The 250,329-nt window shown below is 38.9% G+C and overlaps 1 protein-coding gene across 1 annotated transcript; it reads right to left on the bottom strand.

Moving 5' to 3' along the window:
- Positions 1 to 18,416: 18,416 nt before the first annotated feature.
- Positions 18,417 to 242,019, bottom strand: LOC136867287 (43 kDa receptor-associated protein of the synapse). The gene is made up of 9 exons (XM_068226744.1): positions 241,850 to 242,019; positions 224,436 to 224,637; positions 167,319 to 167,470; positions 108,866 to 109,172; positions 105,081 to 105,281; positions 66,438 to 66,536; positions 46,909 to 47,100; positions 31,844 to 32,043; positions 18,417 to 18,624 (listed from the first exon to the last, which is right to left on the bottom strand). Exons 1-9 carry the CDS (start codon positions 242,017 to 242,019, stop codon positions 18,417 to 18,419), a joined length of 1,731 nt encoding a protein of 576 aa, XP_068082845.1.
- Between the last annotated feature and the right edge of the window lie 8,310 nt (positions 242,020 to 250,329).

The raw sequence follows: 250,329 nt of genomic DNA, 5'->3' as shown, positions 1-250,329 counted from the left end.
GTGTTATCTAATCAAGCAATGCTATATGCTCCATTCCTGAGGATTTCGATGGGATTAAAACGATAGTTCTGGTGCGACTCCTGCTGAGAGCATCTGCTAGTAAGTTCTTGCGTCCTGGTCTATGGATGACAGTCAAGTCAAATTGCTGGATAAATAAGGCCCACTGGGTTATCATCAGATGAAAAGAAATGCAAATCCACAGCCTGTTTCCAGTCATTTGACTGGGTCAGGAATAGAATGAATGAAGCCACCATCTAGTGACGAGGATAGGAGTTGTGCCGGTTGCCGAAGCCTGTCACACTCCTCTGGGGCAATGATTAATGAATGGCAGATGAAGTGAAATGATATTGGAGAGTGTTGCAGGAATGAAACATAATAGGGAAAACCAGAGTACCCGGAAAACCAATCTGTCCCAAGTCCGCTTCGTCCAGCACAAATTTCATGTGGAGTAACCAGGATTTAAACCATGGAACTCAGCAGCAAGAGGCCGGTGCACTGCTGCCTGAGCCACGGAGGTGTGGTCATTATCAGTGCTGGAGAGAAATCATATTAAACAACAATCTGCCATCTGAAGGCAGCAACATTGCAGGCTTCATTCACCATAACTGCGCAAGCGATTTCCATGTAAAAATACAATCCGAACACAGGGTGACCTGAAGTGATATGAATGGAAGATGCAAAGAATTTCCTTCGGGTCACCGGTGGGCCGATAGAAACTAGCAGTATGCCTCGATCCTTTACTTCAATAGGAGCACTATGTTGCCATTAGCTATTGGAAATTTGTAACTAGGACGTAGTTACTTACTCCCCAATTTTGGGAAGTTCGCACCGACAGATAAGAGTAACATGCTTTGGGACATATGGTGACCCAAAACGCAAGGAACGTGTTAAGACTTCAAGACTTCGCTACCTAATCAATTATTTCCGGCATCACCTGACTTCATTCTACTGAACTCCATTATTTTTGTTTTGATGTGCTTATTTGTATCTTGTACTAGTTTTCCAAGACTGTGTCCATGCCATTCAGCAATTTCTCCAGATCCTCTGCAGATTCAGATAAAATAACAATATCATCAGCAAATCTCAGAGCTTTTATTTCCTCTCCTTGGATTGTGATTCCCTTTCCAAATTCCTCTTTGATTTCCTTTACCACCTGTTCTATATAAACATTGAAAAGGGGAGGTGCAAACTGCAGCCTTGCCTCACTCTTTTCGGGATTGTTGTTTCATTTTTCATAGCCTTCAATTCTTATCTCTGCAGACTGATTTTTGTACAGATTGTAGATAATTCTTCTTTCTCAGTATCTGATCCTGATCACTTTCAGAATCTCAAATCCTTGTCCAATCAATATTATCAAATGCCTTTTCTAGATCTACGAATGCCGTGTTCATGGGCATGTTTGTCTTAATTTGATCCTCCAAGATCTGACGTAAAGTCAGGATTGCTTGATGTGTTCCTACATTTCTTCTCCCTGATCTTCTCCCTACTCAGATTCAACTTGTCCTTCCACACTTCTGTAAATAATATAAGTTAAAATCTGCAAGCATGAGATCCTAAACTAATGTTCAAACTTGTCAGCACCTGCTTTCTTGGTAACAGACATAACAACAATCTGTGTAAAATTGGATGACACTTCTCCTGAGTCATACATCTTACAGATTAAATGGAATAACCTCACCATGCTGGTTTCTTCTAAGACAGTCAGTAATTCATAGGGTACGTCACCAATTCCAGATGCCTTGTTCCTGAGTAGCTCTCTCAATGCTCTGTTGAATTCTGACCTTAAAATTGGGTCTCCCATTTTATCAGCATCAACAGCCTCTGTTTGTTCTAGAACCATATTGTCTACTTCTTTCCCTTGATACAATATTGTATAATATGTTCCTGCCATATTTTTGCCTTATCTTCCTTCCCTAGAAGTAGTCTTCCATCTGACATCTTAATATCATACACCTAGTTTTTCTTTCTCCAAAAGTTTCTTTGATTTTTCTGTATGCAGCATCTAACTTTCCTACAACCATACAGTCTTCAACATCCTTGTACTTCTCTTAAATCCATTCTTCTTTAGCTGTCCTGAACTTGCTATCTACTTTATTCTTTGATTGCCCTCCTCAATTTTTGTATTCTTGTATTTTCACCATTCATCAATCAGGTCTAATATCTCCCGAGTTATCCACTGATTCTTACTTGGTCTTACCTTTCTTCCTAACTTGTCTCCAGCAGCCATACTGATCTCATTCTTCACGACTCTTCATCTATTGTGTTTTATTCAGCCTTTTCATTCTGTCCTTTGTAATGGACTCGTCACATCACCGGCATCTACTTCAACAAAATTCGCCATGCACATAACCCTTATCTTTCTATTACTGATATGGACTCACCTTCATTACTATACCACGTTGTATTTCTATCTGTAACTGGGACTGAATACCTCATCGCAAATACTTGTTGAAAATTACATACTTTCTACGGACTTCAGCTCTATTCATCTTCACCATTTGCTGTCAACTGACCACCTCCTTGCTGGCTTGCACTTATGATGACGTCACATGATACTGTTTCGTTTGCTGCGCACGCTCCCATAACATCTGGAATATTTCCGATGTATTTCTCCTCAATTGTTTCCTCTCTACTCAATCATATATAAAGCAGACTTTTCTCCATGTTAACTGAGATGGAGCTTAGCCTGTGTGGAGGGTGGAACGCCAAACATCGTCTCCGTCATAATGGAGCTGTACACATAAGTGCCTTTCCTGCTAGTACTACCAATGTCGAGATGAGATATGATAAACATTTCAATTCTTTCCTTTAAATTTGGAGCTTCAGAAGGAACAACTTTCCTTTGGAAATTTAATTTGGGAGCATGGCATTTCCTAACCAAGTCTTTACCTTCTTTTTATCTACCAATTATACCAAGTTATGAACTCAGGTGCAACTCTCTCTTGAGCTGTGTGTGTTCTATATCGAGTGCTTTGCGAGTCCTATGCATGCCTAAGCGTGAACTGTGCTTCAGATTCATGTTTATAATTGTGTAAGTTTGAATGAGACTGTCATGGAACAGCTTGCTTGCATAACTGTGATTTTGCCCTGGTCGATGTGGTGATTGACTGATAACTGATGCAATTCCTATCTATGTATGGACTTCACTTCGGAGGACATTTGTATTGTATCCTGTGCTTGTAATTATGATTTTTTTTTTTGTATTTCTTGCTACTCTTATTAACTTCTCGTTAGGTAGGGATATTATCCTTTTTCCTGCTTCCTCCTTTCCTTTCCTTCTTCTTTCTCTCTTACTTTCTCTCTTGTAGGATTTATCTTGAAAAATGTTGCAAATTTTAAGGTTAATGGTTGGGAAAGTACCATATTTATATAGTTTCCTGTTCCTTTCAGAAAATTTGTAAAGAGTTTGATTTCTTTCAATACATTTGTCTTCAAAATTTATTATGCTTTTCTCTTGTTTTCTAATCTTGACCTACCATGTTCCTAACTTGACTTGACACACTCAGCTAGTCAATGCTCATATGCATGGTTTCCACTGCGCTATCTTTTTACTAGGGCGAGAGTGCAATCTGTCTTGCTATCTCGAAACTACCATTATTACCACGGCCTCTATTTACCCATCTGATGTGACTGGATGGTGCGAACGGTATGAATATACTCATCTTGCTATGAATTATAGGGGACCTTGCCCTATTAATATCATTATTATTATTATCAATATAGATTTATTTTGTATCACCCGTTACACCTTGTTCAATATGTTCCTTGAAACAATCCAACACACTCTTTCCTTTCAACTTACTAGATCCCATCTTCTTGGATTCCCTTCTTTTTTTCAATTTCTTCAACTTCAGATGGCATTTCATGACCACCAAGATGTGGCCAGAGTCCATGTCTGCTCCTGGGAAGGTCTTGCAATCCAACACCTGGTTTTTGAATCTCTGCCTTATCATAATGGAGCTTATTTGATACCTTCTAGTGTCTCCAGGTCTTATCCATGTATACAGCCATCATTTTGTGATGTTTGAACCAAGTATTAGCAAGGACTAAATTACAATTAATTCAACCAGCTGATTTCCTCTTTCATTCCTTTGTCTCAGTCCAAATTCTCCTACAGCAGTACCTTCTCTTCCTTGGCCTACCACTGCATTCCAGTCTCCCATCACAATTAGATTCTTGTCTCCTTTCACATCTATAAATATAAATTAACTTGTCCTGACTGACTGAGGGATTCATCATCGCCAAGCCAAAACTACTGGACACAAAGAAATGAAATTTTGGCGATACATTCATATTAAGATGTAGGTGCTTGCTAAGAGAGGATTTTTGGATATTCCGTCGCTATTGGATATTGGTACTTTTGATCTCTTTTAAAAATAAAGAAACACTTTTTTGTTTTTGGAAAATCCAGTTAATGGAGGGTGCAAAGGGGGGTGAATTTTCAAAACGAGTGTATCTATATCACAAAACTTTGCAAGTTTACAGATGTAAAAATTGGTATTTAGAATCTTCATTAAAAATAAAGAAACACTTTAATGAGGATACTTATATCTCAGAAACTGAAGATATTACAGACCTGAAAACTAGTGTTTGGGATCTCCTTTGAAAATAAAGAAACACGTACTTTTTTGTTTTTGGAAAATCTAATTAATGGGGGCTAAACAGGAGTGACAAATTGGGGTGAATTTTTAGAAAGACTATATCTACAGTATATCTCAGAAACGTAAAATGTTACAGATGTAAAAATTGGTATTTGGAATCTCCTGTAAAAGTAAAGAAACATAGGTGATTTGTTTTTGGAAACTCCACTTAAGGGGAACTAAAAAGGGGGTGAAATTTTAAAATGAGCATTTCTACAGTATATCTCAAAAACTTAACATGTTACCGAAGTGAAAAACAGTATTTTTTATCTCTATTGAAAATAAAGAAACATGTATTTTTTGTTTTCTGAAAAACCACTTGGGTGGAGGGGTAAAAGTGACTGAAAATGGGGTTGAATTCTTTTAATTAGGATACTGATATCTCAAAAGCTGAAGATGTTACAGATGTGAAATTTGCTATTTGGAATTTCCTTTAAAAATAAAGGAATATGTAATTTTTGTTTTTGGAAATCCACTTAAAGGGAGGAGAGAAATTGAAAAATTAGTTGAATTATTTGTATGAGGATACTATTATCTCAAAAACAAAAGATTTTGTAGACGTGAAAATTGGTATTTGGAATCTGTTTTAAAATTAAACAAACATGTATTCTCGGAAAATCCAGTGAATGGAGAGGGGAGGGGAGGTGAAAAATTAATTGAATTAATTGTGTGAGGATACTTACATCTAATAAAAGCTAAATGAGATACAGACGTAAAAATTGATATTTGGATCTCCTTTAAAAACAAAGATAAAAGCCTTTTCGGATGAAATCATTTTGGGGGGCAGGGGTGAAAAGGAGTTGATATCCTTTTATGTGGACACATCTCAAAAACTGAAGATGTTAGAGTCATGATAATTGGTATTTAGAAGATCCTTTACTATTAAAGAGACAAGTATTTTAACGGGAAATTCACTGAAGGGGAGGGGGGTTAAAGGAAGTGGAAAAAGTGAATTCTTTTTATGGGGATACTTATATCTCAGAACTGAAGGTAAGATACATGAACATTGGTATTTGGAATCTCCTTTAAACATAAGGAAACACGCCTTCTTTATTTTTTTTTGGGGGGGGGGGAGAATCAACTTAACAGCAGTGGGGTGAAAAAGGAGTTGAGACCAATTGATTTTATTGTTGATAATGTACTTATTCTGATCATAAACTGATCATTTTTAATCCTTCCTGGGTTCGTTTTCAGGAACCATCTTTTCCTGTGGAGAACATAAAGTTAGATTACAGTAGATTCTCCTGGCATATAAATAAAAATTTAAACACATTTGAAATAAATTATATGAATGATATTGACCGTGCAATTGTTCACCTCTATAATAAGGTCAAAAATTCACGGAAGTATATCATTTGTGTTGCCAGAAATCTCGCACACTTGCCTAGGCGCGACGATGGTGCTGGTCACATTGTCAGCAATGACAATGGCAGAGTATGTAACTTACCGCCAAGTAGCGGTCTTGCATCTTGCTGGGGGTTCCAGACCATCAATAATAATAATAATAATAATAATAATAATAATAATAATAATAATAATAATAATAATAATAATGATGTTCTGGATTGTTGTCAAAATGTGCGGACCACACTGGAAACGGGTCCTGGCTGGGTAATGACTACGATTGCAGTCCAGCTGCAGATTCAGTACCGCCAAGGCACCCAAGATGACACCACGCCATACCTCTTCAAGGATTTGATCCATATTAAAATGCTTATAGGAAAAGATGGCAAAAATTTAGGGACCCAAATGGCCGGGTGGAATACCTGGACCTAGCCCGGGAAGTACAAAATCGATTGCTGGAATGAAAGATTGAAAAATGGGAGGAACGTTGCTGTAATCTCCCAGAAAATGACTCAGATCACGAATTTTGGTGAATTCTCTCAGAAAACGAGTTAGATCATGAATTTTGGCAGATTATATATAAAACGATAAGCATTCAATTATAAATTTCATTATAATACCGTAGCGAAGCACGGGTATCTTGCTAGTATTGTATTAAATGTTCTATTTCATATATTCTTTTGATTTCTTCCTCATCTGTTCAACTAGTAGGCATAGAGTCCTTATACAAACTACATCTGACTTTAGGCTATCCATTTCCCTTTTCGGATTCTGTACCCTACCACAATGATTCAAATTTCTAACATTCCACACTCTGACTTGCAGAATGTCAGTGTTCATCTTCTCAATGATTGCTCCTTCCTATGTAGTCCCCACCTGGAGATCTGAATGGGAGACTATCTTACCTCCAGAATATTTTAAATGGAAGGAAGACATCATCAGTACATCTTTCATTCGTACAGAGAGAGCTGCATGTCCTCAGGAGTGAGTTACGGCTATAGTTTCCCGTTGCTTTCAGCTGTATAGCAGTCAACACAGCTAAGCCATGTTCAATATTATTAGAAGGCTATATCAGTCAATCCTCCAGACTGCTGCCCTTGCATCTTCCAAAAGGTTGCTATCCCCCTTTCGATGAACCATTCGTTAGTCTGGTCTCTTGACAGATATCCATCTGATATGGTTTCACATACGGAAGATCTATCTGCTTCATTGGGCTGCACAAGCCTCCTCACCATGGCAAGGTCACACGGTTCACAGGGGAGGAAATAATATATTAGAATGTAATAAAATTGAATAAGGCATTGTTTTAGAAGTGAAATAATTTTATTCAGCTTAAAATATCAAACTGTTCACTTTTTGCAGATGATTTGAAACTTTACAAATACATTAGCGACCACCACAACCAAGACGAGTTGCAAATGGACATTAATAATGTCATTTCTTGGTGTGAAATTAATAATTTGTCTTTGAATGTTAGTAAATGTAAATACATGACGTTTACCGGGAGGAAGGAATTTGAAGTCTCAGCCTATCATATACGGGGGGAAAAATTGGATAGGGTTTTAACGTTTAAGGATCTTGGTATAATTTTTGACGGTAAGCTAACGTTCAACAATCATATCAATACAATAACAAAGAATGCTAACCCAATGCTAAGATTTTTGATAAGAACATCGAGACCATTTACTCAGCCCTCTGTACTGAATAAATTATATATTACCTTGGTACGGAGCATACTGGAATATTCTATAATAATCTGGAGCCCGTATACAAAGCAACAAGTGAATGCTATAGAAATTGTACAAAACAAATTCCTACGTTACCTTTATTTCAAAACTTTTAATATTTTTGCCCTTTCGACACATCAACCCAGTTATTAAGGAATATATTTCAATTTACTTCATTGAAAACCAGACGGTTCCTAATTTCTATACAAATACTAAGAAAAATTGTAATGGGACGATTTGATTCCTTGGACCTGTTAAGATGCATTTCATTCCATGTTCCGCAGACAAGATCACGTCAGAACCAATTATTTCATGTTCAAACATCAAGAACATTGCATCAGTCAAATTCACCTTTCATAAAAATGACAACGCTTTATAACACTGTAACAAAAGAAGTCGATATATTCACCAAAACCGGACAAAGAATTCAGTAAGAAACTAGAAGCCTGCCTTTACAATTTGTAAATTTTTGATAATTCCTTCTTTCTGGTATTCTTCATATTTCCCAGTGTACTCATTCATGTTTTAAGTTTCTTTGTTTTTGCGTTGTCTTTTGCTTTGTATTACCATGTGATTTCTTAGTGAATTTTTCATTTATTATCAACTGTAAATGGTATCATATATAATGTAAATTTTGTTCTATTTTGTTTTTGTTCACTTTTAACTTTGTTTTTGTTGAACTTTAACTTCATAGATATAGATTGTTACTGAATGTCAAGAAGGTATTTAATTGGGTGTAAAACCTGTGTACTTTCAGATAAATAAATAAATAAAATATACAAAAAGATAGCTAAAAACATAGTCTAAGGAATAAAAGCATAGTTAACAAAAAAGAAAGACTTCAAAACAAATAAAGATAAGAACTTCACTTTTAAACACAGTAAAACAGGCCAGTATCCCTCATTAATGCCTTTACTGGCAAGACCTAGTGTTTACAGTGCACTAAGTCTTCTGATGTGGACTAGAAAAAATTTGTTACCTTCAATGTCCTGTCTCAGTCTGATCCTTGGCTTTGCCAACATGAAAGTGACTGAGGTATGAATGATGCTAGTAATGCCATTCCGTATGCAGTCAGTCCCTGCTATGAATGGTGTGAAAATATCACTCATAGGGTTGGTTGGTGCAGGCATTTTAGTGAGCATGGCAGACTGAGATGTAATAGCAACTTCTGGTTCAGTGAGGAAAGCAACGAGAAACTACATCACTCCTCATTTCTTTAGTACGCCTCTTCAGTGATGCCTGGGCCACTTATGATGGCTGATGGCAGAGCTGTTAAGGTCCAAACCAGCCTCCAGGCTGAGCACTCAACATACACACATACATCCCTCATTACAAGACAGTGTGTATACTATGTGGGGCAGTGAATGACGATTTTCACTTATTAGGTGACTGTGAAGGAACAAGTAAGATAAGAAATAGATTACTGAGTGCCGAACATCGGAAACTATTGGGAAGAGGGGATGAGCAGGCTATTTTAAGATGGATTATCAAGCAGTGGGAAAACGGGGGCGAGTTGAACAGGTATCTGTGCGGTAAAAAAGTCCTGTGAAAACAAAATGAAAGAGGCAGAGTAAGAGGGTGAACACGGGGGTATGTGGTTGGAATAGTGATGTACGTCTATGGTAAGCATGTTTAATAATTTGATGATATGCACTGGATGGAGATAGTATGATAAAATTAATGGTGAGGGGAGTACTGGTATTGGGTACATAGTGGAGTGGGTGGAGTTGGGTAAATGATGTGTGATTTTGTAAAGGTAGGGACTGTTTGTTTGTGATATGGCAGGATGGAATGTAATTGCTGACTAACATTGTTATGGTATTTATTGGGAGTAGGTCAGGGAACAATGAATGTGATGCAAGTTGATGAGTGCATAAGGACACGTGATGAGTGTGCTGGAACGAGGAGTCGGTGACTTTTACAGATAAAATGATCTTGTATAGGATATATTTAGTATGTTAGGGTAGTTAAGGAGTATTTCGTTCAGGTAGCTAGTTAGTATATAGAGCTTCAGTTTGGTATTATTTGTAGATTATTATTATTATTATTATTATTATTATTATTATTATTATTATTATTATTATTATTATTATTATTATTATTATTACAGATAAAATGATCTTGTATAGGATATATTTAGTATGTTAGGGTAGTTAAGGAGTATTTCGTTCAGGTAGCTAGTTAGTATATAGAGCTTCAGTTTGGTATTATTTGTAGATTATTATTATTATTATTATTATTATTATTATTATTATTATTATTATTATTATTATTATTATTATTATTAACTTTTTATTGTGAACATGAATTTGGGCGCTGAATGCCTGTTATGTTCAAGAATAAATACTATTTAATACTATTTAATACATCCCTCATTAAACAGATGATGAGGTCTACTGACTGCTTGTCATCTCATAGAATGAGGGAGATGATATTTATTTTATTATTTATTTATTTATTTATTTATTCAGGATCAACAACAGCATAACGCCGAATTACAACGATCTGAGCTATGTTCAATAGATATGAATCTAAAATTAAAGATATATAAATATTTAAAAAGGACACAAATATACACAATGAAAACTGTACAATTCTATATAATACATATTTACATAAACAACGTTATTAACAAAGAAAAATACATTTGCAGTAAATACAGGAGCAGAACGGGAAAGAACAAGAAGGAAAATTAAGTTATATGATAAATATCATGACAGAAGGAAGGAAACGTTATGAAGAGATCTAGGTTGTTGATGATAGATAATGTATTAAACATTGCTGGAATACGTACCGAAAGGGACCTTTGGGTGAGAGAAAGCCGGGAGTAAGGAGTATGGAATAGGGTCTTCATTCTGGTATTACGGGATGGGACGTGGAGGGGGAATAAGGAAGCTAAATCTGGAGACCTAAACAGACCATTAACTGCTTTGTATAGCAGCTTTAGGTCGGCTACTTTCCTCCGAGCAGAAAGAGTCTTGAGGTTCAGTTTCCCAAGCACTTGAGGTAGTTTTAAACTATGGTGCAGATTGCTAGGCCCACACACTCCGTAAGGATTTGTACTATAGTCAGATGACCACCACAAGTACACAATGGGGGTCTTTTCCCTTCAGTAAGTAGGAGTGCGTTGCTACCTCTGAAAAGAAATATTGATACTATATCATTTCGTATGCAACATATTTTTCAACAGAAAGTTTTTTTTATTAATCTGCTGTGGGACTACAATCTTGAAGTTTACAGCTTTAAAAAATTAAGAACTGACCCATTAACTGGTTCCCTCTGCACTCACTGTAATGTATAGGTAGTATCTTAACTTGTAGATGGCTGTCATTGGCAAATAGGGCTAATGCAATAGGGTAGAAGAGGTAAGAAATAAAAAATACAGGAGAAGGTTTCATTACTTCATCCTTTTTGTTTAAAACTATGTGTGTTATAACATCAAGCATATAATTTTCTTCAATAAAACAGATTAAATTTACATTTGTGACTGCCGTAGAAGGTTAAATCATTGCAAGTATTACATTTTGTTTCAATAACATTCTCTTATTAAACAAAGTTGAAATGTTACAAATTAAAATATTAGGTCACAAGCAACAGTATTACTGACTAGCTTTTTTAGAATTGATCACAATTTATAAGAAAAAAATTGCTATTACTTTCACCAGCAAACTTGGTGTCCATGTGTGCAAGTGGGTGATTGGTTACGTCACTGGACGTTAGTTTGAGCAAAGACTCAAGGTGCACCATTTTCATACAGACAATAACTGTTTAACAGTGTCCAATATCCTTATAAGACATTGTTCATAAATTGTATAACACAGCACTATATCTTTAAAACGTTCAACAATATTTAGGTCCATGTTATTTATGCTGCTGATTGCATAAATTTTCACCAAACTCCTTACAGGCTATCCAGACTACATGTATTCAAGAATTCAGAATGATTGTACAATGATGAAATGATTCAGAGCTTCTCACATTAATCACAGTACGGTGTTTACAGTCTTAAGTGTGCTTGTACGCTACTTGCCACACTAAACATAAAAATGTGAGCAACAAAATTTGTAAATAAAAATCTATAAAAGAAGTAAAACATTTCTTTTCATTTCAAATTTTATCCATTCATTGACATAAAGTTAAAACTACAGTAAAATTATGAATGCTACCAGTAAGAGAAATAATTTTTCCACATATGTATGCAGACATAAATTATAAGAATAACTGGAAGAAATTAGTGATTGAGTAGGAAACTATTCTTAAGAACAAATTTGTTGTTCTTGAAGAATAGACAATATTGGCAGACAATAATGCATGACTTTGCTGCAGTAATAACATTTAAAAGAATAAATAATCTAATTTTAATTTCATGTGGCTATTTCTAGCCAAATGCAGTCCTTGTAAGCCAGACCCTCCGATGAGGGTGGGTTGCATCTGCCATGTGTAGGTAACTGCGTGTTATTGTTGTGGAGGATAGTGTTATGTGTGGTGTGTGAGTTGCAGGGATGTTGGGGACAGCACAAACACCCAGCCCCCGGGCCATTGGAATTAACGAATGAAGATTAAAATCCCCGACCCAGCCGGGAATCGAACCCAGGACCCTCTGATCTGAAGGCCAGGATGCTGACCATTCAGCCAGCGAGTTGGACATAATCTAATGAAGTGGAATGTTTAAATGAAGCAATTGGATTTAAGTATACTATATTGTGATGCACATATTGTAGCAACATAAATGGTACAATTTTAAGCATAAGGTAAAGAACACCTGTAGGCCTAATCAGTATAAAAATCTGAGAAGCTATGTGCAACATATCAGATTACGGTACTTAAACATGAAACAAGCTTATGAAGACAATGATGCTGTGGGAATATAAGATAGTTTCATGTCAGAATGTCAATAGCAATCTTAAAAGACATATGTAGCAGCATGAGGAAAATAATTTAAACCATTCTCTAATTGATTTTTTATTTCAAAGAATAATATTACTATCATATTGAATATTTAGCTTTTGTGACTGCAAAGTACTAGGAACAGACTTTCAGCTTATTAAATCATGTTGAGTACATATGGTACATGCAAAGAGTTCTTAAGTACAGTACAAAAATGGCCAACTGATGGGAACCAAACCCACAACATTCAGATTTCACATCACGTTTGATTCCCACCAGTATTCAGTTGGCTATATCTGTACTCAAATACAAAGTATGTTACAAGTGTTTATTTATATATCCACCTATTCAATACAAAGAGATCTTTTTAGAAATTAAATATTATTATAAAATGTTAAGGGACATGTTTCGCCCATATTAAGAGCATCATCAGCCTCAAATTCAAACCTGTATGGTGAAAAATCAGGATCCTGATTGCTCTTACAAGCCATAAAAAGAGGATATCATTATAGGTGTCAGTCTAAACATACAAAATATTAGAATGTCCTTGGCTAAAATTGCAGTATCAAGCTGCATGTCATAAGTTCACATGAATATACTTTCCGGAGCATTGAAAAACTTGTTGGGGTAGGGCAGTGAACAGCTCAGTCTTTATAATGAAACAGAAATGTGCCTCCTTGAAGATGATAAGAAAAAGCAAAGCTGATACACTGTTACAGATGTCAATATCGTATGTTGTGATAAGACAACAGATTTCTTAAATGGCTGTTCAGCTGCCTATAGTCTATTTAACTGGCTGAAGGAGTGAAAGTCAAATGTGTTATGATAAGATAACAGTCTTCCTTACGTAATTGTGGGAGCAAGGAAAAAGCATTCGGTTGTCTATAGATGTATTTATCTTATTTGAAGGACGAAAGTCGAAGGTTTATCGACGTTGATAGGATCCTGATTTTTCACCATACAGGTTTGAATTTGAGGCTGATGATGCTCTTAATATGGGCGAAACATGTCCCTTAACATTTTATAATAATATTTAATTTCTAAAAAGATCTCTTTGTATTGAATAGGTGGATATATAAATAAACACTTGTAACATACTTTGTATTTACGTACATTTCAGTACGGACCTAACATGAGAATTATAACATGTAATATATCTGTACTCTACTTAACAGATCCCTGCCAACAGAATAAGAATTTCTGGAAAAGCATCAGATGCAAAATTCAAAGGTGTGTTCAGTTCTCACTAGTGTCCAGTTGCCACTTTTGTTCAGTACTTAAGATCTCTTTGTCATGAACTATACATATGGATTCAACGTGATCTAATAAACTGAAAGTCTATTTCTATTTGTCATATTGGTAAATGGCAGAATAACTTGAAATTTAGCAGCATAGGGTCTTAGTAATTGAAGACCAATAAACGATTTCCAAGGATTAGCTTTGCAGTCTCTTGATAGTCTCATTTAATGAAGTTAATGCTGCTGATCATTCTCATAGACGTTCCTTAAAACTTTGAATACAAAAGAATTCCGATTTCACTCGAACTTAGCAATTATGAAGCACACTGTAGTTGTAGACACACCGAAGTGTGTGAAAGTGCAGAAAGCTACCCGTGCACATTCCGGAAGATGCATTCTATCATGACGCAGATAAATTTTGAATTTAAATTACTCTGTAACTTACTATTGTTTTAGAATGTAAAGGCAGTTTCGAATTAAAAGTCTGAATTTCGGTAATGGGGCCGACATTTTACTTCGAATGACGAATTATCAGTATTTTGAATTAAACAATTTAAATGACATACAAAACCATATCTTGTGTTTCCAGGAATGAGAGCTTCTTCAAATTAGGCGGCATTTTGAATTAACCAATTTTGAATTATCGAGGTTCTACTGTATGCAAAGAATGTAAATAAAATGTGAATATTGGTTTTCTAAATTGTTTAAAGCCTGTCAAACTACAATTATATTGGTGAGGTAGGCTATGTTATTAACCCTGGTCGATATATCATTTTAAATGGGTGGGGATGGGGGCGGTGTTCAGCCCATGAGTGAAAATTACTTAAAGTGCTCCCTCAACTGGAGTTGTTATTTTTAAAGAGTGCATCATGTGTGAATAACTGATTCTTGATTTTATTATTATCTAAACCTGACATAAGGAGTGTCCATGAGTTAAACACTAAACATTCTGCTAGCATTGAATCAATGGTTTTTATTTTTGAACTTCGTTCCCTCCAAAAATGGGAGTAATGAAAAGTTTACTCTAACTTACCATATTTCAAGTATGCGTACCCAGCTGACATTATCACCAACTGCCACTGGTTCAGAATATCCATGCAATAAATTTTTATGTAGTGTGAGTGTTATTACACTCAAAATGAATTTGGAGGAACGTTATATTGAGGGACAAAGTAGAATTATGGTGTGGTATTGTACAACTTCTAAAACTAGTTACAGTAAGTGAGAACTACAACATACTATTACAGTGTGAGATTGTTTTTTGAATAGCGTGAATTACTTCTCGTTTCTGTGGTCAATGTACTGTAAAATAATAAAAGCTGTTAACTTGATTTTATATAGTTGTTGTTGTTTCTGTTCTTCTAAAGGGCATAATGTTATTTATTATTTCAATGAAATGAGAAATTTGTCAGTTCCTCTTTTATCATCCTAAAAATATGAAAAATATTGTTTTTAATTTAGCTGACCAACCATTAATAAAAAATAATAATGAAGTGATGAACGAGAACAGTGTGTCTTGCTGATGTTGCCCCCCATAATGATTGGAGACACCTTTTCCCTTGAACACATACTTAGTACCTTTTCCATTTACCCATGTTACTACAGATAAGTTCTGCTGCTGTACTTGAATGTTACCTGAAACTACATTCTAAGTGAGGTGCATGCCTTCATTATTTAGAGTAATAAAAATAGCAAAATTTATGACTTGCCAGCCTACTTTCTGCACAACTTTCTAGTTCATTTGTCACCTGTTTATTATCAGCTATGTTGTTTGTAGTGAAGACAATGAATTTCTGAACATTAAAACATATACTACAAGATCTACTGTGATGAAATTTTGTAGTATACAAGAATCATATCCAAGGCTTATTTCTGTTCAGTCAATGGCTCCAATTTGATTTTCAAAGATAGCTGATGTTCATAAAGGTCAGTACATTTGGAGAAGCAGACAAAAACTGGTCCGACTACTCTGGGTCATCGTACTCGCTCAGTGATTTCGTTTTAATTGGAGGACACATATGAGGCTACCAATATCTAATTGATATGACTCACTAGGCCAGGGATGGCAAACCTATGACACACAAACATGATTTCAGTGGCATGCAACATGAACATATTAATGTTTTTATATACGTTTTGTACTATAGACTATACATATCTCGTGCAACATATAACCATATAGTTTTACGTGTAAGAAATTAATATAAAAAATGTAAATTCTAGTTCCAATCAGATGTTCAATATGGCAACACCGCAATACTGATAGGTCTGCAAGTCAAGTGCAGTAAGAGTATCAGATATGGCCAGCGAGCCCTTTGATCCCCTACGTCAGTCACTTGTGCGTAGTAACTAGTAGCGTGTAATTATTCTCAGTGTGTAACTGTTTATTGAATATCGTTTTCTGGTGGTTTTGTATACAGACCTTGCAAACATGCTTTTGGTGCTGCCAAGAAAAACAAAGGACAAAAAAAACTGAACAGAAACTTAACAAAGGTAGTGGCCAGATTTTTCAAGAACAGTGGACAAGGGAATTCAGAATGATAGAAAGAAACAATAAAGCTTTGTGTTGCCTGTGTTCAGAATGTGTTGTATCCCACACATTTAATGTAAAGCACCATTTTGAAATGAATCATTCAAGTGTTTGTTCCATCCCAAATGAAGAAAGAAGAGAGTTTGTTTCACAAATTGAACAATACACAAAACAAATGAGTTCTTTTGTATCATCTTTCAGGCCAAGCAATAATATCAGTGCACCTAGTTTCCATGTCTCACTGCATAGTATAGCACTGGAAATTGCTTTCTGATGGTGAATTCTTTTCATACTGATGTCTGACACATTATTTGAGAACTTTTGTAACAAATAACAAATGATTAACGGAATTAAAGAAATGCCAGCTAGCAGAAATACTGTCCAGGATATATATAAGAATGAATGGAGATGTTTTGGAGCAATTGTAAACTGATTCAGATAAATCCCAGATGTATTCAATATGTCTTGATGACAGGGTGGATGCGATCTTGCAAGCAAAGTTAGCTATTTTTGTCCAGTTTCCTTGTGGAAATGTGATGAGGGAGAAATTAGTTAAATTGCTGAGCTTATGAACTACAACAACAGGGAAAGATGTAATGAATGAAGCGAAGCAAGAACTTTTATCAAAATGGGGTTTGACTTATAGGAAATTGTGTCTGTGACAAGTGATGCTGCCCTAAGTATGGCAAGTATTCATAATGACTTTTTGAAATTTCCTAAAGAAGAAGTTAAACACCCTATTTTATGGTTCCATTGTATATTACACCAGGAACCCCTATGTGCAAAAGAAGGTATGAAGTCATTTGAAAGTGTACTCTCGGTGGTAACCAAAATTGTGAACTTTATATCTGCACATGCTCTAAATAACTGCCAATTCACAAAGATGTTACATGAAGTGGAAACTCAACATGGCAGACTTGTAATGTACAATTTTGTTTGCTAGCTGAGTCGTGGGCAAATACTCCAGAGATTTGTCAAACTCTAGATGGAATTTGCTTCTTCATGACAGAAAAGCAGGAAGAATTCCCAAAATTCATAGACCCTATTTGGCTGTGCAATTTAATGGAAAGGGACACACTGGAGATAGATGTTTGAGATCATAAAATCATTTCAGAGAAAACTTGAACTATTTGTCAGGAATGTTGAAGCAAATACTTCCCTTCACTTAAAGTCATTGGTGAAAATCAAGTGTGTTGTTTATGGTGAACACTTAAAACTTGAATAGTGGAACAGCCTCCCACAGAAGTTTTGGCCATGAAGAAATTTGTTTTGTTTGGGTCATCATACACCTGTGCGCAGCTATTTTCTACAATAAACATTGTGAAGTCAATATCTTGTGTGTTATTGAAGACAGCAAGTTATGAACCTAATATAAATGACATGGCTGCTAAGATTCAGCAACAAGTTTCACACTAAATGTGAGAACGATATTTCACTAAAAGTCCATTGGCAATATTAGTATTTTTTATTTTTATATTTAATAATATTTAATGACTAAGTGTGTTATAATGGGCACTTATTTTTTTTTTTTTACAAATAATGTTAGGTATTCTTAAAATATATTTTAAAATATATTTTTTACAGTATATGCAAAATATGACCAGGGACATGCAATCAAATGTATTGAAAAAATAAATAACATATCTTGAAACGTAACTGGGAATTAAGAAAGAAAGTCAGGGGTGGGGGTTGTTGTTGTATCCTTCCCTTAAAGAAAAATAACATGTGGCACAATAGACAGTAGTGAATAATAAACCAAACTTAAAATGGCACACTAGTTGGAAAAAGTTTGCCATCCCTGCACTAGGCTATGCAAGAGTATCTGAATGGTAGGATTTTTCTGTTTTTTATATCACTGCTCTCTTCTGCCTTTCAATAATGGAAAATGAAATGGAATGTCATGTATTTATATCATTTAGTGATGTGACTCTTATGATTTTATATGAGCATAAAATGGTCCATATGGCTGGAGGGACCTTGTTTACAATGATGAGCTGCTGGAGGAAGTAGTCTGGGTAGCTGTAGATAGTTTCTTGGTGGAGTCGTTATTTCAGACGGACGATGTAGCCTGGTGACTGTTGAGAGTGAGGCTGCTGGCACGCAGACTGAGACTAGCAAGGCTGAAAGTGGAGTGATGCTGATTCAGACTGTGTGGGTCCTCACAGTACAGGTAGAGACGTGAACTGACTGATCGGTGACAGTCGGGGCAAAGGCGCTTCTTCTTCTTGTCTCGTCGCTTGAGCAGCTCATGAGCACACCTGTGAATATTAATAATTTCTCTTAATCTCATGAGAAATGCATGTTAGGTAATCTTAAAGTATATTTTAAAATATATTTTTTGCAGTATATGCAAAATATGACCAGGGACATGCAATCAAATGTATTGAAAAAATAAATAACATATCTTGAAACGTAACTTAGAACTAACTGAAAAGTGAAAATCTACAGCCTGTTTCCAGTCATTCGACCGGGTCAGGAATGGAACGAATGAAGACCCATCTAGCAGCGAGGATAGGAATTGTGCCGGCTGCCGAAGCCTGTCGCACTCCTCTGGGGCAATGATTAATGACTGACAGATGAAATGAAATGATATTGGAGAGTGTTGCTGGAATGAAATATGACAGGGAAAACCGGAGTACCCGGAGAAAACCTGTCTCGCCGGGTGCCACAGAACCCAGGGTTGAGAGGCCGGCGCTCTGCCACCTGAGCCACTGGAAAATGTTAAAATATGGCCGTAACATACTCTATCAATTTATAACTGCTAGCTTCTTCAGGCAGCCAAAATTAATTTTGAGTAATAAATTTATAAACTACCTGAAAAAGAAAATACATGGCAACAGTCTTTTTTTTCCTTCCACTTTTCCCACACCTTTGGGGTTGTGGGTGCAAACTGTGTTGCACATGTGGATTTGGCTCTGTTTTACGGCCGGATGCCCTTCCTGACACCAACCCTAAAATATATGACAACAGTTTTATACTTGAATTAGTTTCAGCGGACTGAAGAACCTAATATTTATAAGTTAAGTGACAAGGGAAGTAAAAAGTAAGACAGGTTGAAACCTCTCCTGAATTTTTTTTGACACATCCATTGTACTGTAAGAGATTTAACTGCAAGGCTCTGAAATCATACCTCAAATCCTGGTATGCAAGCATGATAGGTGGGACAGCTGGACATTCCTGAGCCAGTTTGGAGTTGTGCTTTTGTGGGCCGTATATGCATGCAGTCTCTCAACCTGCTCTGAAACTATATTGTTTCACTCACTTGTCAGTCACTCACAAAATGATATCAGAAATGACTGGTATAAATTGTACGGTGATAACACAAGAGTTTTTGTATACCAAGCACAACAGATTAGAACTTCATTGCCACACTGTTCTTCACACATTTCTTTCTTTTTCTCCAAACAATATTTAGCGGGCACTATGAACTCAGGAGATCGCTTTCTGGTGTAATTCATTGCAAACCATGAATATCTTACCATATCCCAAAATTGTGGAGATGATAACTGAAAATATATGAAAGACTGCAGTTTAAGGATTGTGTCTCTGTGGTGAACCTCAACTTTAACATCATTACGAGAAGTTGGAGTTTCTATTAACTGGTGGTAAAAAGCTTTCCACAGCCAGAAGAAGAATTTGTCTAACGGTTGAATTATACCTGTGGTACCTGGAGGGATCTGAAGCAGTTCAATTTTGTGCGTGGAGAAATGTCTTCAAGACATGTTGTATCACATGAAATAAATTTCATTTTGGATCCATATTGACAATCTATATATATAAAATAACTTGTCCTGACTGACTGACTGACTGACTGACTGACTGACTGACTGACTGACTGACTGATTCATCATTGCCGAGCCAAAAATACTGGACATAGAGAAATGAAATTTTGGGGATACATTCATATTAACACATAGGTGCTTGCTAAGGGAGGATTTTCAGATATTCCATCTCTAAGGGGGTGAAAAGGGGGGTTAATTTTTAAAATGAGAATATCTATATCTCAAAAACTTAAAGGTTTAGAGTAATAAAAGTTGGTATTTGGTATCTCCTTTAAAAATAAAGAAACACATATTTTTTTGTTTTTGGAAAATCCCATGAAGGGGGAGTGAAAAGGTGGGAAAAGGGGTTGAACACCTTTTATGAGGAGACTTATATCTCAAAAAGTGAAGATGTTATAGTCATAAAAATTTAAATTTGGAACCTCCTTTAAAAATAAAGAAACATGAATTTTTTGTTTTTGGAAAATCCAAATAATGGGAGTCAAAAGGGGGGGTGAATTTTTAAAATGAGTGTATCTATAAATCAAAACTGTAAAAGTTTTCAGATATAGAAATTGGTATTTAGAATCTCCTTTCAAGATAAAGAAACACGTATTTTTTTGTTTTTGGAAAATCCCAATAGGAGGGGTGAAAAGGAGTGAAAAATGGGTTGAATGCCTTTAATGAGGATACTTATATCTCAGAAACTGAAGATATTACAGACCTGAAAAAAGGTATTTGGGATCTCCTTTAAAAATAAAGAAACATGTACTTTTTGTTTTTAGAAAATCCAAATAGTGGGGGGTTGAAAGGGGGAGGGGGTGAAGTTTTAAAATGAGTGTATCTATATCTCAAAACTTCAAAAGTCTGCAGATGTAAACATTGATATTTAGAATTTCCTTTAAAAATAAAAGAACACGTATTTTTTTGTTTTCTGTAAATCCCAATAGGAGGGGTGAAAAGTGTGAATAAGGGGTTGAATGTCTTTAATGAGGATACTTATATCTCAGAAACTGAAGATAATACAGACCAGACGGTTAATATATGGAATCTCCTTAAAAAATACAGAAACATTAATTTTTATGTTTTTGGAAAATCTAATTAATGGGGGTTAAACAGGAGTGACAAATTGGAATGAATTTTTAGAAAGACTATATCTACAGTATTTCTCAGAATCGTAAAATGTTCCAGACGTAAAAACTGGTATTTGGAATCTCCTGTTAAAGTAAAGAAACAGATATTCTCGGAAAATCCAATGAGGGGGGGGGGGGGGGAGGGGTGGGGGTGAAAAATTGAAAAATTAATTGAATTAATTTTATGAGGATACTTACATCTAATCAAAACTAAAGTTGCTACAGACGTGAAAATTGGTATTTAGATCTTTAAAAATAAAACGACGCGTTTTTTTGGGGGGGGGGGGGGGCGGGGAATCATCTTTGGGGGCGGGTGTGAAAAGGAGTTGAATTCGTTTCATGAGGACACATATCTCAAAAACTAAAGATAATCGGTTTTTAGAATATCCTTTACTATTAAAGAAACAAATACTTTTTGCCGGAAAATTCACTTAAGGGGGGGGGGGAGGAGTGTGAAAATAAGTGAAAAAAAGTGAATTATTTTTATGGGAATACTTAAATCTCAAAACTGAAGGTAACACACGTGAACATTCGTATTTGAAATCTCCTTTAAACATAAAGAAACAGGCCTTCTTTTTTTGGGGGGGGGGGGGGGAGGTGAAAACGGAGGTGAGACCAATTGATTTTACTGCTCCTAATGTACTTATAAGGAGCCTCCATGGCTCAGGCGGCGGCGCGCTGGTTTCTCACCACTGGGTTTCATGGTTCAAATCCTGGTCACTCCATGTGAGATTTGTGCTGGACAAAGTGGAGGCAGGACAGGTTTTTCTCCGGGTACTCGGTTTTCCCCGTCATCATTAATTCCAGCAACACTCTCCAATATCATTTTATTTCATTTGTCATTCATTAATCATTGCCCCAGAGGAGTGCGACAGGCTTTGGCAGCCGGCACAATTCCTATCCTCACCGCTAGCTGGGGGCTTATTCATTCCATTCCTGACCCGGCTGAATGACTGGAAACAGGTTGTGGATTTTCAATGTACTTATTCTGATCATAAACCGATCATTTTTAATCTTTCCTGGGTTTGTTTTCAAGAGCCATCTTTTCCTTTGGAGAACCTTCTTAGATTACAGTAGATTCTTCTGGCATATAAATAAAAATTTAAACACATTTGAAATAAACGATAGGTATAAGATTGACCGTGCAATTGTTCACCTCTATAATAAGGTCAATAATGCTCGGAAGTATGTCATTCGTATCTCCAGAAGTCCTGCGCACTTGCCTACGGGCGACAATGGTGCTGGTCATACTGTCATCAATGACAATGGCAGCAGCAGCAGATGTAACTTACCGCCAAGCAAGTAGAGGTCTTACATCTTGCTGTGGGGTCCAGAACATCTAATAATAATAATAATAATAATAATAATAATAATAATAATAATAATAATAATAATAATAATAATAATAATGTTCTGGACCTTTGTCAAAATGTGCGGACCGTGCTGGAAACGGGTCCTGGATGGGTAATGACTATGATTGCAGTCCAGTCGCCGGTTTAGTACCGCCAAGGCACCCAAGACGACACCACGCCGGATCTCCTCAAGGATTTGATCCACATTAAAAATGCTTATAGGAAAATATGGCAAGGATTTAGGGACCCAACTGACTGGGTGGAATACCTGGACCTAGCCCGGGAAGTTTGAAATCGATTTCTGGAAAAAAGATTGAAAATTGGGAGGAATGTTACCGTAATCTCTCAGAAAACGAGTCAGATTGCCAAATTTAGCAGCATCTCTCAGAAAAAGAGTCAGATCGCGAATATCAGCTGGTTATATATAAAACAATAAGCATTCAATTATAAATTTCAGTATAATACCGTAGCGAAGCACGGGTATCTTGCTAGTTATGTTATATAAGTCGAAAAACTAGTATACTGGTTCCACCTAGTCAATACCTATAAGTTTATTTACAACTCACAGTTGTAAAAGTATCTTATTAAAATAACAGGACATGTTTTGGCTGCATTAGGCCATCTTCAGCTATCTAGAATTAAATTAAAATTAACGTACTAAAAGTTACAAAACATGAATAAAATTCACACTCATATGATATACGGTATTTATAAATTAAAATAAGTGCATGTTGAATCATCACCAGATGAAGAAGTTACTAGATGTAATGTGATGAAGTCAAAACAGTTCTATGTAAAACAATGATGATGTACTTAAAAGTTTATTCTGTCTTTAAAATTCATTTCATGCAAAAAATAATGTCAGTTGATTCATTAAAATTGTTGTTCCACTTAATATAAAACTTCTAATATGTTACAAATTCAGAAATGTAGATCAGATTGATTTAATGCCAGCCAGACCATTGAGTGGAAATCAACTGCCGTCCAGTCATAATGTGCGATATGAAATAAGAGTTCTGTGTTTACATCATATCATGTCTGTATGTCAGCTGATTTCCACTCAGTGGTCTGGCTGGCATTAAATCAATTTGATCTACATTTGTGAATTTGTAACATTTTAGAAACATGTCCTGTTATTTTATAAAATGCTTTTACAACTTTGAATTGTAAATAAACTTATAGGTATTGGACTAAGTGGAACCAACGTACTAGTATTTCATCTTATATTTTGTATCACTGTATGTGGTCCACGAATCCAAAAGCAGGGCACATTTGTCTTCAGAGAGTGGAAAGAGGCTTCTCTGAATCATACTTTCAGTTCTGTTTTTTCCATTTTACCTGATTTTGTGGCATTGATAGTGATGTTATCTGCTTTAAACCAGAGGACTGAAGGTTCCGGTTGACTCCTGCGGTACGATAATTTAGGGAACAAATAACCATCCATACTGATTGTTAGCATTATGGTGGATGAATCTGTGAATGAACTAAACGATTGGGCTATGGTGTATATGTTTCTCACCTATAAAAGGTAGAGTACTTTTCAATCGCATTTCACGCTCAAACCAGCTTTATTCATTGTTGTAAATAGAGGATGGGGGTGTAATGGGAAAATTGCTCTAGAGCCCTCTCCAAAAATTCTTCTGCAGCTTTATTTGTTTGTTTTTTGTCCTGAATATGTGAACGGAATACAAATTTCATAATTTTCCTACTCCCAGTTCTATGTTGTTTCTTGAAATGGGAGGTGGAGAAATTACTTTTTTTTCAATAGATAATTTACACTGTTGATAAACTTAACCATACCATAACAAATATTTTATTTGAACCTGTATTGACTAAAGAAACTATTTGAAATAGTTTATGTTGGGTCCACCTTGACAAAACATTTTTAATGATTGAAAATTATTTATTTTATCATACATGTTTCAGGATCAATATCCATTCCTTTCATCCCTTGATTTGACTTCACTGAAAGGTACATGGATTGCATTGTCATAATTGTAATTGGAGCAGTAATATTAATGGTAATAACCCTAAAAGTACAGTTCACCGTGCGGGTAGGGGCGCACAGCTGTGAACTTGCATCCGGGAGATAGTGGGTTCGAACCCCACTGTCGGCAGCACTGAAGATGGTTTTCTGTATGTAGTTTCCCATTTTCACACCAGGAAAATGCTGAGGCTGTCCCCTAATTAATGCCATGGCTGCTCCCTTCCCACTCCTAACCCTTTTCTATCCCACTGTCGCCATAAGACCTAATTATGTCGGTGCAACGTAAAGCAAGTTCAAAGAAAAGAGTACAGTTCAGCATGTTGTTGACTTCCCCAGAACACGAGGTAATGGAAAGTTAACCGACAAACTAGCCAAGTGAAATCCCACAACAACAGAGTATTATACCCCCTTGAATTCTATGCTAGACTCGTAAGGAGTGACGAAACACTGTTGGAGTACTTCTAAGTTCAAAATTTTGAGTATGTATTTAGACAGAAATTAAACATTTAAACGTTTAAACATTTCAAAATATTTGAGTCAAATCAAATCAGTCACCACTGATCTGCAATTATGGCAGATGCCCAAGTGGCTGATTTCCTATCTGTTGTTTACCTAGTCTTTTCTTAAATAATTGCAAAGGATTTGAAAATTTATTTGAACATCTCCCTAAGTAAATTATTCCAATCCCTAACTCCTCTTCCTATAAATCAATATTTTCCCCAATTTGTCCTCTTGAATTCCAACATTATCTTCATACTGTGATCTTTTCTACTTTTAAAAACACCACTCAAACTTATTCATCTACTAATGTCATTCTACGTCATCTCTCTACTGACAGCTTGGGACATACCACTTAGTTGAGCAGCTCATCTCCTTTCTCCCAAGTCTTCCCAGCCCAAATTTTGCAACATATTTGTAACACTACTCTTTCGTCGGAAATCACCCAGAACAAACTGAGCTGCTTTTCTTTGGATTATTTGATTTATTTAATTGATACAATCTGATGATCTGATGGTTGATTTGATACAATATGATGATGTTCTTTCTATTTTTAATTTTTCTTTTTCAGGTATAATTCTGTTATCATGTTTTCTTTTTCAGGTAGATTCTACATTTTGTTTATTCATAAATTAGTTTTGATGGACTGAAGAATCTAACAGTTGTAAATTCCCAAACTTTCAGCTATTTGACCAGCGAGAAGTTGTAGAGTGAAGATACGGTGTTAAAAAGAAATTAAAAAATATGTGAATCATGTTACCAAAACCAAAAATCTTGAAAGAAAGAAGATTATGTGAATCATGTATCCGTAAGATTAGGAACAAGTTTGTGATATTCGGTATACAATATTTTAAAATTTTAACTTTAAACACCATTAAAGTCATTGACTTGGATTGTGTATCCCCTACAGAAATGACCAACTTGACATGTACAAAGATGTGATGACACCCTTCAATGTTTTTCAGCTGGCAAAATTAATACAAGTGAACTCTATGCTGCTTAAATGTTGATCCTGGAAGTCTTTCCAAGTTTTAGTTAGTTCATTAAATATTCAAGTCATAATTAATGGTTTTATACAGACTAAAATGATTATAGCAAATCTTAAAAACATGTTTTTAACTATTCACTTCACAATAAAACCTTTCAACAGCTGATTTTGTAAAGCAATAATTAACTATCATTTATCCTTAACCCTTAATTATTGGTTATCCTCTAGGCTTCACTTATAATCATCTCAGTGCAGAGATGGTGTGGAATGACATCAGTAGATGAATAAGTTCGAGTGGTGCCTTTAAAAGTAGGAAAGATCACAATATGAAGATAAAGTTGGAATTCAAGAGGACAAATTGGGGCAAATATTCATTTATAGGAAAGGGAGTTAGGGATTGGAATAACTTACCAAGGGAGATGTTCAATAAATTTCCAATTTCTTTGAAAAGGCTAGGAAAACAACAGATAGGGAATCTGCCACCTGGGCGACTGCCCTAAATGTAGATCAGTATTGACTGACTGATTGATCAGGCGCAGCATGTCTATGTTTGCCATGTTAGCCGGGCTAACACCATCTAAAACGAAAGATCAATGAATATGACTACATAATATTATGACATATAATTTGTTTATTTAATACCGTATATGGTATATTATAACAACCATAAAACCTAATTCTCTTCCGCATAAATACCACTTTAAGTGATGAATGCTTCGCATCTGTCTCTTGATAAAGATATGTGGACTTTGCACTCTGTTTGCTATTTTGCCAAGGCAAACATGATGAGCTTCAATTCAGTTGGGGTGCGCTTGCACATTCGATGCACTCAGAAACACTGCACAGGGCTGATCATGCTAGCATCTAGGCTCGCATGTTTACCTCAGTTGAGAGGCTAACTTAACAGTAATCATATGCAGTCTTTGGTGGTGATCGTTAGGAGCGTGTCTTGTGCTTGCTGTGGCTTTCTTGTTGTTAAAGAGAGATTCAGTTATGATGGAGGGTGAATGCGGCTGGATTATTGAGGACTTATTAACAGTAATCCTATCATTTATCCTTAACCCTTAATTATTGGTTATCTTGCTGCTTGGATACAAATCATAGATAATGGGAGACCCACTCCTAGTATATCAGCTATGGTAACAGAATGAAGAGGCAAAATGTATCATTTTAATGTTTCCTGGTACACAAATGATTCATGGCTGCATGGTTGTAAGAAGTCATGTTTCTTGTATTGCTGGCCTTGCCTTTTATTTTCAACAGGCACGAATGTTTGGACAACAAAGGGAGTTTGTGATGTTAACAGTTATTATGTACTAAAGAAATTAAATGAACAGTCTGTACTCTATGTTATTTCTAAACTAGCTTTATTGAAGTTTGCTAGCACTAGAATAGGGGAATCCCTAAGTCTTGCCTTCAAAATTATTTGGGACAAACCTAAAGAAAAAATTAAAGTGAATGGGTATGTAGTTAGTTGTCTAATAGATGCTGTTTGTTTTCTGGTGGAGCAGGAGCTGCCTTTTAGGAACCATACTGAAAACCATGACTCAATAGAGGAAATTTTATTGAATTGTTCCATTATTGAGCCACTTACGATGAAAAATTTTGGAACCCCTTGGAAACCTTTCCTGCTTTTCTTGGTACTTCCCATGATATCCAGAATGAGTTAATCAATTCAGTCTCAGCTGTTTTGATAAAGAAAATAAAAGAAGAGATCAAAGAACCACCATCTGAAACTGTGGTAAAAGATAAGGCCATGGACCTAACACAAACATCTCAGCTTTCTTCTGTGCTTCATTATGTTACAAATGATGATATTTAGGAGAGATTTATTAGGTTCATTGATGTAAGTACTGATCACTCTGCTGTTTCTCTGACTGGGCATGATTACAGTTTAATGAACGAATTCCAATTTAGTGACAAATTAGTTGCTCAAAAGTACGATGGGTGTTCTGTTGTGGCTGGAACACATAATGGTCTAAAACAGATTATTCTTGCCAAATATCAGTCAGCCTTATTTGTGCACTGCTATGCACACAACCTAAACCTAGTAATAAAACAATCTGTTAAAGCCATTAAGGAATGCAAAGTATTCTTTGAAGCTATATCTGGGTTTGCAACTTTTTCTCCAGATCTTCAAGAAGTAACAGTTAATTGTGTCCAGGTTCCACCTTGTCAATACAATTCAGAATGTATTATTATTTAAACTATCATTTACTTATATACACACACAGGTACATGTTTTGAGAAAACCAAATTCTCTTCTTCAGCTTGTTAGTAAAATCACATGTACCAAAGACCTTATTTAAAATGAACTATGTGGCACCAGATTGCAGCCAAGATGACAATACAACAATATTAAAAATTCAAACAAAAAAAAAATTTCATGTTATATGCCGAATCTACTAAATGTCTGTACCGTACGTGATGCATTAAAATACAGCTGGATGAGTGTTGATCCTGTATTTAAATGTGGCATTATTAATAGTCTTTTGCAGTCCCACCATTTGGTGTTGAGACCGTCCACTTATCATTGCAATATCTTAACAGAAAGTAATCTGTTATTTGTAGATCAAGCCTGCCAGGTTAAAATGGACTTTTCATTTGTCTGTAAGAAAAAAGAAAAGAACTAAAATGTAATGGTTCTAAAAGCAACATGTCAAGCTGAGAATCCAACTTTGAAATAGAAAGTAACTTACATTAGATGCAGAGGTCTAGCGGGTGTGTGGGTACTATGAGCTCAATCGGCAGACTGACTTAGCTGGTGAGTTGAACAACTGGAGGGGTGGAGGGGTGGAGTGGGAGGTGTCTGCAGCATAGGGGGGAGTTGTTGTTGCCCTTTGCCTTTCTTTCTCTTTCTAGAATATTGGATTGCAAGTTTAAATAACTGATTGTCATCTGCCATGTGTTCGTTTAAACTATTTTTGTTGTCAATTTTCTGTAATTTATAAATTTCTAATTTCTTGAGAATGTTCATCTGTTTACCCTTATTTAATGGGTGTAGCAAAACAATGTTGCTTCCTATGTTTGTGAATAGAAAAGAGAAAAGCTGCATTTCAGGCTTTTATTACTACGCATTTGCCATCAGTCGCCCTGACCCACTAGATACATACAGATCGTTTGGTTGAAGTAATATGAAAAGTAAAAACAAAAAAAGGATATGAAGACATTCTTCAAGTCAGTCATAAGCAACACCAAATAATGGGATGGTGAAACAAAAACTTGTTCGAGGGGTTTCTTTGCCACTCTACAAGATTTTGAATATACTTTCCTCTTAAATTTATTCTCATCTGTTCTGCCTCAAGCAAAAATCTTGTTCAACATTTTGCAAACCAAACTTAATGACATAAGATATTGTGATGCCAAAGTCAATGAATTCAAGAGATTTCTGAATGAAAAACATGATAAATTTTATTTATTTCAGAAGCAGTGCACAGACGAACATTCATTAGTTCTGTCAAATATGTTAGAGTTAAAAGGCAGTGAATTGGTGATATGGAAATTGACAAAGTAAAGACTGCATTGTGAAGTACCGGTACTTGATACAATGGTTCGACATATTATGTACCTTTTTTCCCCGAACTGAATAAGCTGGAATTTCTTTCTCTTTTGGATTTTAACTTGTTTGAAACATACATAGACTCTTTTTCTGTTCAGCTATTCAAATCCTTTGTTAAATCATGTGGTAGCTACTTCAACATCCTGGTACTCAAAACTGAGTTGTCGGCCATCCACCCATCAACAGAATTTAAGAAGTCCTGCATATTAAAAATTTATAAATATTTAACATGTTCAGGATTAAATGTGGTATTACCTGAAGTAACCAAACTCTGTTCTTTAATTTTGATTATTCCTGCAACTAGCACCTCATCAAACGATCTTCCTCGGCAATGAAGCACATAAAATCTTATTCAAGATGTATGCAAAAACAAGAAAGATAATTAAAATTGTCATTAATTTCAATTCAGAAGAACCTCCTGAAAAGCTGTAGGAATAATCCGGGGTTCCATGATTCTGTTATAGATGTTTTTGCTGCCAAAAATCGCCGGATAGAACTGTGTTACGAGATGTAATATATATAGGTGTATGGAGAGGACTGATTTGTATAAATTTATTAAAAATGCATGATTCTATTTGAGCTTTAATACCCATACATTGTTTTTATCCATGTTTCTACAAACTAGTGCGCTAACACTTTGATAAGGGTCACGTGCCACCACTGCTAATAATACAATAGGAGAGGACACCGAAATGGGCTGTGCCGAGGGTGCCAAACACAATAAATCTTGGTCTGCAACATTCCAGATTATGACTCAGTGAATATAAGTTTTAATGTGATCTCCAACTATTTATTTAAGGAGAAGTTTATTAAACAGACTGAAATTTTATAGGAAACAGGGTTATCATTAACCCTAGACCAGCATGCTATTTTACAACATAATTCCTAGAACTGTCAGTCTTTCCCCACCTTGCAACTAATACCTTTGTTCTCACTCTTGACCTTCAGTTCAGTCGAGTTTCGACAACAGTGGAAGAGATACGTGTGTAATTATTTCGAGAGAACTCTTGGAGCCTGAAGCTGGTTGAGAAAGTCAACTGCGCACCCGTTCATTTAATAAAATTTATTTATTTAAAATTTCCTCTCCTCTGTACTTTTTGGGGAATTAGGCAAAGTCAGATGTAATTACATGTACTATATTTCTATTTAAGCTGTCGTTTTGTCAATGATGAAGACATACCTGACATTTAGAGCCAGTTGTTCGATGAAATAGAAGACTCTGCCTCGGATTTTTTGGATGGGGAGGAGGAAATTATAAACGTATCGGATTAGGATCATAACAGTGATACATAGCAGAAGGCTGATTCAGACAGTGAGATCTATGAAGACGATAACGAAAGGGAATTTATCTTCAGGAGAGATGGAGGAACAATGTGGTCCATGACAGACTTTTCAAAACTTACTTCGAGGGTAAAAGCAAGGAATATTGTAAAAATTCTGCCAGGACCAGAAGGGGAGGGGAGGAAGGTATCAACAGAAATTGACTGTTTCATGCAGTTGATAAACGCTGAGGTGGGAGGAAGTGAATTACAGCTATGAGCGCAATGCTAAATTTGCGAACCACAGTGAAATGATGGCATTGCTCGGGGGATAAGGCGTGAAAGTTTTCTTGGACATGGCAACAAAGTTTATTTCCCATCCGGTCATTTTTTGCTATTATATCTGATCATTTCATTGTATAATTGTGCAAATACTAAAATTTGACCTTTATTTTAATTATGTATCTACTGCTTAACTCATTTTAAATAAGCATAATATTCATGTCCCTATCAGAATTAGTTCACGTGTTCATGATTATCCATTTTAAGTACATTCATATTAATCACTAATACAAGTTTTTAATTTTATTTGGAGAATAACATTGAAACAGAAGATAAAACGCCATTAAATGAAATGTTTATGTGATTGGAAGCCTGTAAATGACTGAAAACGTAACTGGTTGACGAAGTCAACTGCTTGCCTGGTAGTGTGACAGAAATTGGCGTGCCCGGTCTACGGTTAACATCATAACTTTCTGCACAGATATCCCACCTTTATTGTAGAATTTATGACCAACCTACTGGTATGATTAAAATTTTAGTTATAAATATTACATTCTTTAATTTTTGAAGATTATGCTTATATCTTGTAAACATCTGAATCATTGTTTTGGGGTTTCAAAACAAGGAAGATGACACATTATTTAGTATACTACTCTACCTGGCATGAAGAATATGTGAACAAGGCAAGGCTTCCAGACTGTCAGATTCAATACCGAATGGTAAGTTACAAGCCCCACATTGAAGTTCTAGTTCATCCTGGATACACTGCGCTAGTCTCTCATGTACTGCCTGCTGCTCAGTATCTCCTAGACTCTCATAGATCTTGCTCAGTCGTACACGTATCGTCCGCACAAGTAACTGCAACAATACATAACACATCTATATATATAAAATAGGAGTTTTGTCTGTACATTGCTCAGAATTTAAAAAAGAATGATATTTCTGTACCAGTTGTGACCACAATAACAAGTAAATGCACTTTTTAAGTTTTCGTAATTTCTGTCTGTCTGTCTGTCTGTCTGTCTGTCTGTATGTATGTATGTATGTATGTATGTATGTATGTATGTATGTATGTATGTATGTATGTATGTATTGAAACCGTACAGTGTCTTGTACAGCTTATTGACAGCACCTGTGTGTTTCCATCCTATTAACATCACTTCAGAAATTGCATTATTTGTAGCATGATGGGCAAAAGGAACATCCCCGGGACTCAAGCGGCATGTGATCAGAACCAGACCCATGAAAGATAGGCCGGCAGACAATGGAAAGGTGTGGCTGAAGCTAAGCCCACAAGAAAAAGCTCTCTCAAGTGTCAGACAGAGTTGGAGATAAGAAGCGTCGCAACGATAGTCTAATACACCCAGAGGAGTGGCCTATTCTACAGGGTTCCACACTAACAGAAGAAACTTCCTGTTTTTCTGCATGTTTCACGGGTGCCAAAGTTGAATTTTGGCCCTAAAATTATGTGATATTTTGATCCAGACATAGGAAAAATATATGAGGCACACCAATGAATAGAGCTGAATTTTCTGTGTATCCCAGACTGAAAATACGGAATACTTTATTCACGGGGCGAACTCAGATCACCAGATGTCCAGCTGTAATACAGTATATTGCTAACACGTGTGAATGTAGAGCATCTCCCAGGCTTAGAATTGCGTTCAAAGTTAGCCCCTCCCTCAAAAGGACATGAGTGAGCTAATTAATGGCGGGAGCTTGATTGCTTAAGAACTGCCAATTGCAATATGATCACACTTGGCTTGAGTAAAAGAGGGAATCATGGTCTACAATACACATCCTTTAAATGTCTTGAACTCCAGTGATTAATGGAGCCGATTTCCTTAATGAAGTGTGAAGATGTCTCCAACCCCAACAACCGGTGAGTTGATAATATAAGGCCAACCTTGGCTGCACTAGAAACAGTCTATTGACTACTTACAAAGACGAAGTTAATGTGCCCGTCGCGACTGTAAATTTTATAATCTTGTGAAGTGTGTGTTAGGAATTTGTACAATAGCCAGTCAAGCCTAAGCAAGTGTCTCAATGCTGTGCATAAAATAAATAGGCCGCTAGAAACATTTGTATAAATGAATAGCGAGAATCAGCTATGAGCAATGCTGGCAAAAATGAGTATGCACTATCAGTAAATTAGTGGTATCTTATTTGGAGCAGGCGGTAGAATAAAGTCGACAGGGACAATCCGCTATTCAGAGTCCACGTTCCTCAAACCTTATGAGTTACCTGACTCACTGTATCAATGCGTAGAGTGACCCGCCTACATAAGGGAGAATCTTGTGTAAATTCTGTGTATATGTCATTGTAGACAAAGGGAACGTGTGACGAGTTCTGGAGCTGATACCCATTTGGATTACTTCAAGATTTGTAGCAGTTGAACAAGCCAACCAGGATGATGGACTGTTGCAGACCAGGTTCGAAGGCTGATACTCTTGTCTACAGTGCTGAGAAGATGGATGAGTAGAACCCTACCATGGGTTTCCCGTGTAAGGAAAAACAACCACCATACAATGACTTGATGTCATTTAATTTCTTAGCACGTATAACCGGAGCAATAGAATGTAGGATTTTCTTTTGTTAATACATAAATGTTGTAAATAATGCATGTCCTAATATGGAATTTGATTTTTCTTTTGTCATGTTAACTTAAATTTAAGGGAACTAACTCTCTGGACAAACCAATTCTTTCTTTTTGATCAGTCTTTCGTGAAGAGTATTTATTGTCAATAATGAATAATATCCTAGCGAGTATGAGAAACAAGGATAGAAGAGTATTATGAGTTCACCTAAGGTGGGTTGGAATCAACAGTGAGTGATGAACAAGGGATACCGTGTCCAAAAAGGTTGCCATTAATGTCCAATACGGTTGTCATAAGAGCCAAGGAGCTCACAGGTCATGTAGATAATGCATGCTTAGCTGATACATACTATTAAGGCATGAACATCAAGAGAGAAGAGTCCTGACCGAGAGAGATACAAACTGTGTTGTATAGGTAAACTATGTTAGGGACAATATGCAAATTTCCCTTGATTATTGATTATTTTACCAGAATCTGTCTGGAGTGTTATTTTCCCATAACTAGTGTGAAGTGCGATGGTCCTGGATGCTGGAAGGAGTGGTCAGAAATTTTACGATGAATGAAGAGAAATATGAAGGGTTGAGAAAGGAATAATGATAGCCCTATGCTCGAGGAATTAGGATACGCAGTATGAAAAGTGATGAAAGGGCCAAACGCCTAAGATAGCCTATAATGAAATGTAAAATGAGGAATTAAAATGTTGTATTGCCTCAAGATAATTGACGTGAAGGATGAGAGAATAGGGAATAAATGAATAACATTTCTTGGGAAGTTTGCAGTAATATGAAATAAAGGGAATAAACAAATTAATTGGGCGATAATAAGTGTATCCTAGGAAGTGAAATAAATTAGAAGGTTATGGTCCATCTTGGCTCATGAATGGACAGCAACCGGTGACCATTCTCCTGGCGTGACAAAGGAGTATGTTCTTTTTGTTCCGGTCCCCCCCTTCACGGAGACTGCTTGTATTGAAGTTAAAGGTTATAGACCCTTGGATTTCACACTGTTCTTTTTCTTACAATGGTTTGGTTTAAGAACACTTGTATTAAATGATAATCTCATGATAAGTTAGATGGTTGTTAAATAATAATTATATATCCCCCTATATCTCATAGTATGAGGCCACGGATATCTAGGGATTTTCAGATATGTATCTCTCAGTCACAAGGAGTCCAGTTCGAAACCATGTCAGAATGAGCCAGCCTGCGCAAGCTTGCCTTAAGCTTTTTCCGGGGACAGAATAAGGTGATATTCATGTTTTTCTTACAAGAATGGCCCCATTTGTACATAAAGTGTACATATGATTGTATTCAGTGTATGGTGTATTTCTTTGAGTTCAAACAGAACCAATGTTCATTGTCGTCTCTTTTGTGTCAGGCCACGGGTAATCCGGAGAGTTTTATACAGTGTTGTGTGTTTCTTTTTTTTTATGTAAATATTTTTCTCATGTATGAAATATGTAGTGTAGGGACTGGTTAATTATGTGTTAAGAATAGAATGTATTGTGCAGGGGACATCTTCTCAAATTGCACAGTGTGATCGACTGAAGCAGTAAATTAATGCTGGAAAGATAGATGATGCTAATCGTCAGATTTTGATTATACCTCATTGCTAATTGAAGCTTGTGCTGAGTGAGGTCAATGAACGCCCTTCAGGTGAGTCAGTTTAATTTGCTTATTTCTTTTCCTTTTTCCTCTGCATGCAGAGAGTTTATTGTAATGGTGTTCTTTTTATTCTTATGACACAATTCAGAATAAATTGATATTTGTGACCCCATTACATGATTCTTGTCATTTCTAGCAGTGCTAAGCAGTATCCAGTAGATAGTTGAACCCAGAAATCCTAATTTCACACTAGATAAGACTCCGCCTTAAGTATTTTTTCTTATTTTTTTCTTTCGAACGTATCCCACCCAGTGCTCGAGTTGCCGAGGCTAGCACAGAAAGTAGGAGGAGGGCGGTTCGAAGCCTGTGTTAGCAGTTCGGGCTACTCTTCTATTTAACCTCATCCGTAGTTGTTTATCAGGTTACGCTGATGCATTATTATGTTTGGGTCTCCCACCTATAGCCCGGTAGGGTACAGTATGTATAAATGTGTATCACAAGGAAATGGCTAAAGAGAATTGAATGAAAATTAGTGTATAAAGTCGAAGAATGAGTTGCCATAATGTAGGCTGAGTGAAATGGTAGTTTAGCCCTTTCAGAGCGTGTACGCACAATTGTATGGGTTCGTATTTTATTCATGCCTGAGCTTATTTGACAGTTTCTTGGTGTGAGACTGAACTACAGTGCTTGTGCAGGACTCATAGCACGTACTTCAGTTGTTTTTATTTAGCACTTGACCACCAGGGGTCAGGAAGAAGAGTTTAAAAGTATAGTTCATCGGCAAGATGGCGGAAAGCAGTAATGCCTAAAGTAAGTATTTATTTATTGCATTCATGTTATTCTAGAAGCTTTACTGAATATCAGAATGTAATCAATGAAGTGTGTAAACTATTTAGCGAACATAAATTGTGAACTTACATCATCGTACGTAATACCATAAGGTTTTGAATGTTGATATGCACAATTGTGTGGGCTAGGTTTCCCTGCAGGCAATGCATATGGGAGTGCTGGGTGCTGCCACGAAAAGGACTATGAAAGCAGAACTCTTACTCGACGTGAGAAATATAATGTATAAGATTTTAATTGTTTAAAATCATTCCACACTGTAAAATAGAACATTTGATTATGTACTTGTGTATATTCACATGTACTGAACTTAATTTTTATTTTTAAAATTTTTTTGTACATAGTGAATTAAGTCCTAACACGCACAATTATGTGGGTGCTGTTTTTCAGACAATAGTTCTTGTTTTGTAAAATAAACTGTAAACACATGTATTTAAGAGCATTTTAGTAAGTTCTTGACATACAAACTAAAATTTACACCTCCAGTTTTCTTTCAGGTCTGACGACAAGGTGCTGCTGCCAAAAGGACTGTAAAAACAAAACTTGTCCTCAGTGTAGAAAATGTAATGTACACTTGGGTTTGAACAATGATTTTAATTGTTTTAAATTATTCCACACTGTAAAATAGAACATTTGATCATGTACATATGCATATTCACATGCACTGAGGTAATTTTTCGTTTTTTGTAAGTAGTGAATTAAGTCCTGACACGCACAATTGTGTGGGTGCTATTTTCGTGATGTTATTTTTTATTTTGTAGAACAAACTAAAAATATATGTATTTAAGAGCATTTTAGTCAGCTTTTGATGTACAAACAAAAATTCACACCACCAGTTTTCTTTCAGGTCTGAAAGGGTTAGGGGAAGGCCTAAAATGTATTTCTCAAATATTTATGTTATTATTGGTCCTATCAATAAATACTACGTAACCAAAGTTATATAGTATTAAATTTCCAATCATTTATATCTTATACATTTTTACTGTTCCGGCTGTGATAACAGAGATAATCATGAATTTGAATTTTTGTTGCTAAGTTCATATCAGCACCGAGACATGAAAAATTAGGTAAAGAGAATTTAATGAAAATTGGTATATAAATTTGGGGAATAAGAAATTACAGTCTATGTTATAAATAATTTCATTCACCCTGGTTGAAATGGTAGTTTAGGGGTAGGTACCTAAAATTTAATTTTGAATTACTGTTGTTATTGGTCATATCGAAAAGTACTACATAAAAGTTATAGAGAATAAAATTTCCAATCATTTATGTGTTATTCAGTTTTACCGTACTGACCATAGTAAGATTGGCAGTGATGGTGATTAAATTGTGAAGATGATTATAAGAATGAGAAAAAAATCATGAAGGAACGATCGCTTGAATAATAACACAAGAGGGAGTCATGAAATAAAGGAGGACTCACTTTACATTAGATGCTCTAATATCACAGAGTCATAAGAAAACTAAATGTGAAGAACTGCAATATAGAAATTTCATAAAATTGATCAACAATAACATTACATTGATCATTGTTTGTTGTGTTGTGCCTTGTGTCTTCTGCTGCCACTCATCTCCGATAGATGGGATTACTGCTGTGTACCGAGTATAACAGCCTGCCTAAATATTGGCAGGAAGTAGTTGAGGAGGTAGATAACCTTCTTCTTTAGCATACCATTCCTCTGGTTTATAAATTTTACACACTGGTTCATTATAGTATTCCAGCTATTTGATCCCTCCTCTGAGGCACTGATTGGAATGAGCAATGTACACACTTAAACGGAATAACGACAAAGGAGTGTTTGCAGCCATCTCTGACCTGGTCATTCTAGCTCTGAAAATTTGAACTGTTGGATCGGCAGCGTAGTACTTTTCGTTAAAAGTGAGAAAATGTGTGGTTTTTCATTTGATTATTTCATACGACAGTATTGCTTTTAATCGTGACATTCATACTGACGTCATTGTAATGACCTATGTTAACTTCAGCTGGGAAAACCATAAAGACTGTCTTTCTGAGAATTCCATAGTGAAGCACGGGTACATCAGCTAGTTCACAATAAACTTAGTAGTTAACATTGTAAAAGAGATGATATTCAAATTATACAGGGGTACAAATAGAATACCAAGAGCAGTTGCAATCATTCAGCAAATACTGGATGACAAACTAAGAAGAACAGAAAAAAAAGTTAATGAATAAGAAGAGGAAGAAGAAGCATCATTATTATTATTATTATTATTATTATTATTATTATTATTATTATTATTATTATTATTATTATTATTATTTACCAGGTGGTACACTCACTGCTTGAAATCTAGTTTTATGCAACCCAACGCATTTACTACAATTCTGAAATACATCGGTCCCCCACCCTAATTGCAAGAGACAATTCTCATGATTGATCTGTATTGAAACTGACTATAAACAAAATTATCACAAAAATAATTTATTCTATTATCACCACCTATTCAATACAAGCCACGTGCTATGTGGATGAAGTCTGCCTAATACTATATACACTTCATTTCATACATGGTTTACAATGAAAATTATGTTACACATTAAAAGCATCTTAAAATTACCATGCTACAATTTTAGCATCACTATCAAAAGAAATTTCTTTAAAACATTTTCATGAGTATAGGCTACGTGTGCTGAAGGGAAAAATGTACCGCTGCACTGCGAGTGGCAAACATTGTAAGTTAATGCATTTCACCGCGCACATAACTGCTGTTGCCTCACCGCGTGCTGCCATGGCCGACTAAATAATAACAGTGGGATTTCAGAGTGTTTTATGCAAGAATGATTGGCCACATTATTCCAAACTTGCAGAAAGTGGTCATGTAATAGATTTACAAGAAAAAATGTTTGCAGGAAATAGCAACAGTGCGATAACTGCAAATTTTATCAGAAAGAAACATTGGTTCCCTAGATATCCTACTATTTCACGACAGAGGCAACATAGTAATTTATGCATTAGTAGTGGTGAAAACGAGATTAGTGTTCGTATACACATTCAACAATGCTGTCTTCAGAAAAATATCCATGGTCTATTTCTAATACAATATCATGTTAGCATGGGTTAATGCTGCTAGGGAGGTGATTAATTTTAAATTCTAATTTAATTAATTGTAAACATAACCATGTTTTCTAAGGAAGGCCTTGGTAACCATCATTATTTCATGAAGGTGAATAATTGTTTTCACGAAATATAATCATATTTCAGCTGTTGCTTATGCATTTTGCATCTGAATATGTAACCTCGCGTAGTGATGGACTGTGTGAATGGTCTTGACCTCGCATCTCAAACGTAGGGAAAGAGAACTACAATGGGGGAAGAGAGTAGAGGAACATTTTCTGCTAAACAGGCTCAGGCTTGATGTTGGACCTATTGAAATTCCTGATATTGAAACCGCACTTACACTATCAAAAAATATGCATGAGAAGAAAAGTTCAGAATCACTTAAAAGCGATTATTTATATTGTTTGTCTGTATTTATAATATGATCAAGTCCACCTCTGTAATATAATGGTTGGCGCTACTAGTTGCCTTCCTCGGGGGCTGAGGCTTGAATCCTGACACTGCCAGGAACTGGAATGTGGTTAAAATGGTGCATGCAGCTCATATTCCTTAGGGGTGTGCTTGAAAAGAAATGCACTACCTCGGGAGGAGGACATGAATTTACGGATGTAAAATACAGTATTTATGTGATCTATTGATACTGCCTTATGGGGGCCTAATTGTGTAATTATATTTGTCTACTGCCTTTCCAAATCCATTTCGTTAGATTGTGATGGAATACTATACAATTTCCCATTTTGGTCTGTAGTACAGTACAGTATTATATTATTATTATTATTATTCTTCTTATTATTATTCTTCTTTTCGTTTCAGCCATCTATGGGCTACGATTACGCAACTTCCTTGCTTTCTCAAGTTCTTTCTCCTTCCTTTTCGCCAGTATTCCTTCATCCGATTATTATTATTATTATTATTATTATTATTATTATTATTATTATTATTATTATTATTATTATTATTATTATTATTATTATTATTCTTCTTCTTCTTCTTCTTCTTCTTCTTCTTCTTCTTCTTCTTATTATTATTATTATTATTATTATTATTATTATTATTATACTTGCTATAATTAAGACTATTGCAATACAGTACAATGTGTATCTATGGTATTATTATGGTGTCCTCTAAAAAAGGTGGCCTACTGGAGCTTGCTTTGCAAATACGTATAACATAGCTATAATAATTTGTTTCTAATTGTTAATCTATTTGTAAAAGTTAAAAAGCATGTTGCAAAGAGTTATTTTGTATCAGTTAAAATGTATAAATCCTGGATTACTTATTGCGATTTACTACTATGATCCACCGTATTTTCAAATACATTTCATGAGGTCGTGAAGAAAACCTTTGCATTAAAGTATCTATTAATGCAGCCAACAACAAGCACATAATTCTGCCTGAATGTTATGAAATTAAAAAAATAATCATCTGAAGACAGCATCATAAAATTCATCTTCTACTTAGCACTGTAAAAATTATTGTTCTTCTACTTATTCTCCTCCTTAATTTATTTATTGGATTCCACTTTCGCGTTATACCCAGCCGCTAGTCATTTTGTCGAGTAAACCAAGACTATGAGGGATGATATTATATTAATTGTAAAGTGGTGGTGGTGGGGGGGGAGATAAGAAATTAGCTGAAAAAACATACATAGGTATCATATACTGTGTCGTAAACAAAACAAAACAAAACATGGGATAGAGAATGTACAGGGGCACAAGGTTCTACACTTCACACCAGTGTGATCCATCACGGCGGCTATCCACATCACAAACATGAGTGGATCAACACTTAGGGAATGTGATCTGAGATTCTAATAAGGGCTTTAGACAAAAACGTAGAAAGGGATTCAGCGATATAGGGCTACTGTAAAATGGTTGAATATATAAATGTAAACATCCTTCATATTCCAGCTTCTTATGGTCAGCTGTTGATGAAGGTGCCCCTAAGTAGTTCTCATAATTTCCACCCACAGCAGTACATTGCTGTACGCACAGAGTCTATAGACACTATCAGATATCGATACGCAAAGTGTGTAATGTGGCATCTTTTTATATTATAATTGTAGCATGTTAATTTTAAGATGTTTTTAATGTATAACATAATTTTCATTGTAAACCATGTATGAAATGATAATGTTTCAGACATTTAACCGTAAGGTTACCTACAGCCTGATGATGCCCTTGACAAGGGGTGAAACATGTCCCTGAGAAGTGTATATACAGTAGTATTATGTAGACTTCATCCACGTAGCACGTGGCTTGTATTGAATAGGTGGTGATAATAAAATAAATTATTTTTGTGATAATCTTGCTTACCCTCATCCTAAACTGGGGTAATATAGCGAAATATGCGGTTATGGGCTAGAAAACAGCAAGAATTGTGAGCGCCTTTATTAATTCACTAGCAGGAGTACCCGTTCTTCGTGCGGGTTATCAGAAACTGGCTTTAGTTACTCATACTATTGGTGTGACTGACTTCATTAGATATTTATATCACTGGTGTATTTACTTAAGTACATAGAAATTATTTGTCATGTTTGGAATTATATTGTATCTTCTTCTTTTCTTCATGGGGGTCTCTAAATATTAGTTCCTTATTAGAGTCAACCTCTAAGATCTTTTGCTACCATGTTTTTCTTTCATTCCCACCTAAATATATATGCTCTCTTCACAAAGCTGCAGGTTTAGTGTAAGTATACTTCCGATAGATAATACCACAAATATAAATATAATTGAATGTATTTGCTTGATCCAACATTTCATAACTATTACAAATGATCAAGAAAATACGTGATGCATAAAAGAAACTATGATAATTATCGAGAATTATACTTCTCAGGGCTGTCACTCATGTCGCACATCATATAATTAATCTGAGTATAAATGCTGAGAATTTTTTTCAAGTCATAGGTGCACCATCTTGACAATTGTGTACAGTATATAGGTTGTTTTATTGTTACAATGATTGTAAAAGTGGACCAAAATATCGGCACTAATAACATCAGTGATCTTGCTACTCCATGATTTGATAGAAAATACTTTAAACTATAGATAACAGACTCCGCAAAATGCTGAAACCTAAGCCAGTACGTAAAAACGGAGGTCAGTCGGCAACCGCTCGTTGCTGTACTACGGAGATCTCTGGGGCTATTATTTTTATATTTCACTCCCTTTCCATCCCCACCCAAAGGAGTGCTATGAGCGTCTTACACAACAGTTTTTTTTTTTCCAGATAGTAAGTCATATGTGTATAGATTTTGGTTAGCAGCTATGCCCAAACGTACATGCATAATCTAACTGCTGTAGAATCCCGGAGCTGACGTTGCCATGGTTACGGCCGTTCGTTTCTTTATCCGATTCCTAGAGCAGGGGTAGTGTGGTTCCAATATCTCCATAACGGTTGGTTTTAGGGCCTTAAAACATGGTTTTAGGGCCCAAAGGGTTTACCGAGTTTTGTTCTTTGCATCAAGGGGCTTAAAATGAGCTTTGTCTCGTCCTTGTACGACAAATTCAATTTTGCCTATATTAGCCTATTATTTTAATATTTTTATATCTCCCCCCGTCGCCCCCCCCCTTCGAATTGTTTTGAAAATAAAGTACAGCCCATGTTACTTACTGGCAATGTAGCTTTCTATAGGTGAAGTAATTTTTAAAATCGGGTCAGTAGTTTTGGAGTCTATCTGTTACAAACATATATACAAAATTTTCCTCTTTATAAGATTAGTATAAAAGTATAGATTGCACCCCTACACATAGGGTTGCTGTCAGGAAGGACATCCAGCCGTAAAACATGGTCAAATCCACATGTGCGACACAGTTCGCACCCGCAAGCCCACAGGTGTGGCTAAAGCGATAGAAGAAGAAGATACTCATTTTAAAAATTCACCCGCTTTTTTATTCTTTTCATCGCCTTAAGTGGATTTTCCAAAAAGAGTGTGCTCATTTTTAAAGGAGATTCCAGGTACCAATTTTAAAGTCTGTAACATCATTTTTTGAGACATACATATCCTCTTATTAATAATTCAACTCCTTCCTCACTTCTTCCTGCCGCCCCCTCCCCTCCCCCCCCAAATAGATTTTCTTAAAATGAATATTTGTGTTCTTTTATTTTTAAAGGGGTTTCCAAATATCAGTTTTCATGTGTGTAACATGTTGGGTTTTTGTGATATATTGCAGATAATTTCGCTGCTGTAGAATCCTGGAGCTGACGTAGAGCGGGGGTAGTGTGGTGCCAATATCTCCGTAACAGTTGGTTTTAGGGCCTTAAAACATGGTTTTCGGGCCCATAGGGCTTACCGAGTTTTGTTCTTTGCGTCAAGAGGATTAAATTGAGCTTTGTCTTGTCCTTATACGACAAATTCGATATTTTGCCTATATTAGCCTATTATTTTTATATCTCCCCCCCCGTGCCCCTCACCTCGAATTGTTTTGAAAATAAAATATAGCCCATGTTACTCACTGGCAATATAGCTTTCTATAGGTGAAGTAATTTTTAAAATTGGTTTAGTAGTTTTTGAGTCTATTCGTTACAAACAAACAAATTTTTCCTCTTTATAATATTAGTATAGATTAAGAGTACCCTGAATGAACCTGTAAAACTAGCACATGTACAAACAACATGTACCTTACCACAGACCAGGAACAGGTATTGTACAGGCTGGGAATTGCCTGCTGCAGGTCAAGCTTTGCAATTGCTCGCTTGGCAGGGATGCAGTTGGTCATTACATCCCTTCACATAGGCTTGGTGTAGGTAAGGGCTGTAAAACTGGGCCAAAAGAAAATTTGGAAAGAGACCAGAAAGAAAAAGACTGGTTAATTCCTTTCGCTCAGGCACTGGGTGTAGGTGTCATCTTTACTACCGGTATTAGATTTCATCCTAGGTGGGACTCCCCCCTCTTAGATTTGTAGGTCACCCATGTGTGTCAACTCGAAAGACCCACACCAGGCCTCTCTGGGGGCCTTGTATAATAATAATAATAATAATAATAATAATAATAATAATAATAATAATAATAATAATAATAATAATAATAATCAGTGGATGCTTTTTTTCTAATAGAAAAAGGTGTCAGTACTCACTATCCTTATGGTCTTTTTCCTGAAAGATATTAAATTGCATTTTATAAACTTCTCTAAAGGAACTGATTTTACCACTGACCACTCTGAAGATTTTTTTTTTAGCTGTTTGCTTTTCATCGTACTGACACAGATAGGTCTTGTGTCGAAGATGGGATAGGCAAGGCCTAGGAGTGGGAAGAAAGCGGCCGTGGCCTTAATTAAGGTACAGCCTCAACATTTGCCTGGTGTGAAAATTGGAAGCCACGGAAAACCACTCTGAAGAAATGTTCACTCCCATCTCTTATTGTGGTCCTAAATTTGTAATGTCTTTGAACACATTACAACTTACCATTTTATTTTTCACAAAAAGTCACTTGTTTCTCTGAAAGAAATAATTTTATGAGGTAATGTCCAACAATCGGGCCTACCATGTTCAGAATGATTCCTTTTTGAATTGCAGTAATACTATTGATGCTTGTGATGTGTTCGTCACATTCACTTGAGTCACTATTTGCAGTTTCAGGAGATACTTCAAAAGCATCACCGTGCTCTCTTTTATCATGCACTGGTATAAAATAATTATTTCATTCATTTCATTTCTCTAATTTGTGAACCATGTGAACAACTATGAACCTGCTTGTCTCGGCAGCAGAAACCAAATATTTTGGGCTTTACAGGTTACAGAATTTAAAGACAATGATTGCAGTTAATTTTAAACATGCATTAACCCCAGATTAATCATGAAAGAAAGTACCTCATCCAGAAACCAAGCCCCTACTCTATTGTATCCCAGTAGCCAAAATAAGTGGAAGGACAAGGGAGAGCAAGATGAAGACTCTTTCTTTTAACTCCAAACTGATGACACAAAATGGTTAATAGGACAAAAATAATAATTTTAGACTGGCAGTTTATAGAAACTTCAATCATGTGCTCGTATGCATTATAGGTATAGAGATATAACAAAAGCAAACAAACAAGCTTGATTTTAAGCCATAAGCCATCACTTTATAGGAATTGTGATAGGAATATTCTGAATAATATCCAATTCATAAATTTGCTTTTAAAAAAAAAGGATGCCAGTGCATCATACTATTGTGTACTACCAAAACAAAAAGACACTGCTAATACTAATAATAATATAATAATCTTTATAAATATTTGAGGATGGCTTGGCATGGGAAAAATTAATATCTTCATCTTTAGTCTACAAGGAAATAACATTATGTCATTACTAATGTTACTAAAGATAATTTTACTCATGTTATTGAAGAACCTCTACTGATTGACCATAGCGGCTTAAGTTAAATTTTCTATTTAAGAAACTGTACCATTGATGAATATGTATATGGATATTCATGCACTGAATAATTCTTCAATTATATATAGTTTAGATTATACAGTAGTATATTCACACATTGAATAATTCTTCAACTATACATAATTTAGATTTTACAGTAGTTTAAAGAATGGTCTCTTTAGTGAGATATTTATTGTATGACCGAGCAAGTTGGCTGCATGGTAAGTGAGCTTCCTTTCAGGAGATGATGGGTTTGAACCCCACTGTCAGCGGTCTTGATGCATGAGTAAAATGTCAGGGTGTATCCTTACTAAGGCCATGGTAATCCATTCCTATACTATTGTTGCCAAAATCCTATATACGGTATGCTTGTGCAACATGAAAAAGAAAGAATATACTAGGCAGATGATTTTATGTACTGTAAATGCTTGTTATTTAATGACAATAACTTATTCTAATTTTACACACTATAGTTATTATCTCATGTCTCAGTTGTAATGACTGACCGACAGACCGACCGATCCACCCACCCATGTAGCAGATTCTGTAGGCGTACCAGTTGTTAACCTAGTTCTTCCTTAAATAATTTCAAAGGATTTGGAAATCTATTGAACATCTCCCTTGGTAAATTATTCCAATCCCTAACTCATCTTCCTGTAAATGAAGGCATGATGAATGAGAAAATCAGAGGAACATTAGGGGAGGAATTAAGCACAAAAGTGAGGGATGAAAGACTGTGGTGGTTTGGCAATGTTAAGAGAAAAGCAGAAGATTTTGTAGGGAAGAGGGTGGTGGAGTTCACCACTGATCTGCATTTAGAGCAGTTGCCCAGGGTGTGGATTCGCTATCAGTTGTTTATCTAGTCCTTTCTTAAATAATTTCAAAAAAGTTAGGAATTTATCAAACATTTCCCATGGTAAATTATTCCAATCCTAACTCCTCTCCCTCTAAATGAGTACTTGTCCCAATTTGTCCTCTTGAATTCAGACCTTATCTTCTTATTGTGATCTTCCCTACTTTAAAAACACCACTCAACCTTATTTGTCTGTTAATGTAATTGCACGCCATCTCTCCATGGACAGCTTGCCGATGACCTAGATATTAAACCCCTTGAAACAGCAATAATCATCATGATCTTACTTTTTATCTTTTATTATAATCAACAGAGGATGTAATGGAAGTTTCTGTGAGGTATAGTGTTCTGTAGGTATATAAACAGGAAAAATGTTATTAGTAGCATACCTTAGCTCCTACTGAACTTGCAACCTCTAGGAGTCGAGTGTTGAACTCCAATGGTCGACAATTACAGATCTTCTGTTGCAGTCGTAGAGCTTCGAGGCAACGAGCTGCTCCATCCATTGCTTCCATTTGACAAAGTCTATCACCCATACCAGCTGCAGATCCCATTGCATTCTCATACTGTCGATAAGCCTTCTGAATCATTGCCATCTGAAAATATATTGATTATATAAATTACTAGAACAAGTGTAAGGAAAAAGAGTACACTGACAGTCTCTGGGGGGAACTCATTTTTATGATAGGAATATGCATGATGGTATATTATTATCCTTCAAATTATTTGCAAAGAGTGGTTTCATTTAAGTTCAGAAAATTTTATGTCCAACAAAACATTTTCAACCATACAACAAAACCATCATTTAGTTAATGAAGATAATATTCCGGTCTTGTCAATTCTGTTTTTGATTTATATGTAGGCTGATCAAACATCCTCCTTTTGGAAGGACAATCCTCCTTTCATGATGTCTGTCATCCCAAAATTTGTGAGTAGAGCAGGATGCCCAAATGTCTGCCTTTGCAGATGGTAAACTTCAAATGTTCTGCTTTTTCATAACATGGCAAAAAAAAAAAAAGTGAGATCTGTTTTGTACATTCACCTCTAGTCTATACAAATGCTGCAAATTAATCATGTTATGCATGTGGCCTATGGTCATTGAGACTAAGAATTTACTCAAACTCCACTGAACAGACCTATCACTCAAACCGAGTTTCAGCAATGTTCGTCGTGGACTACGCTTTGGGAACTGTAACACCTGTTGGAGAAGTCGTCCATGATTCTTGTTTATGGTGACGGTCCTTGGGAGTCCGCTATTATTGACATAAGACTGATCCCGTATGATGGACCTTGTCAACAACAGTTAACATTGCTCTGTTATTTGGTGCCTCCTTATTGAGTTGCTTCTTGTATTGTAGTTTAACATAAACTCAGCCTATTCTGATGTCCCACTCGACTGGAAATTATCTTCCCCAATAAACGCCTCCTCCTCCTCCTCCTCCTCCTCTGTTGTGATAATCATAATTGCACAAATCAACACAACACTGAATTCACAATATGTCAAACTACTATACGGTATACAATAAATATATACTTCATAGCTAGGGAGATGTGGACAGCAGATGAGCAATAATTTTGGTGCCTATTTTTTTTTTGTGGCATACCATATATTAGCATAATTACACGTAAGAGCATATATATCAAGTTTAATACAACTATAATTTAACCCAAATATTTATATTTTTTAAAACCAACTAGCCATAATTTATTATCACCTAAGTAATTTCTCATTTCTTGTTTTCTAGTCAGATATTGCCAAACTTTGAAGCAAAGATCACCCACACCTCAGTTGGATCTCATGCATCAGAGCCTATCCCTCCTGTATATCCTCATGCTTATGTCATTCATTCATATCCTTTGCACATCTGAATTTATATGGTCTCTCAAGAAATTGTAAATCTTCCAATATTCATTACTCTAGCCCTACTCATATTTAATTATACAATCCAAATATTTTAGTCTTTCACCTTGAACTGTTCCAAAGTTGGATATTAGTATTCTTTATCATACAGTATATGTTTTAGGTCTCCTTTACTATACTGAGTAGGAATTAAAAGGGGTATAAGTAATGTACAGGGTGAGTCCTGTAAAGGTTGCTGTCCTTTCTGCATGCTGAATGGTGCTAAATGAGAGTGCCATTGTAGTCACACCATTCCAGTCTGTCCATAGAAAACCCATCAACTTTGATGAGTGGATAATCAGATTGAAAAATAATAAAACTTATCCCATTACAGTAAGTGTTGAAAATGCTCTCCCTCAGCTTGTAGACAAGTGTTCTGGCATGTGATGGTATTCCAGTTCACTTCAATTCAGTCTCATTAATTTTCAAAATTTTGGTGCAAATTGCATTTTTCAATTCTTGTATGGTATGGGGATTACTTCTATACATTCTATCTTACAACCAAACCCATAAATATAAGTCAAATGGCAAGTGAGCTGGCCATAAACCTGTGCTAATTATTCTGTCCCAAAAAACATCATTCACTGCATCCATTGAATTATGATGTTTTGTTGCCTCATCTTGATGAAAATATCTGAGCTACTTTTCCTGTCCAATCAGTTGAGGAAAAGCCACATTCAGTATTAATTGTATGTCTTGGTCAGAATGAATGGCGTTGTCCAAAGAATTGGCCCTATTTCTGTTAGCACTAATAGTGCACCAAACTCCTATTTAAAGGTCGTGAAGTGGAGTTACATGAATGATTCTTGGATTCTCACATGATCAATACTGGTTATTTTTAAATTTACACATTCTTGCAAATAAAACCATGCCTCACCAGAAAACAGCACTAATTCAAGATTTAATTCACCACTGTTGATAGACTGTAGAAACCAAATGCAATACTATTTTCCTGCAGCTCTCGGACTTAAACTTTCCACTACTGTGACTTTGTAAGGCTTAGATTTCAGTTTTCTTGCTGCCTGTCATGCAGAACAATATGAAAGCTCACTATGCTGAGCCAGTTCCCTTAATGATTTTTGGGTGGGTATTGCTAAAGTCTTTCATAACTATCTTGAATTTTTTTATCAGTTAAGTCAGCCAGTTGTTTCACTATTTTTTTCTTTCTTGTTTAACGCTGAGTTCATAGTTTTGAATTTATTCACAATTCTTAATTCTCTAATGCATTAGCACTCATGCTCCTGGAAATTGCTCATGGAATTCTCTTATCACTCTCCCAGTGTTGTACATTAAGATTTCACAGACACAAAAGAAAATTTTATTAAAGGATAACTGCATTGATACAGTATTGTAAAATCTGTGCCACTTGCACATTAAACTCCAAGTCCAGCTTCTGCTTTTCATAGAATGGACGGTTTTGTCATATGAACAGATTACTACAATACTTGAGATATATACAATATTTACACGTTGCCAGTACACAAAATAAATGAAGACTCGCTGAGGGAGAAATGTTGCATAGCAACTGACTTGCAAAGTTGAAGAGCTGAAGATATGAGAATTTAAAGTTTGGAGAGATGTCAGCGAGTCTAAAGGTAGAAACCTCATGAGCTAGCTTCAGTCCACCTGTTTAGTAAGCTGCTTATACAGAGCATCTTCTGCATTTCTGAAGTAAGGTGTAGCTAGCCGTTGGACGACTGACTACTTTCTCTCTCGGCCCACTCGCTTATATAGGGTCTCGAGCAGTGATGTGAAGTGTCAGCTGGTCGCCTGGCCAGCTCTGCCGATGAGAATTGGATACAATTGCGCGCAGGATTCAAATACCGGCACCACAACACCCAGCAGATTTGTACTTTAAATATCTTCAGTACACAAAAATACGCTGTTCAGTACTTTATTCAGAAGCCATGCAATACACTAAACTGATTAGTTACTGCTGTAAAAGTAACATTCAAGCTGAACACTGTACGGAAGCTTATCACAGACTAGTTGAGACCATGACATCCCTGGGTGAGCTATGTGGGTCAGGCGGCTATTGTATCATCTGCTCCCAGACACAGCACGAGGAATAACCGGCAAATTGACTGAGGCTCATATTATAGTAAAACGAGGCTTACTCACAGAAAGCTCATGGATTACTGACTCCAAGATTGATTCCATTTTGGGCTGATATTTATGAGGTCCGATGACTTTAGATGTTAGGCTCCTTCAAAAACCAAGCAAGCAAGATATTTGTGAGTTCTTAACCCCCATGCTACCATGTTTGACACCGGGTGAGTTGGCCATGCGGTCATGGGCATGTGGCTGTGAGCTTGCATCTGGGAGATAGTGGGTTCGAATCCTACTGTCAGCAGTCCTGAAAATGGTTTTCCATGGTTTCCCATTTTCACACCAGGCAAATGCTGGGGCTGTACCTTAATTAAGACCATGGTCGCTTCCTTCCAACTCCTAGGCCTTTCCTATCCCATCATTGCCATAAGACCTATCTGTGTCGGTGTGACGTAAAGCAATTAGCAAAAAAAATAAAAAAATAAAGTCATATTTGACTTCACTCAAATGGCAGTCACACTCTGTCTGCTGCCATATTTGACTTTAGTCCACGGCTTCAGAATGTTATTATCAAGTGACTAATTCAGGGGATGGAAGAGAGTAGAACTCAAAAGGTTTCAACAGTTTCTAAGTTGATTATTTTTTGTATAATTTGTATTGCTTTCTTTGCTGTGTATATACAGTGTGTCTTTATAGCTCATATCTTCCAATATTAATTCTTAGTTTTGATTTCTGTGAACAGGAACATCAGTTACCATAAATTTGCCACAAAATATTTTTTTTCCTTAGTTTGTTGTTTTTTAGAGTATAAACCTGCAATGTTAATATGATTTTCAAAATATTACTTCTCAATGAGAATTGTATAATTTTTGTATAATTGGTATTGCATTTTTTTTGCAATGTATCTACAGCATACTTCCCACAGTGTCACATATGTATATTGCATTATTACTTTTAAGTATTGTAGAATATTTCTGTGAACAAAACAGTCAGTTATCATTATTTTCCACAAAAAAATATTTTTGTAATTTTTCCACATTTTGTTTATTTTTACAGTGTATTACCTCATAGTATCAATATTGTAAAAAAAAAAAAAAAAAAAAAAAAAAAAAACACTTTTCTGTAGTTTTTGATCCTTATCTAAGAATATAATGATGTTAATAGAGGCAAGAATAAAAATTCAGTTTTTACTGCTTAATTAAACATTTTCACAGTAAGGCACCAAATTTCATTCGGCAGCATAGAGTTAAAGAAAAAATTCATAGGTCATATAGAAATAGATTCAAATCATACAAACACAAGTTATTTTAGGCATTTTGCATCTTCTGTTAACAGATTTACTACCAGTATATACACTTATGTAAACTGATGACAGCAACATGATATAGCAGTAAAACTGTATTCAGTAATCACATGACATTAAATCCAGAATTTCTCAAGACATACAATCCTCACCAATACTCATCAATACTCACATTGTATTCTGTCCTGCTATTTTGTGTGTGTGTGTGTGTGTGTGTGTGTGTGTGTGTGTGTGTGGTTCGACTTGTTGTCAATAGTGTGTGATGTCTGAGTGGGCTTTCTGTATACTTTGTAAGATAGGTTGTCATTATTCCTGTTGATTGTGATGTCTAAATAGTTTATTTTCTTGTTAGTTTCTGGCTCCATTGTGAACCTGATGGACTTGTGTAAAGAATTTAGTATGTTTAATAACTGGTGTGCATTAGTGATGCCATTATCATATATCCATCTCTCCATATGTACAATTTGTAACATCATCCTTTCCTCTTGTGGTCGAAAACCATTGAGAAAGAGGTAAATAATCATTACTAATATTTAATTCCTCATTAGCTCTGTGTTGCGTATCAGTGTTAGAGTCTACTACTTCTAATAAATTTATCCTCACTCTCACTAAAACTTCTTCATCCTCCACAGACTGTAAAAGACATAACACACTTGCTTCATACCCTTGATAAATCATTTCAGCGATAAGGGATTGACTGAATGAATTCCTTATATTGTTAAAAAATAAGTCATTGGGTACACTCAACTCTGCTGCTGGTGTACTTCCGATGAACGGGACTGGTGGCGCGGGGTCTAATGAGACACTTTATTGCACCTCTAGACAATAATCCCTCTTTCTCAGAATGGACACCCTTCACGACAATACCACTGACCTCAGACAAAAGGCAAGAAGTGTGGGGAGAGGTGTGGCAGCCAAGGTCTCTAAGTTTAAAAATAAGCACAATCTAACAAAATAAGTTTGCGCCAGGTCACAAAATACCCCGCACCACCACTCCTGGGTTAAAGAAAACACTTCTCTACAAGAAACCAGAGAAATTATTAGCCTTCTTAGAACAATACTACACAAAATTTCTTTGCATTCAACGACAAAATCTATTCCGAACAGAAAATTCTGAATTCCCGTGGAGGGAATTAGATATTTTTCACCAATAGAGCATGTCAAAAATGTCAAAAACATATGAGATGTAAGGCTTTTCAGGCGTTTGCTCTATTAACCAGCATTTTGTCTTAGGTCTGACACTAGACTCATCAGAGTGGGATGTGTCAGACCCTACCAACTGACGCTGGGGTGTATGCAGGTGGACTTATCAGAAGCCCTTATAAGAGGCACAGTCTGATAACTGCATACGGGAGCTAAATCTCGACAATGGAATTATTGCCCGCCTAGCAATTCCGAACAGAAAATTCTAAATTCCCATGGAGGGAATAAGATATTTTTCACCAATAGAGGTCACCTGCATACACCCCAGCGTCAGTGGGTAGGGTCTGACACATCCTACTCTGATGAGTCTAGTGTCAGACCTAAGAAGAAACGCTGGTTAATAGAGCAAACGCCTGAAAAGCCTTACATCTGATATGTTTTTGACACAAAATCTATTGCTAAAGAAGGGTTAGCCATGGGCTCACCATTATCAGGTATAATAGCAAACATTTTTCTGAATATCTTCAAAAACTTCTTAATGGGCCAGCATTCAAAGGAATCTTACACTGGAGCAGATATATAGGTGATGTTATATGCATATATTATAATGACATCACTAATACACACCAGTTATTCAACACACTAAATTCTTTACACAAGTCCATGAGGTTCACAATGGAGCCAGAAACTAACAAAATAAACTATTTAGACATCACAATCTACAGGAATAATGACAACCTATCTTACAAAGTATACAGAAAGCCCATTCAGATGTTGCACACTACTGACAAGTCGAACCACCCATACACACACAGAATAATAATAATAATAATAATAATAATAATAATAATAATAATAATAATAATAATAATAATAATAATAATAATAATAATAATAATAATGTTATTTGCTTTACGTCCCACTAACTACTTTCACGGTTTTCGGAGATGCCGAGGTGCCGGAATTTTGTCCTGCAGGAGTTCTTGTACGTGCCAGTAAATCTACTGACACGAGGCTGACGTATTTGAGCACCTTCAAATACCACCGGACTGAGCCAGGATCGAACCAGCCAAGTTGGGGTCAGAAGGCAAGCGCCTCAACTGTCTGAGTCACTCAGCCCGGCACACACAAAATAGCAGGACTGAATACAATGATACACAGAGCTATTTCCATACCAATGAGCATAATGGACTTCGATGAAGAGATACAAATCATTAAACAAATCACGAAAGATAACAACCACCCTCCAGACACAGTAGATAAACTATTAAATAAACATAAGAAAATATTGCTGGGAAACCACCACACATGACAAAGAAAAATGTGTGGTTCTCAACTACGTTAACAAGAACACATACAAAGTAGCTAATATTAAAAAAAAAAAAAAAACAAGGTTTAAAAGTAGCCTTTAGAATGAACAACACACTACAGAGACACATCAGCAAGTGCAACCCGAACAAAAAAGACCCTTTCTCAAAGTCAGATGTATATGAACTCAAGTGTCAAGAACCTAACTGCAATGCCACATTTATAGGTCAAATGAAACGTAGTTTCCACACAAGATACAAAGAACACAAAAACATGATCAGATTAATCAGCATTCAGCCTTCAGGGAGCACATGTACAACTGTTCACACCATTTCACAGACATCAACACAGATCTAAAAATTTTACACATCAAAATTAAAAGTAAATCTTTGAATATAAAGGAAGCAATTGAAATTTACATTGCAAAAAATGCTGATGTAACCACCCTAAATGACCATACACACTTAAAAAATTCTCCCCTCTTCTCTCTACTTAACATCTGGACAACACTTACTCATTAAATTAGCTTTTATCATAATGATAACATATAACAGTTAGTCTTTATTTCAATTCCTTACTTTATTCACCTAAAATCATTATCTTACATTCATCCATATTAGATAAAAGTACATTATAACATGAAATAGGTTCATAACCTTCTCTCCCCTCCCCAGTGTTGATAGAAGGTTCCACAGCGCTCCACTTGCTCCACCCGACTTCCCCCTCTCCTCTCCATGGTACAGCATACAAGATTTTAACATCCAATAGGAGGGATTCACAATGCTCCTCATGGCCCCTCCCATGCTTCCCTTCCCCTCTCCACGGTCAGTGTGGCATACCCAAAACTTTCCATTTGCCTCTCTGTGACCACAGTCCTGAAATAGTGTTTGGTGACGACGGACTTAGCATCGGCAGTCTAGATATACAGAAATTTTTTATTATATTAATAATTGTAAATTTATTTTTGTCATAACTGGTTTATATTATCACTAAACTCTCTATCATAAACAATACTGTACATGTATAAGCATGTTTTAAGGAACACTGGGACTGAGTTTTAGGTCTATTTTGACAAATATATTGATTTTTACATATTACTCTACCCCTAATAATAATGGCATATGGCTTCCGGAGAGGACTGGTGCAGGTCTTTTTCTAGCAGATGGCCTATTAGGCGACCTGCATGTCTTTGAAGATGAGGGCCCTACCTAGGATGATTTCTAATGTTGAATACGCCACACACACCCAGCCCCAGAGCCATTGGAATTAACCAATTAAGGTTAAAATACCCGACCCAGCCAGGAATCGAACCCAAGACCCTCTGAACCGAAGGCCAGTACGCTGACCATTCAGCCAACAAGTCGGACACTCTACCTCCGACCATTGCAGATAAATTAGTGGTATAATTTTCCACGTTCTTCCATTTTAAAAGGCACAGCGAGACATTTAAATGCCTGCTGCACAGGCATTTAAACACCTCTTTCTCTTCGCTCCTTGCAGAATATTATCTTGCACATGCATTTATGCATTTTTCATCGCATAATTTTGAAACATGGTGTATGGCACCAACACAATACTGAAGAATGAGGAGTGTGTAAACCACATTGCTAAGAGAATGGGAACATGTTTGAGACAGATGGTACAGAGTTGGAAAGTGAAGGGTGTTCAGTTAGGTGGCCGTTCAGGTGGTCTTACTAATGCTACAATTACCAAGCTTACCAGCCATTATAGGAATGCTATTGTACAAAACACACCTAATGTTGCAAACATGGAAAATGCTATCTATGCCACACACTGCCATTACATGTCCACTGACAGTAAGCCCTAACATAAGAAATGCCCCCGAGGCTTAGATTCTTGGTGCTTCTGTAACAAAAGCATAGCAAAATATAAGTTACCTCAGAGTCATCATAAAATGTCAGTCAAGCTTTCTGAGCCATTACTGTGTAAGATTATGCCTGCCTATCAGAAGCTGGCCTCTGATGAAGTACTATCCCGCTGTGTCTGTGGTGCCACGTAGAATCAGAACTAAAGTCTACATTCTAGCATCTGGAGAAAGTGGCCAAAAGAAACTTTTGTATCAAGAAAGAGACTTGAAATTGCTGTATGCAGTGCTGTGGAAGAGTTGAATATGGGGTGCAGTGCAACAATAGACTTGAAATTGGATATCAAAAGAACTTCAGTTCCTCATGTGACAGAACAATCAGTCCTTAGGCTTGATGCTCGCAGGAAGTATGAAAGTATGAAAGTCAGTGATCTTCCTCTGAGAAGAAAAAAGCAACTCGACAGAAGGGGAAGGTCACAAACATGAAGAAAAAGACTGCAAAACAGAAGACAGAGGGTGTGACTTATGCTGGAGGACAGTTCTAATGAGTAAGTCAAGTGACAATTTTAAAAAATATGCACGTTCTTAGAAAAATGCTATTTTCTCAGTTTCACATTTTTGGATGTATAAAATGTACTACGTATTACAGACGCGATGCTATTATCTTGAAAATTCACATGAATGTTCCTTAGTACATCCATAAACGTGTCCATTACTCTTATGATTGCAGTTCTGGTTTACCTGTAAAAAAATTTCAAACCTTAAAATTTCAATAATTTTACAAAAAATAAACTTCGACAGGGGAAAAAATCCTATCTCCGTAGTAAATAATACAATCTCAAAAATGATGCACAGTTTAATTTATATGTAGGTTGGGTCATAAGTCATGGCAACTATTTTTTTTCTCGTGAACAGGAGACAACACGGAAAATCTAAGATATGCATTTGGAAATGTACGTTACGTACTTGCGTATGATGCCACTAGATGGTGTATGTAAACAACAGTGTGGGTCTAAGCATGCACCCAAGTTCAGTGTGTGAGCGAGAGCATCACAAAATGGAAGTCAACAAGCAGGAGCAATGATCATATATTAAAATAACAGTTCTCCGCAGCAGAAATGCATGCCAATGCCATGCAGAGCTGCGGGGAGCATTAGGTGGATAACGGTTTGCTAACAAAGAGGACATCATAACAGCATTTCGGAGAGAGGTGTCACACGTTAGTGATACGCATGCAGCGAATGGTATTCAGCGCCTGCACCACCGCTGGCAACGTACAGTGGAAACCTTGGGTAATTATTTTGAAGGTCTGTAACCAGTGGAAACCTGTCCTTTGTATGTAGTCTTGTGTATTTGCTGTCTATACCATATTAACAATGTTTACCAATGGCTTGTGTTCTGTCACTTTCCTACGAGAATCTCCTGAAGTCAGAATTTCTCTTCAGGCAGTATGCATAAAAGTACATGCCCTATACAAAGTTCTGCAATACGCAAAAACAGTTGGCTGGACACCCCTGTTGTGGTGAGGGATGAAAACAGGGGTGAAAACCGGTCTAGATGACAGCAAGGCGTGACCTTGACACCAGTTGTTACCAAGCAGTGGGAATGAAAACAAGTTAAGATGTCAGTATGGTCTAAAGGTGAATATCGCTCAATTATCCACTACAATTTTGCTTGTGGATTAACTGTTGACCAGTGCCTGGAGGAAATGACTCCTGTGCTGGGGAAAGACTGTCCACATCGGACAACAATTTTCCGTTGGTACAAAGCGTTCCAGAGGGGAAATTTTGGGGTTGAAGACGATCCTCGTTCTGGGCAACGGTCTGAATCAGTGACTGTGGAAAACATTAAAGCTGTGAGGAAGATGTTGCAGCAAGAGAGGCGGTTGACATATCAGCAGGTAGAAGAGACCTCCACATCCCTGCACCAGCTATTCATTCAATTCTACATGACCATCTTCATGTTAGAAAGGTTTGTTCCCTTTGGGTGCCCCATTCACTTTCAGAGGAACAAAGGGCAAATCGAGTGAAATGGTGCCTAGAAATGCTAAAATAGTTTGAAAATGGGACTTCGCGTAGGCCTAATGTCAATAGCATCATTACAGGTAACAAAACTTGGCTTTATTATTATGATGTCCTGACAAAATCCCAGAACAAAGTGTGGCTGTTTGAAGATGAGGGTACTCCTGTGACTGTGCGAAAGTCAAGGTCAGTGAAGAAAAGGATGATTGCAGTGTTCTTCACTAAACAGGGTATCCTGACTCGGGTTGTGCTAGAAACACAAAGGACAGTTACTGCGAAGTGGTACAGTGAGACTTGTCTCCCTCAGGTCATCCAGGCTCTCAAGCAGCTCTGTCCAAGGTCACGGCTCAATACTTGGCTCTTGCATCCTGACAATGCTCCAGCACATTGTGCTAATGTAACAATGGATTTTCTTGCCAGATCAGGGTTGACTGTGCTTGATCACCCTCCATACAGTCCTGATCTTGCTCCATATGACTTCGCACTCTTCCCAGAAGTGAAGATGAAGCTAAAAGGGCAGCATTTCACATCTGACGAGGAGCTTCTGGCAGCATGGGATCAAGAGTGTAAAAATGTAACCGAAGAAAAGTGGCAGAGTTGGTTCAGTGACTGGTTTTGACGTATGGAGAAGTGTATTGAGTGTGGTGGAAATTATTTTGAAAAAGTCTAAAGTGTTCACTCACATTGCAAAACTTTCCTACTGCCCTTTGTATTTCCAAATGCATATCATAGATTTGCTGTATTGTCTCCTGTTAGGGAGAAAAAAATACTTGCCATGACATATGACTTGACCCTTGTATAAGAATAAGGTACTAGATCATTATTTAATAAATGTGCTCTCTGGATCAGTTTGTTGCGCTTGACATTTAGAATATTTGAATAATTTGCATATAAATATTGGAAAATAATTAATATCTATGGAACTAATAAAGCTACATTTATTAAATTTGGTACAGATATTCATATTACCACATACTTTGAGTCCACCAAATATTAAGGTGATATCTTAATTTTTACAGGAATTAGAAATTTCAGTCCCAGTGTCCCTTTAAGTGATTTGATAGAATCGAGGATCACAGAGATGAGGTATCTATTAGGTTCCACCTATTCAATACTAATTACATGTTGATGTTACTAATAACTTTTATTCAACTTGGGACTGGTTTCGAAACATATAATATCATCATCAGTCATAAAATGAATCACAGATATATAAGCAAAGATATAATAATCAAAACTATTGTGGATACATATTGAAATATGATCATTAAAAATCTTTAACCGTTCATTCACACCATATGTTAAGATAAATCGCCATAACAGAAGAGCAACGGCATAATAATTAAATCTGGTGCAGTGACACATTGAAGTATGCATAAAGTCTCTCACTAAACAAAGAATGAAAGAAGGTTCTTCAATATGTAGTCTTTGTGCATCCATTTAATAGAAGGCTCCGACAGGCTTCCAAAGTAAAGAGTCATTGAAAACATTCAAACATGCTATGCGTCAACCAGAGCGTCGAGAACTTATTTGAATCACTCGGTATGTAATTTATACCTGATAAATTTTTTTTAACACTGATGAATATGAATCAGTCAGAGGTAAAAGACATTAGTCTTGTGAGAAGGAGATACAAAATGTTATATGTGGTAGGTCTGGAGGGGAGAAAACAGGTGGGTGGGGGGTTAAGGAAAAGATCTTGTTAGGGGAGTAGTAGGTTTAAGGTGGGTCATGTGAACAGTGTGGTGGGGGTTTGTAACGTGATAGGGTACTGTGTATCACGCTAAATATTGACCTCCTATTTGAAAGATTAAAATACTTAAATACTTTAATGAAAAAATCAAACAGAATGTCAGTTTTTTCTGAGATTTTTTCAGATTCAAATTGGAGCTGAAGAATTGGTCTAAGTGAATGAAGCAATTTCCTGCAATGTCAAGAATAGGGCCTTTGTCCATATTTGACCAATATACGAGGATTTACAGTTTTGACATTGGAATCTGTAGACTCCTGATTTTTGGTAAATGTTAGTCTTGTTAATTGAGCTCCATCCATATTTCTATTGTTAGTTCAATATGTGATTTTGGTGTTGTGTTTCTTCAGAATATTTGTAACAATGTAAATATCTTTGTTGAATGTGAAGATTGAATAATAATCAGGTTTAGTTTTCTCTCTAGTTAGAGTTGAATTTAGGTGATATTTTCGTTTGTTGATAATGCGCTCTATAAATGTATTGTCATAACCGTTATATTTGGCTAAGAAGCGGATAGTATAAAAAAAAGATCCAACCAAAAAATTACAACATCTCCTGCAAGCAACCCTAAAAAATACGTCATTTTTATTCACAGAACAAGAGAAGACAAAACTAATAACCATGAACTCAGGACTTCCAATAACGAAAGCTTTGCCCAAGATTCATAAAACAGGCGTCCCCATATGCCCCATCATAAATTATAGGCCAAGTTCATTTTATAAGCTAACAAAATTCATCCAGGAATTTCTAAAAAAAGAACTATTATTTTCTATCAAATAAGTCAGTGAAAAATACCATTTAGTTAAAAATACTAAATGGCTTTGAAATGCAACCTTTCTACTCAATGCATTCTTTCGACATAACAAATATGTATCCAAGCATCAATACTAAGAAACGCGTTCCTATAATCCAAAACAATCTAAATAAGTATAGCAACTTCAGTAAACTTGAGATCCAGGATTTCATGGAAATCTTGAAACTAGTGGTTAAGGTTTGTACCTTTATAGGTGGTAAGGAATGGTAAAGATCCACTATATTATAACAGGGAAGTAAAGGGATTAAGAAGGAGGTGCAGGTTGGAAAGAAATAGAGTTAGAAATGGCTGTGGAAGGAAGGGGAAATTGAAGGAACTTACTATGAAATTGAATCTAGCAAAGAAGTCAGCTTAGGATAACATGATGGCAAGCATAATAGGTGGCCACACTAATTTTAGTGATAAATGGAAGAGGATGTATAGGTACTTTAAGGCAGAAACAGATTCCAAGAAGGACATTCCAGGAATAATTAATGAACAAGGGGAGTGTGTATGCGAGGATCTTCAAAAGGCAGAAGAATTCAGTCAGCAGTATGTAAAGATTGTTGGTTACAAGGATAATGTCTAGATAGAGGAGGTGACTAATACTAAAGAAGTATTAAAATTTACCTATGACAACAATGACATTTACAGTAAGATACAAAAGTTGAAAACTAGTAAAGAAGCTGGAATTGATCAGATTTCGGGACTACTAGCAAAAATGAGTGCAATTGGACTTGACAAAATAGAACTCAGAGAATTAGAGTCCCTGTAAAAATTAAGAGGGAAATTCCTCAAGGCAGTATTATTGGACCTTTATGTTTTCTTATATATATATCAATGATATGTGTAGAGAAGTGGAATCAGAGATGAGGCTTTTCGCAGATGATGTTATTCTCTACAAAGTAATAAATAAGTTAAAAGATTGTGAGCAACTGCAAAATGACCTCGATAATGTTGTGAGATGGACAGTAGGCAATGGTATGATGATAAATAGGTTTAAAAGTCAGGTTGTGAGTTTCACAAATAGGAAAAGTCCTCTCAGTTTTAATTACTGCATTGATGGGGTGAAAGTTCCCTTTGGGGATCATTGTAAATACCTAGGTATAAATATAAGGAAAGATCTTCATTGGGGTAATCACATAAATATGATTGTAAATAAAGGGTACAGATCTCTGCACATGGTTATGTGAGTATTTAGGGATTGTAGTAAGGATGTAAAGGAGAGAGCATATTTGTCTCTGGTGAGACCTCAACTTGAGTATGGTTCCAGTGTATGGGACCCTTACCAGGATTACTTGATTCAGGAACTGGAAAAAATCCAAAGAAAAGCAGCACGATTTGTTCTGGGCTATTTCCGACAAAAGAGTAGTGTTACAAAAATGTTGCAAAGTTTGGGCTGGGAAGACTTGGGAGAAAGGAGACGAGCTGCTCGACTAAGTGGTATGTGAACATTAAAAGAATAATAGTTAACACCACCTTTCCAATACTTATCTTTCCTTATATTTAGGAAATAAACATTACAACAGGCGTTGTAAGATGGGACATGTTTCGCTTAACAGTCATAAGCATCATCAGCCGAAAATAAATCTTAGCCTAAAGTTAGGTCAGGGCCCTGAACCTAGTGTCCTTAACAAATATGGCACTCTAAGAATCTCTCGCCCGTTCTCGCGTATCTATACAAGAGTGAGATTTAATTATTTCTTCACTTAAAAGAATATAACCATCATGTTTTGTTATATACGGTATGAACATTCTTATTAACTGACTGGCAGCCATGAGTTTGATTATTACACTGCCAACTCTGTGTTGTACCTTATGTTTTTAACCTCTGGCAACACGATTACATGTTTTTTTCTAACTCAGCCATGATGAACACTCTTATATATTTTCACTCTTGTTTTTATGTTTGAACATTCCGATTGACTGACTGGTAACAATGATATCCTAATGATTTTAATTATTTCACTACCACCTCTGTATTGTACTTTCTGTTCTTATCCTCTGTCTCAACTTGATTGTGTTTTTTTCTCTTAGCCATGTTGTAACATTCTATGTTTTTTCACACTAGTTTTAAGCCTATTTTCATTTTCTAAATATAAATGTTGATTCTTAGGATGCCATGTATGTTAAGGACACTAGGTTCAGGGCCCTGACCTAACTTTAGGCTAAGATTTATTTTCGGCTGATGATGCTTACGACTGTTAAGCGAAACATGTCCCATCTTACAATGCCTGTTGTAATGTTTATTTCCTAAATATAAGGAAAGATAAGTATTGGAAAGGTGGTGTTAACTATTATTCTTGTTTTAATGTTCATATCTGATGTCCAATATGGTCTACAATGAGATTTGTAAGTGGTATGTTCCGAGCTGTCAGTGGAGAGATGGCGTGGGAGGACACCAGTAGACGAATAAGTTTGGATGGTGTCTTTAAAAGTAGGAAAGATTACAATATGAAGATAAAGTTGGAATTCAAGAGCACAAATTGGGGCAAATATTCGTTTATAGGAAGGGGAGTTAGGGATTGGAATAACTTACCAAGGGAGATGTTCAATAAATTTCCAATTTCTTTGCAATCTTTTAAGAAAAGGCTAGGAAAACAACAGATAGGTTATCTGCCACCTGGGCAACTGCCCTAAATGCAGATCAGTAGTGACTGAAATTTGATTCATTCGTAAGAATAATTTCTTCAGTTTCAATAATTGCATATACCAACAGGATGGCTTAGCTATGGGATCACCGGCTTCAGGAATTTTAGCTGAGATATATATTGACCATTTGGAGCATACAGCAATTAACAACAGCAGTGACTTTGCGAACATAAAATTTTGGGCCAGATTTGTGGATGACACACTCGTTATCCTTGACAAAGGAATTACTGAGGCAACCACCACTGTTAGCAATCTAAATAATGTTGATCCACAGATAAAGTTCACTCTGGAATCTGAGACAAACAGAAGCATAAATTTTCTGGATCTCACGTTAACCAGACTTCGTTCATCAATAGAATATAGAATTTACAGGAAACCAACACAGACAGCCACTACGGTACTATCAAGAAAAATTATTTTCATCCCAAAGGACACAAGTATGCTACCTACAGCAGTATGGTAAACAGGGCATTCTGTATACCACTTAATACAGTAAATCTAAATAAAGAATTGGATACAATCCACTTTATAGCCAAATATAACGGTTATGACAATACGTTTATAGAGCGCATTATCAACAAATGAAAATATCACCTAAATTCAACTCTAACTAGAGAGAAGACTAAACCTGATTATTATTCAACCTTCACATTCAACAAAGATATTTACGTTGTTACAAATATTCTGAAGAAACACAACACCAAAATCACATATTGAACTAACAATAAAAATATGGATGGAGCTCAATTAACAAGACTAACATTTACCAAAAATCAGGAGTCTACAGATTCCAATGTCAAAACTGTAAATCCTCATATATTGGTCAAACAGGGAGGAACTTCAAAATCAGATACATGGAACATGTTAATGCTGCAAAATATAATAGATACTCAGCAGTTGCCCAGCACATTCAAGATTCAAAGCATAGCTTCAGTAACATACAACAAGATATAGAGGTGCTCATGAATATGGACAAAGGCCCTATTCCTGATGTTGCAGAAAATTGTTTCATTTACTTAGACCAATTCTTCAAATCCAATTTGAATCTGAACAAAATCTCAGAGAAAACTAATATTCTGTTTGATTTTTTCATTAAAGTATTTAAGTATTTTAATCTTCCAAATAGGAGGTCAATATTTAGCGTGATACACAGTACCCTATCACGTTACAAACCCCCACCACACTGTTCACAAGACCCACCTTAAACCTACTACTCCCCTAATAAGATCTTATTCTTCCCCTCCCCCCCATCCATTTTCTCCCCTCCAGACCTACCACATATAACAGTTTATATCTCCTTCACACATGACTAACATCTTTTACCTCTGACTGATTTCATATTCATCAGTGTTAAAATTTTTTTATCAGGTATAAATTACATACCAAGTGATTCAAATACGTTCTCAACACTCTGGTTGACGCATAGCATGTGTGAATGTTTTAGATGACTCTTTACTTTGGAAGCCTGTCAGAGCCTTCTATTAAACGGATGTACAAAGACTACATATTGAAGAACCTTCTTTTATTCTTTGATTAGTGGGAGACTTTATGCATACTTCAATGTGTCACTGCACCAGATTTAATTATTATGCTGTTGCTCTTCTGTTATGGCGATTTATCTTAACATATGGTGTAAATGGACGGTTAAAGATTTTTAATGATCATATTTCAATATGTATCCACAATAGTTTTGATTATTATATCTTTGCTTATATATCTGTGATTTAATACAGTAAATCTAAATAAAGAATTGGATACAATCCACTTTATAGCCAAATATAATGGTTATGACAATACATTTATAGAACGCATAATCAACAAATGAAAATATCGCCTAAATTCAACTCTAACTAGAGTGTCGAAACCGGTCCCAAGTTGAATAAAAGTTATTAGAAACATCAACAGGTAATTAGTATTGAATAAGTAGAACCTAATAGATATCTTATCTCTGTGATCCCAGTTCAATATGGAAACTTCAATGAAGCTCATTTCTTTGAAGAATCTGAGGATGTTCTTGTAGAATGAAACATGTCATTCTTTGTATAATAGTGTCTATTTTTACAGTGTGAATTTTTACAGATATGTTTATAGTGTTATAACTGCATTGCATTGTGTTTGAAAGACTGGAAAGTTTTTGTTACATTTAACTAAGTCGACACTGAAAGGAAGTCTTCAGTCTTAACAAAATATTTGCTTTACGTCGCACTGACACAGAGAGGTCTAATGACGACGATGGAATAGGAAAGGCCTAGGAGTGGGAAAGAAGCAGCCGTGGCCTTAATTAAGGTATGGCCCCAGCATTTGTCTGGTGTGAAAATGGGAGACCACAGAAAACCATCTTCAGGGCTGCCAACAGACGGGTTCGAACCCACTCTCTCCCAGATGCAAGCTCACAGCTGCGTGCCCCTAATCGCATGGCCAAGTCGCTCAGTTTTCCTTGACTTAATCAAACTTTCTAACCTAACCAACAGCTTTGAAATGCGGACATTAAAATTTTCTGGTACCAGAAACCTTTCAAAATTGATTATTACATTTTACTGATGTTTAGAACAATCTGAACTAATGGAGTCTCATTGTTTTTCCCCTGAAAATCTGGGCAACACACAATATTTTGTTGAAGCTTGCTGAGGATAAATGTTACGTTCTATATTTTTTAAAATCACAAATGCTTTAAGTAGGTTCCATACATACTTTATTATGCTAAAAACCTGTATTGAAGTACATACTTATGTATCTAGGAGACATGAAACTTCAATTTCATTTTCTGAAAAACTACAATTGGTGCACCCTTCGCATGTGATATATTTTTTTACAATTGCATTGACCATACTATCACAAAGAAATTGCATGGTGAATCCAGTGTATGATATTGATATTTTATGATGTATAGATTAGGATTTTTTGGCAGTTTAAACAAATCGGATCAAGTGCATATGCTAAGAAAGAATTGGACTGTTACAAATATCTATGTGGCAATAGGTACGATTTAATTCTCATCTTTTCCAACAGTCCTAATTTGTCTCATGAAGTACCAAGTTTTAGAAGAACATGTTTATGTGAAACTACATGTTCTTCAACACTGACCATTTCTGCAGCAATGATGTTCTAATTTAAAGAATAGTTTGCATTTCTTATTCATTATAAAACTGAAGATGAAAGCACACTTACACTTACATTAATTTCAGCCTTTTTACGGTAGATATCTCCCATGATGCGAATACTACGGGCATATGTGGCTTGGTCCCCAGACACCAGGGCCAGCCTGGTAGCTTCCTGAAACACATATCATAAATTGTAGTGATGATAATTCTGTAGTGCTTTCAGTATTATAATCCTGACTAAACCAACTTAAGTTGAACAAAGGAAAGGTATGATTTCTTTTCATATTTTGCTTATAAAAATGACATAAAAATGCCAGAAAACATGGAATTAAGTAGCCCTGGAAAATGTTCTCCGATGCTTCCCTTCATGCTCAGTATATACGGAATATGCTGAGCGATCCAGATTTAAACTTTGATATCAATCAATCAATCAATCAATCAATCAATCAATCAATCAATCAATCAATCAATCAATCAATCAATCAATCAATCAATCAATCAATCAATCAATCAATCAATCAATCAATCAATCAATCAATCAATCAATCAATCAATCAATCAATCAATCAATCAATCAATCAATCAATCAATCAATCAATCAATCAATCAATCAATCAATCAATCAATCAATCAATCAATCAATCAATCAATCAATCAATCAATCAATCAATCAATCAATCAATCAATCAATCAATCAATCAATCAATCAGCTACAGGTGGCAGATTCTCTATCAGGTATTTATCAAGTATTTTCTTAAATGATGTTAAAGAACTTGGAAATTGATAAATTATTCCAATCCCTAATTCTTCTTCCTATAAAAGTCCTCCTGAATTCCAGTTTTATCTTTCTCTGAAAGCTCCACTCAAGCTTATTCGTCTACTAATATCATTTACCCAAAAATATATTTCTGAGTGCCATATGTTTCACCTCTCTTAGAGTTACTAATTATAAGTCACAGAGAGTTAGTCATCATCATCATCCTTATAATCATCAATTTTCTAATTCAGGTTTAGCTAGGTTGGGGAATACACTGTTCCTCTCTATTTTACTCTTATCACCTCTCACCCATCACTAGGAGTGGTATTTTTTTGCAATAGAAATATTATGCAAAATGTTTATATTTTTTTACAATTGGCTTTATGTTGCACCGACATAGGTAGGTCGTATGGCGACGATGGGATAGGAAAGGGCTAGGAGTAGGAAGAAAGTGGCTGTGACCTTAATTGAGGTACAGTCCCAGCATTTACCTGGTGTGAAAATGGGAAACCACAGAAAACCATCTTCAGGACTGCCGACAGTGGGGTTGTAACCCACTATCTCCCGAATACTGGATACTGGCAGTACTTAAGCGACTGCAGCTATCGAGAAACAGATCAGATGTAAGGCTTTACAGGCGTTTGCTCTATTAACCAGCATTTCGTCTTAGGTCTGACACTAGACTCATCAGAGTGGGATGTGTCAGACCCTGCCCACTGACGCTGGGGTGTATGCAGGTGAACTTATCAGAAGCCCATTATAAGAGCCACAGTCTGATAACTGCATACAGACCGAGCTCGATAGCTGCAGTCGGTATGACGTAAAGCAACTAGCAAAAAAATAATTTAAAAAACTGCATACGGGAGATAAATCTCCACAATGGAATTATTGCCCGCCTAGCAATTCCGAATGGAGCTCGGTAAAATGCTTATAAAGAGTTTATATATTCATTTTCCCAACCTGTAAACGACTTTGCCCTGCATGTATGGGCAGTGTGCCTGTCTCTTACCCGGAGGCTCAAGGTACAGTTCCCAGCCAGCCTGGAGCCACATAAATGGATGTTGCAGTAGAACACGTATGGCGGCAAATTGGCCGCATGAAAAACAATATTTTTCTTTCTGCTCATAATGCAGTATTTTGTAACTATGTGGTTCTATGAAGCTACTGTATAACAACATATGAAAAAACATGCTCATGTAGAATAAACATTATATATTTAACACAAGAAATAATACATTGCATTGCTATCTGAACTAAGAAAAAAAAATACATATTGCCTTGGGAATGTTTAGCATACACATACAAAAAAAACCTTTGTATATAAGAATTGTATTATAGTGTATTATAAGAAAATGAAAAGAAGGCATAACTTGTATCCCATAAAATCTAAATAAAAATGAAAAATCACAAAATCCCCATGAAATCTAAATAAAAATTAAAAAGTCACAAAATTATAAATTACAAAAAAAAAAAAAAAAAAAAAATCTAGGGACTTGAAAATAATACTGGGCTAACCTGAGAAAAGTTTCTCATTGAGTTCAAAGTTTTTTTTTTAAATCACAAAAATTAAACACATCATTTATGTTTTTCCAAATCACAAAACTCGGACACATCATCGCGTATAATTTATTTCAGTCTGCAATCTCTCGTCAGTCTTCAGTTTCATCATCTCCTTGGTATCTTTCGCAAACCGCTGTTAGTTTGTTGTGTTTTTTGCAAACTTTGTATGAGTATTTCTCACAGACAAGACTTGTTCTGTTATTTTTATGTGACAAAAGTAACAAATTCCTCTTTGAATGAACAGGTGAGGTGGTAATAGGGCCAGCGGAGGGTTCCTTGTATTTGGAAAGGAAAAGTTGGATATCCTTCAGAAGCCTCCAGTTTGTAGCTCGGTTTCTGAGATTCTGTTCCATCAACAGCTAGGCAAGTTCATCTAGATAATGCCTTCTTCTGAAGTTTTCTTCTCTGCAGACATTGGTTCTGTAAATTTTGTACGAGTTAATTCCCGCAATATCCAGTTGCCTGAAGAATACTGCCATAGGCCATCTTCTTGTTTTCCTAGCTGTGGTCAATATAGAACACAGCTGGTCCACTGAATCCACACCCCCTTTTGTCGTATTATAAAAGAAAGTGTAACCACTATTATTAGAGCAAAGACTGTGAATGTGAACTCCAAGCAGTACAATATTTCAAACATGAAACTACTACTTTAATTTATTGTGTCATTTATTACTATTGAATGAATGAAAATCCACAGCCTGTTTCCAGTCACTTGACCAGGTCAGAAATGGAATGAAAGAAGCCCCTATCTAGCGGTGAGGATAGGAAATGTGCCAGCTGCTGAAGCCTGTCGCACTCCTATGGGGCAGTGATAAATGACTGACAAATGAAATAAAATGTTAATGGAGAGTGTTGCTGGAATGAAAGATGACAGGGAAACCTGGAGTACCCAGAGAAAAACCTGTCCTGCATCCACTTTGTCCAGCACAAATCTCACATGGAGTGACCGGGATTTGAACCACGGTATCCAGCGGTGAGAGGCCGGTGTGCTGCTGCCTGAGCCACGGAGGCTATTATGATTATTATTATTGTTATTATTATTATTATTATTATTATTAGCGTATTCTCCCAATAATGGAAGACGTTAAGCAAACAACTCAATCAAGCTTTATTTGGGTTCTTCTTGTTCTTCCAATAGGCTTTCATTCTCTCTGAGAAGGCTTGTTTACGTTCTTCCGACCATTTCGGTCTGCACTGTTTTTGCTTTGGTTGCTCTGATGTAACTTCCCACTTGTTGACTTTGTGTCTGAAGGTGTCTCTTTCTAAAATGTCTGTTGCACATATGTTTGCGTTTTTGAGGTCCTTTCGAAGTTCATCCAGCCAAGGTGTTGAATTCTTAAGTGAGCTAACATAATTTAATATTCTTTTTGACAGTCGATTTTCTGGTAATCTTGTGAGGTGTCCAAAGAATTTCATTCGTCTTTTCTTAATGTCAATTTCAATGTTTGAAACTTTTTCTGTTGTTTTGATTGATTGTAGCCTGTAACCATCTTGGGTATATCTTGCTCCTAGGATTTTCCTGATGATCTTCCTCTCTTGCTTTTTTATTTCTTCTAATTCTTGTTTACTGTTAAGTGACAATGTTTCACTTGCGTAAAGGACTGTTGGTTTTATGACTGTGTTGTAATGCCGAATTTTTGTCTGTCTTGACATGCATTTTTTGTTGTAGATGTCTTGAACTAACCCTAATGCCTTCTTGACTTTTTGGAGACGGTTTTGCTGTGAGATCTTCTCAAGGCCTGTCGGTTCGATGAATTCTCCGAGGTATTTAAAGTACGAGACCCGGTCGATTTTACCGTATTTAGTTCTCAGGCTCGTGATATCTGTCTTTGAACAGAAGAATTTAGTTTTCTCAAATGAAATCTGTAGTCCCACTTTTTCTGCAGATTCCTTAAGTATCTCAAGCTGCTTGATGGCAGTCTCCTCATCCTCTGTTAAAATCGCCAGATCATCCGCAAATGCAAGGTATGGTACGTAGAGGTTGTTTTTGGGAAAGCCCAATCGGATCGGTTTCCAAGATTCATGTTTCTTGAGTTCCTTCTCCCATTCTTCCATAACCTTGTCTAGGACGACGTTGAACAGAATTGGAGAGAGTCCATCACCTTGTCTCACACCTGTCTGAATGTCGAAGGGTTCTGAAATTTCTCCCATAAATTTCACTTTAGATTTTGTGCCCGTTAGTGTTTGTCTTATGAGTTCTAGGGTTTTGGGATCTAGTCCTCTCTCTTCTAGAATTTGGAATAGGGAGGGTCTGTCTATCGAATCATATGCCTTTTTGAAATCTACAAATGTGCATACTGTCGGCTTTTGTCTGAGGGCTCGTAGTTTAAGTATGGTTTTGAGGTTGAAAATTTGTTCTGGGCATGACCTGTTTGGTCTGAATCCTGCTTGAAATTCTGATAATTTGGGTTCTAATTGTTGTTGTGTTCTATGCAAGAGACAGGCTGATAGTATTTTGTATGTGACTGATACAAGTGAGATTCCTCTGTAATTGTTTACGTCTAACTTGCTGCCTTTTTTATGTAGTGGATGGATTAGAGCAATCTTCCAGTCATCCGGGAGCTTTTCGGTTTGCCAAATGTTTTGGATTATTTGTGTAATTTCTCTGAGTGAATTTGGGCCTAAATTTTTCAGAAGTTCAGCTACAATTCCGTCTTCCCCTGATGCTTTGTTGTCTTTAAGTTTCTTGATATGTGAATAAATTTCTTCTTGAGTTGGTGGTGACGAATTTTAGAACCTTGGACTGTATACATAAATCTTAGGTAGAGTAATGTTTTAATTGATGTTCTTGCTATTTTGACTATTAGTGTTATTGATATCCTAACAGCTAAATATGATCCATAACAGGATCGAAACTGGTACTGTGATTGTAATGTATTTTTAAATGATAAATGTAAGTACATATACTTGATATTGTAATAGTATAGATTAGGTGGAGACTTCAAACCTATAGTCATGTACTATAGCTAAATCGTCGTTCCTCTAACGCCTGCTGTTATTCCTCGGTGGTTGGGTTCTCTCATCCAAATGAAAAGACCATTCTACCAGTTTTATTGGGTCCATCCAGCATTGTTTCACTTAAACGGTGCTGTCTAATCTTCTGAGAGCAGAACTTTGGCTCATATCAGTGTCGCACTCTGTATATCAAACAGTGCTTTTCTTAAGTCTGTCGGCACAAATCTTGTCCTCGTGCTCCGAAGCAGTCTTGCTGTGATAAATGGGTTAGATAGTAGAGCATTGGCTAGCCGTCCCCAAGGTAGTGGTTTTGATCCTGCCTCAGTTCGATGGTATGTGAAGAGGTGTCACTCGTGGAAAGCTAACAGTTCCCGTCCAGATCGGGGATGTTAATAGCGTGAAAATCTGCAAAGCTCATGTCGGTATGTCTATCTGCACATAAATGAACTCTGGTGGTACAAAATATTTGGCATCCGGGAGATAGTAGGTTCAAATCCCACTATCGGCAGCCCTGAAAATGGTTTTCCGTGGTTTCCCATTTTCACACCAGGCAAATGCTGGGGCTGTACCTTAATTAAGGCCACGGCCGCTTCCTTCCAACTCCTAGGCCTTTCCTATCCCATCGTCGCCATAAGACCTATCTGTGTCGGCGCGACGTAAAGCCCCTAGCAAAAAAAAAAAAATAAAAAAAAATATTTGGCTGCTTGGCGTCATCAGAAACTATGGGACATAAAACAACATTACTAAAAGTAGCCTCAGACAGCTAGATTTTCAATGACCTTCTCTCTGCGGGCTGAACCTGGCCTGCTATCAGCATCGTTCTCCAAAATGTCTCCCTACACCTGTCCGCTTCAAACCGGCCTCACCTTCAGAAGCATTCTCAGACGCCCTAGACATCTGGTGTTTTTAGGCTTTGAACGAAGATTTTCCAAGGGTAGGTCATTTTTTAGTTACCTTAGTAAGAGGCACCAACTCTCAAAATGTCACAACTTACCTACTGACTCTAAATAAGTTGCAGTTAATGGTACGTTATGAAATTTATCAGCAAATTCATAGAATGCAAAGAAAAACATGCATGAAGGAAATAGTACATAGCACCACTTAAAGGAAGGAGAGTCCTGGTTTCAGGATTAGCACTCTCATACATATGGAGAAATTAAGGAAGGAAGTAAGATAGTTAAGAAAGTTGACATTAATTGAAAATATGATAATAACTGAGAATGCCCAGATAGGACAAATATGTAAATACCATGTGGATGCATTAGAAAAATGAAATGTCCCTCACTAAATTCTGATGATATGATTTATGACAGCAGTAACAAAGGAGAAATTTAGGTGCAGGGATTATTAGATATTCAGATAAGAAGATGAAAAAATGAAATGGCGTATGGCTTTTAGTGCCAGGAGTGTCCGAGGACAAGTTCGGCTCACCAGGTGCAGGTCTTTTGATTTAACTCCCGTAGGCGACTTGTGCATCGGGATGAGGATGAAATGATGATGAAGACAACACATACACCCAGCCCCCGTGTCAGCGAAATAACCAATGATGGTTAAAATTCCCCACCCTGTCGGGAATCGAACCCGGGACTCCTGTGACCAAAGGTCAGCATGCTAACCATTTAGCCATAGAGCCGGACAGATAAGAAGATGATGTATGGTGTTATTACTTAAGCCGAAAGAGGCAAGACAGAGGCAAGAAATTAAAGCAGAATACGGAAGTAGAAGAGAAATACATAAAAAATTATACCAAATGCCAGAAAACACCTTATAGTGTGAAATAATTGGCAACATTCCATGGTACTGTTTAAATATTAACAGCCATGCATAGTACTATTTGAAGACGATTGCAACCTCCAATGGTATTCCGCAAATATCCCACAGAATGGCAGCTTGATGTCTCTCTCACTTTTTACCCAGCAAACAACCATGAGTTTACAGGAATGATGATGAAAATGGCACTACATTACTTCCCTGCTGGCAAGCAGCCAGAGACATTGCCATGGTAACCGGTAGATTCGTCGTCGGTCTGCAAGGGTGTCCGTCACTCGATGCACAGCATGAAACCTAGAGAAAATAGTAATTTTCTCTGTCATTTGAAGAGTAAAAGAAATTATATACATAACAAAAATTATTTAAAATTAAAGGACATTTCACATATTCAGCAAGTCATCTCCATACAGGCCATGAAGGCCCTTGGAGAGGTAGAAGGTATAGAGGCTTCCACTATCCGTAACCTCGACACTTGGTAGGGTAGATTGGTTAGCTCTATGCCTAGCCGCAGTTGCCTCAAGGAATTAATTTGGTACTCATTTTTGGTGTAGGTTGAGTGAACCTCAGGGCCATGTGCACCTTCAGAAGTGGAAATCCTGTTTCTTAAAGTTTTTCGACTTCCTGACAACACAACTTTACCACCTCTGTTAGGCAGCCCCTATGTTTCACATATAGATTTTACAGAAAATCAGTAGTGTGGGAGAAAATATCAAATAACTCACTTGATCTCCCCATAAACCTCCAGTCTATTCACTGATCATATGAATATCAAAACCTCCTCCTGAATGAGTAGATTCTAAATATGAAGTTTGATCGGGATCTGTCCTGCTGTTTCTCTGTGATGGTGTGACAGATACTGTAGATAGACAAACACGTGAAAGCTAAAAATGGTCTTGAGTTGACCTAAACAGATAAATATCTGAAGAACACAGTAAAATAAACAAAATTATAGTTAGCGGACCTCTTACAACTTTATTTACACAGATCAGCTCTATGCAAATTAAATTTTATTTTTACATTAATTTTATAAAATGATATTACCTGTTGTCATGATAATACATCCATGTCGTAGTTAAAAATAAATGTGACAGAAAGGAAGGTTGTAAAAGTAGGACTATTAAGAAGTACCATGAGAGATGCACGAGGGAGTTGAAAAAAGTGATTATGGGTGGTAGAAAATAGGAAATAAATCTATATAAATAAAATTGTTTCTGTTTGTCTGTTTGTCTGTCTGTTTGTCTGTTCCACCATCACGTCGAAACGGCTGGATAGATCTCAACCAAACTTCATATTTAGAGTATACTGACCCCGGGGAAGGTTTCGATATGCATATCATTTTAAAATCTTTTAAAAGACGGGGGTTTTATAGGAAAAACGGTTTTCCTCCATTTTCTCTTATACTATTATAGGCAAAATATCGAATTTGTCGTATAAGGACGAGACAAAGCTCAATTTAATCCTCTTGACGCAAAGAACAAAACTCGGTAAGCCCTACGGGCCCGAAAACCATGTTTTAAGGCCCTAAAACCAACCGTTACGGAGATATTGGCACCACACTACCCCTGCTCTAGGAATCGGATAAAGAAATGAACTGCCGTAACCATGGCAACGTCAGCTCCAGGATTCTAGAGCAGTGAGATTATGCATGTACGTTTGGGCATAGCTGTCAACCAAAATAGGTACAAATAAGACTTAATATCTGGGAAAAAAATATACTGTTGTGCAAGGCACTCATAGGACTCCTTTGGGCGGGGATGGAAAGGGGGTGAAGAACGAGTGTAAAAATCTATATAAATAAAATTGTTTCTGTTTGTCTGTCTGTTTGTCTGTTCCACCATCACGTCGAAACGGCTGGATAGATCTCAACCAAACTTCATATTTAGGGTATACTCATCCCGGAGAAGGTTTTGATATGCATATCATTTTAAAATCCTTGAATAGACAGGGGGTTTATAGGAAAACCAGAATGGTTTTTCCACCATCACGTCGAAACGGCTGGATAGATCTCAACCAAACTTCATATTTAGAGGATACTCATCGCGGGGAAGTTTTCCATATGCATATCATTTTAAAATATTTGAATATATGGGGGGTTTATAGGAAAATCAGAATGGTTTTTCCACCATCACGTCGAAACGGCTGGATGGATCTCAACCAAACATTGTATTTAGAGTATACTAATCCCGGGGAAGGTTTAGATATGCATATCATTTTAAAATCCTTGAATAGACGGGGGGTTTATAGGAAAACCAGAGTGGTTTTCCCACCATCACGTCGAAACGGCTGGATAGATCTCAGCCAAACTTCATATTTAGAGTATACTCATCCCAGGAAAGGTTCCGATATGCATATAATTTTAAAATCTTTGAATAGACGGGGTGTTTATAGGAAAACCACAGTGGTTTTCCTCTATTTTCTCTTATACTATTGATTTTCTGTAAACTTCGTTTACCGTACGTGAAACGTCTCTTCATTATAAACAACTTTCGTTATGTTCATAATTTACCTTACTCTTCACATGACGGAGAAATTTACAATTTTCTGCTGGTATCATGCTCTGCATTTAGTGACCGACAGACCGACAACGAACCTACAGGTTACCATGGCAACGTCTCTGACTGCATGCCAGTAGGGAAGTAACGTATTGCCATTTTCCTCATCATGCTTTTAAATTCGTGGTTGTTCCTTGGGTAGATGGCAAGAGAGGCATCAATCGGCTCATCTGCGGGATATTGGCGGAATATCGTTGGAGGTTATAACCGCCCTCGAATAGATTAAGTAATAACACCATTAGTCATCTTCATATTTGTTTACCTAAGAATCACTGAACCTAAATTTCTCCTCTGTTAGCGCTTTATTATATCCATAACTCACGGCATTTATTTATTTGTCGTTATCCGGCTGTCCTCAGTTATAATCCATTTTCTATTAGTTTCAACATTCTTAACTGTATTATTTTCTTCCTTAATTACGCCGTATGTACGTGAATGCTAGAAACTACTGGATGCATTTCCACCAAGATTCGTATTTAGAAAACACCTGTCCTTGATAGGTTTCAGGGCAAATATTGTTTCTAAATCCCTGAACTAACTGGGGGTTTATACGAAACCGAAACAGTGATTTTGCACTTCCAAAAAATATACACAACAAAAGTTTATGGAAGTCTACCTACCTTGGTAGAAATTAATGTCTAAACCTTTTTTTTCTCATGTGCATCATTTCGATACGAGGATCAATAAGGGAGATATCATTAAAGGACCGTTTTTCTGTACAAGTCCCATCGGACTTAACTCACGAGCGGGTGCGTGTAAAGCGTATTCCTTACAACTTGAAAACTACTGAAGACATTCGAAACAAAATTTATATTTAGCATCCACCTGTCCAAAGGTAGGTTTTAAACGTAAATAACATTTCATGTTCCGGAATGGACTGGCGGTTTATAAGGAACCGAAATGGTGATTTTACTCTTCCACAATATATACAGAACAAGACCAACCTGACTGGAAATCGACCAAACCTGATGGAATTCCACCTCTAAACCTTTTTTTTCATGTGCATTTTTTCGTCAGGAGGATTAATAAGGGAGATATCATGAATGGTCACTTTTGCAGGTTAAGTCCAGCGGACATAGCCCAAAAGGTGTTTTACATGGAGCAGATTCCTTATCTATATAAATCAAATCGTAACGACTGTGTACCTCTACACTGACTATTTTGGCGAAATTTTCGTACAGCTTTCCGTTTAAGGGGTAATAATAACAATCTCCATAATTTTTGATTTCCTGAAAGTCCTAATTTTTACCCGCCTCGCCCAAAATCCACATTGTGGCATAATCTGCCAGAAGAATAAGAAGATAATTGAAATTTGACAAAATTATACGTTTTAGCCTGTAACGAATGAAAAATCCTATATCATTAAATTTTTCATTTTTTATCCCCGAAGAATATCGAAATATGCAGGCAATTTTAATGATGGTGCAGACCTTCGGAAATTCCTATCACGTAACGGATTGCACAATCTCCGTTCAATTTGGAATGATCTACAACCTTGGTCTTATGACTTTATGCCGTATCTGTATCCCTTTTACGTTTGATTTTTCTCTATTAATCGATGTTAAGTCAATTTGGAATTTTCACATGCATTATTCATACTTTCAATTACTTATATGAAATACAGAATCATCAAACTCTTCACGAAAATTGGCCCACTCAGTAGCCATATGTGAGCCAAATGCTACGTATGTAGCTGTCACATTATTATCCGAAAAGTAATGTAATGTGAGATGATCTTACAAAACCTTTACCCTGTTCCACGTTTCTAAATCTGACCCAAGAATAGATGACATATCATTGGACCAGCCATTTAGGCCACTAAATCCGGCGTGTCTTATGGTATAATCCTTTGTCGATATGACGTACGTTTAGTAGCAGTTAATCTGTAAATAAAGGTCTTCAATATTGTAAACACGCATATACTTTCGTATGTCGATCTATATATATTCACTGATGTCGATTTAGCGATCGAGAAAGGGTCGGTCTGCTATTGTAATCAGTACTCCCCACACCGACTTTGACTGGCAGTAGGAAAGGGTTCCTTCTCCAACTCCTGTGTAACTGTCATTAGTAAGGAAGGCCTACAATTGTAATGAATAGTTCCCTTCTCGATTTGACTTGCAGAAGGTAAGTGAGCATGCAGTTTTGTTTAAAACTCCCCTACCCGATTGTGTTTGGCAGTAGGCAAGGGTGCCCGCCATTATAAAGAAATGTACTCATCTAAAATGTGACTGGCATTAGGCATAGTGGCCTGCTATTTTGATGGAAACTCACCAACTTGGTGTGACTGGCAGTACGCTGGCTGGCAGTAGGAAAAGGGGCCTGTCATTATAATGATAACTGCACAACTCAATTTCGAGTGATAGTAGGGTAATTGCCTGCCATTATAATAAAAACTGTAATCTGTCTGGAGGTAGGAAAGGGGGGCTGCCATTTTAACGAAAACCCCCCAAATCGATTCTGTCCGCATAGTAGGCAATGGGGCCTGCAATTATAATGTAAACTTCCCAACCTGATTGTGAATGCCAGTAGGCAAGTGAGCCTGCCGTTATATCACAAATCCGTAACAAACACTTTACATTGGAAACGTACGGGGACCTCCCCATGCTCTTTCTCGGATAACGCTAAGAGACATGCAATTTTAAAACTATCTTATTTACTGCATGTACACTATTTACTTCGATATTCGAATACAATGTAGAATACCGTAGCGAAGCACGGGTACATTCGCTAGTGCTAAATAAACATAATATACAGCTTATGGGATGGGCTCAAATCAATTGTTGAGGAGTGTCAGAACAGGTACGTGCCTACATTACATTTAAAGGTGGTAGAAATGATAAAGACCCACTACTGTATCCTATAAGAAAGAAATAAAGAGTAAGAAGAAGGTGTAGCCTAAAGAGAATTGGAGTTAGGAATGGTTGTGGAAGTAAGCAAAGATAGAAGCAGGGGTGAATTTAGCTACTTGTCGCCCCAAGGCAGAGAAATGTTTTCCACCCCTTATTTCAACATAAAGCACCGGCTTATGGCATGCTTTCGTTGTTGTAAATTGGTCAATCTCATCTTCATAGTCTAGTTGCTGTCAGAATTCACGGAGAGGAGGCAAGATTTTGACTGATATTGCGACGTGGGTGATCGTGAATAATTCTCGAGTCTTTTGAGGAGTGAGAAAGAGCGCTCGGCTGAACAGTTGGTTGCAGTGGTTGACAAAAATAATAAATTAGGAAACAGTATTTGAATGTGGTTTTTGAGCAACACTCTATACAATGTACTTAAGATAGATGTTTTTATTTCGTTGCTCTTAATATATGCTTTAAAGTGAATACCTCATTACTAAAAAATTCTTCCAAGTGTTCTTTGTAATGCTCTTGCAGTTTTCTAGCACATTTTAATCCTTGCATCTAAATTTCTCCTTTTTTACTGCTTTCTTAAATCCGTAACTCATATCCTCACAATTTAGTGAGGGACATTTAATTTTTAGTAATGTTACTTGCTTTACGTCATACTAACTACTTTTATGGTTTCTGGAGATGCTAAGGTGCCAGAATTCAGTTCCGCAGGAGTTCTTTCACATGCCAGTAAATGTACCGACATGGGGCTAACGTACTTGAGCACCTACAAATACCACCGGACTGAGCCAGATCGGACCTATTTCATTTTTCCAATACATCCACTTGTTATTTACATATTTGTCCTATATGGCTGTCCTTATTATCATATACTATACTAGCAAGATACCCGTGCTTCGCTACGGTATTATACTGAAATATGTAATTGAATGCTTAACGTTTTATATATAATACTCCGAAATTCGCGATCTGACTCGTTTTCTGAGAGAATCCGCCAAAATTCGCGATCTGACTCGTTTTCTGAGAGATTACGGCAAAGTTCCTCAAATGTTTCAATCTTTCTTTCCAGCAATCGATTTCTTACTTCCCGGGCTATGTCCAGGTATTCCACGCGGTCAGTTGGGTCCCTAAATCTTTGCCATCCTTTCCTATAAGCATTTTTTTTTTTTTTGCTAGTTGCTTTACGTCGCAGCGACACAAATAGGTCTTATGGCGACGATGGGACATGAAAGGCCAGGAGTGGGAAGGAAGCGGCCGTGGCCTTAAGAGTACAGCCCCAGCATTTTTAATTAAGGCCACGGCCGCTTCCTTCCCTATAAGCATTTTTAGTGTGGATCAAATCCTGAAGGAGATACGGCCTGGTGTCTTCTTGGGTGCCTTGGCGGTACTGAACCCGCGGCCGGACTGTATTCGTAGTCATTACCAGGGAAGGACCTGTTTCCAGCGCGGTCCGCACAATTTGACGACGGTCCAGAACATTATTATTATTATTATTATTATTATTATTATTATTATTATTATTATTATATGTTCTGGACCCCACAGCAAGATGCAAGAATGACATACTTCCGTGCATTATTGACCTTATTATAGAGGTGAACAATTTGACGGTCAATCTCATTCCTATAGTTTATTTCAAATGTGTTTAAATTTTTATTTATATGCCAGGAGAGTCTACTGTAATCTAAGAACGTTCTCCGAAGGAAAAATGGCTGTTGAAATCGAACCCAGGAAAGATTAAAAATGATCGGTTTATGATCAGAATAAGTACATCGAAAATCTACAGCCTGTTTCCAGTCATTCGATAGGGTCAGGAATGGAATGAATAAAGCCCCATCTAGCAGCGACAATAGGAATTGTGCCGGCTGCCGAAGCACTCCTCTGGGGGCAATGATCGATGAATGACAAATGAAATAAAATATTGGACAGTATTGCTGGAATGAATGATGACAGGGAAAACCGGAGTATCCGGAGAGAAACCTGTCCCGCCTCCGTTTTGTCCAGCACGAATGTCACATGGAGTAAAAGGGATTTGAACCACGGAACCCAGCTGTGAGAGGCCGGCGCCCTGCCGCCTGAGCAACGGAGGCTCCTGATAAGTACATTATGAACAGTAAAATCAATTGGTCTCACCTCCTTTTACACCCAACCGCCGTTAAGTTTATTTACCCCCCCACCAAAAAAAAATTAAAAGAAGGCGTGTTTCTTTATGTTTAAAGGAGATTCCAAACACCAATGCTCACGTCTATTACCTTCAGTTTTGAGATATAAGAATCCGCATAAAAATAATTCACTTTTTTTCACTTCCTTTCACACTTCCCCCCCCCCCACCAAGTGAATTATCCGGCAAAAAATACTTGTTTCTTTAATAGTAAAGGATCTTCTAAATACCAATTATCACGACTCTAACTTCTTCAGTTTTTGATTTATATGTCCTCGTGAAAGGAATTCAACTCCTTTTCACTCCCGCCTCGCAATTTGGTTCCCCCCCCCAAAAAAAACCGTTTTTCTTTGTTTTTAAAGGAAATCTAAATACCAATTTTCACGTCTGTAACAACTTTATTTTTATTAGATGTATGTATTCTTATACAATTAAGTCAATTAATTTATCAATTCTTTCAGCCCACCCCCCTTCATTGGATTTTCCGAAAATACGTGTTTCCTTACTTTTAAAGCAGATTCCAAATATCGAATTTCACGTCTGTAGCATCTTCAATTTTGAGATATCAGTAGCCTAATTAAAAGAAATCAACACCATTTTCAGTCACTTTTACCCCCCCCCCTCCACCCAAGTATTATTTCCGTAAACTAAAAATACACGTTTCTTTATTTTTAATAGAGATAAAAAATACAATTTTTCACTTCTGTAACATGTTAAGTTTTTGATATATACTGTAGAAATTCTCATTTTAAAATTGCACCCGTTTTTATTTCCCTTTAAGGGGAGTGTCCAAAAACAAATCACCTATGTTTCTTTACATTTAGAGGAAATTCCAAATACCCACTTTTTACGTCTGTAACATTTTACGTTTCTCACATATTCTGTAGATATAGTCTTTCGAAAAATTCACCCCATGTCACTCCTGCTTAACCGCCATTAATTGGATTTTCCAAAAACAAAAAATACGTGTTTCTTTATTTTTAAAGGAAATCCCATACACAAATTTTCAGTTCTGTAATCTTTTCACTTTCTGAGATATGTGTGTCCTCATTAAAGGCATTCAACCCATTTTCACCCCTTTTCACCCCTCCAATTGGGATTTTCCGAAAACAAAAAATACATGTTTCTTTATTTTTAATGAAGATTTTAAGTACCAATTTTTACATCTGTAAACTTTAAAAGTTTTGAGAAATAGATGCACTCCTTTTAAAAATTCAACCCCCCCCTTTTCACCCTCCCATTATTTGGATTTTCCAAAAACAAAAAAAATACCTGCTTCTTTATCTTAAAAGTAGATCCAAAATACCAATTTTCAGGCCTGTAATATCTTCAGGTTCAGAAATATAAGTAGCCTCATTAAAGGCATTCAAACCATTTTTCACCCTTTTCCACCCTTCCCACTGGGATTTTCCGAAAACAAAAAATACGTGTTTCTTTATATTTAAAGGAGATTCTAAATACCAATTTTTACATCTATAAACTTTAAAAGTTTTCGAGATATAGATGCACTCATTTTAGAAATTCATCCCCCTTTTCACCCTCCCATTAATTGGATTTTCCAAAAACAAAAAGATACGTGTGTCTTTATTTTTAAAAGAGATCAAATGTACCAAGTTTCAGGTCTGTAATATCTTCAGTTTCTGAGATATAAGTACTGGTATCCTGATTAAAGGCATTCAACCTCTTTTTCACCGTTTTTCAACCCTACTATTGGGATTTTCTGAAAACAAAAAAATACGTGTTTCCTTATTTTTAAAGAAGATTCTAAATACCAATTTTTATATCTGTAAACTTTTAAAGTTTTGAGATATAGATACACACATTTTAAAATTTCACCCCCCCCATTTTTACCCCCTTAGCGAAGGAATATAGAAAAATCCTCTCTTAGCAAGCACCTACATTTTAATATGAATCTATGCCCAAAATTTCATTTCTTTATGTCCAGTAGTTTTGGCTCGGCGATGATGAATCAGTCAGTCAGTCAGTCAGTCAGTCAGGACAAGTTACTTTATATATATAGACTAGCAAGATACCCGTGCTTCGCTACGGTATTATACTGAAATTTATAATTGAATGTTTATTGTTTTAGATATATAATCCGCCGAAATTCGCGATCTGACTCGTTTTCTGCGAGAATCCTCCAAAATTCCCGATCTGACTCGTTTTCTATTATTTTACAGCACGCTTCCTCCCATTTTTCAATATTCCTTTCCAACAATCGATTTCGTACTTCCCGGGCTAGGCTCAGGTATTCCTCCTGGTCAGTTGGGTCCGTAAATCTTTGCCATTTTTTCCGTTAATCATTTTTAATATGGATAAAATCCTTCAGGAGATCCGGCGTGGTGTCATATTGGGTGATTTGGCGGCACTGAACCCGCGGCCGGACTGCATTCTTAGTCATTACCCGTCCAGGAGCCGTTGCCAGCGCGGTCCGCACATTTGACGACGGTCCGGAACATTATTATTATTATTATTATTATTACTATTATGTGTTGCTGGAATGGCTGATGACAGGGAAAACCGGAGTATCCGGAGAAAAACCTATCCCGCCTCCGTTTTGTCCAGCACGAATGTCACATGGAGTGACCGGGATTTGAACCACGGAACCCAGCTTTGAGAGGCCGGAGCGGTGCCGCCTGAGCAACGGAGGATCCTTATAAGTACATTAATAACAGTAAAATCAATTGGTCTCACCTCCTTCTACACCCCACCGCCGTTAAGTTTATTTACCGCCCCCCCCCCAAAATAAAAGAAGGCTTGTTTCTTTATGTTTAAGGGAGATTCCAAACACCAATGTTCACGTCTATTACCTTCAGTTTTGAGATATAAGTATCCCCATAAAAGTAATTTACTTTTTTCACTTCATTTCACACTACTCCCCCCCCCTAAGTGAACTTTCCCGAAAAAAATACTTGTTTCTTTAATAGTAAGGGATCTTCTAAATACCAATTATCATGACTCTAACTTCTTCAGTTTTTGATTTATGTGTCCTCATGAAAGGAATTCAACTCCTTTACACTCCCGCCCTCCAAGATAGTTTCCCGCCCAAAACGCGTTTTTCTTTGTTTTTAAAGGAGATCCAAATACGAATTTTCACATCTGTAATAACTTTAGTTTTTATTAGATGTATGTATTCTCATACAATTAAGCCAATTAATTTTTCAATTCTTTCACCCTCCCCCCCCGCTTCATTGGATTTTTAGAGAATACGTGTATTTTTACTTTTAAAGCAGATTGAGAATATCAAATTTCACGTCTGTAAAATCTGCATTTTTGATATATCAGTAGCCTAATTAAAAGAATTCAACACCAGTTTCAGTCACTTTTACCCCCCCCCTCCACCCAGGTGATATTTCCGAAAACAAAAAATACACGTTTCTTTATGTTTAATAGAGATAAAAAATACCATTTTTCACTTCTGTAACATGTTAAGTTTTTTAGATATACTGTAAAAATTCTCATTTCAAAATTTCACCCCTTTTGAGTTCCCCTTAAGTGGAGTTTCCAAAAACAAATCACCTATGTTTCTTTACATTTACAGGAGATTCCAAACACCCACTTTTTACGTCTGTAACATTTTACGATTCCAAGATATTCTGTAGATATAGTCTTTCATAAAATTCACCCCAATTTGTCACTCCTGTTTAACCGCCATTAATTGGATTTTCCAAAAACTAAAAGATACGTGTTTCTTTATTTTTAAAGGAGATCCCATATACAAATTTTCAGTTCTGTAATATCTTTCGTTTCTGAGATATATGTATTCTCATTAAAGGCATTCAACCCATTTTTCCCCCTTTTACACCCCTCCTATTGCGATTCACAGGAAACAAAAAAAAAATGTGTTCCTTTACTTTTAGAGGAGATTCTAACTACCAAATTTTACATCTGTAAATTTTAAAGTTTTAAGATGTAGACACACTCATTTTAAAAAATTCACCCCCCCCTTTTCACCCCCAATATTTGGATTTTCCAAAAACGAAAAAATACCTGTTTCCTTACTTTTAAAGTAGATCCCAAATACCAATTTAAAAGTCTGTAATATCTTCAGGTTCTGAAATATAAGTAGACTCATGAAAAGCATTCGACCCCTTCTTCAACCTTTTCTTCCCTTCTTATTAGGATTTTCCGAAAACAAAATATAACTGTTTCTTTATTTTTAAAAGAGATTCTAAATACCAATTTTCACATCTATAACCTTTAAAAGTTTTGAGATATAGATACACTCATTTTAAAATATTACCCCCTTTTCACCCCCTCCCTTAATTGGATTTTCCAGAAACAAAAATACGTGTTTCTTTATTTTTAAAGGAGATCCCAAACACCGATTTTCAGGTCTGTAATATCTTCAGTTTCTGACATATAAGTAGCCTCATTAAAGGCATTCAACCCTTTTTCCACCCCTTTTCACTCCTCCTATTGCGATTTTCCGAAAACAAAAAAATACGTGTTTCTTTATTTTTAATGAAGATTCTAAATACCAATTTTTACATCTGCAAACTTTAAAAGTTTGGAGATATAGATTCACTCATTTTAAAAATTCACCCCCTTTTCACCCTCCCATTAATTGGATTTTCCAAAAACAAAAAAATACGTGTTTCTTTATTTTTAAAAGAGATCAAAAGTACCAATTTTCAGGTCTGTAATATGTTCAGTTTCTGAGATATAAGTACCGGTATCCTCATTAAAGGCATTCAACCACTATTTCACCCTTTTTCACCCCTCCCATTGGAATTTTCCGAAAACAAAAAAATACGTGTTTCCTTATTTTTAAAGGAGATTCTAAATACCAATTTTTACATCTGTAAACCTTTAAAGTGTTGAGATATAGATACACTCATTTTAAAATTTCACCCCCTTTTTCACCCCCTTAGAGACGGAATATCCAAAAATCCTCTCTTAGCGAGCACCTACATCGTATTATGAATGTATCCTCAAAATTTCATTTCTTTATGTCAAGTAGTTTTGGCTCGGCGATGATGAATCAGTCAGTCAGTCAGGACAAGTTACTTTATATATATACTAGCAAGATACGCGTGCTTCGCTACGGTATTATACTGAAATTTATAATTGAATGCTTAACGTTTTACATATAACCCGCCGATATTCGCGATCTGACACGTTTACTGAGAGATTACGTCAAAGTTCCTCCCATTTTTCAATCGTATTTCCAGCAATCGATTTCGTATTTCCCGGGCTGGGTCCAGGTATTCCACCCGGTCAGTTGGGTCCCTAAATCTTAAGCATGCTTTCCTATAAGCATTTTTAATGTGGATCAAATTCTTGAGGAGATCCGGCGTGGTGTCCTCTTAGGTGCCTTGGCGGTACTGAACCGGCGGCCGGACTGCAATCGTAGTCATTACCCGTCCAGGACCCGTTTCCAGCACGGTCCGCACATTTTAACGACGGTCCAGAACATTATTATTATTATTATTATTATTATTATTATTATTATTATTATTATTATTATTATTATTGATGTTCTGGACCCCACCGCAAGATGCAAGACTTCTACTTGGCGGTAAATTACATCTGCTGCCATTGTCATTGTTGACAGTATGACCAGCACCATTGTCGCCCGTAGGCAAGATACGAATGACATACTTCCGTGTATTATTGACCTTATTAGAGAAGTGAACAATTGCACGGTCAATCTTATACCTGTCGTTTATTTCAAATGTGTTTAAATTTCTATTTATATCCCAGAAGAATCTACTGTAATCTAAGAAGTTTCTCCGAAGGAAAGGATGGCTCTTGAAAACGAACCCAGAAAGATTAAGAATGATCGGTTCATGATCAGAATAAGTCCATTGAAAATCAACAGTCTTTCAACCGGGTCAGGAATGGAATTAATAAAGCCCCCAGCTAGCGGTGAGGGTAGGTTTTGTGCCGGCTGCCGAAGCCAGTCGCACTCCTCTGGAGCAATGATTAGTGAATGACAAATGAAATGAAATCATATTGGAGAGTGTTGCTGGAATGAATGATGACGGGGAAAACCGGAGTACCCGGAGAAAAACATGTCCCGCCTCCGCTTTGTCCAGCACATATCTCACATGGAGTGACCTGGATTTGAACCACGAAACCCAGCGGTGAGAGGCCTGCGCGCTGCCGCCTGAGCCACGGAGGCTCATTATAAGTACATTAGGAACAGTAAAATCAATTGGTCTCACCGCCTCCTTCACCGTACCGCGGTTAAGTTGATTTACCCCCCCCCCAAAAAAAAGAAGGCGTGTTTCTTTATGATTAAAGCAGATTCCAAATACCAATGTTTAGGTGTGTTACCTTCAGTTTTGAGATATAAGTATTCCCATAAAAATAATTAACTTTTTTCACTTACTTTCACACTCCCCCCAACCCCTTAAGTGAATTATCCGGCAAAGAATATTTGTTTCTTTAATAGTAAAGGATCTTCAAAATACCGATTATCTTCAGATTTTGAGATATGTGTCCTCATGAAACGAATTCAACTCCTTTTCACATCCGCCCCCAAAGATGATTCCCCGATCCCCCCTCCCCCAAAACGCGTCGTTTTATTTTTAAAGGAGATCTAAATACCACTTTTTACGTCTGTAACAACTTTAGATTTTATTAGAAGTAAGTATCCTCTTACAATTAATTCAATTAATTTTTCAATTCTTCCCCCCCCCACCGAACACCCTCCCTTCATTGGATTTTCCGAGAATACCTGTTTGTTTACTTTAACAGGAGATTCCAAATACCAGTTTTTACATGTGTAATATTTTACGTTTCTGAGATATACTGTAGATATAGTGTTTCTAAAAATTCACCCCAATTTGTCACTCCTGTTTAACCCCCATTAATCAGATTTTCCAAAAAATAAAATATTACATGTTTCTGTGTTTTGAAAGACGATTCCTTATACTAACTGTCTGGTCTGTAATGTCTTCAGTTTCTGAGATATAAATATCCTCATTAAAGACATTCAACAACTTGTTCACACTTTTCACTCCTCCTGTTGGGATTTTCCGAAAACAAAAAAAATACGTGTTTCTTTATTTTGAAAGGACATTCTAAGTACCAATTTTTACATCTGTAAACTTTTAAAATTTTTGAGATATAGATACACTCATTTTAAAAATTCACCCCCCTTTCAACCCTCCACTATTTGGATTTTCCAAAAACGAAAAGTACATGTTACTTTATTTATAAAGGAGATCCCAAATACCGATTTTCAGGTCTGTGACATCTTCAGTTTCTGAAATATAAGGATCCATATTAAAGGAATTCAACCATTTTTCACCCCTTTTCACCCCTCCTATTGGGATATTCCGAAAACAAAAAAATGCGCGTTTCTTTATTTTGGAAGTAGATTCTATGTACCAATTTTTACATCTGTAAAGTTTGAAAGTTTTTAAATATAGATATATTCATTTTAAAAATTCACCCCCTTTTCACACCCCCATTAATTCGATTCTCCAAAAACAAAAAAATACGTGCTTCTTAATTTTTAAAGGAGATCCCAAACACGAATTTTCAAGTCAGTAATATCTTCAGTTTCTGAGATATAAGTATCCTCATTAAAGGCATCCACCACTTTATCACCCCTTTTCACCCCTCCTATTGGGATTTTCCGAAAACAAAGAAATACGTGTTTCTTCATTTTGAAATTAGATTCTATGCACCAATTTGTAGATCTGTAAGCTTTCAAAGTTTTGAGATATAGATACAGTCACTTTAAAAATTCACCCCCTTCCCACCCTCCCAGTAATTGGATTTTCCAAAAACAAAAAAACACGTGTTTCTTTATTTTTAAAAGAGATCAAAAGTACCAATTTTCAGGTCTGTAATGTCTTCAGGTTCTGAGATATAAGTACCGGTATCCTGATTAAAGGCATTCAACCCCCCTTTTCACCCTTTTCCCCCCTCCTATTGGGATTTTCTGAAAACAAAAAAATACGTATTTCCTCATTTTTAGAGAAGACTTTAAATACCAATTTTTACGTCTGTAAACTTTGCAAGTTTGGAGATATGGATACACTCATTTTAGAATTTCACCCCCCTTTTCACCCCCTTAGCGACGGAATTTCCAAAAATCCTCTCTTAGCGAGCACCTACATCTTAATATGAATGTATCCTCAAAATTTCATTTCTTTATGTCCAGTAGTTTTGGCTCGGCGATGATGAATCAGTCAGTCAGTCAGTCAGTCAGGACAAGTTATTTTATATATATAGACTAGCAAGATACCCGTGCTTCGCTACGGTATTATACTGAAATTTATAATTGAATGCTAATTGTTTTAGATATATAATCCGCCGAAATTCGCGATCTGACTCGTTTTCTGCGAGAATCCGCCAAAATTCGCGATCTGACTCGTTTTCTAATAGATTACGGTATGTTTCCTCACATTTTTCAATCCTTCTTTCCAGCAATCGATTTCGTACTTCCCGGGCTAGGTCCAGATATTCCACCCCGTCAGTTGGGTCCCTAAATCTTTGCCATCTTTTCCTATAAGCGTTTTTAATATGGATCAAATCCTTCAGGAGATCCGGCGTGGTGTCGTCTTAGGTGCCTTGGCGGTACTGAACCCGCGGCCGGACTGCATTCTTAGTCATTACCCGTCCAGGACCATTTTCCAGGGGGGTCCGCACATTTGACAACGGTCCAGAACATTATTATTATTATTATTATTATTATTATTATTATTATTATTATTATTATTATTATTATTATTAAAAGATGTTCTGAACCCCACAGCAAGCTGCAAGATCGCTACTTGGCGGTAAATTACATCTGCTGCCAGTGTCATTGTTACAATGTGACCAGCACCATCATCGCGCGTAGGCAAGTGTGCGGGATTTCTGGCGATACCAATGCCATACTTCCGTGCATTGTTGACCTTATTATAGAGGTGAACAATTTGACGGTCCATCTCATTCCTATCGTTTATTTCAAATGTGTTTAAATTTTTATTTACATGCCAGGAGGATCTACTGTAATCTAAGAACGTTCTCCGAAGGAAAAGATGGCTGTTGAAAACCAGCCCAGGAAAGATTAAAAATGATCGGTTTATGATCAGAATAAGTACATCGAAACTATATAGCCTGTTTCCAGTCATTCGACAGGGTCAGGAATGGAATGAATAAAGCCCCATCTAGCAGCGACAATAGGAATTGTGCCGGCTGCCGAAGCACACCTCTGGGGCAATGATCGTTGAATGACAAATGAAATGAAATATTGGACAGTGTTGCTGGAATGAATGATGAGAGAGAAAATCGAAGTATCCGGAGAAAAACCTGTCCCGCCTCCGTTTTGTCCAGCACGAATGTCACATGGAGTGACCGGGATTTGAACCACGGAACCCAGCTGTGAGAGGCCGGCGCGCTGCCGCCTGAGCAACGGAGGCTCCTTAAGTACATTATGAACAGTAAAATCAATTGATCTCACCTCCTTTTACACCCCACCGCCGTTAAGTTTATTTACACCCCCCCCCAAAAAAAATAGAAGACGTGTTTCTTTATGTTTAAAAGATATTCCAAACACCAATGTTTACATCTGTTACATTCAGTTTTGAGATATAAGTATCCCCATAAAAATAATTCACTTTATTTTCACTTCCTTTCACACTCCCCTCCCCCCACCCCGTAAGTGAATTTTCCGGCAAAATATACTTGTTTCCTTAATAGCAAAGGATCTTCTAAATAGTAATTATCACGACTCTAACTTCTTTAGTTTTTGATTTATGTGTCTTCATGAAAGGAATTCAACTCCTTTTCACTCCCGCCCCCCAAACGCGTTTTTCTTTGTTTAAGGAGATTCAAATACCAATTTTCACGTCCGTAACAACTTTAGTTTCTATTAGATGTATGTATTCTCATACAATTAATTCAATTAATTTTTCAATACTTTCACCCCCCACCCCCACTTCATTGGATTTTCCGAGAATACGTGTTTCTTTACTTTTAAAGCAGATTCCAAAGCAGATTTCACGTCTGTAATATCTTCATTTTTGAGATGTCAATAGCCTAATTAAAAGAATTCAACACCATTTTCAGTCACTTTTACCCCCCCCCCTTCCACCCAAGTGGTATTTCCGAAAGCTGAAAATACACGTTTCTTTATTTTTAATAGAGATAAAAATACCATTTTTCACTTCTGTAACATGTTATGTTTTTGAGATATACTGTAGAAATTCGCTTTTTAAAATTTCACCCCTTTTTATTTCCCCTTACGTGGAGTTTCCGAAAACAAATCACCTATCTTTCTTTACATTTACAGGAGATTCCAAATACCCACTTTTTACGTCTATAACATTTTACGTTTCTCAGATATTCTGTAGATATAGTCTTTCAAAAAATTCACCCCAGTTTGTCACTCCTGTTTAACCCCCATTAATTGGATTTTCCAAAAACAAAAAAATACGTGTTTCCTTATTTTTAAAGGAGCTCCCATATACAAATTTTCAGTTCCGTAATATTTTCAGTTTCTGAGATATATGTATCCTCATTAAAGGCATTCATCCCATTATTCACCCATCTACACCCCTCCTATTGGGATTTAAAGAAAGCAAAAAATACGTGTTCTTGTATTTTTAAAGTTCTAAATACCATTTTTTTACATCTGTAAACTTTTAAAGTTTTAAGATGTAGACACACTCATTTTAAAAATTCACCCCCCTTTTCACCCTCCATTATTTGGATTTTCCAAAATCAAAAAAATTCCTGTTTATTTATTTTTAAAGTAAATCCCAAATACCAATTTTCAGGTCTGTAATATCTTCAGGTTCTGAAATATAAGTAGCCTCATTAAAGGCATTCAACCGCTTTTTCACCCTTTTCCACCCTTTGAATTGGGATTTTCCGAAAACAAAAAAATACGTGTTTCTTTATTTTTAAAGGAGATTCTAAATGCCAATTTTTACATCTTTAAACTTTAAAAGTTTTGAGATATAGATAGACTCATTTTAAAAATTCACCCCCTTTTCACACCCCCCATTAATTGGATTTTCCAAAAACAAAAAATATGTATTTCTTTATTTTTAAAGGAGATCCTAAACACCAATTTTCAGGTCTGTAATATCTTCAGTTTCTGAGATATAAGTATCCTCATGAAAGTCATTCAACCACGTTTTCACCCCTTTTCACCCCTCCTATTGGGATTTTCCGAAAACAAAAAAATACGTGTTTCTTTGTTTTTAATGAAGATTCTAAGTACCAATTTTTACATCTGTAAACTTTAAGAGTTTTGAGATATAGATGCACCCATTTTAAAAATTCACCCCCTTTTCACCCTCCCATTAATTGGATTTCCCCCAAACAAAAAAATACGTGTTTCTTTATTTTTAAAGGAGATCAAAAGTACCAATTTTCATGTCTGTAATATCTTCAGTTTCTGAGATATAAGTACCGGTATCCCGATTAAAGGCATTCAACCCCTTTTTCACCCTTTTGTGCCCCTCCTATTGGGATTGTCTCAAAACAAAAAAATACGTGTTTCCTTATTTTTAAAGAAGATTCTAAATACCAATTTTCACATCTGTAAACTTTTAAAGTTTTGAGATATAGACACACTCATTTTAAAATTTCACCCCCCTTTTCACCCCCTTAGCGACGGAATATCCAAAAATCCTCTCTTAGCGAGCACCTACATCTTAATATGAATAAATCTCCAAAATTTCATTTCTTTATGTCCAGTAGTTTTGGCTCGGCGATGATGAATCAGTCAGTCAGTCAGTCAGTCAGTCAGTCAGTCAGGACAAGCTACTTTATATATATAGATAGATAGACTAGCAAGATACCCGTGCTTCGCTACGGTATTATACTGAAATTTATAATTGAATGCTTATTGTTTTAGATATATAATCCGCCGAAATTCGCGATCTGACTCGTTTTCGGCGAGAATCCACCAAAATTCCCGATCTGACTCGTTTTCTATTAGATTTCGGCATGTTTCCTCCCATTTTTCAATCTTCCTTTCCAGCAATCGATTTCGTACTTCCCGGGCTAGGCTCAGGTATTCCTCCCGGTCAGTTGGGTCCCTAAATCTTTGCCATATTTTCCTATAATCATTTTTAATAAGGATAAAATCCTTCAGGAGAACCGGCGTGGTGTCATATTGGGTGCCTTGGCGGCACTAAACCCGCGGCCGGACTGCATTCTTAGTCATTACCAGTCCAGGAGCCGTTTCCAGCGCAGTCCGCACAACTGACGACGGTCCGGAACATTATTATTATTATTATTATTATTATTATGTGTTGCTGTAATGGCTGATAACAGGGAAAACCGGAGTATCCGGAGAAAAACCTGTCCCGCCTCCGTTTTGTCCAGCACGAATGACACATGTAGTGACCGGGATTTGAACCACGGAACCCAGCTGTGAGAGGCCGTCGCGCTGCCGCCTGAGCAACGGAGGATCCTTATAAGTACATTAAGAACAGTAAAATCAATAGGTTTCACCTCCTTCTACACCCCACCACCGTTAAGTTTATTTACCGCCACCTAATCCCCTCCCCAAAAAAATAAAATAAAAGAAGGCTTGTTTCTTTATGTTTAAAGGAGATTCCAAACACCAATGTTCACGTCTATTACCTTCAGTTTTGAGATATAAGTATCCCCATAAAAATAATTTATTTTTTCACTTCATTTCACACTACTCCCCCCACCCCCACTAAGTGAATATTCCCGCCAAAAATAAGTGTTTCTTTAATAGTAAAAGATCTTCTAAATACCAATTATCACGACTCTAACTTCTTCAGTTTTTGATTTATGTGTCCTCATGAAAGGAATTCAACTCCTTTACACTCCCGCCCTCCAAGATGTTTTCCTCCCAAAAACGCGTATTTCTTTGTTTTTAAAGGAGATCCAAATACGAATTTTCACGTCTGTAACAGCTTTTGTTTGTATTAGATGTATGTATTCTCATACAATTAAGTCAATTAAATTTTCAATTATTTCACACACACACACACACACACACACACACACACACACACACACACACACACACACACACACACACACACACACACACACACACACACACCCCCTCATTGGATTTTCCGAGAATAAGTGTTTCTTTACTTTTAAAGCAGATTGCAAATATCAAATTTCACGTCTGTAATTCCTTCATTTCTGAGATATCAGTAGCGTAATTAAAAGAATTCAACATCATTTTCAGTCACATTTACCCCCCCCGCCACCCAAGTGGCATTTCCGAAAACTAAAAATACACGTTTCTTTATGTTTAATAGAGATAAAAATACCATTTTTCTCTTCTGTAACATGCTAAGTTTTTTTAGATATACTGTAAAAATTCTCATTTTAAAATTTCTCCCCTTTTGAGTTCCCCTTAAGTGGAGTTTCCAAAAACAAATCACCTATGTTTCTTTACATTTACAGGAGATTCCAAACACCCACTTTTTACGTCTGTAACATTTTATGTTTCCAAGATATTCTGTAGATATAGTCTTTCAAAAAATTCACCCCAATTTGTCACTCCTGTTTAACCGCCATTAATTGGATTTTCCAAAAACTAAAAAAATACGTGTTTCTTTATTTATAAAGGAGATCCCATATACAAATTTTCAGTTCTGTAATATCTTTCGTTTCTGAGATATATGTATCCTCATTAAAGTCATTAAACCCATTTTTCACCTTTTTACACCCCACCTATTGCGATTTACAGCAAACAAAAAAATACGTGTTCCTTTATTTTTAGAGGAGATTCTAACTACCAATTTTTACATCGGTAAATTTTAAAGTTCTAAGATGTAGACACACTCATTTTAAAAATTCACCCCCCCATTTTCATCCACCAATATTTGGAATTTTCAAAAACGAAAAAATACGTGTTTCTTTACTTTTAAAGTAGATCCCAAATACCAATTTTCAGGTCTGTAATATCTTCAGGTTCTGAAATATAAGTAGCCTCATTTAAGACATTCAACCCATTATTCACCCTTTTGCACCCTTCCTATTGGGATTTTCCGAAAACAAAAGAATACGTGTTTCTTTATTTTTGAAAGAGATTCTAAATACCAATTTTTACATCTATAAACTTTAAAAGTTTTGAAATATAGATACACTCATTTTAAAAAATCACCCCCCTTTTCACCCCCCATTAATTGGATTTTCCAAAAACAAAAATACGTGTTTCTTTATTTTAAAGGAGATCCCAAACACCAATTTTCAGATCTGTAATATATTCAGGTTCTGAAATATAAGTAGACTCATGAAAGGCGTTGGACAACTTTTTCAGACTTTTCCACCCTTCCTATTAGGATTTTCCGAAAACAAAATATACATGTTTCTTTATTTTTAAAGGAGATTCTAAATACTAATTTTCACATCTATAAACTTTAAAAGTTTTGAGATATAGATACACTCATTTTAAAATATTACCCCCTTTTCACCCTCTCTTAATTGGATTTTCCAGAAACAAATAATACGTGTTTCTCTATTTTTAAAGGAGATCCCAAACACCAATTTTCAGGTCTGTAATATCTTCAGTTTCTGAGATATAAGTAGCCTCATTAAAGGCATTTAACCCTTTTTCACCCCTTTTCACTCCTCCTATTGCGATTTTCCGAAAACGAAAAAATACGTGTTTCCTTATTTTTAATGAAGATTCTAAATGCCAATTTTTACATCTGAAAACTTTAAAAGTTTGGAGATATAGATTCACTCATTTTAAAAATTCACCCTCTTTTCACCCTCCCATTAATTGGATTTTCCAAAAACAAAAAAATACGTGTTTCTTTATTTTTAAAAGAGATCAAAAGTACCAATTTTCAGGTCTGTAATATCTTCAGTTTCTGAGATATAAGTACCGGTATCCTGATTAAATGCATTCAACCCATTTTTCCCCATTTTCACCCTTTTCACCCCTCCTATTGGAATTTTCTGAAAACAAAAAAATACGTGTTTCCTTATTTTTAAAGAAGATTCTAAATACCAATTTTTACATCTGTAAACCTTTAAAGTTTTGAGATATAGATACACTCATTTTAAAATTTCACCCCCCTTTTCACCCTCTTAGAGAAGGAATATCCAAAAATCCTCTCTTAGCGGGCACCTACATCTTAATATGAATATATCCCCAAAATTTCATTTCTTTATGTCCAGTAGTTTTGGCTCGGCGATGATGAATCAGTCAGTCAGTCAGGACAAGTTATTTTATATATATACTAGCAAGATACCCGTGCTTCGCTACGGTATTATACTGAAATATGTAATTGAATGCTTAACGTTTTATATATAATACTCCGAAATTCGCGATCTGACTCGTTTTCTGAGAGAATCCGCCAAAATTCGCGATCTGACTCGTTTTCTGAGAGATTACGGTAAAGTTCCTCAAATGTTTCAATCTTTCTTTCCAGCAATCGATTTCTTACTTCCCGGGCTATGTCCAGGTATTCCACGCGGTCAGTTGGGTCCCTAAATCTTTGCCATCCTTTCCTATAAGCATTTTTTTTTTTTTTTTGCTAGTTGCTTTACGTCGCAGCGACACAAATAGGTCTTATGGCGACGATGGGACATGAAAGGCCAGGAGTGGGAAGGAAGCGGCCGTGGCCTAAAGAGTACAGCCCCAGCATTTTTAATTAAGGCCACGGCCGCTTCCTTCCCTATAAGCATTTTTAGTGTGGATCAAATCCTGAAGGAGATACGGCCTGGTGTCTTCTTGGGTGCCTTGGCGGTACTGAACCCGCGGCCGGACTGTATTCGTAGTCATTACCAGGGAAGGACCTGTTTCCAGCGCGGTCCGCACAATTTGACGACGGTCCAGAACATTATTATTATTATTATTATTATTATTATTATTATTATTATTATTATTATTATTATTATTATTATTATTATTATTATATGTTCTGGACCCCACAGCAAGATGCAAGAATGACATACTTCCGTGCATTATTGACCTTATTATAGAGGTGAACAATTTGACGGTCAATCTCATTCCCATAGTTTATTTCAAATGTGTTTAAATTTTTATTTATATGCCAGGAGGGTCTACTGTAATCTAAGAACGTTCTCCGAAGGAAAAATGGCTGTTGAAATCGAACCCAGGAAAGATTAAAAATGATCGGTTTATGATCAGAATAAGTACATCGAAAATCTACAGCCTGTTTCCAGTCATTCGATAGGGTCAGGAATGGAATGAATAAAGCCCCATCTAGCGGCGACAATAGGAATTGTGCCGGCTGCCGAAGCACTCCTCTGGGGGCAATGATCGATGAATGACAAATGAAATAAAATATTGGACAGTATTGCTGGAATGAATGATGACAGGGAAAACCGGAGTATCCGGAGAGAAACCTGTCCCGCCTCCGTTTTGTCCAGCACGAATGTCACATGGAGTAAAAGGGATTTGAACCACGGAACCCAGCTGTTAGAGGCCGGCGCCCTGCCGCCTGAGCAACGGAGGCTCCTGATAAGTACATTATGAACAGTAAAATCAATTGGTCTCACCTCCTTTTACACCCAACCGCCGTTAAGTTTATTTACCCCCCCACCAAAAAAAATTAAAAGAAGGCGTGTTTCTTTATGTTTAAAGGAGATTCCAAACACCAATGCTCACGTCTATTACCTTCAGTTTTGAGATATAAGAATCCGCATAAAAATAATTCACTTTTTTTCACTTCCTTTCACACTTCCCCCCCCCCCCCACCAAGTGAATTATCCGGCAAAAAATACTTGTTTCTTTAATAGTAAAGGATCTTCTAAATACCAATTATCACGACTCTAACTTCTTCAGTTTTTGATTTATGTGTCCTCGTGAAAGGAATTCAACTCCTTTTCACTTCCGCCTCGCAATTTGGTTCCCCCCCAAAAAAAACCGTTTTTCTTTGTTTTTAAAGGAAATCTAAATACCAATTTTCACGTCTGTAACAACTTTATTTTTATTAGATGTATGTATTCTTATACAATTAAGTCAATTCATCATCATCATCTGTTTACCCTCCAGGTTCGGTTTTTCTCTCGGACTTAGCGAGGGATCCCACCTCTACCGCCTCAAGGGCAGTGTCCTGGAGCTTCAGACTCTTGGTCGGGGGATACAACTGGGGAATATGACCAGTACCTCGCCCAGGCGGCCTCACCTGCTATGCTGAACAGGGGCCTTGTGGAGGGATGGGAAGATTGGAAGGGATAGGCAAGGAAGAGGGAAGGAAGCGGCCGTGGCCTTAAGTTAGGTACCATCCCGGCATTCGCCTGGAGGAGAAGTGGGAAACCACGGAAAACCACTTCGAGGATGGCTGAGGTGGGAATCGAACCCACCTCTACTCACTTGACCTCCCGAGGCTGAGTGGACCCCGTTCCAGCCCTCGTACCACTTTTCAAATTTCGTGGCAGAGCCGGGAATCGAACCCGGGCCTCCGGGGGTGGCAGCTAATCACGCTAACCAATTAAGTCAATTAATTTATCAATTCTTTCAGCCCACCCCCCTTCACTGGATTTTCCGAAAATACGTGTTTCCTTACTTTTAAAGCAGATTCCAAATATCGAATTTCACGTCTGTAGCATCTTCAATTTTGAGATATCAGTAGCCTAATTAAAAGAAATCAACACCATTTTCAGTCACTTTTACCCCCCCCCTCCACCCAAGTATTATTTCCGTAAACTAAAAATACACGTTTCTTTATTTTTATTAGAGATAAAAAATACAATTTTTCACTTCTGTAACATGTTAAGTTTTTGATATATACTGTAGAAATTCTCATTTTAAAATTGCACCCGTTTTTATTTCCCTTTAAGGGGAGTGTCCAAAAACAAATCACCTATGTTTCTTTACATTTAGAGGAAATTCCAAATACCCACTTTTTACGTCTGTAACATTTTACGTTTCTCACATATTCTGTAGATATAGTCTTTCGAAAAATTCACCCCATGTCACTCCTGCTTAACCGCCATTAATTGGATTTTCCAAAAACAAAAAATACGTGTTTCTTTATTTTTAAAGGAGATCCCATACACAAATTTTCAGTTCTGTAATCTTTTCACTTTCTGAGATATGTGTGTCCTCATTAAAGGCATTCAACCCATTTTCACCCCTTTTCACCCCTCCAATTGGGATTTTCCGAAAACAAAAAATACATGTTTCTTTATTTTTAATGAAGATTTTAAGTACCAATTTTTACATCTGTAAACTTTAAAAGTTTTGAGAAATAGATGCACTCCTTTTAAAAATTCAACCCCCCCCCTTTTCACCCTCCCATTATTTGGATTTTCCAAAAACAAAAAAAATACCTGCTTCTTTATCTTAAAAGTAGATCCAAAATACCAATTTTCAGGCCTGTAATATCTTCAGGTTCAGAAATATAAGTAGCCTCATTAAAGGCATTCAAACCATTTTTCACCCTTTTCCACCCTTCCCACTGGGATTTTCCGAAAACAAAAAATACGTGTTTCTTTATATTTAAAGGAGATTCTAAATACCAATTTTTACATCTATAAACTTTAAAAGTTTTCGAGATATAGATGCACTCATTTTAGAAATTCATCCCCCTTTTCACCCTCCCATTAATTGGATTTTCCAAAAACAAAAAGATACGTGTGTCTTTATTTTTAAAAGAGATCAAATGTACCAAGTTTCAGGTCTGTAATATCTTCAGTTTCTGAGATATAAGTACTGGTATCCTGATTAAAGGCATTCAACCTCTTTTTCACCGTTTTTCAACCCTACTATTGGGATTTTCTGAAAACAAAAAAATACGTGTTTCCTTATTTTTAAAGAAGATTCTAAATACCAATTTTTATATCTGTAAACTTTTAAAGTTTTGAGATATAGATACACACATTTTAAAATTTCACCCCCTTTTTCACCCCCTTAGAGACGGAATATCCAAAAATCCTCTCTTAGCGAGCACCTACATCGTATTATGAATGTATCCTCAAAATTTCATTTCTTTATGTCAAGTAGTTTTGGCTCGGCGATGATGAATCAGTCAGTCAGTCAGGACAAGTTACTTTATATATATATAGACTAGCAAGATACCCGTGCTTCGCTACGGTATTATACTGAAATTTATAATCGAATGCTTATTGTTTTAGATATATAATCCGCCGAAATTCGCGATCTGACTCGTTTTCTGCGAGAATCCTCCAAAATTCCCGATCTGACTCGTTTTCTATTATTTTACAGCACGTTTCCTCCCATTTTTCAATATTCCTTTCCAACAATCGATTTCGTACTTCCCGGGCTAGGCTCAGGTATTCCTCCTGGTCAGTTGGGTCCGTAAATCTTTGCCATCTTTTCCGTTAATGATTTTTAATATGGATAAAATCCTTCAGGAGATCCGGCGTGGTGTCATATTGGGTGATTTGGCGGCACTGAACCCGCGGCCGGACTGCATTCTTAGTCATTACCCGTCCAGGAGCCGTTGCCAGCGCGGTCCGCACATTTGACGACGGTCCGGAACATTATTATTATTATTATTATTATTATTATTATTATTATTATGTGTTGCTGGAATGGCTGATGACAGGGAAAACCGGAGTATCCGGAGAAAAACCTATCCCGCCTCCGTTTTGTCCAGCACGAATATCACATGGAGTGACCGGGATTTGAACCACGGAACCCAGCTTTGAGAGGCCGGAGCGGTGCCGCCTGAGCAACGGAGGATCCTTATAAGTACATTAATAACAGTAAAATCAATTGGTCTCACCTCCTTCTACACCCCATCGCCGTTAAGTTTATTTACCGTCACCCCCCCCCCCCCCAAAAAATAAAAGAAGGCTTGTTTCTTTATGTTTAAGGGAGATTCCAAACACCAATGTTCACGTCTATTACCTTCAGATTTGAGATATAAGTATCCCCATAAAAGTAATTTACTTTTTTCACTTCATTTCACACTACCCCCCCCCCCCCCCTAAGTGAACTTTCCCGCAAAAAATACTTGTTTCTTTAATAGTAAAGGATCTTCTAAATACCAATTATCACGACTCTAACTTCTTCAGTTTTTGATTTATGTGTCCTCATGAAAGTAATTCAACTCCTTTACACTCCCGCCCTCCAAGATGGTTTCCCGCACAAAACGCGTTTTTCTTTGTTTTTAAAGGAGATCGAAATACGAATTTTCACATCTGTAATAACTTTAGTTTTTATTAGATGTATGTATTCTCATACAATTAAGCCGATTAATTTTTCAATTCTTTCACCCCCCCCCCCGCTTCATTGGATTTTTAGAGAATACGTGTATTTTTACTTTTAAAGCAGATTGAAAATATCAAATTTCACGTCTGTAAAATCTGCATTTTTGATATATCAGTAGCCTAATTAAAAGAATTCAACACCATTTTCAGTCACTTCCCCCCCCCCCTCCACCCAGGTGATATTTTCCGAAAACTAAAAATACACGTTTCTTTATGTTTAATAGAGATAAAAAATACCATTTTTCACTTCTGTAACATGTTAAGTTTTTTAGATATACTGTAAAAATTCTCATTTCAAAATTTCACCCCTTTTGAGTTCCCCTTAAGTGGAGTTTCCAAAAACAAATCACCTATGTTTCTTTACATTTACGGGAGATTCCAAACACCCACTTTTTAGGTCTGTAACATTTTACGATTCCAAGATATTCTGTAGATATAGTCTTTCAGAAAATTCACCCCAATTTGTCACTCCTGTTTAACCGCCATTAATTGGATTTTCCAAAAACTAAAAGATACGTGTTTCTTTATTTTTAAAGGAGATCCCATATACAAATTTTCAGTTCTGTAATATCTTTCGTTTCTGAGATATATGTATCCTCATTAAAGGCATTCAACCCATTTTTCCCCCTTTTACACCCCTCCTATTGGGATTTACAGGATACAAAAAAAAAATATGTGTTCCTTTATTTTTAGAGGAGATTCTAACTATCAATTTTTACATCTGTAAATTTTAAAGTTTTAAGATGTAGACACACTAATTTTAAAAAATTCACCCCCCTTTTCACCCCCAATACTTGGATTTTCCAAAAACGAAAAAATACGTGTTTCCTTACTTTTAAAGTAGATCCCAAATACCAATTTTCAAGTCTGTAATATCTTCAGGTTCTGAAATATAAGTAGACTCATGAAAAGCATTCGACCCCTTCTTCAAACTTTTCTTCCCTTCTTATTAGTATTTTCCGAAAACAAAATATACGTTTTTCTTTATTTTTAAAGGAGATTCTAAATACCAATTTTCACATCTATAACCTTTAAAAGTTTTGAGATATAGATACACTCATTTTAAAATATTACCCCCTTTTCACCCCCTCACTTAATTGGATTTTCCAGAAACAAAAAATACTTGTTTCTTTATTTTTGAAGGAGATCCCAAACACCGATTTTCAGGTCTGTAATATCTTCAGTTTCTGAGATATAAGTAGCCTCATTAAAGCATTCAACCCTTTTTCCACCCCTTTTCACTCCTCCTATTGCGATTTTCCGAAAACAAAAAATACGTGTTTCTTTATTTTTAATGAAGATTCTAAATTCCAATTTTTACATCTGCAAACTTTAAAAGTTTTGGAGATATAGATACACTCATTTTAAAAATTCACCCCCTTTTCACCCTCCCATTAATTGGATTTTCCAAAAACAAAAAAATACGTGTTTCTTTATTTTTAAAAGAGATCAAAAGTACCAATTTTCAGGTCTGTAATATCTTCAGTTTCTGAGATACAAGTACCGGTATCCTCATTGAAGGCATTCAACCCATTTTTCCCCATTTTCACCCTTTTTCACCCCTCCTATTGGGGTTTTCAGAAAACAAAAAAATACGTGTATCCTTATTTTAAAAGAAGATTCTAAATACCAATTTTTACATCTGTAAACTTTGAAAGTTTTGAGATATAGATACACTCTTTTTAAACTTTCACCCCCGTTTTTACCCCCTTAGCGACGGAATATCAAAAAATCCTCTCTTAGCGAGCACCTACATCTTAATATGAATATATCCCCAAAGTTTCATTTCTTTATGTCCAGTAGTTTTGGCTCGGCGATGATGAATCAGTCAGTCAGTCAGGACAAGTTATTTTATATATATAGATATAGATAGATGAATAATAAGAATACAAATAATTTTTGTTCAGAAATGCATTATTCATTTAATTAAAACTTTGTTACTAAATCTTAAAAAGATTAACAGAGTTTCCAGAATATAAGGATTTGGATTAGTGGGATTCTCCTATATTATATTTCTAAATGTTCTGTTAGCCCAGATCCATCTCTAGTGAGATACAGTGTGCAGAGTGCACTGTTTCTCCTGGCATGGGCTAGATCAAGCTTTTACTTTCATTTTTTTGTTTCAGTGTCATCCTTCAATCAGTCATGCCAATCACCACTGATCTGCATTTAGGGATGTCATCCAGGGGACAGATTCCTTCTCACTAGTTTATGCAGCCAGTTAGTTGGTGTATGCACTTCAGTAGACTTTGCAGACTGGTATCTAACAGCACCTTCTGGTTCGATGAGGAAAGCAACGTGAAATCACCTCATTTATTTTCTAGTATGCCTTTTCAGTTATACCTAGGCTGCTTATGACAGCTGATGGTCAATTTGTTGAGGTTTCAGTCAGCTTGGGGCTGAGGACTCAACATACATAATCAGTGCTCTGTACTAAAAGGGTTAATTTCTGAGCAGAACTATTAGTGTACCGAGTATTCTAGAATTCTTGGGCAGTCCGATTATCATCTTTAATATTGTTCTTGCTATTAGGGCTAAGTAAGTGTATGATATTTTCTTCATTATGCATTATAAATTAAAATTATCTCAACTTATTTAAGGACTTTACATACTGCTTTACACCATCTTGTCTTGTATTTTACAGCTTTTTAAAATATCCTTTTCAAGTACTTTTTCACTGAAAATGAAGCATTTTATTCACCACTTTCTGTGCTCTCTAGTGATAAGTAACATTCCTTGTTGTTTATTTAAAAATCTCATAATGCTGATTAGAGAAACATAACATGTACTGTATGTATTTCTTGTGGCCATTTAATCTTAATATTATACGGGTCAACTCATGTACATTTCAGCAGGCTTGGCAGACTGATATGTAATAGCAACTTCTGGATCAGTGAGGAAAACAATAAGAAACTACCTCACTCCTTTCCATAGTGTTCTTCTTCAGTGACACCTAGGATACCTGTATCAGCTGATGGTGCAGCTGTTGGTGATCCAAGCAGCCTTCAGGCTGAGGACTAAACATATCATCATTGCCAGGACAAAACCTCCTATGTGAAATATTTTAACTTAGAACTTTGACCGGTAAGGTTCTGTCATCTAAGGTGCAATATTGTGTGACAGTTGTCAAGGCATTCTCGCTCTTCATAATGTATGTGCTGCGGGTCAGTATATCTCCAAAAATATTATCACATAGGAGGTTTTGTCCCGGCAACGACGATATACAGTTAGAAAGTTAGGAACATGAAAAAGGAGCTCATAATAAGATAAACACAATGACAAGTTAATGTGAGGAAAGGGAGCAACAGAGAGAGGAGACAAGGATAAGTATAAAGCAAAGGACAATTTTCACAACTTCACAGATTGCCATTTTCACATAATAGATGGATTCCGTCATCATCTATCCCATTTCTCTTCGTTCATTTTTTCTCAGCACCGAAGAGCTCATTTCTACCCAAGAAAGGCGAGCATCACAATAATTGAGAACTTGACAGAAGATCTTGATGTGACAAGTAGAGGAAAAGAAGAAAGTTGGGTGTAAACAGTAAAAAGGAACAGAGAAGAAGATAAAGATGAATACAAGGTAGTTTAAGAATAGGAACACATGATAAACACAGAAAGAGAACAGGATCTTGGTGAGTGAATAGAGGTAAGTAGTGTAAAGGAATGAGCAATTGAGAAATCAAGTCATATAATCCAATACAACAGGAAAAACTGGAAGGAAAAAGGAAATAAAATTGAGGTGGTAAAAGCATTTATGAAGGTTATGGAAGGGTGTGACATTTCTGATGTCTCAGATTTTAGATTATAAATATATCTTCTATCTCATACATATACAAAAGTAATTAACAATAATTTGTTCTTTACAAGATAATGAATCCAATTGAAGTCAATTGGTAGTCAAATTACTTTAAAATTAATCCAGTTTAAAGTAATTTTGACTCGTAATTTAAAAACATGGAAAACAGAAATTCTCAAGATTACATGAATATCAACTCACACTGCAATAATCATGCGCATCTCCCAGTTCACCTTGCTTTCTGAGAGCTGATGCCATCTGTAACAAGGCTGCACGATGGTGACGAGAATTGAGGTCTCCAAGCTGAAGGCTGCGGGACAGATCGTAGGCCTTTGCAGCATAACGGGCACTTTTATCAGGATCTTGAAGACGCCCAAATAACTCGGAAAGGCCTACATACACCTGTAACAGTAGTTCAGGTAGTTAGACCCTGTTGTTTGGATCGCAAGAAGTGATGATGACAGTCATTTCTGATATACAATCACTATAAAATAAATTAAGTACAGGGTTCCAGATTCAATTCCCAACTGGATCAGGGATTTTTACTGCATCTGGTTAATTCCTCTGCTTTGGGGATTGGGTGTTCGTGTTTGTCCTGGTACACATCTTTTCATTTACACATAGCAAACCACACTAGTAACCACCACAGAGACATGCAGGAGTGAATACATCTGTTTACATACAATTGCCATCAGCAAAGGCATCTGATCAGAAAACTGTGCTTAATTCATATATAGTGGCAACTCCTAGTAATTAGGTAAATGCCGGGCAAGAAGGAGATTCTACAGTCATAAATAAATGTCCGTAAACAGGCCTACTGTAAAACAAGGTATTCTTTTCTTACTGACAATATGACAAATATGGTAATCACAATAAAAACTTTACCATACTTTTATAATATTTAAGCTACTGACTGCATTACCATCCATTGTGACTATTTTGAAGTCGGTAGATTATTCAAATTGTACAAAATATATTTGTAATATACACCATATCATTCTGTGAAAGTACTGTCATTTCTATCCTGGTCAATCCATGTGGGATTTTTGAAATTAATAGTCAAGTCCCTATGGTTTGGATTTCATGTAAAACAGGAGGTCCTGTGACAATAGTGTTGCCACCTGTCCCATCCCAGATTTCAGGCAAAAAAATGATGTGTCCCGTATTATCTGTCCTTGTTTTTTATTTTTTCAATAACTAAGTTTCAGAAATTGTGTAACTAAAATCTTTGGCAGAACTTCATAAGATCTTTGGTACTCACATTGCTTTAAAATATCTCCTGCTGTCCTATGATTTCTCTAAAGACGATGTTGCAGCAAAGCTACAAGCATTAAATTTGAAGGAAAGTATTAATTTTTCTTGTCTGGAAGGTGTAGTCGAATGTCTTCAGTTAAATGAGCAGATTGATGTGGAGAAGGTATGTATTTTTAGAGATATCCCTTCAGTTATCCTGGAAAGTAGTAAAAATTAAAGAGTACAATGTTCACAGACTTAAGGAACTTGAAAAATTGGCATGTTTTGTTCTAACTGATCCAGGTTCAAATGCACTTGTTTAATGTATAATTTCCTCGATGGTATACAAGTGAACTGTTACGACAAATAGATGATCAGTGTCTTTAATAAGAGTGAACTTATGATTTAAACAAATAAGTAAATGTCATGTGAAGAACTCCATAGCACAATCAAATCTGATGCTGACATTTTAAAGACAGCAAAGTCAAATAGCAAATACACATGGAAGAGATTCATTGACATGTCCCATATTTTGTTTGGCTTAAGGTGGCAACTCTATGTGACTATGGCCACAATATTAACAGTCATGTTAATCTACAAGCTTGTTTGCTTGCTTATTTCTGTATCGACTATATTCCATGTTCGTTTTGAAAAGTACTATAGTCCAATGTATGATATTGTACCTTATATGCTTTTTTTTACTGATATGAGTGTTTCTGACACTCATCAATGGCTCATCTTAGGTGAGGTGATTAGCACATTGGCTAAACTGCTGCGTTTCCACTCACGTGACTGACATTCAAATCCCAGTGACCATGGGGCAATTCAATATCAATGGATTCTGGCACCTTTAAAGAACTTTTGTGGGAGAAAATTCTGACATCCTGGCATCTCGTAAAATCTGAAAGGCCATTGAAGAAATAAATTCATCTAGTGAGTTAGCTAAAACGTTTGGATTACGTAGCTGTTAGCTTGCATTCGGGAGATGATGGATTCGAACACCACTGTCAGCAACCTTGAAAATGGTTCTCTGTGGTTTCTAATTATGACACCAGGCAAACACTGTGGCTGAACCTTAAATAAGGCTATGGTCGCTTCCTTCATAACTGTTGCCATAAAATCTATTTGTGTTGGTGCGATTTACAAAAAAATAAAATAAAAACAAATATTTTTTTACCGGGACTAAACCACCAGCCAAAATTCAATTTAAGCCAGTGGTGGCTCCTGGGACCAAATAAATAATGGGAATAAGTACATCATTTAATAAATAGGTCAACAACCTTTTAGTAAGTCGACAGTTCTGCTGCTGATATATATATATTTTTGCATTACTTTCTTTGTTTATGCTTGCACTCTAGGATGCATCATGTATTTTTACAATGTGAGGAGTTTTGAGATATAAAACAGTGAGTTATTAGAATTCACAGACTTTTCAGTCTGAGAGTATGAATGAATGAATGACTAGATTTACATGGTACAGATAGCCTATTAATTAATTCATACATTCCTTGGGAGAGTGCCACAGTGAGGTGTGAATTTCTTATTTCAAAATATTTCTGAATTATTTTTATTCTTATTCTTATTATTAAGATGTCCGGTTCCATGTCTACATGGTTAGTGTGCAAGATTTTGGTTCAAGGGGTCCCGCGTCTGATTACCGTGATTCCCCGCCGGGATTTTAACCGTAATTGGTTAATTCTGATGACTAGGAGACTGGGTGTGTGTGCTGCTTTTAGCATTAGAATTCATCACAGCCACTCCCCCTTCTCGCTGACGTGCAGGTTGCCTATAGGTGTCAGCTGCACCAGGCCTCTCCGGAGGCCACACGCCATTATTATTATTATTATTATTATTATTATTATTATTATTATTATTATTGTTATTATTTTCAACAAACAGTTCATGTTGTAAATATCTTATGCTTCCTACTGATTGTCACAGACAAATTATACTGCAACTATAGAGTACATTTTTCAACGAACGCCAGGCTGAGTGGTTCAGACGGTACAGCGCAGGCCTTCTGAACCCAAATTGGCTCAGTCCGATGGTATTAGAAAGTTGTCAAATACGCCACCATCGTGTCGGTAGATTTATCAGCATTTAAGAGAACTCCTGCAGGACAACAGTCTGTCACCATGGCGTCTCCAAATATCATAAACATGTAGGCTAGTTAGTGGGACGTAAAACCAATAACGTTATTATTATTATTATTATTATTATTATTATTATTATTATTATTATTATTATTATTATTTTCAACGAGCATATCTATTGTAAATATTTCTCATGCTTTCTAAGGAAGGAGATGTCTATATCATTTCTCTTCCTTGCTTGTGTGGTGATTTCAACATTTAGACATTTAGATAGGATAGTATCGGTAATAATAATAATAATAATAATAATAATAATAATAATAATAATAATAATAATAATAATAATAATAATAATCCTCTGGCCTAAACTATCGAGTGCAGGTGTTTTAATATGACGCCATTTGGGTTGCCGGTGCCAATTTTGATGTTCCGTTCTGCTCTATCAGATGGCAGAGAAACAGATCTCTGTTGGGCGGTCTATGGTTGAGTCTTTAATTAATTTTGTTGCACAAACACCAAATGTGTCAGCAGAGATTTCTTACATGGACTGCCGAATGCACATTCTTTCCGCCCTTCAAAAATCCGAGGCCGACACTCTACCACTGATGCACAGAAAGGTAGATGTTTAGATGGGGTATATTGCATAAAAATAATACTGACCTGTAGTTCTAAAGCAGGATCTTGGATGCCTTGTGCTATTTTATGTGCTCGCTGGAAGGCTTCTAGCGCCTTGCAAAAGCCAGCCAGCTCCAGGTATACGCTGCCCACAGTGAGGTGCACGTGACCCGCCGTACGGCACTGATCACACTCGTTGTACAGCGAGTGACGGCCGTAGGCTAGCGCCCGTTCTAAAGCGCCCAGGCGTTGGTGAGCGCGTGCGAGATTCAGGTAGGCCTCGGCTCGCATGTTGGGACTATCCGCCTCCTCGGCCAGGCCTAGCTGTCGATGAGCGAACTCTAGACTTTCCCTGAAACACAACACAGGTAATTAAATAATGAATTCAAGTTAACTGGTTCGGAACAGATTGTTAAATGCTGATGACAGTAGTGTAGGCTATCAGTTTCCGAGAGCAGGATATTAGCAGCCTTTGATGAAAATCATAAGTCTAATAGCCCGTTTTAAGTGCAAACGAGTGTGTAATTTTTTATTTATACCAGTTCCGGAGATTCTTAAAAGTCGAAGTTTTAGTATTTTCACGTCACACTAACAGACGGTTTCCGGCGAGGCAAGGGTGGGAAAAGGCCAGGATTGGGAAGGTATCGGTCGTAGCCTTTACCTAAGGTTCAGTCCCAGCATTTGCCTGGTGTGAAAATGGGAAAATCACGGAAAACCATTTTATGGCTGGTGACGGTGGGATTCGAAACCATCATCTTCCGAATACAAGTTCACAGCTGCGCGCCCCTAACCGCACGGCTGACTCGTTCGGTTCATTCTGTGCGATTTGAAGTTGAGGTGGAGTTTATTGGTGGAGGTGAAGGTGGAGGCAGAGGTACCGGTATATGCGGAGGCGGAGGTAGAAATGCACTTACCTGGTAGGGGAGGAGGTGAAGGTAGAGGGGGGGGGGGTAGAGGTCGAGGCTAAGGTAGGTATTAATAACAGGAATGCAGTCTATTAAGATGGCATAAAGCGTGCTCAGTACAAAATCATGCATGAGAGAGAGAGAGAGAGAGAGAGAGAGAGAGAGAGAGAGAGAGAGAGAGAGAGAGATTTTAAGGTTACATTCAAAAAGCGACAATACTCGTATTCACTTGGCAATCAAATTTCCAACTTCTTTGAAATTATATAAGGACAGACTAGGTAAAGAGCTGTTAGGGAATCTGTCACCTGGGTGATAGCCCTAAATGCAGATGAATGGTGTTTGATTGATTGATTGATTGATTGACTGATTGTTTGAGATGGTGGTGATTCTTGTTGTAAGAGGAAGTGCAACTAGGTAACCATCATCTATATAAACCTAATCGGAGAGAAAAAATGGAAGGGAACCGACACTTCGAAAAATAAAGACATTGGCCAGAGAAAGACAAGGGTCACGAAGGGCGTGAAAATGAATGACTCGTTAGGCCTCGAGTGCTCTAATACCGTCGGGGTCAGAAAAGAACAAGCGTGACCTAGGGAGGTCGAATAGTATAGGCGAAAGTGAGGCACCTGGCACAAGTAAGTGGAAGCAATGCCAGGACTGAAATAAGGGTTCCGTGGTTGCCAACCTACGCTCTAACGTTCAGAGCCCCTGGGGCCCCTATTAGTCGCTTCCTACGACAGGCAGGGGATACCGTGGGTGTTATTCTACCGCCTCCGCCCACAGGGAGAATTGATTGATTGATTATAACAAAGATCCAGCTTTTTTCAGTATATGTTGCAGCCTGATATCGACTCAGCAATTAACTCCATTATGTTTAAGTGTGATATGTGAGCAGAGAATTTTTCAAGGCGAGGCAGTCTTCAGCGACATAAGGCCATTAAGCATAACTTCAGCACGTTCGTATTTGTTCAGCGTCCTGCTACAGGTGCGATAATTTTACATGTCATGTGAATTCTAAACATGGTCGCTCAACACTTCTATGACGTGAAGTCTGCAATATCTATTACTGGTACCGGTACTCTAATGTAGAACAGTATCAGTCTAATCCACCAGATCTGATTCAAGAAGAAGGAATGTGGAAATCCCTTGGGGTGGCAGTAAGCACATGCCATACATACCTTTCTTTCTCTCCTTCTCTCTCTCTATGTTCAATCTCAACCAAACCGCTTGATCCATTTCATTCTCAATTTCTTCTACTAGTTAATCGATCTCTTCTTTAATCAACACCACTATTCCTCCTAGCGATCGCCCTTTATTACTTTGTTTCTTTATTGACTTGCATTTGGCAGTAAACCCATACCAGGTTATCTCTTCCTATAGGTATCCAAGTCTCCAATAGAGCAACAATATCAAAACTTTCAATCACCTTTGTCACATCATTATTACTTATTTTATTTAGTAAGCCTTCAATATTTACAAATCCTACCTTCAAGTCTAGTTATACTTGCCCTCTCTACCATCACCATCACCTTCTTTATTTTTACTTTCGTCACCATCGCTCTCTCCTCTTCTATCTCCCTCCCTCCATAATTTGACAATTTCTAGTGATCTTTCCTCTCTTTTTCCTCTGTACCCTTATTTTTCACCCCCCCACAATTATTATAAGCTCCTACTTCTCCCCTTCATCATATTGCCTTTCCCCTCCTTGTCATCCCTCGACCTACTTCCTTCTTTACTATATCCATCTCTCCTGGACTCTGCAATAGGTTTTACTTGGGCATCACTCACCACCTCCACCTCCTGATCCCTTTGTCTTCGCCTCATACTACCACGCGCACTTGCCTCTTCGTTAGTTTCAGTTCTTACCTCGACCCTTTGCTCCTCTTGATCGGTAGCCTGTCTTCCATCTTGCTTTGAACCCAGGTCCTTTTCATTCTTAAGTTCCTCTTCCATAACTTTCAGGTATGCTACGGTCCAGAATCTCCTCCATTTTCCGTTGGAAACAAACAGCTGTTGCCCAGTTAGATGCGCCTTCAACCCCTGCGGTCTTGCTTTCCCCTGATGCCTCTTCAGTATTCTCAGATTCTCGACAACTTCTCTTCCCAAGTCTCTCCTAACCCATTTTTTCCCTTTTAGGTTGCTCGAATTTCTTAATATTATCTCCGATATATGGGTAGATAACAATTGGACTTTTATTGATCTGTTACCCTTCGCTCTACCTGCTCTTTCCACATCGTCAATGTCAACCTCGCTAAAATTAATGTTCATCTTATTTTGTATTACGTCCACAACTTTATATATAGTCTCTATCTTCTTTTCTACCGTTCTTCCTACACCCCATAGAAGAATAAACATTTTTTCATGCTCCCCTGGCCGTAGGCTACAGCCCCTCTCTTCAATTCGACCACCTCTTTTTCTAAACTTGTGACTTTCTCTCTTAGCGATGCAATTTCTTCTCCGTTATTTTTCACCTTGGTTGTTGTATCCTCTGCTTTTTCCTGGAACCATTTATCCATATTCTCGCGCTCCTTCGATTGCTCCTGCATTATATTTTTAATTTGCTCAACCTGGCAAACTTCTTCTACCACATCTTTTACCACCTTCCTAATTACTTCTACGTCTTCCCAGACCATGCTTCCACTGGAGATCGGCCCGGGATTCAGTTCCACTCCCCCCGATATATAGCATTACTAAAATCACCGCTGCTGTCAGCATCATCTCCACCTTCATTCCCAGTTCCATCATGCTTCCTGCACTTTTCGCTTCTTCTTTCTTCATTTTCCCCTGCTATCTTCCTGCCTGCATTGTTCAACACCAATAATCTTCCCGACACTCTTCACTTCACTCTTGCACTCCCCTCCAACACTCCTTCCTCGCACTACCAGCACACTCAGCCCAGTGTGTCTGCACTCGTCGCTTGCTCAGGCTAGACTGGAAGAAGTAATCTACAAGTAAAACACATACAAACTAACTCCAAATGTTGGCACCGTAATATAAAGAAGCGTAATTTAAACTAGAAGAGTAGTACCCTAAAGGCGCTGAAACAATTTCATGATAAAGGTAGCTTTATTAAAATTTAAAAAAAGAGTTCAACCTTGCATAAAACAATATTCAGCTTAATTTTAAAGAGCTCAAAGGTATTCAAGCAGATACAGATTTCCTTTTGCAAACAGAATCCAACACGCCTCTACATGAGCTTTCTAATTCTACCTCAGTGACTGGAACTCTTACACGTCCGTCACTGTTCACCAATCTCAATTTAAAGAGAAGCAGGATAAAGAAACGTAAGAAGACGATCTCAACACCTCTTTAGCACCAGGGCTTTTTAATTCTATATCTACCTCATTCTGCTTCCCTTCTTCTTGAGATGTTTGCGCTGCGATAGAACGAGTAGTAGGCTGAGAGAATGAGGCAGAATTAATACAGACGAATACACAGGCATAATTGGCTCGGATGCAAGCTTACAGGTGCGCGCACCTAACCGCACGGCTAACTCGCCCGGTACCGATGAGGATAAATCATCCCCTTGATGTACTCCTGTGTTTATTTATATTTCGGATGTGAAACAAATAAGTCATTTTACTACTCATGCCAAAGATGCAGAAAATAAAGTATAATAACTCGCTAATATATACAATACACGTTAGAAGGCAGGCGGCTATTTGGAAACTACTGCGCATACCATCATTTGGTTTGAGGTGACTACGTTTCGTAACTGGTTTTCTTCCTTTCTGTCTTAAATTATTCTTATACGAGTCACCTCCATAGTTTGGGGATAGCCCCTGTTTTTTCGGCCTAGTGCCAGTTAGGTTTTAAGGAGTCACATCGAGGAGTGCAAGTTTTCGCCTCCTTTCATTTTGGTTTCGGGCCATTTACTTAACCATTATTCGCGTTCCATAAAGGCTCAATAGGTTGGGTACAAGACCCCTGTTTCATTTTTGTAAGTTGTGCCTGATGGCAAGTAATTGTAAGGTTATTATGGTGCCTTGAAAAGGCTTGAAAAACTGAGAGCGTGTCAGCTCTTTTCGAGTGCGTAAAAGTGCCCTTCGGAGGCCTGATATTGCAATTGTTGGGAGCAAGTGCTCCAGGCATTAGGGGATTTCTGCCCTTTGGTAAATATGTGTTAGTGAGCTGAGAGCTCAGAAAATGTAAAGTGAGGGCTTGAAGCCCAAGTTCTGTTTATACCACCAATCTTATCTTTGCTAGACTTAATTTTTGCTACTTGTACCTATTACATTTTTACTTGTTGTTTCTTAAAAAAAAGAGAGAAAAATATAACCTTGTTACAGTTTTAAATTAGCTTTGATTTTGTAGTTAGACCCATTCACTGCGGCACCTTCTTTCACCTCTGCTGATCCACCAACCACGGTAACAAAAACTATATCTTGAAAATTGTCAACTATAATGTTACTAATCTTATATTTAAATTTTATTCATTTGACTTAATCTAACATTTGAGGGAGCTTCTTAGAGTAAATTATTCTGAATGTAGGTAAAATTTCCAACACATTCTTATGAATAGCTTTAGGTTGCTTATGTCTCTAATTTCAACCGGGAGAGAATTCCAGGAACGTATGGTCCCCGGTAAAAATGAGTTGTTATACATACTACTGTGGTGAGTGGGGATGGGCAGCAGGGATCGTATTGATGACCTTGAGGGTGTTCTACCTGAGGTAATCTGGTTTACCTGTTCGCAGTATTTTTTTTTGCAGAAGAGAAACAGCATGGTACTTACGTCTATCACATAATCTTAACCAGGACAGCTGATGGAGGAATGAGCTGATGTGAGAATGGAGCGAAACATTTAGAATGAATCGAATGCAGGCATTATGCGCCCGTTGAAGTTTAGAGCCAAGTGAACAACTTATATTGTTATAGTCTACATCACCATAATCAAATATTGGTAGTATTAGTCCTTGAACGAGCAGTTTCCTGGTTTTGACAGGTAGAAAGTCTCTCAGTTTGTACAGTGAGTGTAATGAACCAAATACACGTTGATAAATTTTTGTTACGTGCTCTGACCAACTTAAATACTTATTGAAAATTATTCCAAGGTTCCTAACGGAGTCTTTCAGTGTTATAGGTGTTTCATTGATCTTGATAACCGGTATATTGATACTTTATAACTTGGCATGCGCTTTTTTAGATCCTATTATGATAGCCTGCAATTTTAATGGGTTTACCTTCAGGCAGTGGCTACTAGTCCATTCGTTAATGTTAAATAGGTCTTGGTTTAATTTCATGGTTGCTGCTTGTATGTCATTGGGCTTGGTATGAATATACAATCGGATGTCGTCTGCGTATAAGTGATATTTACAGTTCGTCAGTTGGTCTGATAGGTCATTCATGTATAGGGAGAACAGAAGCGGTGATAACATCCCACCCTGTGCTACCCCCATCTCAGTATTTAGCCATCTAGACATATTGTCTCCCACTGACACACATTGTTTACGTCCACTGAGATAGGAACGTACCCAGCATAATACATTATCAGAAAATTTCATCATTTCTAATTTGGCTAGTAAAATGTCTTTGTCTACGCAGTCAAATGTCTTTGTAAGGTCGAGAAGGATTAGAATTGTCATCCATAAGACCTATTTGTGTCGGTGTGACGTAAAGCAAATTGTAATAAAAAGTACTACTATTTGTACAATGCAAAAACTCGCCGAAATACTACGGACTGACATCACCCTGACCCTGAACCCCGCTGACAAACATCTACCTACATCGGTACTCTTAAAGATCTCCAAACTGAGCGAGTTGGCCATGAGGTTAGGGTCGCGTAGCTGTGAGCTTGCATTCGGGAGATGGTAGGTTTGAATCCCACCGTCGGCATCCCGGAAGATGGTTTTCCGTTGTTTCTCAATTTCACACCAGGCAAATGCTGGGGCTGTACAACGGCCGGTAGCTTCCCAATCCTAGCCCTTTCCCATCCTTTCATCACCGAAAACCTTCGGTGTGTTAGTGCGACGTTAAACCACGATCAAAAGTAAAATAAAAATAAATCCTAGAACAGAGTGGGTACTATTTATGTGATCTACCACAGCGTATCCTTTTCTTAACAGAATGTTTGCCTTTCTGAGTGTCCCGGATAGTAAAGCCCTGGCTTTTTGAGCCTAAGTTGGTGGGTTCGATCTATCTGAAGGTATTTGAAATAGCATTTGTCAGCCTCGCGTCGGTACATTTACCAGCACGTAAAACGATTCCTGTGCAGAAAAGTCTGGCACCTCGGCGTCTCCAAGTATTTAATAGGACATACTGTAAAACTGATAACATTATTATTAAAGAAAATCTCATTATTCTGGGCTCAGAATGTAGACCTTTGTTTTAGATCTACTTAAATCATAAATTGTAATTTAAAATGAATCTCGTCGTTTGTTAACTGTTCTGATTTTAAATGAAGTTCAAGTGTGTTACTATTTCGCAGTGCAGACGGGAATTCAGATACTAAGCTTGGGACGAACCAATTGCGCACTTTTTTAACCGGAGACAGTGAATGATTCCACTGCGACTCTTTACGGGCCTGAGTTCATTGGGCTCGTTTCCAAGCGGCAGTGATAAATACAGTGGTTTATTGTGTGAGCACTAAGGCTTGCCATCACTTTAAACCATCGGCTTTTTCTTACAGATAAGCACGTCTGTCTGGAGTGGAATGTGTGGTCAGTACAAAGATGTGTCTTACAGACTTTCGTTAATTAAGGAAATAAGAAAGTTGTAGAAGGCATACACATTTTTACACTGAATGTCTACTTTTAGTTATTTTCAGTTAGAGGCTACTGGATAAGGACGTCTCATATTCTTAGTGTGAGATATCTGTTGATAACTTAAGTTTATTTAGAAATTTTTAACGTACTGTTGGTGAACCTGGGTTTAACCGAGTGTAGGGATGTACGTTAACGAGGGAGGCTTCATTACCTACTGAGTGAGCGAATATCCACCTTCCTGCAATGCACAGGGTAAATATGTTCGCACTCAACTGATTAGTTCTCCTAATAAGGTCCTATAACCTCGAATTATGGTAGCTCTACTGCAGACATATAAGCCATGAGTTGAGCTGGTAAATACTGTTGTAGTAAGAAACCCGAAGAGACAATGATAGCATCAAAGAAACGAGGAAGTGCAGATGTGGAAGTCGCTCTTTTTCTCAGCCTTTATTTGCGTATCAGAAATATGTTTTTGCTATCTATTTAACGTCGCACTAACTCATATACAGTAGGTTTTCGATGATAATGGCTAGGACAGGGAATGTAGCGGCTGTGTCCTTCACTAAGATAAAACCCTACCATTTGCCTGATGTAAAACTGGAAACCACGGAATACTATTTTCAGGGTTGACATTGGTCGGTTTAGAAACTATCATCTCCCGAATGCAAAATTACAGCTATACAACATGTAAGCACAGCCACCTAGCTCGATGCATTAGAACTATGCCTCTTAAATAGATTTGAACGACGTTTCAGTCTTCTGGAAAGTTTTTTTTAGTTTTACTAGTTGCGTTACGTCGCACCGACACAGATAGATCTTATGGCGACGATGGGATAGGAAAGGCCTAGGAGTGGGAAGGAAGTGACCGTGGCCTTAATTAAAGTACAAACCCAGCATTTTCCTGGTGTGAAAATGGGACACCACGGAAAACCATTTTCTGGAAAGTAGTGCTATCACAGATAATTGCGCTTTCCAAGGACTTTTAAATATGCTAAAGTGTCTTTCGAACTAAACCGTCTCGTTGCTTGGCGCCTTGAAACTACTATCGCTAAAACGAATCCATCCATATCGAAATACATCGGTACAAAGAGGTGAACAGATACGTTTCTGAAATTATACCCTGCTATTTTGGTGACTTTATGACGGAAGAGGGGTGACGAGACTGCCTCTTTATCCGAAGGCTCCGGATTCGATTCCGGGCCTGATCAGGAATCTTTACCTTGATGTGAAGAATTACATGAAAACAGAAGAAAACAAGAAGTTACATAAAAATAAGCAAAAAGTACAGAATTTACAAGAAATTTTACAACGAGAGAAGGTAAATACAATTAAAAAGTACGTGTGGTATTACAATGATTACAAGCAATTTTAAGATTTGTATTACCTGTTTGAGTTATTTTTTAATGTTTCCTTAATTGTGATGTTGATTGACTGTTTATGAACTCTTTTTTAGATTTAGAAATATTGTTATGTGTATAATTTTTCGTTTAGTTTGAGATTGTTTAGTTTCGCATTGAAGTATTTCCTTGTGGCAGCCCAGATTGTCTGGGAAGTATTGATCCTTTCAAACAAATAATAAAAATAAGTTATAACGTACCGGTAATGTATTTACGCGTCGCATTATAAATATGATGTACACGATTCCAACTGTCACTGGGACTATCGCCAATCAGCCGAGGGACCCCGAAAACCGTGTAATTAATACTAATGTCGGTCAATTTTGACATTTTCTTTTCCACGTCTTGTAAATCACCGTGCCGGTGGGTGTTGAACTTGGACTTAAAAGGCATCCGGAGTGTCAATGTTCATCTCACTGACCCCGAAAAGTGTCGCTTTCGATTATTTTACATATCATCCCCTCCCATAGGGGTGTCTTACCTCTACAGTATCTTTTCGAGATAGTAATTCATATCCGCACCGAGTTTAGTTGTGAGGTGTTAGGAACATATTTGCATACATCCATAATTTGGGACGTTTTAGACATTTTCTTTATCACACCTTCTCACCCCCTTTGCCGATGGGATGACCTTCAACATAAAGGCATCCAGAGTGACAATAATCATCTAAGAAACCGCGGAAACTATGGATTCAACAGTAATATTCGTTGTTTTTGATTATTTTTAATGTTATCCCCCCGCTATGGGTTTCTTACCCTACATAATTTTTTCCAGATGTATAGTAAGTCATGGGTTCACCAAGTTTAGTTGACAGCTATGCTGGAATATCTCACACACAAATACATAATCTCTGCGATTTTTGACATTCTTTTACACCTCTTCTTAACCTCCATTCCGACTGGGCCTGAACTGTGACTTAAACGGCATCTGGAGTGTCATGGTGTTTGGGGAGTCCTTCCCCCAGAGTATTTTTTTTAGATAGTAAGCTATATGTATGCTATGTTTCGTTGAGAGCTATGCTGGAACATACTCGCATTCATCCGTTACTTTGGATATTATATTTTTCACCTTTTCTCACCCTCGTGCCGATACGGCTGAACTTGGACTTAAACGACATCTGGGATGTCACTGTTCATTTCAGCGACCCCGAAAAACTATGGATTCACACGAACTTTACGGAATATAACAAAAGGCAGGGGTCTTTACCTTTTTTCCGTGGGATCGATGTTGATGGCAATAAAATAGGCTCTGGGATCCAAATGTTTGGTTGGGAAGACAAGTGCTGGTCTTGCTTACAGTAATTGTTACTCCGTATAATAAGTGCAGAAAAAAGAAAATAAATATAGTGTATATTAGTATCAATTAACCGAACTCGATAGCTGCAGTCGCGTGCGACCAGTATCCAGTATTCGGGAGATAGTGGGTTCGAACACCACTGTCGACAGCCCTGAAGAGGGTTTTCCGTGGTTTCCCATTTCCACACCAGAAAAATTCTGGGGCCACGGCCGCTTCCTTCCCACTCCTAGTCTTTTTTTTCCTATCACATCGTCTCCACAAGTTCCATCTGCGTCGGCGTGACGCAAAGCAACTTGTAAGAAAAGTACGGTATCAATTAACATTGCATTTCAATGAATTTTTTAAATTTCAACCAGTGGAGTGTTTACTTGCAATACATTCACATAGAAACAACATATCTTAGATCAGTGACGTTTTAAATTCATGGACAATACGCACCTCGTCAGTGAAAGAAATCATCTTAAAGACTGGAGTGTAGAAATTTATTTCAATGGTTCAGCAGTCCCTGAAGTATTCATGAGTTATTCTGGATCTGAAAATGTTTTTCTCAAAATTCATGGTGGCAATTATATTTTCCTCCCCCTATGAGGAGTTTCTGTTCAAAAGGTGCTATTTTAATAAAAGAAAGTTGTGGGAAAAGCGCAATAAACGTAAAATAAAAGGCACATGGAACATACCCTTGATCGGGTTTGGTACTACTTTTAAGGAATTACATCTTCCTGGTCTGGATTGCTCATAGAAGTCGATAATATTCAACTGCTGTAATGCATATGGACAGAATACTGATCTTTTTTGGGAGTGGAAATAGCATCCTTTGAACAGACACGCCTTATATATTGACCCCAAAATTGTCGGAACATATTTCGAAAAACTGGAACAGGTTAAGATATGAATCTCTAACAAGAGAGAGAGCCAAAACGGCACAACTTTTCCTGTCATTTCTCCTGTTATCGGCAGCATTTATATCTGCAATTCTGTCTTGTCTACCTTAAATTTAATTGCTTTGGTACATGTGGAAGGACTGAAAAGGTTTTCAAATATGAAAAAGTCTTCCGATTTGTTGAACTGCATGAATCGTTCATCAAATTCTAGTTGGTACAAAAATTGTGGCAATTTTCACAACAAACATTAGTTAAAAGACACCGAACGGAGGTTCGAAAAATGAATTATTTCCTCCTTCAAGTCTTGAATAAAGAGAGCTCGAAAGAATCGTACAGAACCATGCAGTTCATGTACCCATTTTCACGGTCCCTGGAAAAATAGTGGTAAAATCGTGGTAACATATGTCACTCAAGAAAGAAAACTGATGGATTGATTCTTCGTCATTGAGGAAGTTGATGACTTGACGTTTTTGGTTTCCGTCTTAAACGTCACATCCATTGAGAAAAGTTCTGATTTCGACTTTCAGATCAAGGAATCTGGAAAGCATGTTTCCTTCGATAAGACAGCGAACATTGTTGTGAAACAAAATATTTGTGTGCATGGCACTAAGCTCCACGAGATAACTTCTGAAAAATCTGTATGACAATGATCTCTCACTTGAAAGATCAACGATGCGATTGACTGTACTCATAACATCAAACAGCTCAGGAGATAGCTTACTGCGATTTGCTGAATTACTATTTTGATCTCGAATAGGATATACCGGGCCATTCTTATTTCCCCACCATGGTACGAGCACCTTACGTTGCCACCGACAACGTATTTTCTTATTTCATGTCATTCGTGGACATAATGGCACATAGTATCTTCCGCAAAACTGTTTTCAAAAGCATTGAAGCCCAGAAATTCTTCCATAAATCTAACACCACAGCTTAGCCCATCAGAGGCATCACTCAGTTTTCGCTAGAAATGAAATGGCGTATGGTTTTTAGTGCCGGGAGTGTCCGAGGACATGTTCGGCTCGCCAGGTGCAGGTCTTTTGATTTGAATCCCGTAGGCAACCTGCGCGTCGTGATGAGGAGGAAATGATGATGAAGACAACACATACTGTACACTCAGCCCCCGTGCCAGCGAAATTAACCAATAATGGTTAAAACTCCCTGCCCTGCTGGGAATCGAACCCGTGACCCCTGTGGCCAATGGCCAGCACGCTAACCATTTAGCTATGGAGTCGGACTTTCCGCTAGAGTTTAGTACGAACGTCCATTGATAACAATTCTACCCTGCGAACATTTGCAGCAGCAGACGGCGATATACTTTTCACAACTTGAATCACTTCCGCATCTCTTGTGAATGACGTTGTGACCGTTTCAACAAGACACTCTTTCACATTTTCCGACCTGACACATGAACGTTTGACCTTACCTACAATCCAGGATACTTTAAAAAAAGTTCGTGTTGCCTTCTCCTGCTTTGTGGTGTAACCGTTCACAACATCGTCATATGTATATAGAGACATCCTGCATAGCGAATATGCCGTTTTCCGCGCAGTTCTACGTTAAACAGCCGCCAAACGAGGATATTCTTGACGGTTACGGGACTCGAGCTGCGCGTCGTAGAGTCGCGCGCCCCCTCGTTGCGCGCAATTAGGAAAAAGAGGGAATACTAGCGCGTGTACGTGGAGTTCGCTCCTTCTCTGAGCGAGAGAGTTGGAACGAGGGAAGTGTCACATGACTGTGAAGTGAGGCACGAAACAGCCTAAAAAGGAGTCGTCTCAACATGTGAGACAATGTATGCCCCTAAATATCTAGTGGTACCAATGCGTAGCTTTCAACTGTTTCGATGATATTAACAGTAATAACTCAGAAATACTTGATGGATAATTTTGAGTTTCGACTTCGGTGAATGAGGAGATTTTATGCGGATTTATCATGCCGAGAACCATTCTACATAATAACAATAATAGGAAGCACGCAGATAGTTGATGGCATGAGGAGAGTGAAACCAGATGTTCAACTCTGACAGGAGCAGGAAAACTTAAAAATCCCATGAGTGAGGCTCCACCCACTGAGAATTGATACTGACGCTTTGATGATTGCAGACGAACCCGCGAAGGACTCGGAACGAATGTTGATCAGTCGAAAGAAGGATGTACAGGCTTCAATTTGATATCAAATTCAACTTTTAAATCTACCTTTCAACGGACCGTTGTTGGACAAGGGGGCGTGGTCTGAATCCCTCTCCAAGAAATAAGGCTTCTCACTATAAATGCTAGTGGCGAGGAGGCAGTATATGCAGTATATCCAGTGCATCCGGTCTAATCAGCAGACCCATTCTTTAGTAAACATTCAGTTTCAATATTCAGTGTTTCACATTGTGAAGGTTCTTATTGAACAGTATTGTGTAGTGGTAAATGACAACACATAGTGAGTGACAGTGCGCTGCGTACCAAATATTTGTTACGTCTTTAATTCAGTTCGCTATGATCTGTATGTGATAAGATTTTACTTCGATTATGTGTCAGAGCGGCACGGGATTGTAAAAAAAGAGATGGTCGATAAAAGCGAATTATTACGTGTGCATTTACGAAATTAATCTGAGTGAGTGTAGTGGATTGTGCCCAATTATACGATTTATATAAATGATCGTATAAATGAGGTTAAATGAAGGAAGTAATTCAATACAAGGATAGTTCGATAGCAGTGTTACAGTAAGGCTTGAACCTACAATAACACTGAGCGGCTTATTAGCTATCATTTCAGTAGATCGGGCTGCACCCTCCGTATTCTCTCAAACGCAGTGAGTTGTGTATCACATCAATGATTAGTGAAATGGAGTGGGTCGACTAATGACCAGTAATAAATACAATATTAAGATCTAACATTCATATCTTGTGACGGTGACCAGCTAGTGTGTGGTGCTCCGAGATTAAATTACTTGTGGAGAACTGGAGTAAGCAAATGAAAGTATCAATATCGGGCCACAGGCCAAATACCGTATAGAGCTCGGGTGCTTTAGTTTATAGGTATCCTTAGTCATAACAGAGTTATAATGCACAGTAGCGTAGCCAGGATTTCAGTTTGGGGGGGGGGGCCCATTCATCCAGAATTTTATTTTGATAGGTGTCCAAACTTCCATAGTTTAGGTGGTGTAGAATACCGAAAAAGGAAATGAGTGTCCTTGGATCCAAGTCAGAGTGGTGGATTCGTGCGGATTCCGGAAGCTAATAGTAATTTCCTTCTTCTTCTTCTTCCCCACTTTTCCCACATCTGTGGGGTCGCGGGTGCGAAATGTGTCGCACATGTGGATTTGGCCCTGTTTTACGGCCGGATGTCCTTCCCGACGCCAACCCTATATAGAGGGATGTAATCAGTGTTGTGTGTTTATTTGGTGGTTGGTAATGTAGTATGTTGTCTGAATATGAATATGTTGGGACAAACACCCAGTCCCAAACCAGAAGAATTATTCAGACGCGATTAAAATCCCCGACCCAGCCGGGAATCGAACCCGGAACCGTCTGAACCGAAGGCCTCAACACTGATAATTCAGCCAAGGAGTCGGACTCCGGAAGCTAATATTAATGCACATTATATATAAAATGCTCAATAAAATAACTTTCGTTAAAACTCCTGGGGTGTCTGGACTCCTTGGACGACAACCCCGTCCCCCGGCTACCTCTGTTACTCCCATCCCAACATAACTGCAGCATTTCATATATTCCGCGTAGAAGTGAAATGAATGCAAGAATAAACACTTTGAGTAAGGATGCAATATTCTGGTTTAGAACAAATACGGTAATGTTATAATAATAATGGTTATGTGATAAGCAATAAAGAAATGACATTTTATACAAATAATAAGGCAAAGATACACATACAAACACACACGCGCGCGCTTGCGCGCGCGTCGAATACAGGTTTCTCGTCCTTCTTGTCCATGGCTAGATGATGAAGGCAAGAGAATGATGGCCCACCGTGACTCGTTATTTCGACATTATAAACAAACCCTAGATGACACAGACTTCGAATCTAACCGCATCTTAAGAAATCGCACAAAGCAGTTAATCAGAAATTTAAAAAATGCATATATTTTCGGATTTCAGCTAACAACTTAAATTCTAATCGCGCATGGGACCAACTTAGAGCTCTGGGAATAGGAAAACATCAACAGAGACAGACAACTCCTGACATTCCACTTGACGAACTGAACGATTACTTTAGTAGAATAAATATTCAACCTACCCAAATTAACTGCACCGACTCACCGCCCTCCCCTCCAGCCAATCCGCCATTCACATTTCACAGTGTCACAGAAAATCAGGTTAAAAGGCTTTGTACTCGATTAAATCAAAGACTACAGGTGTATATGATATTCCTATTACTTTTATACATAACATTATGAGTAACCGTCAACAGCGTGTAACAGTAAACGACAAGGCCTCTAAATGGAAAATGAAACTTAGTGTTGCGCCACTGGGCAGTATTCTACGGCCCCTAAGTTTCTGTATTTATATCTATGACATACCATCTGTGACAGGAAATAACACACATGACCTCTGTGCTGACGATCTTTAAATAGGCTATATCGACACTGCAAGACAAGATATTAACATGGACCTCGGACGACTCAGTGTATATGCACAACGAAGCTCTCTTATACTAAACTGCAAAAAAACTCAGACAATTATAATTGGATCACGAAAATTACTGAGCTTCTCAAACAATGTCGCAATCCCGCCTATCGTAGTTAATGGTAACATTATTCCCTACAGTAAAACGGTTAAAAATCCTGGCGTAATGATGAATGTAACAGTTGATTGGTCTGATCAAAAGAAAGAAATACGTAAAAAGATTTTTGGAGTACTTCACCCTCACAGAGGAATGCATTTCCATTTGAGCTACAGGCCAAACTAATACAGACACTCATTCTCCCTATTCTTGATTATTGTGACGTTGTTTTAGTTGAGATGACGAGAGAAGAAACACTTAAACTTCAACGAGCACTGAACACCTGCCTGCGATTTATTTACAATATCGGGTACGATGTTCATATCACCCCATACTATCAGGCTGTCTCATGGCTGATGTTTGATAAACGTCGGCAGCTACACACTTTAACGATGGTGATCAGAGTGGTAGCTGAAAGTCAGGCAATGTATATTTCTTCTAAATTCATCTTTTTATCATCATTTCACAACTTAAATACACCGTTCTAGATTCATTCTTTCTATTCCACTGCACCGCACAAATAAAATTAATATCATTTGTGGTGACTGTCGCCAGATTATGGAATTCCCTGCCAGTTCAGGTCAGAGAAACTAACTTTTTTAAATCACTATTTAAGGTCACCTGCCGAGACTACCTGCTGAGGACAGCTGACTGAATGGTTGAAATATGAATGTGTGCGTTCCTGAGGAATAGCCATGTTTAAGAGTTTTTAATATTAATTAGTTCTAATATTAATTTACATACATACATACATTATCATTATAGACTGTTATGCCTTTCGGCGTTTAGTCTGCAAGCCTCTGTGAATTTACTAAACGTCGCCACAATCCTCGATTTGCAACTAGTGTTGTGGCCTCATTTAGTTCTATACCTCTTATCTTTAAATCGTTAGAAACCGAGTCTAACCATCGTCGTCTTGGTCTACCTCTTGTTCTTTTACCCTCCATAGCAGAGTCCATTATTCTCCTAGGTAACCTAACCTCCTCCATTCGGCTCACATGACCCCACCACCGAATATTTAGTAAGTAATTTATTTAAATTTATTTTAAATTCTATTAATTTATGTAGTTTTAACTATTTTAAGAATCTCAGTATTTTATTTAAGATTTTGATTAGTGTGTGGTTAAGTGTACAAGAGGGCCTGGGGCCCTAACTTCGCCACTGTACTGAAGGCACTAATAAACAGACAAATAAATAAATAAATAAATAAATAAATAAATAAATAAATAAATAAATAAATAAATAAATAAATAAATAAATAAATAAATAAATAAATAAATAAATAAATAAATAATGTAAAGCGTATGGGTATAGATATTTTGTTAGTTGGTAAAGAAAACTACACGTTACAACAAATGCTATGTAGGGCTCACCTTGTCCTGTTAGTTTCTAACGCGGTTAGGGCTACGCAGCTGTGAGCTTGCATCCGGGAGATAGTAGATTCGAACCCCACTGTAGGCAGCCCTGAAAATGTTTTCCCGTGGTTTCCCCATTTTCACACATAGCAAATGCTGGGGCCGTACCTTAAGTAAGGCCACGGCCGCTTCCTTCCCACTCCTAGGCATTTCCTATCCCGACGTCGCCATAAGACCTATCTGTGTCTGTGTGACGTAAAGTAAATTGTTAATTACTTTTCCACGCAAGTCTGGGATACAGAATATGGTAGTATAAAGTTAGAGTTTTGTGACGCTAATATTCGTATGTATAATTTTTATTAACGTGCCAGAAATCAACGACACTGAGCTGTTGCCATTTCAACACCGTTTTAAGGGTTACCGATCCAATCCGGGATTTGAACCTGCGAACTCAGACACAGAAGGACAGCGACTCAACCAACTGAGCCACATGAAAAGGAGGCGTTTGTGATTATTGTTATAAATAGATGCAGCTAGTATTTTTACAAAGGTTTTATGAGGAGCATTTATTAAGGCGTACGTTTTCTTACTGTCCTAAACGCACGAGGCCGGACAGAAGAACTAGCTGGAAGCTAAGGAACCTTGCAGGGGTGTCGCTTCCTTCTCTGTTCACTTTTCCAAATTAAACTCCACGACGTAACAGCCCCGAAGCGCCATCGCCTACCAAGCGACGGCTGTTCAGCCCGGAGGCCTGCAGATTACGAGGTGTTGTGTGGTCAGCACGACGAATCCTCTCCGCTGTTATTCCTGGCTTTCTAGACCGGGGCCGCCATCTCACCGTTAGATAGCTCCTCAGTTATAAACACGTGGGCTGAGTGTACCTCGAACCAGCCCTCAGATCCAGGTAAAAGTCCTTGACCTGGCTGGGAATAGAACCCGGGGCCTCCGGTAAGAGGCAGGCACGCTACCCGTACACTGTGGGGCCGGCTGGTACTTTTAGGTCTCCTTATTTTCGAATTTGACTTAAGACATCCTGCATTCGATTCCCGGCACTGACAGAGTTAAGAAAGGCATGGGATGGGGAGGATACAGCCTTGTTTTTGAGTGCAGTAGAGTTTTCCTTGAGTCTCTCGTAATCGAAATATATACGGCCTGGAAGGTAGTCACCTTCACGGGGTGTAGTACCAAAGTGGTTCCTTTTAAAAAAAAAAGACAAATTAAATGAAGATTCTACTTCCTCACAAACGAAGAACGATATTATCAATAATGCAGCCGGTTTATTTAAAAGTACAAAAGCTATGATTGTACATGGTAACAATCAAAACCAACAATATCTACTGAAGATCCGTCACTGTACTCGGTAGGACCGGCTTTCGTTCATATTCACCAGGCGAGTTGGCCGTGCAGTTAGGGGCGCACAGCTGTGTGGTTACATCCGGGAGATAGTGGGTTCAAACACCACTGTCGGCAGCCCTAAATATGGTTTTCTGTGGTTTCCCATTTTCACACCAGGCCAATGCTGGGGCTGTGCCTTAATTAAGGCCACGGCCGCTTCTTCCCACTCTCAGCCCTTTCCTTTCCCATCGTCGCCTTTGAAGACCTACGGTGCGTCGTAAAGCAAATTCTACATAAAAAATAAAAAATCTTTTCACAACCCCTTCTAAGGGAAAGTTGTATCCACACTACTGGCCTGGACTTACACCCCACCCACTGAAATTATTTTGTGGGTACGCCACTGCATCCACCATTTAAGGTACAAGGTACAAGGTAAGTCCGAAGAATGGTTGGATACTCAAAATACACCACCATAAATGATGTGGTTCTGACTAAAAAGTATAAGGAAAGGTAAGGGATGGGATCTAGTTTTTAAGTAGAATCCGTATCAATAGAACGTGACTTCCCATTTTAAACGTGTTTCATGTATCGACTGCGATTCAAGCTTGGGCCGTCCTGATGAGAAGATAGAAGCATTGGAACTGAGTTATCATGCCCGCCAATTATAAAGTATTTACCCGCACTTTTGATGGTGCCATTTGAGGTTCCATTCAGTCCCCGGGCATTTGACAAAGTATATAGGCCTACCTATCGAACTTAGGCACGCATCCGCGATTGTCCTGGCACTGTAAGAATTTAAAAAAAAAAATCATAACTTACCGAGGATGCACATAGTGTTGGCTTTTAAGTGACAAAACGGTCCCTTCTTCAAAAAATGTTACTTATATGGCACAAAATGAGGAACTAACGTGCAGATCACAATCCTGTCACAGTCTTCCCAACGCTGCAACTCAAACACAGCACATCTCTCAACCACGGTACAACCCGAGGATCCCTAGGACATTGTTGTTTCCTGGAACCGATCTGCAAAAGCTGACACGATGTTGTAAGCTTGCAGCTGTTTCTGGACGTGGCCCCCGTTATCTCGGTGGTCACGTTCCGGCCCCCTACTGAGTAATCCCTTGCTAATTGGCCCTTTCTTCATGTCCTGACATTCGTTAATACACGGTTTCATTCCCAATACTGAGGCCTCTACAGGAAAATATCCTCGCGCATCACAATTCTAAGTGTCTTCCTTTCATTCAAGTAGTACAAATATGGAGAATTATGTATGTCCCTATTGAGCCCTACTAATAGGTTCTTGTCGCTACGTTAATTTAACATTTCGGCGTACGTTTTTAAGTTGTTCGTACCGTACGTAAAACAACGGCTAATCCTCGCTCTAGTTTCAGGAAATATTTTGGGGGGGCCCGGCCCCCCTGGCCCCCCCCCCTGGCTACGCCAGTGATAATGCATGACACAACTAGTGCATTTATAACAAATTAATTCTCCCTCATTTGCATATCTGACCTCCGAGAGCGTCGCGTTTGAAGAAGGCTTGTGAGCTGTCTACCGTGCAGTTACTCCAACACAGCAGAGGTATTCGAGAGCTTCCGACGCCAGACGAGGATTCAACCAACATGCAGGTGAATCGACAGAGGACGATTCTGGGGGCCACCGCAAGTGAAGACATGCTGATGGCAGCTTAAATCCATGGCTGTACTTCCTGAGGAAAGCTGATCGCAGATATCTGAGTGCTGAGTACATTTTTTGAACATATGAGCATGATAGTTAGTAACAGTAACGTAAATATGTAACATGCATGTAAATACTCTGAATTTTATTTGGCCATAACGATGCTTCAGAGGGATTGTAGTTATTTGTCAGATTTTTTGATTCTCTTCGTGGTGTCGAACCACTTATTTCATTCATTATGGGAGAATATTGAATGATAGTTATAAGACCCTAGCATAACTTAGAGTTGACGTGACGTAATGTAAAGGGATAAATTTTCATATTATGATTCAGTCGTCCTAAAGCTACAATTAAACGCTATGATTCATCATAAGAGTTTCCGATTATTTACTCTTGATTGCACGTCACATAATGGTAGAAATTCCTCCTGTATAGATTTTAAGACTGCAGACTTCAAGACAACACAAGGTCAACTATAATAATTTCGTGTGGCTATTTCTAGCCGAGTGCAGCCCTTGTAAAGCAGACCCTCCGATGAGGGTGGGCGGCATCTGCCATGTGAGGTAACTGCGTGTAATTGTGGTGGAGGATAGTGTTATGTGTGGTGTGTGAGTTGCAGGGATGTTGGGGACATCACCAACACCCAGCCCCCGGGCCATTGGAATTAACCAATGAAGGTTAAAATCCCCGACCCGGCCGGGAATCGAACCCGGGACCCTCAGAACCGAAGGCCAGTACGCTGACCATTCAGCCAACGAGTCGGACACAAGGTCAACTGTGGGGGTGTAAGTGAATTACGTAGATCGCGATTAACCGTGATTTTTTTATTCTGAAGATTAGGACCTTCTATTTAAATATGCATGTTCTCGGGATATGAGGAACGAGAAGGCAGAACCTGATTTGTAAGTTCGTAACTTTGAAAGTTCAGTGGCACTTAAATATGTGAATTCTCCTGGGAGTACAGCACCTTAGCAAAACCCTACTCTAGACTAACTCTTCAACCGTATATTAGTGTAATTTTATTAGTATCCTTTTATTATTATTATTATTATTATTATTATTATTATTATTATTATTATTATTATTATTATTATTACTTATTTGTCTATTGAAATGTTCAAACATATGCTATGTCTATTTAATTATCTGCGTGTGTCTGTCAGTGTGTGTGTGCTATCAGTGTTTGTTCCAGAAATGAGTCACCTACTCTTTAAACATGTCAGCAGCTGGTGTCCGTGAAACCACTGTTACGGTAGATGAGGCATTCCTGAATGTCATTGATCCGAGTGTATTCTAAGATGAAAATAACCCTCGTGTACCTTCACCAACTGCACCCAACCTTCAGCCTACTGAACTGCTATTGAAACAATCTCTGTCTCAGTTCTCGCGAAGTCTACAGTGTTGCCATATCAATTCTCTCTCACTCCTCAGTCACATGGATGAAGTTCGTTCGATAATATCAACCTGTAAAATGCATTTTATGTGTATTACTGAAACCTGGTTATCCGATAACATTAGCTCTACCCTTGTAAATCTAGAAGGATATACTCTCTATCGGCATGATCGTACTGCCAGACGCGGTGGTGGTGTAGCAGTATACTGTAGAGATGATATTAAATGTAGAATAATTATCAAATCATCATCTGGCATCACTCCACATATAGAATATATGTTTGCTGAGACCATTGATAGGAGTTGTCTATAAACCACCGAATGTTACAAATATCTCTGACCTTGAATCTGACCTTCTCAAACTAGAACCAACCTTCTTCTTGGTGACTTTAACTCAAATATCTTAGCCCCGACTGGCAAATCAGAACGAATCAGCAACCTACTTACCTCCGTCGACATGACGATCTTACCGCTTGATGCAACTAATCATGTTCATACACTTAAATACACTGACTGACAGTGACAATGCAACACCAAGGAGGAGTGGTTCGAAAGGGATGAAAGTTGGGGAAAAACAGAGTCGGCAAGGAAGAATAAGTGATGTTTATTTCAAACCGATATGCAGGTTACACAATGCGCACGGCATCGACTCAGTAGGATGTAGGACCACCGCGAGCGGCGATGCACGCAGAAACACGTCGAGGTACAGTGTCAATAAGAGTGCGGATGGTGTCCTGAGGGATGGTTCTCCATTCTCTGTCAACCATTTGCCACAGTTGGTCGTCCGTACGAGGCTGGGGCAGAGTTTGCAAACGGCGTCCAATGAGATCCCACACGTGTTCGATTGGTGAGAGATCCGGAGAGTACGCTGGCCACGGAAGCATCTGTACACCTCGTAAAGCCTGTTGGGAGATGCGAGCAGTGTGTGGGCGGGCATTATCCTGCTGAAACAGAGCATTGGGCAGCCCCTGAAGGTACGGGAGTGCCACCGGCCGCAGCACATGCTGCACGTAGCGGTGGGCATTTAACGTGCCTTGAATACGCACTAGAGGTGACGTGGAATCATACGCAATAGCGCCCCAAACCATGATGCCGCGTTGTCTAGCGGTAGGGCGCTCCACAGTTACTGCCGGATTTGACCTTTCTCCACGCCGACGCCACACTCGTCTGCGGTGACTATCACTGACAGAACAGAAGCGTGACTCATCGGAGAACACGACGTTCCGCCATTCCCTCATCCAAGTCGCTCTAGCCCGGCACCATGCCAGGCGTGCACGTCTATGCTGTGGAGTCAATGGTAGTCTTCTGAGCGGACGCCGGGAGTGCAGGCCTCCTTCAACCAATCGACGGGAAATTATTCTGGTCGATATTGGAACAGCCAGGGTGTCTTGCACACGCTGAAGAATGGCGGTTGACATGGCGTGCGAGGCTGCCACCGCTTGGCGGCGGATGCGCCGATCCTCGCGTGCCGACGTCACTCGGGCTGCGCTTGGACCCCTCGTACGTGCCACATGTCCCTGCGCCAACCATCTTCGCCACAGGCGCTGCACCGTGGACACATCCCTATGGGTATCGGCTGCGATTTGACGAAGCGACCAACCTGCCCTTCTCAGCCCGATCACCATACCCCTCGTAAAGTCGTCTGTCTGCTGGAAATGCCTCCGTTGACGGCGGCCTGGCATTCTTAGCTATACACGTGTCCTGTGGCACACGACAACACGTTCTACAATGACTGTCGGCTGAGAAATCACGGTACGAAGTGGGCCATTCGCCAACGCCGTGTCCCATTTATCGTTCGCTACGTGCGCAGCACAGCGGCGCATTTCACATCATGAGCATACCTCAGTGACGTCAGTCTACCCTGCAATTGGCATAAAGTTCTGACCACTCCTTCTTGGTGTTGCATTTGCTCTGTCAGTCAGTGTATACAAGCCATACTGGAATTGACGTCCTAGTTACAAATAACCCGCATAAAGTTCTTAAGTACGGTCAATTTCCTGTACCTGGCATCTCAACTCATGACTTATTTTACCTGTGCTACTCTCTACGTGTACCAAAATACAGAGCTAAATACATTAGTTATAGGGATCTGAAAAATATCGATCTACAACAACTCCAAAATGATGCGTACAGTTTACCTTGGGAAGATATAAAGCAGTTGCAGGACACAGACATGAAAGTGAGAAGATTTAACTCTCTGCTCATAGGACTATATGACAAATATGCTCCAGTTAGGGAAGCTAGAGTCACTCGCTCGCCTGCACCTTGGTTAACAAGCGATATAAAAGCAACAATGGCTCGCCGTGACGCAATATTCTGCCGATACAAGAAAACAAATAATGAACTAGATTTCGAACAGTATCGTCTTTTACGTAACAGAACAAAGCAATTAATTCGCAATAGCAAATTAAATCACCTTAAAATGTAACACGGAACTTAAATGCACGTGAAACCTGGAACGAACTTCGAGCTATGGGTGTTGGAAAATGCAAAGAGCCACATATGCCAACTATATCTCTCGATACACTTAACTCTCACTTCGTAACTAACCCATTAAAGGAATCTCAACCTCAAAATCATATCAATCTAAATAAAATAATCAGTGACCCTACAGGAAACGAAAATAATTTCTCTTTTCACTCTGTCAGTGTAAATGATGTAAAGCGTATTTTGAATTCAGTTAAGTCACAAGCTAAAGGAGCAGATAACATCCCAATAGGCTTTATAAAAACATTATTGGCGCGGTCCTACCAATTATTACCCACATTGTAAACCACTGTCTCACCACAGGGACGTTTCCAACTGCATGGAAGGATGCTCTAGTAACCCCAATATTAAAGCGTACCGGTACCACAGCAAATGCGCCATCTGATTACCGGCCTATTTCGATTCTTCCCCCTCTCTCGAAAGTTCTTGAACGAGTTGTACACGAGCAGCTAGTAGAATACTTAACCAGACATTCTCTTTTTGACCCATTGCAATCTGGCTTCAGAAAGGGACACAGTACTACGACTGCACTTCTTCGGGTAACAGATGACATAAGACTAGCAATGGACAAACGGCAGGTGACGATACTGACACTCCTTGATTTTAGTAGTGCGTTCGACACGGTAAATATAGACATACTATTATCCAAGCTACGATCTCTGCATATCGGCCCGATAGCCCTTAATTTTTTAAGTCGTACCTTACAAATCGTCGCCAGTGCGTAGTGGTAAACAATCAAAGATCCCAATGGGCTGTAAAATCATCCGGTGTCCCTCAAGGGTCTGTTCTAGGACCCTTACTCTTCGTCTTGCATATTAATGACATATCTTCCACACTTCAGTATTGCAACTACCTCTTCTTTGCTGATGATATGCTGATATACAAACATAGCACTACAAACAATTTACATGAAACAGTTCAGCATATTAATTCGGATATTGAAAGGCTTACCGCCTATGCTAAAAACAACTACTTACTCCTAAATCCTCCTAAAACACAAAGGAAACTCTAAATTATTACATGTAATAAGCAATATCAATCCTCCTCCAATCATAATCAATGACATTGCTGTGCCGTACCGTAAAAAAGGTAACTAATCTTGGAATCTCCATCAATGAGAATCTGACCTGGAATGAACACGTAACAAATGTATGTAGAAAGGTTCATGCAGCTCTATATCCCCTGAAACGTCACAAGAATTCTTTTCCTCAAAAACTTAAATTAAAATTAATCCAAGCACTACTATTCCCAATTTTAGACTACTGTGATACGGTACTAGTCAATCTAAATGCTGAACAAACTTTTGAGACTTCAGCGAGCACAAAACTCATGCATACGATATGCCTTCCAACTGCGACATGACGCTCATGCTACACCATATTTCAAAACATTGGAATGGCTACGCATAAATGAACGAAGGAATTTTCACCTAATGACACTTTTTTACCAAGTGCTTTCGACGAACACTCCTACTTACCTCTCTTCTAATTTTCGTTTCCTTTCCTCATTCCATGAAATTAGTACCCGTTCTGGTTCCTTATTTGAAATTCCACTAAGTCGAACGAATTCCTGGAATCATTCCTTTTTAGTTACCGCATCGAGACTCTGGAATACACTCCCAATGGACATTCGGCACCTTACTTCCTCTCATAAATTCAAATCTGCCTGCAGAAAGTTTTTCCTGGTAACATAAAACTGAGTTGTGTGAGTCATTGTGTGTATGTTGTGTGAATGGGTTTTCTTCATTTATTATTATTATTATTATTATTATTATTATTATTATTATTATTATTATTATTATTATCACTACTGATATGCAGGCCTAACTTACCGGTAGTCTTAGAATTATCTGTCTGTAGTATTATTTCTTTTTAGAATTTCTATGTCTTAGTTTTATGTTTACTTTTTAAAATTCTGTTTATAGTGATTAAGTGTAAGAGAGGGCCGTGAGCCCCAACTTCGCCACAAATGTAAGTCAGGAATAAATAAATAAAAATAAATATTTAGGGCGATCTAGAATGCCGCCTTGTGAATAAGATAATTGAGGCCAAATGTAGGCTGGTATATGATGTTACCCTGAGAAAGGGTAATGAGTCGAAGGAAAAGAGTGTCTTTGCGATGATGTGAATATTTAAGAATAGCAGGTAGTCTGGAACTCTGCCCTGCAGGGGAGAAGAGCGGGCTGTCCTGTCCGACCCGTTTGACATTTTTATGAGGGAATGGTCAAGGGAGGTTCTAGAGAAGTTTGTTTGCCACTTTGTAAAAGGAGATACATTCAGTTCGTTCTTTTCTTCCCGTAGTATAACGAAGACGTGCATAAATCAAGAAATTGACATCGTGTATAGATCCCAGATTTGATAAATGAATGAAATCCTTCCACCTTTCTATTATTTTGTTTTATTAAAGTAAACACCGCTATAGGGTTTTCAGGTTGTGATACCCCTCACATGTCGAATTCCCTGGGTTCAAGTCCCGGATTCTGGCAAGGATTGTTGCCTACCAGTGGCAAATGAGATGGATTGTGCCAGATCCTGTTCTCTGCATGGAGATGCAATGCAAGGTGTTGTGTTTCTTCTAGTGAGTGTTTATCATGTGTCATATGATGTAAGATATTGGTTGTTGATTGCTATGTTTTATTGTTTATAGGGACACCGTTGAATTGAAATGTCGTATGTTAATATTAGTGTATAGATAATCCCAGTGAAGCATACGTTATAAGGGTGTTAATACTCCGTACGATAAGTTAGACACGGTCATAAACGTTTATAATGTGACATAACTATCATGTGTTTAAAATGCGCTCAGGGATTTTGTAGTAAACCTTAGCTAACATGATCTCAGGGCATCGTGATATATAAATTGAATGATAAATTGAGTGAAATAATTCATGCCGTAAAGGAGATATGCCTTTGTATCGAAAGGCCATAAAATAGATCAACAGTAACATTACATGGACTATTGTTTGTTTTGATGGGCTTTGTCTGTTCTGCTGCCACTCATCTCCAATAGATGGGATTATTGCTCCGTCCCTACCGGAATATTAGCGGGAAGTAGCTGTGATGTTAGATTTATTTTTAGCATGTCAATTCTCTAGTTCACTACTGGTACGTGACACACTGGTTCATCATAGTATTTCAGCTATTCGATCCTTGCTCTGAGGCGCTGATAGGAATGAGGAGTGTGCATACTTAACAGAAAACGGCAGAGCAGTGTTCACTGCTGTCTGTCATTTCAGCTCTAGAAATTGACACTGTAAGAACGCCAGCGTAGTACTGTTCGTGAAAAGTGAGAAACTGTGCCATTTCATCAAACATTTCGTATTACAGCATTGTGCTTAATCGCGACATTCCAATCGGTTACTATTATATTCTGACAAGAACACTGACGTCATTGTAATGACCAATGTCGATTTCAGTTTAATATTTGTCTCCGTCTGTTATAGCATCACAGGAAGATGCATGGGTGGGTTTTAATGAAAATTAATATTTTTGTATAGAATAAGGGCGGGTAACATCTTAGCTATAAGTTGTCAAAACATTTTCACCAGGAGGGAGTGATTAAAATTCGATGCATCTCTGTTACGGTTGGTTTTACAGAAATATGGTTCATGGGGAATTTTCGTTCTATACCTTCTTGCGATTGGAAAAAAATAAGGGAAATATCAGTGGCAGTCGTGTGAAAGTTTGAGGCCAAAAGCCGGTAACTAGCTTTATTAACTGTAAAAGAGACATATGTTGAGAGAGGAGTGAGGGAGGCGGGGCACAGGAGGAAATGGATTTCCGTCTCTTGTGGCCGGCCGTAAAAGGAATGGTGAGAAATTTGCTCTGTCAGCTGGTAGGGGATGTTGGGGTCTTCCCGTTTGGGCCCCACGGGCGTGTCATCCTTGGAAGGGCGGCTCCTTTTCTCACCAGGGGGATGACATGGCCGGAGAGTGTTTGTAGGAGTGGCGCCTTACATGTGGACTGGTTTCTTGCCCGTGTAGGGGGCCAACAAATTAATTTTAGGATTATAGAGTTTAGATTTAGGGGGCGCCCTAACATGTGGACTGGTCTTCCGCCCATGTTAGTAGCAGCTTAGTAGATTTAGTTCAGAGGTGATGCCTTGCACGGAGACTGGTATCCCGTTCGTGTGGAGGGTCACCAAGTTAGTGGTAAGATTATAGGGTTGGCCATTACATGTGGACTGGTCATCCGCCCATGTAAGGGGCCGCTTAGTAAATATGGCTGGTGTGTTTTTAGTTTTGTTTATAATTATTCAGTTCTTTCTGTTTTATGTAATTTGGGACTGTGAACACGTATCTGGGGGTAAAGCCTGTAATGTACAATGTTCAATAAATAAATTAAATAAATAAATAAATAAATAAATAAATAAATAAATAAATAAATAAATAAATAAATAAATAAATAAATAAATAAATAAATAAATAAATAAATAAATATTAACTGTAAAGAGAGTTGCTATAGAGATCGTTCTGACATTGTTTTAAAGGCTTTGTACACCTGTCAGTATTCTTTTATACCGGAAGGACGAGACGAAATCAAAATCAGCAATAACGCAAGAAAATAGGAATCTGCAAAGGGCCAAAGAGAACAAGGAAGCAAGTACGTCACGGCAAGCCGCTGACAAAGAGAGACATGCCCACTTATGTGCCTCAGAATCTGGAGAACATTGTAAAGGGTGGACAAAAATGTCATCATGCACATGTTGAATGATTGTTCCGTCAAGACGAGTGCTACAGCTAGTGAATAAGTAAAAGTGCTTCCATTAGAACTTGCTCTAAAGTGAACGTGACTAATTACTTTTAACAATCCTACTTTTATAATTCTATCATGTCTCGTCTCGGTCAGTTGCACCTTAGCTGGTGGACACCTTCACGTACTTTCATCTCAGTGTTTACTAACTAGCTCCTAAGTGATGGATGCTTGACGTACCCACTTATTTCTTCTCAAAATATTTTAACATTGAACACACTCTTCTAGCAATGTTTTCTTTCTTTCAACAGCATCTCTAGCTTCTGTTTGTCGATGTACTTTCAAAACTCTCACTTCTACTTTACACGGCGCACAGAAGTATCTGCTATTACTCGCTGTTGCAAGGTGGGAGCCTAAGGAGAGGAGTTGTAATTCAACACTGTTTTTTGTAGTCATAAACAGCTTGTAGTCTCCATTTTAAAACCTCCATATACGTTCTATGTGTTGTTGATTAATACGCTACGTTGAAAAAGGCTCAATTACTTTATTAACCCCTCAACTTGTAGGGAAAGTACTAATTGTATATTTGTTTTACGTTCCACTAACTACGTTTCCGTTTTTCGGCAGCCACGGTGCCGGAAGTTTGTCCCATAGAAGATATCATCGGACTGAGCTGGGATTGGTCCCGATAACTTGCACATAAAAGTCATCATCATCATCATCATCATCATCATCATCATCATCATCATCATCATCATCATAAATTTATGAAGTGAAAGTAAATTAATGTAGAATAATTGATAGTTACAAGTCTCAATTAGTTGCAGCGTTAGCGTGCTAGCCTTTGGTCACAGGGGTCCCGGGTTCGATTCCCGGCAGGGTCGGGAATTTTAACCATCATTGGTTAATTTCGCTGGCACGGGGGCTGGGTGTATGTGTTGTCTTCATCAACATTTCATCCTCATCACGACGCGCAGGTCGCCTACGGGTGTCAAATCAAAAAGACCTGCACCTGGCGAGCCGAACTTGTCCTCGGACACTCCCGGCACTAAAAGCCATACGCCATTATTATTAGTTGCAGCATTGCTTTAATAAACTACAGTCAGCGCGGAAATAAACATGAATATCAGTGCTCCAAAGCTTCTGTGGCTCACCGATGGATACCGTGGTTCAAATCCCGGTCACTCCATGTGAGATTTGTGCTGGAAAAAGTGGAGGCGGGACAGCTTTTTCTCTGTCATCTTTCATTCCAGCATCACTCTCCAGGAGCCACATTTCATCTCCTATGAGCAGCCTCCATGAGTGGTGCCAACAGTTGATGACGAAAAGTAGCTGAAAGTGATTGCTACAATGGCCAGAAATGATCGAATATATGGAGTAACTTGCAAACGGTCGCTATATGCAAGGGTGTAAATCATAAGACAGTGTAGGTTCACATGTCCTTACATACACGCACAAAACTTCTTAAAAAGTGTAACAGCTGAAAGAGAAGGAGAATAACATTTAAGCGTACAATTTAAAAAAAAAATAATAAACTTACGTAACACAATGTACATCAGCATCTTTATCCTTTCTCAACTGCACCCTTCCAGAAGTACTTGGGGTGTCCACTGATTTTTCTGATGAAGTGTATGCAGCACTTGTTGCAACAAGTCGAAGAATTTCCGATGGGACCTTGTATGAAAAACAATATTTACCCCACATGGCCTAGTGCAAATCTTACGCTCAAAATAGCTAAAATGGTCTTGGTTCTCAACTTGTTTCTAAGTTTGTTTTTAATGACGTTAAACTGACTGAGCACACGCTCGACTTTTGTGTTTGTATGAGGCGAAGTTAGGGGCGAAAGAGTAAACGAAACCAATTCTAAATAGGGATTTTCGACTGCAGAATTTGTATATGATTAAATTCTAGCCATGCTAGGGTGGAGAGAAAAGAGGACTTCATAAAGGTAAGTTCCAGATTTCACCTTCCTAAGCATTTAAATATGTATGTATGTATGTATGTATGTATGTATGTATGTATGTATGTATGTATGTATGTATGTATGTATGTATGTTGAGTGCTCAGCCCAGAGGATGGTTTGAACCTCAACAACTCCACCATGAGCCGTCATAGGAGGCCCAGGTGTCACTGAAGAATTCTTCCTCTTCCCCGTCTTAAGTGGAGTTTTTACATCAACTGTATTATTTTGTGTTACTGCGATTGTGTAACCTAATTGACATGTTCGCGGTGGATTTCTGTCTTAGTTTTTTCTCCCCCTGCCGTAAGTGGAGGTTTTCCGTCTTCTGTGTTAGTTTAGTAGATACAACAGCACTGACAATGTATTTTTCTGTCCTTTTCCACCTATTTTTCGTGTACCATCTCTGTGACTACTACTACTAAAATATTTTCATTCGTCCCTCTGAAGGGGGAGGAGGGCCTCTTAGACGGTGACGCCGTCTCTCAGGCCGGGTGATTTGTTACGGTGAAGGAGATGTGCGGAGAAGGTGAGGGGATAGGCGGCCGTGGCCTATACTACGAATTGTCCCGGCATTCGCCTTAGTGGAGGAGAATGGAAAACTACGGGAAACTATTCTCAGGACAGTCGACGGTTGAGGCCAGCCGTGAGGTCCAGCCTTGTCCCATCTCCCGAATGTGGAGGCGTAGAGCCACTGTAGAGCCGTGGCCACCCCTCCTTTCCTGTGTGACACGATTGTCTACAGCAAATACGGGCATGTACCACTAATGGTACGCTTGCAGTCCGCGTATTATTCTAGTCAAGTTTACCTTGAGTGATACTCTAGGGCCATTATTTTATCTGGTAAACAATAGTCAGTAAGCCTGCACTCATCAAGTTTTCCTACAATTATTCATTGCTTCATTGTCGCATGTCTCCTAATATTTCCGCCAGGCACAACCGATAGTCACACCATACACCGTGGCTCCTTCTGAAACCGTTAGACAGAAACTAAATTCCCTGCTAAATCTACTGAGAAGACACAAAAAATCAGAGAATCGGTATGAAAGCGTATACCGAATGTGTTATTTGAGTACGACGTGTATGTACCACCGCTGGTAAAGGTGTAACGTTTTTAAGTTTCCATATTTTGTGAATTCTGGGGAAATAGTTGAGGAAGATAGGAACAAAACATGAAGTTCTTTCCTGCCGCAAGTGGAGTTTTGCGATTTATTTTGATAGGTATAGAAGCCCTGCTCAGGACTAAACTTTACTCATTGTTGTCAGCTTCAGTTCTTGATAAAAGAAATAATAAGTTAAGAAGAATGTACTTCAATAATACTCCATGTCCCAGATGGCTCAACTTCCGAAAGAGGAGTTGTATAGTAATGATAGATGTTTAATTTCCCTCAGTTACTATAGATTTCCAACGCGAGCCACAATGTTGGATTATACTATGAATGAGGGCCCTGGTTATTTTTGACGTATCCCGAACTACTGAAGCAGATCTCTCACATTCAAGTGCTCTTAAATGGTAACTGACTATACCGAGACTCGATAATGTAATCTGCAATATAAGAGGTGCCCACCAAACCTACTATACTATGGTTAAACGAGGAGCTCTTTTGGGAGGCAACTAAGAGGGAGACTACTGCTTTACGTGGGGAGATCCTTCCAAACTAAGACAGATAACTATAAGATAACAAAGAGGCAGCCTCATCACTGTTCGTCTTTTTTTCAATTTATTTACCACTGATCTACATTTAGAGCTGTCTCCTAGGTGTCAGATTCCCTACAAATTGTATATCTAGTATTTTCTTAAATTATTTTCAAGAAGCAGGAAATTGATCGAAATTTCCCTTGATAAAATATTCTAGAGAAAATCCGAGATGAATGGACTGGAAGTAAGATGGCTCAACCACTTTGTTACTGGGAGTATGTACCCTAATTGATACGTTCGCAACGCATTTCAGTATTATTCTTCCTCTTCCCAGTCGTAAGTGGAGTTTTTATGTCTTCCGTATTGTTGTGCTAATTATAACAGCGCTGCCTCGCATTTGGATTTTAGCAGTAACTTTACGTCTTTACTACAACCCTTAAAAGAAGAGATATGTATCCCTAATTTAATTCCACTGGAATCTGACACACGTGGATGTATTGGAAATATTCGAGGAGAAATCTCAATAATTGTGCGAGTATTATTTAATAAGCTTGTATCGTTATTAATCAGTCTTAATAATAAAGTCAAATATTACCCGATCAAGGTGAGTGGATCCGCGGAAAGAATGTGAACTAGCGCTGTGACATACGCGCAACGCAAGGAAATACCGTTTAGTCTGGTTAGATGAAATGCTCTCTCAACCAACGAGCTATAATAACATAGAGAGACGGAAGCGCTGCCTGGCTGAAGCTAATTGAACGAACGTCCGCCATGTTTTCCGTGGCCACATAAGCAACGGGGCGTGGCTCTCGAATGACGAACAATATTGTAAACACGCATTATAGGATCACTGGTGCAAAATTAAAGACCATAAATCGAAATTTTAGAGCATTAATAATCAGAGTGCGAATAGCACCACTTCGGCTATTTTGCGATGCGAGGCCAATATCACGATCAGTTGATTGTAAGGTAGTTCGAAAAGGATATAAGGAGAATCGTCATACAGTGACATACGAACAGGCCATGAATCGAAACAAGAACGTTACCATGCTTAGCTGTTGTGCTCATAGCCGTAATTCGGGGGTGGAAATGGGTTTTGAAGGAAAAAAACTTTTCGTAATATTACAGACATGTATGTATGTTGGGTATTCAGCCCGAAGGCTGGTTTGATCTTCTGCAGCTCCGCCAACAGCTGTCATAAATAGCCTAGGCGTTGCTGAAGAGGGGTACTAGGGAAATGAGGAGTGAGGTAGTTTCCCGTTGCTTTCCTCTTACAGACATAGAAATGCATAATTTATAAGAATGTTTTTTCGTTACTCTATTTGATGTTTGCTCAATGAGCCAAATAGAAGATTCCAGAAACAAATATATCCAAGTGAAATCTGCCGTTCTTGCACATAAGTATTTGAAAAGTGTGTTCACTCTCATTTTTTGAACTTCCCCATTTGTTTCTTACAGTTCTAATGTATTCAGCAATCTGTGAGAGGTAATTTTCATGCTTACGGCGCATCGTTTATAAACATACTGCAGTTTGACTGTCAGGAGTACTAATGTTGCCTTTTCAAAAGTAATTAATGACTTTAATTCAAATCGAAAGAGAAGACTTCAATTTGTGCATACATACGATGTGATCAGATTATGTAAAATAAAGAGAGGCGTGTTTGTGGCCGTGGCGTGGCTGTGTTTGAGCGTAAATTACAATAAAAACCGAGGACATAATTGAGTATTTATAACAAATATCCTTTAAACGAAAAGGATCTGTGACAGGCCATAATCCCATTCTCATCATGTCATCCCCATGAGTACCACTATAATTGTTTAATGTAATTATTTCTAAACCTATAATGTAGGGGACATATAATTTTCCCAAATACCATATCATTCTGCAATTACTAGCTCAAAAGTAACCTTGAAAGTTGTTCATTATGAAGTGTAGCCTAATTTTAAATATTAATGCGACTGACATCTACAATAAACACTTCATACATTAAACAAACAGCAGTGAAATACTGTATTTCACCTACTTTGTGTATGTTTGACTGAGATAGGAGTAGTATAATTGGACAGTTTGGCGGCCACCACCACCACCGGGCTCCCAGAGGCCTCCTCCACCACCACCACAGCCAGAGGCCTCCCAGATGCCTCCTCCACCACCACCTCAGCCAGAGGCCTCCCAGAGGTCTCCTCCACCACCCGCGGGAAATTTGAATTTGTAAACAAAGACACGTGCTTTTTGACAGCTATCATCGACAACAACGCATCGCTAACCTCAGTACTGCCATCTTGACGGGCCTAAACCTCAGTAGTACCAACTTAACCTAACTAGCGCGAGCTAAACAAATCCACGTGTTTTTGACAGCCACGTGCTTTTTGACAGACAACAACGCATCGCTAACCTCAGTACTGCCATCTTGACAGGCCTAAACCTCAGTCGTACCAACTTAAGCTAACTAGCGTGAGATAAACAAATCCACGTGCTTTTTTGACAGCTGTCATCCGCCATCTTTGAACCACAGAGCACCGTGCTGCCCTCTTTATCGCAGTAGCTGCAAATTCGTCACCTGTCATCGGCAGTGCTGCCATCTTGGCGGGCCTAAACCTTAGTGCTACCAACTTAACCTCACTAGCGTGAGATAAACAAATCCACGTGCAGCTGTCACCAGCCATCTTTAAACTACAGAGCACAGTGCTGCCCTCTTTAGCTACTTACCTTTGAAATGTGGTACGTCACAGCTGTCATCCGCCATCTTGCATCGCAAACCTCAGTGGTGCACTCTTTAGCTAGATACCTTTGAAATGTAGTGGCGGCAATTTGAAAAATTCTTTATGCTCCTGTTTGGAAACAAACCTATGCGCTTTTTTTGACAGCTATCATCCGCCATCTTTAATCCAGAGAGCACCGTGCTGCCCTCTTTAGCTACTTACCTTTGAAATGTGGTACGTCACAGCTGTCATCCGCCATCTTGCATCGCAAACCTCAGTGGTGCACTCTTTAGCTAGATACCTTTGAAATGTAGTGGCGGCAATTTGAAAAATTCTTTATGCTCTTGTTTGGAAACAAACCTATGCGCATTTTTTTGACAGCTATCATCCGCCATCTTTAATCCAGAGAGCACCGTGCTGCACTCTATGTGGGGGTGGTAATTTCTACGCGCTCTTGTTTGGAAACAAACCCATGTGCTTTTCTGACAGCTGTCAACCGCCAGAGAGCACCGTGCTGCCCTCTTCGTGCCGGTGGCAAATTCCACGTGCTTTTTGACAGCTGTCATCCGCCATCTTGCATCACAAACCTCAGTGCTGTACTCTTTAGCTAGATACCTCTGAAATGTGGTGGCGGTAAATTCTATGTGCTCTTGTTTAGTAAACAAAGCCACGTGCTTTTTTTTGACAGCTGTCATCCACCATCTTTAATCAATAGAGCACTGTGCTGCTATCATGCGGGCAATTTCGTCAGCTATCATCCGCCATCTTTAATCTACAGAGCACCGTGCTGCTCTCTGTAGTAGCGGGCAATTTGAAAAGTTCTGTTAGCCGTCATCCGCCATCTTTAATCAAGAAAGCACCGTGCTGCCATCTTAGCTATATACCTTTGAAATGTGGTGGCGGCAAATTCCACGTGCTCTTGTTTAGTAAACAAACTCACGCGCTTTTTGTCAGCTGTCATCCGCCATCTTACATCGCAAACCTCAGTGCTACACTCTTTAGTTGAAAAATGGTGGCGGATAATTTAAAAAGAAAAATTCTACAGCAGCCATCTCTCGACGCTAATTGCACAAGATGGTGGCTATACATGACTCCTGAAAGGTGCTTATGCAAGATGATCGCTATACATAGTTTCTTATGAGACGCCCTTGGGATGCTTGCGCAAGATGGCGGTTATACAAGGCTCCTTATGAGACACCCTAGGGATGCTTGCGCAAGATGGAGGTTGCTCTTATGAGGCGGCTTAAGAATCCTTGCACAAGATGGCGAACGCAAGATGGCGGCTATACATAGCTCCTTATGAGACAGCCTAGGGGGTGCTCGCACAAGATGGCGGCTACTCTTATGAAGAAAGCTAGCTTAGAGGCTACTGCGCAAGATAACGGTTGCTGTTATGCATGCGGTGGAGAGCAAATTGAAATTGTATGTGCTTAATCAACAAAGCACCCTGCTACCCTCTTTAGCTGAAATGTGGTGGTAGATAATTTGAAAAATTATTTGACAGGTGTCATCTTTAAACAATGACGACTATACATAGGCTGTTAAGACCTTATCATTCTCCTCCTCCTTCTCTACCTCCGCCTCTTATGTCAAGGCATAGCTTTATATCGAACAAGTTTAAACCTGCATCGCGAAGGCAAGCGTGTGAAGCGATAACATTATTGTACATGTTTAGACTTGCGAAACATAAGAAGAGTAGAATCAAACGCTGTACTCGATACAACATGTGATCAGAACATTGATTGATGTGTTCAGAACACAAAATAAGTGATCAAGACTAGAATCGAACACTGTACTCGATGTCGATAACTTCAACATGCGATTAAAACATTGTTTGTTGTGTTCAGAACACTACATAAGTAGAATCGAACGCTGTACTTAATACAACATGTTAGGGGATACCTTTGTTCTAAGAAAATTAGATTGAAACATAACAAGACTAGAATCGAACACTGCACTCGATGTCGTTAACCTTAACATGTGAGCAGATCATTGATTGATGTGTTCAGATCACTAAACAAGTAGAACCGAACACTGTACAACATGTTAGGGGATACCTTTGTTCTAAGAAAATTAGATTGAAACGTAACAAGACTAGAATCGAACACTGCACTCGATGTCGTAAACCTTAACATGTGATCAGAACATTGATTGATGTGTTCAGATCACTAAACAAGTAGAACCGAACACTGTACAACATGTCAGGGAATAACTTTGTTCTAAGAAAATTAGATTGAAACATAACAAGACTAGAACCGAGCACTGTACTCGATACAACATGTTAGGGGATACCTTTGTTCTAAGAAAATTAGATTGAAACATAACAAGACTAGAATCGAACACTGCACTCGATGTCGTTAACCTTAACATGTGATCAGATCATTGATTGATGTGTTCAGATCACTAAACAAGTAGAACCGAACACTGTACAACATGTTAGGGGATACCTTTGTTCTAAGAAAATTAGATTGAAACATAACAAGACTAGAATCGAACACTGCACTCGATGTCGTTAACCTTAACATGTGATCAGAACATTGATTGATGTGTTCAGATCACTAAACAAGTAGAACCGAACACTGTACAACATGTTAGGGGATACCTTTGTTCTAAGAAAATTAGATTGAAACATAACAAGACTAGAATCGAACACTACACTCGATGTCGTTAACCTTAACATGTGATCCGATACAACATGTTAGGGGATATCTTTGTTCTAAGAAAATTAGATTGAAACATAGCAAGACTAGAATCGAACACTGTAAGAACATTGTTTGATGTGTTCAGAGCAAAAGTACAACTTCAGTGATTTACCTAGTGTAAAAATCAAAAACACACACTGTGCACATATCGCATAGCTATCTCACCTATCACTTGCCTAGTATGAAAATCAAAAACACACTGTGCACATATCGCATAGCTAACTCGGCAACACTTCAAATGATTTGCTTAGTACGAAAATAAAAAAATCTATACCGCGTAGCTAACTCGTTCATCGCACTGCTAAGACGCTTAGTAATTGCAAATACACTGATATATGTCATACGAAAATCAAGAAAGCACACTGCGTAGCCAACTTGCTCGGTCACTCGCTTAGTAATTGCAACACGACTAGAACACTGATACACGTTACTCTTTTTTTCTCGAAACACACACACACGGATAAGAATGTTGTGAGATACTACATACTTACATGTTTTTTTAAATAGGGGGATGAAAGATCATAAATTATATGTACACATGTTGTCTCCTTCAAGTTGTAAGACGAAATAGACGCAGTACTGCGAGTTTCCGCTATAGCTGGCGAACGGAAGTAGCATGATATCTCAGCAAAAAAAATAAAAAATAAATACGCGTGAGCTTGCATACATGCAAGTCAGACACAATGATGGATACCGCGATTCAAATCCAGGCAACTTATGCCGTCAGGAAGGGCAATCGGCGAGCATCTAGCTGTAAATCCCCGATTTTCATGTTAGAAAGGGCTACTTGTTGTAAAACATTCTTAATCCCAGTTCTTTGACGTCAGGAAGGGCAACCGGTCGAAAACAATAGTGTATGATGTAGGAGGCTAGATACTGCCAGTTTTGCGTCAGGAAGGGCAACTAGTCTTAAAACAAATTCTTCTGATTTAAAATCTTGTTTTTCGTCAGGAAGGGCATCCGGCTGTAAAACAATAGTTCATGATACAGCGATTTAAAATCTTAGTTCCTGCACTTGCAGGCTTCTTCGGTAGGAGTAGGCTATGTGCCGGTACCGGGACATCTAGTTATAAAACCCGCTACAACTGATTTGTCGCGTATACTGCGATTTAAAATCCTAGTCAGGAAGGGTAACCGGTCGTAAAACTATGGTGTATGATCTAAGAGGCGGGGTGTGCAAAAAAGCCAGCATTAAGTAAGGGCTGTTGATAGGGGGCGTTAAACCTTGTGCAGACTCCTTCGAAAATGATTGTGAGTACAAGACGTTGATGGTGATTCATCTGTCGGATGGAGGCAATAAGCCTAGTGTAGGCTTCTTCGGTAGGAGTAGGCTATGTGCCGGTACCGGGATATCTAGTTATAAAACCCGCTATAACAAATTTATCGCGTATACTGCGATTTAAAATCCTAGTCAGGAAAGGTAACCGGTCGTAAAACTATGGTGTATGATCTAAGAGGCGGGGTGTGCAAAAAGCCAGCATTAAGTAAGGGCTGTTGATGGGGGTGTTAAACCTTGTGCAGGCTTCCCCGAAACTGATTGTGAGTACAAGGTGTTGAGGGTGATTCATCTGTCGGATGGAGGCGTTAAGCCTTGTGCAGGCTTCTTCGGTAGGAGTAGGCTATGTGCTGGCACCGAGTTTCACCCTCTCCCTACGGTAGTATATTACATTCTTAGGCAGTTTCGAGGGTGTGCAAAAAAGCCAGTATTAAGTAAGGGCTGTTGATGGCGGGCGTTAAACCTTGTACAGGCTCCTTCAACAGGAGAAGCCTACATGCCGGCGCCGTGCAGGCTCTTTCGATAGGGGTAGGCTATATGCTGGTACTGTGTTTTAACCTCTCCGTACAATCATAATATTTTATGTTAGGAACTTACACGAGCTAAATGCTACACACAGCTAAGAAGACGTTCCGTGAGTTACAAGTGGCTTATCAGCATGCAGTGTCTCCGTTCAAGGTTAGTGCAGCCGGAAGATGCGTGAACAATTTCAGTCAACACATGCATTCCGCATCTCGCTCTGAATGACTGCGCCGATACAACTTCAAAGATAGTGTTCTATGCGGTAGAACAAAAAATGTAACCCATAGCATGCTACTAAAGCTTAACACTGTAAATGTTTGGAGCTCCTGTTTTACAGCTAGATGTAGTTCCTAACGTAACAGGACCGGGATTAAAATATGCTTTACAGCCGAGTACCCCCTTCCATAACATGTGGATTTTAAATTGCAAGTATCTGTTTTACGGCCGGTTGCCCTTCCTGACGCGAGATTTTAAATCACAAGAATCTGTTCTACAACAGGATGCCCTTATAGGATTTTAAATATCAGTATCTAGCCTCTTACATCATACACTATTGTTTTACGGTCGGTTGCCCTTCCTGACGTGAGATTTTAAATCACAAGAATCTGTTTTACAACTGAATGCCCTTCTAGGATTTTAAATAGCAGTATCTAGCCTCTTACATCATACACTATTGTTTTCGACCGGTTGCCCTTCCTGACGTCAAAGAACTGGGATTAAGAATCTGTTTTACAACTAGTTGCTCTTTTTAACACGAGAATCGGGGTTTAACAGCTAGATGCTCAAAGCAGTATCTAGCCTCATACATCATACACTATTGTTTCACGGTATGGCCGGTTGCCCTTCCTGACGCGAGATTTTAAATCACAAGAATCTGTTTTACGACTGGTTGCCCTTTCTGACGCAAAACTGGCAGTATCTAGCCTCTTACATCATACACTATTGTTTTCGACCGGTTGCCCTTCCTAACGTCAAAGGGATTAAGAATCTGTTTTACAACTAGTTGCCCTTTCTAACACGAGAATCAGGGTTTTACAGCTAGATGCTCAAAGCAGTATCTAGCCTCTTACATCATACACTGTTGTTTTACGGCCGGTTGCTCTTCCTGACGCGAGATTTTAAATCACAAGAATCTGTTTTACGACTGGTTGCCCTTTCTGACACAAAACTAGCAGTATCTAGCCTCTTACATCATACACTATTGTTTTCGACCGGTTGCCCTTCCTAACGTCAAAGAACTGGGATTAAGAATCTGTTTTACATCTAGTTGCCCTTTCTAACACGAGAATCGGGGTTTTACAGCTAGATGCTCTTCTTAGTGCAGGAACTAAGATTTTAAATCGCTGTATCACGAACTATTGTTTTACAGCCGGATTCCCTTCCTGACGCAAAACTAAGATTTTAAATCGCAAGAATTTGTTTTAAGACTAGTTGCCTTCCTGACGCAAAACTGGCAGTATCTAGCCTCTTACATCATACACTATTGTTTTACGGTACGGCCGGTTGCCCTTCCTGACGTCAAAGAACTAGGATTAAGAATCTGTTTTACAACTAGTTACCCTTTCTAATACGAGAATCGGGGATTTACAGCTAGATGCTCTTCTTAGTGCAGGAACTAATATTTTAAATTGCTGTATCACGAACTATTGTTTTACAGCCGGATGCCCTTCCTGACGCAAAACTAAGATTTTAAATCGCAAGAATTTGTTTTAAGACTAGTTGCCCTTCCTGACGCAAAACTGGCAGTATCTAGCCTCTTACATCATACACTTTTGTTTTCGACCGGTTGCCCTTCCTGACGTCAAAGAACTGGGATTAAGAATCTGTTTTACAACTAGATGCTCTTTTTAACACGAGAATCGGGGTTTTGTAGCTAGATGCACTTCTTAGATTTTAAATCGCTGTATCATGAACTATTGTTTTACAACCGGATGCCCTTCATGACGCAAAACTAAAATTTTAAACCATAAGAATTTGTTTTAAGACTAGTTACCCTTCCTGACGCAAAACTGGCAGTATCTAGCCTCTTACATCATACACTATTGTTTTCGACCGGTTGCCCTACCTGACGTCAAAGAACTCGGATTAAGAATCTGTTTAACAACTACTTGCCCTTTCTAACACGAGAATCGGGGATTTACAGGTAGATGCTCTTCTTAGTGCAGGAACTAAGATTTTTAATCGCTGTATCATGAACTATTGTTTTACAGCCGGATTCCCTTCCTGACGAAAAACTAAGATTTTAAATCAGAAGAATTTGTTTTAAGACTAGTTGCCCTTCCTGACGCAAAACTGGCAGTATCTAACCTCTTACATCATACACTATTGTTTTCTACCGGTTGCCCTTCCTGACGTCAAAGAACTGGGATTAAGAATGTTTTACAACAAGTTGCCCTTTCTAACATGAGAATCGGGGATTTACAGCTAGATGCTCGCCGATTGCCCTTCCTGACGGCATAAGTTGCCTGGATTTGAATCGCGGTATCCATCATTGTGTCTGACTTGCAAGTATGCAAGCTCACGCGTATTTTTTTTTGCTGATATATCATGCTACATCCGTTCGCCAGCTATAGCGGAAACTCGCAGTACTGCGTCTATTTCGTCTTACAACTTGGAGGAGACAACATGTGTACATATAATTTATGATCTTTCATCCCCTATTTTAAAAAAATGTAAATATGTAGTATCTCACAACATTCTTATCCGTGTGTGTGTGTTTCGAGAAAAAAAGAGTAACGTGTATCGGTGTTCTAGTCGTGTTACAATTACTAAGCGAGTGACCGAGCAAGTTGGCTACGCAGTGTGCTTTCTTGATTTTCGTATGACATATATCAGTGTATTTGCAATTACTAAGCGTCCTAGCAGTGCGATGAACGAGTTAGCTACGCGGTATAGATTTTTTTAAATTTTCGTACTAAGCAAATCATTTGAAGTGTTGCCGAGTTAGCTATGCGATATGTGCACAGTGTGTTTTTGATTTTCATACTAGGCAAGTGGTAGGCGAGATAGCTATGCGATATGTGCACAGTGTGTGTTTTTGATTTTTACACTAGGTAAATCATTGAAGTTGTACTTTTGCTCTGAACACATCAAACAATGTTCTTACAGTGTTCGATTCTAGTCTTGCTATGTTTCAGTCTAATTTTCTTAGAACAAAGGTATCCCCTAACATGTTGTATCGGATCACATGTTAAGGTTAACGACATCGAGTGTAGTGTTCGATTCTAGTCTTGTTATGTTTCAATCTAATTTTCTTAGAACAAAGGTATCCCCTAACATGTTGTACAGTGTTCGGTTCTACTTGTTTAGTGATCTGAACACATCAATCAATGTTCTGATCACATGTTAAGGTTAACGACATCGAGTGCAGTGTTCGATTCTAGTCTTGTTATGTTTCAATCTAATTTTCTTAGAATAAAGGTATCCCCTAACATGTTGTACAGTGTTCGGTTCTACTTGTTTAGTGATCTGAACACATCAATCAATGTTCTGATCACATGTTAAGGTTAACGACATCGAGTGCAGTGTTCGATTCTAGTCTTGTTATGTTTCAATCTAATTTTCTTAGAACAAAGGGATCCCCTAACATGTTGTATCGAGTACAGTGCTCGGTTCTAGTCTTGTTATGTTTCAATCCATTTTCTTAGAACAAAGTTATTCCCTGACATGTTGTACAGTGTTCGGTTCTACTTGTTTAGTGATCTGAACACATCAATCAATGTTCTGATCACATGTTAAGGTTAACGACATCGAGTACAGTGCTCGGTTCTAGTCTTGTTATGTTTCAATCCATTTTCTTAGAACAAAGTTATTCCCTGACATGTTGTACAGTGTTCGGTTCTACTTGTTTAGTGATCTGAACACATCAATCAATGTTCTGATCACATGTTAAGGTTAACGACATCGAGTGCAGTGTTCGATTCTAGTCTTGTTATGTTTCAATCTAATTTTCTTAGAATAAAGGTATCCCCTAACATGTTGTATCGAGTACAGTGTTCGGTTCTACTTGTTTAGTGATCTGAACACATCAATCAATGTTCTGATCACATGTTAAGTTTAACGACATCGAGTGCAGTGTTCGATGCTAGTCTTGTTATGTTTCAATCTAATTTTCTTAGAACAAAGGTATCCCCTAACATGTTGTATTATGTACAGCGTTCGATTCTACTTATGTAGTGTTCTGAACACACCGAACAATGTTTTAATCACATGTTGAAGTTAACGACATCGAGTACAGTGTTCGATTCTAGTCTTGATCACTTATTTTGTGTTCTGAACACATCAATCAATGTTCTGATCACATGTTGTATCGAGTACAGCGTTTGATTCTACTCTTCTTATGTTTCGCAAGTCTAATCATGTACAATCATGTTATCGCTGCACACGCTTGCCTTCGCGATGCAGGTTTAAACTTGTTCGATATAAAGCTATGCCTTGACATAAGAGGCGGAGGTAGAGAAGGAGGAGGAGGAGAATGATAAGGTCTCAACAGCCTATGTATAGTCGTCATTGTTTAAAGATGACACCTGTCAAAATAATTTAACAAATTATCTACCACCACATTTCAGCTAAAGAGGGTAGCAGGGTGCTCTGTTGATTAAGCACATACAATTTCAATTTGCTCTCCACCGCATGCATAACAGCAACCGTTATCTTGCGCAGTAGCCTCTAAGCTAGCTTTCTTCATAAGAGTAGCCGCCATCTTGTGCGAGCACCCCCTAGGCTGTCTCATAAGGAGCTATGTATAGCCGCCATCTTGCGTCCGCCATCTTGTGCAAGGATCCTCAAGCCGCCTCATAAGAGCAACCTCAATCTTGCGCAAGCATCCCTAGGGTGTCTCATAAGGTGCCTTGTATAACCACCATCTTGCGCAAGCATCCCAAGGGCGTCTCATAAGAAACTATGTATAGCGATCATCTTGCATAAGCACCTTTCAGGAGTCATGTATAGCCACCATCTTGTGCAATTAGCGTCGAGAGATGGCTGCTGTAGAATTTTTCTTTTTAAATTATCCGCCACCATTTTTCAACTAAAGAGTGTAGCACTGAGGTTTGCGATGTAAGATGGCGGATGACAGCTGACAAAAAGCGCGTGAGTTTGTTTACTAAACAAGAGCACGTGGAATTTGCCGCCACCACATTTCAAAGGTATCTAGCTAAAGATGGCAGCACGGTGCTTTTTTGATTAAAGATGGCGGATGACGGCTAACAGAACTTTTCAAATTGCCCGCTACTACAGAGAGCAGCACGGTGCTCTGTAGATTGAAGATGGCGGATGACAGCTGACGAAATTGCCCGCATGATAGCAGCACAGTGCTCTATTGATTAAAGATGGTGGATGACAGCTGTCAAAAAAAGCACGTGGCTTTGTGTACTAAACAAGAGCACATAGAATTTACCGCCACCACATTTCAGAGGTATCTAGCTAAAGAGTACAGCACTGAGGTTTGTGATGCAAGATGGCGGATGACAGCTGTCAAAAAGCACGTGGAATTTGCCACCGGCACGAAGAGGGCAGCACGGTGCTCTCTGGCGGTTGACAGCTGTCAGAAAAGCACATGGGTTTGTTTCCAAACAAGAGCGCGTAGAATTTACCACCCCCACATAGAGGGCAGCACGGTGCTCTCTGGATTCAAGATGGCGGATGATAGCTGTCAAAAAAGTGCATAGGTTTGTTTCCAAACAAGAGCATAAGGAATTTTTCAAATTGCCCCCACTACATTTCAAAGGTATCTAGCTAAAGAGTGCACCACTGAGGTTTGCGATGCAAGATGGCGGATGACAGCTGTGACGTACCACATTTCAAAGGTAAGTAGCTAAAGAGGGCAGCACGGTGCTCTCTGGATTAAAGATGGCGGTTGACAGCTGCACGTGGCTTTGTTTCCAAACAAGAGCATAAAGAATTTCTAAAATTGCCGCCATTACATTTCAAAGGTATCTAGCTAAAGAGTGCAGCACTGAGGTTTGCGATGCAAGATGGCGGATGACAGCTGTGACGTACCACATTTCAAAGGTAAGTAGCTAAAGAGGGCAGCACGGTGCTCTCTGGATAAAAGATGGCGGATGACAGCTGCACGTGGCTTTGTTTCCAAACAAGAGCATAAAGAATTTCTCAGATTGTCGCCACTACATTTCAAAGGTATCTAGCTAAAGAGTGCAGCACTGAGGTTTGTGATGCAAGATGGCGGATGACAACTGGACGTACCACATTTCCAAGGTAAGTAGCTAAAGAGGGCAGCACGGTGCTCTATGGATTAAAGATGGCGGATGGCAGCTGCACGTGGATTTGTTTACAAACAAGAGCATAAAGTATTCCTCAAATTACCGCCACTACATTTCAAAGGTATCTAGCTAAAGAGTGCAGCACTGTGGTTTGCGATGCAAGATGGCGGATGACAGCTGTGACGTACCACATTTCCAAGGTAAGTAGCTAAAGAGGGCAGCACTGTGCTCTGTAGTTTAAAGATGGCGGGTGACAGCTGCACGTGGCTTTGTTTATCTCACGCTAGTGAGGTTAAGTTGGTAGCACTAAGGTTTAGGCCCGCCAAGATGGCAGCACTGCTGATGACAGGTGACGAATTTGCAGCTACTGCGATAAAGAGGGCAGCACAGTGCTCTGTGGTTTAAAGATGGCGGATGACAGCTGTCAAAAAAGCACGTGGATTTGTTTATCTCACGCTAGTTAGCTTAAGTTGGGACTACTGAGGTTTTGGGCCTGTCAGGATGGCATTATTGAGGTTAGCGATGCGTTGTTGTCTGTCAAAAAGCACGTTGCTGTCAAAAACACGTGGATTTGTTTTCCTCGCGCTAGTTAGGTTAAGTTGGTACTACTGAGGTTTAGGCCCGTCAAGATGGCAGTACTGAGGTTAGCGATGCGTTGTTGTCGATGATAGCTGTCAAAAAGCACGTGGCTTTGTTTACAAATTCAAATTTCCCGCGGGTGGTGGAGGAGACCTCTGGGTGGCCTCTGGCTGAGGTGGTGGTGGAGGAGGCATCTGGGAGGCCTCTGGCTGTGGTGGTGGTGGAGGAGGCCTCTGGGAGCCCGGTGGTGGTGGTGGCCGCCGAACTGTCCAATTATACTACTGATAGGCATACATCAAACCAATGCTCAAGCACAGGGAGTGCCACATATCCTTCAGAACCAGTCTTCTTCTTCTTCTTTTTCTGCTGCTGCTGCTCTTTTTTCCCTCGCGCGTGTGAGATTGCGGGTGCGACTGTGTAGCAGATGTGGATTTGGCCCTGTTTTACTGGCGGATGCCCTTCCTAACGCCAATCCTATGTGGAGGGATGTAATTACTATTGCGTGTACCAAGCGAGTTGGACGTGCGGTTAGGGGCGCGCAGCAGTGAGCTTGCATTCGGGACATAGTTCGAACCCCGCTATCAGCAGCCCTGAGGATGCTTTTCCGTGATTTCCCATTATCACACCTGGCAAATGCTAGGGCTGTTCCTTAATAAAAGCCACGGTTGCTTCCTTCCCACTCCTAGTCCTTTCCTATCCCATCATCACCATAAGTGCGACGTAATGTCTCTAAAAACGAAGACTCTGTCACTCAGTTCAATATACTACTACTCTTTATGACTACTAAGATGCTTTACGTACGCCAATTTCTATAACACCACCACCTTCCATGTAAAAGCACCTGGCGACTCATATACATCAAATAAGTCTTTATCAATATTGAAAATCACTAAGAACGATCACAAGCAGACTCGAAATAATGACTTCACAATTATTACTTTAAACACGTAACCGCGATCTCATACAACCTATGCACGGCCTGCGTTCATGGCCATATTGCCGCTAATCGAAACCTGCCGTAAGGTCTGAGTCGGTCTTGGTTAGTGCTACAGTCGTTCTCGTTGGCTGACTGTACTGCGATGTTGTCATGTTCGTTACTAGTGGTGCTGTGCTATGTAGTGCAGGACTCCACTCGCCTTGTTCGGGTAATACTTAAGAGATAAAAGTTTGGCAATCAAAATAATCATTATAAAATCATTTCACAACGTCCATATGAACGTTAAAAGGAGTCTAGAGCAGATTACACGCTTAGAACTCTGAAAATTTAATATTAAATACTATGACCTAATTCTCTGAGCACGTATCTCCACACTGACATGTTGCTAATGGAAAAATTCAAGAGTTTGAATTAGTCCATTGTCACCCCAGCCCTAAGTCAGTTCAATTTAGTGTCCATATTATTTCCTCACGGACCGAGTTAATTGAGTTTGAAACACCTTTGTTCTTTATTTCTCTCGAGAATGGAGACATGTAATCACAATTTACTGTATTCTGAGGCTGTGCTGTGTGTTGGTAAATGTTAATTTTCTTTCGGTCTACTCGGTGTCCCAGAAGCTGAAGGGGAGGTCAGGACGTTGTGCCTGGCTGATACATTATCACAATTAAAGAAGTAAGCCGAGTAATATTTTACATATTCTTAAGAGCTAGCTGCTTATTTAGTGTCTTAATGGTAATTTGATTCAACTGGGGCTAGAAAAGATGAACAGTTTGCAGGAAAAATACACTGGAGTTCTACTTTTGTTATTTATAATACTAATATAATAAAACATAACAATAAGCAGTGTTCTGATATGTGGGAATGAACTATAAATTGTAAAACAAATTAAATACCTTAGAGAAAGTATAATATGCAATTTAAATGAAAAACATTTCTTGGACAGAGAGAACGAATAAATTATCCAGAGCCCAAAAAGTAACCAGAAATACATACAACAAGAAATATTTGTCAATAAATACAAAATTGAAACATTATAAGACTGTAGTCCAACATGAAATAACATTATTTAAACTAAGGTAAAAGAATAACATAGACACAATTTTAAAAATGGAAAGAAGAATAGTAAGAACATGCATTAATAGAAGTACAAGAAAGAAGAAGAGTGGAGTATCATCTCAAATGCAGCAGTATATCAGGAAATAGAACCTATAATAGATTTCATAAGAAAGAAGAGAATATCATTCTTTGGTCATCTGTTGAGAACACATCAAGATAGGTATACGCAGAATTTTGGAGAAGCTTTGGAAACAAAAACAACAACTTGTCTGGATAAAAGAAATAAAGGGAGACATGAAATAATCAGACATAACACTGGAGGATTTAAAGAATGAATCAAACAAAGTAAATAAATTGAAGAATAGTAAAATTAGATTCCTACCAAAAATTGATAAAAGAGAAACAACTAAAAGGGCATTTTCAGAAGAAGAACGAAAACGAAGATCAGATAGAATGAAGAAATACTGGAAGAACAGAAAGGAAAAAACATAAAACATCATGGAAGACCGGCCGTCAAAGCGCAATAAATAATACATAAAAAATACTTTAATCACGGGAATTCACGTTTCTAATCTTCTTAAAATATATCTAACTCAAACTATTATGTTTTCTATATTAAACTAGTGTATTGTTTGAACCTCACCTTCGGCTGTCCTAAGAAGGTTTCCTGTGGTTTACCATTTTCACTTCCAGGCAAATCTGGGACAGTACCTATTCATCCTTCCACCTCCTTACCCACTTCTATTCACTATCATTCATTTCATCTTCATTAGCTTCTCAACTTAGTTTGACGTCAGAGAGGGCATCGAGCCGGGAAAACATGCCAAATAAATTCATCTCACCTCATCTCCAACCCCATATTCAGAAATGGGACTAAGGAGCATACATACATACATACATACATACATACATACATACATACATACATACATACATACATACATACATACATACATACATACATACATACATACATACATACATACATACATACATACATACATACATACATACATACATACATACATACATACATACATACATACATACATACATACATACATACATACATACATACATACATACATACATACTGTTTCTTCTATTACGCGGTAGAACAATTTGTTACTATCAACAAGCTGTATAACAAGAAATTATCGCATAGTTCCCGATAAAATTGGTGTGGTTTTGAAGAAGACGGACGAGCGTTGAGGGAGCTGACTCAGTGTCTAGCCACTTGACTCCCAGCCCACATAACTCAGGTTCAAACCTTTAACTAGAACCGGTACGTGGAAATCGGAAGTGCATCTGGTTTTACAACTTTCGCCAAGTCCTAAGCGGAGCCTGGGAATAATAATAATAATAATAATAATAATAATAATAATAATAATAATAATAATAATAATAATAATCGTATGACCACAGTTACCATGTGCAGGCATTTTGATTAAATGCTAGTTAGGGTTGCTTGAGTGTCAGTTTAGATACTCCGTATTACTCCACTAGATGTCAGAGAAACGAATCTCTGCTGCTTGATCTGTAGCTGAGATTTAATATTTTTTCGTGTAAAAACCAAATGCATAACCAGAAATCTTCTACATACTGACACTTTACGACGTCGAGTGCCGAAAGGACATTTTTCCGCCCTGCAAAAATCTGACCACCTCTATCGGGTTTGAAGCCGGAATCTTGGAATGTGGAGGGCAATAATCTACCACAGACCCACAGAGGGAGACAACATGGGCGGCGCTCTACAAACTCACGTAAACATTGCCTCTTTCCCAATATCGAAAGAAATGAATATAATCTTAACCGAACAAGTTGGCTGTGCGGTTAGGGTCGCGACCGTCGGCAGCCCTGAAGATGGTTCTCCGTGGTTTCCCATTTTCACACCAGGCAAATGCTGGTGCTGTACCTTAATTAAGACAATGGCCACTACCTTCACATCTTTGCGTCACCGAAGACCTCCAATTTGTTAGAGCGAAGTTAAACCACTAGGCAAAATAAAACCGTACTTGTAGAAAACTCTATCCTTTAGTTTTTTATAATAACCACTAGAATGAAATGATGCAGAAGTCAGATGCATTCTTCCATGTCAGTCGTTCACCCCAAACATTGCCTGAGGCTAACCAGTGTGTAGAGCCCTAATCCAAAGACTGAAAAACTCAAAGAACGAAGAAAAGATGCCGCAGGTCTCGAAGCCGCCTCAAATAAATGTGACAAATACGCCAGTGTTTAAGTAGATTCTATTTTGCATTCAATTATTCCTTTTGGGTTGTAACACATCCATCAATCTTGTTGAAATATACAATGATGAGACCGTTCAGTACCACGTCACTAGACATGTCAGGAATCCCTGTAAGGTATATGTGCCGTCTTCCGCATCGATTTATGAAATAGTTGGTTTCAAATAGCATTTATGTCATGTCTGGGATACGAACAATGCTGCGCGAGTTCAGAGGCAGGAGCCCTAGTTACGCGTAAGGAGAGAGAGAGAAGCTCTGGGCACAGCGTGCAATAGAGCTAGCGATATGACACTAGGCTTAAAATGCTGTCTGTGCCAGAAGGTGGGGTTAATTTACAGGGTTTCAACTTAAGAACTGGATATTACCATTTTTCTCTGCATATTTCCTGGGTACCAACCCACAAATTTCGCGGGATTACTACTACTACTACTACTACTACTACTACTACTACTACTAATTCGTCACAAGCCCAGGAAAACTAGATAAAAGGGATCAATGAGATCCGTATAATTTGCAGTATTTAATGATGTAAAAATATGATTTACTTCTCGACGCTTTCTAAATGACGCCACTTAAGACAGCATCGCAGTAATAAAGACTATACTAGACTTAACTAAATTTGGCCTCTGACAGGTAAGGTTGGAGGGAGGAGCACTGCACGTGCCATTTCACAAGGTTGCCACATTCCAGCATTCCTTTCTACATGATCTTACCCCTCGCTTCCGGCTCACTTGTTCCCTCCTTCATTCTGACCGCTGTGATCTGTTGTAGACTACCTGGCCAGGCGGTGTCGTCCCATTTGCGATCACTCTTATACAAACAATCAGGCTCTTATCAGAGACACTGACAGGTTTGGCAACTCCCAGCAAGACGAGCTGCCCTGGAGTTTTATCTTCATGGCAACCGCAGTCGCCCCACCCTCGTTTCCATGGCAACCACACAGCCACTCCCTTTATCCCGCCTCGGCAGGCAGTAAACGGACCTCCTTCTAAGAAATGTCAGACGCCAACTCTTATTATTAGCAGTATAGATGACATTTGGGGTTTTTCTTAACTCAGAGCTTGGAGTCACCATCACTCCCACTGCGTGTGCCTAAAATCCAAAGGACGCAGTCGTAATTACCGTGAAGCATGCGATCCGATTTGAATGAAAATAGTTCAGTAGATAGAGAGTGTAAATAGCTACAAAGCGAGCATCCATTCGACTATGGAAGATGACTATTAGCGGAGCGAGTATGTCAAAGTGGGAGGGGCGTTCCCTCTCCATAGCGAACTCCACTAGTCAACTATTTAAGGCGTGTCACACTGCAAATTTGAGATTATTCTATGTCACGGTTTGTCTGGTTCACGTCGCAGTGCAGACTAAGTATTACTTTCTACAGTCATTGTGTGATAGGTGTGTGTGTGATACCTACATCAAGTACGGGTGATCAGTACTCCTCTTGTGATAGAATGAATGCTATATACTATTGTGATACTCTATACAGGCTCAATACATGATTTTCATTTAGAGATCGTGTCACGCTATCTGTGATCGCCAGTGCGTAGTAAGACAGTGAGTACGATGAGCTAAAATCAGTGTGCTATAGTTAGCCCGTGTGCAGTTATCAGATGCTAAAACGCTATCAAATAAATGTAATCATATTAGCCAGGAATGAGTATGTGAAGAGTGACGCACAGTTGGGATAGATAAATTATTAAGTATAGCTATCTGTAATGAACGGGGCGCAAGTGGCGATCTATAAGGACATTAATCGCTACTTGTGGTAGTCCATCTCGAGCCTATGATTGGTCACTACCTTTATCGCATTTATCTCGACGTCAGATAAACAGTACTTCAAATAACTAGTCTTACATTTGTGTTCACATGTATGTGAGTGCCCCTTGAACCCAGTACCGACAGCTATAAGATCGCGCGTATGTTCAGCGGTATTCCTGAGTGGAAGGACAGCGTGGGATTTCAACGGATTGGAGGTAGCAGTTTCCAGTACATCATGGAGTCAACGCGGAGCCAGATGAACCCAGGATCTACTACTAGCGAGATGGCGGTCATTGATAACCAAATCCGTATGGATATCGCCAGATGACAGCAGGGTACACACCGCATAATTTGCAGTATTTAATGATGTAAAAATATGATTTATTTCTCGACGTATTCTTAACGACGCCACTTAAAACAGCATGTATGTTCACATGTATGTGAGTGCCCCTTGAACCCAGTACCGACAGCTACAAGATCGCGCGTATGTGCAGCGGTATTCCTGAGTGGAAGGACAGCGTGGGATTTCAACGGATTGGAGGTAGCAGTTTCCAGTACATCATGGAGTCAATAATATCTTAGCATGAAAATCGGTCAAAGGTCGCATTCATATGATAATTTAACTTTGTAGATAAATTCAGCAGCATGCATTTTAATTTTACGTATGACGTGTAGATACCAAGATAGCAAGCCCACTACAGCTTTCAAACTGCAATTCTTAATGCAATACTTTCTATTATATTTATTAATATAAGCTGTTATGACATTTCTCATTCGTTTATGGATATGGATATGTCTCCTGTAATTATTAGGTGTCTGCTTTCCATCCTTATTAAATGAAGGTCTAACTCCTCTACAAAATCTATTGGATTGTAGTCTGGTGGTTTATATACAGCCATAATGATCCAAAATAGTGTTCCATTAAACCAAACTTCCCCTGATAAATTTGTAAAATTATTTTTAGAATTTTCTTTTCTTTAAGTGTGAACCCTTCCTTGACATCAATTACTTTTCCTCGAACCTTAGAAACATTTCTTATTAAATAATACATACTATAGCCTTCTGACACATACTGCTCATTTACTATCTCATTATTTATATTTAATTCACTGTATATTAACATATATACTAGTAGCCAGCTGTTATTTGAGTCATCAGTCTATAGACTGGTTTGATGGTGCTCTCCATGCAACCCTATTCTGTGCTAACCTATTAATTTCTGCCTTACTACTACATCCTTCATCTGCCCTAATCTGCTTGTCATATACATACCTTGCTCTACCCCTTCCGTTTTTACCTGCCACACCTCCCTCAAAAACCAACTGAACAAGTCTTGGGTATCTTAAAATGTGTCCTATCATTCTATGTCTTATTCTCATCAATTTTAGCCAAATCGATCTCCTCTCGTCAATTCGATTCAGTACCTCTTCATTCGTCATACGATCTACCCATATCATCTTCATCATTTTTCTCTAACACCACATTTCAAGGGATTCTATTCTCTTTCTTTCTGAATAATATTATGCCCTTCTAACTCATACTGCTCAATTTCCATCTCATTATTTCTGTTTACTTCACTGAATATTAGCACGTCTACCAGTAGCCAGTTATGCCTTAATATTATACCAATCTGATCCCAGTATCTTATGAATTACGCACATTTCACTTTCTTATTTGTTTGTCAACTCCAGGCATTCATCACAATTAACATAGTTCTTAATCTAGTAATGAACTACTACTATCACTGTAACTAACATCCTGATGGGGTCATGGATGGATGAAGTGTGTGTGTGTGTGTCACACAAGTGGACTGTCTTCCAGTTTTATGGCCGGTTGACCTTCCTGATGCCCATTTCGCGTTGAGGGATGTACTGAACTTTTGCATATTCCAGTAGTAGTTGACAATATGGGAAGTTGTGTGCAAATGAAGCAATGTGCACTGTGGCAAATACAAACACTCCGACCCCGAGCTTGATGAATTAACCAGGTGCGGCTAAAATGAATCGAACCTGGGACCCCCTTAACCGAAGATTATCGCACTGACCATTTAGCGAAGGAGCCGGGCGTTATATTATTATTATTGTTATTATTATTATTATTATTATTATTATTATTATTATTATTATTATTATTATTATTATTATTATTATTATTTAGCGTATGATGAATACAATATTATATACAATATGTACAACAAGCATGCCAAGTTCATAGCTGAAGTTCCATGTCAAAAGTTGAGAAAGAGAGAAAAGAACTTCACTTGAGACACAGTGTAAGTCCTCTATAGAGCCTCTATAAGCAAGCAAAGGACACTCAAATGCAATGTGATCCACTGTCTGCTCCTCTTCTCCGCAGTCATATTGCGGTGATGTTTCCCATCCCCATGTGAAGAAAGTGGCTCCACATCTACCTTGGCCGGTCTCAATACGGTTTAGCGTCCTCCACTGCCGTCTGGGAAGGAAAAGTCCATCTGGGCACTTTCAGGGGTTCTTAATGATGTGATGATGTGGTAACAAAGATAGCTGTTGCCATTGTTCTTTCCAGGCGTCCGATATATTATTATTATTATTATTATTATTATTATTATTATTATTATTATTATTATTATATTATTATTATTATTATTATTATTATTATTATTATTATTATTATTATTATTATTATTATTATTATTATTATTATTATTTGATCAGAGCACCAAACAGTAGTGACAAATCAAACATAAATAAAAAACAACTGAAAGGAAATCAGGTTATGAAACCTTAAAACATGAACAGTCCGTCTCTGTGGTGTAGTGGTTAGTGTAATTAGCTGCCACCCCCGGAGGCCCGGGTTCGATTCCCGGCTCTGCCACGAAATTTGAAAAAAGTAGTACGAGGGCTGGAACGGGGACTACTCAACCTCGGGAGGTCAACTGAGTAGAGGTGGGTTCGAGTCCAACCTCAGCCATCCTGGAAGTGGTTTTCCGTCGTTTCCCACTTTTCCTCCAGACAAATGCCAAGATGGTACCTACTTAAGGCCACCGACGCTTCCTTCCCTCTTCCTTGTCTATCCCTTCCAATCTTCCCATCCCCCACCAAGGCCCCTGTTCAGCTTAGCAGGTGAGGCCGCCTGGACGAGATACTGGTCATTCTCCCCAGTTGTATCCCCGACCCAATGTCTCACGCTACAGAACACTGCCTTTGAGGCGGTAGAGGTGGGATTCCTCACTGATTCCGAGGAAAAAACCAACCCTGGAGTGTAAGATTAAGAAAGAAAGAAAGAAAACATGAAAATTCTCAATCAAGTTAATTACACCTCTGTACAGTAGGTGGCACTAAGTATTAACAGTAGAGACACCTTGTGAAAATATACTACCTACATTAAATTTTGTTGATGTGGTAAAGTTCAGACAGTTTTTGGTAAGTAGCACAGCAGTGTGAAGATGCGGCGGCAATTCACACTCAGAGAGAGCTTTAAGTAATGTTATTATTATTATTATTATTATTATTATTATTATTATTATTATTATTATTATTATTATTATTATTATTATGGGCACAGAACCTTCGACAGCGGACCAACATCCACGATAAGGCAACTTTGATACAGGAAATACAAGCTAGAAGACATTACTCCACAATTTTCACCAACCTTCTGTGAGCTGACGGCACCAGAATTATTGTTACATCAGTGAAGATTACTCTAAGTAACTTTATCTGCCTTATTCATAGATTTGAATAATATCAAATCATTCTATATTAAATATATATATAATCTGCTTTACGTCACACGGACACATGTCTTCTTGCAACGATGGGATTGGAAAGGGCTAAGAGCGAGAAGGTAACGACCGTGCTCGTAATTAAGGTACAGCTTCAGCCAGCATTTATCTGATGTGAAAATGATAAGCTACGGAAACCACCTTCAGGGCTGTCAATAGTGGGGTTGGAACCCACTACCTCCCGAATGTAAGCTGATAGCTACGTGACCCAAATCGCGTGGCCACTTACTCAATAAATTCAATAAGCCAAGTGTTCAAACAAAGGCAGTCTAGCAGCTAGCCTGTTACGAGAGATGAAATCACATCACATATAGACCTATTGTACTTCACACACTGTCACACACACTACTGGTTTAGATTTAGACTAAAGTTTGAACGCCATTGTGTGGTCGATACGGCTGACACAAGCAGCTGAGCAGTAGGTGGAGACAAGCTTGTTTGGGTCTAGGAGCGGCCACGCATGTGGATAATTAACGAAACTCAACTGTTGTTTCAAAAATGAAGTTCCCAGAAGAACACCATAATTTAATTTCATCTATTGCAAATGTTAAAACATCTAAGATCTCTAAGCCTTTACGATATTGAAATTACCAGCGGATCACCCTATTGTGGCAGTGGGCTCGTCAGTTGGATTACCACAACTTTTCAAGGCGCTGGTGGCTAGTGCGCCATCCACCTCACTTAGTGCCGAGGTTACGGATAGTGGCGACTTTTACGACTTACACTCTTCCAGGACACTTCACGATCTGAACGAACATGGTTTTTCTTTGATTTACACTCGTTATGTCAAGCCAGTTAGCTTCTATTTAAAAATTATCTGTGGTAATTTAATGAGAGCTCCAGAATATATCTAGAGATAAACTGGAATTTGAGTTGTTTTCATTTTGATTATTTAGCGAATAACTACAAAATTCCATAAGTAATCATTTGTTTTGCGTATTGGGAATACATGAATATAAACCAAATAAAATAAATAGGTATTTATAAGCTATTTAAAGAGCACAACTTTCAGCACGGAAGTATACCGTTTCATTTTTACATTTAAATTATTTGGGCCAGTGTCCTAATATGTCGTCTGTCGCCTTCATCAGAATAATATAGTTACGTCCGGCTTGTTGTGTGGTCTGTAGTCAAATGCTTCATGGAAGATGTTTCATTGTGATATTCTGATTAATTTATATAACAACAAGCGCACATAGGTGCGGTAAAGTGAATTTGATGACATTAAAACGATAACATTGTGCTGATAGATACTTATTGATTGGCTGAATTTCCTGATAATCTTATCTCGGATTGGTTACTTGAGCCATGAGACACTAGTCATAGAAATTCAATGGACATTAATTTATCATAGTTATATACTGTATATATCATTACTGCTGCCACACGAAGTCTAATACTGATAAATACATGCTAGTATTAATATCACTAGCGGCCAGCCCATTGCACTATAGAAACCCTTTCCTTATTTTATTGACTCATATTTATGGTGAATTTATTGGTTAAAAGAACAACTTATTATATTCCTGTTAGCATGTTTGAATAAGGTGAAGTTTCCTATCGTACGGTATTCATTTCGTAGTGCAGTTTTACAAACGAAAGCCTCCTGTGCTCAAACCTGCATGATGAAATATGGCACATTCAGCTGATATTTATAAGCAATTAATTACGAGAAACTCGCATTAATTAATTTATTGGCACCTCAAAACACATTTTCAGTACATTCAAGATTGCAGGACTGAGTAGCTCAGATGGATGAGCTCAGAATAAAAGGTTCAATCCAAGCTAAGTCTGACAGCATTTGAAGGTTTTCAAATACTGTACGTTAATCTCTTGTCTGTAGTTTATCGATTTCTACGCAAAGGAATACCGCTGGGGCAAATTTTTAATACGCAAAATCAGTAAAATAATTAAATCTGGGAAGATTAATAGTAATCTCAAGTACATTATAGGGATTGAGTTCTTGAATTTGTGATGGTGATTACTGAAATAAGAGAAGTACAACTAGTTAACCATCCTCTGTATCCCAGAATTATTTAGGGCAAGGATATTATAAGACATATTGGTCTTAATAACCATTCTTAATATGTGGTTAAGAATGAGACTATATGATTCTCTTATTAGAAGGTCTCGGTGGCTTGGTTGGAGATCGATTTCTTTTCAGTTTGAAGACAATATCCTCATAGTCATTTTTATTATCTAACAAAAATCTTTAAAGCAAACAAACATATAGTAATAATTCAGTTCGATAAGTTAGAGACAGTATTCTAGTTGTAAGTTGTTCTATCACTTACCTGTACTTCCCCCAGTCCATGTACGCCTGATAGAGGTAGCCCAGCAAGGTGAACTTGTCGTCCCGTTTACGAATGCGCTTGAGTGCACTGCGCCACTTTCGTACAGCTGCCTGCTGCTTGTGCTGGTTGTAGAGGCGAAGGCCCTGCTCGACCTGTAACCAACAGACGAGGATAGTTGAGTAACAATTTTAAACAGTACAAATCTCTCATTTTCATGAAAGTAATAGCGAGTCTTCTAAAAGCATTCTAAACATTTTAAGTTGCTTATATTATTATTTAAGGTTAAACACTTAATGAAATTTGAGAGATACTTGTGGGCTCTGGCCCGTTTTTGCATTACTCTGCAGTCAGAGACAACATTGCGACACAGTCTCAAGATGCATTTTTTGTCAGGGGATCTTTGTGTCCACATCCCAAGTAAACAATATTGTTGTCTGCATCTGTATTCATTACACAGGAGTAAAACTTTGAAGAATGGTTTCGTTTACAGACGAGTAAATGATCTTCGTTTTCACACATGATGAATAGAAAATGCCACCATGAACTAAATAATAATAATAATAATAATAATAATCGTATGGCCTCAGCTACCGTTTGCAGACATTTCGATTTGACGCCATCTGGCTGTCTGCTCGTCAATTTCGACGTTCCGGCTTACTCTGTCTGCCATCTAGCGGACCTAGAGTAAACCGGATCTCTCTTGGGCGTCTATGGCTGAGATTTAATTAATTTTGTCGGGTAAATACCAAATGTATCACCAGAGATCTTTTACATGCCGACATCGTACGACATGGAGTGTCGAATGGACTTTTTTCCGCCCTTCAAAAATCCGACTACCTCTGCCGGGTTTGAACCCGCTATCTTGGGATCCGGAGGCCGACACTCTACCACGGATCCACTTATACTGCATGTAATACCGGAGGTCGGTAATCACCAGGCCCAAGTTTCAACAGAATACTGTCCTATGCTGGCCTGTACTGGGGACATTGGGAGGTCTCTAGCTGTGATGACGATGGGGAGCGTGCGAGGTCAGTGAACGTGAACTGACGGGAGGTGTTCAAAATGCGCTCAATGCTAGACCAATAGACTCGTCGAAAAATATTTTTTTAATAAACCGCGCCCAAAAGAGCTGAAATGGATGTCACCATTCGCGTTGGACTGAGTCACAGTGCTATCTTCGAAGTTTAGAAACTGTTCATGAGACGCAAACGGTTGTTGAATGACAACGCAAAATAACTTACAAGGAGGATCTGTATTTGGTGCTTTTGGCACGACGTAGGCCCTCTGCTACTGCCACATCGTTCCGCCAGGATCTTCGGAGGACCACCGGGGTGAATGTGTCAGATTAGACAGTGCTAAATCCGCCACACGACAGTGGACTGACATCAACGAGGCCTGTGCCAAAAGCTCCTCTTAGAACCACACCATAGGGCAGCTCGTGTGAAGTGGGCAACTGTTCAACAGTGGTGGCATCAGGAGTAGTGGAAGTGAAGGCTTTTTTATTGACGAGGTCACCATAAGCTTGTATTCATATAGAAGGAGCACTAGAGTCTGGAGAAGATCCGGTGAGAGATGGAACTAGCCCTTCAGCAGCAAGAGGGTTCCATCATATTTTGGGATGGGATCATGTTTGGTTGACGTACGCTTCTAATACCTATCCATGGTTACATGACTGGTATACTACACAGATAAAAAATCCTCCACCTTGTAGTTACAGGATTTTCTGCCACTGTGAGTGGGGGCTTTACACTACTAGATGATAATGCCCATGGTTATCGATTTAGAGACGCATGGTATGCAGCGAATGGTGTGGCCGGCATATTCTGTAGCTTGGATTGTGTTGAATATACATGACATGAACTGAAGAGAGAAATTACACACCATCCTAATCCTCTGCTAACATTCAGCAACCGACTGAAGCTCCTATTCAAGAATAGGATGGTCTGCCCCAAAACAAGTTAGATTTTTCGGTGCTGAGTGTGCTTAGTCATGTTCAGTATCATGCGTCAGGGCCTAGGTGGCTATTCAACTGATATGTCACATAATGAAAAATCATTTTGTGTTCAAAATTCCACATTGCTAACTTGGTGCTTTTGTTGAGTTTCTTTTGATGTTTGCATAACTTACTGCATGTTATTTTTCTTTGTACACATCTTTCGTAATGTATAATATACGTACACACTCATAGTAAAATAAAAAGTACGCTAAACGAGAATATGGAAAACATTCTCTAGTATTGTAATAGGGAACAACACTATCAAAGGGAATTCGTAAGAATAGTATCCAATATGTAGAAAGCCACACAGTTCATATTATAACAAAGGATGGCGGTTCGGTCGTAAAATAATTTGAAAACCTCATCGACTTTGGTACGTGAGTATCACACATTAAAGGAAGTCCAAATGTAATTACAGCATGAATAATGGAGAATGAAGGTGCTGTAAAACAACTTGACACATTCATTTGAAGCAAGGAGATAAAGGAAACACGCGAGAAGGGTCGTCGGTAAAGGGAATGAAGGCATTATCACGCTGTGTGCATCATTATTGAGGGGAGTGACGCTGAGAAACTGGTGACAGTGGAAATGGATTATTGAGGACGAATTGAAATCGCCGATAAGAAAAAAGGCATAACTTAATACCACCATATTGCAGAATGTCATAGTCAAACCGCTGAAGTGATGTGGCTATATAAGGAGAATAGCTGAAGAGTCGTGGTCCCAGAGTGTTTGAAAGTGGCAGTCAACAATGTGCAGAAGAGGAGGTCTTCACTTGCTTGGGATGATGCAGTGAAGGAAGCAATGGGAAGGAGTAGAGTAGGAAATGAAGACCAGAGGGATAAACATGTATTGCAGCTAGTATGCGAGAGATACCGAGAGGTGTAAACAAACACAACAACAACAACAACAACAACAACAACAACAACGTTGCTGTTTATGTAATATTTCACATAGTACCACTTGATATGATTTCCGGCTGACATACGAGAGTAATTCTTTCGATCGGTCATTTACATACATGTAAATTCTGTACTCTATGGAAACTACAGAATTTCTACGCTTTCGTAATTGGATATAATACCTTAATTTGTAATGCAGCAAAGCGTAAACATCAAGATGTGTTACAGATTGTGAAAATCGGCGACAGAGACGCATGCAATGTTGGTGCAAGTGTATGGAACAGAAGCCGTACGCAGGAAATGTGTTTACGACTGGTTCAAACGCTTTTGGAATGGACAGGAAACCCTTGATGATTCTGCTCACGACCTCTGTCCCTTCGAGCGAGACTGTTACAAAAACCCAGTAGGGCAGTCCCTCATTTTCCCCACCCATTTTTGTTTGTTTGCTAGTTTAATGTCACCTTAACTCAGGTTTTTGGTGGCGACGATGATAAAATAAGAAGGACGCGGCTGAGGACTTAGTAGTAGAGGTGCAGCACCGGCATTTGCCTGATGTGAAGATGGGAAACCAAGGAAATCCATATTCAAGGTTGCTGATGGTGGTGTTCGAACCTCCATCTCGCTAGGTGATAAGTTTTCTCGAAATCGCTCTCTTGTTATAAGTCTATGAATGTTGCTACTACTTCTTGACCAAATAGGACGATCAAGCTACAGTTTCGTGACCGCGTGGATTGTTCTGAAGGCAATATAATAGTAGTTGTCGTTCTCCTGATTGTACTAGAAGATTTTTTCGTTGTTCTGCAATGGACCGAGCGAGCTGGCCGTGCGTCTTGGGTCACATAGCTGTAAGCTTGCATTCGGGAGATGGTAAGTTTGAATCCCACCGTCGGCATCCCTGAAGATGATTTCCCGTGATTTTCAATTTTCATACCATACAAATGACGCGGCTGTATCTTAATTAAGGCCACGAACGCTACCATCCCTATCCTGTCACTTTCCCATCCTCGCGTCTCCGAAAACCTTCGGTGTATTGGTGAGGCGTTACAAACTAGGGGTGGCCACTAACCTTACTTCTGGGAGCCGCAAATTTAGGAGACAAAAAATTGGGAGCATGTTTAGAAAATATTTTATAAAATGAAGACAAGTTTTTCATTTTATAACCAATGAAGGAACATTTCTTTTCTACACTACACAGAGCATTATTTTTCAGGTGCACATCAAGGAATGTGATTTCACTTTTGGGAAGTGCTTTTCTTAGTGTTCATTTCTGCTGTTGGTTTTTTGAAATCTGGCTGGTAATTGGTAAGCGCAGTTCGCACAAGTTTACTTAAATGTGCATCAGTTCGTTCAGATCGATATGAAGATTTAATGAATTTAATCGTTGAGTATAGTGATTCACACACATAAGTAGTCCCAAAGATTGAGATTAGTCTTTTGGCACACTGTTCGTTAGTGCGTATTTTTCTGCTGGTTCATTCTTCCAAAATTCTATGGTAGAAATGCCACTTCGTTTGAGTCCTTTTAGTCCTTCGTCCTCTTGCAGTTCTTGTAGCTCCAACTCTACAGCTGCTGTATCCTTTGTTATTGGTGATGAAACAGGACTGCCATCGCCCACAACATCAACAGAAAAAGGATTTTCCAGGAATGAAAATGAAGGTTTCAGTGATCTCAAATCATTAAATCTGCCATTGATTTCTTCAGCAAGGCCAGACATTTTACTCATGTAATCTTCAGTTTCCACCTGAACGTCAGGAAGGCTTTCAGTAATTTTCTTCAAACATTTGAAGTGAGAAAATGTTTTAGTCTGAAGGTCTTTCCCAAAAATCTTGAACTTGCTATGCAAGCTAAATATAGTCTGGGCCAATTCTGAAATATCTTTACAAGGAAGATATTGCTTTGAGCGGGAGAGTGTGTCAGTGAGCCAGTGTTGTGAAGTGAAGCCAGTCGCGTTCACGTATAGGCAGTAGCGAGCGTCGATATTGTACTGAAACAGCACACAACAGCACACAGAAAAGTATCGAACGCGACTGGCTTCACCTCACGACACTGGCTCACTGACACACACTCCCGCTCAAAGCACTTTAAAATGGAAGGCGCCGGAACTATCTTCACCTCCCATGTCTTACCACTGACCTATAGCGCTAATAACGTTAAGCCACACATCACTGCTACTGACTGCCGCCAGTCGAGAGATGTCGTTAGATTCCATTAATTATATCATTTAATTTTACTCTAAGGTTGGTGTCAAGAGCCGCATGCGGCTCGCGAGCCTCGTTGTGGTCAGCCCTGCTATATTATATGTTACAGTATGAACCAGTAGGGGGGTCCTATAAATAAATAATCCACAGTTGTTGTTTCGAACAGATATGTATGTATGCTGGGTATTCAGCCCGAAGGCTGCTCTGATCCTCACCAGCTCCACCAAAGGCTACCATAGACAGCCTAGGCGTCACTGAAGAGGCATACTAGGGAAATGAGAAGAGAGGTAGTTTCCCGTTGCTTTACTCACAGAGCTAGAAGTTGCTATTGCATATCAGTCTGCCAAGCCCACTGAAATGCATGCACCAACCGACCCTATGGGCGACATTTTCACACCAATCACAACAGGGAGTGGCTGCATAAGGAATGGTATTACTAGCATCGCTCATACCTCCGAACAGATATAAAAATTTGTAGTTTGTTAGAATGGTTTGCTTCATACATGTTTTGCAATGTATTTTTTTTTGTAAAAGAATCTTTCAGTACCAGTCAGATACACCAACAAATCTCACGTTATTATGAAAAATCAAGAATTGCCTTGCCAAGGTATGTCGGGGAATGTGCAAATTTATGCAAATTCGACTTCCATTCGAAGGATTAAGTATTATTAAGAGGAAAGAGAAGTGCAAAGCCATCTCTGTACACACCACGAAGATTCATGGAGGAGTGGAATGCAAAGACTTGCACTCTTTATAACCTCGAGACAAAATGGAATAGCGCTGTTAGCCCCACGCCCAGCCGTCTCTGTTCCCGGACATTAACCTACTACTCATTTCTTTTATAAGCCGAGAAAGCCCCGATGTCAGAAGTAGAAGCCTCGTTTCATAATTTCTTGACTTATTCTCAGGGACTGTAGCTCAAGTTGCATCAGTGACCCGAGCACGCCTTTGCCATCTTGCATATAAGACTAAATGTTGATTGCAGGAAATGGGTATAATTCGTCTATGATCTCGCAGATAAAGTGGAGAGTACCTCTTATTCAAGATAATCCCCGAAATTACCATGACCCGCGATTTATTCACGAATCTTCATAATCCTCCTACGACTCATATATATGTAGTTAAATCTCAGAAATAATAAGTAAATAATGAAAACAACCAGAATCTGACATGCGTCCGATGCTAATGTCACCACATATTCCTTACATTCAATTTTTTCCCGACCAACCCTCTTAATCTTCCAATTCCCACTGTATACACTTTCCTGAGCACACGATTTTATTTCCTCTCTTTTTCAACAAGTTTTATGCGAGTTGGAGAACAGATTTCAACGGAGGCATTCAATTTTCCTAGATATGATCAGGAGTAGCAAGATTGTGTCTCGTATATTACCTTTACACGCTTGTTTATTTTAGAGCAGAGATCGGCAACCAAACTGTATTGGCGAGCTGCTCTATGTATGATACCATTCAGAATACATGGCGTACTATATTACAAAATAATGTGTAATATATGTGTAGGTCTCTAAATTAATATTTGTGCAACTCGTGCGTGAGGTGGGCCCTTTTTTTCATGAGTGGGAATATTTGAGAACGAGGCGTTAGCAGAGTGATTAAATTACATGAGTGTAAAAATGTTTACGCCGTACAAGCAGCATACATAAGTTCATCTACTATCACAGCAAAATGATTAATTATATGGAAAGTGACATATTAAAGAGAAGAGAAGTTAAGGTTACTTATGTAATGTGCCGTACCCCCGGCAGGATGACCCAAAGGAGAGCGGGCCAGGGATCTGGATATAAAAGTAAGGTCCAACCCAGAGGATAATGTCAAGTCCCAATTCAAACAGCTTGACAACAACTTTATTCATAGACAATGTAAAACAAACCAATTCGGAAGCGCACGAAAATCAACATAACATAACTAAAGAAGGGTTTTAACCCGTTTCCATTTCTCATCCTTGTAAAGTATAAGAGGAATTCCACTCCTCTAATAAAAGGTTTAACATAACGTAAGCTGCGCACCTTGGTACCAAATACATGTCTTACTAATCACTACAGCGCTACAACGTATATACAGCTCGCCAGTTACAAGGTAAGGAAAACTCTTCTATCAGTGAACTCACAATGACACGCATACTCCCTAAACTACACGTCCAGAACATTCTGGAACCTTTCTTTCATGTTACAAGAAACGTACAACACTTTAAGTTACTTTACGTTACTTTCACAAAATATCTCGGCACCAAGCCGTTCCTTATCAATTACCACCAGATACATGGCGTTACATATCTGTACAAGTTCCTAGTTCCTCCCATCATCCTACCAACACATAGCAAACCAGTAGATCTTACCTCCCATGCCCCTCTCACGGTGCTTGGTTCGACCCAAGAGTAGTGCTCTCCACAAAGAGCAGCAGGTAAGTGAGACGGACCACCGCCCGGCGAGGCACACTGGCTCGCCGGGAGGGGTAGGTCCCGATACCAACGTCATCACGCCCCTCTCTCGGAGAAGCCGGGAGGGGGTAAGTACACGCGAGGGAGCATGGCAGACGATCGACATACGAAAGAAATGCAAATACGGAGGGACGCCCCAGGACGGAAAGAATTCCTTGTCCATGGAGCCATAAGTGAGGAACAGGGAGAGACACATTTATTACACAATCAATGCCTAGGACATTCAGAAATACGCACAATGATGGTAGTAAATTTTCAATGAGCTCGCTAGGAGCACAGCACAGGTACCAAGTCCTTTAAGGCGGGAGGAGACCAAACACACGGTTCAGACCTCCCCCCCAAAACACCAACCCAGGGTTGACCAAAGTGTATTCCTTCCATAAAGATCAGCCGCATCAAGTTCATTATCTTGAATACTTGCTGGATATACAATAGTGTTCTTGCTTTACAATAAATAACTATATACAAAAGTAACATCTTGCTGCACATAAAAATGAAGAAACAAGTCTTTGCCCAGATAATATATAAAATTAATACTCTTGCTGGTCACCAAAATGACGTAGTGAGTCCAAGATTATCTCTGAATTTACATTCTTGCTGTACATTAAATGAAATAGCGAGTTCTTGCCAAGATTAGCACTGAAATTACTTTCTTACTATACACCATAATGAAGTAGCGAGTCTTTGCCAAGCCTATCTCTGACCTTACATTCTTGCTGTATCAAAAATTAGTTTCTTACTGTACACCACAATGAAGTAGCGAGTCTTTGACAAGTATATCCCGGGATATGGCAACATTCAGTTCAATGAAGATGTCCCCAGCAATCGCCAGGGGAAAGGTGGGCCATCAGGGCCGGCAACCATCATAGCTGGGATACAACCCAACCAAACATTGAGCGGCCTGCGTGCAGGACAACGGCCACAGTGGCGGACCGTCTCGGAGCCTCCTTAGGCAACTCAGACGCTGGAAATCCCAATCCTTCTGAACTCGGTAGCCGTAAGACACGGCGGCTGGAGTCAATGATCGCCAGGAATCGCAGCCACGAGGGGCCCTTCTCATGGAGCAGTGGGCGTAGGTGGATACTCCAGTCCACTGTAAAATAAAGCAGAAGGCCAGCAAAGATGTCGAAAGATATCCATCCACCGGTACAGGGTACAGGGGGCCAATGCAGTGTAGGGGACCGGACCGGGGGGCATGGGAGCAGTACGGGTGCGATAGGACTCCGGGAGGACTTACATTAAATCATTCATAATAAATAAATAATACATCCAGATTTGTTTTTCTTAAAAAGGAAAGAACAAACTTAAACTAACTAAGGGAAGAGCATATCTCCGACAAGAATGGAAATGAGTCAAAACTCTCCGGATAACCAAGTTAAAGCTTCATACCACATGAAACCAAGGTACCCGTAGCTGAAACGCTAAGCAGGCTTTACTTGCGAAAGATGAACTCGGAAGACTCTCTCCGTCTCCGGATCCTTTACCAACAAGGTGACCGGCGTTAAGAAATCAATAATTTCATACGGTCCTCGGAATCTAGGAGCGAGCTTCCCGGAAGGCACGAAATTCTTAACAAAAACATTATCTCCTACAGCGAGATCGGTCGGTCGGCGCCCCTCATTGTAACGTTCTCTCTTCTTCTCATAGGACACCTTGAGGTTTTCCTTAGCCTTTTTCCAAATTGCCCTGATGTTAAGGGGGTCAATCCTCTCTGGTAACAGTTCATCAATGTTCCAGAGATTACTGAGTGGAGAGTTGGGAATGAAGGAGAACATAAGAGACACAGGAGAAAACTGATGCGCTTCATGTACAGCAGAATTAAATGCGAAAGCCAGCCATGGCAACGAAGTGTCCCATCTCAAAACATCGTCATGATGGAAGGCGATGAGAGCGGCCCGCAAATTGCGGTTGACTCTCTCTGCATAAGAGGGTTGGGGGTGGTACGGGGACGTTGTCACATGCGTAATGGACAGGCTAAAGCAAAACTTTCTGAACAAATTCGACGTGAACGCCCTCGCATTATCGGACACCAAGTACTGGCTCGGACCAAAAGAAGAAAATATGGTTTTTAAACACCTTATGGTGGACTCTGCCGTGGCTAACCTCGTCGGAAAAAACCAAGAAAAACGAGTGAAGCCGTCGACACAAACAAATATAAATCTATTGCCATCCGTCCTTGACTTGGGGAGGGGTCCCACATAATCTATAAATAGACGTTGCATGGGTCGCGTAGCCTGGGTAGAAGACAACAGGCCGACCCGAGTATTAAGGGCAGGCTTGCTCATCCTACAAATCTTACACGCTTTGACCATCTCACGGACTTCAGCATCCAGCCCCTTCCAAATAAAGGTTTCGCGAATTTTCTCCCTGGTCTTAAACACTCCCAGATGACCAGCCAAAGGAGTTTCATGGAAATATTTAAATATCATAGGTACTAATACCGATGGAACAACAACTTTCATCTTGTGATCAGAGCGGGAGGGACAGCAAAGGACACCATTTCTTAACACATATGGGTTAACAATCTTGCCTTCTTTCAACTGCTGGACAATAGGCCCTAAGATAGGATCTTCCACTTGGAATTTTGCAAGATCATGGTATAACAACGGGGCATCAGTCAAGATCGCTCCAGCCAGGGGTAAAGAAGTTAGGACCTCAGGGTCAGAAGAGTCATCATCCTGAATAGGCTGACCAGTGAACATGCGGCTAAGCGAATCGGCCACAACATTGTCCGAGCCTCGAATGTGCCGTACATCGAACTGAAACGCCGATATTCTTATGGCCCACCGAGCTAGACGGCCCGTTTTCCTAGGTTTACCCAGGACCCAGCTCAACGCTTGGTTATCGGTTTCAAGCTCGAATTTTACATGTTCTAAATACATTCGAAACCTCTCTAGGGCAAACAACACAGCCAAACCCTCTAACTCATAGACTGAATATTTACTTTCAAGAGGAGTCAAGGTCCTGGAAGCGTAAGCAACAGGTCGTCGGCCCAGGTCGGATTCCTGCATTAAGACAGCTGCAACCGCCGAGGCTGAAGCATCGGTCTGAACAATGAAGGTTTTGGAAAAATCGGGCATCGCAAGTATGGGAGCATTAGTTATAGCCAACTTCAGATCCTCGAAGGCTGCTTGTTGTGAAGTACCCCATTCAAACTTCACCCCTTTACGCCGGAGGGCGTTAAGAGGCCCAGCACGCTTAGCAAGGTTAGGGATAAACTTACGGAAGAAGTTTACCATCCCGATGAAGCGGGCGACGCCTTTAACGTCCTGTGGGGGTCTGAACTCATCAATGGCCCGGGTGCGAGACTGGTCGACTGAAACTCCATTAGATGACACTATATGGCCTAAAAAGGACATCTGCGGCTTTGCAAAGGAAACCTTCGACAATTTAACCGTCAGGCCAGCGTTACGCAGTCTAGACAACACTTCGCGCAGGTGGTCAAGGTGCTCCTCAAAGGTTTCCGAATAGATGACGACATCGTCGAGGTAATGATAAAGATAACTGAATTTAATATCCGAAAACAACTGATCTAGAAGCCTACTAAGCACCGCAGCGCCAGTGGAAATGCCAAAGGGCAAACGACAAAATTCGTAGAGGTTCCAGTCGGTTGCGAAGGCTGTCAAATGACGGGACTCCTCTGCCAAAGGGATTTGATAATATGCCTGGTTTAAATCCAGGACGGTAAAATACCTAGCCTTTCTGAACCACGAAAAACAGGAATGCAAGTCTGGGAGCGGAACCGATTGCAATATCACCTTATTCAATGACCTATAATCCAAAACTGGACGGTAACCTCCCTGAGGCTTAGGCACGAGAAATATGGGTGAGGAGTAAGCTGACGTGGAAGGCCGAATTATTCCCTCCTGCAACATGTTATCGATGATCTCCTTCAATGCTCGCATTTTTGGGGGAGAAAGACGATAGGGCGGACTCCTAACAGGAATAGAATCTGAGACCTCTATCTTGTACTCCAACAAGTTAGTCATCCCCAATTTTTCCGTCAGAACCTCGGGAAAGGCATCACACAACTCCCTAATGCTCTTGGCCTGATCCTCGGGCAAATGGCTAAGATCGGAGCCCTTTTCGTCCTCAGAGGGCACCACGGCAAAAGAAGAACTCGAGTTAGACCGCAATACAGGAATCCGAACATCACGACAAAATTTGAACCAGCAGGACCCTTCCTGTATATCCAAAACCAAGCCTGAGTAAGCGAAAAAATCAGATCCAAAGATTACAGGACACGGTAAATCTTTGGCCACATACAACGGAAATTTCCACGAAAAAGTAGCAACACGAATCTTACACTTCACAACTCCCAAGACTTCAACTCTAGAAGAATTAGCAGCCACACAGGAAAAGGAAACCGGGTGGACGACGGGAAATTTACACACAGATTTATGCAGACCAAACCACTTCTCGCTTACAAAGGAAACAACACTTCCAGTATCTAAGAGTGCCGTCACTGGCTCATTATTAATCTCGGCCTTGACAAATGGAGCTACCCCCTTATTCGCGGTCGTTATCTGCAAACATTCGGCAGGACAGGATGACAAACGTTCACCTGGAGTCGTACGATGATTTTGACTAGGCGACGGCGAATTAATGAGCCTGTCCCTGGCCTTTTTCCGGTCTAGTCAGATACCTTTCGGCCCTTTCGTGCAATCCCTCGCTACATGACCCGGGGTCCCACAGCGAAAACATACAACCTTCGAAACCCTAGGCGGCCCCTCGGTACTCGAACCACGGCTAGGCCCTTGTGCCTGAAGAGATCGAGAAGGGCACTTATTACGGAGATGATCAGACGCGCCGCAGCCAAAACATATTTTTAACGGGGCGGGTTTACGAGTAACAGCACGCTCAGATACACCCCGGCCAGAAGAAAGACCAGGATCGCGAAGCGAGTCGGCATGTCGAATGCCCTCCGCCGAGACGACCATAGCTTCCAACTCGGCAAAGTTACGAGGCTGAGACACAAAACACAAGCAAGAACGATACAACGGAGTAATCCCTTCCACGATAGTCGAAACCACCTGCTCCTCCGTATAATCAAGTGCGAATACCCTGGCATAAAATTTAATGTCAGAAATAAATTCTGATAAGGTCTCATTTAAACGTTGCACACGAAAGTAGAATTGTTGCACCAACGAATTAAGAGCCCTAGCGGGGATAAAGTGAGTTAGTATATGGGCATGAAACTGATGCAACGATAATTGTTCCGATATAGCATTGACAATCTTATCAGAAAGAACTCCGACAGTATGCGGATAGATCACCTGTAAAATTTGTGCATGCGTCAACCCAAATACTTGAGCGTGATCCAAGAATTCGACAAGAAAACGAAGAAATGCAACCACATCACTCGCCGAATTCACTGAGTAGCGCGGGCTGTCCTTCAGCATGTTATTCAATGGGTGAGGAATACTCGAAAATGGTGAAACCTGCGGCGACAAAGGTGGCTGTTGCCTCGTAGTCTGTTTTGAAGAACGCTCTAAAGATGAGAAATGCGGCTCGAGGGAAGTTCGCTGCCCGTCAGGCCCAAGGTCAGGAGTGGGTTGGTTTAACTCGCCTACCACCGCCGCAGTGGAAGGTAACACTGGCTTAGTCTTGATGGACGGGTCAGCTAGCCAAGTCTCAACTTTCTCTAAAAGCGTAGAAGATTTGACCTGTAAATCCTGAACCTGATTTAACACCTCCTCCTTTAATTCTAATGACAGCAAATCACCTACACGATGAACATAATGCATCAAACGACCCTGCACTCTCTTAAGTTGATGGGGCGAAGCGACGTCGCTCTCCAGAAAATCCATCACTGAGGTGATATCAGAGAGGTTAGTCTCAATAAGGGATACCGAACTCGTGACCTCGCTTTCGGTATAACAGGGCGCTGAGACATTCCGATGTAAATTGTTCCTCAACAAGAGTTCATCGGCCTTAACTGTCCCTTTCGATTCCAAATTACGTATTGCTAACTCATACAGCAATTCCTCCTTCCGCAAAGCTCCCGGATAAATAATGTCGCGAGCAGACATCGTGTAAATGATACAACACACAAGGCAAAATTACAAGCACCGAGACGAGAGAGCTCTGGGAGCTCAAATTTCGCAAGTAAAGGAAAAAAAAGGAAATCCAGATCGAACCACGCTCTGCTACCACCACTGTGCCGTACCCCCGGCAGGATGACCCAAAGGAGAGCGGGCCAGGGATCTGGATATAAAAGTAAGGTCCAACCCAGAGGATAATGTCAAGTCCCAATTCAAACAGCTTGACAACAACTTTATTCATAGACAATGTAAAACAAACCAATTCGGAAGCGCACGAAAATCAACATAACATAACTAAAGAAGGGTTTTAACCCGTTTCCATTTCTCATCCTTGTAAAGTATAAGAGGAATTCCACTCCTCTAATAAAAGGTTTAACATAACGTAAGCTGCGCACCTTGGTACCAAATACATGTCTTACTAATCACTACAGCGCTACAACGTATATACAGCTCGCCAGTTACAAGGTAAGGAAAACTCTTCTATCAGTGAACTCACAATGACACGCATACTCCCTAAACTACACGTCCAGAACATTCTGGAACCTTTCTTTCATGTTACAAGAAACGTACAACACTTTAAGTTACTTTACGTTACTTTCACAAAATATCTCGGCACCAAGCCGTTCCTTATCAATTACCACCAGATACATGGCGTTACATATCTGTACAAGTTCCTAGTTCCTCCCATCATCCTACCAACACATAGCAAACCAGTAGATCTTACCTCCCATGCCCCTCTCACGGTGCTTGGTTCGACCCAAGAGTAGTGCTCTCCACAAAGAGCAGCAGGTAAGTGAGACGGACCACCGCCCGGCGAGGCACACTGGCTCGCCGGGAGGGGTAGGTCCCGATACCAACGTCATCACGCCCCTCTCTCGGAGAAGCCGGGAGGGGGTAAGTACACGCGAGGGAGCATGGCAGACGATCGACATACGAAAGAAATGCAAATACGGAGGGACGCCCCAGGACGGAAAGAATTCCTTGTCCATGGAGCCATAAGTGAGGAACAGGGAGAGACACATTTATTACACAATCAATGCCTAGGACATTCAGAAATACGCACAATGATGGTAGTAAATTTTCAATGAGCTCGCTAGGAGCACAGCACAGGTACCAAGTCCTTTAAGGCGGGAGGAGACCAAACACACGGTTCATGTAACATTAGAATTGTTGGTATTTCTGCGCTTAACTTGTTGTAGTGAGTACGAACACTCTGGTATTATGTAGAATTGCATGTCTTTTTCAGAAAACTATGATGTACAGTCTGTCATATATGGTCTAGGAGAGCAGAAATATTATGATGTATTACACAGAATTGCCCATTTTCCTTCAATATATAGGCCTTTAACCTGGGTAAAGCACGAACAAATTATAATAAAGTTATTGGAATATCTTCCTTTATGTTATTATAAGAAAATTTTCATATTATAATGTGTTATCTTCGTTTTTTATTTGAACAGAAAATGATCACTAACTTCACATCTAGGTACTTTGTGAAGGCAAGGATGTTATAGAGTAGTTCTTGAAGTGTGTGGTAAAGTTTCAGGTTTAAACATTTTCATAATTTGGCACAGGTTGGGAAGTAATACATGATCCAACGTTTTCTTAAGTCAAATATGTAAGTAGTTCATAAAATAAACTATTGCACCTAGAAAACTAGTTACGATTCGTATTACCTTAAATGATTCTTTCAGAAACGTACAGATTTGATTTAAAAACAGTTTATACCAATGTGTTCAAATATGTAATATCAAAACTGGAAAAGGAACACTACATATTTGTACACATGAAGTCACTTTATTCACTTTTAACTTCTATCGGACACACGACTTGTGAGCGTGGGGTGGTGACCAGGGGGTCCCTGATGTACCTGACATTACTACTACCATGCGCCAAAACAAACGACACTGAAATATTATTTAATTGCTTTGGTGCAGTATGTGATCAAACTGTGTACCATCACGTGCTGCACATTGTTTCTGAAGATTATCGAACACGTTGACGAATCAAAGGTTACTGTACGAACATAAAAAGTGACGCTATCTTCTCGCGTAAATCGTGAATATTTGTATGTGGGTTATCTGTCTTGAAATCTAATTCTTTCTGCATGCCCCATATGAAGGCACCTGCGACCATGAGATCCGGGAAGTAGGACGGGTATGGGAATGGCGTGTTAGGCGATCTCCAAAGTGTAATTGCAGAAGAGTAATTGACTTCCCCGCGGTGTGGGTTGTAACTCCATCTTGCTGCATCATCATTGAAGTGGTAAGATTCTGGCGCTACAAAAGCGGCGCAAATCTCGAGAAATTGGGGTAACAATGAGGTCTCTGTAGACTACCTGCTCCACTGTTTTCGAATGAGGCGCAGCATCGTCGACAAAATTAACTTAGGGCCAAATATTTCATGACCAGATACGTAACACCTATTAGAGAAGTCATCCATGATTCTCGTTTGTGAAGACGGTACTTGGGTGCCATGTTGTCCACTTGACATAGAACTGATCCCGTATGACGGAACTTATCAACGATAGCTAACATTGTTCTGTTATTTGGTGCCTTCTTATTGAATCCCTTCTCGGACTGTTCTTTAATATGAAACAAACTCGGCCCATTCTGACGTCCTACTCCGTATGAACGGAAATAAAGTTCCACGATACACATCTTCTTCTCCATCGTCAGAAACTAATCAACACAACAATGAATTCACAATAATGTCGTTGCCCCTAGAAAACCCGCTATGTGATAATAGCCATATTTCTGCACAGAATTCTGACCAGAAAAGTTATGTCATCAAAGGTTCAGTATTGCATCAACTATATCAACGAATTTTCGTTCTAAGTGATACGTGTGCTGCGGGTCAGTATTTCTCCCCTCAACGTTGTTACGGTACATAACGGCATTTCGAGGCTAAACGACGATATATAATAAATAAATAAATAAATAAATAAATAAATAAATAAATAAATAAATAAATAAATAAATAAATAAATAAATAAATAAATAAATAAATAAATAAATAAATAAATTGCTTTGTTGCTAGAGAAATGTGGACAGCAGATGGGAAATTATTTATGCTCTGTCTGTTTTACCATACAACGTACTTGTACCAGTGTCACATGTTTCATCTCTTTTGGTCAATGCTTCTTCTCTTCCGATCCCACAATGTAGGTTTGTAACGTTCTGAAAGAGTTTCATTCTCACGCCTTTCATGGTTTGCCCTCTATTTGGTGAGCATATTTCGAAAACCAGTCTAGCTCGAGCAGTCGAGGAGAGAGGTTGCGTAGCGAAGTGCGTGCTGTAATCATGGTTGGCATGGAACAGTACCGGGCCGCTATTGGGAAATGGCAGGCAAGGCAGAAGAAGGAGGTCAGGAATGGATTGGTGACGGACGGATTGAAAATGAGTGAAGCGGTGCTGGTGGTGACAGTGATAGCAGTGTTACTGGTTATTGGGGGGGTGGAGGTGAACCCAGGCCCAAATACCAGTGGAAAATTTAGCGCAGAGGATTTGGCCGCACTCAGGGTGGTTGTAAGTGAAGTGATGCAGGAAAAGTGTCAATGGGATAAGGTGCAGGAAATAAAGGACATGATGGAGGAGCAGAGAAGGGAGATAGGGAACATGAAGAAATGGCTTGAAACGAAGACAGAGGAATCGAGCAGGAGAGTGGTCAATAACGAGAAAGAAATCGAGTTATTGAGAGGGGAAGTGAAGCATCTGAAAGACGAGGTGATGAAGATGAAGAAAGAAGCGGAGGGGTACAGGCAGGAGAGATTGAAAAAAGCCATATTTTTATATGGAATTGAGGAAGGGGCGAGAGAGAGCAAGATTGAGCTGATATTTAAGGTGGTGGAAGCTATACGTGATGTTATGAAGGTAAACTTTAGTGAGGTAGACATTGATGATGTAGAGAGAGTTGGTAGAATCAAAGGTCGGAGGCCAATTAGGGTTACATTGTTCTCAACCCTAATGGCAGATTCTGTGTTAAGAAACAGCAAGAATTTACAAGGGCGGAAAATAGGGGTGAAAGGAGACATGGGAAGAGAAGGAAGTGAAAACGCGAAGATCTTGAATAGGCACCTTTGGAGAGCGAGGAACCAGGGGCTAAAGGCCCGAATAAGAGGTCTGAGGTTGGAGGTGACGAACGGGCGATGGGTCAGAGTTCATTCAGTTTCTAAGCTAAAGGAAATGGACGAAAACGAGAGGGTTGAGAGTGGTGAGAGGTCAAGGCAAGATGGGAAGAAGAAAGAAGAAAAGAAGAGGAGGAGGGACGTGGCAGGAGAGCAGGGCGTCTCGGAAGAGAATGGGCAGTGCAGCCGGGAGACAGAAGACCAAGATAGTGAAGTGGACGGTGAGAGTGGACCGCAAGAAACTGGGAGAGGAGAGGGTAGTGGTGCAGTGAGTAAGAAAGGACAAAGGGAGATGGATTCAGAAGTCCAAAATAGTGAGGGGGAGAGTGGGGGTGAGCAGCAAGAAGAGGTGAGTGCAGGGTGCAGTGGTGTAGCGAAAAAGAAAGGTCAAGAGGAGACAGATCGACAAGAAGGTAAAAAACTTATGAGTAAAGTCAGGAGTAAGAGCTTAAAAGACATATGGGGAAAAGTACGTAAAGGGATGGAGGATACAGAGGGAGAGAGGTCGATAAATACTAGAAGTAAGAATAGAGTGGGAGACCTAGAAGGGAGGGAGGGAAAGTTATAACAATTTTGGAAGATAGGATGTGTGAATATTGAAGGAGTAAGGAGCAAATTAGGAAACAAGAAAGTTAGGGAAGTAATTGAAAGTTTCGATGTTGTGGCACTCTTAGAGACGTGGTTGGAAACAGGGAGGGAGATTACATGGAAGGGGTTTGAGATAAAATATAAATATAGAAGAAAAGAGAGGAATAAGGGACGAGCACCAGGAGGGATGATAGTTCTAATTAGGGAAGAAATTAGTGAAAGAGTAGAGGATATAGAGACCGATATGATGGAAACCATATGGCTGAGATTGAATTTGGGAGAGAGAGAGGGACGGAGGAAGAAAATAAATCTAGCTTTTGTTTACTGTCATCCTAGTAATTCAGAATATGCAAATAAATATTTTTTTGAAGAGTTATTGGTGGATATTGGTAGGATAAGGGGAATGTATCCAGGGGAGGAGGATATGTTGTTATTTGGGGATTGGAACGCGAGAATAGGAGAACAGAGCCCAATTTATAGTAGGGAGGATGGAATGTGTTTGTTAGAAAGCAGAAGGAGTGAGGACAAAATTACAAATAGTTATGGAGAGAAGCTCCTAGAGATGTGTGCTGTGGGAAACTTGTATATTCTGAATGGGTGGATAGAGGGTGACAGGACGGGGAAATTGACATATGTTACGGAGAAAGGGGGTAGTGTGATAGATATGGTTCTGAGCTCGGAAGGGATGATTGAGGAAGTTGTAAGTATGGAAATAGGAGATTGGATTGAGTCACACCATTTCCCGGTGAGGGTTATGCTGAAAAGAGAGGTAGAGAAGCGTACAATGAAGGAAAATGAGACAAAGGATAAACGAGGGAGGGGTTATAATAAGTACAAATGGACAGAGAAGGTAGGCCGGGATTGGAATAGGGTAGTAAAGGAGGAGTTACATCTTCTGAAATATGGGTGGGAAGGGGCGTTAGAAGAGAATGATACTGATAAAGCCTTGGAATTGTTGCTACATCCAATAAAGATGATAGCGCAGAAGGTGAAAGCTAGAAAAGGAAATAAGAAAGAGGGAGAAGAATGGTTTAATAGGGAGTGTGAAGGATTGCGGAGGAGGGTGATGGACGCTTTAGGAGAATATAGAAGGAAAGGTGGAAGCCAAGAAAGGGAGTTTTTCTGTAGATTGAGGAAGGAGTATAAAAAGAAAATTTCTGAGACAAAAAAGACGTGGTTAGAGGAACAAATGGAAGCCATAAATAATGACTGCAAGACTAACAATTTTGAGAGAGTCTGGGATAAGATTAATAGAATTATTAAGGGTGGAAGGAATATGGAGAGAACGAGTATTGAGGAAGTGCAATGGGTCAGGCACTTCGAGGAATTACTAGGAAAAAAGGGGGGTGATAGATGGAGAGGTTCGGGAGAAGAAGTAATTTGGAGTAATAGGGGAGTGGCAATTTATGACTTGGATAAAGAAATCACAAGAGAGGAAATCCGGGGAGTGATAAGTAGAGCCAGAGCGAAGTCGGCCGGGGGGTGTAATGGTATAAATAATAAGTTTTGGAAGGAAATTAGTAAAAATGAGATAATGATAGAGGGCATGGTGAAACTATTCAATAGGATATTCGAGGGAGGAAATTACCCTAGGGAATGGGAAACAGGAATTATATGCCCTATATACAAGGGAAAGGGTAGTAGGAACGATGTGAACAGTTATAGGGGTATATCTCTGTTGGATTCTCTGAGTAAAATATATACGGGGGTGCTAGCGAACAGAATAAGTGGGTGGGCGGAAGAAAATGGAATTTTGACAGATTACCAAGGGGGATTTAGGAAAAAGAAAAGAACAGTGGATAATATAATGATAGTAAAGACTATTTTAGAAAAGTATAAGAATATGAATAGAAGTACGGTTTATGTAGCAGCAATAGATTTTGAGAAAGCTTTTGATAAGGTAAATAGAGAGGCCCTAAGAGAGAAATTAGGTAGGCTAGGGATTTCGGAGAAGATGTTGAGGGCAGTGGAAGGAATATACAGGGACGTCAGGTTTTGTGTAAAATTGGGAGAAGAGAGAATGAGTGGACCATTGGAGTCCAAGGTGGGTTTAAAACAAGGTTGCAAGTTATCGCCCATACTGTTTATTTTATTTATAAACGATATTTTAGAGGGGTTTGGGGCAGGAAATTGGGCTGTACCGGTAATTAATGGTTTGGAAGTGCCAGGACTGATATTTGCGGATGATGTGTTATTGATGACGTTAACTTCAGGGGCGATGAATAGGGCCTTAGAGTCAGTGATGCTATTTGCGAGGAAATGGGGATTGAAAATTAATGGAAATAAGTCTAAAATATTGATAGTACAGGTGAACAAAAGAAGAAAGATGGAAGGGAATTGGGTAATACAGGGAGAAAGATTGGAACAGGTAAGGAAGCTGGAATATCTAGGAGTTATTTTTAATGATAAAGGAACTTGGAGTGACCAGATCAAAAGAATGAAATATAGAGGCTTGGCAGCCTTAGCCTCAGTCAGAAATTTGCTACTCAAGTTCCCGGGGATCAGTTATAAAACACTGAGACTCGTGTTCAGGTCGGTAATAGTGGGGAGGGTATTATACGGAGCAGAAGTTTGGGGGCTGGATGAAAAAAGAGAGGAACTAAGAAAGATTGTTAGTAGTTTTGCTAAGTTAGTGATGGGCTTACCGAGGTGTACAGCAAACGTAGGGGCGGAATTAATGTGTGGGGAGGATTTGGAATCAGAGGGTGTGAAAAGAATAGTTAGATATTGGATGAATTTAAAAAGACAGGAAGGTGGGAGAGTTTTACAGGCTGCATATGTACAGCAATTTAAGAGCATGTATAAGGGTGGATGGTTGGAAAAAATAAAAGGATATTTAGAGAGGATAGGATTAGGGCACCTGTGGGGGGAGGTTTGGTCAAAGACAGAAGTGAGAGGGATGAAAATACTAGAAAGGAGAATTAGGGATATCCACAGGCAGAAATTATTGGGGGAAAGCAGACTAAGAAATTCGCTGATTGTTTTGACGAAAATAGAGGAGATAGCAGGGTTGAATATTAGATACGTTGATAGGTCAAATCGATATGGGATGATGTGGTGGCTTTTAGGTCTGCCAAGGAATAAGGGCTGGTTACAGGGCAGGGATAAGACAAGGTGTGTACTTTGTGGAGATGTGAATGATGAGTTTCACTTGCTAAGAGACTGTGAGGGAACGAGGGGGTTAAGACACAGATTATTGAGTGCCGAGAATCGGGAAGTACTGGGGAGAGGGGATGAGAACGCAATACTGAGATGGATTCTTAAACAATGGGAAAAAGGGGGTGAATTGAACAGGTATTTTTGTGCGACAAAAAAGGCCTGCGAGAGTAAAATGAAGGAGAGTGAGTTAGAGGGTGGGCAGGGGAATAGGGGGGTAGAATAGTTATCTGTATAAGGGAAGGAGATAGTAGGTTAAAATTTTAATGGTTTAGTGTATATAGGGACTGAGTATTTAGTTAGGGGAGTTGGGTAAGAGGACAGGATGGCATGGTCTGTTTGTTTTATGATATGTCAGTAATTGTTATTCATTGTAATTTTATTAGGCTAGGATGGTAACTATTTGTGAAGACTGAAATATGGTAAATAATTTGTGAAGGCTGAGACGTGGTAAGGGTGAAGTGATATATTTATTGTGATATTTGGAGTTGACGCTGATTGGTAAGTCTTACGATATGTCAGTAATTGTTATTCACTGTAAATTTATTAGGTTATGATGGTAATTATTTGTGAAGGCCGAAATGTGGCAATGGTGAAGTGGTATATTTATTGTTGATGTATATAAGAGAGAGGGTAGCATGATAGTGTGGTATGAGATTGAGAGGTGGTATATGAAGCGATGTGTTGGTATTGAAGGGTAGCTGTATTAGCTTTTGGTTGGGTAGGAGGTTTATTTAATGCTAACTAAGTGAGTGTTAAGAGGGACAAGAGTTTTGGATGGTAGAGATTGGAATGTGGTGTTGGTGAAGAGATGGTATATGAGTGTTTGGTATTTTAAGGTGAAGATGGCCTGGTATCTAGATACGATTAAGGTAAGATGTGTCATATTGCTGAAATGAGGTGTTGGAGAAGTGGTGGTATAAAATGGTCGCAGTTATTGAGGACTATGGTTGAAATATGGTGAGAAGCGGTGTTAAGCGGTGTTATTTTGTAAATCTGAGATGTTGTAAATTTAGATTTAGTGGTGTATTGTGGAAGGTATATGAGGTGGATCTGGAATGGAAACGGTGGATAAGAGGTGGTATCGGAATCCGGGAGTTGGTATGTAGATGGTTTATTTATTGCTGAATTAGTTTAGATTTATCGAAAAAAAAAAAAGTGGTGTGGGAGAAGTGTTGGTATAGGCGAAGATGGTTTGGTAATGAGATGGTTTAATTTATTGCTGAAACTTTTGGAGTTGGAGAGATGATTGTATTAAGTGCGGGTTGGTAAATGTAGTGTATGATGGATTGAAGGGCAATTGCGGAATGTTGGTTGTTATGGTTTGGACAGAGAGTAAGTTAGAGGACAATGAAGATGACGTATGTGCTGAATCCACAAGGACACGGAATGAGTGGTGGTTGCGATAGCAAATGTAATGCTGAGCATGGCTTGGGTTTTAAAATGAGATCAAGCATGGCTAAATAATGGTCAAGTTGCAACATGAGAGGTAGTAATGCATTGAAATAAAAGTGGTATTTAAGGTAAGTGTGGAGGGAGACCAGTGTTGAAATTTGATTGTAAGTTATTATGATTTTCTGCTGGGTTAGGATTGTGTTATTTATTGTTGTGAACGTGGAGGACTTTTGTTTGTGTTATGGCTGGTTAGAATGTAAGTGCTGACTGTCGATGTTTTGGTATTGATCGGGAGTAGGTCAGGGAAAAGGAATGTGACGAAAGTTGCGGTAGGCATAAGGACAAGTGATGAGTTTGCTGGATCCTCGAGCCGAGGACTGCTACAGAATTGTTATCATTTTTGTTATTATTTATTCCTATTATCTCTATTTTCATTATTTTATTTTTATGTATTATATTATTATTATCATTATTTTATCATTATTTTTATTATTATTTTTTTATTATAATTATTAATATTGTGTCTTATTGCTTTGTGAACATGTAATGGGGCGGAAAGCCTGTTTGTTCATAAATAAATACTAAATACTAAAAAATATTTCGAAAACCTAACGTCCTTTCTCCACATTTTGAGTAAATGGACTTGTAGATACCTCGATAATGTCCAACCCTTTCTACATTGAAGGATGAGGAGCTTTGAGGCAAAATGTCTTTTTAACAAGCAAAAATGTTTTGACGGGCACTGTCTGAGGATCGAATTAAGAAAGACAAGCCCACGTACATGGCATTCGTAGGTCTATAAAGGGCATTGGATAATGCTGATTGGACCAAGCTATTTGCCATTCTGAAGGTGACAAGGATCAAACCCATAAAATGAATTATCTAAAATCTGTACAAAAGAAAGTCTCACGTGATAAGAATCGAGGGCTTTGAAAAAGAAGCACCAATCCAGAAAGGAGTGAGGAAAGGCTGAAGATTGTCCCCTCTCCTTTTCAATATGTATATAGAACGGGCGGTAAAGAAAATAAATAGGAATTTGGAAAGAGAATTACACTCCAAAGAGAGGAAATCAGAATTCTGAGATTTACTGACGATATTGTTATTTTCTTGGAGTCTAGGGAAGATATCGATACATTGCGGATTGGTATGGGCAGAATCTTGGATAAGGAGTAAAAGATTAAAATAAATATCCAAAACAGAAGTAATGGAGTGCACTCGAACGAAGTCAGGTGATACAGGAAATATTATATTACAAAATTGTCTTACAGCAAGTAGATGAATATGTTTACTTGGGTAGTAAAATAACCAGCGATGGCAGTAGTAAGGAGGACACAACATGTAGACTAGCACAGGCAAGGAGGCCTTTCTAAATTTGCTCACCTCGAATAGTGATATCGGATTTAGAAAGTGGTTTTTGAAAACTTTCGTGTGGAGTGTGGCTTTGTATGGAAGTGAAACATAGACGATAACTAGCTCAAAAAGAAGGGGAGTAAAAGCTTTCGTAATGAACCACGAATGAAGCGTAAGTGAATCGAATTGGTGAGAGGATATCGATATGGTTAAATTTTACGAGAAGCAGAGAGAGAATGAGGACACATTTTAGGACTCACAGGAGTTGTTCAGTTGGTTTTTGAGGTAAGTGTAGGCGGTAATAACAATAGGGGTGAACCAATGCCCGAATATGACAAGCAGATTAGAGCTTATGTAGTTTCGTAGAAATGAAGATGTTAGCACAGGATAGGTGGGCATGGAGGGCGGCATAAAAAACAACAACAATAACAACAACTTCCCAGCCTCTAGTTTTATTTCATGATTAGTGTTAAGGGAGACATATTAATACCACATCCTCGTTTTTGAACTGCCAGTTACAACATTATTGAGATCCATTCGGTATTCGGAATTTTGGTTAAAAGTAATTGTGGAGACAAATGTCTCCTTGAGCGACCGATACTGTGGTCGATATTGACCTACTTGCTGTCGATCCCAGTTCATAGGATACACGTGAGGATATTCCGCATTGCATGGACCATTTGCTAGTGGTATGGCCGGTGGCTTGGCTCGTAGTGAATCCAGCGGGTATTTCTCTAATTTTCCTTCATTGCTTGATACTAGGATGGTACTTCCTGAACGCATGTTGTGTTCCTTAGCTTGAAGTCCACTGTCAGTCTCAACTCATTAAGTCGGGCACAGTGGCTCAGACAGTAGAGTGTAGGCTTTCTGTGGCCAATTTACCTGTTTTGATCTTCAAGGTGTTCAAAAGGATCGGGTCGGTAGATATATCGACGCGTTAAAAACATCTTGCAGAGCAAAATTTAGGACCTTCAGTAGTAACTGGCGCGAAAAGCCAATAACAGTATTTGTTATCAGAACTCACAACCGTTTTAAAATGTTATATGTAATACTGAGTGAATTTAGGTAATTGTTACGGTATTACAACTCTATCAATCCACATTTTGCAAAAAAAAAAAAAAAAAAAAAAAAAAAAAAAAATACAATAATGTATTTACGAATGCCTCGAGATTTGAACCAAAGCTCCCTCGATTATTACACTAGGGCGCAGGTTACTTAGGGTGATGGCACACACATAGGTTTTCACCGAGTCGGCAACAGATTCGGGTCTCCCTACTTAGTATTTAACTTAAGTCGGTGAAACCACACATAGTGGCGATACCCATCATCACTTGGTGCTTGTGCTTACTCTGCATATCGTACTATCCATGCTCAGCTGGCTGTTTTTTTTTTACTCCAAGCGGTTCCTCCGTCCACCGAGTTCAATACCACTGATCACACACAGCAGTTTTTGAGGTAGCGCGTATAATGTTTCCATACAATTTGTAATTTGATTATTGATTAAAAATAAGTGAAACTAAATTCAGTTTTAAAATACCTGTGTATGTTTTGTTACTTACCTCAGAGTTATAACCAATTTCTCCCCTGGTGGTATACTGGTTATCATACAGTATTTTTTTTATTTATTTAGCAAATTAAATAACTCGTCGAAACAAGCGATTAACATTCGGGTGAAATTAGAAAAATTTTCTTCATCTCTCATTGCTTATCTACATATATAAAAATGGATGTTGGTATGTTTGAAGCTAATAGACTCAAAAACTACTGGACCGATTTCGCTGAAATTTTCACAGTTTGTTTTTATTACATCTGAGAGGGATTATGAAGTGGTTTGAACGAAATCTGATTCGTAGTTGGGCACTAAGGGGTGACAAATGAAATAGGGGAAGATAAGCAAACCGCAAGACAAGTCCGATCAGCGGGTTGCCTGCCCAACAGTATGTGAAGATTATGATGTGTTCCTTAAAACTTATTTCTGCTTTTATCAAATAGTGTGGGGGCAAGACACCCCTCCCAGCCCAAGGGGAGAGGATGAAATGTAAAAGTAATCGAAAACGACCGATATTAGGTAAATAAATGTACACAGGCAGGACAACGTCTGTCGGGCTTTGCTAGTCAAGTATAAAATTGACTTTTTGTTTCTCAATCACTCGCAATAGGATGGATCCATGTCCGTTGATTCTTTCTTTTAGTATTTTTCTCCTTCAAGATAAATAAATCAGTGACAAAATAATTGTGAATTCTTCCTCCAATAAATAATCCCTGTCAGGGTCCATATTCCGTGGCGTTAGCAATCATACTGCAGCTCATTCACAGCCACGTGTGTTGCCGCCGAATCTGCTGCCAACTCGGCGAAAACCGCTGTGTGTGTTATCGCCCTTATGCTCACCTGTCACTTGGTTAACGTTTAGTGCATATAAGGCACTTGGAATCTGACAAAGCCGATTTTCTTGAGAATGCCTGGATATCGGGCCGAATGGCTTTTGAACATTCATACTCGACAGGTCACCTTCATTTACTGTAAGTTGAAAAAATTCAGAGAGCCGTCTACATGAAGGTCCCATTGTTAGTAAATGTAATTGAGATATTCAATATAGAAAGTCAAAATGGAATAGCTTGAACTCCAATTAAAACAATATACCACCTTCGACATTGTGTATGAATTACAAAACCAAACCAACGCTGAGGTGTTATAATGACAGTGTCGGTATGTTAGTGTGAGGTTTCATGATCAGGCTTATCAATTATTACCCTCTAGAGACTGATTCAAACCGGGCGAGTTAGCCGTGCGTTTAGGGGCGCGCAGCTGTGAACTTGCATCCGAAAGATAGTGGGTTCGAACCCCACTGTCGGAAGCCCTGAAGATGGTTTTCCGTGATTTTCCATTTTCACACCAGGCAAATTCTGTAGCTGTGCCTTAATTAAGGGGCTTCCTGGCCGAGGCGGTAAAGGCGTGCTCGGTTCGCCCGGAAGGACGTGGGTTCGAATCCCCGTCAGGAAGTCGTAAAATTTAAGAAACGAGATTTCCACTTCCGGAGGTCCATATGGCTCTGAGGTTCACTCAGCCTAAACCAAAAATGAGTACCAGGTTAATTCCTGGGGGCAAAGGGGGCCGGGCGTAGAGCTAACCACTCTACCCCATCACGTGCCGAGGTTACGAATGGTGGAAGCCTTTACCTTCCACTCCTCCAAGGGCCTTCATGGCCTATACGGAGCTGACTTTGCTTTGCTCTGCTTTGTGCCTTAATTTTTTTTTTTTTTTTTTGCTAGTTGCTTTACGTCGCACCGACACTGATAGGTCTTATCGCGACGATGGAACAGGGAAGGCTAGGAGTGGGAAGGAAGCGGCCGTGGCCTTAATTAAGGCACAGCCCCAGCATTTGCCTGGTGTGAAAATGGGAAACCACGGAAAACCATTTTCAGGGCTGCCTACAGTGGGGTTCGAACCTACTATCTCCCGCACTTAAGCGACTGCAGCTATCGAGCTCGGTGTGCCTTAATTAAGGCCACGGCAGTTTTCTTCACACTCGTAGACCCTTCCTATCCCGTCGTGGCCATAAGACCTATATGTGTCGGTGCGACCTAAAGCAAATTCTAAAAGGCTGATTCAACACTATCCCAGACTTTTTCTAGAATGAACCGGAGATAGAGCTCTGAGCAGCAGTCAGCTATCACTATAAATACGAAAGTCAGTTATAATAGTACACTTGATAATTCCGGTTACATATTTCAGTGTGCTGTCAGCTAAACAGCCATGTCGTGCTGTCATTGGAAACCTCTCGCAAGACGAGTAAGAAATTAAGCTGACAGGGAACTGATGCACTACGCAACAGTGGGAGTTGTGGGGATATCAGATCGCTGCCTGTCCCTAAGGCACTCCTCGTACTGTCTATCCGAAGTAGATGGCACACATTTATTAAGTTAGGAATCTCTCGAGTATTCTCATGAAGTAATGCATAAATCCTAGACGACATGATATTTTAAGAGCAAGTCTTCAATTGCCGTAAGGTATGCTTACTTCTAATGTTCTCTGCACTCACTGCAATAAAGTGCCAAGCAAGTGAACTTTGTGATGTAGATTAATCTAAGTATTTCTTGATGAGTATTTAAAGTAGAACAGTAATAATGAGGAAATATAATTTCTAAGCAATTTAAACATCCAGAATTAACAATAAAATGCATGCACAGCGCTAAGTAATTCCGTATTTTGTTCTTTGTATGAATGTTTTAACCATTAAAAGCGCAAGTTATTATTTCATTCAAACATTACATTTTTCATTTCAAAAGTAATGAATCATCATTACAGATGATAGATATTAGCACTTTAAAACTAAACATTTAAAAAAGTAAATTTAGTATTTTCTAGCATCATTAATGTTAGATGTGATAATCCTTTAGGGGCTGCCTGACCGAGGCGGTAAATGCGTGCTCGGTCAGCCCAGAAGAACGTGGATTCGATTCTCCGTCAGGAAGTCAAACAATTTAAGAAACGAGATTTCCATTACCGGAGGGGCACATGGTCCTGAGGTTCACTCAGCCTACACCAGAAAAGAGTACCAGGTTACGACCGGGCGTAAATCTAGCCACTCTACCATACCGAGTGCCGAGGTTCCAGATAGTGGAAGTCTTTACCTTCCACTCCTCCAAGGGCCTTCATGGCCTGTACGGAGATGACTTTGCTTTCCTTTGCTATGGTAATCTTTAGAGGTTTTGCCGCGCCATGAATGTGAGCAGAAATCCTTTACCTTTCTCGGAGACTTCATTCCGCGTGTTCAGAAGAGGAAACACATCAAATCACAACGAAGGCTTCTCTAACAGTGACGGTTTGAACTTGAAAATGCTTAACAGTTGGTCTTATTTAAGTGATACTCTCTTTCGTCACCAGATGGATCATTGTGCGCTAGCCTTCCGAGAGGGAAGTGACGACGCCGCGCCGTCTATAGCTCGAGATAGGTGTTCCTGTTCAATACTTCTGTGAGTTGCGAAATACTGTAGGCAGCAAGGTCATCAGAGTAATCAAAGACGTTGAGGGAGGAATATGGTAGAATAGATACATAAAACAAAGTGACCTACAGGGACAAAAGAATAGAATAGAGATGAAAAATGAAAGTGAGTAAACCAAGTGGGTGGCTGTACGGTTTGGGTCACGTAGCTTCCATTGGGAGGATAATGGGTTCGAATCCCACTGTTGGTAGCCATGACGATTGTTTTCCGTCGTTTACCATTTTCACACCAGGCGAAAAATGAAGGGAAACAGTTGTGTGGGAGTCGGAGGGGGTGGGGGAGGGAGGAATAAGATATACTACAATGAAGTTGAAGAAACTACAGTAAGAATGAAGTGATAATGAATACAGTAACAGGTGCACACAGACGATGAAAATATGTCACATACTCCAGATTGACCATCTAATGATGGGCAGAGCGCAAATTTGAAAAAAAACAAACTTTTATTAGTTTCATGTACCACTAACTACTTTTATGATTTTCGTAGACGCCTTAGGTTTATAAGTTAGTGTAGTTGTGTCACATCGGACATAATAACATTCAACAGGAGCTAAAGATATGCTATGTATTTAAATAACTTCCAATCCACATTATTCCTTTTATTAGTTTATTGGTCACATGGTGATGTTTGCTTGCAACTCTCCAATTTACTTTACGTTTTTCATCTCTGCGCCAATTTTACAATTTGTATACAGTTTTGAATCTCGTTTTGATATAATGCTGCATATTCATCAAGGTGTTCCACATTTATCACTGAAGCGATACGAAGAACATGTTATTCTGTGTTGTAAATCTACAGATAAGGGTCTTTCGCATTTAAATCAACTGAATGCACCACCATTCTATCCTGAAACCATTGTACAGGAGGCCAACGCGTGATCATATACGCTACACAGCCAGATAAATAAATAAATAAATAAATAAATAAATAAATAAATAAATAAATAAATAAATAAATAAATAAATAAATAAATAAATAAATAAATAAATAAATAAATAAATAAATAAATAAATAAATAAGCTTCATATTCAGGAGCCGTTATTCACGTACACATATATGGAGTTCTTATTAACTTCTTTTTAAAGAACTCGTGGTGATAATGATGGTCGTTATATTGTTAATGAATTCTGTGGGTTCGGTTATCGCAGGGAAGAGAAGATATGGGAAATATGTGTTGTAATTGTGCATTTAAAATGTTATTATCATATCTTGATTAGTTGTGTAAAGGGCTCACCTAAACGTTAAGAATTAGTGTAGTTATGTTGCGTCGGTCTTACCAACATACAACAGGGTCTACAGAATGAACAAAGTATTCAATCTATCTAAGTTTAAAGAGCGCGTGACGATATTAGGTTGCGTCACTTTAAATTACCTTACATTTTCTAGCCATGTATAAAGTTTACAAATTGAAAAAAACATTTGTATATAGTTTTTGTGTAATATATTCTCAAGCTGTTTCATATTTATGGCAGATGCGATATGAGGAATATGGAGATGTCCACTTGGCTGGACGAAACATTCATTGTGTGGTTAAAAAACGAATTTTTGTTGTTGCACTTTTTATAGTTTAATTTATGGTTACTAAAGGTGTTAGACCGACTGAAAGTCCTTACACTATCATTGTTGCTAAGTCATCACTGGGTAGGATAGATTCTATCGAATTAGATGAAGGCTGACCATAGCCTGGGAGACGGTGAATGTTTACACTGATGGAATCGATGTTTGCATGGATGAAGTGGGGGATACCATACAAATCAACTAATTGGATGTAAATATGGTACGATTACGTCGTTGATTTCCCACTGAAAGTACTACTACACTCAAATAACTCTGAGATAGACATAAGGGAAGCCTGAGAGGAAGCTTTTGCAACTAAGTGGAAGAGATGCACGACCTGACTAGGGAGGGATCTCGTGGAATGATATTAGTAGATGAATAAGTTTGAGTGGCGTCTTTAAAAGTAGGAGAGATCACAATATGAAGATAAAGTTGGAATTCAAGAGGACAAATTGCGGCAAATATTCACTTATAAAAAGGGGAGTTAGGGATTGGAATAACTTACCAAGGGAGATGTTCAATAAATTTCCAATTCCTTTGAAATAATTTAAGAAAAGTCTAGGAAAACAACAGATAGGGAATCTGCCACCTGGGCGACTGCCCTAAATGCAGATCAGTATTGAATGATTGACTGATCAATGTCGGAAGTACGTGATTTGTATTTCAAGGAGTAGGTATTTTAAAATATCTACAATAATGCTGTGCTTTACCAGTAGCAGTTGAAAGTAATCTAGCCTACCGCCACTTTTATCTTCCATGTGTTAATTAATCTACTGACATGTATGATCAGTTTTTAGCCCACAGGCTGGTTGGATGTCCGACAGATCCTCCATCAGATGCTGCTAGTACCCTCGGCGGCTCTGAAGAGATGAAATGGATCCACTAGCTGACCGTTTGAACGACTCTTTCACTCCATTCATCATAGTGTCTTACTACAGAAGCATTGTTCTTACCTCTGCTAATTTCGGTTCATCAAAGCCTAGGCTAAGATAGATGAATCAGTAACAAAATTGATCTGGTCAATACCAGAAGACCTAGTGGTCTCTGAGCATTGGACCTTAAAAGACATGGATCTGAGCAAACTACTGAAATGTCTTATTCATTTTCTGTAGGTTTTCCCACGCCTTGGGGGATACTTGGTGTGATGTTTGTAAAAGATGTGGCCTTGGCCCAGCTTTACGGCGAGATGTTCTTCATGAAGTCAACTCTATGTGTATGTATACATTCAACTGTTAATTCTATGGGTATATGTCTTTTCACGAGAGTTTAATTCTCCACCAAAGAAAGAGTTGTCATTCGCTGAGCGTGTAGTACTGAACTCCATCCCGTCAACGTCTCGTGTGTGGACGCACAGGGCTGCTCATCGCATACGACAACAGTGCGAATATCTGAACTTTTGAATAAACGACTAAACCTGGATTCTGTCTTCCGTTCACTTAGTTTATTGAACACATTCACAATGCACTGTCTATTGTCACTTCTGAGCGGTTTTCCTCTTTTGTGCTTCACTACACGTGATGGTCCTACCTCATGCTCCATTTCTCTCACTATGAATACTAACACCGACTGCTGCTGCAAGATGCAACACCTTATATCCACGCTGTACATCTTGGGACTTTCCCCCACTACGAGAAGACTTCTCGTATCACACCACGCATTGTGCCTTCATTTCTCGTTATTTAATCACTACTTTTTTTAAAGCACATATATATATTTATACCGGTATATATGACGACCATATTTTAATTTGTTTACGTACTCTTCCAAACTTTCTAAATGTGATCAACTAAAATAAATTCGACGTACTACTTTTTTGAGCTCGCATACAGTCGAGTGAGTGTGACGGTTGCTTCACCAATCAACTACGTCTATGTCCACGTGCAAAGGCAAGGTGCTCCGCCTATTTGTTTACATCAGGATTAAACTCTCGTGAAAAGGGGTATAGGGATACATTCAACTGTTAAATGTTCTGTGATGGTTGGCAGTGTGATATGTTGTGTGTAAATGAAGAACGATAACGTAAGTCGCCGAGCCAGAGGAATTAATCACACGCAGTTAATATCCTCGGCAGGCCGAGAATCGAATCCGGGACCCTCTGACACTGACCGCTTTTCCAAGGAGCCGGATAAACGAGTGGCTTTTGTCTCTTGATTGTAAGCACTTTAAACCGCCGTTGTTCGCTATGGACTTCGCTGCACGTTTATATTTTGCCGCATCTGAGTTTTACAAGATATGCAAGCTTTTACTAAATGAACTAGTAGGAATGAAATAACATAAATTTCATTGATTGGACTTCAGTCTCAAGATTACTGCAAGTACTCGGAACCGTTAAAAATTATCAACTAATAACTAATATCTTCGAAATTTACATTTTCCGTCAAAGTGCGATATCTATCTATCTATCTATCTATCTATCTATCTATCTATCTATCTATCTATCTATCTATCTATCTATCTATCTATCTATCTATCAATCAATCAATCAATCAATCAATCAATCAATCAATCAATCAATCAATCAATCAATCAATCAATCAATCAATCAATCAATCAATCAATCAATCAATCAATCAATCAATCAATCAATCAATCAATCAATCAATCAATCAATCAATCAATCAATCAATCAATCAATCAATCAATCAATCAATCAATCAATCAATCAATCAATCAATCGTTTACCTAGTCGGACTGAGTGGCTCAGACGGTTGAGGCGCTGGCCTTCCGACCCCAACTTGGCAGGTTCGATCCTGGCTCAGTCCGGTGGTATTTAAAGGTGCTCAAAAACGTCAACCCCGTGTCGGTAGATTTACTGGCATCTAAAATAACTCCTGTGGGACTAAATTCCAGCACCACGGCTTCTTCGAAAACCGTAAAAATGTAGTTAGTGGAACGTAATCTCAATAACATTATTATTTAGTTATTTAGCCATTGCTTAAGTGTTTTCAGATAACTTGGAACTTTACCGAATACAGTATATCCCTTGATAAATTATTCCAAATCCTTGTTTCTCATCTTATAAATGAATATTTGTCCAGTTTGTCGTCTTGAATTCCAGCTTTATCTTTCCAACTTTTAAAAGCACTGCTCAAGCTTATTCGTCTACAAATGTCATTCCACGCCATCTCTCCATTGACAGCTCGGAACATACCATTTAGTCGAGCAGCTCGTCTCCTTATTCCGATGTCTTCCTAGTCCAAAGTTTGCAACATTTTTCTAACACTACTCATGTGTTGCAGATCACCAAGAACAAATCGTGCTGCTTTCCTTAGGATCTTTCCCAGTTCTCGTATCAAATAGTCCTTGTGTGGGTTCCATTTACTGGAACCATACTGTAATTGAGGTCTTACCAGAGATTTATACACCCCTTCTTTACATCCTTACTATAACCCATAAGTATTTTCATAACAATGTGAATAGATCTGTAGCCTTTCTTTACAACCTTGTTTACGTTATTTTATTTTATTTTATTTTATTTTATTTTATTTTATTTTATTTTATTTTATTTTATTTTATTTTATTTTATTTTATTTTACTTTAATATTTGGTTTTAGATCAGTATCAGACCAAACAGCCATCTCGTTATGACAATATGCTGGTTTGAACTTTACAATATATTACAAGTCAGTGTCACAGTTTGGAATATATATATATCGTTTAGTTTTTCCATTTCAATTCTTTGGGCCACAGCTTCTCAATATGACGACTGTCAACTTCATCAGAATAACAGAGTTTCATCCTGTTTATTCGCGCTCTGTGGCCAAATGTGTTATTGAAGATAACTGATGGTTAGGCCAAAGAAGCTATAAAGATGTTTAAGTGTGATGTTCCAGTACATTTACGTAACAATAAGAGCAAGTAAGTGTGATGAATAGGAAAGGATAAAATTATGGTGATAGGCAGCTCTGATTGTTTGAAGTTCCAGATATTTTTAAAACTAGTAATAGTATACACTTTTTGTCTTTAGTCGCCAGTAGTCTACTTACACAGGTTGGTAACTGTTTCTTAGCGTGAAACAGAGATGTAATCAACACATTTTGCTGTGGGTGGTAATGAGCACATGCAAAAAGGAGATGGTTTATGTCTTGAATCGACTGGCCATCACATGAACAGTATGGTGTGTCCACTACGTTGATGAGATAAAGGGGACTTCTAAAACTTCCGTGGTTGAATCGCATTCGAATGATTGTCGAGATGAATCGTCGTTGAGTGTTCCATTGTGCGAACCAGTAAAATTAACCTTTGTGATTCTTTGTTTCCTCCCACTTCTTTGACCACTAACTACAGGCTATTTTGTATGTAATCAATGTGTAATCCATGAAGTTGCCGGGAGTATTCATCACCTGTTCACTGACATATGATTCCTTCGCTAAGGCATCTACGTAGTCATTATGTGGTGTCCCGATGTGGGCTGGGAGCCATACGAATTTTACTCTGGAACCGCATCTTTGGAGTTCATATGTTTTTTGAATAATACTGATGTGGCAGATATTGAGTTTATGGAGGATAAGCGGTGTAGATAGCGTGGAAAGGACGCTCAGTGAATCGGTAAGGATAGTGATTCTTTTACGGTAGAATCGTCTGGCATATTTGAGAGCTTCTATAATAGCAATAGCTTCTGCTGCATAGCTAGAAATATGTTCTGCCGAATGAAAACCTTGAGATTCAGGTTGTTCAGGACAATAGAATGCACATCCTACGCCGCTTAGTGGTATTTTTGAGCCATCAGTATACATTTTAACAGACGAAGGATACCGGAGAGTCAAATCATCTTGACATAGCTGCACCAATCTGTATTTTTTGTAGATATTGTAGGGATTTATTCACTTCCATAGGGCATATGCGGTGCTCAAATGGAGTATCATACATATTTTGCTATGTTACTTTGATAGTGTTTGGGTCAGTAGTGAGTCTATATACGTGGCACTTTTCAGCAGGAGATATCTTTGATTCAAAGAAAACCGCTCTTGATTGTCTGCTAAGTGTTGTAATCTTCGAAGATATGTTATAATTGGTGAATTTTTATTGTAAGTTTGCTTTAATATGAACTTATCTGAAAGAAACTGCGCACGGATATTCAAGGGCATTTCTGCGTCTTCTAATAGAAGAGCGTTAGTTGGCGTGGTTTTCATAAATCCGAGGCAAATACGAATGCACTGAAATTGAAGGCTATCCAGTTTATTTTATATGCGTTTATTGCCACTGAAATAAAACATGCTTCGATATTCCAGCTTAGAGCGAATCAGCGTGCGATATAGCACTAATATTATAAATGCATGTGCTCCCCACCAAGTTCGAGTTAATGTGCGTAGGATATTATAATCCCTTGTTCCAATTTTGGAATAATATGTTGCATATGAGTCGGAAATCATAAACCAGTCCGAGAAATTTGGTTTGTGATTGAACCAAGATGTTGTGTGATCCCAGGATGAAGTTGTAAATTGGTAGTGGAATTCTTCTTTTTGTGAATATTACTGCCGAGGATTTACTTGCAGAGAGGTCTAACCCATGTTGATGTAACTATCTTTGATTTACATGCTGAATAGCATCTGCAACACGACATTTGGTAGCAGGTATTGTCGTCGCTGAAGGAAAAACGCATACGTCGTCAGCATACTGAAGAATGCTAACTCTAGGAGGCAGAATATTTTGCAAATCTCGGGTATAAATGGTATGTAGTAGGGGACTAAGTACTGCATCTTGAGGGAGTCCTTAGGTCGATCGTCCTGGTCCGAGAGGTCTATGGTTATGATGAAAATAAACCCATCTAACATAGATAAATTGATATATACCCGACAAAAAGTTTGTAGGAAATCCAAGAGCAATCAGTTTGTCCATTAGTATTGGTATTCGAACATTCTCATACGAAGCTGATATGTCTAGATAGAGAGCAGAAATGTAGTGTTTATTAGAAAAGCTTACTACGTTGTTAATGGAATTACCCCCAGTTACATTGTAAGCAGAATGCTCATATAGAGACCAATGACGTATTAAGCGCCACTCAACCGAGCTGTAATTCAATATTGTACCTTGATCGCATTAGGTGAGTGACCGACTGTTGTATAGCTGGATAAACATATTCTTATACTTCGAACCGTGCCATTTACAAATAATATTGATGTATTTAAACCGGTCATATATGCGTGGATTTGAGTACGCATGTCGGTAAGGGCTTTTCTGGCTGTAAGAGAACGTGCGTAGGTGGATGCAAATTGATCGTATGTGTATGTGGGTGTAGGTGCAGGTGGGTGGGTACGTGTGGGAACAGATGTCTGGGCGTTGAGAGTGACGGTGTGCAGTGACATTAATGTAATTGTGGGTGTGTATATATAAGTTCAAACTAAATTACTTGTCGATTTTAATGAGTTCAATGGTACTAGGCTTACAACAATTGATGATATCTTTCTTGTCAGATCGAGCTTCAATTTAATTAATAAGCTTACATACCGGTGTGAAAAAAATTATCTCACGGGCTCATCTAGTTAGTGTGTAAAATTAACACTCACTCATAGCTTAGCAAAGGCATGAATTTTATAACGGGACAAACAATTTTAAGAACATCTAAAGCCTATAAGAACTTAATTTCAGGAACTTTGTGAGGTAATTTAGGCAGGGCTATTTCAATTTTGCAATATCGTCACTATGTCATTTCCATCATCTGAGAAACGAACCAATATCTGTATAATACATGATTCGGAATTATCGGTAGTTTATTATAAATTCTACAGACCGTCTGATCGAGGTGGTGAAGTAGAGCTCACTTTGATTTGGGTTTGATTCCCAATCATGAAGTCAAAGAAGATTTAATCAAATCCATGGCTCTTTGTCTTACCCGAGAAACACCCTAATATTTCGAAATGATGCATAGCCTCCGTTACCCGAAATGATTTTATCTTTCAAATGGTGAAAGGCATTTCAAAATCTCTCCAGTACTCTCTGAGATTACCCGTTACATTTAAAGAAACTCACACTCTCTCTTTATACATTAGATGCGTACATAGATACCGTATAGATTATTAGAGTTATAACGAAAAATCATGTAATTATTTTTCTGGTAAGTTGAATTTTGAGTACACCTGCTTTGCTCCAGTGTTTACTAGGACTAACCGTTCAAGCAGTGTATTCACTTTTAAGGGTCATAGGAGTAGGTTTTCCTCTGAATTTCTTCACATTTTCTTTCGCTACGTGGTCCGCTTAAGAGATAGTGTGATAGTAAAACCACGGCCGACTTGATGCGTCGCTCTAGCTAGCTCCTTACCGGCCTTGACAATCGGGTCCACGCACTGTAATCGGAGTAGTTATACAGCACGACACGCGGCGCTGGCGGCCGACCTATTTGTGGTAGAAATGCATACTTCTTTATGGAAAATATATTGACTTTGATTGCCGATTTATCGTAATATAGAGTTATGAAGAATGTTACATAGGTTAATATTGTTAAAATGATTAATCCTAAAGGTTACATTCGTTGATATTTGCCGAAATGATGTCGTGAAATGAAACTGAAGGGAGATGACTTAGTCCAGCTGACGTTCTAATATTGACTCTGATTGCCGATGTATCTTAATTTAGGGAATAAAATAGTATGTTACATTGACTAATATTGTTAAAATGATTAATCCTAAAGGCTACTTTCATTGATATGTGCCAAAACAACGTCGTGAAATGAAACTGCGGAGGATGGAGTAGTCCAACTGACGTTCCTTAATTGTGAGGAATAATAGTAATCGTTTTTATTATCATAGCATTTAGATACATAGCAGAACTTACCACAATACTTTTATCTTCTGATGTTAATATTGAGAATAAGAGTCATTGTTCAATTAGAGTTTTAAAATTCTTCAAGCGCTGCTCTCAGGAAGGGGGCTGGACAAAACATTCAAGTCTTATTTTTCCATATTCGTTGTATGCATAACACAAATATTTTGACTCAAACATGTTAAAATTTTAATTTCAATATATATTTTTTCAGATTATATTTCATTCATACCTTTCACTAGAATATTAAATACCGGGTAAGTTGGCCGTGCTAAATTCAACAATAATTTTTACTTGAAATACAGTAGGGGGGAACAAGTTGGCAGGGCGGCGTGCAGCTGTGAGCTTGCATCCGGGAGATAGTGGGTTCGAACTCCACTGTCGGCAGCCCTGGGGATGGTTTACCGTGGTTTCCCGTGTTCACATCAGGCTGTACCTTAATTAAGGCCACGGCCGGTTCCTTCCCTCTTCCTTGGCTATGCCTTCCAATCTTCCCATCCCCAATACAGGGCCCCTGTTCAGCATAGAAGTTGCGGCCGCCTGGGCGAGGTACTGGTCATTCTTCCCTGTTGTATCCCCCGTCCCGCAGTCTCACGCTCCAGGACACTACCCTTGAGGTGGTAGAGGTGGGATCCCTCACTGAGTCTGAGAGAAAAGCCAACGCTGGAGGGGTAAACAGAGTAAGTAAGAAAGAAAGAACGAAGGTAAATACCCGAAATAGAAACGGAAAACTAAGATGAGAGTGCTACCTGCTTTTAGCCACTCCGTAATTTTATCCTGGTCTACAGAGAATTCGTGAAATGATAGTGTAACTTTGATCCTTTTTTTCCTGTTCGGAATACAAAAAAGGCACACAGAAATATATATTCGAATATTTCCTAACACAGTTCAAGAAAATCAAATCACCACACCATTATAAAACGAATTAGCGCATAAATTAAAATCCTTGTTCAGGACGAAGTTACAGCTAGAAATCACTTTGTTCTTGTTTCCATAAAATTACTGCTCAAAGTACGAAAAGGTGCACAAGAATGTCACAAATTCCAAGATTTGTAAACACAATTTAAAAAATATAATCACCACACTACACAATAAAAAATAAACTCACTAGCGCATAACTATCGGATCTCAATATCAAGCCAACAAGTTGCGAACACATTGCCAACATTTACGACAGCAAAACCATATAAATAAACTGGAAATACGGCAATCTGCGTTATACAGCTTCCTGTCAGTGGGTAGTAGGTCAGCGCTCCAGCGGCATTACGGTGGAACTTTCCAATTACAGCTTTATGCTGGGCTTCAGAAGCGATTGTCAAGGCCGGTATAAGGAGCGCAGCGAGGGATCCAGTAGGCCGTGGTAAAACACAGGAAAGCATGTTTTTCTGGAATACTGTTAGAATTACGAAGGAAATGCTTATAAACATTATTCTAGGAATGGAATTTTAAGTACACTAGCTGATTTAATTATTTACTAGAACTAACCGTTTAGGCAGGGTTTTAAATTTCTTCCCAGGCGTACCTTTTTTAAAAACTTGCTTCACATTATTTTTTCTTGCAGGGCCCCCTTAATATACACTGTAATAGCAATGAGCGTATATGTTAACAAAATGTTCCAATTGAATGCTTGCCAAATTTGAGCTTGATCCGTGACGTAGTTTTTACGCGAAAGAAACGAAGATAAAGAGGCCAAGGATAAAGCATGCACCAAAAGGTGCGCCCACACCAAGATGTTTTCGTTAACTTTGTTAATAAACATTGTTAATGAAAAATGTTCATGGACATTTATGTATGTTAATAAACAAAATAGCGTGTTCATTAACTTTTTGAGCATGTTGATAAACAAAATTTCTTTAACTTTTGTGAATGAAACTTTTCATTAATATTTCGTATTTTCGTTAACATTTCGATTCGCACATGCGCAAAGACGCAATTAGAACACGCAAATTCATAGCGCGGAATACAATACTTTTTTTATTTTTCGAAATCGACTTTCGAATCGCAAGCAACTCGTATACACCATACACATACATAAGTGAAGTGTAGGAGTATTTCTCTTACACTCTTACATGATCTTTGGTAGGAGTCACCAGTTGCTAGGATTCTTCAAGTTAATACTTAGCCTAACATTAATGCAGATGACATTCCGATAAATTTGTATCATTTTTTGCAATTTCATACCCAATTACTGTCAACGAGAACTGAAAGTCTTGTGGGGACATTTTCAGAAAGTTTTGGAAGCCTGCTGCATCATGAATTGAAAGTTCTGACATAGCCCTAAGTGTCCTCTCCAAACTTAATTCTAAACGCTTTTCCAATATTTTTCTTTGCCACACTTTGCGTCTGCATTTTTCTCTAATTGCACTCATTAAAATAATGAAAGTTGCAGCTGTATTTTCTTCCTCCTGACCCTATCCATTGTAACCTCACAAACAGATAATTTGGTGTGGACACAATGTTGAAGAAGTTTCTTAACAAAAGTTTATTTGGTGTGGACACAATGTTGAAGAAGTTTCTTAACAAAAGTTTATTTGGTGTGGACACAATGTTGAAGAAGTTTCTTAACAAAAGTTTATTTGGTGTGGACACAATGTTGAAGAAGTTTCTTAACAAAAGTTTATTTGGTGTGGACACAATGTTAAAGAGGTTTGTTAACAAAAGTTTATTAACATCTTGAGAAATGTTTTCGTTAACATTGTTTATTAACTTTGTTTCGTTAACATTGTTTATTAACTTTGGTGTGGACTAACCTAAACACAGCAAAAAACATTTTTTTCCATCGAAAATTATTACAGATTCGAAGAAAAGTCATATAATTTTTCTGGCGAATCAAATTTAAGGTACTCTTGGTGCGCTCCATTGTTCAAGAGGGATAACCGTTTGGACAGCGTGTTCAATTTTAAGGGTACCAGGCGTACGTTTTCCTCTTGCTTGTTTCACATTTTCTTTCGTTACATGCCCCACTTAAAAGATAGCGCAGTCAGTAGCCTGTGTATTAGCCAAAATCAGATATAAGCTTGCCAAATTTGAGATCCATCAGTCTAGTAGACTGTACGTGAAAATATAACACAGACTTGCAAACGTACAAACTTTGAGATTTATTATTGCTACCATTTTTTCTTAAATCACAGTTTTTACGGGAACTCTGGGATGTTTAGAGAATGATATTATTTTTAAAATGGTGAAGGAAATTTCAAAATCGGTCCACTAGTTTGTGAGATTACCTATTACATATAAACAAACTCACCGTCTCTCTTTATATATTAGTACAGATTATATTCTATCTTTTCGTACAGAGCTGGTTAGTAGACATATATGTCCTCGATGACAATATTTTCTGTTTCGAGGGAAAACATCTAGGTCATCATCCTCAAATACTGCTGGCATCCTATAATAATCCCTCTGTATGACGAATTGGGTTTAAACTCGCGGACGTAGTCGGAGTTTTGAAGGGTGGAGAAAGTCCATTCGGTACTCCATGTCGTATAATGTCGACATATGAAATATTTCTGCGACATATTATTTTGTTGTTTAGCCGACAAAATAAATTAAAACTGAACACTCAGAAATAGGAGTTCCAGATTTTATCCACGGGACAAAGTAAAACGGAACGTAGAAATTGACACATAGGCAAGCTAAATGATATCAAATCAAAATAACTGCACACAGTAGCTGAAGATATTTTTTTTAATTATAAGTTTTCCATTAGAACTCCGTCATAGGAATTCCTTAATCTACGAAACATAAGCATGGTTGTCAGTTTCCTCTCTCATTGCATTTTTCAGCAACTTGCCGTGTACTGAAAATCTGCTGATCCTGACAGCCCCATTGTAGCCTGAAACAGTACACGTTTTTATAGAACGTATTTTCCACAATTTTCTTTTAAGTATAGGCCTACATACTATTTCTTTCCACTTTGATGTACGCTTCTCCCTTTGTTTAAGGGCTTCCTTTAAGAACATAATGTCACTGCTCGTAGTACTGTCTCCCTTTATTTCTAGGAACCTATTTACTGTATTTGGAACATTTAATTTGATATTACGCATATGTTTCTGTAGAACAATGGTCAAAACACCGAAAACACACAAGAAAGACACAGGAATCATGTTAAATACAATTATGGCCGCCCAGACTCCACCCACTCTGCCAGAAAGAAACATGCGTTATGAAGAAACATGCACTAGCCACATCAAGTCATCACAAAATAATTTTTAGGACGTTAACTTTGATGCTTTCACGATCCGTACTTGTAAACATGATATGGGATTTTGGAAGAAGAGGCGGAGAAAAGTTCTCTGCGAAACGTAGAGAGTTTCACCTTGTTTTCTTGACACGGCATAAGCCCAAAAGCCCACATCATGTTTACAATTTTAGGACCATTAAGTTATGGAATAAAATGGATAAAATAATGGCGAATCAGGGAATAATTAAATATATTCTCAATCAATGAAAGTATAAATCAACATAAACACAACTTGGAAGAAAAAATGAAGAAACAAAAATTTCAGAAATTGAGATGAAATTGAGATTGGAACTGGTCGAAATGCCTAATCAAGGAAGGAAGGTTTATATACAAGGTATCTAATTTTCTTCTATAAAAGCCTTTGATTAGCATCCATCAGCAGGCAGCCATGGCATTTTGTGTCTTACGCCTGACAATACTCTATTGCTGTAGCTTGTTCATTCTCACCACCCTATCTCATTTTTACCTTTCACGAACCAGACAACCTCCCCTGTTCCACAGTAAGTGATATTCAGCTCTCAGATGTATTTCTTGATCAGCCAACAATTACCCATGTTTAAACGAACTTAAGTGCCTGGAGGTACTCAAAATGTTCACTAATTTCAAACTGGCGTTTTCAGAAACCGTAAAACTAGCTCGTAGGATGCAAAATCAAATAAATAAATAAATAAATAAATAAATAAATAAATAAATAAATAAATAAATAAATAAATAAATAAATAAATAAATAAATAAATGCAGTATTACTACTTCCAAATGCAGCGTATTCTTTAGCCATGACATGTGACAGACTTCAAGTTGTAATTTTTCGTTGTGTAACTATTCTTTGTTACGAACATTGTAAAGTTCTTGCGGCTACATTGCGGTGGACAACCTCTTTACTCATAGGCTCGTAAATATAGGTTGTAGTTTTCGTGACGGCTACAGTTTTGTAAAATCTACAACCATTTGGCAGGCTGCACTTGAACAATTCTGTTGTGCCTTACATTAGTAATTCATACTGACATATTGCACAGTCCACTTAGCTTTAGCGTGCGCTTAAACGCTACAGCTGATGAGATGTTAATGAGAATGAGCATGGGATTGTCGCTATCGTAGTCCCGCTTCCGTTAGTTACACATCAAATCTAGCTACTTCCAACGTTCATTAACGTGCGTATGCCTTTTACAAGAGATTTTCTGAGGAAGGTAAAATGAAATGGCGTGTGGCTTTTAGTGCTGGAAGTGTCCAAGGACATGTTCGGCTCACCGGGTGCAGGTCTTTTGATTTCACTCCCGTAGGCGACATGTGCGTCATGATGAGGATGAAATGATGATGAAGACGACACATACACCCAATGATGGTTGAAATTCACGACCATGCCGGGAATCGAACCCAGGACCCCTGTGACCAAAGGCCAACACGCTAACCATTTAGCCATGGAGCTGGACTCTGAGGAAGGTAGGTTTCCCCCTGTGGATGTGGGTGGTAGAAGAACACCCACGGTATCCCCTGGCTCAGGGGCTCTGAACATTGGAGCATGGATTGGCGACCACGGGGCAGAGCCCTTCAGAGCGGCCCAGCCATGAGCTGCTTCGGTAATACACTGCAATGGGCTTTGAAAGGCTCGAACATACGAAGCCCGTGACGTCATCGCACGGGCCGGTCTGGGCCAGCGCTATGTCATTCGTACGCGGTGAGCCAACGCCACCTAGATTACAAAGCCTTCCAGCTCTCTGCTCTGAAGCTGGTGACGTCACTATCAACAGGTGAACGTGAATTCCGTGGTCGTATTGTCGAGAGTGGTGTGCACGTGGTGTTTGATTTATCAATGGAAATATTTTAAACAGGTTATTGCTGTTGATATAATAATGGTTTTTAAGTGCTGTGTCCCTAATTGCAGAGGGAATTACGATAGTGCAAACAAAGTGCATGTTTTTAAATTTTCCCAAAATGAAGATTTGAGGAACAAATGGTTAAGAGGCATTAAGAGGAAAGATTTTGAACCTACAAAGAATTCAGTGGTGAGTACTATCTGCGCACTTTTTAGTGATAGATTTACACTCTAGTGCTGAAGCGGTCGACTTCGGTTATCTTCGAGATTCGTATTGGCAACCTTTGAAACACAAACTAAGAATCGCTTATCATCGCTGTGCGCCATCTGGCGTACACTTTAAGTACTCGTACTGTTGTTGTTTACACAGCAAAGCCAAACTATAGAATTCATGCTAGGAACACGTTTCGCAACGGGAAATGTTATATAGTATTAAATATTGTGTGTGTGACACAGTTGTTTGCTTAAAATAATAAAGGTTTATACAATTCATATCGATCGATCATATTATCGATTCAATTAAGATTTCATTTCCATTCAGTTGGCAGTATTAACGGAACCGTTCTTACTTCTCCAACGAGTACAAAAATCTATCACTAAAAAGTGCGCGGATAGTACAGTTATTGACTTTATTTATCGTGGCATATGTTATACTGTTCGGGACAACCAGTTTCCCTCCTCCTCAGATATGAGCAGGTTTATAGCTTATAATTATAAGAATAAGAGATTCAGCAATGAGGTTATATCTAGATGATATAGGTCAGGTATCTACATTACTTACCCCACCGTGTAGTTAAACCGACTCATGCAGATAAAAAGTGATGTTCTGTCATTCCCTGGGTTATTACAGAAGGTTCTTAAAACAGGAGTAGGTACATTTAGGCCTATCAGGATAATTTATTTGGTTATGGTAATCTACCTAGCTAATGCCATGTTTTTAATTTTCAACAGGTGTGTCACTTACATTTAATGGAAAATGACATATATGGGAATCGAAAGCTGTAGATTCAAAGACTGGGAAGACCTTAACTGTGCTATTAAGTAAACCACAGTTAACTAAAACAGCTATACCATGTAAACTTCCAAACTGTCCATCATATCTAAACAAGACATCCACATTCCATCGAGATGCACCATCAGAAAAGAAAGAAATGCAAGAAGCAAGAGCATTACAGTCAACTATTGCCAACAGTTTAAACACATTAAGTGAATTCAGAGAAAAATATTCCTTTCAAACATTTGATGACTTAACTGAGAGATTAAGTTACGTAAGTGTTGGTGATAAATGGTCAGTTGTAAATAAGAACCAGAGTGTTATTTTTCTGTACATAGATTCTGACAAAGTGCCACATGATATTGTATATATAATTATTGATGAAAACCTCAGTGTTAGTGTATTTTTAGGTGGTTATGAAATTAACTGTAAAGATATTCCTAAAGTAGTGTCTTCTATTCCATGAATAGAAAATATCATGAAAACCTGTCAGAGTTTCATGTTAGAAAGAACTAATAAACACCAGTGTAGTGATCTCATTGTGCAACTCATGGACAACTTAAATTGTGGAGAAAAAAAAGCAAAAAGAACTGTTGACTTCTTAAAATTCCAACTTCAGTTATGTGTTACACAACCTGAAAGACATAGGTTTGACTCAAATGTATTGATATTCGCATCTTCACTGTTTTTCATATAAGCCCATGCATATAAAATCTTAAGAAGTTATGGATGTATTATTTTACCTCATCCAAACACCATAAGAAAGTTATGTGGATATGTGAATGTTGATCCTAGTAATGAAAACATTTTGTCATACATGAAAGATAAGGTACCACAAGTAGAGGACTATGAGCGTGTAGTAACACTCATGTTAGATGAAATACACCTAAAACCATACTTAAATTATAAAGGTGGTAATGTTGTTGGTATGGCATATGATACAGCCATGCTTGCTACAACAGCACATGTGTTTATGGTTCAGGGTGTTGTTTCCTCTCTCAAGGATGTGGTTAATATTTTGTCTGTCAATAAAATGACTGCAGACAAATTGTTTGATGTAACAAAAAATGTTGTGATTGGCTTGGAGAAATTAGGTTTTAAGGTAATTTGTATAATTACTAATCATCATCATTCCGTGTCCGGTCAGCATTTCCAAAATGTAGCAACTCCGGTGGCCTTGTTGTTCGCCTCGATTAGGTCCTGTGTAGTGCAGGGATGTTCTAGTAGGGGACAAATGAGCAGGTGGTTCGGATCTTGTGTTACACCACACTCGCAGGATGCGTCTCCATCAGCTGGAAGTATGGCCCATTTTTGCATGTTGGTCTTGCAAAGAGGTACGCCCACCCTAAGACGATTAAGTGATCTCCAAATAGGGTAGGGCAGGTCATTTCCTGGAGCTAGCTCTTCCTTTGCAGGAGTATCAGGCGTCAGCATGCTCTTCCACCTGGTGATACGGTTATACTCAGGTGTTCCTACCAGTGGTTGAGTCCTGGTGATGAAGCTCTTTCTCGACTTCATTCGACAGACTACAGCCTGGTGATCATGCAGTGGGTGGCGAGAATCATTAGTCTGCTTTGTCCTCTCTGCATCAGCAGCAACAGCCCTTCTGATAGCGGGGGGAGCTATTCCAACAATCGGGTAGAGTTTGTCAACTGGGGTTGGCTTCAGACATCCCGACAAGATACGTACGGTCTCGTTGATTGCAATGTCAACCTCCTTGGTGTGAGTGGATGCACTCCACACAGGTGAAGCGTACTCTGCAGCGGACACACACAAAGCAAGAGCAGAGGTTCTCAGGACGCGAGGGCTTGCTCCCCAGGTGGTGGCTGTGAGCTTTCTCAAAATACTGTTCCGTGAACTAACTTTCAGCCTGGTGTTGTGGCAATGTTTCTTGAAGGACAGTGTTCGGTCAAGAGTAACACCTAGATACACAGGTGTTGGACAATGTTCTAGTCGTTTGCCTTGCCATATAATGTCCAGTTCCCGCCGAGCTTCTCTATTCCTTAAGTGAAATGCGCACACCTGAGTCTTGTTGGGATTTGGCTTTAGATGATTGCCTTCATAGTAAGAGCCAAGAGTATCTAGTGCAGAAGTCAACTTTTCCTCCACCTCTTCAAATGTCTTTCCTTGGGCAGCCACTGCAGTATCGTCAGCATAGATGAAAAGCCTGGTATGTTCCATTATGGGTTGATCATTAGTATAAATGTTAAAGAGCACAGGGGCTAGCACACTGCCTTGAGGTAAACCGTTCTTTTATACGCGCCATCTGCTCTTCTTACCATGGAGAGAGACTTGGAATCTTCTATTCTGCAGGAGAATGCCAATAAGAGATGTTAGTTGATAATCGTTAGTGAGCTGGTAAATTTTCCTCAGTAACTTCCTGTGGTTGATGGTGTCATAGGCAGCTGTTAAGTCAACAAAGGCAACTCCAGTTACCTTACGCTGTTCAAAACCATCCTCGATGTGTTGAGTAAGGTTCAGGATTTGACTGCAGCATGACTTTCCAGGTCGAAAACCAGCTTGTTGAGGAATGAACTTTCCTTCGAGGATGCCACTAATTCGGTTAAGGATAAGGCGCTCGAAGATCTTGAAACAATGGCATAACAATGATATTGGGCGAGCTATTTCTAATTTTGCAAACCCACCTCAAATGAGTATTGTATACCCCCACCCAGCTGAACCTACAAGGCCATTATTCTTTTTAATTGATGCTGTCCATATATTTAAGTGCATAAGAAATAATTGGATAAATTTGAAGAATGATGGCTGTACATTTGTCTATCCTGATTTCTTTGAAAGGGACAACACTAACTATGCTTCATTTTCTGCTCTTCGAGGTCTGTTTGACTCAGAAAGTCATAAATTGTTAAAATTTGGGTATGGGTTGAGTATTAAGGCTGTATGGACATCAAATTTAGAGAGGCAAAATGTCAAGCTTGTAATGCAAGTGTTTAGTGGTCATATTGCGAACAGTCTCTTAAAGCTAGGTCCTACGAACAATATCCAGAACTACGAAGGCACTGCCAAGTTTATAGAAATAATAAACAAATGGTGTGGAGTATTGTAAATGTAAAGACACCACTCAAAGGATTACGATCAAGGGAAGAGATGCAGAAACCTTTAACTAACAATCCTTCAGATGAACGAAGAAATTTCTTGAAACAGTTTCTGCTTTGGCTTGATGATTGGGAAAATATGAATTTACCAGGTGGAACACTAACAAAAGAGACTCACTCTGCTCTTAAATTAACCACTTATGGTTTAATTGAATTGGCTGAATATTGTCTGTCTGAGCTCAAAATGTCATATCTTCTACCTGGTAAGTTTCAAACTGATGCGTTGGAAGCAAGGTTTGGCTTATATAGGCGGTTGTCTGGTTCTCAGTATCATGTTTCTGTTAGACAGATATTTGAAGCTGAAAAAAAAATTAAGACTTTCAAGTTCACTGCAACTATCTTTAAAGCATGGCACCTCCAGTAAGCTAACCATAAGCAAACTAAATGTAGATGAAGGAGATTATCCACTCCATAATGATTGTTTAGAAACTGAACATTTCAAGCACATAAATGTATCTGAAACTGATTTGAAAATATCTGATTCAGACTTGGCAGTGCTGACGAATGTTGCTGGCTATTGCTGTTATTCTATTTTTTAAGGAAGCTCAAGTGTCAAAACTGTTCTGAATTTTTAGTACTGGATAAGAAATTGGCATGTGGCAAAGAGCATGAGTTAATCACAGAGTTAGATAGGGGAGGATTAAAATATCCTCAGGAATTGTCAGTAATGATTGTTATGTTTACATATGTGTTCATGCAGAAGCTGTTAGGTGAGGAGGACATTGAAACTTTTTTAAATTAAAAAATCAAAGGCCAACAGCTTTGCAACTGATGTCTGAATTAATCTGGTGGATTGATGAATTTATTATGTATCAGTTTTGTACACAGCATGAATGTAAGGAGGTTTGGGGAAAAATTACATGGATTTGTATTAATATCCTGATGAACAATTATTGCAAAATGGTGAACAATGACAAATCTGTCCAAAAAAACAAACAAACATATTGGTAAAAGAAAGTTGAGTACTCTTACCAGCAAAACAAGCCCATGTGTTATCAGAAAGAAACTAATTTAATTTCCACACTGTTACTTAAAAGCTCCTGCACATAATCATTGTAAATAAAATGTTCATGTTATTAGATTGTGGAAAATAATTTTAGTTATGTGGGCTTATTATAATTTGTTTAGTGATACAGCATTATTTTATGGTAGGCCTATATTTTATAAGTATAGAGCTGTTAGGTTGTAGATACTTCATTATACAGTATTTTTGTATGAAAAAACTTGATTTGCTTACATTTCAAGTCTATTTTAATTATCATAATTGTCTGTTGTAGTCTAATTATTGTGAAGAATAATTCCAATGGTAATATTTTCATGAAAATAAAATTGCATTTAGTTCAATACTAAGGTGTAAATATTGGAAAAACTGTGCTAATAAGATTAAGATGTGAAATTAATGAACCAAAGTACTGTTTTCAAACTTACCATTTTGGATTTTACTGGTTTGACACAAACGTAGGCCTAATAATATGTGGAACTGGTACTTTATACAGAGTATTACAAGCATATTCCTAGATAGGCCTTTTGGAATTATTGGTTTTATAAAATCAGCTAAACTGCTAGAATATCAGGTGTAGGCAATTTTTTATTTAAAAAAAAACATCTTGACATGGACTAAGATAGTGAGCTGTAATTCCACATGCACCAAGTTATTTATATAATAACTTAACTCTTACTTGGTAATTCAATTTGACTGTGCTATACATAGTAGGTATTATGTTTCAGTACATTATAATCATATTTGTAAATAATGTGGAAGTCTCTGCAGCTGTAATACAGTAGCTGCTTCCAGTAGTAGTTTTCACATCAACTTTTATAACCGATTTCTGAAAATTATTATGAATGCCTGGTTTTGGGGGACACAAATAAAATTAAATGAAATAAAATGAAACTACCCCATACAACAATCATTTATTATCATAACAAATAAACTGAGTGAGATGGCTACGCGGGTCACGTAGTTGTCACCTTTCATTCAGAAGGTAGGGGTTCAAACCCCACTGTTCGCAGGCTTGAATATTCATTCTCACACGAGGCATATGCTGTGGCTGTCCTTTAATTAAGAACACAGTTGCATGCTTGTTGCCATGTGCCCTGTGTGTCGGTATGATTTAAAACATATAGAAAAACAAAAACAAGCAACAAATGCTGAAATATCTTCAAACTTTAACTCTTCCTGTTGCAGTGTTATGTTTTCTTCCAGTATTTAGTAGCATTTGAGTAACATTTTGTTGGTAATTTGTGTAAACTGATCGGAATGAAGGTATGTAATCTCAAAGTTCCTGCCAGTGTTCTTGCGTTTATAAACAAATACGCTCTTCTTGGCAGTACTTTTAAGTTGTAAGGTATGCAAAATTACAGCTTGTTATGATATTTTCTATGCACCAATCATAAAGCTGAAGAGTTGCCAAAATTTTATTGCTGTTGTCTGACATGTGTAGCTAGTCGCATAACAGTTCCTGCCACACCATCATATGCACTCTTCCCATTGGATGTTGCGTAGAAATGCCATTAACCATACACATTAAAATCAGCCTCATTGTTACAACGGTTAATCAAATCACTTTTATTCCACCGGGCGAGTTGGTGATGCGGTTAGGAGCGTGCAGCTGTGAGCTCGCATCCGGGAGATAGTGGGTTCGGACACCACTGTCGGCAACCCTGAAAATGGTTTTCTGTGGTTTCCCATTTTCACACCAGGCAAATGCCGGGGCTGTACCTTAATTAAGGCCACAGCCGCTTCCTTTTCATCCCTAGGCCTTTCCTGTCCCATCGTCGCCATAAGACCTATCTGTGTCGGTGCGACGTAAAGCAGCTAGAATTTTTATTCCTACACTGTGCAGCTGATCCATCAGAAGAAATGGTATGCATGTTTCAATTTTACCTTTTCTCAGAAAGAGCAAAGTTCAAAATTTCAGTAGTGGTGGCCTATCAAACTTTTAATTGTAGGTATGTTACAAAAACATCGTGAGAGTAATTAGACCCAGAATGAACACACCACTTAACAAAATAAATACTAACAAGATTTTTTGAGTTCTTGCGTCAGACTTTCAGAATACAGTATGGTAGGCACATTTTTGCGTTCAACTTTAGACTTTAACTAATATATTTATTTTAAATGTAAGGTATAGGATTCTGAGAAATTAAAATTACAGTTCTTGTCATTTTGTGCTTGAAAATTAAAAAAAATATGGGACTTGAAAGGTGATTAAAATGAAAGACCGATATTTTTGTTTGAAAATAAGTTGAAACTCAATTGATTTTCTTAAGCAAAACCAAAGATATATCAAAATATGTGAAATGCTGCATCTCTAATTTTAGCAATATTTCAGTAATTCATTTATCAATGACTCTTGAGATAATTATCTGGAAGATACATAATTTTTTAAAATGCCATTTCTTGCTGTTTGTAACAAGTATTTAAAGTATTTTTTTTCAAATCGTAGACGGTCAGATTGTTTTCCTTTCAAAGGTAATGACTCAATATTGTTTGTATATTTTCAGTTATTTTTAACATCAAAATGTGGTAAAAAAAATTAATGTAGCCTATACCTAACACGAGCATTGCTACTATGCTATGGTAATAAATCAATTTAAAATTATATTTTTGTGAGAAACTTACGACGTGATAAATCACCATAATTAAAATTGAATTCCTGACTTTGAAATGCTAACCAACAAATGCTAACTTTGCATTGTTTCCATATATTATTATTGCATTTTATTTATTATGAAGAATAATAAAAGTGGTGGCGGCTTTTTTTCGAAACGAAACTCGATTTGGTTACTGGTCCTCTCGGATGTCAGATAGGCAGCGTTCGCCTACAAGCAGTGACGTCATGGTTGAGCTGGAAGGCTTTGTCATCTAGGCGGTGTTGGGTGAGCCAAGGACAGCGCTGTGGTAGTTCTATGGGCTGACTGCTTCAATGTGTACAGTGTACTGCGTGTCAGTGGAGTGCGTTGCAATACAGTCGAGTGGAGACGATCAAGTTTGCTGTGGTTTTCAGTTTGACTTCTCCGTTTATCCTGTTATCGGAAACGAATGTGGACTGTAGTTCCAAACGAAAAGAAACCGTGGCAAAAAAGTGAAGTAAAAAAGAATCAAACGAACTAAAAACCGCACAATACAAGACTTCTGAACCGGATCCTAAACTTAAAAGTGGTATTTGGTTGGTATTCAAGCCTGCAGTTGACGGTGATGGCAAATACGTTAATTTTGTGTGTTGTACGATCTGCGGTGAACTTTATGTACACACTAGCAGCTGCTCGCTGCATCTCGCGTGGATTTCATAATTTGATAAACGTAATCGTTCCTCGGTGCTGTACTAAGACATTGTCTGAAAATCCCTAAAGTATAAAACCTCACTGAAAAATTGAGTTTCATCTACCCCAGAAACTCTTTGTAAACCACGTTTGTGGTATTGCCTTTTGCGGCTAAGATGACCATGCGACACGTGAGAACGTATTCTCTCAAGTAAAAAAAAAATCCTTATTTTTTAAAGGAGATTCCAAATAGGCCTACATATTTCCACATCTGTAACACCTTCAGGTTTTGAGATATAAGTATCCACATATAAAGAATTCAACCCCTTTATCAGCCCTTCCTCCACCCCGACCTAACTGGATTTTCCGAAAACAAAAAAAGACAGGTTTCTTTATTTTATAAGGACATCCGAAGTACCAATTTCCATATCTGTAACATGTAAAGTTTTTGACATACACGATAGATATTCCGGTACTCATTTTAAAAATTCACCAGCTTTTTCAATTCTTTTCAGTCCCTGAAGTGGTTTCACGAAAACAAAAAATACGTGTTTATTGATAAAGGAGCTGCCAAATACCAATTATCACGAATGTAACATCTTCAGTTTTTGAGATATTTTTATCCTCATGAAAAGAATTCAACACCTATTTCAACCCCCACTCCCGAAGTTGATTTTACCCCCCGCAAATGAGTGTTTTTTATTTTTAAAGGTGATTTCAAGTCTGCAACATCTTTAGGTTTTTAGATATAAGTATCCTCATACAAACAATTCAACTAATATATCAGTCCTTTCACCCCCTTAAGTGGATTTTCCGAAACCATAAGAATACGTACCGGTACCTATTTCTTTCTTTTTAAAGAAGACTCTAAATACCAATTTTTACGTCTGTAACAACAACAGTTTTTGAGATATCAGTACCCTAACAAAAATAATTCAACCCCCTTATCAGTCCCTTTTACCCCCCTAGTTAAGTGTTTTTTCCAGGACACTGCCCTTGAGGCGGTAGAGATCTCTCGCTGAGTCCAAGGGAAAAACCAACCCTGGAGGGTAAGCAGATTAAGAAAGAAAAATATCCATTTTCACATCTCTAACATGTTAAGTGTTGAGATATATTGTAGATATGCTCATCTTAAAAATTCACGCCAACCCACATTTCAGTCCTTTTTATACCCTCCCCCTTAAGTGTTCTTACCGAAAACAAAATAATAGATGTCTCTTTATTTTTAAGGGAGGTTATAAACACCACTTTACGTTTGTAACATGTTAAGTTTTTGTGATGTACTGTAGATATGCTCAGGGATTATGTGTACAAATTTTAGTTGGCAGCTATGCCCAAACGTACGCGCATTATCTCGCTGCTGTAGAATCGTGGAGCTGACGTTGTCATGGTTACGGCAGTTCATTTCTTTATCTGATTCCGAGAGCAGGGGTAGTGTGGTGCCAATATCTCCATAACAGTTGGTTTTAGGGTCCTAGGGCTCACCGAGTTTTGTTCTTTGCGTGAAGGGGCTTAAAATGAGCTTTGTCTCGTCCATGCACGACAAATTCGATATTTCGCCTATATTAGCCAATTATTTTTATGTCTGCCCTGTCACTCCGACCTCAAATTGTTTTGAAAATAAAATACAGCCCATGTCCCTCAGGGATAATGTATATTTACATTAGTAAAAGGATTTTTAGAATCGGTCCAGTAGTTTCTGAGATTACCCTCCAGATATACATTAACTAACAAAATTCGCACTCTCTATTATATTAGTATAGATTAAAAGAGTCGGACTGATTTTGTCCTTTTATGATTAGATAAAAAACTTATGAACGAGGTGTGCTTGAATGGCGAGCATTCTAATGTTTGCGTGTCATAAGACTCCACGACTATGCCACAACCTGTCAAAGTACTGCAATTAAGTTTTCTTCGTGGACTGACCTTCGTGATGCTCCTATTCCAACAGATGAGCTGGAAAGATATTTAGAGCAAAATTGTGGAATGGAAGAAGATATATATATAGCGTCTTATTGGAGAACAAATTGACAAAACTATCAAAAATTTCACTAGATCGCTAAGAAAGTATTATGTACGCAAGCGTCAAGTTCAGCTTCAGAGAGAAATTTCAGTTCACCGCGCTTCATTCTCAACGCACGATGGTCTCTTCTACAACCAGATAATGTTGATGCTCTTCTTTTCATCCACAGTAATTCCATTCCACCACCATTAGTAATGACGAATAAACTACGCACACTAAGTAAATGCTATGTTCAGGTTTATTTTTGTTGTTGGTATATTGCACGTCATTTCAGTTTGTATTTTATTTTGAGGCAAACGCGAATGAAGTCCTATGAATATGCTTCGTGTTATTTAGATTAATTTTCAGTTAAGTTGATGTCAATTGCAGACGAATATTAGTTTATAATAAAGTTTCTGTTTCTTTTCTATTATTATTATTATTATTATTATTATTATTATTATTATTATTATTATTATCATTATCATTATTACAGTGCAGGAGAAATCTCTACCGTTTAATTTCAAAATGCGATTAGCCTATTTCGAAATATGTTATTAGCGTACGGGAATTCGTAGAGAGTGATCCGAATAGTAGTGTGACGTGAACATTTCGTTGTGCACGGCGCACATGTTATTGTGGAGATGTACTCACGGTCATTCTACTGAGCCCTCCCAGTGCGGTGGACTGCGGTGGGCTGGATGATACCAGTGCTGTGGGCCAGTACGCGGCCACGTCAGAAGAGAACGGCACTGCACGGGCTGGGCTGCCGGAGCCCGTGGGTTTGAAGTGCTGCGCGGTGGGCCTGGCTGCAGGACTCTGCCACGGGGCCCTCAGGTAAGTCCTGGCATTGATTCCACTTACTTGTGCCAGGCACCTCACTTTCATCCATCCTGTCGATCTCCCTTGGTCAACTCTTGTTCTTTTCAAACCCCGCCGGTATTACGTATGGAGGCTTAGGGAGTCATTCATTTTTATGCCCTTCGTGGCCCTTGCCTTCCTTTGGCCGGTACATTCATTTTTCGAAGTGTCGGACCCCTTCCATTTTTCTCTCTGATTAGTGTTATATAGAGGATGGTTATCTAGTTGTATTTCCTCTTAAAACAATAAATCCACGTCTGAGGAAGGTATCTATACTGTTTAATCCCTTTCCTTATTTATGAACAACTAATCATCTCTTACCTTTTCTCCCCTTAATGAGTCTGACTACGCGTTACGCGTCACTTGAATAAAAACTTGCATTCGCGAAATGGTGAGTTCGAGCGTCGTCGGCAGCCCTAAGATAGTTTTCCAATTTTTACAGTAGGCAAATACTGACGCTGTGGCTACCTTTCTAGTGCATGGAAACCTTTAAAAATGTCTGTGTGGCGTTAAATACGCAAAAACCGAGCGAGTGGCCGCGTGGTTTGGGGCACGTAACTGTCATCTTGCATCCGGGAGATAGTAGGTTCGAATCCCACTATCGACAGCCCTGAAGATGGTTTTCCGTAGATTCTCAGTTTCACACTGGGCACATGCTGGGGTTGTACCTTAATTAAAATCACGGCCACTTCCTTTCCACTTCTAGCCTTTTCCTATCCCATCGTCGTCATAAGAACTATCTGTGTCGGTGCGTCGTAAAGCAAAATATAAAAAAATATACGCAAAAGAGAAGGAATAAGATAATTCTTACCTTAAGGTATCTTCACTAATTCATTATATATCGAATCTCATATTACTTCTCGTCCCGGTTTCAGTCAATCCAATGCTCTTTGTTGCGCCCCACTGATTACAAGTTTCTCCCCGGATTATTTCAGAAGAATTATTTAGTGGTTGAGAATCCATTACTTTCCTAGGGGCGAGACTTTATTAAAATAATTATTAAATGCGCTTCCATAACTGACTGTGGAATAGGAAGCTGGTCTTAAGCCTATAGTCTCGGTGAACATTTACTTCCAATAGTTCAATCTACTAGCTCCTATGGGAGAGGATGGTATCGGACTCGGACTAACAGAGCGGCAAGAGAAGAGAATGCGCTAAATTTAAGACCACGGAGACAGTTAATTATGTAGACAGGGGCTAAGTAACTACTTACACATTTCTATAGCTCATTGTATTCTCAAAATATAGTCAAAGAAACAGGTGGTCACTTGGAGCTAGGTGAATACTCACTCTACGTCGAGCCAGCTGCTGGTCCACTCTTCGGCGGCACCCCACCAGGCACTCCCACAGTCCATGGGCCGGCCGCACCCCACCGCGCCGGGGACTTCCCGGGAGGTCCTCCTCTGCGAACTCATAGACGTCGAGTGGATGTCGCGAGCCGTCGGGAGAGGGCAGCAACGCTGTGGCCGACAGCTGGTGGCTCGCTGTTCCACTGCAAGGAAAAGTTCTTCATAGCATTCAAAAGGAAACATAATTTTAACAATATTGCTTATATATTTTAGAGTTGGCTGGCAGGATAATGTGTTTTGGCGGAGGAGGAAGCCACGACATTTGAACCACATGTCAAATAAAATATCAGTAGAGACGATTTTTGCATGAAAAATTGAACGAATGCTGCAGTATGGCAGCTGGACTAATTTGCTCAGTAGATTTACAATATCATCTGCTAGTGGAAAATGTTATCCACATGAGAGCGGTGGAAATTTTGACGAGTAGTGCGATTAAGGTCTGTCTCCGCCAAGAAAGATGATCTACAAGAAATAGAAGTTACATTTTACAAAGTACTTAAATCAGTGTAAGAGGTCATTTAATGATCAAAGCAGACTTATAACTTGCACCATGAGTAGCGAATGAAAAACGATTCACTACACTGATCACGAAAGTTCACTTCATCTACAAAATAGTGTGTAAACTAACTTCTATAGAAAAACTTCCGGTGTTGAGAACAGGAAGAAGTTTATAGGAGTTGGTTTTCTTACCATTCATAAGTAAATTTTCATTGGTCTCCTGTGAAAGAGTTTTTCTTAGCAGTTAACTGTTTGCGAACTAGACGTTGTGTGACATTTTCATCGATATAATTATGCTTACCTGATCTTAATTTGAGATGTTTCCTCATTCGCGTGTTTGAAATCTGCCAGATAATCTGTGCGGCAGTGTTTTTAAGTACACACTTGGCATTCATCTACATTTGAAGAAGGAGTCCACGAAAATAGCTACCCTCTTCTTTTCTCAGTTGTCCTCAAGATGCTGAATGTGTCATATTCCAAACCTTCCATCCAGTCGAGAATTGAACCTCGCCACTGGATTAATTTTCTTAAGGCGTGTGACCTCCGGAGAGGCCTGGTGCAGGTCTTCATAGTTGACCCCGTATAGGTGACCTGCGTGACTGTGAGGATGGGGCCCTGCCTCACATGAATTCTAATGCTTAAGACGGCACCAACACACAGCCACCGAGCCATATGAATTAACCAACAGTAGACCTCGAACCAGCCTTCAGATCAAGGCAAAAATCCGTAACCTGGCCGGGCATTGAACCTACGGCCTCCGGTTGAGAAACAGGCCCCCTAAATCTACACCGAGGTATTCTATCACAAGGAATGTCAAATTCCTAATGAAAACCGCTTACAGGGAAATATATTTCTTGTTTTGATTTCATGTCTATTAAAATATGCTCTTCTTTGCTGGGTCTTGAACGATGCACGTGTTATTGGAAACCATCTATCTTCCTAAACCAGGAATAATGGCCACTATGTTCACCACTCTGAGGCAGTGAGACAATCCTCAAACGATATAACTTCGTTCCAACTAAAACTCATTTTAACAGTTGATATTTTCTCTTTGCTTCTTTCAGCTTCCTTTTAGATTGAGCTCGTTCAATTAAAGTTGGTTCTATTTGGATCTTCCCATTAACGGCACATAATCCAAGTCTGAAATGGGAAACAAACATCATTAATTTCATTGAGGCCAATTATAGCTCGGATCCCTTTAGAACCAGGGTAATACTATTTTCTCTTCGGAGCACGTTCGCAACATTTGTTTCATTCCTCTGTCAAGCGTGGGGTGTCATGTGGTAAGAGATGTACTGGCAAGGGGAAGGTCTTGTTTGTTACTCGAACCTATCTTCGTGAGAACGCGTCCTTTGTTGAGCGCGCCATCAAGCGCGATGTACTTCGCTTACCACCAATCTGGACTTTTAATAATAATAATAATAATAATAATAATAATAATAATAATGGGATCGCATTGCCATACTTGCCTGGATGGTCATCTATCTGATTGAGGATATCCACCAATTTGTAATTTTCAGCACCTGTTTTCCTTAACGAGAATTTAGAAAATATCCCATTGCTTTACATTAGTAAGATTGTGTTTGATAATTATTTATCCATGCAATTATGGCAATATACTAGGCGAGAGGTTTTAGAGCTAAATAAATAAATAAATAAATAAATAAATAAATAAATAAATAAATAAATAAATAAATAAATAAATAAATAAATAAATAATAATAATAATAATAATAATAATAATAATAATAAATTCCAGTGTATTGGAATTGGCACTGGATGTGAATTTGACCTAGTTTTACGGACAGGTACCTTGCGTGACGCCAACCACACGAGGAGGGATTTATTCACTATTTCAAATTTGGTGATTGTTAGTGTGGTGTGTTGTGCACAAGAACCTCGTTTATCCAGATTAAGCGGGATCGGAAATGACCCGCATTATGGAAAATCCAGATAATCCGATAAAAATGAAAAATAAATACAGTACGTGTTTATAATCTATTAACATAAATTGTACAGTAATACCATTTTTATTGTACAAAAGAATAAGAACATTTTTCTTACATTTACGACTCTGTTTTATGCACTAAAACAGAGTTTTTCTGTTTCATATTTGTGTAGTGTTTGCGCGCACCACTAATAATAATTTAATGTTATTTGTTTTACGTCCCACTAACTACTCTTTTACGGTTTTCGGAGACGCCGAGGTGCCGGAATTTAGTCCCGCAGGAGTTCTTTTACGTGCCAGTAAATCTACCGTCACGAGGATGACGTATTTGAGCACCTTCAAATACCACCGAACTGAGCCAGGATCGAACCTGCCAAGTTGGGGTCAGAAGGCCAGCGCGCACCACTAACATCAGGTCTGCCGATGTGGTTTCAGTCTGTGATTCTAAATAGAGCAGTTTGTCCAGCTGCACTGTTGCCTCTCCATGAGTCATTATTTCTTCTGTTGGAGCGCCGGATTAATTTTCGAATTCACCATCAGTGAATTCGTAGTGCGTTGCATTCAGAAGAGCGTGGGGTTCGAATCCCACCTCGGCCGTCCTGGGAATGGATTTCTACGGTTTCCCATTCTCAATTCCAGGCGAATGCCGGGACGGTAATTTTGACAGACCGTGGCTGAATTACTGATTACTGTACTTCCAATTCCTGTTCTTAACTATCCTTGGGGGAAAAGATATTCAACAAGAGTCGACCCTGTATAAGAAATACTGTACAGGTAAAACATTTTTTATTATTTTCGATCCAGATAAATCAGAGATCCGGATTAATGAGGGCCGGATAAACGAGGTTCTTGTGTATGAAGATACAGGTAAGTGTATTAAGACAAAAGCAAACATCCAGTCCTTGAGCGAGAGTAATTAACCATATGCAGTTAAAATCCTCGACCTGACTGGGAATCGAACCCGGGGCCATCTAAGGTGACTATTCACCCATGGAGTTGGACAAATAATAATAATAATAATAATAATAATAATAATAATAATAATAATAATAATAATAATAATAATAATAATTGTTTAACTTTTCCGGCTCCTTGGCCGAATGATCAGCATAGCGGTCTTTCGTTCAGAGGGTCCTGGACTCAATTTTTAGTGGGGTTGGGGATTTTATCCTCATCTGGTTAATTCATATAGCCTACGTAGTTCGAAAACAAGGTGGTTGTGTTTATCCTAATACACATCCTTTCGTTTACATACAAAAGACCACAGTACGAACCCCCCCCAGAAACACTGAATAGTGAATACGAGCCCTCCACATAGGGTTGGCGTCAGGAAGGGCACCCGCCAGGCTGAGTGGCACGGACGGTGGAGTGCTGGCCTTCTGAGCCCCAGTTGGCGAGTTGAATTCCAGTTCAGTCATGTGGTATTTTAAACCGAGCAAGTGGTTGCGTAAAATGGGTTACGTAGCCATCACCTTGCATTCGGGAGATGATGTATTCCAACCCCACTGTAGACAGCCGCAAAGATGATTTTTCGTGGTTTCCTATTTTCACACCGGCAAAATGCTGGGGCCATGGTCGTTTCCTTCCCACTCCTAGCTCTTTCCTATCCCATCGTCGGCATAGGACCTATCTGTGTCTGCGAGCCGTAAAGAAAGTTGTGTTGTACAATGTATTTAAATATGTCAGCCTCGTGTCGGTAGGTTTATCAGCGCGTAAAAGAACTTTTGCGTGACAAAATCCCTGCATTTGAACGTCTTCAAAAACAGTAAAATTTGACCGTAAGACCAAAAAGTTATTATTGGGAAGACCATCTGGCCAAGCTCACATGTAGAATACAAATCGTACTCGCGAACTCACCAGGGAGTGTGGGAAGCGGCAAAGAAAGAAGAATATTAGAAGTGTTTTTCAATTCGATCAAGAAAACATATTATGAATACACAAAATAATTATTAACTGCTGAGTATAATGATTTTACGTGTACAGACCTAAATAAAATTGAAAAACTATCGCCATCTGGCAGACATAGACCCAAGAAATGTCCTAAGAAACATTGTGCTGATACGCTACAGGACATGAAGAGTGTAAATGTACACATGGCCCAGGAATAAATGAAATGATGAATGAATCGGAATAATGATGATAAACGACGAAAATAATGATGATAATATCATAGACTATTTAACAACTAATCTGCTACGAGAGTTTCTTAATTAATACTTTGTTGTTTTACTGTGTAAGGTGCCTCTTAAAAATAAACAAGACCATCACCACCACTAATTTACTACAAAATAATTACAGGCTGTTCTCAAACATGTGGGAAGTAATAGTTGTGTGGATATTGCACCCCAAAACAACACAAAAGTCCCTATGGCTATGAACATGGGCCCTACGTTTGCCAGCTAAGCCTGTTTTAGTTACCAGCTAGAATGGAAGGATAGTCAGGCACGCTGTTACGAACATTGCAGTACTTGGCCAGCGTGCCGTCTAATACGTGCAATGCCTGGAGAGTTCGAACGTGCCCGACAATCAGTAAGGTGACGTGTTCACGCGTAGATTCAGGTGCATGATAGACATTTTGAGCACTTCTTGCATGCAACTATGAAGAATGAGATTTCCACCTAATCAATACTTTATTACAAAATGTTTAAAGTTATCTACATTGAAACAACAACCTCTGTTATACAATTTTTGGAGTGTGTGGCATTCAAGGGACTCCAGCAAGCCAAAGCCCTTTATTGCACCATATGTATATATGTATATTGTTTGATATAATGTTGGCAACAGCACAGATTTTTGAATGGAACTCCAATGAGTCTAAGCCCCATATTGTACCATATGTATATATCTTAAGTAATATTATATTAGAATAAGGCATTCTTGTTAAATTAGTTTTAGTAATGTTTTACGTACTACCGCTATTAAGCAGGTTCACCAACAGCTGATGATGACCTTTTTACAGGTCGAAACCGGTCCTGTTTCAATGTAGATAACTTTAAACATTTTGTAATAAAGTATTGATTAGGTGGAAATCTCATTCTTCATACTTGCATTCTTAATTCATCAATACGGACAATGAAGCTGATAGATTATAGCACTTCTTGTATTACAATGCCGTATCCCTGTTGGTACATCAACATGACGAGAGCTACTCTGGGATGTACCCGTACAAAGTTGGAAAGTATGAACTCGTAATGATCGACAGGAGGGTAAGGAAATTTGTGTTGTTTTTGGGGGTGTACTATCTAGGCCCAACCCCTCCCCCCCACCAATTACTTCCCACGTGCTTGGGAACACTCCGTGTATTTTGAGGGACGCTGGTTTGACGGAATATTTCATTTAAATAATTTCGTTGTCAACAGTTTTACAGACACGGACCTAACACACGTAAGCACCCTTAAACATTGGATATAATACCGATTTTGACAACTATCGGCTTTCTAACTTGTGACGTAGTTTGTGCCGGCAAACGATTCCACAATCACGTGCAGACCCCCCTCCCCATGGCACTACAGCCCTTGAAGGGCCTTGGCCTACCGAAGGCCTGAAGATTACGAAGTGCCGTGTGGTCAGCACGATGAATCCTCTTGGCCGTTTTTCTTAGCTTTCTAGACCGGGTTCGCTATCTCACCGTCAGATAGCTCCTCAATTCTAATCACGTAGGCTGAGTGGACCTTGAACCAGCCCTCAGGTTCAGGTAAAAATCCCTGACGGGAATCGAACCCTGCGCCTTCATGTAAGAGGGAGGCACGCTACCCGTACACCACGGGGCCGGCAATCAGGTGCAGAGAACTCCATATACTGCAGTGAATGTACGACACTTCCCTTAACGTTTCTATTTCCCTCGCACTGTGCGCAAATCTCATCAGTACTCAAGATTAGCCCATTTATTCCTCCACAGTCTATAATTTGTAACGTAAAGCAGCGCGCCACATATGGCGGAGAGCGAGAGAGAGAGAGAGAGAGAGAGAGAGAGAGAGAGAAGTTTTCCCACATCTTGGTGGGATTGCGGTAATGAACTGTATTGCATATGTGGATTTAGTCCAACTTTACGGTCGGGTGCCCTTCCTCATGTCAGCTCTACATGGAGCGAAGAATTCCTATTGCATGTTTCTGTGGTGTGAAGATATGTGTTTGAGATGAACGGCTTCATGGCTAAATGGTTAGCGTGCTGGTCTTTGGTCACAGGGATCCCGGGTTCCGTTCCCGGCAGGGTCGGGAAATTTAACCATCATTGGTTAATTACGCTGGCGCAGGGGCTGGGTGTATGTGTTGTCTTCATCATCACGACGCGCAGGTCGCCTACGGGAGTCAAATTGAAAGACCTGCACATGGCGAGCCCATTATGCCCTCGGACACTGCCGGCACTAAAAGCCATACGCCATTTCATTTTTTACGATAATGATATAATAATGCTGTTTGGTTTTACGTCCCACTATCTACTCTCACTGTTTTCGGAGACGCCGAGGAGCCGAACATTTTCATGAGTTCTGTTATAAATCAATAAATCCACTGACGATAAGTTGACGTATTGAAGCACCTTCAGATACCACATAAGCTCATAAAACCAGCGCCCTGCCCTCTGAGCTACTCAGCCCAGCAGGACAAACACAAACACAAACACAAACACACACTCCCCGACCCAGAGGAATTAACCAGACGTGGCTAAAATCCCCGCCACGGCCGGGAATCGAACTCGAATCTGTATGAACCAAAGGGTCACGACACTGACCATTCATCCAAGGAGTCAGACATTATTATTAATAATAATAATAATAATAATAATAATAATTTAAGCCTGGATTACCAAGACGACTGCTGCCCAGTCTTATGACCTGCAGTTTGGGAGTGTCACGTGGGCATCCCAGTGACATACTCAGTGTATTGCTTGGTTTTCATGACCAGGTACGCTGGCTTTCATATTAAACAGCTCCTCAATTGATATCAAGAGTCTTAATGAATCCCATTCGAGCACTCAGTCCAAAATTATATTTCTGCGCTGGCTGGATATCGAATGACGTAACAATAATTATAATTTCGTGCGGCTGTTGCCGAGTATAGGAAAATACGTGTTAGTATGGCAAAGGTACTGTTGTATGCGAGTTGAAGTAATGCGGGGGACACCATAAAAACCCAGTCTCCGAGCGAACGGAATTAGCAGTTAACGAAAAAATCAATCGGCTCAGCCGACAATCAAAACCAAGGCCCTGTAGATAAGAGGCAGGCTATCTCTAGCACAAGCGCAGAACTTTAAAACGACAGGGACTTGCAGGGTAGAGGATAGGACAAAGAAGCTGCTATTTTCCGCCAGGTAGCTAGCACCTTGCTCGTCCCTTGAGTGGAGGAATACAGCATGTACTTCCCGTCAGCTACGGTGACATACTCTAAACCATGGCCTCTCAGGGTGCATGCACCAGTGCATTGCACGGTGCACGGTGCAAAATACGACTTCGCTTGGTTGACCAGAGTGCAAACCCCCACTCATTAATTTGGAGGAATAGCGCTGTGTCTCTCTTTCCCCACGCCTGTCTCGCTCGCTCCCCCTGTCTCCCACTTCCTCACTTGCTCCTTAACGCTCCAAATCCGATCCGAGTTGAGCCGAGCTTAGCCGAGTCGCCCCGAGACGACGCACTGGTCCGAGCTGAGCTGAGTGGGACTGATGCATTGTGTACAGGACCTCAGAGCCTCAGTTTGCACGCGTGCGATTTTGGGCGTTTGAGGGGCCCTGCTCTATATGTATAGAGTCATTGTACCGTCAGCTCGCTGTACGCACCTCGCTTGAGTTGGCTGTAAATTCTTGTTTGGTGTGTTATTTGGTCACTATACAGTGGTGTAACAATATTAAGAGGATCAAAACAGGAAATGTCAAATATCTCCATTAATATTAGTTGGTTTGAAAAACTGTACATGATAAAACTTTTACCTTATGAATGGGTAACCAGGAAGTAGGTGTAGGTGTACGGAAGTACAGAAAACTACAGAAAATTCCTCACCTCCCTGTTCACGCAGATATCCCAACCATCAATAAAGGAAGGCATCGCTCTCATCACCCAACCCTGAAAACTGCAAGGATATTAGTTGACAACGGGTTTACTATTAATGACTTCTGGAGACAGACATTTATGCTACGACGAAACAAGTTAAGATGCCATGTATATCGTTGAAGCCACCTGGCTTTGAATTGCCACGCGAGATCTGGTCGGTTCTGAAGCGAATAAGAACCAGTACTAGTAGGTGTGCGGATTTCCTACACAAGTGGAAGAAAATAATTTCTGCAAGTTGTGACTGTGGTCCTGAAAGGCAGTGTTCACCATGTAGTCCAACGATGTCCTCTGAGAGCTTTCCCTGACAATACAACAGGGTTCCTATTTTTGACGGAAGGATAAATGGACTACATTCGTGGCCTGGATATTAGTTTGTAACTTTATTATGAGATAATTATTACAAAATGTAATGTTTTAGTGATGCATCCACACGCTAAGTAAATAAATAAAATCTTACGAATAATAAATAATTCTGAGGAAAATTCTTGGACCTCAGAAAACGACGGATGGTACGTGGAGGAAAAGGAGAAATGACGATCTGTATAAGTATTCCGAAAAGATCACGGACACAATGCGAAAACGAAGACTGAAATTTTACGGACATCTCATCAGAATGAATGACAACCGCCTGACTAAAACGATATTTAAATATATAATTGGATTGAGGAGAACAACAAAATGGGTGGAGGAGATTAAGAAGGACGCAGAAGAAATTAAATTAACACCAGAATTGATCCTCAACAGAAAGAAGTTCAGAACTCTAGTAGATAACCACAAATTTCATGAAGAGCAGCCGAAGAACAGGCCCAAATTTGTAATATCTGAGGAGCAGAGAAAAATAAGGAGTGAACGAATGAAGAAGTTCTAGGAAGAGAAAAGAAGAAGACTGGCCAGAAAGCATTAAGTTTCACGCGGTCCACAGTTGGCCAAATTCGGAAGCAAGAAGAAGAAATAACGATATTCGCAATTATTACATTTTTCACAAACTGCCAAATATGTGCGGAAATATTTGTTCTATCTAGAACATGTAGAGTAAAAATATTTTAAAGGGCACAATGCCCGATCATTTATGTCTCATGGAGTTTTACTCCACGGACGATGACAACAGAGATATTCACGAATTTATATTTTTAGTGTGAAGTCCATGGGAGCCTCCGTGGCTCAGGCGGCAGAGCGCCGGCCTCTCACCGCTGGGTTCCGTGGTTCAAATCCCGGTCACTCCATGTGAGATTTGTGCTGGACAAAGCGGAGGCGGGACAGGTTTTTCTCCGGGTAGTCCGGTTTTCCTTGTCATATTTCAATCCAGCAACACGCCCCAATATCATTTCATTTCATCTGTCATTCATTAATCATTGCCCCAGAGGAGTGCGACAGGCTTCGGCAGCCGGCACAATTCATATACTCGCCGCTAGGTGGGGGCTTCATTCATCATTCCATTCCTGACTCGGTCGAATGACTGGAAACAGGCTGTGGGTTTTCAGTGTGAAGTCCATCGACGTCGGATAGGTAGCTACAAAACAATGTGATCATTTATTTCCATTTGTTTCGCATCGCAACGATTCAGACAGGCGACGATTAAATAGGACAGGGCTAGCACTGGGAAGGAAGCGATCATGGCCTTATTATTTGATCATCATCCCGTGTTGATCAGGAGGGTAATTGAGAAAACTTTGGAAATGAGGAGGAAAACGCGATTAAAATACGAGAAAAGTATAGTCATGCAGGGAGGTGGAAATAAGCGACTCCCTTGAACTCGGATGCCTTAATGTCGACGAGCCGCAAGAAAACTAAATGCAGTGACCTACAATATCATATTAGCCCATACAACTGATCAATAGCATTACACTATATATGTTTGTTTGTTTGTTTGTTTGTTTGTTTGTTTGTTGAGTAGTCAGCCCGAAGCCTAGCCGGATCCTCCACGGTACCGCAATGAGCTGTTGAAGATGGCCTTGGCATCACTAAAGAGACGTACAAGGGAAATTCATAGTTTCCCCGTTGCTTTCCTCATCGACCCGGAAGTTGCTATTTCATATCAGTCTACCAAATGTACTCACCAACTGACCATAAGAGCGCTATCACACCATTCGTTTCAGGGACTGGCTGCATAAGAATTGGCATTACTAGCATTGCTCATACCTCAGTCATTTTCATATTGTCAAAGCCGAGGATGAGGATGAGACAGACCGGAATAATAAATAACGATAAATAACGACAGACATGGAAGATTCATGCTACGACGGAACAAGTTAAGATGCCATATACGTATATCGTTCAAGTCACCTGGCTTTGAATTCCCACGCGAGAACTGGTCGGTCCTTAAACGAATAATAATAATAATAATAATAATAATAATAATGAAGGTAAAAATTTTGTTCTAGTCCATACTAAAGGACACACTGCACTGTAAACACTAGGTCTCGCCGGCAAAGACATTACGCTAACTGTTGTTAATCGAAATGTGCTCTCCCTCTGCGCCTACCACTCATCTCCCCTAGATAGCATTACCGCTGCAATTGTACAAAAACTAACCCATCAATGACTGATTCAACAGCTAGATAAAAATAAATATTATTTTTTCAGCAACTCCTCCCTCACACTCACTATATCACATTTAGGAGAAAGTCAACATTTTACATAGTTACAAATATGCTAGGTCATAAAGTATTTGTAACCTTCAATCAGGAATCGATTTTACCTCTGGATGCTATCGATTTCTATTTCAGCTTAACATCCGGTGGTTTACTGCACACTGGAGTGGAAAATGCGGACTCCTACTGAGCACATCCCACACATCCATTATGCATTCCAGTGCTTCCTCGATAGTTTGCTGCGTCACAGAACAGCGAAAGTACTTGATGCGTTAATACAAGTTCAAAAATGTAGAAGTAATTTTCCCGGTAACGTTTCTGAGAATAGATAGTATTAATTAATAGAGTAATATATGTGGACTTGTTAGAACGAGCTTATTTGGAATATTCCTTTGGCTAGGGAAAGCAAAATATCGTATTTTAATGTTATGGTGATTAACTTTAGGGACATACTGCACGTAGTAACTTGTGTCTCAGTTCGAAATTAAGCTAAAGAGGAAACAGTACTAGACAGCAGTATAGTTAGTTACCATCTAGAATCCATGAGTCGTAGAAGCGTTTGGTTCATCATCTGAATTAATAATAATAATAATAATAATAATAATAATAATAATAATAATAATAATAATAATAATAATAACCGTAAACATCACCACCGTTAACTGGCTGCAATTGCTTGGGTTCGATAAATTTAACTTATTATTACCTCATTATTATTTATTATTATTTAACTCATAATTTTCTTATTTAAAACTGGAAATGGTATCCTCTGTCATGTGGCAATGTGCAGCGGCAGAAAGAAACTCTTAATTATATCTACCTTTATATTAATGTCTGTACACAGTAACCTTGCTCCACTATTCGCTGTACATGTTGGCAAATCTGTAATTATTTTAATAAATCTACTAGTGACTGAATCAAGCTTTACCGGGCGAGTTGGCCGTGCACGTAGAGGCGCGCGGCTGTGAGCTTGCATCCGGGAGATAGTAGGTTCGAATCCCACTATCAGCAGCCCTGAAGATGGTTTTCCGTGGTTTCCCATTTTCACACCAGGCAAATGCTGGGGCTGTACCTTAATTAAGGCCACGGCCGCTTCCCTCCAACTCCTAGACCTTTCCCATCCCATCGTCACCATAAGACCTATCTGTGTCGGTGCGACGTAAAGCCCCTAGCAAAAAAAAATCAACCTTTGATATTTCCCTTTTGTGCCCCAAACTTCTGAAACATGTAACATTTTAGATTTAATCACAGCACTGAATACATTACTTTGCACCCTAAAATCAATATTAGGCATTCTGTTATCTAATATTCGTATACTATCTAGAGCTGCTGTACCAATAATTTTTGCCCTCTTAACGTGTTCAGTATTTTTTCCATTTCCTGATATTATAACTCCTATATTTTTCCGACTTGTTAACTACTTCTAGATTTACTCCTTCAATATACCATTTTTTCTTTGATAATTTGTTCCCTGTTTTACACACCATTACTCTAGTTTTCTGTGCGTTAATTTTCATATCCACTCCTTACAATACTTTTCGATACCATCTGTACTCTCTTGCATTGCGTTGCTTTAGTGTGAACAGGAGTAAGTTGTCAGCAAAGACAAGGCCAGGAATATCCTTATTTTCTAAACATAATAGTGCACATCGCTGCTCACCTTTAAATTCTAGTTTATTGTTAATAAACAATAGAAATAAAATCGGTGACAATTTACACCCCTGTTTCAGTCCCATTTTAGGGATAATCTCTCCTACTACTACTTCTTCCTTCACTCTCACTGTACACTTTACTTCAGCATATATCTTTCTCTATCGCTCTTATCATTTTGCATGAAACTCCATCTTGCTTCATCCTAGTAACGACTGCTGCCCTTCTCACAGTATCAAATGCTTTTCGTAAATGTATTGATGTGATAAACAGATTACCTCCTTTTTTTCTTTACATGTTTGTCAATAAGAGTTCTCACAATAAAAACATTATCTGGCGTTCTTCTCCCTCTTCTGAAACCACTTTGAAATATCGACGGGATTGAATGTCTCTCTGTCCAGTTCTTTAGTCTATTTGTTAATATAGAAGTATATACTTTCCCCAATGTATCCAATATGGTTATTCCCCTATAGTTACCTGGATTTAATCTATCCAGTTTATTTTTGTATACAGGGCATATTAAGCCCTCTTTAGGGAATATCCCTTTCTCAAAAATTGTATTGAATATCCTTACCAAAATTTCCAACATGCCGTTTCGCTTTCCCACCTCTTTCCAAAATGAATTAGTTGAATTTGCACTCAGAAGGAAGCCCCAAGAATTTTGCGCTTCCCATTTTTATGAAGGGTTTATTAACTTCATAGAAATTGAGGTAAACGTATCATCTGTGAAGTAATTTATTTCGGAGCGCTTTCTGTATCGAGTTATTGAAAGGAAAACTTGTGAACTCCTGCCACTAGTTGGGCAGACTGAAAGCCCCATTTGGTTAAATGCAAGAAAAAATTATGTTTAAACTTTATCTTACCTCACCTCCTGTTGTAACATGCATCTTATCTAAACAACACAATAATAACAACGATATTAATTGGTATATTTTCCACTAAAACGGAATTTTAATATGGTGAGGGCACTCCGTGTTAATATAGCAGTAAAACGCAATGCTCGATGCACAGTTTATTTCATTCCGCGAACAAATCATGAAGGAATTTTCATCACAGTTATCTACACTTAAGCTTCCTGATATCTGAAAATTAATGTCTAGAATATTTGAATATCGAACGCAAGAATCAATAAGAATAACGCCTGCTGTTTGTCAGGCATAGTGAAGCATTTGTATGAATACAGCTATTTATAAACGAAGGAGTTCATTTTTATAACAGCCGGGCTGAGTGGCGCAGACGGTTGAGGCGCTGGCCTTCTGACCCCAACTTGGCACGTTCGATCCTGGCTCAGTCCGGTGGCATTTGTAGGTGCTCAAATATGTCAGCCTGGTGTCAGTAGATTTACTGGCACGTAAACGTACTACTGCGGGACTAAATTCCGGCACATCGGCGTCTCCGAAGACTGTAAAAGTAGTTAGTGGGACGTAAAGCAAATAACATTATTATTTTTATAACAACATTTCTGTCACGAAGATTTCGTTTACGTTCAATTTCAGTTTTTATTATTATTATTATTATTATTATTATTATTATTATTATTATTATTATTATTATTATTATTATTATTATTATGCTAAAAGATGCATATTCCGACAGAAAATAAGTTGACATAACGCTTAACCAGCGAAGGGTCGCCTTACGGTCTTCCAGACCGGGCGCATACATTTCTTATTCTTTCAGAATAGTTTTATGGTATAAAGTTTCCTCTTTTCCTGTACCTTTTAACGGACTCGCCCAATACAGGGGTTTACTATTTGTATTTCCCCTTCCATTACCAGTCATTCAGTGGAAAGCTTTGTCGGTAAGAGTGGTCGTTTCCACCGTGCGTGACTGCTAACATTCGCACATTCGCTGTCTGCGGTCTTTGTTGTCGGTATAGAAGTGTTTTATGAGTTTCATGGATTTTTTCTTTAATAATACAATGTGTTTTGCTAGAAATCTTGTATTTAGTTTCATGGATTTTTTAAAATAATATAATATGTACTCCATTAAAAACTGGTATGGTTTAAGGAATTTTCTTTTCTTTAATAGTACAACGTGTTCTGTGTATTTTGTCTCATGGATATATTTTTACTTATCAATACAATGTGTTTCGGAAGGAAATTGATATTTTGTGTTTCATGTAGCCTATATGCTTTGCTTTAATAACACAGCTTGTTTTGCTATAAAAGCTGCAAGAAAACTGGTGTTTCGTTTCATGGAGATGTTTTCCTTAAAAATACAATGCGTTTTGCTACAAAAACTGGTATTTTATAGTCCCCGTTAAATCGACCGTGCGCGACCCATCCCGCAAAATTTTTGACGCTACTCCTCGCAGGTTAAACGTAAAATCTATGTTACATTTTACCAAAAGAAGCTTTCAGGTGACTTAACTACTGTGAAGAGTTTTCCTTTCAATTTCTCGATATAGAAAGCACTCTGAAACAAACTACTAATGCACGCATTATTACCAAGTTTCATAAAAATCAGGAGCGATAAAGTCGCGGGGTTTCCTTATCAGTATAAGGATATGCAAAAATCAGTACAGATATCGTGACGACATTTACACATCCCTGCATGTAAACGGTAGGAAATATTTTTATCTAGGTTTGGAAAAGAAGCACCTGGCGAGTTGGCCGTGCGGTTAGGCGCGCGCGGCTGTGAGCTTGCATCCGAGAGATAGTGGGTTCGAATCCCACTGTCGGCAGGCCTGAAGGTGGTTTTCCGTTGTTTCCTTAACTAAGGCCATGGCCGCTTCCTTCCAACTCCTAGTCATTTCCTATCCCATCGTCGCCATAAGACCTATCTGCGTCGGTGCGACGTAAAGCCGCTAGCAAAAAAAAGTAAAAGAAGCGGTATTGATACTACCCTAACCGTTTCCAATGTTGATGTGAAGAAGAACTCCCATGAGAACGAGTGAATGGATTCAAGCAAACCAGTGTTTTGCGCCCATGCTTAACCTTTTCACTCCCAAGTTTCTTTCAGCCTTATGCATGCCCCATACCAGATATTTCTGGACGTTTCGACAGTGGTTGCAATAGGCCATAAATACTTTGTATTTACACAGCTACTGAAAAGTCATGGAACGACAATATTAGCAATAGTTTTCTCCTAACACTTTTTCCAAAACTTGAAAAAACTTGGCGTGATAAATGTCGACAGCTTGTTTCACTGAAACTTATCTCCAGTATATTCATAAAAAGTCAGACTCATCATCATTGCCTGAAATGTTTAATATTTAATCTTTCGTTATGCTTTCTTTACACTCCCGTGCACCCATCTCAGCTGTGAAAGAAAAACAAAAGGCACATAATTATCGTCAAAAAACGGTAAAGCGATTTATGAATCGTCCGTCGTCTGAACAAAGCATGTCAACAGCGTTGGACTGAACTCGGAAGTGAACAAGAGCGCATTGCTTTAAATCCGAATTAACTCGTGTTTGGAACAGCAGGAGAAATGTTAACATCCGAGTTAACTCGGGCATGGGATGGAAAAGCGATAATAGCTGGAGCATAGGCATACTAAATCTTGCACGTTTCATTCCCTTTTGTCGTACGAGTAGACATAATGGTGATATTTAAGATAATTACAGTTATCACAAACTTACAAATATCTTCGGAAGAATTAATTCTAGAGTACACAACAACAACAATTACAGAAAATGTTTTAATTTTTTTTACAATCTTTTATGATAGACGTTTTAATGTGCGAGCTGTAATAATGGAGATAATAAAAATAGGCTTTCATTACCAACACTAGCAATGGGAGCATCGCTGACGTGGGAGTATTGTTCAGTCTTCATTATAACGAACTTCCTGGCGAAGGTGGTATTTAATGTAATTTTTATAAGCAGAACAATCGCGAGGTCATTAACTTCTACTGATCGGGAAGGTATTAAAGGTTGCTATTTACACTGGTGGAAAAAATATCCAAATACCATGAAATAGGGAATGTAGAATACGGAAATTTTGGCAATATATTTGTCAAGGTAACACATTTGATTGATTAAATGTACAATACTACAGGTTAATATCCGCGCGAGAAAAGCCATCGCAAATGTGCCATGCTGGTCCCGTGTAATCACCTAACTGTTGAACGCAGGCAAGCAAACGTACATGCATTGTGTCATACAGCTGCCGGATGTCAGCTTGTGGAATGGAGTTGGTCAATACAGGGGCGGTTAATGCCGGTTGTGGATGACGCTGGGGTTGTTGTCCAATGATGTCCCATACGTCCTCGATTTGGGCAGATGGGGAGCAGGCCAAGAAAACATGTCGACACTCTATAGAGCATGTTGGGTTACAACGGCGGCATGCGGGCGTGCATTATCCTATTGGAAAACACCCCCGGGAATGCTGTTCATGAATGGCCACACAACAGGTCGAATCGCCAGACGGACGTACACATCTGCAGTGAGGATACGTGGGATAACCACGAGAGTGCTGCTACTGTCATAGGAAATTGCTCCCCAGACCAGAACTCCCGGTGTAGGTCCAGTGTGTCGATGCCGCAGACAGGTATAATACACGCGCTCACCTGGCCTCCTTTTAAGCAACACACGGCCATCACTGGCACCAAGGCAGAACCGGCTTCCATCGGAAACACAACGGACCTCCACTCCATCCTCCAATGAGCTCTCGCTTGACACCATTGAAGTCGCAGACGGCGGTGGTTTGGTGTAAGTGGAACGCACGCCACAGGGCGTCTGGCTCGGAGCTGTCCTTCAAGTAACCGATTTCGGACAGTACGTTGCGTCACTGTGGTGCCAACTGCCGCTCGAATTGCTGCTGCAGACGCAGTCCGCTGCGCCAGAGCCATACGGCGGTCCTCCCTCTCGGTGGTTGCACAGGGACGTCCGGAGACCGGTCTTCTTGCGTGCGTACCTTCTTGTGACCACTGCTGCCAACACGCATGCACATTGGAGACATTCCTGCCAAGTCGTTCTGCAATAGCGCGGAAGGAAAATCCACCTTCACGTAGCCCTATTACACGGCATCGTTCAACCGCAGTGAGCTGTTGATACTGGCCTCTTCTTCACAGTCACTCACAGTCACTAAGTCCATTATAACACATATATATCACGCTGTCGCACAGTACAGCCTGTATTTAAAGCAGACGTGATGTGCAACATCACGGGGCCGCTACTATCGCCATGCTAATGCGATTTGCGTGAAATTTGAATCAACGTCATCTTTCAGATGTATAAACATGCCTACCAACGTTCGTTAATCTAATCCCTTACCGGGCGAGTTGGCCGTGCGCGTAGAGGCGCGCGGCTGTGAGCTCGCATCCGGGAGATAGTAGGTTCGAATCCCACTATCGGCAACCCTGAAAATGGTTTTCCGTGGTTTCCCATTTTCACACCAGGCAAAATGCTGGGGCTGTACCTTAATTGAGGCCACGGCCGCTTCCTTCCAACTCCTAGGCCTTTCCTGTCCCATCGTCGCCATAAGACCTATCTGTGTCAGTGCGACGTAAAGCCCATAGCAAAAAATAAAATCTAATCCCTTCTTGGTGTTTGGATATATTTCTTTTCCCGCCAGTATAAATTAGTAGAACATGAAGGAACGGTCACTCGAAAAATGAGGATAAAGGGATCATAAACGTGTGGGTTGGAGGTCTAGGCATCGCATGTTTTAATATGTGACGGCGTACAATATCCTGAGTCTCTCCAACTTATCAAGGTAATATTATACTGACTGACTATTGTTGTTACTTGAGGTGTGCACTGCCTCTTTTGCAGGTCATTTCAACCAGATGGTATTACTTTTGCCAGTATACAAAAACTAACCCGTCAACGATAGGTAAAACAGCTTACGTACTAAACCTAAGAATAAGAGTAGCCATCCTCGCTGTGTCTCATGGTGTAGGGGTAGCGTGCCTGTCTCTTACCCGGAGGCCCCGGGTTCGATTCCCGGCCAGGTCAGGGATTTTTACTTGGACCTCAGGGCTGGTTCGAGGTCCACTCAGCCTACGTGATTAGAATTGAAGAGCCAGGTCTAGAAAGCCATAAATAACGGCCGAGAGGATTCGTCGTGCTGACCACACGACACCTCGTAATCTGCAGGCCTTCGGACTGAGCAGCGGTCGCTTGGTAGGCCAAGGTCCTTCAAGGGCTGTAGTGCCATGGGGCTTGGTTTTGGTATACTCGCTGTGTACGGGCAACGTGCCTACCTATTACCCAGTGTTCTTGGTTCGATTCCTGGTTACAGCAAGAAAATTAATTCTGGACTGAGGACTGGAACAGGGCTCATTAGACCCGTGAGACCAATTGAAGAGTTGACTGACATGATTAGCAGTGGACTCGGTAGGTAGTATGATTGGGGCCCACTGACCACACAACACGGCCGGCCCCGTGGTGTAGGGGTAGCGTGCCTGCCTCTTATCCGGAGGCCCCGGGTTCGATTCCCGGCCAGGTCAAGGATTTTTACCTGGACCTGAGGGCTGGTCCGAGGTCCACTCAGCCTACGTGATTAGAACTGAGGAGTTATCTGACGGTGAGATAGCGGCCCCGGTCTAGAAAGCCAAGAATAACGGCCGAGAGGATTCGTCGTGCTGACCACACGACACCTCGTAATCTGCAGGCCTTCCGGCTGACCAGCGGTCGCTTGGTAGGCCAAGGCCCTTCAAGGGCTGTAGTGCTATGGGGTTTGGTTTGGTTTTGACCACACAACACTCCAAAATCTGCACAGGCAACAGTGTTCTTGGAAAGACAAGGCCCGCAATGGGCTATTTCTGCCACGATTATTTAGAATAATACATGGAATATAATGAAATGCACACTCGTAGGGTTTTTCTGAAATTAATAGAAAGGAACAGAAACGCATCATACAAGGGCTATAGTTTATTCCGGATGAAACAGTCAGCTCTTCGCTTCATGGTACGTTCAGCTGTAACGTTCCCAAGTTAGTGTTATTTGAAGTAACTTCTTCCTCATTCATTCTTTTAATGGAGGGATCTTGGCTTTTCCGCTCACGACGCCCTAGGGCCGGGCTGACCGTCTATAGAGCCACCTAAGTAGCACTTTGCAGCGAGGCCTTGTTACACGCTCGAGGCTGTGTGCACACGGCCACGTCCCGTGCATCTAGATTAACGTCGGCGTTAACCACACAGCTCGTGCTTCTCTTGTTCCAGACGTACACAGCTCTACTCTCTCGGCGAGTATTTTCTTAGAATCTCGTCAAAACAAAGCATACATCCCTTGTGAATAGAGTTTATAACTGCATGTGCAGCCTTAAAAAGCGATCAACCGGGAGGGTTGGCCTTGCGGGTAGAGGGGCGCGACTGTGCCCTTTTATCCGGGAGATAGTGGGTTCGAATCCCACTGTTGGCAGCCCTGAAGGTGGTTTTCCGTGGTTTCCCAATTTCACACCAGTCAAATGCTGGGGATGTACCTTAATTAAGGCCACGGCCGCTTCCTTCCAACTCCTAGGCCTTTCCTATCCCATCGTCGCCATAAGACCTATCTGTGTCGGTGTGACGTAAAGCCCCTAACAAAAAAAGAAAAGCAAACAGAAGGCCGAGCCTCTTGGACTGTCAAGACGATTGATGCCAGATGGCCTGCGTATAGTGGAACGCCACATGGTCAGAGTGGTAGCAAACGTCACATTCCTTTCCTTCCTTGACCTGGTCCGCTGTCTCGCTTCCTGTCGGACAGCTCCTCGGTTGGTCTCACGTGGCTGAATGACCTCTGTTTTAGCTCTCAGTACAGAATTAAGATCCTTGGATTGACCGAGAATCGAGTCAAAACTCCGGGTCATAAGCAAGCAAGCTGCGGGACTGGTATTAATAGATCTTGAAAACTAATGTCCGCCTCTGTGGTGTAGTGGTTATCGTGATTAGCTGCCACGCCCGGAAGTCCGGGTTCGATTCCCAGCTCTGCCACGAAATTTGAAAAGTGGTACGAGGGCTGGAACCGGGTCCACTCAGCCTCGGGAGGTCAACTGAGAGGTGGGTTCGATTTCCACTTCAACCATCCTGGAAGTGGTTTTCCGAGGTACCTAATTTAAGGCCACGGCCGCTTCCTTCCCTCTTCCTTGCCTGTCCCATCCAATCTTCCCAACCCTCCACAAGGCCCCTGTTCAGCACAGCAGGTGAGGCCGCCTGGGCGAGGTACTGGTCATTCTCCCAAGTTGTATCCCCCGACCCAAAGTCTGAAGCTCCAGGACACTCCCTTGAGGCGGTAGAGGTGCGATACCTCGCTGAGTCCGAAGGAAAAACCGACCCTGGAGGGTAAACAGCTTAAGAAGAAGAAGAAAACTAATAAAAGTGCCAACGAGAGAGACCCATCAGAGACTGGCACTGCTGCTTCTTTCTCGTGCCTGGGTCCCTTGGAGTTCTCTTCCAACCCCGAAGGTCTTATATTTGAGACGGCTACGAATTATTTATTTTCTTACCTTTCATATTCCTTCAAATACTTCTCTTTGAGGGGTCGAAACTCCTACCTTTTCAACTACAATTAAAGCTAATATGGAGAGATAATCCCTTTGGTTTGTCCTTGAACACAGAAATTCCCACGACGATGTCCTTCAAAGAGAGTGCAGGAAGAACTAGCATATAAGGTAACCAAGGCTATCTCGGTGAAGGAATGAAAGATAAAGGCTTAAACTATTCACAACCTCAAAAATAAGTGGATCGTGTACTTAGCTTTATAACAGCTTTTCAAAAAGTATGGAAGCTTTTCGGATGTGCGTGACAATATTACAGGGCCGTAGCTGAGGACGGTGCTGTTGTGTCGCATTCCCTGTACAACATATCGTTCTTTTCTAGTCCCTTAAACATACTACAAACTTTTATATCACGACCTTTTAAAGCACTTCGTTTACATCCAACCTTAAAGGGTTGGACGTACCTCGTCCTTCAACTATGGTGCATGACCGAGTATGAGTACGCCCTGCTATACCGGCAAACCTCCAAACGCTTCTGTGAAGCAGTATTGTATACAACAACCGAGCAAGAAATATCCGGCCGAGTCTATTTATGATCAGTCCTTTCTGTCTGTGTCAAATCTGTTCCTTGAGGCAATTCCTTTGTTAGCCGTAGAATCGTACCACTACCAACAACAATAACAAGATAGTTATACGGTATGTGTCTTTTTTCAATTTCAATTCCTATTCTGAATGAGAAAACAATTTTGTTTCAGTTGTTATCCACTAGTCATTAATTAATGTATTTATTTAGTTAAACGAGTGCAATGAAATTGCATTGTGCATTATTTAAATAATTTAGAACAACAATAGATCCCTCCAGGATCTTTGAGTAACGAGTCCATAAATATTGCAAATATGTCTCTTATAATAAAATAGTTCAACTAGTTTGTAAGAGAAAAATATTTCAATGCTAGTTACGCGATATTTAACCATCACATTTAACTGTAATATGTTTTTTTTCAATAAATGTTATCAAATTATATGACAATTTAAAATAATACACTTAAATAACAGAAAAAATATCAACTATCATTCATATACCTTGTCACATAATAATATTAATTAACTATGATAACATACACCCACCCAGTATCCAGTATTCGGCAGATAGTAGGTTCGAACCCCACTGTCGGCAGCCCTGAAAATGGTTTTACGTGGTTTCCCATTTTCACACCAGGCAAATGCTGGGGCTGTACCTTAATTAAGGCCACGGCCGCTTCCTTCCCACTGCTAGCCCTTTCCTGTCCCATCGTCGCCGAAGACCTATCTGTCTCGGTGCGACGTAAAACAACTAGCAAAAAAAAAACAAAAAAAACATACACCCACGTTCCCACTCCCACCCTCTCTCTCACTCACTCTATTGTTGTGTAAGTCACTGCACTTTGTTCTCCTCTAACATTGCTTTTCTTGTCCATTCCGATTTGAATTACTTCCTCCTTAAAAAAGAGACCTCAATGGCCACTTGTAATGCTTTCTATAATTTATACAACTTCTTGATAAACACTGAGTAGCTATGGGGTGTTATATTTTAAGGGATGTTACACTCAGGTGCAAGATCAGTCCGTATTGAAATGTTTGACCAAGTACAGCTTTCGCATGTTCCCTAACCGGTCGAATAGAACAAAAACCAGTTTATGCAGGCGTCTAGTGCCGTGTCGTCTCAAAAACTCACGAGTCTCAAAACTCACGAATTCCAGGAAGAGGATTAGTAAGAACAAGTATCTCTACCTGGACCAGTCTCAAAACTCACGAATTCCTGGAAGAGGATTAGAAAGGGGAAGTTTCTCTACCTGAGGCAGTCTCAAAACTTACGAGCAGGGCCGGTTCTTCTTTGAATGGATAAATGTCCACCCTATTAGTGATGGGATAATCGAATACTTTTAATAATCAAATAACTTCAATTCGATTATTTAAACGAATAATCAAATCAAATAACAGAATGAGTTTAAAATATCATTCAGTTATATCGCACAGAATAATCGGATGCGTCATGAACTTTTTTTTTCGGTTTACATGTGTCTGGTAGATAACCGATTGAAGTAAGCGAATATATGAACGCTTACGAAGAATAGAAATACGCTTTTTTCAAAATGAATCTCCAAATGTTGAAACTAAGTGAGAGAGTTAACTGTCTTGACCTCTAATATCTCTAAATAAAATTCCTTATTCAAGTAAATGCCGCCTTCTGGCCGCATTATGGAACTAATCCTCAGTACTACCAACCGACAGTTTCTTTTAACTAGCAGCGGGCAATATACTTACTTTAATATGGTCGGCATGCTGGCCTTTGGTCCAAAGGGTCCCAGGTTCGGTTTCCGGTCGGGTGGGAGATTTTAACTTTCATTAGTTAATTCCTATGGCTCGGAGACTGGGTGCTCGTACGGTCTTTAGCATTAGACTTCATCTTAGGTAGGGCCCCATACTCACAGACGTGCAGGTCACCTGTACGGCGTCAACTCTAAAGACCTGCATCAGACCTCTACGGAGGCCACACGCCATTATTATAATGTATGTGAAATGGAAAAATGCATTATATTAACTTTAAGACAACAGCAAAATATTTTTAAAATAATGATAATAATACATCTCGGCCTCTTTCATTCACTAACCATTATTTTTCCCCTGTGGGTTGGGGTGGCAGAATAACATTTACAGTATCCCCTGCCTGTCGTAGGAAGCGACTAAAAGAGGGCCCCAGGGCTCTAAAATTATTTAAGAAAAGACTAGATAAACAACTGATAGGCAATCTGCTACCTGGGTGACTGCCGTAAGTCGGTGGAAAAACATGAGTTGAAGGGAAGCGTGAGTCACCGCGCACCTCATCCCTCCTGCAGTCATCGCAAGCACCTGCTGTCCGGATTCGTGAATTTTGAGACTCATTAGAATGTTTACTTTAGCTACCAGTTTGTAGTCGTGAGTTTTTATACTATTTGTTACTAATGATAGCCCGCGAATTTTGAGACTCGTGAGTTTTGAGACGTAACCCTCTGCTGCAAATAGCCTTGAAATTCTATGGAACGAATCATCAGTCATCCGTGTTGTATGGATGAAAAGTAACAGGTCACATCTTGTTCTTCAATTTAACAAATCTACATCACATTATGTCCTGAAACCACGAAGAACAGAGCATGCAGTGGACTATTCCCTGCTGTGGGGACAAAATTGATAGCAGTATATAGTCACCACTAAATAACAAATTGACTTCATTAATTACAAAGGAACAATTAGTGTCCTGCTAATGACTGCTATCGTTACTAATTGCAGAACGTCATTGACGAATAAATGGTGATAGTGCCTCCCAGAGTATACAAGAAAACGAATGTATAACAACTGAAGTTAATACCATATGAAACAATCCCTTCTTATACTTCTTACTTTATGGGAATTCCATGAAATACAGTACTTTAGGACTTATGACCAGATATGTACTTCAACTTCAACATGTAGTTCTGCTAACAAAAATAATGATAAGCTGCATTATATGTTACAAAGTACGCAAGGTAATACTAAAGTAGAATATCTCTTGTGATCAGTACATATAATATATAATTGTTCTTTATCGAGAAAGTTGCCCGTGCGGGTAGGGTCACACCGCTCTGGGCTTGCATTCGGAAGACAGTGAGTTAGAACCCCACTGTCGGCAGGCATGAAGATGTTTTTTTTTGTGGTTTCCCATTTTCACACAATGCAAACGCTGGGGCTGTACTTTAATGAAGACCACGGCCGCTTCCTTCCCACTCCTAGCCCTTTCTTTTCCCATCGTCGCCATAAAACCTGTCTGTGTCGGTGCTATGTAAAACAAATTGTAAAAAATAAAAATAAAAAAAATGTTTTTTTCGCTCCTTACTTTTCGCTTTTTTTTGGCTAATACTTCGTTTCTACAATGTACGAGATGGATAGCCTTGAGGACAAATTCATGAATAATAGTTTCTCCGTCACGTTTTGTAATTCATAATAATAATAATAATAATAATAATAATAATAATAATAATAATAATAATAATAATAATAATAATAATAATAATAATAATAATAATAATAATCATAATAGTACCAGGGGTATACCTTCCCCGGCTAGTTAAAACTAAGCTCCTTCTCTAAGGCCATCTATGTAATCAAACTTGAACTTATGAACTACCAAAACTGTTTTCTACAGTTAGATGTCTCTACCATCAATTTAGTGGGTTTGGCCGTGCGCGTAGAGGCGCGCGGCTGTGAGCTTGCATCCGGGAGATAGTAGGTTCGAATCCCACTATCGGCAGCCCTGAAGATGGTTTTCCGTGGTTTCCCATTTTCACACCAGGCAAATGCTGGGGCTGTACCTTAACTAAGGCCACGGCCGCTTCCTTCCAACTCCTAGCCCTTTCCTATCCCATCGTCGCCATAAGACCTATCTGTGTCGGTGCGACGTAAAGCCCCTAGCAAAAAAATAATATTAGTGGTTCCCTCTTCTGGAAAAAAAGATTAATTACTAGATGGTGTAATATTTATTTTTGAAGTTTAAAATCCTGGTTTTGAAGATTGTTTTGTTAATGTACCAAAGTTGTCAACACTTCAGCTGCTTCCTCCTCGATTGTAATCAACCTATCAGAAAACCTGTAAATATTGTCTCTAGCCAAGAGTTCTGGAATCTTCCCTTTGGGGCACTATAAAAGCAGGGCACTTTAGGTCCGTATTGTCTAAATTGCTCCAGTGTTTG

The sequence above is a fragment of the Anabrus simplex genome, chromosome 1 (assembly GCF_040414725.1).
Source record: "Anabrus simplex isolate iqAnaSimp1 chromosome 1, ASM4041472v1, whole genome shotgun sequence".
NCBI lineage: Eukaryota > Metazoa > Arthropoda > Insecta > Orthoptera > Tettigoniidae > Anabrus > Anabrus simplex.
Note: the sequence above shows the minus strand (reverse complement) of the source record. Positions and strands in the feature narration are given on the sequence as shown.

What these genes read in the sequence shown, in the direction of transcription:
- LOC136867287 (XM_068226744.1), bottom strand. Translation starts at nt 242,019, where the DNA reads ATGGCTCTGGCGCAGCGGACTGCGTCTGCAGCAGCAATTCGAGCGGCA. An exon ending in ATCCTGCTTTAGAACTACAG is followed by an intron (nt 105,282 to 108,865) that starts GTCAGTATTATT and finishes CTACTGTTACAG; the next exon opens with GTGTATGTAGGCCTTTCCGA. An exon ending in CAAGTTCAGTAGGAGCTAAG is followed by an intron (nt 32,044 to 46,908) that starts GTATGCTACTAA and finishes GTATTGTTGCAG; the next exon opens with TTACTTGTGCGGACGATACG.